The 288,358-nt window shown below is 36.3% G+C and overlaps 4 protein-coding genes across 10 annotated transcripts; 1 reads left to right on the forward strand and 3 right to left on the reverse strand.

Moving 5' to 3' along the window:
* Positions 1–452: 452 nt before the first annotated feature.
* Positions 453–46,900, reverse strand: WASHC3 (WASH complex subunit 3). 3 transcript variants are annotated; one of them, XM_037996627.2, is made up of 7 exons: positions 46,688–46,900; positions 46,038–46,136; positions 33,401–33,466; positions 31,476–31,583; positions 27,234–27,341; positions 13,485–13,549; positions 453–702 (listed from the first exon to the last, which is right to left on the reverse strand). In XM_037996627.2, the coding sequence occupies exons 1-7, from the start codon at positions 46,736–46,738 to the stop codon at positions 618–620; spliced, it is 582 nt and encodes a 193-aa protein (XP_037852555.1). In that variant the 5' UTR covers positions 46,739–46,900; the 3' UTR covers positions 453–617. The 3 variants fall into 3 exon arrangements, with proteins under 3 accessions (XP_037852555.1, XP_008002619.1, XP_008002616.2); XM_008004428.3 differs by having other exon boundaries at positions 27,234–27,344; positions 46,688–46,833; XM_008004425.3 differs by having other exon boundaries at positions 27,234–27,344; positions 46,503–46,795.
* Positions 46,901–58,904: 12,004 nt separating this feature from the next.
* Positions 58,905–106,177, reverse strand: NUP37 (nucleoporin 37). Its single transcript, XM_008004437.3, has 10 exons — positions 106,085–106,177; positions 104,392–104,612; positions 98,153–98,277; positions 87,083–87,155; positions 85,127–85,221; positions 70,514–70,604; positions 62,055–62,236; positions 61,528–61,578; positions 59,740–59,833; positions 58,905–59,183 (listed from the first exon to the last, which is right to left on the reverse strand). The coding sequence occupies exons 2-10, from the start codon at positions 104,545–104,547 to the stop codon at positions 59,070–59,072; spliced, it is 981 nt and encodes a 326-aa protein (XP_008002628.1). The 5' UTR covers positions 104,548–104,612; positions 106,085–106,177; the 3' UTR covers positions 58,905–59,069.
* Positions 106,178–106,217: 40 nt separating this feature from the next.
* PARPBP (PARP1 binding protein) lies at positions 106,218–176,207 on the forward strand. 5 transcript variants are annotated; one of them, XM_008004433.3, is made up of 11 exons: positions 106,218–106,312; positions 109,899–110,054; positions 125,347–125,580; positions 130,943–131,050; positions 140,910–141,080; positions 142,208–142,362; positions 151,632–151,815; positions 154,734–154,912; positions 158,568–158,646; positions 173,998–174,133; positions 174,643–176,207. In XM_008004433.3, the coding sequence occupies exons 2-11, from the start codon at positions 109,902–109,904 to the stop codon at positions 174,981–174,983; spliced, it is 1,740 nt and encodes a 579-aa protein (XP_008002624.3). In that variant the 5' UTR covers positions 106,218–106,312; positions 109,899–109,901; the 3' UTR covers positions 174,984–176,207. The 5 variants fall into 5 exon arrangements, with proteins under 5 accessions (XP_008002624.3, XP_008002626.3, XP_072877139.1 ...); XM_008004435.3 differs by lacking the exon at positions 125,347–125,580; XM_073021038.1 differs by lacking the exons at positions 158,568–158,646; positions 174,643–176,207 and having other exon boundaries at positions 173,998–174,091.
* Positions 175,655–176,520, reverse strand: PMCH (pro-melanin concentrating hormone). Its single transcript, XM_008004432.3, has 2 exons — positions 176,209–176,520; positions 175,655–175,861 (listed from the first exon to the last, which is right to left on the reverse strand). The coding sequence occupies exons 1-2, from the start codon at positions 176,455–176,457 to the stop codon at positions 175,655–175,657; spliced, it is 456 nt and encodes a 151-aa protein (XP_008002623.1). The 5' UTR covers positions 176,458–176,520.
* Positions 176,521–288,358: the final 111,838 nt, after the last annotated feature.

The following is a 288,358-nucleotide window of genomic DNA, read 5'->3' on the forward strand; positions in this document are numbered from 1 at the left end:
CATCGCATTTCTTTTTTTTTTTTTTTGAGATGGAGATTCGCTTTTGTCGCCATGGCTGGAGTGCAATGACTCAATCTCGGCTCACTGCGACCTTTACCTCCCGGGTTCAAGTGATTCTCCTGTCTCAGCCTCCCAAATAGCTGGGAATACAGGCAGCCACCACCATGCCCAGCAAATTTTTGTCACCACGCCCAGCTAATTTTTGTATTTTTAGTAGAGATGGGGTTTCACCATGTTGCCCAGGCTGGTCTTGAACTCCTGACCTCAGGTGATCCACTTGCCTCGGCCTCCCAAAGTGCTGGGATTACAGGGGTGAGCCACTGCGCCTGGCCGTAATTGTTCATTGCATCTCTAAAACATTCCATCTTAGTATTTGTAGCACTAATTGTACTTTATTTAGATTATCCTATTTTTCATTTCGAGGCCCTTTATTTTAGCGACAAGACACACCGGCAGGTTAAAAATGCTTTATTATGATTTTTTTTAACATAGAAGCAGCTTGGTAGTGGACATGTGGCCATTCAATGTTCTTATGACTAAGAGAGTTCAGGCTCAATCTCTTACAGAATGTAAATGTACCCCTATGCATGCATATGTAATTCTTATCAAAATTAAGCTTAGTCACTAAAAGAAGATTCGCTATCTGAACTTTCTTCTACAGTTTTTTCACTTTCACCATCAGGCACTGGAGCATCTGGCCTCCTAAAAGAAAAGGGAAAAAAAATTAAAGGTCTTTTCCAATTGAAAAGAACACTTACAAACTCTTAAAATTGGTTCATCTTAGAATATTGCTGCTAATAAATCTGCCAAGTCCGTGTCCTTAGTCTCCCGCACTACCCCACTAGCATGCTTCTCTCAGGCTTCTTCGGCACCATGGGGATTCAGTGCTATGCCTGTAGAGGCCGCGGCAGTATTTTCTCTTGCCAGTCCTTACACAGTGCGCTGCTTCAGCACTTTCTGCTTCTCATTACCATGGAGACCCAACTATAGACAGAGATGCGATCTGTAGAGGCTAGCATGACCAGTGCTAAATCCCTGAAGCTTCCAAGTGTACATGAGGTACAGAGAAAGGAAAGCTAGAAATGAAAAGGAAACGCTTCATGTTCAGGAAAGCTTCAGGGAGAAACTTAGAAATGGAAGAGAGTTCAAAAATGGCTATTAAAAAATAGCTAATGTGGAAATTTTGTAGCGGAGGAGAGTGCCTGGTCAAAAAAGGTTCTTAATGTTTGTTAAACGTTTTCACTTACATGTTTTATCTTTACAGAATGAAAATAGAAAGTATGAGTTGGCAAAAATACTGTTTCAAAGATCCCCTAGGCATAATAAGGAGACATGAGAATGGTTAGATTCCAACTTTGCATGGATGTGCTCTAACAAACCTAAATGAAATTTTAATGATGTTATTAAAACAGTCAACTAGTTAGGCCTCAATAGTTTTGTGCCAGTAAATCATTTAATCAGTGCAGTGGCACTATCACTCCGCCTCTATTCACTCTTACCAAGAAAGTAAATTAAGGAAGAAAAGTATTTTTTGGGGGCGGGGAAACCAAGAGGAAAAGGAGTAACAATATAACTGCTATATCTTTTTTTTTTTTCTGAGACGGAGTCTTGCTGTCTCCAGGCTGAAGTGCAGTGGTGTAATTTCAGCTCACTGCAACCTCCGTCTCCCAGGTTCAAGCCATTCTCTTGCCTCAGCCTCCTGAGTACCTGGAACTACAGGCGTGCGCCAGCACGCCCAGCTAATTTTTGTATTTTTAGTAGAGATGGGGTTTCACCATGGTGGCCAGGATGGTCTTGATCTCTTGACCTTGTGATCCACCCGCCCTGGCCTCCCAAAGTGCTGGGATTATAGGTGTGAGCCACCGTGCCTGGCCTATAACTGCTGTATCTTAATAATTAAAAACTACCAGACTGATTTCTCCCTCAGGCTTCTTGACTCTTATTAAACATTTAGGACACTTAAAAATAAAACTCTTATTCACCACAAACAGAAATGACTATTACTAAAATAAGAAAATGCAAAGTCTAACAGTTACTTCAGGTATTAAAATTATGGCTTATATTTTTAAATATATTTGGCATACTACAAAAGAGAAAGAAATATTGGCATTGCTCCCTAGTTGTCAAATACAAACCCATTCGCTCTGCTGAACAATTTTAGATTGTATCTACAAGGAAGCCTTATGTACTCAATACAGTAAAATTTTAAAGCTGGGTATGGCGGTTCCAGGATTTGACTGATGCTCCATCTGCCTAAAATACTAACATGGGACCATCATCGTCATCACTTTTCATTAGAAGCAACAACTCTAGAATTAGTGGGCATGAATACTAGGCACATTTTATCCAGTAAATTTCTCTTTGCTATATAGTTGATTTCTTACTGTCTACACTTTGTTAAGTAGGAAAACATTACCAGTGGGAATTATTTTAATACCACATCAAAATTATATTAGTATCTATGACAACTCAAACAAATACTACAATGTACATAACTTCCTAAAATAAATGCTACTTTAGAAAAGGGTAGGTCAGGGAATGGTGGTTCACGCCTGTAATCCCAGCACTTTGGGAGGCTGAGGAGGGTGGATTGCTTGAGCCCAGGAGTTCAAGACCAGCCTGGGCAATAGCGCAAAACCCCATCCTTTGCAAAAAAAAAAAAAAAAAAAAAAAAAACCAAAAAAACAGAAATTAGCCAGTAGTGGCCTATTGTGCCAGCTACTTTGGAGGCTGAGGTGGATTGCTTGAGCCTGCGGGAGCAGAGGCTGCAGTGAGCTGTGACCATGCCTGGGCACTCCAGCCTGGGCAACAGAGTGAAACCCTGTCTCCAAAAAAAAAAAAAAAAAAAAAAAAAAGGAAAAGGGTAAAAGCTTCGGACTAGAAGAAACTGAAACTATAAAATTCATTAATTTACATGTGTAACATTTATCGCAACGTGATGCTATATTGCATAGTAATTAAGAATATAGGCTCTGGGTACAGACTGTGCTGAAATCCCATCCTTGTTTCTTACTTGTTGGCCAACTTTGGGGAAGCTGTTTAACTACTTTGTGACTGACTGGATTTTGTGATGATTAAATTAATTAATAAATGTAAAGTGTGTTCGGTAATATCTGGCACATAGTATCAAATAAATATCTGCTGTTACTATGATTATTTATTTTCATCATCATGCATCTACTATTTGCTAAAAAATGTGTTAGGTACTGGAGATACAGAGATGAATAACAAGTAGTTCCTTCCCTGAAGCAGCTAATATTTTTGTGAGGGAGACAGAAATGCAAACAAATTGTTACAGAATGTGATACAGCCATGTGCCACTTAATAATGTTTCAGTCAGTGATGGACTGCATATGATGGTGGTCCCATTAGATTATAATGGAGCTGAGAAACCTCTATCGCCTAGTATTTACTACACTGTACTTTCTGTTATTTCATTTTATTTGACAAGGAGTCTCACTCTGTTGTCCAGGCTGGAGTGCAGTGGTGTGATCTTGGCTCACTGAAACCTCTGCCTCCTGGGTTCAAGAGATTCTCCTGCCTCAGTCTTCCGAGTAGCTGGGACTACAGGCATGCACCACCACACTTGGCTAATTTTTTTTACTTTTGGTAGAGAGCAGGTTTCACCATGTTGGCCAGGCTGGTCTTGAACTCCTGACCTCAACTGATCCATCTGCCTCAGCCTTCCAAAGTGCTGGAATTACAGGCATGAGCCACAGCACCCAGCCTCTCTTGTTATTTCATTTTATTTTACATTTTTTGAGACACAGTCTTGCTCTGTCAGGCTAGGGTGCAGTGGTGCAATCTTGGCTCACTGCAATCTCTGCCTCCGGGGTTCAAGCCATTCTCCTGCATCAGCCTCCTGAGTAGCTGGGATTACAGGCATGCACCACCATGCCCAGCTAATTTTTATATTTTTAGTAGTGATGGGGTTTCTCCATGTTGGTCAGACTGGTCTCGAAGTCCTGATCTCAGGTGATGCACCTGCCTCGGCCTCCCAAAGTGTTGGGATTACAGGTGTTAGCCACTGTGCCTGGCCTCTGTTGTTGTTTTAGAGTGTACTCTTTCTACTTACTTTTTGAAAAAAAAAAAGTTAACGTTAAACAGCCTCAGGGAGGTCCTTCAGGAGATATTCCAGAAGAAGGAATTGTTACAATAGAAAATAGCAGATTTATGCGTGTTATTGCCCCTGAAGACCTTCTAGTCAGACAGGATATGGAGGAGAACAGTCATATTGATGATCCTGACATGTGTACGCCTTGTATGTGTTTTAGTTTTTAGCAAAAAAGCTTAAGAAGTCAAAATAAAAAGTTTAAAGAATACAGATATAAAGAAAGAAAATATTTTTGTATAGCTGTACAATGTATGACTTGTCTTTTAAGCTAAGTAAAGTAGTATTACAAAATAGTTAAAAAGGTAAAAAAAAAAGTTGATAAAGTTATACTAAGCTAAGGTTAATTTGTTATTGAAAAAAGTTTTTAAAATAAATTTAGTGTAGTCTAAGTGTACAGTGTTTATGAAATTTAAAGTTGGTATAATAATGTCTTAGGCCTTCATATTCACTCCCTGTTCACTCACTGACTCACCCAGAGCAACTCCAGTCCTGAAAGCTCCATTCATGGTAACTGGCCAATGCAGGTACCATTTTTTACTTCTATGTTTAGATATGCTTAGATACACAAATACTTGTCATTGTGTTACAACTGCCTACAGTATTCGGTACAGTAATATGCTGTACAGGTTTATTGCCTGAGTATGTCGCATGCCATATCATTCAGGCTTGTGTAAGTACACTCTATGACATTTGCACAATGAAAAAATCACCTACAATGCATTTATTGTAACATATCCCTGTCATTAAGCGATGCACAGCTGTATATATACAAATAAGGCTGAACTGTTTGTTTCAACAGAAAACATGGTCGTTGAAGTTGGTCAGAGAAGACTCCAAAGAATTGGAAATACTTGTGAAGAATTTTATGATTCGAGTAAGACTTCGCCAGAAACAGAAGAGGTGGAAATAAGAGAGAATGACAGCATTCTGGGTAAAGAATAAAATGGGATGGTGTAGCAGGCTGCACTCAGAAACTGTAAGTCGTTTGGTAGTTAGAGTGTAAGGTACCCCAGGGTGCAACATTAGATGAGATTAGAACATCTAGCAGGAGCAATAGGTGGAAACTCTGTTTAACCTTCCGAGGAACTGCCAAACTTTTCCGAAGCAGCTGTACCATTTTACATTTGTACCTGCAATGTATGAGGGTTCCAATTTCTCCACACCCTCAGCAACACTTGTTATTGTCTGCACTCATTCATTTTTTTCTTTTTCAATTTTTCTTATTGTGGTACAATACAGGTAACATAAAATTTAGCATCATAACCATTTTTAAGTATATGGTAGTGTTAAGGACATTCACATCGTTGTACAACCATCATCACCATCCATCTCCAGAACTCTCTTCATCTTGCAAAGCTGAATCACCGCACTCACTTATTAATATTCCCTTCTCCCTCCAGGTGCTGACAATCACGATTCTTTCTGTCGCCATGAATTTGACTATACTCGATACCTCATGCAAGTGGAATCATACGATATTTGTCCTTCCGTGATAGGCTTATTTCATTTAGCGTAATGTCCTAAAAGTCCACCTAGGTTGTAGCATGTGTCAGAATTTCCTTCCTTTTTAAAGCTGAATAATATTCCACTGTATGTCTGTATATACACACCATAATTGTTCCTATTCATCCACTGATGGTTACTTGCATTGCTTCCATCTTTTGGCTATTGTGAAAAATGCTGCTATGAACATGGATATACAAATATCTCTTTGAGACTCTGCTTTCAATTCTTTTGGGTACATGCCCCAAAGTGGAAGTGCTGAATGATAATTCTATTTTTAATTTTTTGAAGGATCACAATACTCTTTTCTATAGCAGCTGCATCATTTTATATTCCCACCAACAATGCACAGGGGCTCTAATTTCTTCGTATCCTTACCAATACTTATTATTGTCTTTGTTTGTTTATTTATTGGGGACATCTCATTCTGTTGCCCAGGCTGGAGTTCAGTGGCATGGTCAGAGCTCACTATAGCCTCAGCCTCCTGGGCTCAAGTGATCCTCCTGCCTTAGCCTCCCAAGTAGTTGGGACTGCAGATACACACCATTGCGCCTGGCTAATTTAATTTTTTGTAAAGATGAGGTCTCACTTTGTTGCCCAATCTGGTTTAGAACTCCTGGCTTCAAGTGACCCTCTACCCTTGTCCTCCCAAAGTGTTGAGATTACAGGTATGAGCCACTGCACCTGGCTCCTCATTCATTTTATTTAATTTAATTAATCAATTTATTTATTTATTTATTTATTTATTTAGAGATGAAGTCTCGCTTATTTATTTACTTAGAGAGGCTGGAGTGCAGTGGCACCATCTTGCTCACTCCAACCTCCACCTCCCAGGTTCAAGCAATTCTCCCTGCTTCCGCCTCCCAAGTAGCTGGGATTACAGAAGCCTGCCACCACACCCAGCTAATTTTTGTATTTTTTAGGAGAGGCAGGGTTTCACCATGTTGGCCAGGCTGGTCTCGAATTCCTGACCTCAGGTGATCTGCTTGCCTCAGCCTCCCAAAGTGCTGGGATTACAGGCATGAGCCACCGTGCCTGGCCCCCTCATTCATGTTAAAGTAAATTTTATGCTACTTGAAATTGGAATTGCCAGCAGAACAAAAGAAAAAGTACATACTAGTTCTCTTTGGGTACGAAAAAGAAAAGCAAGCCACAAGAATCAAATGAAGATAGGAAAGCATTTTGTAAGTTGTAAAGTCTTTTAAGTGTTACTAGTAATAATAAAACTCACAGCAATACCATCATTTCCAGCCTGGATATTTGTATTTTCAAGGGGAACAGAAATTTGGCTCTGCATATTATGATCATAAATGTTCTTACTTCACCCTATAAGCTGTTTTTCATGGAAAGAAATTTAAAGACATATTTGAAAAAGTTGCTACCTTAAACTGCTAAAGTTTAGCTTCTCCCAATTCAAAGAAAACACACTTTGCTACTAAAAATTTGGAAATGAGGACTTTATAATAGTCTCTTGTTATTTTAAATATATAAGTGAATTTCCAAAAAAGATTATATCAACAAAATACAGAAAAACATATATCATGAATATCATGTGTATTTTTTTTTTTTTTAACAATTTCAATCTTTGGTAGTTACAATAAAAACAATAAATTGGTGGCTACATTTTAATAAGCATATTTATATTTGTGACACCAAAATTATCAGCAAAATTCTTAATAAAAGCAAATTTTTAAAAAGTTTTTTAAGCTAATTATTAAGTCTAAACTATATTAAAAATATACATCTTTTCAAAGAAGTTACTAGGTTGACCTCAACTAAAAATGAGCCAAAATACAGAAAGGTGCAGGAGAAAGGACGAAGTATACACAAATCTGCCCTTTTTAGCATACCAGATGCTGTGCACATTCTAATTTTGACACCCACTCTTCTCCCATTGATGTGAATCAGTGAAAGTTGTCAACTAGAATCCTCGCTGTCCTCATCTTTTCCCTATCCACTTCCTTGTTTCAGTCACACAGTCTAGGCCTGGCTAATCACAGGAATCTATTCCCTTGCAGCGAGAGAGAGATGGATTCAAGGAAAGGCACACAATTCAAGTAGGGCTAGTCAGAATGTTTCCTTATAAATGAGCTATGAGTTATGGAGAAGAGGGAACTCTCTCTCTGTTCAACTGGAAAAACTAGCAATATTCTGGGGGGCTATGTTCCCAGGCTTCAGAGAGGAAACTCATCTGCACTAGGAGAGACATGGTTTATTACACCAAGGAAGTAAAGGTAGAATGAAATGGGGAGAGAAGAATGCCAGTCAGCCAGCCCTGATGACACTGAGTCCCTAGATCCTGTCCATACCTAGATTTTTCAGCTATTAGAGTCCATAACTTCCCTTCTTACATAAACTAGTTTGAGTTGATTTCTGCCATCCTAAATATGAAGAGAGTCCTAAAATACCAATATTGTTGGTTTAATTTGTTTTCATTAAAGGAAGATTTGTATTTGTGTTTAAAACTAGCTACTTTAAGGACACAAAAACCAAACATTCTTTGGGAAAACATGTAAGATAAAGAGTTTAAAAACATTTTTCATTTTCTAGACACTTAAAAACATTGAATTTAAAGCAGATTAAGTACCAAATACATTGTCAGTAAAAATATTGCTGAGTAGGAGATGATGAGGTAGTTATTACTCAAATCACTAATGGCAACGACACACACATAAAGTTATAATGTCACATGGTACTGTTGTCCATTAATGGTCTGTCAGAGCTATGCGATGGCAATAGGTGGTCTTAAGAGAGCCAGGTGTCATGGCTTACACCTGTAATCCCAGCACTTTGGGAGACTGAGGTGGGTAAATCACCTGAGGTCAGGAGTTTGAGACCAGCCTGGCCAACATGGTGAAACCCTGTCTCTACTAAAAATACAAAAATTAGCCAGGCATGGTGGCATGTGCCTGTAATCCCAGCTACTTGGGAGGCTGAGGCAGGAGAATCACTTGAACCAGGAGGCAGAGGTTGCAGTGACGTGAGACTGCACCACTGCACTCCAGCCTGGGTGATAAGAGCAAAATTCCGTGTCAAAAAAAAAAAAAAAAAAGAAAAACAAGACCCAAAACACTAAGATTCTTGAATTAGATTGTATTGACTTAATAAGGACCTCTGGGTAATTAAAAATGTAACAATTTTGACTTTGAATTATAGCAGCTAGTGAGATTAATTTGGTCTTTTCTCTTTTGAATTCTCATCAAGACAGGTATATCCTGTTCTTTGTCTTAGTAGGTAGACTCCTGCAACCATGAAAACAATTTAATGCCTAATATCATGAAGAAAAAGAAAAGCAGCTGTTCTAGGTGGGATGGACTTTTGCTATTGGTCTTGGGATCCTTTATTTCCCAGCAGCTCCTCTGCCACTTGCTTGCTAGCCACACACAGACCCACAACTGCTTTCTAACATCTCCTCTTTGATATATCTATTATCTCTCTCATTCTTATGATCAAGGTCTCTAAAAGTAGACCAATTACAATTTTTTGATATGGTTTGTCCTATACTTTCTAGCTAGTGTCTGCCAGCTAATGAATGAGGACTGGTAATTACATTAAATGGAGAACCTAGCTCAGCAAAAACTAACCAAATGGAAAGAGCAAAAACCCTATTTCTGGATGTCCAATTGAGGTCTGATCTATCCTCAACCAGCTAAAACTCAATCTTTACTCCACTATGCTGTTGTATAGCAGGAGGTAAAGATCCTCCTGGCAGATAAGGAATGATCTTAGAGGGCAGGAAAATCTGATGGGCATGCCATGTAAAAAAAAGTTTTCTTGCTTTCCAGTATCCTTTTGTTTAACAATAATAAATCCCCTCTTGTCTCAGCGATAAGTAGGCTAAGGTGGCTACTTTTATTTCTGGCAACCATAAGAGTGGTCATTCCACCGTCTGGGAGGATGGTATAAATGTCTTTTGGATAGATATATCCAGGAGAAATGCCAACTGAGCTGGTTCTGTTCAAAGTCTGCATAGTAACTTGAACTCAATTATATGCTTTCTTTAGTCAAATCAATAAGCTGCACACTGCACCCTCCCACTAAGGTTAGGAGTGTGTTCAATTGAACTTCAAATTCAGAAATCTGTTCTTTAAAGCAAAGTTAACAATATAAGTTCTAAGTTTGAGAAAACAGAATATAATTTAAAAAGATAACCACTCTGTATATTTTAAATACGTCTTTGTTGAGAACATAATAGTATATAGGCAACTACAGGATTATAAACAAGTTGTTATCCAAAGCCTGATAAATCCATTGTCTAGAATTTGCTACACAGTCCTTGATTAAAACATTCATAAATCACAACTAATATGTATTAAACATTTACTGCTTATCCAGAGCTGTGTGTGCTGAGTGCTTACATCATTATCTATCTAGTCTGAACAACTCTATAAGGAGCGAACTCTTCTATTTCCCATTTTACTGATGAGGAAACTGATGCACAGAGAGGTTCGGTAATCAGACCAGGGTTATACAACTAGAAAGTGGCATGGTAGAATCTGAATACAAGTAAGTAGACCATCTCTACTTACTTAAAGTCGGCCTCATCCTGAGCCTTAACCATCATGAATTTCATGGCTTGCCGATGGGCAAGTCCAGAAGCTAGTCTGTTTATCCTAGAATTGTAAAAGTAGCAATTACTAGGTAACAATAGTAACGCTAGTTCAGGGACATAAATGTAAGAGTACAGAACAGGATGGGGTGAAACTTTTTTCTTTTTTTCTAAGCAAGAAAATCTAGGCAGTGATTGAAAGAATATTTAAGGTGTGATTTACCCATTGTATATTTCTGAATGTATTAACCTTTGGCCAAAGACCAATCAAATTTTTCCATTTTCCCCTTAACTCTTTTGAGTATTTTGATGACAAATATTCTTTCACATATCTTTTTATCTCACTGGTATTGAAACTAATTTTTAGAAGCTAAACAGGACTAATTCTTGGTTATATATGATTGTTATTTTCAAAAACTTTAGTTTTTAAAAACAATCACTTAGAAGAATCAAATCCAATATTCACTTAGCAATTATCAGGCATTTTCTACAGTTTTATAGACTTTCTAAATTCTGTAATAGTCATTTGCCTAGGAAAATTGCTAGGATCTCTTCTCTCTTATCATGTAAATATTTTTGATTTAAAATTATGTACTCTTAGCTTCCAATTTTTCATACAAATAAGCCAATCAAATAGCAATATATTTTCTGATCAGTATTTATTTCTATATTAACCTCAGTTTTGCCCTTTGCTCAGTTTCAGACAGAGCTAGGCCATTTCTTCCAACAGTTGTATGAGTTTGTCTTACTACTTAAAGCTAATAAAAAATAAAGTGTATGTTTATACTTTAAAAGAAAAAAGAACACAGAACAATCTTTACTGAAAGTTCTTGGCTGAGGCTTAAAATGTACCTAAGATTCTAAATAAAAGTGTACTCTTCCCTTGGATGGCACATTTTCTTCTCTTTCATCATCTCATACTTCTCTCCTGAAGTGAGGCTCCGTAACTTTTATGTAAACATGATTCCAAAAGCACCATAATTCCTCTGTTAACACGGTAGTTGATTGCACTTATCATATCTAGCTAAATGCAGTTGAAACTGGGTTGCTAGTAGTGGTGATAGGTTATAGTGAGTCATCCCCACTCCAACCAGTGCCCCTGGTGACTAATGGCATGTGCCTATGAGGTAATGGGTCAGAATTCAGGCTCCAGGCTGTGGTTGAGGAGCAGCTTTTCTGTAAGACAATGTTAATTGTTACTGGAATTCTACCCTTAACCTTGGCACTACCTCACAACTGAATGTTTCTCAACATTTATAGACAACGAAATACCCTCAAACTGGCCAACTGAGACACAAGGAAATGTTGAAGGGCCTGGGATCTTCCCCCATGGTAGTTACCTATGAAGTCTATCAGGTGGTGATACCTGATGGAGTCTTGAAGAATAATAGGTTAGCCAGGCCAGTAAGATGGGGGAAGGGAGTTCCACAGAGAGAAAGGAGAACATTTAAAGACACCAAAAGGGAATAGGAAAATGATACATTCAGAGAACTGCAAGTAGTTCACTATGGCTATATGAAATAGGCATATGTGAAAGAAACGCAAGAGAGGACGCTAGTGAGAGAATCTGCATCTTGATGATAAAAGCATTTCTATGCACTACTAAGATGTTAGACTACATGTTGAAGGCAGTGGAGGGTCACAGGAAGATGTGAAGCAAGAATGAAGTATGAAGAGATCCACTCAGGCTTTAGTGGATGGCTTGAAAGAGACCAGGAAAACCAATCAGTAGCTACTATAGTAATTCAGATGACAAATGATGAGGACGTGAACTAAACAGCAATGGATATGGAGGTATACGGTGAGATGTGAGAGACATTAAATATGAGAACACATAGTGATTGACACTGTAGTGGGTAAGGAAGAAGACAGAATCAAGGATGATTATCAAGTTGCTAGTGCAGGTAGCTGGTTGAAGTAAAGGATTATGAAGTAGGTTTAGGCTGGGCAGGGGATGAAACAAAGCCAGTAGCAGGTAAAAGTCTTGGATATCCAGCACATGCTGATGCTTACAGGGTGCTAGTTTTCCATTTATTATATTTTCTCTAGAAAAAGATAATCATTTTAAAGGTAATTTTAGTTCTCTGTTATTATAGGAGGTCTAACTGTATTTCCAGAAGCAAAAGGAGGTCATAGTTAATGTTAAATATATTTACAACCTATATACTGCAATGAGTACCAAAATGGATTGAACCTATAGGTCTGATTCACATTAAAATATATATCACAATCCATCTGGCTTTCAATGTGTGTGTCAGAAACAATTTCCAGAACAAATGCCAAATATCTCAGAGATCCTTCAGTTCAAGTTGCCAAGCTATGCCATTGTACTTGAACTGTTTGCTACTTGGATGTATACCAACTACAGATATATGTTTGAAATTTATTCTTGTAGACTTTAAAAGAATTCATAAATTTCATATTTTGGCAGATAAAATATGAGACAAAGACTACTTCGTAATGTTTTACCACCAAAGTGTACACCTTTTCTTGGAGGACTGAGAGCCAAGAAAAATTCCAAAGTATACTCTGCTAGTACAGTAATGAATGGTTGGAGTGTGCAGCTAAATACATTGGGGTGAACTACAATCCCAAACTGGAAAGATTATAAGTACCTAGATACTTGCAAAACAGAATTCTTCTGAAGAATCTATTACAATATATTTTATACAAGATGAACTGAACTACGCAGCCAGATTTACTTGGATGAAATAAATTGTTGTCAAATTTCTGAGCCACAATTTTTTTTTATCATTTCTCAAAAATATTTTATAAAATTCACACAATAAGGGATTAAATACTTTCAGGTTAAAAAAACTCACATAAATTAGTATCTAGTTTCTTAATAATCATTAACATAGACCTAGGGAAACTTTAGCCTATTTATTTCTCAATCTGGCTTAACCTAGATTATAGCAGACTAAATTTCTTACACACTGAGATCTTAAATGAAATCATCTATCCCCCATAGATTATAATCACCCCCCACAAAAAAGGGACAAACAAAAAACCAAGAGGTAGTACAAAAAGGAAACCAAACCAAACAAAAAAACAACTGTCATTAAATTCCAGCTCCTTTGGATATCTAGAATCATTACTAATCTATTGAAACTGTTCCTAAAATGTGTAAAGGCTGGTTTTAGTAGAATAGGATATTTTTCTTTTTGGTAACATAACAGAGACACTATTTACAAAGATGATATCCTCAACCATAAAACACTGTAGGGATAAAAATATAGAGAATTTGAAATATTTTTATTATAACTGACAAATTCAATGTCCTGGCAATAATATAATTATATTAGAAGAATTACTTACTCAAGAAGATCTGGGTCTAGTCCTTCTGATATCATTTTGTTTCTTATTGCCATCACTGGTACACCCTAAGCAAAGGATATAAGATAATTTCATCATTAAAAATGCCTCCTTTATATGTCTACACATACCATCTAAAACAAGACCTTTAGATGCCTCATTATTTAAGAGTTCTTATTCTACTTTTAAATTAACATGTGCCTAGCACTTGAATAATCTAGTGAAGTACCCATTTTACATTGACCTAACAGAATTAGTCTTATCCAATACCACATAAGCCCAAACTACATCATTTAGGCTTATTCATTACTAATTCTGCTGTATAGAGAACAGAAATCATATTCTCACTCTTCTTATATCACCAAAAGAAAGAAAACATTACTCAAATGATTAAAATACCAGCTGAAGTGATACAATGAATAGTTAACAATATGAATAGGTATCTTTTCAAAGATTTCAGAGACTTCTGCTCTTAAGTATAGCTACATTAATGTTCTTTTATTAAGCAAACAGTTCAATTCCATTTGAACACTTTAGACACAAAAATCAAATCTAATTCAAGAACCTCCCTGGGACTATATTACACATCTTCCCAACACCGGTGCAAACACTAATGACAATTTTAGAAGTATATACGTTACAAAAATAGTAAAAACACGTGAATCTCAGAGTTCAGGTTAAGAATATAAAAACAGTAAGAAAAGAATATGACAGAAATAGACACATTTACTTGAAAAGGAAAGAGACTTGATGTATAACTAAACATTTATTCCAAGTTCACTTGGTGAAGCTCCAAGGGGAGAAGATGTAATCAGATCTCTGTCAACTCCCCTCTCTTCACACCATCCCCAAGGATAAGAAACACTTAACTGATGTGTTCAATTTGAGGGCCTTGATTCTATCTCCTTAAAGGAGGCAGGGTCATGGCATGGGACCCTCTCTCTCACCCCGTGTGGCATAAGAAGGAAAGTACACCCAGGCACACTCAGGAAAAAGCCCAGTCACCTCTCTATTGCTGTTGTACACTTTTCCTTTATCATTAGCCAGTTGTGATGTTCATTTTTTTACTTTTATTTTTAATTGCCAAATAATAATTACACATGTTTTTGTGTATAATGTGCTGTTTTGAAACATATAGACATTGAGGAATAATCAAATTAGGCTATTTAGCATATCCATCACCTCAAATATTTATTATTTGTGGTCGGAACTTTTAAACTCCTCTCCCATAGCTATCTTGAAATATACATCTTGAAGATGGGATAGGAGTTTGTCTAAAATGAAAAACGCAAATACTTAGAAATATACACAAATCTTTATATAGCCTATCATATGTACACTTGTCTCAAACTTTTAAGTATATACTTGTCCAGATATACTCCTTCCCCTCCAAAATGCTGATTTTATATTTCCCAATAAAATCTGAGTTTAAGTCCAGGCATGCATATGTACAAACGTGAGAGCTAAATTTATTACAAATTTAATATGGAAAGTCTTCAAAGTTAAGGACACTATATATAACATAGTATCTTGTATCTCACAGATCTTGCCAAATTAAGTTAAATCATTAAATTTAATCCTCCTTTTTTTAAATCAGAAAATTTTATGTCAAAGAATTTAATTTTTATTTACTTTTTAAAAAACTGCCCAGAAAAGATAGAAAGAGTCATAATCACTTATTTTGGCTATGGAGGAGAAAATACCTACATCCCCTTTCACAGCCTGCTAAGTTAAATAAGGCTAGGAAAGCAGAGGCTTTCTTTTGAGTTTACAGGTTACTAAGAAGACTCTCATGAGAAGTAGCAAAGGCAAAGTGGTCATTTGCAGGCCCATTTATACACTTATCTTGGTAACTGTTGTGTTTTATCTTATAGATTAGTAAAATTTAGCTTATTAAGACTCAGGTAAAAATAAATACTTAAGTGCATTCTAAATATTTTCACGAATCAATATAAATAGCACCAACTTTGAATTCTCTTCAAAACCATACCTCTGAAAGCAATATCATGAGGCAATTTTTAAGATATTCTGAAAAGTGCATTATAATAGGTTTCGAAGTCAAAGAAGGTGGAAGATAAGTTTAATGACCAAAAAAGAGAAAAACAAAAAGGAAAAAGCCCACTTGCTAGGGGCATCCAATGTGAACAGACTAAAGTTTGGAATAAAGAAAGCAAGAAATTAAAACACCACTTTTGAATATATTATCTAAAACTAAGACTTGAATGAAACATATTTAAAAACAAAACATACTTAATACAAAATTAATTTTAATAGTAGAGGAGAAAGTTGATTACTTGAATGACACAGCTGGGAATTTAACTTGATAATTAAATGCCATTCAATTATTTACGATAACAGGGGGTAAGTTAGGAGTTTGAAACATTCCACAAAAAAAATATGAGTGCTAGGAAAAAAAGAGGAGAAGAGAAGAGTTAATGTCATAGTTCTTTAAAAAGACCTCTCGGCTTCTATTAACTATAGTTTGATAGTATAAGGACGTTCTACAAACTCAAGCATGTGATTTATTTATTATACTTTAGCATAATCCACAGGACATCACGGGAAAGGTCACACAAATAAGTTACAAAGCCAAGAAAAGAGAACGGAGGAGAATGAGGTTGAAAAAAAATTTCCTAAAATATAGCAAAGAAAGTGTATATTGGGTGGAGGTGAGGGGAAGCAATGGGTGGGAAGGGAGGAATGGGGAACAGAGAAGTTGGTAGAATTAGATAAGCCCTCTATTTGAACATCAGCTTCATGGAATTGATTATAGTATAAGAATAATAGAAACCTAAACCTGTAAGCTCCAAATGTGAACCTTAGTTTCTGGGGTCTGCTTACAGCAGAACAGCACAGATATGCATACAATTTGGTATTTTTAGTCATTTCTGTATATGCATATGGGTAAAGAAAAATATACACAATTGCTAATATCTTACTTGATTCTGAGACTTATTATCCCCACCTTAATACAAATCTCATAAAGCTTGATAAAAAAGAATAATTTGGCCTGTGTTCCAAAGAATGCATTCCAAAGGGATTTGCTGTTGTTTCCAGTGACGTTGCTTAGAAAATTTGTTGTTTTGCTATATTCTTCCTTAGAAGTCAAGTAACAGTCTGGTTTGTTAAACACCAAAAAGAAGTGTCCAATTTCTGATCGCCAACAGACAAAGCTACTGGTGGTCTAAGAAGGACAAGAAAGACCTCAAAACTGAAGTCTACTGAACTGTGGGATTTTTTTTGGCAAGTGAAAATGACAGTGTGTCCAACATAAGTAATGAAGAAGAGAGAAGGCAGCCATAAGTCTGATGTTCCAAAAAATCACGTCTGTATTTGCGTCACTGGAGAAAGTGTGTAAAGAAGCCACACTAATGAAATTATGATGGCAACACTAATAGTTAAATACTAGTTTCTTATATCACAAAAAACTGTTTGGAGGTTTACAGGCCTGCCAATATTTACATTTATTTCTTATTGTGTTAAAGAAAGTCAAACTACAAAATCCTTCTATAAACTTTAGGAAATTTTCCTAAAGTTTTAGATTAGAAGGGGAAAAAAACACTTCGTTCTCAATTTAAGATAAATGACTTTCCTTGTTTAAAAATAACTAAAAATGCTCCTTATATTTTAGAGTTTTCCCTCTTAGTTTAAGAGTGTGAATTGTAACAATTCAGTTATGAAAGATGAAAAACATGAAGTTTTCTTCCCCACCTAAGGCAACAATAAAAAATAGATCTACTGAATACGTTGGTGGAAAAAGCTTTTTCTTTGCAGAGAGCGGGAACTAGTAGAATTTGAAAAAATGCTACGGGTTGTTAAAAGGCAGTCAGTCCCCCAGTCAGGGTCCTTTTACTTAAAATTTAATAAAATGGACTCAATCATATCTTTGCCTTCTGAATTTCAACAGTCCTATTAAAAAAATATTTTATTGAGGCTGGGCGCAGTGGCTCACGCCTGTAATCCCAGCACTTTAGGAGGCTGAGGCGGGAGGATCACCTGAGGTCAGGAGTTCGAGACCAGCCTGACCAACATGGTGAAATCCCATCTACTAAAAATACAAAATTAGCAAGGCATGGTGGTGCATGCCTGTAATCCCAGCTACTCAGGAGGCTGAGGCAGGAGAATGGCTTGAACCTGGAAGGCAGAGGTTGCGACGAGTCAAGATTGCACCATTGCACTCCAGCCTGGGCAACAAGAGTGAAACTCCAACTCAAAAAAAAAAAAAAAAAAATTTATTGTATTTTATGAAATAAATAATTAGTAGGATGTACATTTAGGATAAAATTTTCAGATTAAATATTACATATAATGGATTATTGTTCACTGAACAAATCATAACACAAAAGAAAGCAAATGCTCAATGACCTTTTCTCTCCGAAGCTTTCAATGAAGGAATATCAATTAATTTAAATAAATTTTTTAATTACGTAAAATGAATATGGCTATTAAAAAAAATGGAAACTTTATTTCTAATGACCTATACAGATCTAGAAAATTCTTGGTAAACAACTAGTTCCTGGAAACAAATTCTTCAAAAATGAACATTTTCACAGCAATTAAATGTCACTAAGGATGGCTATAAAAAATGTGATATTAGTATTAAAATATTCTCAGCTATATGATTATGATAACAGTGGTATCAGTGAAGAATAAACAGATGAGAATTGAGGGAGGCATATATGATATTACCAAGTAGGTACTGACACGACAACCATATAGCTATTTAGTATCTGCCCACTACATGGCAAGTACTTCCTTCCATCTTCTAGCTTTATCACGCATCAGAAAAAGTGAGAAATTTAAAACCTGAACTTAGTAGTATCATTGTTTACTGCTCTCTAACAAACATTTATAACAAGAAAATTTAAAAATACGCAAAAGGGCAAATACATAATAGATTTATGTTTTGAAACAACATTAAATCTGTACACAGTACGACTGGTTCTAAGCTCCCCAACTTTCAAGGCAACATGGAGGGTTCAAAAGGCAGCTAAAATGATGGAAAAATCATAATCTTTAAAACTGGCATAATCATTCTTCACACATGATTTCCTTTGAGGTCAGCTCACTGGCTTACTCTAGCAGAGAGTAATTTTTGTAATTTCTTGCTAAAAGTTTGACAAAAGTTATCTTTCTCTAGGTCCTCTGTATACTGGGGCCATGGCAAAGCATAGGTAATATGGCAGGGGCTTCCAGTTGGTGGCTAACTGTCACAGTTTTCTGCTTAAGGGAAAGTTCTATCCAAACCTTCTTGCATTTGATATAAGCTAGAAAGTAGAAGGAGGAGGACAAATGTCAGAGGTCACTTGAATTTCATTGATCCCAACTCAAAATTACTACTCATATAGTCTACCATTTTGCTAAGCTTTGCTTCTTTCTTTTAGTTGTAGTCACACAGACCTGCCTAACTTATTTAGTTCATGGGAAGAATAAAATAGTTTTACTCAAAATTTTCAAAGTTGGCTAAATTCTACAACTAATTAAACAGACAAATGTTCATTTGTATCTTTTCTTTATATTCGTAAGTGTGGCAAATCAAAGTCATTGGACATGAAGCTTTATTTTTCAATGAACAGAAAGAGGCTAAAACAACACAAAAACCCATCCCATAAACCTTCATGTACTCAATAAATATTGATCTTGATATTGATTAGTAAACCTTAGGTATTATAAAAGAAATGAAATACATATTAATATTATTATACCTATAGTTAGAAAACAATGAAAAAATAAATCACAGCTATTAAGCTAAATCTGTAACAGTGTTGTTCACAGCTATGATTATATACGAACCAGTAGCTCCTCCTTTTTGACTATACTTTGACTATACTGTTGATGACTGATGAGGAACTTACCTGGAGTTCTCTAAACCATGGAAAGCCACGTTGGGGTCATATCCAAAAAATGTTTTAAAGACTTTAATTACTCTTACAATAACTACATCTTGTTTGTCATCTAAAGAACATGCTATTTCATGCTTGATTGGGTTTCACAAGGTCCAAAGTGCATAACTTCTTGATGAACATCTTTAATAATCATTTAGAGCCTCTTCATCCTTAGGTAATGGAAGTCACATTTCCTCAGGCCAACATTCACCGCTGGCAACGGATGCATCAGAACCACCAGAACCAAAGAGATTATTCAATTCACATTTTAAGCCAGCCAAAGAAAATAGAGCTTTAAAAAAAAATCTAAGCGTCCAAGAGACTGTTTTGGCAAATACAGTTTCAAAAAATACAAGTCATTAGCTTCTTAATGTGGAAGTCGGACTTGCCCAATGCACAATTTATTACTGGCAAAGGATTCACCAAGATCTGCCAGTAAAGAGGGGAGAATTGTTGGAAAAGTGATCTATGTACACAATTCCAGTTAAGTTATAAAAGCAATATGTAATTTAGTAAAGGCTTGTGCTGCACTATTATGACAACAAACATTAAATCAAAATCAATTATCTGCCACATTTGGAACACAACACTATTACTCACTGAAAAATGTTGTATAAAACTTGCTTAAAAAGGAAAAAAAAGTCAGAAAATGCCAGCAGGTGTTCCAGGAACATTCATTAGTAATGAGATCCAAATTTGGGGATCAATTAATAGATTATAAATCTAAAAGGAATTTCAGATCTCATTTTATGTGTGAGGGAACTGAAGCCTTGAGAGGTGACATGACCTGATGTGATGGCAAAGCTAAGAAACTATACCATGTTGCATTTCAGAAGTACTGGGAAAAGATCTGGGTGTACTCCTAGGCAATGAAATTTTCTCCCAGAGAAAGAACAACTTTTCTTTCATTGTTTTAATCTAATCATTGTTTTATCTCTCAGAGGGTAGTAATCCAGAAGTGACAGAAAAAGGCATGGAGACCAAAAAGTAAGGTATTACTTATTACTCTGTCGACTGGTACTTGTATTAGTGAAGGACTGTGTTGTTTTTGTTCAAAGGAGTTTATATTAATTAAATAGTTTTCATTATCTAGACTGTAAAATAGATTTACAGGTATGTGGCAAGTGAAGCAAGGCATATATAAAAGCAAGGCATTCCAGGAGATAGAGAGTTCCCAGGAAGGGGAAGTTTTCATTGCAGTTTAGGGAGGAACCCAAAGGGGACTGGAGTTCATCCTCATATCCAGGAAGTCTTAACATCAAGAAAAATCTGTTTTTGTAACCCACAAGACTTTCTGCCATATCTGAAGTGAATGATCACATCACAAGTCTGCAAAATAAAGCTTTCTATACTACAGAAGAAGCTGAAAGGGCTTGAAAAACACGATTCTGTCATATTACAGAAGACAAAATCATTCTAAACAATAATTCAAAAACTAGGAGAAATGATTAAAAGATTATTGAGGAGCTATGTATCAAGATGATACTGAGTGGAAGTATATTACACTTTGGAAAAAGAAACACAGTATAATTGGAATACAGCTATAAGACTCTTCTTATGGGGCAGTAACTCATATTTTTAAATGACAAGAATATAAAGGCAACTGAAAAAGAGACAAATCCTATTATTACCCTTTCACAAGGTGAAAGACCTTGTAGCACTGTTAATTCCCTTTTGAATGTATAGAGATGGTTATTTTTAGGATCTTAGGATTAGAAATTATTGGTATAAAGGATTAGATATTGTTGGTATAAATACAGTTTTCTTTTTCAGAAAGAGTTTTTTTTTTTTTGAGACTGTGCTATCTTCCTTTGTGTTAATATAAACAATTCCCTAAAAGCTGAGATGTAGCCTTCTAAAACTGTTTCTATAACCTGTAGTCATGTGTACAGTGGATGTAAACTACTCAAGATTATACTAATAGACAAATTAGAACTCATTTAAAGAATTATATTGTTATCAGCCTTTCTCTGCATTAAGAACTAAAATTGAATTTTGAGTGGTGGGTAAGCAAACATTAGTCACCCCTAAAGTTGAGAAAAATTGGGTATTTTAATGCAAATCTAAAATCTTGTTGGGAAAGTGATACACTTTTCAGTATGATAAGGTAGTCTGTAATGAAGTCACTCTCTAGAATTAACTGGGGTTAGGCTCCTCCTTATAGCCACTGGTCAAATTTGCTTTTCTATCTATATCCCTGTTTGTTCTCAGTTACACTCAAAGAACTGAACCACATTTTCAGAGGGAACAACCGATTAGAAGACAAACACAGAAAATAGGAAGGCATATCACTATCCTGAGGTATAGAGATACAAAGCTGTTTTCTTTCCATGTCAATGACAGAAAATGAATGGCTCAGTGGTACAAATTATAATAGGTCTCTAATGATTGTTCTTCACTCCACTTCTCTGAGTCATTTTCTAAAGCAAAGTGGTACTGTTATCTGCTCTCCCAGTTAAAAGTTATAGTTTGGTAACGGAATGGATATAGGAAACACAACTTGCTACGCAGATACTGCTGAAGAATAATATTTTAGGTGGTAACTTATGACATTAGAATGACTGTACTCTTGGAAAAGTGCTAAGTGGTTTGGAAGAACCAACAGATTATGTTCAGCAATACCCACAGGTATGTTCAAGAAGCTTTACACTGAAATCAAAAGATTAAAAAATCCTCAATTAAAGTTTTAAGACTAGACCTATGAATAACAACAATATAATGGGGAAAAAACAGTGGAAGAACTGCCAGGAAATTATTAGGAGGAAAATGTAAACAGCAAACAAATCCAACAGCTTAAAAAAAAAAAAAGTGTGTGTGTGTGTGTGTGTAAATAGAGCAAATCTGAAATTTCAAAATAAGTAAATCTTGGGGACTGCCAACACTTAATGGGAAGAAACTTGTGTATGAGAACTGGCATTTCAAAGAAACGTCTTACAATGTTTTCCAGCAGAAAGAGGACAATAACCATAAATCAAAATATATACATGTATATGGAAATTCTTGAACATGAGATAAAGAAACCCCTAAGTGAGGTTAAAAGAAGGCAAAAATTTTATCAGATGGAGCATACTTTTTGGCTACCTAGCCGGGTAGAAGATTTAGATAAGGCTTTCTTAAAACGCTGTAAACAAGCAGAAAGATCCAGACACGATGGGGGATATTATCCATCTACAGGTACTAGAAGCTTAATTTTGCCTGTATTAGAATATCTGATAAATTCCTAAGTTGCCCCACTGAAAATTTAATTCCTCAATAGATAAAGGGAGCAATGAGGCAAACATGCAACTATTTGTGCCTAACACAAAGGCCAAAATAAATGATAATGAAGAAGGGACAGGAATTCTGGTAGTAATCATGCCAAGGAAAGAAAATTCCTGGGCATTGTCAAATGTGTAGCCTACATCTGTTGTTGGAAATTTTGACAGTCACTCATGATATGCTTAGAAAACAGAAGAAGGAATGAATTTATAGATGGCTCAATAATCATAATCCAAAAATTAATGATTGGCAGATTCACGTCAACCTCGAGGAAGACCTCTGCTGGGTCTATTCTTGTTATAGTCCTGAAAAACATTTTAAATTGATAACCTGAAGAAATGAGAGCATATTTATACATATCCAGGGAGCACAAAGTGAGGAAGGAGAGATCATATGCAGGATTACATATAGAGTCCATTAACAAATATTGATTGAGCACCTGTATGGGTAAGGTGTTAAAATGAATACATGGATTAATCAAGACACCATTCTTCCTCTCATGATTCCATTTTCAAATGGAGATAAAAAAATATGTACAGATAATCATAAAACAAAGTATTAAGTGACAAACTGCAGAAAGAATACCGGTAAAGTCATTGGATAGGTCAACAAAAGGAACTATTACTTCTATCTAGCTTTATGTGTGTTGGTGGGTTTAGAATCTGGAATGATTTAGTGGACACAATCATAGGAACATGTTAGATAACAGAATTTGGACATGTAATAATAAAGAGAAGGATAATCTAGATTCAGAGAAGGAAAAGCATGGCACTTACACAGGGAACAGTTTGTGGTTTTGCCTGATTAAAGAATGGAATTCAGGGCCGGGCACGGTGGCTCACTCCTGTAATTCCAACACTTTGGGAGGCTGAGGCGGGTGGATCACCTGAGGTTAGGAGTTCAACACCAGCCTGGCCAACATGGTGAAACCCTGTCTCTACTAAAACTACACAAATTAGCTGGGCATGGTGGCGGGCACCTGTAATCCCAGCTACTCAGGAGGCTGAGGCAGAAGAATTGCTTGAACCTGGGGGCAGAGGTTGCAGTGAGCCGTGATCATGCCCCTGTGCTCCAGCCTGGGCGACAACAGCAAGACTCCGTCTCAAAAACAAAAAACAAAACAAAACAAAACAAAAAAAACAGAAGAAATTCAGGACAGGGAGCAATAGGAAATAAAAGTTGGGTAATAAGGTTCTGGGATGCAGGTTGGCACAATAAACTAAAAACAATGAAATTAAATTTAACTTGGATGAACTTCTAGTTTTAGGATGGCAGTTTGATGTAGCTCCCCACTTTCTTCTTGAAAATCACCCCTAAACAATTTGAAACAGAAAATGACCTCCAGCTTTAATGACTAAGAGGCATATATGAACCAATTACATAAAAATTAAGAGCAGATAGAAGAATGATTGATGACTTAGCAGAGCAAAAGAAGGTCAAGTCCCTGTGCCTGACGAAGGAGATGCCAGGAAGAAGCAGCACTTCCAGAATGCTGAAAATGCATAGGAAATAGATAAACCCCCACCAAAGGCAGAAAGGAGACAAAGGGCTAAAAACAGAAAAATTTGTCTTAAATCAGAAACAGTCTGAGGCAGAAGAAATTGAACCCCTAATCATACTCAGTGACATCAAGCAAAAAGGATAGGCTGGAGTTTGCCAAGTACTGCTAGAAAGTTTAGGCTTTTAAAAAATAAAACAATTATTTATTTTCTTAAATGCTTTTAAGTTTAAAAAATGTAAATGATATTAAGACACAGTTTAAAATGTTTTTAAGCAATTCTTAATCACGGTTTTTTTTCCCCAAAATACATACACTCTATGTATCAAGTACCAACTTTAGAGATTCTAATTTTGTAGGGTAGGGCCCAGGAACTTATATTTTGGAAGTTTATCAAACTACTGAGCTAGTGTGAAAAAGGAATCTATCACCTAAATCTATCAAAAGGTGAAATGGTATAGACAAATTATAAGCATTTTCATTCACAGGACTATGCACAAGGTATTGTTGCAGGAATGAGGAATAGTGTAGTACACAAAAAAATTCCCTGTCCTTTTGGAGTTTATAATTTTTTAGGGAAGAGAGAGAGCGTAAATATATAAAATATGTAGAATGCTGGAAGTTGATAAGAAGAAAAATACAGCAGAGAAGGGGTAAAGGGAATTGGGTAAGAGGACACTGCAATTTAAAACAGGGTGGCCAAGCAAGGCTGTACTTAGAAGGTAATATTTTTGAATATAGATTTGAAGGAGGTGAGGGAGCAAACCATGAAGGTATCTGGGGAAAAGTGTTTCAGGCCGAGAGAATAGCTGAAGCAAAGGCCCCAAGACAGGGGGCTGCCAATGTATTTTTATTCAAGGGACAAACAGGAGGCCAGTAGAGCTGGAGAAGAGTGAGCGAGGATATGAGATCATAAAGGTAACAGAGGAGCTAAACTGTATAGGATTTCATGGGCCTGTGGAGGATCTTGGCTCTTATTCCTATGAGGTGATAAGACATACGATTAAAAAAGTAAATATTTAAAGGGTCATTTATTTATTTTTATTTATTTATTTATTTTTTTTAGACAGAGTTTTACTCTTGTTGCCCAGGCTGGAGTACAATGGCATGATCTCGGCTCATCGCAACCTTCGCTTCCTGGGTTCAAGCTATTCTCCTGCCTCAGCCTCCCGAGTAGCTGGGATTACAGGCATGTGCCACCATGCCCAGCTAATTTTGTATTTTTAGTAGAGACAAGGTTTCTCCATGTTGGTCAGGTTGGTCTCAAACTCCCGACCTCAGGTGATCCGCCTGCCTTGGCCTCCCAAAGTGCTGGAATTACAGGAGTGAGCCACCGTGCCCAGCCTGGGTCATTTATTTTATATGTATATTTATGACTGAAAAGCAATCAAACTTGTTCATGTAATTAATAACAAAAATAAAAATTCCAAGTGGTATCTGGAAACCTTAGCTGGCTAAATAAATCTAGACAGTACCTAATGTAGTAGCTTAGCTTAAATTAAGTGTTTGATAAATATTTGTGAAATAAACAGATGGTGGATTTATAATGAAAAAGAAAAAGAGTTTTTGAAGTTCTTGTAAAATTGAAGGCAATATATCAAGAATTTAACAATTATCCTAAGATGCAGCCTTCATAAAAGATTTCAGGGCATTTTTACGGAGTATCATCTAATAGATTTTTCTATTTCTTATTTTATATAGATTTGGCAAGAAGGGGCTAATATAAAAAATCTTTCAGTCAGTTTGAAGCATCTCCCTTTTGTTTAGAAGAGTAAAACACAGTTTTTTTTTTTTTTTTTTTTTTTAACAAGTCTATCTTTTAAGCTTAGGCTTTCCTGGGTTCTAGTTTTAAAAATGTGTTCATCATGATTCATACTTAAACTTGCTGTGTTTTATTCTTCTTAATTAAAAAACTTCATCTATTTTCACCCCGAAGTTTGGTTTATTTTTTTCTAAATTGACCGCCAAAATCCTGAGCTCTAGGCTTCAGAAAAAAGGAACTGTGGAAGTGAAAAATCCACTTCTGATACCTAGGAAAAGTGCAGCTTCCAAATGAGCCAATCTACTCTTTCTGGTTGTCAGAATTTGCTTTTAAATTACTAGGTGATAAACTATCCCATGGACAGCAAAACAAAACTGTCCTTTAGTATTAGTATTCTGCTTCTTTTGCTTGATAATAGAATTTTACAAAAGCATTATTATTATTATTATTATTTTTGAGACAGGGTCTATCTCTGTCACCTATACTGAAGTACAGTGGCACAATCAGTGAGGTGAGCCAGTGCACCCTTGAACTCCTGGGCTCAAGCAATCCTCCCACCTCAGCCCCTTGAGTAGCTGGGACTACCAGGTGCATGCCATCATATGGAGTTTTTTTTTTTTTTTTTTAAATGTAGAGGTAGGGGGTCTTGCTTTGCTGCCCAGGCTGGTCTCAAACTCCTGTCTTCAAGTCATCCTCCCACCTCAGCCTCCCAAAGTGCTAGGATTACAGGTGTGTGTCACTGTGCCGGCTTTAACTGTTTGATTAACAGAAAAATGATGGACAACTAACTCCTTCAACTATTGAAATAGTTTCTAAAGGAATAAAAAAATGTTAACTTCTGCTATTATAGACAACTGCAGATATTTTGGTACCATACCATGTTATGATTTCTCAGGAAAAATATGAATTCTGAAGTCATATAATATCAAAAGCATTACCTTACATGGCCAAGAGATCATTGATAGATGAACATAAAAATTTTTAAAAATATTATTTGTGCTAATAAATGGGGATTAAGCTAGAATCAACTGATTTACCAAATGAATAGTCTACTTTCATTACTTTTTGTATCTAAAATTTGCATTGATAACTTTGTGTAATGCAAAAAAAATTATATAAATCTATATTAAACTATGTTAATTTAAAGTGTGGGATCAATTCTAATTACAAAGATTTGACTTCTTTTTTTTTTTTTAAATCAAAGAGTTAAAATAGAAAGGAAGAGAATAGAAAACTTGGTTACTTGGTTTAGCAGTTTTCTCAAATTGAAAAAAATAACAGCAAAACCTCCAGGGTTAAGAATTTCAAATGAGGCTGCTACACAAAGAAGACAGACCAAATTAGCTTACCACTTGAACCATTTTGAGATATCTGGCATATCTTGGATCCTTGGCTACAGTTAAGATATTTTCTGCTGATACTTCACTTTCCTGTAGTCCAGAGTCTTGTGTACTGCTCTGCTGTAGAGAGTATTTTGTGTAAATCTTTAGACAATTTACAAAAGGGGTCCATCATGTTACTTAAAAGGAATGCTTCTTCCCATAATTCTAAGGCAATAAATTGCAGAAAAAAAAGCATCTCCCCAAATTTAAATACCAATAAGTTAATTATGAGATATGTTTGCAAATATCTACAAATATTTAAATATCACTTCAGAGGAGGTTACACTTCAACACTATATTGGTTCCTTAAAACACAAGTATATTCATGCATTAAAATAAAAATTCTGTTTTACTTGTCCTCAGAGTGCTGATACAAAGCATGAATTATATGTAGGTGGTTATACTATTTTAACAAAACTTTTAAGAAACCTAATAAAACTATCAACTGTTTATAAATTAATAATAAATTTACTGAGATAATGATGAATTGATTTCCTAGATATCTATAATCTACCTAATTGAGTCCTTTATTTAGTAAATCATTTTATTCTAAGTGGACATGGCTCTTCTAACTTTTTAGAAAGCAATTTTTGGAGAAGTTGTAGAAGAGAAGCCAGTTTGTCAGACAAAATTATCTGGTTTTATATATTTCAGCTACTGATGGAACTATTAATGGTAACATTGTCTACAGAGTGGTTAAAAGTCATACTAAATATGACTTGTAATAAAGAATCTTGGGGAATGGTCTTTTTAGATAAAAATGCTATTGTTATACAGGCAGTCTTCACTTTGCATGGTACCATGTTACTGAAACTTGTGCATATCAGAACCATATCCTTTGCTTAAATGCAAAACTAGAACTGCCTGTATACAGTACTTGATTTTTCTATCAAACCAAACATTTAGAAAAAGCTTACTTTTGTGAATCTCTCTCATTATCTGTATATAAGCATTAAGAAGAATTTCCTTAGAAGAAATCAATTTTATGTCTATTGTTCATGCTGAAATGTAGATAAATCAGTATCTTTATATCTTCACAGTCTTTAGACTATGAATGTGAATTACATATTGAAGTTTTTCCTCAGATAAGTCAAATATAAATTAAATCTGTTGAAAATTCCAAAGCAAATAAAACATCCAAAAGTCCTTTAGGTTTCTTCTGTTACATGATACTGCTAAGTTTTACAAAAGTCAGTGTGTGTGTGTATATATATGTGTGTGTGTGTATATATATATATATATTCATCTATAATATACATAAATACAAAAATTCCAAAACACTGTTAATTAAATAAAAAATTAAAACAATAACCAAATATGTTTTTTAACAATTTATGGAAATTAAACTCATATAATAGCAAAATGGTGCAAATGAGAACTATATCCTGGCCAGATATCAACTCTCAGTCGTTAACGTTTGCGTAATAACCAAGACCTCAACAAGGTTTAATTATGAAACACCTTTGCTATCTGAATGATCCATTAAATCCTCTATCATATCTCTCAACTGTCCTTCATTTATTCTCAAATCAAACTCACTCTGCACAATTGGATATTCTATTGTGAATAATGATGAAATCTGAACCATGAAATTAAAGTTGCAGAAAAATCAGTACACAAACTTTGGGTCTTTGACTCATGTATAGATTAGGGAGAGTGATAAATAGATGATTTTTTAAAAAAGTGCACTATTCCCCTTTATCTGTTAATTGAGTGAACTATAATGTCAATGAAAACTCTGGATTAAGCAATACTTAAGCCCACTTCAAAATATTTTGTATAAAATATACCAGTTGATAACAACAAAGAAATGAGAAGTTGATGTGAATATTAAGAACATGCTGAGCAGTTATTTTATTAAGCTAATCAACACACAACTTTATCACAGTATTTCAAACTTTGGAAGCCAAAAGAACTTCATAAACCCTCTAAATAAATACATAAACATTTTTAAATAAAATTGCCAGAGATATACCAGGTTATTCTGAATTTGCAAAGCAAATTAAGAAATTCAGCTGTGATTACTGGTAATCAATTTTTTGGGACATTAAATATGTGAGGACCAACACAACTGCATAAAAATTTTAAAGGGCATATTATAGATGGCATTCATAATAGCACCTGGAAAAATTAATAATCAAAGTTAGACAGGTATACTTAAAAATATTATAGAAATATATGACTGCTCTATCCACCACATAATAATTACTAGACAGAGTGGAAATATTTTCTTGATATTCCTTATAGATACTTTGTTTTAGAAAGAGGATAGTCATATTTAATTGAGAGAATATAAAGTTAAACTCCTCTATAACATCTGGATATCCTCTTGTATTTTATATATTTGAGTGGCCAGGATAATGAAATTTGCTATGTTAAATAAATGGATGTTAAATTTTATAATATCTAATTAAGTAAATGATCATCTAATTTATTACCCAAATATATACTATATTCTAAATATATGGCTTTTCCTACAGGGCCTCATACCACATATCCTCAATATGTTTAATAAATTGAACACAGGTACTGAAAACAGAGTAGTGTAGTGTAGTATAGTGTAGTGTAGCAGGTAAGTGCTAGGGCTCTTGGCACCAGACTGTCTGGGTTAAAATTCTAATTCTTACATTACTTTTCGACCTTCAGCAAGTTACTTAACCTCTATATACCTCATTTGACCCATCTATAAAGTAAGATTGATAATATGGTGCTTATATTATAGGGCTGTTGTAAAGATTAAATTCATTTATGAAAGGCACTTAGAAATGTGCACGCCTTGGTACACAGAAAGCACTCTTGAAGTGTTAGCTGTTATCATCATTGTCAACATCATCGTGATCTAAAAAATATCCTGTGAAAAGTGCCTCCAGGTACAAAGGCAGAATTCTATTATAAGTCTATTTGTTTAATTTGTTTATTATTACTTTGGTAGGCCACCACTTTGATAATTATTTTGTTTTAGATTTTAATACCTTGCTGAGATACACTAGAGACTGTTCTCAAAAAACAATTTTTATTTTTTGAAATAAAAAGTAATAAAAAATTGAAATTCATACAGAAGCATAAGTAAATGTTAAGATCTAAGAGCCAAATGTAAAGTATAACTTTTATTAGGATGCTGATTCAAACGAATCAACTTCAGAAACACAGTTTTTAGACAACTGGTATTTCTAAGATCAGTAGCTCTCAAATTTTAAGAGCCTACAGATCACCTAGGGGTCTTGTTAAAATGTAGATTCTCAGCAGTTTTGGGGTGGAGCCTGAGATGCTTCATTCTAACAAGCCGCCAGGTGATGCCCATGTGGGTTGGTCCATGGGGTGTACTTGAGTAACAAGGGGTTAGACAATACCAGTGAATGTTCATTTATTTTTATTTTTTTTGAGGCAGGGTCTTGCGCTGTCACCTAGGCTGGAGTGCAGTAGTGCAATCTAAGTTCACCACAACCTCTGCCTCGTGAGCTCAATTGATCCCCTCACCTCAGCCTCCTGAGTAGTTGAGACCACAGGTGCGTGCCACCACACCTGGCTAATTTTTGTATTTTTAGTGGAGACAGAGTTTTACCATGTTGCCCAGGCTAATCTCAAACTCCTGAGCTCAAGCAATCCACTTGCCTCAGCCTCCCAAAGTGCTGGGATTACAGGCATGAAAGACTGCACCTGGCCAATTATTGTTAATTACATTGTATATGATAAAGGCATTTATATAAGAAAAATGTTACAAAAGAACATGTCAAAACTTTTCAGAGATGCTCAAAAATTTATGCAGGGGTGAGATGATAAGCTGTCTGGGATTAATTTCAGCAAGTGACCAAGACAATAGATAAAGCAATTGTGACAAATCATAACTGGTGAATTCAGGTCTATTTTTGTGTATGTTTAAAAATTTTACAATAAAACATTTTAAAAGTACATTTCTTATAAGAACTTAGAAAAATTTCTAATTATTTTGAAGAAAATAATTATTTGAAGATTTTTCCTAGTCCTATATAGACTGATTTTCTTTTTTATAGGCAAAGAAAGTATTAACTTAAGGAAGCCCTTCAAAATAACACAGCTAATTTGTTTTTTCCCAAACTTCATTTTCTATGTTAAGGTTTTAAAATTTTACTATTAGAAGTTTTACATTTTTATTTTTCTTCCTTCCAACCTGCTGCTTAAGACTATCAGTTTCAACCAAAAACATCTGCTCATTTCTTAGAACTCACTTACCTGTGGTTGCTCTGAAGTGGCTTCAGGATGTGCTCCATTTGTGACACTGGTGACATTTAAAGGAGATACTTCAACTGTGACATCATCTAGGCCTGGGATAGATGACAACTGAAAAAAGATGAAAAGAAAATTGGTATTGAAATATGAAGATAGTACCTGCATAAACACTATAAGTTTCTAGGTTTGTATATTTTTAATAGCTGTCTTAAGTTTTAAGGCTATACAAACAGGTTCATAATATCTTGTCTTAAATTTTCCATGTCATAAACTAAAAGTGAAAGACAGTCACAAATTATTTTGAAGAACTTCTCAAAAATCTAATTTAGTTTATATAAACATTATTTTCAAAATACAGGCAATCCTAGTGTAACGACTGAGAGCTGATCTTTGAAGTCAGACTGTCTAGGTTTAACTTTTAGCTCTACCACTCACAAGCTGTGTGATCTTGTGCAAATCTCCCTATGTCTCAATTATCTCACCTGTAGAGATAAGAAAATGTACCTAGAAAAGTTGTTGTAAAAATATTTCTATTAATAATACTTTGAAAAAAAAGGGCTTTGTGCAAATTTTGAGTTTCAATTATCTAGGATATGCCAAAGCTGTCTTTACACTTTAATGTATGACACAGCTCATTCTTATTTCTTTCTTCGAACATTCACCACTGAACGTTATTAAAATACGTTTCTTGTATGCAAAAAAAATGGGCATATTGTTGGTATTTCAACCTGAAATGGTTTAGCACTTCAGGTTAGATCTGCAAGACCCATAAAAACCTTCTTTTCTGAGTTCATCCTGATATCAATGACACACATTTGTCAGATGTTTGGCTAATTTTGGGGATGACTCTATGGCCATGGAGATAACTAAGGTTAACTTGTCCATATGGTAACTTAATGTGCGACCTTGGACTCTAACTCCCTAAGAATTCCTTAAACACTAAAATAAGACACATATTCAAAATAAAGAATAATAATAATAAAAAAAAACCAATGGTAATAAGATCTCAAGCAGCAATACTCATTGAGAACTGTTGACTGATAACCATAGTTAGCACAGTGGCTACGGCCCAAATAGTTTCAAGTGGGTATGGCTGTTAGAGGAATATCTTGAACATGTTCAAGGCCAGGTTTCCAAACAAGAGAAATGTTCTAAGAGAAACACAGTTGCTGAAGTCCATAAGGACACGTAGTAAGTACAAACTAGACATTCTGGTCATATTAAAAAGGGATATCATTTTTTTCTTCCTCATAAATATTCACTGAATATTTCTTAGGTTTTTTTTGGTAAATGGACAAAGAAAATATTAATTTCAGAAAAGTTAGTAATGAAAATACACTAGTGTCTCCATAATTTTATAAACAGAAAAAACACATGTAAAAAATATTAAAAATGAAACCAAACTAAATACATCACTGTTATCGAAATCTTTAAGCTTTCAATCTAAAACAGTCTTCTGTTTTTCTTAGTTATCATTTGCAATTTCTGACATCAAAATTGTATTCTTCATTAGCATTTAAGGTATTCGCAAATAGAAACAGATGATATTGTCTCTAAAATTTGCTCTGAGACATCTAAAGATTTATATAACTATTATTGTATTATCAAATAATAACTAGTAAAATAAATTTGGAATTTTCTATCAAATGAAGTGCGCTTGATAACAGCTCAGCTTGTTAACATGTTACTCGTATTATGCGTTTGCCTAGCACAATGAAAGAAATCTCAAACCATGTGTACGTTTGAATTAATGGTTCATAATGAACACCATTTTCTTTGCAATTGCAGTAAAATTAAAAACACAACCAGTATCACTTCACAGATACAGAAGTTAAATGGAATCACTCCCAAATGCAATGAAAGTATGATTAAGAAAGCTGGTATATGTACAGCAGAGTTTATACTACAAATTATTCAGAAATACTAACCTTTGCATCTAAAATATTTAGAGTTGTTTCAATCTGTTGGATACGAAGCGAAAGGTCTGCCAGTTTCTGGAAAAGAAAAATTAGAGACATAAATATAAAGATTTTAATTAAAATAAACTGTTAACAATAACTAAGGGCAGATTTGAAAATATTAAAAACCATTAAATATTTGTCATATTCTAATGTAGTACTGTCTTATTTACATGAGTAGGAATGAGAACTCTTCTATTACCTGTATTAGAAAGCTTCTCAGTTTTTGGGTTTTTTTTGGGACAGAGTCTTGCTCTGTCACCAGGTTGGAGTGCAGTGGCGTGATCTCGGCTCCCTGCAACCTCTGCCTCCTGGGTTCAAGTGATTCTCCTGCCTCAGCCTCCCAAGTAGCTGGGACTACAGGCACACGCCACCACGCACAGCTAATTTTTGTATTTTTAGTAGAGATGTTGTTTCACCATATTGGTCAAGATGGTCTCAATCTCTTGACCTCGTGATCTGCCCACCTTGGCCTCCTAAAGTGCTGGGATTCAGGCGTGAGCCACCACACCCAGTCGCTTCTCAGTTATTTTATAAAATCATATTCACTTATAACAAAGTGACATTTTCTGCAAACTCATTATCAGAGCAGTAAACAATTGTTGAGACCAGAATATAAACAAACCAGGATAGAGCCTTTTGTTTACTACTGTACCTGTAGGGCCCAGAATAGTACCCTGACACTTAATAGGAGCTTAATAATTATTTGTTGATGAATGAAGAAATTTTTTCATAGAAAATAAAAGAATAAAAATTATTCAAAGACACTCTGCAACAAAGTCTGCCTTTATAAATTACTTAAATGCATAAGCATATACAACTCGTCCCAGATTTAAACATCCATAGTTTGAAAAATAAAGGGGGATGGAATTGGAAGACGAGTAATTCATTTCGGAAAGAGAAGAGAAAAAACTAGAGTATTAAAACAAAATCTACCATCAAAACGCAAGGTAAACCAGATTGAAGAGCTTATCATGCTTGTTACTCTATATAAATTGTCAATATACCTTATAAATACACACCTACACAAAGAAAGGTAACATCATAAAATATGACCTATAAGAACATTTACTTAAAACCTCCTAATCTTAAACATTACATTCAGTCACATAATCCAAGAGCAGTTAGCCAGTTTACAAGTTGGCAGATACACAGCATCCTGACTGTATTCTGGGCTATTATTAAGATCCTGACTATTAAGTAGAACTTTTATGGTCACTTTGCCCACAATTAGAGGGGACAAAAAACTGAAAGTGGCCACACAGCTTCTTTACAGATCACTTATTTTTAGGTTAACATCTTGATATCCACAAAGATATAATCCTCAAATAAAGTATTAGGATCTAGTTTTCATGGTATCAAAGCTAAGTTCACCCTTGACTTCTAGAATTCATTCACATAAGGCTTTTAGGTAAACACCAATACAGGTTTATAACATGTATTATGGATGAATCCCTCTCCAAATTATAAGTGTATTCCTTTAAATCATAGAAATTTAATTTTGGCAAATCTAATCAGTGTCTCAATTCACTAGAGAAGAAATTCTACAGCAAATTAATATGTAAAGTGAATGATAATTTCCAACTTATTTAAAAATGGACATATTAGTTTGACTGAAGGAAACAAAAAAGGAAACAAAAAATTGAATTAAAAATTTTTCTGTTTTAATATACCTATAGAAGTATTTACTTTTAAGCAATAATCATCAATATTGTAAATATTTGAGTCTTTGCCTTGCCACATATGGCACACTGTATATGCAACATATCAATTGAAATCTTACACCAAATCTATGAAGTAGGAACTATTATGCCAATTTTAAAGATGAGAAAATTGAGTCTTATAGAAGTAAAATATCCCGAACTCAAACCCTCCAACTCCAGAGGCAATACACTTCATCAGATTTTTTGAGAATTTTACATTGTTAAAACATAATGGTAAATTATTGGGTATTGCATAGAATTTTTGTTATCCAAAGCTAACAAATGATCAATTCGTTTCTCACTAAGATGATTCTGTGCCAAGAGGAAAAGCCTTTTGCTCTTCTGATTCTGAGATGATCACTTACAAAGTGGTTCTGAACTACAGTACATGAACTAGGATGAGAGAAAAAAATTCTACCTTTATTTTTATCTACTTCTAGCTTAAATTTGGCATTGTTTAAAAACATAGTAAAAAAAAAAATCACCGTAGGTCGGGCACAATGGCTCATGCCAGCACTTTGGGAGGCCGAGGGAGGTGTATCACCTGAGGTCAGGAGTTTGAGACCAGCCTGGCCAACAGGGTGAAACCCCCATCTCTACTAAAAATACAAAAAAATTAGCCAGGTGTGGTGGTGTGCCTCTGCAGTCCCAGCTACTGAGGAGGCTGAGGCAGGAGAATCGCTTGAACCTGGAAAGCGGGGGTTGCAGTAACTTGAGATCATGCCACTGCACTCCAGCTTGGGCGATGAGTGAGACTCTGTCTCAAAAAAAAAAAAAAAAAAAGAAAAAGAAAAAAAATCACAGTGGTTTTAGGATCTATGACTGTCATCAATAGAAATCATAGATTTTTTTTTAATCACATCACAATTGCTGCAGATTTCTTTACACTTCAAAATTATGGTTATTAGATATACGAAAGGATAATATAATTTAATGCTTTAATAAAGAACCTACTAGTATAACATAGTTTTAAATTTTTTAAAGTATATAACTGGTTTCTTTTGTAATCCTAGGCATTTTATTTTATCCACCTGAAAACATTAATTTGGTTTCACTAGACTGTCAAAGCGTCCATGGCATGACTAAGAAAGAACTCCTTTTCAAAGCTAATTGAGTCTATAAATGGTTTTGTATGTTCCAATGTAATTATTGCTATAACATACCTGAATGTATACTTTTCAAAGAACCATTGTCAAGTGAAAAGGTACACCTGGGTTCATTGATGGGTTGCTGAAGTTCATTTCTAAGATGTTCATGCTTGTGGCATTTTCCTCATACAATTCCCAGACCACTATAAAACAGGTTTTTCAATGCTGGCTATATTGACATTTGTGGGTGAAATATTCTTTGTTGCAGGGGACTGTCCTGCACACTACAAGATGCGTAGCAGAATCTCTGGTCTCTATCCACTAAATGTCAGTAGCACCTCCCAGTTATTACACTCAAAAACACCTCTAGACATAGCCATATGTACCCTGGTTGAGAGCCACTGCTCTAAATTATGGATGACTATGGATATAACGTAAGTAACATAATTGGTGACAGTAGCTGTTCTCACCTCTGAAAGTTTTAGCAAGAGGAAATGGGAAGGTAACAGTCTATCATCCATTTAACCATCGTTTTATGAAGACTGAAAACAAACTTGAAATGCTATGGTTTGGGTAACAGGGGAATTTATAAAGTCCCTGATATTTGTCAGATAAGCTGAAAGCTTGATTTACTATCCATCTATTTCTAAGGCAGTACATTTTATAAAGTTTAAAAAAGGACAAAATAAAGAAGGAAATATGGAGTTACTAGTTGAATATGGAAACAAAACACTGGTTTTTCATGGTTGTAAAATACCTTGCTTATATATCCATTTCTCTAAAAGGGAAACAGTATTTTAAGATAATGGATCTCTTGGTATACCCCACTGTGTTGTATGTGCCCCAGAAGCCAGAAAAGGAAGCAATCAATGGTTTTATTAGGTTGTGTCTGATACTTAAGCCCAGCAGTTGTTAAAGATGTAAGAGCAAATAAGGATTTAAGCAAAACATTATCTGATTAAAAGTTAAGTCCAATGGCAGGCTAAAAAAATGAATGTAGAAGATAAGCACTAAAGAAACTTTTAGGTTATGTGACAATTCTCAACACTTTTGCTTGTACCTAAAGATTTTAGAAAAAAGAAAAATTTCAGAATATTAAAAAATTATTTAAAAATCCAATATCTCAGGCATGCAATAAGTCTGAGTTTGGCTGAGGGCGCTTGTAATCCTAGAACTTTGGGAGGCTGAGGCAGGCAGATGGCTTGAGCTCAGGAGTTCAAGACCAGCCTGGGCAACATATGGAAACCCTGTCTCTACAAATACAAAAAATTAGCCAGGTGTGGTGGCATGCACCTGTAGTTCCAGCTACTTGGGGCACTGAGGCAGGAGGTCTAGGCTGCAGTGAGCTAAGATCACTCCACTCCACTTCAGCCTGGGTGACAAAATGAGACCCTGTCTTACAAAAAAACAACAAAAAAAGTTTGAATTAAAATAACATTCTGGCCAGGTACAGTGGCTCATGCCTATAATTCCAGCACTTGGGAGGCCGAGGCCTGGGGATCACTTAAGCCCAAGAGTTGGAGACCAGCCTAAATAATGTAGTGAGATGCCATCTCTAACTCACACACACACACACAAACACAAACACACACACAAAATTAGCCTGGTGTAGTGACATGCCTATAGTCCAAGCTTCTAGGGAGGCTGAGGTGGGAGGATCACTTGAGCCTAGGAAGTTGAGGTTGCCCTGAGCTGTGATCACCCCACTACACTCTAGCCTGGGTGACAGAGCAAGACTCCGTCTTAGAGGGAAAAGAAAAAAAAATTATAAAAAACCCAAAAAACCCAAAGTTCGCATTTGACACTCCTGTTTACAAAGTACCACTACTTTAAAACTCACTAGAAGGTTAAATGCTCAGGTTTCACCTGCAATATGCATAGATCTTATGTTGCTTCCCGCCAACCCCTCAAAATTTGCAGTCCCAATGGATGACCATAAGATTTTGCTGACTAAAGCAAGAATAAAAATGCTCACTGGGGATTTGTGATGGAAGAGGAGATGACCCTAAGTACCTCTGTAATGTGGGTCTGATTCTACTACTTTCTCTGTCATCTAAATCTCTCTTCTACTCTGGTGCCAATCACTGGAAGAGTTACAAAAGTAGCCTAATATGCAGAAAGTTTTTGCAAAGTTGAGTTCTTCACAGAATGCAGTTTTATACTCTTCTCTTTAGTGAAGAACTCTAAAAACAGTGCCATGGATGAAGAAAGAAGCCTAGCAATTTGTTTCAAACTTAATTCTGGCTTGAGGGTTTATCTATGACTGAAGTTGTTTAAGTTTGGGTTTGGTTCAAACCAGATCCTGTCAGGGGACGGGGAAAGTTTTCTTTTTCCTCCCAGTTCACTCTCAGTTCAAAAACTAACAGTTGAGGTTCCTCTTTTGTTGAGAGAAACAGTCAGTTGGTTCTTGTTTAAGGCTTTAAATAAATAAGGACTAGAGGCCTATTAGGTACTATTAACAAAAACATTTCAAAACACCAAAGTGACTTTAACTTGGGAGAAAATGGCACCTTACATTTGAATACATATATTCTTGGAATTGACATAAAAATGTATTACATCAAATAGACATAGCATAGCAAAGAAGTGAATATGAATCTAAAAATAGATTTTAATATAGCTATAAGGTACTTATACTGCACACTCTCACTTGAAAATGACATAAGCATGCTTCTTAATCAGGTAAGTCAGTGCAATGTAAGAGAGTAATGAGATATTGACTTTTCCAGTTAAAAAATCAGTGGGAATCCAGTTCTGCTACTTTCTGTGTATGTGCAGCTAATGCAGCTACAACTACTGGGGGCATGCAAAAATATGTTGAATGAATGAATGACTAAGCAAATGATTTAAACTCCTCTACATCTTAGTTTCTGTATCTGTATGAGTGGGATAACTAAGCCTCTCTCAAAGGGCTGACTGCGATAATTAAATACACATAAAGCACTTAGTATGATGCCCAGCACAGAGTAAGTACAGAATAAATATTAGTTGTCATCTCATTGAGCAGTCTCCAGCTGACATGAATATCCAAATTGCTAAAATATATATTGTAGAAAATCAGTTACAGTCAACCCTAGATTATCAAACATAAAGGAGAAAAAGGTGGGACAACAGCAAGATGGGGGAACAGGACTTCCCAGCACTGATCCTCCCACAGAAACATCCATTTGAAAAACTATTCACATGTGAAAATACCTTCTCAAGAGCTAAGGAAACCAGGTGAGAAATTATAGCACTGGGTGTAGCATAAAAATAAGAAAAAACACATTGAAGAGGGTAAGAAGGACAGTTTTACAGAACTCATGTCACCCTTTCCCCAACTCCAGGCAGCACAGCATGGAGAGAGATACCCTCCAGGTGGGCGAAGGAGAAGCAGTGAGCACAGGACTTTGCCTTGGACCACAACACCAGACCCACCCCAGTAGAACTCAGTGCTGAGCAAGCCCCCTCAGCCCAGACTCCAGGCTGACACCTGCAGGCGAAGCCTTTAGGCCCCTCCTGGCACCAGGCTAGATCACCTAGTCCTGAGTTCTAGGCTTGTCCCACTGGGACCCCAGGCTCTAGACCAGCTCAAGACTCAGGACAGCCCCAGCACCAGGCAAGACTGCATAGATTGTCTCCAGGTCTGCTCCAAGGGCAGGCCAGCCCCAGTGGCTCTAGGTTCTAGACCACTCCCAGCACAGTGCTGGCCTCCATGAAGGTTCAGGCCCACCCCAGCACCAGGCCAGCTCCTGCAGATACAGGTTCCAGGCCTGACCAATGCCAAGTCAGCTCCTGTGGCCCCAGTCTGGCTCCTGCAGCCCACACCCCAGTAGAAGTAGGGTTTAGGCTCATCCCAACAGGCCCTTCTGTTGGGGGGGCACCCATAGACACAGGCACCAGGACCATCCCTGTGGACTCAAGTTCCAGGCTAGCCACTATTGCCCTAGGACCCCGGCCAGCCCCATGTAGCCCAAGTCACCAGGCCAGCACCTATAATCCCAGGCTCCAGTCTGGCCCCCGTGACCCCAGGCTGCACACTTGCCCCAGCACCATGCTGGCCCCAGGCAAATCCCTGTGGTGAGTCAGGATCTAGGTATGTTCCAGCAGACCCGGAGTCTGGAACCACCCCAGTAGATTCCATTGCCAGACTGGCTCCCATGGACTGAGGCTTCAGGACCACTCCTGCAGACTCAGGCTCCAGGCTAGTCACAGTACAACCAGGACCCAGGCCCACCCCCACATCCTCTGGCTCCAGGTCCATCCCAGGGGTCCCAAGCACCAGGCCCACCTTGGAACCTGGCCAGACACTGCAGACTCAGGCTCAAGGCTCACCCCAGTGCCAGACCAGCCCCTGCAGACTTAGGTTTCAAGTTGGAACCCTAAGGATCCAGGCCCACCTCTATAGAGCTAATCAGCAGGCCCATCCCAGTGGATCAGGCTCCAGGAACAACCCTATGACCCCAGGCACCAGGTCAGCCTACCCAAGGACTCCAGCAGCAAGCCTGCCATGCACCACACCAGATGGCCTGTCTAGAACCTCTGGATGGGCTTACTGGTGAAGGGCTTTCCCAGACAAAGCCAGTCTGCAAAGACTGGAATAAGTCCTTACTTCTTCAAACACATACGTACCAACACATGGCCACAAAGACCAAGAATAATCAGGGAAACACATCACTACCAAAGAAACAAAATAAATCACCAGTAACTGACCCTTCGTCACAACGAATCCAAAATTATTGTTTTAGGGAAGCTCAGTGGACTTCAGGAAAATTCAGAGAAACAATTCAATGAAATCAAGAAAATAATAAGTGACCAAAATGAGAAATGTAACAGAAACATTGGAATTATTTAAAAAAAAAATCAAACAGCAATTTTAGAGCTGAAAAAAAATGTATACAGTCAAATTCAGAATATTCTAATACTGTCATGGTGAGTAAATCATTTGTATCTTTAGTATGAAAGTTAACAGATAAAACTATTACAAATAATAATAGCTAAAATAACTTAAGGGATATGTAGTATAAAAAGATATACACTGCAAAATCAAAAACAAAATGTGGAGAGGTGGAGTAAAAGTGCAAAAGTTTTTTATGTTATCAGTTATGTTATTATCAGTTTAAAATAGCCTGTTATAACATGTTTTATGTAAGCCTCATGGGAACAACAAAGGAAAAACCTAATAGTAAATACACAAAAGATAAAAAGTAAGGAATCACAGTATATCACTAGAGACAATCATTTAATCACAAAGGATGACAGCAAGAATGGAAGGAACAAAAGATCTATAAAGCAACCAGAAAACAATGAACAAAATCACAGCAGTAAGTCCTTACCTATCAATAATTACCTTGAATGTAAATGGACTACATTCTCTGATCAAAAGACACAGGTTGACTGAATAAGATACAAAAATAAGACTCAACTACATGCTGTGTATGAGAGACTCACTTCACCTTTAAAAAAGGGACGCACATAGATTGAAGTGAAAGAATGGAAAAGAGCTGGGCACAGTGGCTCACATTTGTAATCCTGGGATGCCAAGGCAGGAGGATTCCCTGAACTCAGGAGTTTGAGACCAGGCTGGGTAACATGGTGAGACCCTGTCTCTACAAACAATTAAAAAATTAGCTAGGCATGGTGGTGTGTGCCTGTGGTCACAGCTACATGGGAGGCTGAGATAGGAGGATAGCTGGAGCCTGGGAGGTTGAGGCTACAATGAGCCATGTTCACGCTACTGTACTCCAGCATGGAATGTAGAAGGAGACCTTGAAAAAGGGAAGGGAAGGAAAGGGAAGGGGAAAGGGAAGGGAAAAGAGAAGGGAAGGGAGAGAAGGGATGGAGGCAGGGAGGGAGGGAAGGAAAAAAAGAAAGAGAGAGAGAAGAATGGAAGAGAATATTTCAAGTAAATAGAAACCAAAAAAGAGCAGGAGTTGCTCTTTTCAGATAAAACAGACCATTAAGTCAAAGGCTGTAAAATGAGTCAAAGAAGGTCATTATATAATGGTACAGGGAGCAATTCATCAAGAAGATATAACAATTGTAAACATATATGCATCTAACATGGGAGCACCTAAATATATTAACATATTAATATTAATAGTTCTGAAGAGATAGACTATAATACAATAATAATGGGGGATATCAATAACCTACTTTCAACCATAGACAGATCATCCAGGCAGAAAATCAATAACGAAACACTGGCCCTAACAGACATATGTAGAGAATTCAATAAAACAGCAACAGAATACACATTCTTCTCAAGGGCACACAGAACATTCTCCAAGTTATATGATACACCACAAAACAAGTTTTAATACATTTAAGAAGACTGAAATCATATCAAGTATCTTTTCTGACCATACTGGTTTGAAACCAGAAATCAATAATAGAAGGAATCTTGAAAAAAATCATAAATATCTGGAAATTAAATAACATGCTCCTAAACAACCAATAGGTCAAATAAATTAAAAGGGAAATTAAAAAATATTTTGAGACAAATGAAAATGGACATACAACACATCGATACTTATGGAAGGTGGTAAAAGCAGTTTTAAGGGGAAAGGAAGTTTCAGCAATAAAGACATATAACAAAAAAGATGAAAGATCCAAAATAAACATCCTAGTGTTACAACTCAAGGAATAGAAGAACAAACAAAACCCAAAGTTAGTAGAAGGAAAAAAATAATAATGATCAGAACAGAAAAAAATGAAAGAGACTAGAAAAACAATAGAAAAGATCAATGAAACGAAGAGCTGGATTTTTGAAAAGATAAACAAAATCCACAAACTTTTAGCTAGATTAAGAAAAGGAGAAGATTCAAATGATATCAGAAATGAAAGAGGAGATGTTATAACTGATACTACAGAAATATAAAGAATTGCCTTTTACAGCCACAGAGCGCAACTCAGCTCAGTGACGTTAAAATGCTGATGAACTTAAGGTCTGGTGTGTGTTTGAAAGAATCAGTGAAGCCTTTCTTTTTTTCTTTTCTTTTTTTTGTTTTTTTTTGAGATGGAGTATTGCTCTGTCACCCAGGCTGGAGTGCAATGGCGCGATCTTGGCTCACTGCAACCTCCACCTCCCAGGTTCAAGTGATTCTCCTGCCTCAGCCCCCCAAATAGCTGGGAATACAGGTGTGTACCACCACACCTGGTTAATTTTTGTATTTTCAGTGGAGATGGAGTTCCACCATGTTGGCCAGGCTGGTCTCGAACTCAGCCTCAGGTGATCTGCCCACCTGGGCACATACAAAGTGCTGGGATTACAGGTGTGGGCCACGGTGCCCAGCCCATCAAAGCTTTTTAAGTAGATAAGGAGTATTTGAATATGGGACCACTGATATATTCAGAATAGAAGTTTTTGCTTTCTTTGTCTCTTTCATGGTGGTAGCTGGGGTGAATTCTGAGATGGTCCCAATTTTGTATAGGAATGTTTAGATGAGAAGTTTTTGTTTCTGTCCTGTGGTTGAGTTAGTGCCATAGATAATTTTCATAAAATTCAATTCCATTACTTAAAATAGTTTTTCTTTTTTTTTTTAAACTAGTTTTTCTATCAACCAGCCCCAGTCTGAAACTTGAGACAGCGTTAACACAAAAGAGCATACTCTACCTACAAAGACATGACCTAGAGTAGTTCTTCAAGCAGGTCAGTTTTAGGACACATTAATTCTATCCAACTAGACTAGCTATTTTACAACTATGTAAGACAACTTTATAAACTCTGCTTTAACTTACAAAGGTCATTTAATAATCCCATTGTTTTGACGATTCTAAAGATTATAAGTTTATTTTTACAGTCTACTCTTAAATATTACTGTTGAGGCATATATACAGCAATGGTGGACTTAATTCTGCCTAAGATATCTGAGCATCTATAGTAAAATATGAAGCTACCTTCATTTGGTTGGTATGCTAAAGAAATTTTTTAAGTATCTCAATTTTAAAAAAATTTGGTTTGTGTGTTTTGTGTGCTCAGGAATTTTTCCATAGGACTAGAGATCACTGTAGTGATTAAATTTGACCCTTTTGACAGAAAACAGAGTAACAGATTCCTAGGGATGAAAAAGGGGTGACTGCAAAGGAACATGAGGGAATTTTTGGAGTGATTCTACACCTTGTTCTACAACTATTCTACATCTTGATTATGTTATGATTATGCATTTGTCAAATCTCATACTTAACGGTAAATTTTAGTGAATATAAGCTCATACTTAAATAAACATGACTTTACAATTAAAACAAAAGAAATATGAAGGCTCATAAGAGACTGCTATGACCAATTATATGCCAACAGATTGGATAACCTAGAATGGATAAGTTCCTAGACACATACAACCTATCAAGACTAAATCATAAAGAAATAGGTAATCTGAACAGACCAACAGTAAGAGATCAAATCAGTAGTTAAGTCTCCCACTAAACAAAACCCCCGGGACCTGATGGCTTCACTACTGAATTCTACCAAACATTTAAAGAAGAACTAATACAAATCCTTCTCAAATTCTTCCAAAATACTGAAGAGGAGGGAACATTTTCAAACTCAATTTAGGAGGCCAGCATTATCCTGATTCCAAAGCCAAACAAATACACTACAAGAAAAGAAAACCAAAGGTCAATATCCCCAATGAACATAGAAGCAAAAATCCTCTACAAACTCTAATAGCTAAGGCTATACCTTACATAAGGCAGAATGCTCAACAGACTTACTTGTGAATTATCTAAGCCCCATAATTTACTTTTCTTTCCTTAAATGCAATTTCAGCCCATGGTTCCCACTGTCCTCCCCATCTTCTTTTTTGGCTTTTTAAAAGACAGGGAGTCCCCGGATCCTGGATCTAGTACCTATCCTCTTTTTTAAAACAAAAACAAAACACGAGTTTCTCTATGTTGTGCAGGCTCATCTCAAACTCCTGGGCGCAAGTGATCCTCCTGTCTCTGCCTCTTGAGTAGCTGGGATTACAGATGCACACTACTGTGCCAGCTATCCAACTAGGGAACCTAGTTCCTAGTTGGATACTTAACCCTTACAAGTCATTTGCAGAAAATATTTTTATTTCTATAATCATATTTGATGCCAAAGTTATGTTTCCAGCCTATCTCCTCTAGCCATCTTTTAGATTCAGAATGTAAAATAAATTTAATATAAACAATGTGGTTTTGGGGTACAAGAACAAATAACAAATAGCAAAATAAAAACGATTTTGGGGTAAGAGAACGAATAACAAATAGTAAAATAAAAACTATTTTCAACTAATTTTAGAAGTTGGGCACGGTGCCTCGGGCCTGTAATCCCAGTACTTTGGGAGGCCGAGGCTGGTAGATCGCCTGAGGTCAGGAGTTCGAGACCAGCCTGACCAACATGGTGAAACCTCCGTCTCTACTAAATACAAAAAATTAGCCAGGCATGGTGGCGCATGCCTGTAATCCCAGCTACTCAGGAGGCTGAGGCAGGAGAATCGCTTGAACCCGGGAGGCGGAGGTTGCAGTGAGCCGAGATCGCGCCACTGCACTCTAGCTTGGGTGATAGAGTTAGACTCTGTCTTTAAAAAAAAAAAAAAAAAGAAATTTTAGATTTCCTATTGTTCTCTTTAATCGCAATAAGCCTGACTGAACTATCTCACAAGGACCTCTAGAACACTAATTCAGTAGAGGAGGGTTGCAAGATTGATTGTAACAGAGTAAAAGAGAACTTAAGGTATGTTAACACAATTGGGTGACAAGAGGTCATGATGCATGAATAAAGACTGTAATTCTTGTTTTACTCCATTTGTCAATCTCAGCAGTGCAAGGTGACTTCTAGGCGACTCTATAAACCAGTATCACAGGACCTACCTCCTCACAAACTGTAGAAAAGCGGTTGAGGAACTGTACAGTGTGCACCACAAATTGGTTTAGAAAAGCCACCGTTCTTTTCTGTTGAATAGCTGGCACCTGTGTTATGTAAAAACAAACATGGTTCATACAGGAGGAACGTACACAGTGCAAACCTTTTCATATTTGGAACTAATCACGAGGCACTTTGCTGTGTGATATGAATTTCTTGAAGGGCTGGGAATAGTCATTAACTTGTTTTCCTAAACTGTGGGTGGGGTGTCCGAAGACGACAGAGGTGCATAAAAGTTTGAGAACAGGCTCTAGACTCACTGGTACGAATTTTGGCAGGCAGAAGCAACACACATAAACACACACAAAAACTTGGGGGCTGAAAAAGAGGTAGGGCTAGCTATCACAACCGGCGTCTGTCGCCGGCGGCACAGAGACACGAGAGATGGGAAGCGAAAGTTGGGAGATGCACACCATCTCCTTAATCAGTTCAGGAGGGACCCCATTTTAAGGTGGACTGCGGAGCTCTCCCTCCTGAGGCCGGCAGAAGGGCCCAGGGCCGTGACAGAGTGGGGACCCGGAAGGTGTGGTCTCCCCGGGAAGCTGCGTCTTCCCCATCCTCCTCTCGGAGGAGGAGTTTAGTATCGTCTTTTACAAACCTTGGTCAGGTCTATGCCTGACCCCATGAGAGGAAGCCCGTCCTCATCCATCTCCTCTGCGGGCGGGAGACCCCGAGTTCACCCACAAACCCCTCCCAGATGGGGCCCGCCCAACACGGTAATCGCGTCTCAACTTTCCCCCCAAATCCCCGCCTCCGGGGCCCTTCCCGCCGGAAGAAAATGCCTCCGCTCGCTAATCACTCGGCGACTTCCGGAGAGCCCGCCTCCTCGCTCGGAATTCTGGGATTGGTAGTTTCAGTTCAGATTGTGACGTCAATTTCGGGATGGTGCAAGGATGCAGTTATAGCAGTAAAATCTTAGGAGGCAAACAAAACAAAACAAAGCCAGAAGTTACGTCCCTTTGAGGTTACCCCTACTTAGTCCTGTCTGTTATATAACAGCTCCGTCATTCCTTGAGCAACATTTTTTTTTTTTTTTTTTTTTTTTTAATCCTAAGTGCCATATATACTCTGCTAGGCTTTTATTGTGAAAACAAAGATTGAGTTTGATTGCTGCATTGGAGAGGTTTATGCTCTGAGGAATGAGAAATAAGACCTACTTCCAAAGGGTGTGTGTGTATATACACACCAGTTCCCAGGCTGGTCTTGAACTCCTGACCTCAAGTGATTCTCCTGCCTCAGCCTCCCAGAGTGCTGGGATTACAGTCGTGAGCCAACCCGCCTGGCCTTCCAAAGGTTTTTAGAACATGAAATAAAACGTCAACTACTAGAGGTGAGGCACAAACCTACGGAAGTGACTGCCATTTACAGGGAGCATGGAAAAGATGAAGACCAAGTGGGCAGCTTTGTTTTAAAATGGGGGTCTCGCTGTGTCACCCAGTCTGGTGTGCAGTGAGGATCATAGCTCACCGTAGTCTCAAACCGCTTGGCTCAAATGATCCTCATGCCTTGGCCTCCCTAAGCACTGGGATTATAGGTGTGAGCCACTGGCACCTGGCCCTGTTGGTTTGGTAGAAGCAAATAATCCCATAAATGGAGAATGGTAGGAAATGAGGTAAGAGTGCTACCGGTAGAGGGTGTCCAGGTTCTTGACGTTTTGAACAAAGAATTGGACAAAATGCATAAAGCAAGGAAAGAATGAACCAACAAAAGCAAAGATTTATTGAAAACCAAAGTACTCTCCACAGTGTACTGGATACAGAATCTTCTTAGGTCCAAATACCCCCTAGAGATTTCCCATTGGCCACTGGTGTTCTCCTCATGCAAATGAAGTGGTGGCCACAATCAGTATGATTGGTTGTGGAAAGCAACCAATCAGAGGCTGAAGTAAAGTTACAAAGGTCACACTCCTATACAAACATCTGATTGGTTGCGGAAAGCAACCAATCAGAGGCTAAAGTGATGTTACTAAGTTGCACTTCTATGCAAAGGAAGATTTCGTCCGCAATCAATCTGATTGGTTGAGGTACCTTCAATTTCCATCTGCCTGTCAGAAAAAGTGGGGATTTGCAAAGGGAGTAGCCACTGCTCCTTTTGTTACTTAGGTGTGGAAATTTGGGGTTTACCTTTTGATTTAGTTCTAGGAAGTCAGCGTGAATCGGCCTTAGGTTCCCTGCCTCCAGACCCTATTCTGCTTCAGGAGACGTAGCCAGAAAAATTTCATTTAAGGGCCTTTTATGCCAGATTTGATACTATAGTCCATGTTTATCTAATGTGATCCATAGGGCATCTGTAGCAATTATTTGGGTGTGCGTATTGTTTCTTAAAGTTGCACATTGCACAGCTTAACCTTACAGTGATCACCTTCTGATTGAACTTTCTTAATTTTTCTTTCAAGAAGGCAAATCTTCTCTGATTTTCTTTGTATCACTGTGGTCATTTCTTTTCAGTTTCTTTTGCTGGTTGCTTCGCATGTCCCCATTCTCTAGAGTTTCTCACATTTATATATCTAACCCAGATCTTACATTGGAAGCCAGTATAACTGAAGCAGAGCGAGCAAGGTGGGGAACTGAAGGACATGATGGCTAAAAGTTATGTGGAGACCTGATCATGCAGAGCTTTATGGGACATCATAAGGACTTTGGCTTTCACTTTGGGTGTGATGGGAAGTCATGGAAAGATCCAGAGCAGAGAAATGATGGGAGCCACTGAAGAGCTTTTAAGCAGGGGGTGGCATGATCAGAATTGCATTTTGGGACATTCTGTTTGGTACAAGGTAATGAATGTGACTTGAAGGTAAGTGGCTGAGCCTGGAAAGGTTACATAGCTCTAACAGTCACTCTTTACTCCATCCTCCTTTATATCTAGTCATTCATCAAATCTTACCTCTTCTATTTCCTAAGTAGCTCTTGAATCAATCTGTAACTCTCCATCCTTACTGCCATATCTCAAGTTCTGTACGACACAGTTTTATGCCTGGGTTACTGCAATAGCTTCTTCCTGCCTCCATCTTGTGTCTCCAATCTATTCCACACATTGTAGCCACAGTGATTTTTAAAAAGACAAATCTGATTATATTACCCAGGATATAATTTCGTTCCCCATCTCCCTCAGTTTAATATGCTCACAGGTCCTCTCTATGGCTCTTGGCCACTTCTTTAACCTTAACTCTCACTGTTACAACTTTCTCCTTAGCCCCAAATAATTTCTTTCAATTCCTGGAACTGCTTGCTGTGTGTGGGTCTTTCAAGATGTTGTCTTCCTTCTGCCTGGAACAATCTCCCTTGCTTCCCAACAACCCCTGCCTGGCTAACTCCTACTCATTCTTCACATCTCTTCTCTCCTTTATCCTTGGTTTTCAAGTTTGAATATAATGTGCGTGGGGTATGGGTATGGTTTTCTTTGTATTTATCCTGCTTGTGGTTTGCTGAGCTGCTCAGATCTGTGGGTTGGTGTTCTAAATCAAATTTGGAAGAAAGATTTTTGACCATTCTTCAAAAAACGTTTTTGTCATTTTTCTCTTTTTCTGGGACTTCAAAAATACTTGTATGTTAGACTGCTTAATATTGCCCACAGATCATGGTGCTCTGCTCATTTCCCCCAAAACATTTACTTCTCCCTGTGTTTCAGTGTGGATAATTCTTACCCACCTATCTTCAAGTATTTTCTAGTTTCCAATTTAGTTCCAAAACACATCTAATAAATTGATTTCAGATATATTTTTGTTCTAAAAATCTGTTTTTTAGAGTTTGTTTTTCTCTTGAAATTCCCTTCATTCATTTTTTCCTCTATATTAAAAAAAAAAAACAAACTTATAAGTTTTTAAAAAGTCCTTATCTAATCATGCCAATTTCTGGTTCATCTATGTGCCTGCTTCTATTGACAACTTTTTCCTAATTATGGGTTGTGTTTCCTGCTTTTTAGCATGTCTTATAATTTTTAATTTTATTATGAACATTGTGAAAAAAAGAACAGAAAGTTCAGTGAGAAATGGAACATTCAGATTCATTCACACTTTGAATTGAGCTGATGCTGGGCTGCAGCTTTAGATGAAGTTCACCTGCAGTTAATTCAATTCCACCTCCTGCAAAGGACTGAGCTCTTGGATCTTGTCAGTGTTTGTGTTAGAGAGGGAGGGATGGGCCATAGTTTCAGATCATTTGGTTCACCTTCGGATTCAGCTTCAGCAGGGCTCAGGAATCCAAGCACTGTAAGAATGTGCAAGATTCAGTGAATTCTCTCTACTTACTGAAAACATTTCTTCCATTGCTGCTTTCTTAGCAATCTTGGGTGTGGGATGTAGGCCTAAGTGATTTATTTTTGTGATTGAGGTCCTTCCAGACCCAAGTCTGTCTCACCAGCTTATACCATTGGCAAAGTCTCAGCCACTTTCTCCTTAACTCTGCAAAGTCTCCTAGAGTGTTGTAGGCTTGTTCTTCCATCTACTTGTATCCAGACCACGCCCTTCTCCCTGGGCATGGCAATGCCACAGCTCTCTGCTAAACTATGTTCCTCCAAACATAGGCATGACTATAGAATTTATTTCATTAAGGTCTTACATACATGGCTGTTCAACAGCCCCATAAAAAGTATGATTTTTATCTGGTTATTTCTTATTACCACCATGTAAAAGGCTTTCATGCATCTTTCTGTATTCTAACTAGTAGCAGAAGTCTTAACATTCCATCCTTAGAGCTTTCCTGAAGCCACAAAGATTAGATTAACTGTTCGTACATGCTTCCGTAGCATTCTCTGCTTAACTCTATCATAGCACATATAATTGCCTGTTTGAAAGCCTGCTATATTATCAATTTAGGGCAGAGTCTCTGTTAGTTCACTATTAAGGCCCTAGCCCAATGTTTGTCCTATAGTAAACGCTAAGTATCTTCTGAGTGACATTTGGGCTTAATGAACCTTGTACTTCCACATCCTACTTGATATTTCATTAACCTTTGATTTAGGTGGGACTCACAACTCTGGGTACTCAATCAGTCTCCCTGAGCAGAATTCCCCACTGGTCAGCCTAGCCTTCTTCTCTAGAGCCAAGAGAGACTCCCAGCCAGGAGAAAACAATCAATCAAACAAACAAAAACAACACAGCAACTTTATGGTTATAGTTATGTATAAATAGCAGGCATCTATATATGTGTATGTGTGTATATACATGTATATGATATGGTTCTATACACAGTTATGGGCCACAAACCATTTCCTCAGTGATGGACTACATATTAGAGGGTGGACCTATTATAGTAAAAGGTATAGTATTTTTACTACACCTTTTCCATGTTTAGATACACAAACACCATGGTGTTACAATTGCCTATAGGATTTAGTACAGTAACATGCTGTACAGGTTTGTGGCTTAGGGGCAATAGACTGTCAAAAAAAAAATTTGTAAAATGGTTTGGTTTTTAGAGTGGCAGTTTCTTTGCCTCCTAGGATCTTTGATGATTACTGTTCGTCAGTCATCCTTAGCTCCTCAGAGCAGGGCCATTCACATTTTAATAACTGATTTCCAGGACTATTAAAAACAATCTGTACCTAGAAGTCTTGGCCAACCACCAGATGACCTTTGAAGTATGTACTCTTTCCTTCAGGCTTTCTTGCACTGGTAAAAATGAAAAGTATTGCCAGATTTCATTTACTGTAGTGAATTTTGGGGGCCAAAAAGATTGTAATGAATACTGATTTCAAAGAATATGTGTGCCACCTCCATGTATTCATTTTATAAAAAACTAAGAATTTTTCAATTTCTTGAAATGTTTTCATAAGATTACCAGAAAATTGCTGTTATCACGGGTATAGTCTTGGGTGGGGAAACAATAAAAAATGGTCCCCAATTTTTTTTTTTTAATTTCTCCCTGCTTTGCTTCAGGATGGAACAGTTAGAGAGGCATGGTGTTGATTCATAATAGTGGGAAAATAAAATTAAATGTTTCCCATCCTTATTCCCTCCTCAATCCTATCTCTCAGGAGTGATACCAATAATCTGTTGAGACTTGGTTAAGTGAAGGAATTCTAGCCTTGCTTCAATTGTGTTAAGAATTAATGTTTCCCGTTATTCCTTTTAATTGTTGTGGCTTTCTTAACTTCGTACAGAAAATTGAGTTGTAACCTTACATCCTCTAGGCAGGAGACTTGATTCCACTTTGGAAAGCTAACTCCCTCAAGAGAAGAGACCTAAAGATACTTACAGTCAGCTATTCCCCAGTGAAAGAGCAAACAATCTAAATTATCCTGCCCTCTTTGAGGGGATTGGGAAAAGGTCTCACTGTACTCATTTGTGCTCATAGGACTTTTACTTATGGAGACAACTAAGTGATGACACAGGCCAATGCTATTGAAAGAATTTAGTACTTACAGTTCCCAAGAGGGCACACCATGCCGTGGAAGGCCACAGGGGAAACACTAGTTTGGTCAGGAGAAAGAGGCAGAAGCAAGGGAACTTCTTAGGAGCAACCATTACCATTTTTATAGAGCTATGGTACTTTATCTTGAATTCACTGAGTAATATTTTTCCCCTTTTGGTGCGGTAGAAATTAGGTAAACCTCAGTCCTGAGTGTTTGCTTAGTTTTGTACACTTTCGTTAGCACTCTGTCCTCTTCATAGAATCACCATCTCTGTTTATTTTTTTTAAAAAGCAGCAAATGATGCCACTATCAGCTGCTTCTAATTAACCTCCCCTGGCTGTGTCTGTAAATGACTCAGCACCTGGATTTCCTAAAGTGGTCAGATTATTTTGAATCACAACCATATAAAATCACTTAAAACTACTCAGAAGTTCAACACCAACATTTCTTCCCGAAGCTTTGTTTCTAGAGTTCAAAAGGATCATGCTAGAGCCTTTGCTATCAACTTTAAAAAAATAACTGGGCCACAAATTAAAAGCCAGTCAATCCAGGAAAACGGTTCATGGTGTTTTCCAGTATGAGAAGCCCTTTTAATAATATTCAAAACATTCTGAAGAACATTGATGATGACTGTGGTTGGACATCTAACATTCACTGAACAAACACATAGACATTGTTGTGGGAAATTGAAAATAGGAATATAGGTGAGCTCTATTGGGAAATTCATCTTAAAATCCCAAATTTTCATTCAAAGATAGTATTTCTCTCCATTTCATTTTCCAGGCTAGGTTCTATTAGTTTTCTTGTAATACATCCTGCCTTAGAAAGTCTTGCCTCCTGTATACCACACAGGAAGGAATGGTTAAAGTACACTGGCTTACTTCCAAACACCAGAGCTAAATCTGAAGACATGTAGTAGATTATCAAGTTGACAAACACACCTCCACATATCTGGGAACGCTTTTTTACCCTCTCAAGATTGCTGCGTGAGATCTACAAAAGCCACTATCTCTGAATGTGAATGGAGAGTTCCTTGGCTGGGTCATTCCCCTCCTTCCTGTTATGGTGTTTTGGGGAGGAAGTGGAAGATGGCAAGACACCTTAAGTCAAAGTCTGATAGGAACATGTGAGCAAGTTTGATTTGGGGGCTGTCTATATTATCTCAGGACCCCAGGAGGTCATGGCTTCTAAGAAAAAAGAGACTTTTGCTAATGGTAGCATGAATATAATTTTGAGAAACGCTTGCAATAGTTCCATATTCTCCCAGGTACTTACCACCAAGGTTGGGGAGCAATGACCCAGGGTTACATGAAAATTATGTATACATACAAATACATCTTAGTTATTGTGTTAGGTGAGTATAACTATGGGAAGAGAGAGGTCAAAAACACTGACAGAATTCCAGAATTGTTCCATTGTCTTGGGGTTTAACATATTTGTGGGTTAAGTCTAGGATGAGGTGAGACTTCTGAAGCAGCTGTCTATATAACCACATCCTGTACTTGCTCAAAATCAAGTGCCAGGAAAATCGTATTAGACCAATCCAATATTAGAGCTCTACAGATTTCAGGTGAGGGGTACTACCACAGATGTTCTCTTGGAATAGGCAATTTGGAAAGAAATGCATTATTAGCTGTTCACAACACGGCTTGACGTGCTAGTGTCCAAATCTCAGGAGAATCAGCCCTACAGAACATTTAGCAAAGTATTTAAAATTCCAGAAAGTCTAATACTTAATGAAATTTTTTTTTTTTTTTTGTAGGCTGGAAACCAAAATGAGCTATTACACAGTTACAATAAAATATATCAAGTTATTCTATTTGTAATAAACACCTAGTTTTATTATTAGTGGAAGAAAGTACTAGCAATTAACCAAAGAAACATTAAGATGGTAGAAAGAAGTTCATTAAAAAGTAACTTATATTGGTCTGATTTAAACTTAATGTCAACTAAGACTACTATGGTAAGAAGTGACTTTCTAAGTCAAAATGAACCAAAATGAACTTATTTGGTTATACAGTTTCCATCTTTCCATCTTCTTTATCACTATGGTATAATTTATCATTAGTTGCGTCTGGCTTACTTTAGAGGTCAGTTGTCTGGAACTTACTTCCTTTTATGCTGTCTCAAAAACAAAGATTTCCTAAAACAGTATTAGAAAGCTCTTACTTGAGATGGTTGCAAAGATTAACCTTAATTTTGGCCAGGGTTTAATCCTGTCTGAATTTGGCTCAATTATAGGACAACAGCTGTGTTTATAAGATCAAAGTTTTATGTTTAACCACCATTAGAAGCACAGATACCAGCAGCATTTATTGTCTTTTACTTCATAGAAACAGAAACTCAACTCATTACAGCATTATAAATGAAGTTGGTAGAAATGAATATTTCATAAATCTTTAAGTCAAATTGTTTGTAAAGGCTGAGAAACCCGGTGGTCTCCCCATTACTTACTATTGTTCATGTGGATTTTATAAGCTTACATTGTGTTACAAGTCCCAAGGTAGAGTATCCTGTTAGAAATTAGTTTAAAAGGCAAATAGCTGTATAACAAAGACATAAGTTACACAGAAATAAGCTGATCCAAGGAAATTTTCAGACAAACGTCACTTGACCCTACATAAGGACAATTTTTTTTTATTAAAGTAGTTCAAAGAACAGATGAAAATGTCAGAAAGTAGATTAAATGCTTTTGATTTTCCATGAAATCTGTGCCCAATGCATGCAAAAGGAAGTGCTTATGAGTTTGAGTAATGGATATATCATAACGTGTGTTTTTTAGCTTTTGTGAAATGAGATCTTCAAAGCTGCTACACTAATTATTTTGTTGTGTTACTGTGATTAGGTAACAAATGGTTGCTATAAATTAAAATCATGTTAATAAAAAAATTCTACCTATATTTTAAAGGGCATTATTTCTTTAAATGTATAATTAGAAAAAAAATGTTAATTGTTTTGAAATTCTTTTCAAATGCCTGTTAAATGTTTTTGAATCAGCAAGGTGTTAAAATTAAAGAAGCAGAGTGTTCTCTCCTGTCCTTGTTGCTGAGCACAGTTTGATAAAGATATATCGGAACACAATGCTGCTTCTGAGGACTTGACCAAGCTCTCATGAGGAATATGCGGAAATGGATCATAATTATTATTTTTATTTGGCAAATTTTATTTAGGCTCAGAGCTAAGGCTATTATTACTTGTATGGTATAAAGTTGGGTTAAACTGAGTTTAACTTTTTGAGGTATAGGAAAACATGGAAAATAGTCTAGAGTGACTACTTTTTCTCTCCTAAAAACTATTAAAATCAGTCTTGGGCACAATACTGCCTCATAACGTCCCAATCAGCGTTTCTGGGACAATGTCAGATTTTAGACAATTACAGAAAACCAGGCACAAATGTGCAAACCAGATTTCAATTTCTTCTCCACTGACATGAGATTTAAAACAGCAACAGAAACATTTCTAGGTCAGTGTCAATATGTAGTCACAAATTACCAAAGTAAGAAACAAATTGGAGTGCATGGGTGTGTGATTTTGTGTTTTGGCATGGGAGAGATACTGAAACACTCACAACGTAGAAGCCAAATCATAAAAATGAAATGGGACTTATGATCCCATCATTCTGAAAATGTAGGATTTAGCTCTGACATCTTGCAGATTTGTGATATCCTGACTTTTGCTTCAATAGTCCTAAATAATACAAGTTTTAGAACATAAGTAAAACTTTTTTCACTTTGATGTTTTAAGTGAAGCAATCCTGAGGAAAACTTAAATTTCAACAGAAAAAAAACCCTCTTGGACATATTTATAAACAAACATGGAAAAACTAAAACTGGGACATACAATGTGAAATATCTCATGTTATCATCAGGAATTAGAAGTGATGATCAATAACTAATTCCTCATAAATACTTCCTCGTGTCTTAGTCTAATTTAAACATATTTCAAAGAACAAAGTTTACTAAGAAAAAAACCATTATACGATTTTAAAATAATTAAACACAATAAAATTTAACAACAAAGTATAAGTTGGAACATGGTCCTGTAGCCTACTATTAAGATCTAAAGAAAGAAAAAGAGGTTAGAGTTCTCAATGCTTACACAGGATAAAGTACATTTCATTTCTGAAACTAACAGGTAAAGGCAACCCTCTCATTTCTTGAGAATGTCTTATCTTACAGTCACTATATTAGTCCACAAATGGAATCACCATTGTCTTCTCTTTGAGGATAACATTTCCTGCCTCTTTTTGGCACAACAGTATACAATCATCATGAGTTATCTTTTTCCAACACAGATTCCCCTACTAAAAGACAGAAGTTCTATTGGGTATTTTTTTTTTTTTTTTTGAGATGGAGTCTCGCTCTGTCACCCAGGCTAGAGTGCAGTGGTGTGATCTTGGCTCACCACCACATCTGGCTCCAGGGTTCAAGCAATTCTCCTGCCTCAGCCTCCCAAGTAGCTGGGATCACAGGCATGCACCACCACGTCTGGCTAATTTTGTTTCTGTATTTTCAGTAGAGATTTCACCATGTTGGCCAGGCCGGTTTTGAACTTCTGACCTCAAGTGATCTGCCCGCCTTGGCCTCCCAAAGTGTTGGGATTACAGGCATGAGCCACCATGCCCAGCCCTACTGGGTAATTTTATCAGACAACTTTTATATTTGGTTAAACCCTTATTCCAGAGAATCCATTTCTTATACACCCAAGCCCAACATAATCATCTCCCTAATTTCCATCCCTAAATAAAACCCACCCACTTCACACATCAATTTTTCTAAGTATATGACAACAATTTTTGAATACACTGGCCTTAGAGGTGACTTTTTTATTTCTTGGACACATCCTGAAATGACAAATTCTTATAAGAGTCACTATTGATAGCCCTTTGGCTATCCTGATGCTTTTAGGAATCCTTGCCCCATCACAGAGACTCTTAAAGAGAACCATGTCAAAATTCCTTGCTCTTTGCTTTTTACTTTGTTAGTTCAAAATCTTATTATGAAGGGGTAAACAAAACCATTTATATCATTTGGTTATAATATTTAACATATTAAAAAATTGACTACGAAATTGCTATGAAATTTTTCATCTGTACTTTAAAGCATGTAAAAGTTGAACCCAAACATCTACATATTATAAAATTTCACTGAATTCTTTCTTTTAATTACCTGGAACATTCTCCTGTCTCTTAAAAATATCATGTTCTTGATTCTATAATTATTTTAAGACACCTTACGAATAGAAAACTGCAGTAAAAAATATTTACTGGCATTAAACATAAATCTCTAAAACCTCAAAAATAAGACCCACTCATCTCTGAATTAAATAATTTCTATACATCTCTGAACCATGTGACAGACACATACTAGGTACTTTCATTCACCTTTAATCTTCACAGCAACTCCACAAAACAATGATTTCTATGGGTACTTTACAAGAGGAAGTGAAGCTTCAAAGAGGGTATTAACTTGCAGGAATGGACAGTTTGTCAAAATGTATTGAATTCTGTATGTGACTGACAAGCAGAACCATAATTTTATATGCTTCTGACTGTACCATGATGTATCCCAAAAATGTGATACAGCTGTCTTAGATAATGTTGATTTTAATGATCTTTGAGAGGGTGAACATGGTTCCATTGCCAATAGGTCCCATCTCAAAAACACTTAAGTTTCTTGGTAAGAACAGTGAAGATTCATAAAAAGGAGGCTGTTAAAGGTATACACTAGAAGTCATTTTGATCCCATATACCACATGTTCTAAGAGTCTTAAAACACCTAGTCCAAAGGAATCTGCATATAATAAACAGGGTTAAGTAATATAATCAATTACGTATTTAAGAAACTGAAAACCATTTTTTACATTGAGTACACACACACACACACATATATATATATATATATACACACACACACACTCAACAACCACTTCTGGAGTACCCTAAGATATTTTTTTCTCCTTTGATTTTTATTTTCTTTTGAGATAGTCTTGCTCTATCGCCCAGGCTGCAGTGAAGTGGCACGATGTTGGCTCACCGTAACCTCTGCCTTCCAGGTTCAAGTGATTCTCCTGTCTCAGTCTTCCAAACCATGCTTGGCTAATTTTTTAATTTTTATTTTTTTAGTAGAGATAGGGTTTCACCATGTTGGCCAGGTTGGTCTTGAACTCCTGCCCTCAAGTGATCCACTCCCTTCAGCCTCCCAAAGAATTGGGATTACAAGTGTGAGCCATTGCACCTGGCCTTTTTTTCTTTTGATAAATGTGTCCCTGAGAATTAGAAAAATGGCATACACTCAAAGTACAGAAAATAGGTACACTTTAAATACTCCTTTTCTGATAAACTCAAAAGCATTATTTTTCCTTGGTCATCTCTTCTCTGGAGGTCAGTTGCTGAGTCAATATACGATTTTATAAGATTATTAAAAACAAAATATATATATATACACACACACAGAGTAGAAAAATAATTTTTCAAATCATTCACATTTTATTTAATAAAAGCAACTGAGACATTTTCTAAAGTATATGGTATATTTGATATAAAAATTCTTCAAAATATGTACTATAGAAATTCTTCAAAATATGTACTAAAAATACAAAGTTTATAAATCTAAGGTACAGAGAAAACTTTATACTTCAGTCACCCAAAACAACAGCTTGTGGTCTCCTCCAATTACACACAGAGGGAGAGTTCGATGCCAGGACAGGCCAGATCCAACGGCTACAGAACCCATGAGGATAGGCTATAAAATATGTGAAGAATTAAAGAAGCACAGTAAGTCCCAAAAATTAATAAATAAAAATGTCTTGCAAAAATACAAAATGCATTGATAATTTATCTTTGTAGCAGAAACAAAATTTAAAAATATGCCCCCTTACAGGTGAAATACACATTATTGATATGCAGCTGGAACATGGGATACAATCCATGTATGAATAACTGGCACAATCCAGACTCCATTTTTGCAGTCTACACCAACCAAACAAGCAAAATTAATGTATTTAAATAAAGAAGAAAATACAATGACAGAAGAAATAAAAAGCTTCTTACATGAATATTGGCCAAAAAAACCTGTTGTCACTGGTAATGCAAACATCAAAAAAAAAAAAAAAAAAAAAAAACACACACACACACACACAAAAAAAACAAAAACAAATGAACCACCTTTTCTTGCAATTTAAGCAGATAACAAACATAAATGTCTTTAGTTAACAAATTACAAATTTGGGGCTATGAGTGGAAAAGTCAAAAACACAAATTAAGAAAAGCACATATGTTACAAAACATTTCCACATTACCTGAGGGTGTCCTAAATGATGAATTTGAAACTGGCTTGCCATTTTGCCAGGATAACCAGTGGTTGCAAACAGATTTTCACTAATTGTAGACCACCTGTGAAACAAGGAAGCATAAAATTAAGTATTGTATCCTATAGATAACGACAAGCTTTTCCAAAGCGGGTTTTTTCTTTTTCTTTTTTTAAAGAGACAGGGTCTTGCTCTGTCACCCAGGCTGGAGTGCAAAAGTGCTAACAAAACTCACTGTAGCCTCAAATTCCTGGGCTCAAGTGATCTTCCCACCTCAGCCTCCCTAGCAGTTGGGACTACAGGTGTGTACCACGATGCCCAGGTAAGTTTTAATTTTTTTTTTTTTGGTAGAAATCGGGTCTTGCTATCTTGCCCAGGTAGATCTCAAAGTCCTGGCCTCAAGTGATCCTCCTGCCTTGGTCTCCTGAAGTGCTGGGATTATAGGTGTGAGCCATATCACCTAGCCAGAAACAGGTTTCTTTTTGTATAAAACCAGTGATTTTAATAATCCTAAATTTGTTAATATGTCTTTACAATTAGACTGGGAATTCAAGGAAAATATTCCATATTTTCTCATACTTTTAAGTATTTATGAAGTGCTTATTTTGTGTCATTTCATTAAGTTCCAAAGTTACACAAGGTTAATACAATCCTTTTTTTCACAACCAAAGGGGTAACAGTGTGGTAGAAGACACAAATAAGGTATCAAATACGACAGCCATTCTGCCCATTTTCTATGCTAACTGAACCCCAACTTTGTTCAGGGCACAGTGTGTCCAACCCTAGGGGATTAGACATAATTAGTTTAAGGCAGTCATAGCAATCTCCCATAAAAGGAGAGGGTTCCTTCTTCTCCTCTTACTTTTTTTTGGCTTAATTCTTCGGCAAATGGAGTACATCTCTTATGCCTGGAACTCTCATAGCCATCTTGTGACTATGAAGCAACAGGTCCCAAATCCTTGCCATTGAGAATAGCAGAGGGAAAGGATGAAAAGGGTCTGAGCTCTTGATGACAGTGATGAGCTGCTAAACAAGCCCTGAGACTACCTCCTCTAGACTTATAAGTACCATAGCTCATTGATTTTAAAATTGATGTATACTCGCTCATTGGTGTATATTTGTTCACACTTCTCTGAAGTCAGGATATATCTTATGATCCATGGCATTCTTACATTTAGTCGAATGTATTTTATTCTCAACAATGGTATCTCTAAGTTCTACAACTTTATTGGGGATATTTTATATCCCCAATATATTGGAGTATAGCATATAATAAAATTTCACTAGTTTTAGTCTTTCATTTAGTTTTGCTGTTCCTTAAAAAGCAGAAATAATAGCTTAATGACCACACGATACAATGGAGTATTATGAAAAAGAACAAGGTAGACATGTATGTTAATTTAAGTGAAAAGCAAAAACACATCGCAGAGATATACTATCTAGCATGGTTTCATTTAACACACAATAATAAAGTTTATATACATGAATATGGGCTCCCCTACATTTACATCCTTAACAGCATAGAATAATCAGGAAGCATAATATATTCCAAATTGTTGGGGTGGTAGTGGTGGAGTGGTTACATGTTTTCCTGTGTAAAGAAAATATTTGGAAAACAAATCAACTCCTTGTCTAGACCAAAAGACACAATCGATGACTTAGTTGTAATCAGGGAAAAAAAAACTCAGTGCAAAGAAGAGAACTACAAAAGTATCCCAGTGGTGGCACAGCACAACATCAAAAGATCAAATCACAGTTCTGACAAAAATGGTACATTACCTGAATAAGCAGGCTCGATCCATGTGAACAGGTCTCTTATTTTGAGGATAACTAAAAGATAATATTTTGCATTTTATGAATTATGTGTTAGACTCAAGTGGGTGAACTTAAGGTTTAAACGGTATTTTCTCTTTATAGGACAGAATGTCCAATGTGTTTAAACTATAATAAATCCTAAACAAGCAATCAGTTAAAACAGATGAAATACAATAAAGACATGACAGAACCACTGCAGGGAACCATCATGCAACAGGGTTGGTGTTTTTCTTATTTTCCAATATAAGTAAACATTGCACAGATCCAAGATTTCCTCTTTTGCACTGTCCTTTCTGGGTTACTCCCAGAGTAAATCTGGATAGCAACTTTATGTTATATAAAAATCCATAGCTCTGGCCTTCTACAGGAGAGACTTGTTTTCGCTTGACAGTGTAGTCTCAGGTATAACAGGATGGACGAGTGGATCATTTAGCAACAGTTACTGCCTTTTTTTTTTTTTTCTATAATAGACAAACATATCAAGAAAGTACCTGGACCGAGTAATATCCCAAATTAACCAATCATTTCCTGCAACAGCTCCAACTTTGAAGGTGTTTTTTAAGCACCAGTGTGCTGACATTAATGGCACTTGTTCTGATTCAAGAGATAAAATAGCCTGTTGGGCCAAAAGATCATAAAATCGGATTGTTCCATTCTTCTCTGCAACCATTAGCTGTAAGACAGAAAAATAAAAAGAAACTCAATCACTTATCTCACTAACTATACCTGAAGTATCAGCAGAGATTCACTGTTGTACGGTAAAATGTAAACACTTGCAATATACAGGTTGAGCATTCCTCATCTGAAAATCTGCAATGCTCCAAAAACAAACTTTTTGAGTGCCAACATGATGCCACAAGTGAAAAATTCCACATATAAGCACTTAACACAAACTTTGTTTCATGTACAAAATTATTTTGAAAAGTTATATAAAATTATCTTCAGGTCATGTGTATAAGGTATACATGAAACATAAGTGAGTATCAAGACTTGGCTCCCATTCCCAAGATTTCTCATGTATATGCAAATATTACAAAATGCAAAAAATTCCAAAATATGAAACCCTTCTAGTTCCAAGAATGTCAGATAAGGATCCTCAACCTATATTACAGATGGCAGATCAAATATAAAGGAAGTAAGAGGCTATGTAAAAATCTCCAGAGAACATAAAAAACCTTAGATAAAACTGGCAAGATAAACGATTCAAGATTTGGCTGGGTGTGGTGACTCACACCTGTAATCCCCAGCACTTTGGGAGGCTGAGGCGGGCAGATCACTTGAGGTCAGTAGTTTGAGATCAGCCTGGCCAACATGGTGAAACCCCGCCTACACTAAAAAAAAAAAAAAAAAAAAAAAATAGCTGGGTGTGGTGGCACGAGTCTGTAATCCTAGCTACTAAGGAGGCTGAGGCGGGAGAACTGCTTGAACCCGGGAGGCAGAGGTTGCAGTGAGCCTAGATCGCGCCACAGCATTCCAGCCGGGGCAACAAGAGCGAAACTCCATCTTTTTTTTTTTTTTTAAAAAAAAGAAGGTTCGAGATTTGGTAGAATTTTAAGTGATGATGTATGGTCACTAAGAAGAGATCAATTTAACAATTCCTTCTGCGAAAAGTTACTTTTAAGTATGTTCGTTATGTGGTCTAGAAAGAATACCTAAGTATGTATCTCTCAAGAGAGACAGACATTTATGTGTTACGCATACTTACGCAACTCAAGTTTGTTTCTAGAATGGAAGGCAGGGCAGCAGAGTTAAAGAGCACAGACAGGCCGCTTCCTTCACTTATAAGCTGAGTGACTGCCATGTGACTGGCAGCTTTCTCATTTCTAAAATGGAGATGGGAGGATAAGAATGGCTACAGGATTGTTATGATAATTAAATAGTAATGTGTGTAAAGTACCTCAATGTAATGCTTGACAAATAGTAGCCACCCACTCAAAAAATAGTAGCTATTACTTCACTATTTCCTTTATTCTAAGATACCATTGACTTAAGATGTTTAATACATTGATAAGTTTTATGTGTGAAATACTTTATCAAATGCACAAATTAATTATAATGTGAATTCCAATTTTACAAAATAATAAAATGTGAAAAAATTTTTCTTAATCTTAAGGAAGCATGGCATTGGTATACCCATTTGTGGGAGATAAGGTATGAGCTTGCTGTAAGTATCTAAGTGCATGAGTAGTTGATGCTTGAATAAAATGCTTTTCCACTCTCTACGTCTCTGTAAAGTTCTTACTTTTAAACAGTGTTCTTTTAATTCTGGTTCTATTTAGTTGAAAAATCCTTGAGGGTGTAAAGTAGTAGTGGTAGATTGGTAAGAATGTGGGATTTGGCATTAAAAATCCTGAGCTGTACCGTTTAATCTGTTGAGTAACCTGGAGTTAGCGTTCCTATCTGTAAAATGGAGGATAATTATATCAGAGTCAAAAAGTTACTGTATGGCTAAAATGTGATTGTTCTTTAAGAATGTACTTTTGTACTTTCCTAAACACATAAAACATCATTTATTCTACTATTCATCTCACAGGCTTTTACTGAGCATCTATTTTATACACACATACGGATAGTCAATTATTCAGGGTAGTTTGTTGTTATAAAGTTGCTGCAAACACTCAATTAGTGAATACTGAACCATTAGGGAAATACAGAGTTAGGTTCCCTGCCAGCCTGTGGTCACAACCTTTTTGATGACTGATCAATATGTAGCTTTTAAAAACTGTGTTTCTTTTTAAAGATATCTTAATATATACTGATTCATTAATATAGACCTCACCATGAACAGTGCTATAACTCATGCCTAAACAAACCTTACCTAATACATTTATTTTCTTCATAAGGCACATTACAGCCTTCTTGCACTTAGAACACTAGACAGCACTACATCACTGTGCTTGGGGATGATTTTACACAGCAAAATTTTACACAGTAAAATCACCCACAAAAAGTACAAAAATGTTAAAAATGTGGCACTAAACTGACGAGGAAAAGACACCTATTTACAGTATGAAAGCTAAAATAAGAAGCCAGAGTTCACCTTGTTCAACCTAAGCTGAGCAAGTGCACATAAGCTGACTCAAACTTTTTGTTGTTCTGTGCTCCCTGCGTATGTCTGTGACTAAGGAAGTGCTATGAGTATTGATTTTGGGGTTACAAATAAAGTTTAGTGAGGAGGGAAATTCAAAAATGCAAAATCTGTGAATAATGAAGATCTACTATATACAAACATACACAAAACACTATATTAATTCCAACAGAAGTCAAAGATAAAGGACATAATCCTTGATCTCAAGAAATTTTCTATCTAGAAAAGAGAATTATGAAAAAAATCGGACAATAATTTAAGGCAAAATGCTCTAGAGTACAAAAAGGAATTATTCCAGAATATAGACAAGGTTTGGAATTACAGTACTCTTAGAAGAAGTGGAATTTGAAATTATTCTTATTAGCCAGGCGAGGTGGCAAGTGCTTGTAGTCCCAGACACTCAGGAGGCTGAGGCAGGAGGATCACTTGGGCCTGGGAAATAGAAACTGCAGTGAACTATGATTGTCCCGCTGCCTCCAGCTTGGGCCACAGAGTGAGACCCTGCCTCAAAAACAAAACAAACAGAAAACATAAATGATTCTTTAAGAACAGGCAAATGTTAAGATAATACTAATGCTACTAACAATAAATACAATGAGGTCAATGACAAACATACAACAAAAACAAGTACAACACTGAGGTGAGAGCTTTACATGTCTGCTTTATTTAATCCCCTAAGCCACTGTATGAGGAAATTACTATCGTTAATCACATTTTTCAGATGAGACTGATGCTCAAAGTGATTCATGTGACTTGTTCAAGGTATCAACCCTAGCCCATGAAGGAGCCTGGATTTGAATCCAGGTCTGTTTAACTACAGTGCACACATGTTCTTTGCTACAAGGCTAGGCTGCTGAAGACTGGTGAGTGGTCTAGTGTGCTACAGTCTGGAGTGGGGAAGGATCAGAAAAGGTAAGAGAACGAGGAAGATTTACCAGGACCTAGTAAAAATATTTGATATTTTGAGAGTGACTTGAAAGATCTTGCGAATTTCAGGTATGACTTATGGACTATGGAAGGGCTAAGACTACCTGAGCCTGGTCTGAAGGTACTAGGGGCAGTAAAGCATGGTAAGCAGGTGTGCAGCCTCTATAGCCAGACTGCTTGGATGGGGCCCAGCTCCACCTTCAGGAGCTGTAAGATCTTGGGCAAACTGCTTACCTTTCTGTGTTTCAGGTTCTTATCACTAAGAAGGGGCTAGTAAGAGTATCTACTCGATAGGACTATTGGGAGAACGGCAGGAGTTAGTAAATATAAAGCACCTAGAACTGTTTTGGCACAAAGCAGGCACTCAACAAACACTGGCTATTATAGGTTAAAGTCAAATTAAAAACTCACTTCTAACACAAAATTTTTGTTATTTGCTGTCTGTATAACTGTGCTCAATTATGACAATAAATCTTTTTTTGGGTGAAAGAACAGATAGGGTAGAAAAATTAAGTGAGTTTGGGAGTAGCTGAATCTAAAAATGGCACATGGGGAATTTTTCCTTTAGGAATTTTCAGAACTATAAACGACACCATGCACTGTGAATTTCCAAGGGGGAAATACTTTAAGTGGCATAGAACATTGTCGTATTTGAACCAGATTGAGTTCAAATCTGTCACTGTGTGACCTTGTGCAAAATGCTTTACCTTTTGGTGCTTCGGTTTTCTCATCTACAAAATAGAATACTAGTACTGTCCCTGTAGTGTTTTGTGGGGATTAAATGAGAATACATGTCAAGTACTTACTACAGTTCCTGGTAAATAGAAAGCATTCAACAAATGTTGGTTGTTAAATCTATTTCATTTTTTTGAGACAGAGTCTCATTCTGTTGCCCAGGCTGAAGTGCTCACTGCACCCTTGACCTCCCTGGCATGAGCAATCCTCCTACCTGAGCCTCCAGAGTAGCTGAGACTACAGTCAAGCACCACCACACCTGGCTAATGTTTGCATTTTTAGTAGAGATGAGGTTTCACCATGTTGCCCAGGCTGGTCTCCAACTACTGAGCTCAAGTGATCCACTTGTCTCGGACTCCCAAAGTGTTGGGATTACTGGTGTGAGCCACTGCTCCCGGCCACATTTAGCTACTCTTTAACCTCTTTTTTCTTAGGGCAGAGACTGAGATGTCCTCAGTCCCAATTATTTGATCCTGTGACATCCTAAATCCTTGGTCCTGTTATTAGTATGCATTGAAATCCTAGCTCCTATTGAGGCTTATTGGATTTGGGAGCTTAGTTTTTGGAGGTCTCTTGACTTTTATATATTTTACTATTAAATTCTAGCCGTTTGTTTTGTGTTCTCCTGATTTTATGGTTTTTTTGTGGTTTATATCTCTTGGGATTTTCATAAGCATTCTATGAGATAGGTAATCAAGAATTCATCTCTCTCTTCTCTAGCTGCCTTATTTTCATCAAGGCCTAAGCATAGGAGGCCAACAATTCTGGGCTTGCAGAGCACTGAAACGATTGTAGAGCACTGAAAACGAATGGCAGAGCACTGAAAGTGATTGGGCTTGTTACCACTGCAATGATAGTATCAACAATGACCAGTAGCTAAAATCGACTGAGTACTTACTATGTGCTTTTTAAAGGATTTTACACATGTTAGCACATTTAATCTTATATATCCATTTTATAAGATGAGGTGAAGACAGTGAGAGAAAGTTTAAGTAACTTGTCAGAGATCACATAGCTAGTAAGTGGTGAAACTGGGATCTGACTCCAGGCAGTTAAATGAAGAATCCACACTCTTAACCACTTCTCTGTATTCCAGGTGTCTGAGTTTAGCAGTGATAGGATGAAACTGATATTCTAAGACTCTTAGTCCAGTAGGCAAGAAGAATCAAAGAGTAAAGAACCACAGACTTTAGAAACAAGCTAAGGCTTGGCAAGTTAGGCGTGAGAACAGAAAGTGGGAGAATGCACCTTAATGAAGAGAAGAATGCTAGAGTTAGTGAAAATGAAGGAAAAATTAAAAGACCTGGAATAGTTTGTGTATAGGGAAAGAAGGAATTAAAGGTGATTTTAGGATTCTGAGTTTATGTGATTTAGAACAGGGACTTTCAAACATTCTGAAGTCATGGAAACATCATAAAAGAAAGGAGATGGGGTAAGGTGAAATTTTAATGATAAGTAGGAGAAAAACAGAAATTAAGTTAAAGCATATGGAAGAAAGAGATAAAAATAACAGCAAGAAATTAAGCATTAAGATGTAAGTTTTGGGATAGAAGTTGTAATAAATGTTCTCATTTGTCATGCAGGTCATAGTTTTTACAAAGCAGTTTATTGTAGTTATATGTGGTGATATTAACATTTTGGTAGAAACTGTGACTGTGTTTTAATTTAAGTAGACTCACTGCTCTTGGGGAGAAATGTAGGCATAAAACAAAATTTAGGAACTGGATTCAGAAATAAACCTATTAATTTAATAAGTTAGAACATTTCACTCATGTACATATGCAGAGTATAATTCTACTGATGAAAAGACTCAATGGGCCTGAAACAAATTTCTATGAAATCCCAGGGTTCAGAGAACACACTTACACACAGTCTGGGGATTATCTCCTCTGTGAAAGCTGTGAGAAGATTTGGTTAATCCTTCTTTATGTCATCATTCTACTTAATAGATTTTTTGATTCTAAAACTTATTTGTGTTGCTGTATTTACATGTTTTTCTTCCTTATACATCAGTATACAACTTAAAAGCAGGGACTTTATTCATTCTTTTATTCCCTATTACAATAAAGGGTACAGTGTAGTGAGAATTAACCCTTGAAGCAATTCACATATGGTGAAAGAAAAGTTGGCAGAGTATAAAGAAAAAGGGAACATATATGCAAAGTTGCTCAAAAGGACTCAGATAATGTGGCTTTAAAAATCAAACTAGCATTTCAAGAAGGAGGTGATCAGCAGTGTAAAACACTGGCTGGAGAATAAGAATGAAGGAAAAGGCCATGGGATGTGTTGAAAATATCCCTGGTACCTTCTGAGAGAACAGTGGAGACTGACTGAGATTACGGTGTTAGACCAAAGGATGGGAAAAGAAGAAATGAAGTTAAAAGGTACAAGTGATGGATTCAAACATTTAGAAATAAAAGGTGTGATGAAGATAGTTTAAAATTTAAAGGGGAGGTGGAAAAAGGGAATTTTTAAGAGTAAGATCTATGGAGCTGGGAGGCATGAGTTCAAATGCCAATTCTTCCACTTACTAGCTGTGTGACCTTGCATAATTTATTTAATTTCTCTGAACCTTGGTTTCCTTATCTGTAAAATGGGGATAATCACAGTGCCTATCTCATGTTACCATGAGGACTAAATAAGCTAACATAATGAAATGCTGACTATGGACCTGTCATATTTAAGCACTACGTGCTTGTTATGATTAGTGAAACATATCTTCTCATGCAAACTTGAGGACGGAACAGAGTCGACAGAGAACAAGCATGAAGACGGCCAGTGCGGTGGCTCACAACTGTAGTCCCAGCAATTTGGGAAGCCGAGGAGGGCAGATCGCTTGAGACAAGGAGTTTGAAACCAGCTTGGGTAACATGGTGAAACTCTGTCTCTACAAAAAATACAAAAATTAGCCGGGTGTAGTGGTGCATGCCTGTAGTCCCAGCACCTTGGGAGGATGAGACAGGAGGATCACTTGAGTCCGGAACACGAAGGTTGCAGTGAATGACGAATGCTAGAGTTACTGGAAATGAAATATCAAGCATGATCCCAAGTTGGCCATGCTTGGTAACTACCAGATTAAAGGTCAGTTGGTTGTGCCACTGCACTCCAGCCTGGGTGACAGCCAGGCTCTGTCTCCCAAAAAAAAAAAGAAGTATGAAGACATTAGAGGACTGTGGGAGTCTAAGGAACTGCCATGAACTTTAGAGAACAGATGAAGAATTAACTTTAAGATGACTGTAGTAACTTCTCAGATTCTAGGGAAACATACAATAACTACAGTGATGATGAAGAGAAGACACTGGCAAATGAGAGAATTCTTGTCTAATGGCTCCTATCTTCCCAGTGAATCAGCATTAAGGGTAGTTGATAATAAGAACTTGTAGTGTATTTTTAGTGTTTTAGAAAGCTCTATCTTGAATAGGAATTGAACACTACTGTAGCTAAGACAAATTTGCCTTCATCCACTAATGTTTGTTCACACTAGGGCTCACCAGGGTGGATGACGTAACTTAAAAAAAAAAAAACAAAAAACAACTGCCTACTGGGCCAGGTATGGTGGCTCATGCCTATAGTCCCAGCATATTGTGAGGCTGATGTGAGTGGATCATCTGAGCTCAGGAGTTTGAGAGCACCCTGGGTAACATGGCAAAACCCCAGCCCTACCAAAAATACAAAAAAATTAGCCAGGTGTGGTGGTACGTGCCTACAGTCCCAGCCATTCAGGAGGCTGAGGTGAGAGGATTGCTTGAGCCTGGGAGGCAGAGGCTGCAATGAGCCAAGATCACACCACTGCACTCCAACCTGGGTGACAGAGAGAGACCCTGTTTAAAAAAACAAAAGCAAAAACAAAAGAAAAACCAAAACAAAAAAAATCCCTGCCTACTGCTACTAGATTGTTGGAACACCAGATTTTACACTGACATCCACTAAAGATCAGGAAAAGTGTAGTTTGAATAAATGCCAATTATGGATGATGGCTGCCAAATAAAAATCTTAACAATTATAGAGAAACTTCTACAGTACAGGTTTCTAGACTGACCCAAATACGTTTTTGCTGATTAGTACAATCCAAACGCATTTGTGCTGATTAGTACCTCTGAGATGGGAAAAATCATTGCTCTTTCTCCTCGATGTATGTGATGTCTTATATCTCCATATGTCTTTGCAATTTGATAAGAGAGTTAAATTATAAACAATAACCTTAAAAGTCTCCTCAGGATGCCAGCATACACTCATGCCAGGAGAATGCAGAACAAAATGAGCTGTTTGCATGCCTTCCAAGTTCCAAATCCTAATAGAAGAATAACAGTATAATGTTAATTGTTCTTGATATATCATTACTAAAAAATTAAATTTCCATGAATTTATTCAAAGCTATTAACTACAGATTATAAGGCAGACATTTGTATTTAATGTATATCTTTTAAAGAAAATTATAACACCACTTTTAAATAATATGAAAGTAGTATGAAGAATTTAAATTTTACCATACTCAATCATACACAAAAGAGTCACACACATTTTCCCTCTAATTAATCTATCACAGCAACACTGTTACATGGTAATCAAATTAAATTATTTATATACTCTTTATTTTGTGGACAAAATCTTGAGGTTTCTAGGTCACTAATCAGGTTGTCTGACTACTTCAGTAGTCATTTCAATTGACAATAATTACCACTGAGGTGCTTACAAACACACACACACATGCACGCTGAGTATTTTTATTTTCAAAACAACATACAAAGAAGCTAATATGAAGTTATGTAAATGTAGCAACATGGCCATCTTCCATATTGTTTATTCCTTCTACCTTTAGGATTCCAATCCAGTGGCTACTTCCTATTTATACCTTTTGTAATTTGGCTTATTTTTTCAGTTTTCTCTCCCCAAGCTGGCCATGGTTGATGATTAAAGCTGGGGTGAAAGAAGAGGCATTTGGTTCTTGCTGTTCTCTCTTTCCTCAATAGTAACAAATCCACAGTAATAAGGACCAGGTTACCCACCAACATGGCTCTCCACTTCAATTGCTTTACCATCGCAGAGGGAGATCAAGACTCAGAAACCTCAGTCATGGCACTATGTTGTGAGAATGCTATCCCTCACCCACTGCTCATTCTCCATATTCAGCCACTGTTACCTTGCACTGGCACAGAGTGTGGCACAGAGTACAGCAGGTGACAGAAGTCAGTGGGAGGCTGGCAAAGTGCACATATAATTCTGATCCTTAAGAACTGAACTTGACTGAGTGACATGGCTCATGCCTGTAATCCCAGCACTTTGGGAGGCTGAGACAGAAGGATCACTTGAGCCCAGGAGTTCAAGACCAGCCTGGCAAATACAGTGAAACTTCGTCTCTACAAAACATACAAGAATTGGCCAGGAGCAGTGGTGCACACCTGTAGCCCCAGCTATTACTAGGGAGGCTGAAATGGCAGGCTGACATGGGAGGACTGCTTGAGCACAGGAGGTGGAGGCTGCAGTGTGCCACGTTTGCACCTCTGCACTCCAGCCTGGGTGACAGGGACCCTGTCTCAAAACAACAACAGCAGCAACAGCAAAAAACCAACAATAAAAAAAGAACTTAACTCATTCATTGGAATTTTTCTTCTAGGTTTTATAGTTCATATCTCATTAGAGACCAATGAAACAGATTTAGCCAATTTCAGGAATTTATTTTCAATGTGTAGGCAAAAATTTATTTCACAGAAAGCAGAATATATATTGGATAATGCTACTATTCTGTGCCAAAACACATTACTTCAAATATTCTTCTTCCTTGTAGAAATTATTGGGTCTCTGAATATTAAAATATCACAGTTACATATAAATGAACATAGATGTTTTTCAAAATGATTATCTTAATGATTAAACAATTTAGAGCATACTGTTCTCTTGCCAAATCAATACTTTTCATCTGTATTTATTATACAAGGGAAACAACTACAATTTAATTGAAGAGAGAAATCACATTTAGCAAGGCTTTATGCATCTGTATTTCACTCCCCACGACGAATTAGATTATTAATTATGGCAACTGATTAAGTATTTCTTCTCTATTGCCTTCTGCAAAATAAAGTGTTGCGCTAGCATATATTTTACCACTATTGAAATAGTAGGAATTTGTCTTGAAAATTCAGCAAGTTACATAAGAGGATGGTTTAAAACCTCCATTCTTTTGATCTTATTCTAATATGTATTTGTTTTGTTGGCTATTATATAAATTGAGTAAATACATTCCAAAATATTTCCATGATTTTTTCTTCCAAATGAAGGAAACAAAAGAGGTAGAAAATATGGATAAAAATATTAAATAAAAACTGGTCAGTTAATGAAGTGTATTCCTGTCCAATAAACCAAAGTTTTACCCAATTTTTTTTTTTTTTTTTGAGACAGAGTCTGGCTCTGTCGCCCAGGCTGGAGTGCAGTGGCATGATCTCAGCTCACTGCAAGCTCCACCTCCTGGGTTCATGCCATTTTCCTGCCTCAGCCTCCCGAGTAGCTGGGACTACAGGTGCCCACCACCACGCCTGGCTAAATTTTTTGTATTTTTAGTAGAGACGGAGTTTCACCGTGTTAGCCAGGATGGTCTCGATCTCCTGACCCTGTGATCCACCCACCTCAGCCTCCCAAAGTGCTGGGATTACAGGTGTGAGCCACCGCGCCCGTCCTAATTTTTAACCAGTATTTTACCCTGAACAGAGCCTGACATTTAAGAAAACAAACAAACAAAAACCTGACTTAAAAATGAGATTAGTTTTCAAGGGATTGGGATAAAATGATTCATGGTTTATAATTATATGCTTATTCAATAATTCTTAGTGGTTACACAATCCAAGTACTAAGTATGTAAAATACAACAAACGGGGCTGAATCTAGTTATCCTAACTAAATTAGCTACAGATGGGACAATTTAAGTTGTTAAGTCTTATTTTCCTTTTTGATAGATTCCTTAATTAAGCCCTTCTCAAATCCTTTTGTGGAGTTCAGCTCATTTTTCTGTGTCTTTACTATATAGCTTATCTAGTTAATATTACTTACATGAAATAGTCACTTCTTTGGATAAATTTTTGAAGTATACCACATATAATAAAAGTACACAAATCTTAAATGTACAATTCGAAGAGAAGACACTCAAAAAGAATGGCACCTAAATCAAGAAACAGAGTATTTCCAAGACTCCAAAAGTTGTCTTGTGCTCCCTTTCCAGTCATACCTCTTTGCTCTCTCACAAAAGGTCCCCAGTCTTCTGACTTCAAATGTTATTGCTTACTTTTGCCTATTTTTGAACATCATAAAAATGATGTCCATTTTCATATGCTACATGTTTTCTTGGTCTGACTTCTTTTACTCATCGTTAGGTTTTGTGAGATTTACCACCATTTGTTGCATGTTGTTGTAATTTGTCTTTTCTTAATGCCTTATACAGTCTTCAATTAATTCAGTACACAACAACATATATATTCATTCTACTCCTGACAGACATTTAGGTTGTTTCCAATTTTTGGTCATCACCAAGAATGCTGCTATAAGCCTTCTTGCACATGTCTTTTAATGAATATAGATACCCACATACGATCACATACACACACACACACTTGCTGGGTACATACCTAGGCATGGAATTGCTGGATCACAGCTTACAAATATATTCAACTTTAGCAGGTAGTTATCATCAAATAGCTTTCCAAGTTGGCTGCACCTCATATTTCCTTTTTCCCTCTCATATTTAATTACCAGTGGAAAAAGTCAAAACTTTCATTCTCTGACAAAAACAGTCTTAAACAATTATTTATATGAATGGCAACAGGTACAGCTTTTCAGGTGGTCTTATTTTGTAAGGTAGATTTCTCAACTCATCTTTTTTTTTGCATTTTACTTTCATGTATGTATGTATGGACAAATGTGCCTAAGTTTTAAAATGTGGTAAACACAGTCTACAGTAGAATCTCTCTGAACTGACTCTGACAGATTTTTTTTTCCCTCTATAGAAGTGACAAGAATGAGAACGCTATTTTTAATATGCCCACATGTGCATTTGTTATATGTGTATGAAGAGGGAATATAGCTTCTTTGCTTAGCAAACCACTGGTTGTATGTGATGTAAACCCATGCTTATTAATGTAATTACATAATATTATATAAACTGACAATATGAATGTGAAAGCTATTTCAATGAAACCAAGTCAGTACCAACTAACTAAAGGTAAGTTTCTAAAAGAGAAAAAAAAAAACTCACTCAAATTAGGTATGTGTGACCGTTTTAAAGATTAAATAATAAAAATAAAAATCTAGATGTATTCTGAATTAAGATTGCTTTTCTAAGTGTTATTTTCATTGAAGACATTGTATTTTGGTTGTGGTTCATGTCAAAAAAGTGGTCCCAAGGCAATCAATGGACTCATAACCTAAGAAAAAAAGCACTGGCCTAATGACTGGCGAATGGTTTTTAATACACATGGGTCGTATATTAAAATAAGGCAGGTAGGCATTCTTTTAAAATTATTTCCTGAGTTTACTGACTTTTTGTTGTCTAAGAAACTTTTGGTCTAGACCACGACAGACAACAGGATTTTTACTATAAAAGAAAAAATTCAAAATCTAAAAATTCAGGTTTTAATATTTCCAAAATTATTACTATTGCAAAGTCAGTTATAACCACAGAAGCACACTTTTCAGGAAAGTGGTGCATCACAGAAAGAGAAATGCTTTAAAAGCTCACAGCCGGCCGGGCGCTGTGGCTCACACCTGTAATTCCAGCACTTTGGGAGGCTGAGGCAGGCAGATCACCTGAGGTCAGGAGTTCGAGACCAACCTGACCAATATGGTGAAACCCTGTCTCTACTAAAAATACAAAAATTAGCTGGGCATGCTGGCGGGCGCCTGTAATCCCAACTACTCGGGCAGCTGAGGCAGGAGAATTGCTTGAATCTGGGAGGCGGAGGTTGCAGTAAGCTGAGATTTCGCCACTGTACTCTAGCCCAGGAAACAGAGTGCGACTGTCTCAAAAAAAACCCAAAAACCAAAAAAAACCCCACAGCCTTCATAATACACATAATCAAACATATGAAAAGATGACAGACCACTTATCAAAGCATAAAAGTACATAATAAATGTTATCAGGCTTAATTACCTTAGACAAAACCTAGGATTTATATTAATATACATATGCACATATTTAAATGTTTGCAAGGGAAATTTAAAAGGAAAAGCTTTTATGGCAAAGTTATGTGCTGACATATTAAGATGCCAATACAGACCAAATCAAATGGGAACTAGGTAAATAAAGCATCACTCCTCAAGTGAAATAAAATGACAGTTTTCATCCAATTTGAACTGTAATTATAACAAACATCCCCATCCCTCCTAACATTGTGGTCCTAAATAGAACTCTTAGATTTAGCTGTAAAATGATGGGATAGAGAGCTATCCAGATCTAAGATTATGAATTATGCTTATTTTACGTTTAGTATTTTATTGCGTAATTATTGTTCCATTTCAGGCCGAGTGCTTTTCCGCAGAACATTAAGTATCTCTACCATATGGTATTTAAATGTTATTGTCCCATTTAATTAATAAAAAGGTCCCATAAATTGGGTGTTGGCATACTGGGGATATCCTAGATATTCTCAAAGGTCTTTTAAATGGACATTAGTAAAGAAAGATGTTCTGTCTGAGGATTCAAAAGGAAATTTCCTGGGTAATACTCTGTTTAATTGTTCATTCTCCATTTTTAACATTTTTGGCAGCTCATTGTTTGCTAGGGAATTCATTGCAGAAGGGAATTTCTACTACCAAATGGTTTTTGACAACACAAAAGAAGGAACGGATGACATTAAATGACACATCTGTATCCATTTGGCCCTAACTGGTAAAGCAAAAAATATGAACCATAATCTTTCTAAAAGACATGACTGGATCACATGAATCTGTGTATTGATTAATTAAATGAGAAAGAAAGAACAAAGTAATACAGAGATGTAGTTATAAGGATTAGCAGGCACTTTACAATGTCACTGGTACACGAAAGGGACCCTCAACATTCTTAGACAAGAAACAGATTTTTCACTGAGCAAAACTAGGATTTTCTCTTAGTTCCAATCAATCAATTACTAAGTTAATCAGGTTATAGATGATTCAAAGTAGGGTAAGCCATAGTGTGTTTGCTTAGTAAATGAGTACACAATTAGAAAGAAAAGTGAAACATTTTGCAAAGTGCTAAAATATCTGGTTTTAAGTGCAAAAGGAGTTCAGAGGTGGGGAACCATGTAACTGAAAGCCCACATCTAGAGATTAGATGGACAAATCTTTACGGTGGGTATGGTAGGTTAGAGTTGGTAAATAAACTTTGTCAGTTTATGGTTGAGACTATGGAGAACTTTGACAGCTAGGCAAAAGCCTTAAAAGTGGAGACAACAAAATAGCAGGATAGTTGGAAGTAAGAATTTTGTAAAGGGTACTTTCAGTATGTGTGTCCAAATATATTCAGAAAATAAGATTAGATTCTTTTTTTTTTTTAACTCGAGACTACTGAGCAAGTAGTAGTTGTAGCAGTAGTTTTAATGTACTAGCAGTACTAATGATAAAAGATTATTATTAGAAGTTTTACTGACTTCAGAGCAAGATTTAAGAGGGCGAAAATGAGATAATTGTACATGCTTATTATCTTACCCCTCAATAACTGAAAATAGTAAGTCAAAATCAGAGTTGATAACAAAGGCTGCATGCACTTTGAGGGTGGAGAGAGAAGGAAGGAGGTGCCCTGTTTCATACAGAACACTAATAAACTACACCACACAAAATTTAATCTATTATACATCTTCACAAAGCTTTGGGGAGGGTAAAACTCTTATCAATTTATATGCTGTTCCTTCATTTTGATTTCTTGTAATTGTAAACAAATTGAGCAGAAACTACAATTTATTATCTCAGAGGTGAGAAACTGAGGCTGTCTCAGAGGACAATTGTTAACATCTCATTTAACTTATAAAGACAGATAAATTTTTGAAGGATGGAAATTGAGAAATTTTGTCACATTTTAAAATAAACTTCAAAAATTAAACTCTCAACTGCAAAGAAATACCATATGTTAGTTTTCAAACAGACCATGTGTAATGATTTCATCTTTAAGGAATTCAGAGTAGAAGGGCTTTTTCTTTAACTAACATAAGCCTTAACACAGGCAACAGTAACACTACCCAGGAAATATTAACATTTCATTTTATCCAAGAAAAATTTTGATAAACTTTACAACTTAAAATTTGACTATATGCTGAATACTAAAGCTATCAATAAGAGAAAGTACTCCTTTATCATTCATATCAACGGTCTTTCAAAATCTGGAAACTGTTTATGGATATGATTCCCATTTTACAATCCACTTACTATAACCACATGAGGGCCACCTAAAGCAAGCTTAAATTACTATAGTCACTGATTTGGTGGTATATTTTATTAAGTACTTGTTTTGTATTTCATCTACAAAGGCATACAAAAAAGAACAAAGTATTGGCTACTAGAGAGTGATTTTACCAGTAAATGATCATGTCAAGTTTTAGAAAACTTTTTCAGCACTTTACTGACTCCTACTCTATTACAGTCTTTCATTAACACACTATTTCATTGCATTGAATTAAAAAATGTCTGCAAAAGTGATAAACAGGTTTTAGTATAATTTTTGGAGAGCTCTTTTAAAGACAATCTCTATGTTCTATCACTGGAGCTAAAGTATTACCACACTCAACACAAAGTGTCCATTTTATCCCTTTCTCAAGGCTTTTGTTAGAACTATGCAATAACTGATCTTGATTCAAAATGTTACAAAAAATTAGAGTGAGTTTTAGAAGACAAGCAGGGAACTTTTCCTGAATTTTAACTATAACACTATAATAAATCATGTAAATTATTCTGATTATACTTTGTACCCAGGCATGGTTTATGCACTCCTAGATGTGGATTACTTTCCAAAGAATGCTTCATTGGCCTGCCTTCAGAAGGCTCTCAGTTTCCTTTTTTCTGTTTCCCACAAGGACTATTATTAAGTACATTGCATATTTTGTGATCTCAATTGGGGTGGGGGTGGAGGAAGAACACTTCACCTTAATTATGGATCTTAAAGACTTGCAAATGTACATAAACAGAGGTAATATGAAAAACACATAGCTTGCATGTGGTACACAGAACAAATTTGATAAAAATCCTTTTTCCTCTTGTAAAATTTTTCAAACAACTATTTTACTGGCTTAGTCAATAGTTTAGGTAATTTAGTATTCCTTTATACAGTGATTTGGTTACATTCCTATATCATATTCTTTATTTTTTATATGCCACCCTTCTCTCATTCTTTTAAAAAGTGATCCCAGTTAGAACATGACAACTACAAATATTCCATGGCTTAGAGAAAGTGAATGGAACATTATATGCACACCTATATTTTATTAAACTAAAAATTCCCTGGTTACTAGAAATCAGTTTTCTTTCACCATAAACTTTTTATCTAACATTTTAAAAGATTATTGAGGGATGAGGAGGAGGGATGGGATTTACTACTGATATCCTTTGTAGTTACAGTGAGTGCTGGGTCTTGTATTTCTTTTGTATCCCCCAAAGTACTAAATATTGGGTATACTAAATATGTTTAATAAATACTTGTTGATCTGACTTGTTCTTACAGAATGGTACTGTTTCTAATATACAAGAACATCTGTTATTTGGCAATGACTGGGAATGAGATGCTCTGTATTACTGAGTTTTAAAAAATAATAAGCTTAACCCATTAAATACTTAAATGACACTTTTACCTTCTTTTGCAGGAAGAGATAATAAATTTTTCTAAATGAATATGCACTTCTTTACCTCTCAAATACCGTAATAATTTTAGCCTTCTTTCAATGACACTAGGTCATAACTATGAACAGAAGTATTTATATTTTTCTGTGCATATGCACATACACACACATAAAGCATCAGTATTTGTATCAACGTGTGTATATATGTGTACATATACATTTTTATATATCCATGTATATGCATGTGAGTGCATTTGCATATGGTAGACATGATGAGGGATCATAAAGAAAATGGTGTAGAATATGAGGCTGAATGACTAGAAACTCCATGCTTTACTTGGGAATTTCTTTTATTAAACACATCTCTCAGACGCTTGCTTTTTGTTTCAGTAATGGCACCTTTTTCATAAAGATACATATTTCTTCATCAAGATATATACTTTTCTGTAAGTGTGTGTGTATATATATACTTCCTGTAAGAAAAGTATATATATACTTACTTTTTCTGTAAGAAAAGTATATATATACTTACTTTTTCTGTAAGAAAAATGAAAATATATATATATTTTCATACAGAAATAGTAAGTATATATATACTTTTCATACAGAAAAGCATTCTTCTACTACCAGAAGAGCATTCTTCTAAGCTCTTCTATTACTACCAGAAGAGCATTCTTCTAAGCTATGTGATGTCCTCTACGGCAGCCAAGCATGGCCGAATCCACAAAATACTTTATTAGTGAAAGTCTAAAGTAACCTACTCCAGAATAGCTTTCCCTACCCTCCAGAAAAGTCTGTTTCTCAGCAGCAGTCAAACCCTCTGTTACTTAGGCATCACTGATACCATGCAGCTCTCTGTGGCAGCTTGCATTTTCTCCTCTTCTTTATCTGAATAACTGGGCTAATGTGGTATGAAGAAGGAACCTAACATCTTCATTTCAAGGATCGGTACTAGAGTGTGATGTCAAAGGTATCTTTAAAAACGATAAATTCTTTACCAGCAGAAGATGGTAACACCTCTATAGACATGACTCTAAATATAATTCTATCAATTTTATGAAGCTATAACTAATGCTTGATTTTGATCAGAATGGACAGTTAATAGGAACAATTGCTTTTTCAATAACCCCAAAAGTCTAAAATCTCTTAGAGAATCTTAAAGTAGAAACAGTATACTTCAGTACTTAAGAGACAGACTGCTATAAAAGGGGAATACTAAAAGAACCTATCCTATAAGGTGTTTGAGGATTAAATGAGTGAATTCATAAAAAATGCTCAGGATAGTGCCTGGTCACATATTATTAACTAAACCAATGAGCCTCAACAAGGGGTTGGTCCAATACCTAAGGGGCTATTTTTGGTTGTCCTGATTATTGGGGTGCCACAGACATTTAGCACATGAGAGCCAGTGATGCTAGTCATTTTATATGCCTTTTGAATGACTGAGTGAACTTGAGAAATCCCAAAAAGTAGGGGCATTTCAAAAGAGATATTTTCTGCAATCTTCATTAATATTTCATTCCATGGCATAACAATGAATTACTTTGATACTGTACATATAAAAACTAGCTGATTTGCAAGAATATTGTCTTTCCTTATTTTTCCAACTTGACATCCTATGATTTATCTTGCTATGTTATTCCTATTTTGATTATCTGTATTTCCCTATTTCTCTTATGAGATTTAATTTCATTCTATTACTACTAACATGAGCTTTTATCCTACAACTGTAGATCTGCTCAGGGCTATGATCCTGTAGAACTCCAGATGGCACTATTTACATTATACTCTACACAACTCATAAATCCTTGCAACTGTGCAAGTTGACTGCCTTGCCTCTGCCTTACATTTTTGTGTTATCTAATTTTTCTGATATCCAGTCTTATTCGTTGTAAATAACAACAAAGACTACCTCACTATGTCTTCATATGTAGTTGTATCTGAGCTTATACACAATGCATTATTATTCTATTGGTTTTCCTTTTATAGAAATATATAATAAAATTAAGGGACTATAACTATTTTCTGTACTTACATATTTGGAAGGCTACATTTTCGGTGAGTTTCATTTAAAAAGGTGTGGTAGGCATTATAAAATGTTTGTTAGAAGGGCAGTGTTGGAACTGATAAAGACCGACTTTCATGAGAACTCAATTTTCTTATAAACTTGCATAGATCACAGAATAGTAAAACTAGATGGAATCTTAGATAAAATGTAATCTATCATCTTCCATAATAACATTTTGTATTATCAGAGGTACCTTGGTTCACAGTATGACTCTTTATTCTATTTGATTCATAATTTGGCAATTTTCAATACAACACATACATTTCATGAACCTATTCAGGTGACAGATTGTTTTAAAATTGTGTTCCTAGGGCAAAATTCTGCTAGCTGATTATAATATCGTGTCTTTCTTTGAAATGTCAAAGTCAAACATCAGAAAATATGCATAGATCAAAATATTGAGGTTATTTAAAATTTTTTTAAGCACTGAGTCTGCTCTTTACAGTACAGAATACATGCTGTAGAACTGCTCATATGATAGTCTCTTTTGTCACATATGTGATAATGTAAGAATATATAAGTGATATTATAAGAATCTTACATTATCACATGTCCTCTCAGAATTCCTTCTTTTCTTGCTGTGAGAGTGTATGATACTATCTACTCTTTCTCATTTTAAATTTCTTTTTATATGTGTTCTGTTTTTTTAAAAACTCTTACCTGTATTGCTTAGGTTTTGGCCTAAGAGGTTTGGCTTTAATAACAAATCAGAGTTGTTTATTTTTGGTTGGTGAACTAAGCTGTAAAATCTAAAAATACTTTGATGTGCATCAACCCGAAAATCTCAGTGGTTTACAAAAATAAGCATAATTTCTTGCACATGGGTCTATGGGAAGCTCTGTTTCCATAATGCCATATGGGTCCATATCTGCTCCATGTGTTTCTCATTCTGTGATTGGTAGCTATCTAGGACATGCTCATCTTATAGCAAATGACAGAGCACAGGAGGTCAAGTCAAGCCAGGCAAAACATTTGAAGCTTCTGCTGTGTCACACCTGTTAATGCTACATTGGCCTAAACAATTCACAAAGGTAGGGCCAATCAGGTGGGAAAATCTCCTTTCATGGGAGCGTGAAAGGAAAGCAAGTATTTGTTGAACACTAATATCAACAACCACAGTCTGGCAAAATGAGAAACTTAGGAGCAACGTAGTAAGGTTTTAAAAAATTAGATTTATTTAAATGAAAAGACTTACTCTTTAGTTATGCCTTTCCTACTTTTTAGAGTAATAATGTCCTTTCTTTTATAAAATGATAATGGTAGAAGGCAGTAAACGTAAGAGTCTTACATTTGACAAAATAAAAAGTTATCAACCCTATGTCAGTCCCCTAAATTTTTAGATAATTTTGCTAGTGTACAAAAAAACTGAGTCATAAGAAAACAAACAAACAAAAACATTGATACTGAGTGTGATCCTAGGTCTCTCTGGCTTTTGTTCACTATTCAGAGGCGATTCCTTGGCTTGCAGAGACACTCATTTTCCCCCTTTGCAGATTTCATTATTCCAAATGCTTGTGATTAGGACAGTCTTATGTTTTAAAGGGCTGAAATGCCATTATTTATTTCCAGTGATTGAATTTTTACCTTAAAACAATTCCATTTACTCTTCAAGTCACTATACAAACTTGATTTTGTAGTACCTGGGGCTCTAGAATCTTAATGTCATGTAAATCTTTCATATCTCTGACATGAAAATTTTAACAGACAGTACATAAAGAATAATGGCCTATGACTCTATCACTTTAAAAAGATGAGCTATATTAAGAAGATTAAAAATTTAAAAACTAGCTAGCAGCTTTACTTCTAATGTGAACTCATACATATTTAATAGTTTTACATGTACATAAGTACTAATAAATACTAAGGATTTTGGCAGAGTTTTATGAAACATTATGCAAAACAGCAGAGCAGTTTTTCTCTTCCTCAGTATTGTTAAAGCAAATGAAGCAACTGACACCCTTCCAATGACTGTTGCACTCATTCCACTCCTGACTTCTCAGCTTATTTCCACCTGCTATTCTTCCTTTTCATCTTGTTCTTTACTTGTAAAATTCTCCAGCTTTAGGCACTATTAAAATGTTATAGCTACCTCATCTGTTCTAAATTAGAGGGTGAGGTAGAAGAACATAATAGTTAAATGTATTGTATCTAAAAAAAAACTTATGAGCCAAAATTGACAAATGGGATCTAATTAAACTAAAGAGCTTCTGCACAGCAAAAGAAACTACCATCAGAGTGAACAGGCAACCTACAGAATGGGAGAAAATTTTTGCAATCTACTCATCTGACAAAGGGCTAATATCCAGAACCTACAAAGAACTCAAACAAATTTACAAGAAAAAAACAAACAACCCCATCCAAAAGTGGGCAAAGGATATGAACAGACAGTTCTCAAAAGAAGACATTCATACAGCCAACAGACACATGAAAAAATGCTCATCATCACTGGCCATCAGAGAAATGCAAATCAAAACCACAATGAGATACCATCTCACACCAGTTAGAATGGCAATCATTAAAAAGTCAGGAAACAACAGGTGCTGGAGAGGATGTGGAGAAATAGGAACATTTTTACACTGTTAATGGGATTGTAAACTAGTTCAACCATTATGGAAAACAGTATGGCAATTCCTCAAGGATCTAGAACTAGAAATACCATATGACCCAGCCATCCCATTACTGGGTATATACCCAAAAGATTCTAAATCATGCTGCTATAAAGACACATGCACACGTATGTTTATTGCGGCACTATTCACAATAGCAAAGACTTGGAATCAACCGAAATGTCCATCAGTGACAGACTTAAGAAAATGTGGCACACATACACCATGGAATACTATGCAGCCATAAAAAAGGATGAGTTTGTGTCCTTTGTAGGGACATGGATGCAGCTGGAAACCATCATTCTCAGCAAACTATCGCAACAGAAAACCAAACACTGCATGTTCTCACTCATAGGTGGGAACTGAACAATGAGATCACTTGGACTCGGAAAGGGGAACATCACATACCGGGGCCTATCACGGGGAGCGGGGAGCGGGGAGGGATTGCATTGGGAGTTACACCTGATGTAAATGACGAGTTGACGGGTGCTGACGAGTTGATGGGTGCAGCATGCCAACATGGCACAAGTATACATATGTAACAAACCTGCACGTTATCCACATGTACCCTAGAACTTAAAGTATAATTAAAAAAAAAAAAGAAACTACTGATTTTATCAAAACACTAAATTTTCCATCAGTCTTATGTAGCAAATGAGAGTCATAGTTCATTATTACACACTAACTTATACAACATCTGTGAAGTAACTTGACAACGGCATTTTACTCCTACTCATCTTGTCCAATATTGAAGAATTTGATCCAATGTATGTTTGTGTGTGTGTGTGTGTTTTTTTTTGAGATGGTGTATCACTCTGTCACCCAGGCTGGAGTGCAGTGGCACAATCTTGGCTCACTGCAACCTCAGCCTCCCAGGTCCAAGCGATTCTCTTGTCTCAGCCCCCCGAGTAGCTGGGATTACAAGTGTGCACTACCATGCATGGCTGATTTTTGTATGTTCAGTAGAAATGGAGTTTCGCCATGTTGGTCAGGCTGGTCGTTAACTCCTGACCTCAGGTGATCCGCCCACCTTGGCCTCCCAAAGAGCTGGGATTATAGGCGTGTGGCACTGTGCCCAGCCCAATATAGATTTGGATTTCAGAAATGTGAAAATCTGAAATAAGAGATAAAAGACACACATGGGAGGCAAGGGAAGTTTTCATTAATGGCGATGAGGACTCATCTCACTGGTTTTGAAACTCGTGTGTGCCATACCAACAGTTCAAATAAGGTATGCTTCTTTTACAACACTGTAGAATTTATATAAAAGTCACATTGTTTTCTCATTTTAAAAATGTAATTCTCAATAAAATGACAATTTAAAAATGTGGTTATAACATAAGCGACATACCTACAGGTGTGATCATCACTCACACTTGCAATTTCTTGGCCTTCTTTGGGATCAAACACCAAACCATTAATGAAATCTGTATGGCCCTCTAAAACCTAACAGAAAGAGAAAGCTTAGTAAGAAAAAGGAAAAATAACCTACAATATTCCTACATAATATTTTTGCTTCACTGCCTTAAAAGCTTTCACTGCATGTTTTTCTATAAATATTTCTTAAGCAATCTGCTATTTTTAAAGCATGATTTATACACCCACTTTTCTGGAAGGTTTATCTTGGAAAGAAATTGATCATTCAACACATTATTAGCTTAGTCTTTCTTTTCTAGTATGCATTTCTTACAAAAACACACACGCATTTTTATTGTACCTGTCCTCATATCACCTCCTTTCTCACTTATTATATAAAGCCTAAATAAAAATTAGAGCTAGAAAACTTTTTAGGGGTACTTTTTAGGGTACGGAGGGGTACTTTTTTAGGGTACGTTTAGGAACTTTTTAGGGTACTGAGGTAGAGTACCTCTAGGCTTTTTACCTTATATCTGTTGTTCTGTATACTCACTACTACTTAACAAACATACACAGGATAGACTTCCCCATCTAATGCCTTCATTTACACGCTCAATGTGACTGCCAGCAGTGAAGACAGCTAGTTGTTATAAGCCCATAGTCATCACAAACACAAAAAATCTCCTTGACACAGAAGCAACAAATGAGAAGTTGCACAGTGGAGGACTGTGTGAGCAGGTAAGGCTAAATCTTCATAGTTGAAATGCTAAATAGGCCTGTCAGATAATTACTTTAATGGTTATCATTCTTTCTACCCTTCCTTCTTTCCAAAAACTCAAATTTGATCTCAGTTCTGAGGTTATTAAAGCAGTTCTATATAGTACTGCTCACTATGTAGAAATATAACATTAAAAAAGAAAAAAAGGATTTAGGTCAAACATTCCTGAGCAACTTTAATAAACCCAGGTCCTCCAAATCATTCTCCAAAGCTTCTGTCACAGTCTACAAGACAAACTAAATTAACAGTAAATGTTTAATGTGTATTATAACTAGCATATTAACTTTGGATAAGTCAAAATTTTATGTGCCATTTATATACTTGGTTATTTCTGGTACAGCCTTAAATTAACCAATCCATACAGTACATTAAGCCCATTGTAAATAGCTTACAGCATATATTTTTTTTTACTATTTTCTAAATGATTGGAAAGGTTTATAATTTATCTTTGTTTTATAACAATATTCATATTTTGGCTTATTAGAAAGCCAAGAAGGCAATACCATTCTTATAAGAAAACATGATGCAATTTCAACCCAATCTGAGGGTTATTATTACAGTAACAGAAAACACATACGGCGTTTACTATGTACCAACATTATTCTAAGCATTTTATATGAATTTGCTCAGTCAATGCTCGTAATCCTATAAGGCAGCTGCTATGATTACCCACATTTTATAGGTAAGGATATTAGCACAAAGAGATTAGGTTACTCAACCAAGGTCACACCATTACTAAGTAATAATACTGGGGTTAAAATGCAAGGAATCTGGCTTCTGTGTCTGTGCTCTTAACCACTTTGGAATCCTGCCTGTGCTATGCTGTACTGATCATTTGTTCCCATGAAGTTCAACTCTTACTCTATGAATGGTCATGTCTATCATACTTCTACTATATCCAACTGTAAATTTCTAATTCTTTCTTATTTGTTGTTCCTACCTAATATTTCAATAAGAGATACCAGATTTATAACCTGCAGTCATTATTAAGAACCTAGTTCTTAGTAATATAGTAAGCTAGTTACTATAACCTAGAGTAAATGAGACCCTAAATTATATACTTTAATGATGACCATAAAAAGCCGTTTTAAATTGGAATAAATCCAATTAAAAAAGCAAAAAACAAACACGTTTTAAAATAAACTCTAAAGATTTAGACAGTTGTCAACATACCTTATATTCATTTTTATCTTGAAGATCTGAAGTAAATAATCTAATTTTCATATCAGCAGCTGAAGTACAAAATCTGAAAGCAAAAAAACAAAAATATACCAATTTTCAGGCTTTGTAAGTGAAAGGTCTCCCCTTCCCCCATCCTTCCCTCCAGGTCACTGAAGCTTTTATCATAACTCATAATCATGCTTTTTATGGAGGGGGAAGGAAGACTGTTGTGGCTTTATTGTAAAAAGTATTATACAGCCATCATAGAAAGTAGGAGTCATATTATTTTATTTTGAGAACATACAAAAGGTTAGTCTATTCTGGATTTGCTTTTTCAATAATAAAAGTATAGAATTTTACACTAAATCAGCACTTGAATTTAATTTTAAATGTTTTCTTAAAAGCAAAAAAGGATGGATTTTAAAAAGTATCTTCATTTTAGCCAGGTCAACAAGAGATATTAAAAATATTGTTATACATCTACTTTAGTCTTTGCCCTCTTCTGTTATCCATAATCCTTAGTTTTTTCTATCCCTCCAAATAAATCAGATGAAGTAAGACACTATTTTTATAACTATAAAAGCTGATACATTTATACCTACTAAAGGCTGGAGTATTATTTATACTTTAAACATTTAAAACATGTTTTTCAGTAATCAATGGATTATTAAATTAAAAAACAAAACCTAAGCAGCAAACCCTCCTTTTTTTTTTTTTGAGACAGTCTTGCTTTGTCGCCCAGGCTAGAGTGCAGTGGTATGATCTCAGCTCACTGTAGCCTCCACCTCCCAGGTTCAAAAGATTCTCCTGCCTCAGCCTCCCAAGTAGCTGGGATTACAGGCGCCCTCCACCACACATGGCTAATTATTGTATTTTTAGTAGAGACAGGGTTTCACTATGTTGGCCAGGCTGGTCTCAAACTCCTGACCTCAGGTGATCCACCCACCTTGGCCTCCCAAAGTGCTGGGATTACAGGCATGAGCACTGCGCCCGGCCAATAGCCACTTTTTAAACTAGTTTACCTTTAATCCTAAATTTTCTAGATTCGCAGGATGTGAGACAATGGCTGAGAAAAAAATACAAATTATATACTGAAAAACAAAAGTTTATTTTCAATTCTTTGGTAAAAAGAGTATCATACACAGATCTAAATTCATTCTTTAGTTTGACTACAGTGAGCCATTTTTTTCTCAACTAAAGGCTCTTAATCCACAGACCCTGATGTGTTAGTAGACCTTTGCTACTACACCCCTTTCCAGTAATTTGTCAAGAGTTGTTAGAGAAAACAGATCAAAGCCACCAGGGAATGATTCTTTGTCCAAGGTCTTCTCAGAGGTAAAATTAAAGTGGTAGTGGAATAAAGCATGTCTTCTTTCAAGAAATGTCTACTCAGGTTCTTTGTCCATTTTTAAATATAACTGTTTTCTTGTTATTGAGTAATTTGAGTTCCTTACATATTGTTGATATTAGCCCCTTATCAAGATGTATGATTTGCAAATATTTTCTCACTCTCTGTAGGTTGCATCTTCACTCTGTTGTTTTCTTTGCTGTGCAGCTCTTTAGTTTAATACAATTCCACTTGCCTAGTTTTGCTTTTGTTTCCTGTACTTTTAGGGTCAGATCCAAAAAATTCACTGTTGTGGAGATTAATGTTGTGAAGCTTTTTCTATTTTCTTCTAGCCATTTTACAGTTTAAGGTCTTAGGTTTAAGTCTTTAATCCAATTTCAGTTGATTCTGCACATGGGGTGAGATAATGGTTTAATTTCATTCTTCTGCATGTGTATATACCATTTTTTGCAACAATATTCATTGAAGACACTGTACTTTCTTCATCGTATGTTCTTGGCATCTTTGTAAAAAACTGATTGACCATAAATGCATGAATTTATTTCTGGGCTCTCTATCCTATTCTATTGGTCGAGGTATCTCTTTTTGTGTTAGTACCATGCTGTCTTGAATACCACAGCTTTGCAATATATTTTGAAATCAGGTAGTGTGATGCCTATGGGTTTGTTCTTTTGTGCTCAAAATTGCTTTGGCTATCTGGGGTGTTTTATGATTTCATATAAATTTTTAAATTATTTTTCTATTTCTGTAAAGAATGACATTGGAGTTTTGATAGGTAGGCACTGCATTGAATCTGTGGATTGCTTTGAGGAGTAAGAACATTTTAACAATATTAATTCATCCAATCCATGAACACAGGATATGTTTCCAATTATTTGTGCTAAGTTCAATGTCTTTCATCAATGTTTTATCATTTCTGTGTGCAGATCTTTTACCTCCTCAGTTAAATTTATTCCTAAGATATTTTGATGCTTTTGTAAATCATATTACCTTAATTTCTTTTTCAGATAGTTCATTGTTAGTATATTAGAAAGATTACCGATTTTTGAATGTTGATTTGTATCATGCAACTTTACTGAATTCATTAATCAGTTCTAACACTTTTTTGGTGGAGTCTTTAGCTTTTCTCTATATAAGATCATGCATCAGGAAACAGATAATTTAACTTCTTCCTTTTCTATATGGATGCCTTTTAATTCTTTTTCATATCTAATTGCTCTGGCTAGGACTTCAAGTACTATGTTGGCAAAATACTAGCAAACTGTATTCAAGAGTACATTAAAAAGATTATTCACCATGATCAAGTGGGACTTATCCCTGGGATGCAATGATGTTCAACATACGCAAATAAATATATGTGGTTCACTTTATTAACAGAATGAAAGACAAAAACCACATCATCTCAACAGATGCAGAAAAAGAATTTGACTAAAGACAACATTATTTCTTGATAAAAACTCAACAAATTAGGTATAGACAAAATATTCTTCATCACAATAAAAGCCACCTGTGACAAGCCCACAAGTAACATCATTCTTAATGGTGAAAAGATGGTGGTCTCTCTTTTAAGATTAGGAACAAGGATGTCCATTTTTGCCACTTATATTCAAAATAATACTGGAAGCCTAGCCAGAGCAATTAGGTAATTCTATTTTTAATTTTCTGAGGAACCTTTGGAATGTTTTTCATAGCAGCTGCACCATTGCTACATACTGACCAACAGTACAGAAGAGTTCCAATTTCTCTACTTCCTGGGTCAGCATTTGTTATTTTCTGCTTTTTTGGTAGTGGCAATCCTAACATGTGAGGTAACCTCTCATGTGGTTTTGATTTGTATTTCTTTAATGATTAGTGATGTCGAACATCTTTTCATATGCCTGTTGGCCATTCATATACCTTCTTTGGAGAAATGTTTAAGTCTTTTTGAATCATTTTTAAATTGGATCATTTATTTTGTTGTGGTTGAGTTGTGGAAGTTTTTTGTATACATTCTGGATATTAACCCCTTGTTAGGTATATGGCTTGCAAATATTCTCCCCCATTCTGTGGGTTGCCTTTTGACTCTGTTGACTTTCCTTGCCATGTACTCGTTTTAAAGTTTGATTTAGTCTCATTTGTCTATTTTTGCTTTTGTTGCTTGTACTTTTGTTATCAAAACTAAGAAATAACTGCCAAATCTAGAGTCATACAGCTTTTTCCAGATCTTTTCTTTTAGGAGTTTTATAGTTTCAGGTCTTATGTTTAGGTCCCATTTCGAGCTCATTTGTGCAAGGTCCAGTTTTATCATTCTGCATGATACTCAGTTTATTCAACACCATTTATTGAAGAGACTATCCTTTTCCCCATTGTGTAGTCTTGGAACCTTTGTCAAAGATCATTTGATGGCTATGTGAAGGTATTTTTCCTAAGTTTTCCACTGTGTTCCATTGGTCTACATATTTATCTTTATGCCAGTACCATACTGTTTTGATTACTGTATAGCACTGTAATATGATTTGAAATAAAGAAGTGTGAGACCTGGTCCTTTGAGATTCCATTTGAATTTTAGGATGGTTTTTCTGTTTCTGTAAAAAGTGCCACAGAGATTGATAAGGACTTCATTGACTCTGTAGAGCTTTGGGTAGCATAGACACTTTAATACTACGAAATCTTTCAATCCATGAACACAGGCTTTCTTTCTATTTATTTGTATCTTTCATTTCTTTCTGAAATGTTTTGTAGTTTTCAGTCTTTGGCTTCCTTGGTTGTCTAGTGAGGGTTCTTATGAAAGGGGATACCATGCACTATATTAGCATACAGTTTATTTTGCACCTCTATATATTTATATATTGCACAAGAATGCCATGGTCGGGTGCAGTGGCTTATGCCTGTAATCCCAGCACTTTGGGAGGCCCAAGTGGGCAGACTACTTGAGCCAGGCGTTCCAGACCAGCCTGGGTAACATGGCAAAACCCCATCTCTACAAAAAAAAAAAAAAAAAAAAACAAAAAACAATTAGCCGGGTGCAGCGGCGTGTGCCTGTAGTCCCAGCCACTTCGGAGACTGAGGTAGGAAAATCTCTTGAGCCTGGGAGGCAGAGGTTGTAGTGAGCCAAGATCACGCCATTGCACTCCAGTCTGGGTGACAGGAGCGAAACTCTGTCTGAACAGCAAGAATTCCATATTATCTTTAGCAGGTTAAAAAGTGCCCTCAGGTCGGGCACAGTGGCTCCCGCCTGTGATCCTAGCACTTCAGGTGGTCGAGGTGGGCGGATCACTTGAGGTCAGTTTGAGACCAGCCTGGTCAACATGGCGAAATCACATCTCTACTAAAAATACAAAAATTCGCTGGGCATGGTGATGTGCACCTGTAATCCCAGCTACTCTGGAGGCTGAGGCAGGAGAATCACTTGAACTTGGGAGGTTGAGGTTGCAGTGAGCCGAGATCACGCCAATGCACTCCAGCCTGGGTGACAGAGCGAGACTTCCTCTCAAAAAAAACAAAAACAAAAAACAAACAAACAAAAAAAACAAAAAAAGTGTCCTCAAAAAGATAAGTCTATCTGCTAACCCCTGGTAACTATAAGTGCTGCTTTATTTGAAAATAGGGTTTTGCAAACATGATTAAATTAAAGGATACTGAGATGATCATCCTGGATCTAGGGTGGGCCCTAAATTTAACAATGAAAGAAACACAAAAAAGGATAAACACAGAGGAGAAGGAGGTATGAAGGGCAAGAGATTGAAGTGATGCATCAACAAGGCAAAGAAAGTCAAGGACTCCTGGTCACCAACAGAATCTAGAAAACAGGCATGGAATGAATTCTCCCTCAGAGCCTAATAAACCAACCCCACTGATAATGTGATTTTGAACATGTGCCTCCAGAACTGTGATAATAAATTTCTGTTGTTGTTTTAAGTTATCATGCTTGTGGTGATTTGTTATGGCAACAGTGGGAAACAAATATACCCTCATAAATCGTATACAAATACATGACTGTTTCATTAAATTGCTTAACAGATGTTGAGTATCAAGTTATCCCCTAAAAATCTGCCATATTTTAACAAGATTTTCATTTGATTAACCATGTCAGCCTAGTAGTGGCTCTACTACTTTCTAGCTATGCAACTTGAAGATGGCATTTAACTACTCAGGGCTCAGTTTCCTCCTCAATAAAGTAAAGGAGACTGGATTAGTTTACTTCTAATGCCCTTTGTATTAATAAATGAAAGCACTCTATCAATCTCATTTTAAAATGCAAATGTACACTCTTACCATTACTGTCACTTAACCTAATGAATATCTATATTTAATTAACAACGCATTATAAAAATAGGTGCTTTGATTTGGGACATAACAGGTCTGGCAAAAAGCAAAAAAAAACAGGGAGAGCCAAAACCCAATCAGGTACACTTTGTGGTCCTGATGGTGAAACTGGCCCAACTTCCCCACAGAACTAATGTTTACGGTTTGGGGATAATTACAGAGATTGACTCTCCTGTTCTTAAAGCCTGAAACTTTTATTTGTCTTCTCTGAGTTCCTTTCTCAGGAAACTGACCTTCAGGCCTCCCAGATAGTATAAAGGAACTGAAACTTACCAGATCATTGCATCTGGACAATGAGACACCAGACCCCTCGTTTGTCATGATTGGTTCCTTACACCCTACAATTCCTGTCTTTCTACATGTAGTTACATTTCTTCCCTGCTGTATAAATCCCTAATTTTAGTGGGTTAGTGAGATGGATTTGAGACTTATCTCCCATCTCCTCAGCTGCAGCACCTGAATAAAGCCTTCTTCCCTTGCAATACTCGTTGTCTTAGTCACTGGCTTTCTGTGTGGTACGCAACAGGGCCTAGACCAATCCCTCGTGTTTTGGTAACAATGACAACACGTTAAAAAAAAAAAAATCCCCTCCTATTCTGCATTGGCATACACATGGAATGATAGGTTGCTAATGCCCAAGTTTTGATATCAGAATTTTGCCCACTTTAGTTCAAACTCCCCTGTCTAGGCTAGTCAGCTTCCCTTTGGTTGACCTGTCAGTCCATCTCCCCAATCATTCTTCACACCTTTCACAAGTGGACAAGACAAGGAAAAAAAAGGGGAAAAGGAGGAGAAAGAAAAGGCCTAAGAAACACTGAAGAAATATGTGTCAGCTGTTAGGGGAAAAGTATGTTTCAAGTATGTTAAGGGTAGACTCTGTCTCAAAAAAAAAAAAATGTGCACATGTACATTATGATATATATGCACAGTAATGTTCAAACAGCACATTCAGAACCCCAAACTGGAAATATAGTATTAATAGAATGCATAAACTGTCATAGACTCACAACGAAATACTACATAGTAATAAATAATTAGATCTACAAGTAGAAACATGGATGAATCTCATATATATAATGTGAAGTGAACAAAGCAGGACAAAAAAATACATATAGTATTATTCTATTCATAAGAAAGTTCATAAGCAGACAAAATTAAGCTATATTGCTCAGGGATGCATCAGTAACTGATAAAATTACAAAAAAAAGCAAGGAGATAATTATCCTAATAAACATGAAACTGACAGCCTTTAAGGGGAAAGAAGAAGGTTGATTGGAGAAGGGCACACTGGCAACGTCAAGTGCTAGCAATGTCCTATCACTCGACCTCTGTGATGACTACATGAGTGTTTATAATAAACATGTTACAATGCACATATATACTCTGTGCTGGTTAATATTAAGGGTCAACTTGATTGGATTGAAAGATACAAAGTACTGATTCTGGGTGTATTCGGGTGTTTCTGGGTGTTGCCAGAAGAGATTAACACTTGAGTCAGTGGAGTGGAAGGGGAAGACCCACCCTCAGAAAGACACACCCACAATGTGGGTGGGCACGATCCAATTGGCTGCCAGCACAACTAGAAAAAACAGACAGATGGAAGTGGAAGGAGCTAACTTGCTAAGTCTTCCAGCCTTCATCTTTCTCCTGTGTTGGATGCTTCCTGCCCTCGAACATTAGACTCAAGTTCTTCAGCTTCTGGACTCGTAGGCTTACACCAGTGGTTTGTCAGGGGCTCTTGGGCCTTAGGCCACAGATTGAAGGCTGCACTGTTGGCCTTCCTACTTGTGAGGTTTTGGGACTCCGACTGGCTACCTTGCTCCTCAGCTTGCAGACGCCTTATTGTGGGACTTCATCTTGTGATCATGTGAGTCAATACTCCTTAATAAACTCTCCTTCATATATACACCTACCCTATTTGTTCTGTCCCTCTAGAGAACCCTAATACATACTATATGTATGTTTAAGCATGTATGCTATATTTTATACATGCAAATAAAGGGTAAGAAAAAAACTGTAAAACAAAGCTTATTCTACCTAATTCTTCTCCTTTGAATTTATCCCATTAATATTTTGGGGGATGGGAATTCATTATTTCTTTGCTCATAGGAAACTCTACACAAATTTGCCACAATAATATCACTCATGTTGAGGGTCTCCTTCAGTCGATTTCCTCAGTTATAACAAAACTTTGTTCAAAATGTCACCTCTAAAACAGATAAAAGCTATTTTGGAAGTTGTTAAAAGAAATATCCCAACTAAGAGGGTTTGTAAAGAGGTATTAATAGCAAAATGAGGCCAAGTTCAGTAAAAATGTCAGCAAACAGAGGAGTTACAGTAATCAAAGAATACTTACTTAAAAAGAAAATTTATAATCTTACTAGGATCTAAATAAAACCAAACAAACAAACCCAGAAAACTTTATGGCCAGCCTTGTGTTGCTCCACTTTTCTTTGAATCCTTGCTGTTTTAGGGATATTTAAGTCCTTCTTTAACTGAACCAGAAAATCTCAGAGAACTGAAAAAAGATGAACAATGAATTCTCTGGCCACTGTAAAAGAAAAGCAAGTAGTGATGGAAAGAGTAGAAAGGCAGGGAGAAGAGAATTTAAGGCAACTACATGCTAATGATAAGCCATCATAAAGGGTTTCTAAATGTAAGATAAAAATTAATGATGATAAGAGAGATGCTGAGTTATACCTTAGTCATGGTGACAGACTATTTATTTTAGAATACTATAAAAAAGTAAAGTAAAAAAAGTATAGAGAGTTACTCTAGTATAATCATAATTACGTACAATTATGTACAAAAATGAAAAGGGTATTGGGAGTACAGGTGGCATTCTCCTTTTTATTTTCTGTGTTTTCTAAATTTTATCTATTAAGCATTTATTATTTTATAATAAAAAATAATTTATTTGAAAACAAGATTGTGCTGTCATCTTGCTCTAAAAATAGTCTAAAATTAATGACCTGCTAATGTTTTTCGAATTTGTTACTGATATTTGTACAGTTCCAAAAAGGACTTGAGACAGTTTACCAAAAAATAAGAAAAAACCAACCAAACAAATACACCAACCAGAAATGATGAAACACAGCAAATTCACTAAAAAGAGGACAGGAAAACAAGTACCAAGCAACAAGGAGAGTATAGAATACAACAGCTGAATATCTAGATTAAAGTATCACAAAACTTAAAACCAAGGGAAAAAGACTGTTTCCACAGCTTTCAAAATTTAAAGAATCAGAGACTTGTTCTTGTTTAGGTCTAGATATTGTGACCACTTTCTTTTAATATAAAAGGAAACTAACAGCACACTGGCTGCTGGCAATGACATCACGTATGCTGACAAATGCTATTGTGTAGATTATTCAAAACTAAGTTAGCTAAATATCGGTACAGGCTTCTAGGAAAAAACATGCAACATCTTCACAACCTATAAGAAATCACACAATGATTTCTAATAGAAGAAACGAATACACCAAAAAAGCATCAGCATCATCAGTCATCACGGAAATGTCATTGTGGCATCAACTAGAATGGCTAAAATTAAAAAGACAGGCTGGGCACAGTGGCTTATGCCTGTAATCCTAACACTTTGGGAGGTCAAGGTGGGTAAACTGCTTGAGCCTGGGTGCTCGAGACCAGACTGGGCAACACGGCAAAACCCCATCACTGCAAAAAATACAAAAACTTAGCTGGGAGTGGTGGTGCATGCCTGTAGTTCCAGCTACTTGGGAGGCTGAGGTAAGAGGGACGGTTGAGGCTGAGCCAAGGGAGGTTGAGGCTGCAGTGAGCTGTGATCACGGGTCTGGCTGTCAGCCTGGGTGACAGAGTGAGACCCTGTATTATAAAAAAAAAAAAAAACATTTACAATAGTAAATAATGGAGAATAGGCCAGGTATGGTGGCTGATACTGTCATCTCAGCACTTTGGGAGGCCGAGGCAGGTGGATTGCCTGAGCTTAGGAGTTTGAGGCCAGCCTGGGCAACAGTTTGTAGGGACAGGCAAATCCCTGTCCCTACAAAAAATACCAAAATTAGCCAGGCATGATGATGGGCGCCTATAGTCCCAGCTACTCAGGAGGAGGCTGAGGTGGGAAGATGGTTTGAGCCTGGGAGGTAGAGACTGCAGTGAGTGGAGATGGTGCCACTGTACTCCAGCCTGGGCAATAGAGCCAGACCTTATCTCAAAATGAATGAATGAGTGTTGAAGAGTAGGAAGACCACCCTTAGATTATTGGGGAAAAGACAAAATGGTAGAGCCACTTTAGAAACAGGCACTTTCTTAAAATGTTAAACATACATCTACCCTGTGACTCAGCAATTCTACTCCTAAGATAAATTAAATCATATAACCACCCAAAGCAGTATTCAGCAAAAAATAATAACTAAAGTCTGGAAACTATATTGGTACCCATTTATAGAAGAATGAATAAACAGACTATGGTCTATTGATACACTGCAATGAAGTACTACTTAAAAAGCACTGGTATACATAACAATGTGGAAAAATTGCAAAAACAAGCCAGACACAAAAAACATTCTGTATCATTCCACTTATATGAAGTTCTAGAACAGGCAAAACTGATTTCTGGTAATAGAAATCGGATCAATGGTTGCTTCTGTAGGGAGTGGGGTACAATGATTAACTGGGAAGAAATATGAAGAAACTTTCTTGGGTGACAGAAACACTGTGCATGAATAGGGTGTGGATTATACAGAATATGCATTTGTCAAAACTGATCAAACTGTACCCTTAACAGCTAAGAATATCAGAGTATCTAAATTATCCCTTAATTTAAAAAATGAAGTTAGCTTAATAGTTGATAACTTTTAGTTCCTAAGAACTGTTTACTAAAAAAGACACATCTTTTAGATTTGACATTTGTAGGAGGCAAGGCTAGTGTTTTGTAACAAATCTTAAATAACCTAACATATTCTTGCCCCTGTAAAGAGGGTTTCAGCAGGCATTGCTAGGATTTTTTCTCAGAAAACCATCATTCTTTTTAAACACTTTCACAAAAACTGAAGTCCAAGGACCAGAACTACAGATTTACATACTGTTAGACAAGAAAATGTGATCTTGGCCTATGTGTGGGGAAGGAAAGCTCATTAACATCTCAACTACATTTAGTTATTTTAAGAGTTGTACTTTCAATTAAGTTGTAAATTCAGTGAACAATCTGTAAAGACCTTGATTCAGTATCTGAAACACATGGTCAAAGAATCACAGTCATGGCTGTATCTTTAAATTACAAATTCAGATGATAAGCCTAAATTATTAAGTAGTAGCAAGTATCAAAATATCTAGTATCTTGGGTTGTGGAAAATGGAAATAGAGAAAAAAGTATCTATGATCAGACTTCAGATCATGTAACACAATCAAAGTACACTAGTAAAGAATGCATTTGGTACTGTTAAACTTACTTGATTACTGGAGGCAGTGAATCAAGTCTAGTCTCTGGGCTCCAAGCTATGCCATCGACCCTGACTCCATGGTGAAATGTTCGAAGTGTTTTATATTGAATGCCTTCAACGTCTGCTTCTTCTTCCTAAGCATACACAGTAAATGTTTTAGTAAGTAATGAGAACAAACAATATAATATTCTGTATTTCATTATAATGAATTTATCAGAAGGTTATGTTTATGCTTTTGAAAAGTTCAAAAGCAAATTACATATTAAGATTTAACCAGTTCATTGAATTAAAAAAAAAAAATCCAAAGTTGTCTAGGCCTCACAAAATAACTCTCTAAGGCAACTAGAAACAAACAGTAAATATGTTCCACTTTATCTTAGGAGGCATTTCATAATAAGTTCAATGAAAAGGGACTGCTTGGTCAGGCGTGTTGGCTCACGTCTATAATCCCAACACTTTGCGAGGCTGAGGCGGAAGGATTGCTGGAGCTCAGGAGTCTTAGACCAGACTGGGCAACATAGTGAGACCTGTCTCTACTTTATAAAAAAAGAAAACAAAGAAAATGGAATGCTCTAAAGAATCAAAATATTCTAGGTAAATGAATTACCAGAACCGGATTATCTACTGACAATATTTAAAAAAATACACTGAACATTTTGATTACATGGAAAATACCTTGGGACCTCATAAAGATCTCAAAGTCTTTATAATCAGTGTCAACGATGTTCATGTAGTGTTACATGTGGCATTATATGTGTGTAAGATGCTACAAATAATTCATCTGGACTATTACAGTCTATGAATAGTGAATATGTAAGAAATAATCTGGTTAGTTTTAGATATTTGATTCTGGGAATAAATGCTTAATAAAGTTGGCTTATTTATCTAGTTCAGCCCTACTAGAATGATTTCAGTTTATCTTCATGGGAAGGTGAGAAAAAAAATCAACTTTAAAAGTCAAGCCATCCATCGCTGGCAATGGGGACAATAACCTGATAAGTTCTCCCATTACAACACTGCAAAAATTCAAATACAGACAAGCAAACAACTACCAAGGTATGCAGCTGTTATAAGGGCATCTGCCTACATGCAATGATTTAAAGCTTCAGTTTGCAAGAGAGAGGAGACAAATCCTAGTGCCAGGACAAGGAAGGATGCCAGATCAGAGATCTCTGCATAGATCCAGGGCCCTTAAGGGGGAAGCAGGAAAAAATAGACAAACAAAAAGAAAACCCTGCCATGCAAAATACCTACCATGAGTAAGGGAAGGATACTTAGGGGGCCTCAAAAGAATTGCTAATGTTCCTTTTCTTAAAATAGGCAGCAGGTATATAGGGATTCATCTTATTATTCTTTATGCCTTTATGGATAACACATATTTTATAAGCATTAAAATACTGCTCAGCACCATAGGAAAGGTTAAAAAAAAATGATAAAAAATTTTTTGCAATTTTAAAAATAAGTATATCATTGTTCTGTTATTTAAATCAATACCTGAACTGGGTCTAGAGACTAACGCCAAATTTTCATGACAAATTTGTCCAAGAAATCTTGTGTGTTAACTAGTTATTTTTAGTATCAGGGAAAAAAAATCTAGCAGGTGAAACTTGATATTTAATGAAATACGTATGTCTATATTGATAGGAATTACTTGAAGGCCTGATCTAAGAATTCCATTCACCCAGAATCTAAATGCAAAGTTTTATAATGTATACTCGAATGAAATCCAAGTAGATATACTGATTTTTCCAGGATAGCCTATGGGATCCTAGTAAAGTCATTTCACAAACATACTACACATCTTTCTCTATATAATTCAGATACCCTTTGAAAATAACTTCAAATTTCAGGTGAACTTAAAGTTAACAGCAAAGTTTTTCCATAAATGAAAGAATAGAAATACACATATCAAGGAAAGAAAAACACTGTCAAATTTTACTACTTCATAATTTGTGTGTATAATAGTTGTATAGCTAACAGCCAGATACGCCAAGACAGCAGCCACTAAGCAATTTTAAAATAAGTTTAGAAGCCTAATCATAGCTGACTTCACAGTTTGGATTACATCTATTTTTCCAAACTTGACAAATCAGTCTCTTAAAAATGAAGTTTTTACATGTAAATACACATCATCTTGCTACCGTAACAATATTATTGACAATCAGGTCCTATAATTTGTTACCCAAATCACATACGGGATTACTGGGTGGTCATGGGGATAAAGAAATCCCAGGGACTGTATAGCCTGGGCTTTTTATATTACCAGTGAAACCTTTTTTCCTGGCAGCACTGTTTGCCACTGAGCCAACTAAAAGGCCAGGGTGTGTGTGTGGTATAGGCAGAGACAAATGCTATTTTGGATTTAGTTTGGGGTGTAAGCAGAATTGTATAGGCAGGAAATTAAGACACTTTGGAAAACTTGCTATAATACAAATGATTATACAAGGCTTCGGTTATTTGAGGTTGGGGCAAAGCCAGGTTGATGGAAGTGCTATTATAAGGTTTGAAACTGGCAGGCCCTCCTACCACACCCATTTAAGGCCAAATACAGAATTTCAGTTAGTCAAGACTGAATTTTCTCTAGTTCAATTCTTTCCCCTAATGCTTGAATCCCTAGGAGAGCATCTGAGTTTACACAACCCCTCTCTCTGAACACTTCCAGTGAGAGGGAACTAGCTACTTCTTTGGAAAGTTTATTCAATTGGGGAATAACTCTAATTATTAGAAGAGTTCTTAACGTTAAGCCAAAATCTGTTTCCATGTAAATTCTACTCATTATTCCATGTTCCATCTCTGGAACCACACCAAGTCAGTCTAAATTAACGATGGCAAGTATTTGGCCATAGCTGATCTCCTCTAGGTGAAGACACACTAAGCAGCGGATTCAGCCTCAGCCTGAAAGCATTATAAGCAACAACTCTGTCCACTCAAATAGAGTGACAAATAACATAAAATCCATTTACCATTCTGAGTCTAATACCTCTTTCACAGTTTTAAACATTTAGATACTACCCTGAAATTTGTATTAAAATATATTATCTTCTCTGAATCATAATATATTGCTGAGAACTAAAGAGTATTATTATTATATTAAAGATTATTGTCAATTTACAGAGGAAAATGCAGAGAGAACTGTGCTGTCTGATATGGTAGCCACTAGCCATACAGGACCTTATGAAGCACGTGAAATGTGGCTAGTTCTATTTGATACATGTACACTTTAAAAAGTGTAAAATACATAGCAGATTTCTAAGTCTATTCAAGGGGTCTTCATTAGTGAATTGAGGCCTCTAGTGGAACTTGGACAAGAACACTGATTTAGGCAAGCATACATGTTCATGCTCCTCTGCCCTTTAACAAAGGTTTTTATAGCAGTTTTCTTATTGCTCTGCTTTATATTTAAATATTTCCTTAAGGATACGGTCCTTGCTTTTTTCATGTCTTGGCACCAAGTATGCACTTAAGGAATATCTGACAAATACATGACACCAGTTAACAGTACTATCGTGCAGAAGCTCATATGTCCATCATAATCAAAGGGACAGCATGAGATTCTGAAAAATGCTTTGTTGAAATTCAAATTCACTATATCTACAACGTTTTCTAAATAGCCTTAAATAAGGATTATCTTTCTGACAGGAATGTGGAAATCTTTCCACTTAATTTACCTTTACTTAGTTTTCTCTCAAGACAAGAGGTATGAAACTGGGTGCAATGGAACTTGAAGGTTCTAGGACAACAGAATAGTAATAATGTTTAACAGTGTTTAGCTAGATAAAAAATAACTTCAAAGAAAAGCAGTAATTTATTTTGAAATGGACTTACTTAATTGTATTTCCAATGTCTGGTGCAGAATATAATTTGTGTTTACTATTGTCCAAATTAATAAAAATCTAATTTTTTCCTTAGTAATTTGGGCATGAGACCTACATTGCTAATCTCACAGGTATGAGGGTCAACTGAGACAATACATGTGACCATAAAACGTAACAGAACACAAATGTTTATACTAGTTCTTTTTTCTCACGTTGTCATTTTCCTTCTTTCTCCCATCTTCTCCCTCTCTCATCTTTGCCTTTCTCTTTTCCTAATTTGTTCTCCACTGACTTTCTCTCTCAACATTTCTTAATCATAAATGAGAGATAAACATTTTTCAGTGTTTTTGAATACAATTTTATGTTCAGTTATTAATTTTAGAAGTAATGAACTAAAAATTAGTTTTACCTGTAGGAGGCTGCTTTACTCTTTTGTGCATTGGTGGCCTGCATTAGACAAATGGTTTTTCCTCAGTCTTTTTCAAGTATGTAACATTGTTTTAATCATATAACTTTTTATGATCCTAAACCATGTCCATGTAAGTGAGGCTGAGGGTCATATTTAGTCTAAAAGGTAGTAATTTCTACCCCCCCACCCAAAGAGTCAGTATGAAATAGCCTAGGAGCTGTCATATTCTACTCAGACAGCAACAAACTGAAACTTTTAATTCATACTTCCTCTTAAATATGACTATATTCCAATTTGTAAAGCTTTATATATTTATTGTGCTATAAAATGCCAAATTGCATTTCTGATGTCACAATACTGTAAGACTCAGAATTGCCGCTGGGCATGATGGCTCACGCCTGCAATCCCAGCACTTTGGGAAGCTGAGGCAGGCGGATCACGAGGTCAGGAGTTCAAGACCAGCCTGACCAACATGGTGAAACCCTGTCTCTACTAAAAATACAAAAAAGTTAGCTGGGCATGATGGCATGCACCTGTAATCCCAGCTACTCAGGAGGCTGAGGCAGGATAATCGCTTGAAGTCAGGAGGCAGAGGTTGCAGTGAGCAGAGATCGCACCACTGCACTCCAACCTGGGTGACACAGCAAGACTCCATATCAAAAAAAAAAAAAAAAAGATACAGAATTGCCTTTTCAGTAAAGGAGGAAATAACATTTATAATGATATAATATCACTTTAGTGATAGTTATTTTAAACCTTAGAAAATTGGACACTTCCAAATTACCGTATTAATTATAATTTGAGAAATACAGTTCTATTAATAATATTCTGATAGACCAGGAAGGGTGGCTCACACCTGTAATCCCAGCACTTTGGGAGGCCAAGGTGGGCAGATGACATGAGGTCTGGAGTTCGAGACCACTCTGGCCAACATCATGAAACCTCCTACTAAAAATACAAAAATTAGCTGGGTGTGGTGGCGCATGCCTGTAATCCCAACTACTCAGGAGGCTGAGGCAGGAGAATCAATTGAACCCAGGAGATGAAGGCTGTAGTGAGCCAAGGTCACACCAGTGCACTCCAGCCTGGGCGACCAAACAAGACTGTCTCAAAAATAATAATAATAATAATAAAAAAATAATAATATTCTGACAAAGGATTAGCCAGATAGTCCTGACGCTTGAACCTTTGTTGTTCAAAGTCTCTCTTACATGTAAAACTAGTTTTCCTCTGCGAAAACATGGTTTATGTTCACCACAAAGCAATGTTACTTTGGTGATTAAATCTGAGAGTGTTACCATTGCCCATATCAAAGGCAACTAAAACATATATATGGATTACAATGTTGTCAGATGCCCTCTCGGAATTTTACACATACTAAAATTTGAGCATTGTTTTCCTCTTTTTTACAGGAGAGGCTAAATATCTTATTCAAGGTCTCATAGCTAGTAAGAGGTAAGTAAAGCAGGAGTAAACATGTAGGCATTCTAGTTCTAGAATTCACGCTCTTAATAGCTATGCTTAACTGCCTCCTCAATTAATAAGACTCCATACTCTGCATACTTCAGATGCACAAAAAGTATGACAGCATACTAATAGGAAAGCTGAATATTATAAAAGCTATAAAATCTCCTGGAAGATCATTTTCCAGGCTCTCAATATTAGCTGGTTTCGTATGTCAAAGCAGGATGTAGAAAAACCGTGATTAATTGGATCTCATTTATATTGTTTTTTTTCCTGTACATACTATTGTTCAGTTAATCATAGCCTTCAGTTATCAGAATATTCCATTAATGATCATGAAGCAAAAGAGAAGCCTCATACTATTCTTTTTCACTATCTATATAATGTTTACATAAATCTCAGGCACATATAACTGGGAACATCTTTCACTATGGGTGTTATCTTTTTTTTTTTTTTAACATTCAAACTCAATATACTTTCAAAGTTTAGATTTGGTTTGTGTAAGTTCTGTTATCAGTGAAATATGTTCACTGTCATTCGGTGCAGTTTTGTAGACTAACCTGAAACGTACACGTGCCAATGACCACATAATTATTGCCACCATATGCAATTAGGTTTCCTGAATCCCCATTCTCAAAGGGATTAAATTCTACCACATGCACATAATCTTCACAATCCACAGTGTAGGCAGCATTTCTTGAGGCATCTTGCTTCATCTTGTATGTCAAAATTCAAGCAGTTGTGAAAATTAAATAGCCTTCTACTGGACAAGGTCACGAAACTGTGGATTACAGCACAGGTACAATTAGAATGGTTGAAGTGTTAGTCATTAAGCAAATGCATCAAAATAAGGTTGTGGTGTTACAATGAGACAGAAAGCTCAAAAGAAACATTTAAAGTACTTATCAAGGGACAGAAACTGAAGGAAAAATATTAAATCTAGTTATTAATGGTTCCACATTGGCTCTATAGCTTTTTCCCGTATCTGTGATTCTAGCAGACAAAAACACCATAAAGTTCTGTTTAGATTATCTAAAACAAAAAGTATTCCATCTGAAGATGGAATCATTTTAATAGCAAATATGTTAATAAAAATAACTTTTATGAACCACTATTTGCAGGTGCCACATTAAGGATTTTACTGACATGACCACATCTAGTATCTGTACAAATCTAAAGGCAGGTACTACCTCTGGTCTCCATTTTGCAGATGGAGAAACTGTAGCTTCAGTAGGTTAACTAACTTGCCAAGCTTGTAAGCAGGGCCAGGAATTGGAAGACTTCATTGTGTGTGGAGAACCAGTGCTAATGAAGAAAAAAACAGCCTTCTGGCTTAAAGGAGACCACGATAGTTATGACTCAACGTGAAAAGGGCTACAATATAAACAGATACAAAATACAGGATCTGTTGTAAGGAGTGCCAAAATTTGTGATACAAAAATAATGTTGGGGGGCTGGGGGAAGGGAGAGCATCAGGATAAATAGCTAATGCATGTGGAGCTTAATACTTAGGTGATGGGTTGACAAGCGCAGCAAACCACCATAGCATACGTTTACCTTTGTAATAAACCTACACGTCCCGCACACGTATCCCGGAACTTATAATAAAATTTAAAATAGTAATATTCTTAAAACTAGGCACAAGACTTTAACCGTCAGGGACTAGTGTGCACTCTGGAAGTAGCATTCCCACAGGAGAATTACGGGTTTTAGAGTTTTTGGTTTTTTAAAAAATTCGACACAAGCGTTGTCCTGAAAACAGACGGGCTCAGTAACAAACATATCAAGTACCTTAACAGTATCTACTGAGAATCAGATGAGTCCCACCTCGAGACGCTTATAAACTAGTAACCTTAGGAATGGACATCCGGGACTGGAAACTTGTTAAGGGTGACCAGCAAGTGTTATGGACATGGAGGCAGAGAGGTATAGGAAGTGCAAGAGATTCGAGGTCAGGATATTGTGCAGTTCCCACACCTACTGCCCATTAAAGCAGTGCCCAGGGCCTCACCATACACGTTCGGCAGGACTTGCCCCTGTAAAACTAGAAGGGCAGAGAAGAAGGGAGGGAACAAGATAACTCCCTGCAATGAGCCCCGACACCTCTCCCCTGGCCAGGCGAGTTCCTCAAGACCCCGCTCCCACCTCCCGCGGCCCGAGGTGGGAAGGAAGAACTCCTGGGGATAGAATGGCAGGGCTGGGCGGCCGGCAGAAAAGCATCGCGGCCTCTTGGGCTCCCCGCTCGATACGCACCGCAGAGCGCCGGGAACCGACCAGAGACAAGCCGGTCTTCGTTGGGGGCTGCCGCGACGCGCTCTGGCTCTGCTTCCGGGTCGGAGGGCGAGCACAGCGATTGGCTCCCGAGGTCTCCCGCGAGGTTTGAAATGTATTCAGCGGCGACTGAGGCGGCCGTGGGAGGGCTGTCCTTGGGGGAACTTTCCGCAAGCTCAAGCGTACGTCTTCGGGTCTACCCCTAACCAGGTAAATCTCGCGTCTGCCCCATTCGCACTGTCGCATTTTTAAGTGATGTTTCAGGCTGTGGCTTTTGAGGGTGTTTTGCTCTATAATACCCGGTCGTAGCAAAGTGCTGTGGGACCGAAGTGTTATGGTGCAGTGACTTCGCTCTCGAGTCTGGTTGGGCCTGGGGGCTGTAGGTGAAGTTCACAGTATCTAGCGATGGAGCTGGAAGGTCCTGAGGGTTCGTCTGCAGCTTGGAAGACAGGCCGATAGAGGCCTGCTTAACTTCCATTAGTTAGGCAGGAAATCAGGATTCTAGTCCCACTATGCACGCAGACTCCAATTCCTCAACTTTCTCCTACTCCTGATTAGTTACAGCTTCCCAAGGAACCTTTGGGACTTGCACTCTAACACTGATAATGATGTTGAGTGCAGTTTTTTAATTGAGCACCCACTAAATGCCTGGCACTAGGTGGGTTGTGTACTCGTTGCACTGACGTCTCATTCTGTGAGGTAGGAATTCCCTTCCTGGTTTTGCAGGTGAAGAAACTTATGCTCATTAGAGATTTTAAATACCGAAGGACTACAGGTCATAAATGGGGGAGCCTGGAAGTGATATCTGACTGGAAAATGTAGTTCTTTCAACCATTTCACACTGCCTGCCCAGTGACAATTTTTTGTCTCACAGTTTTTGCTCTAGAGCAGCTTGGAATCCAATTTTTTAAAAACAAGTGTTATCGCTGCTGCCTTTGGCTACTGTTTTTTTTTTTTTCTTGTATAGTGCAGCCTGCCATTCAGAGTGCTGGCATATTTATTGTCTCATTGACTCCTCACAAGGGACTGGAAGGCAAGTATTTCTGTATAATGATGCATCCACCTAGGCAACCACGTGTAAGCTTATCGCATAGGCTCCCTCAGCCAGCTAACTACAGGAAGAGCTGGGACTAGACCAGGGGTTGGCAAACTAGCTGTGCTGCCTGTTTTTGTGCAGCCAGCTCCTTAGCTAAGAATGAGTCTTACATGTTTATATGGTTGGGGAAAAAATGAATAATGTTTTGTGATGTGTAAGAATTACATGAAATTCAAATTTCAATGTCCATAAAAAAAGTTTTATTGTAGCACAGCTGTGCTTATTTGTTTGTTTATGTATGTCCGTGGCTATTTTCACACTAGAAGGTCAAAATGAGTAGTTGTGCCTGCCTCAAATATTTACTGTTTGTTCCTTTAGAAAAAGTTAGCTGATCCCTGAATGAGACTATTGGTTTTCTGTCACCATAGTAATGCTTTTTTTTTTTTTTTTTTTTTTTAAGACGGAATCTTACTCTGTCACCTAGGCTGGAGTATAGTAGTGCTATCTTGGCTTACTGCAACCTCCGCCTCCCTGGTTCAAGCAATTCTCCTGTCTCAGCTTCCCGAGTAGCTGGGGCACGTGCCACCACACCCAACTAATTTTTAGCAGACACGATTTCACCATGTTGGCCAGCCTGGTCTCGAATTCCTAACCTCAGGTGAGCCTCGGCTCCCCAAAGTGCTGGGATTACAGGTGTGAACCTCCATGCCAGGCCAATGCTCTTTTACTTTTAACTCAAAACAACTTAGAAACTCATAATGCGTGATAATAGTTAATGTGCTTTTATACATGCCAGGCACTGTTCTAAAAGCTTTACTTGTGTTTACGTTGTTTACTCGTCATAAAACCCTATGGGATAGGGTTTTCATTTTCATTATGAGGAAGCTGAGACAGGGAAAGGTGATATAACTTGGCCAAGATCTCGCAGCCAGTAAGTGGTGGAGCCACATTTCAGAATAGTCTAATTCCCAAGTGAGTCTTCATTCATAGCAATCAAATCTCATAATATGACCTTTAGATAATGCTGGTAAGTAATTTACTCCTAAAAATTTATTTCAGGCAAAGTGACCATGTCACTGAAGCTGACACTTACTTTTTTTTTCTTTCAAGAGATGAGGGTGATTTTTTGAAGAGAAATACAACTCTTAGCTATTTACTAGGATTTGCATTTATGTAAATAATTAATCTCTGATTTTTCTACCTGTATCTTTAAGTTGCATCATAGATTGTATCTATAATTTAATTATTTTGCAAGTGGCATATGTCTTTGTTCTTGATTATACAAACCAAAGATGCCAGTAAATATCTAGAATTCTGTTTATGCCACATAAAAATAGAAGAAATGCATAGCAGGAGTCAGGAAATGGAATGAGTGCAGGAAAATGCCCAAAATAAGATGATGGGCATGTGAGTATGCCTAGACTTGAGTACCTAAAGTAGGAAAAAAACTTTTAGCAGGCATGTCTGTAAACTCAGAGAAAGGAATTGGATGCCTTATGTAGTCTTGGGTACGTGAAACAATGGCACTGCCTCAAATTATTTTGAAAGGCTTTTGTGTGCATCAGAAGTTATTAATATGATGCTTTAGGAACACAGCTTATAGAGTTAGACGTCTTAAGTTTACGCTGTTTGTCCACTTACAAGCTGAGTGACATGGAGGATATTAGGTAAAATGAGGATAGTAACAGACCTGTCTTATTGGACACTTGTGAGAATTGAGTGAGGTAATCAATATTAAGCTTTTGAAAAGTATCTCCACCAAGTAAGCTCCTAAATATTAGTTATTTTATTGGTTATGTAGTACAGTGTAATAAACCATTTCAAAAGTTAAGGTTCTAAAATAACCCTTTCCTTCTGATTCTGTGGATCAGCAGTTTGGGTGGGACACTGCTAGGTGATACTCTGGTGGTCACGCAGGACACAATTCCTCCAGTAACCTGTTGTGACAACACATGTGAATTATCTACCAGGGAAGCTTATTAGAGACTCCATGCCCAGGGTTTTTATTGGGGGCTAAGTGCAAAGGCATCCACTGTCTGACATGTACCAAAATTCCAGACTCGCAAGTGTTTAGCATAAACTATATTGTTTGAATGAACAATTTAGCCCAGTGAACCACTCTTACTGGAAACGCTCCTGAAATCTAAGTTCCCAGACTGAACTCCAGCTTCAAAGGAGAGCATTCAGGCCTATTGTATTAGTACTTCTGCACATGCCACTTAAGGCCTAAGCTCAGAACTCCCACAGCGTCATTCTTGCCACATTCTATTGGTTAAATCAAGTCACGAGGCTGGTCCAGATTCAAACAGGTAGAAAAATAGGCCACCTCTTTTGGGACAATGTAGGATGGGAAGAAATTGGCTTTTTAGTTTTTTGTTTTTTTTTTTTTTCCCAATTTATCAGATATTACCTATCTCAAAACAAATATATATATTTAAATACAACTTTAATTAGTTATGTTTGTAATTATAAGTTTGCAGTAAATTTGCCTGTCTGTTTTTGTGTGAATTTTCAGAATTGAAGGCTGCATTTTGTTCTTTCAAAAGGTTTGGCTTAAGAAACCAAAGGGAAGGGAAATATGATTGAGCAGAAATTGTATTATTTTGTTTTCCTAAATGTAATTAAAAGCAATCTTGGTAAATATGAAATGACCTCTCATTCACTATATATTTTTCTCTATCTGTGCTTGCCTATACATGTTAAATGTTAATTTCCAGTTAACATAAGGTACTTTAACTTTGTATTCTGTCCTACTTTAAGATAATGGCTGTGCTTAATCAGAAGTCTGTCCTGGATATGATTAAAGAGTTTCGAAAGAACTGGCGTGCTCTTTGTAACTCTGAGAGAACTACGCTATGTGGTGCAGACTCCATGCTCTTGGCATTGCAGCTTTCTATGGCAGAGAACAACAAACAGGTTGGTAAACTATATTTAGGTTAACTTGTTTTTTTAAAGCAAAATTTCATTGCTGCCCATTTGAATAAACTTAAGAATATTAATTTCCTTACAATATGTGCCCTTCTATGATAATACACCATTTTCACAAATGCCTCTGTGTATGTGTGTCAGAATGTTACAGTTGAATTTGAAATGAATTATTTCAAAATTAGACTCTTCATATGTATGATTATACATGGGACATGCACATTTGTTGTTTAATAGGAAGACTCAGGATAAACATGTAACTATTATTGTGGTCAAATTATTTTTATTTAATAAGACTTTCTTTGTTCCCTAAACTTTAAAAACTACTGGCTCTTGTACCCCAATCCTGGAAATTCTGATCTGCACTGAGATGCTGGAAACTGCCTTTAAAAAATTTCCACAAAGTGATTCTTACTTACGTAGCTTGAGCCAGACTAGTGTTTGGAATTAAGCCCTAGCTAAAGGGCTGGAGGTGTTCAGATGAGAAAAGGATGAATGTAGGGTAGAGTGGTAAGGAACAGCTTTGTGATATTAGATGGATTTTAGATAAAGGAAGAGAAGGCTGTAGAGGAGGCATGATGAGGAAAGTCAGTTCAGAAGAAGGGTTCAGGGGAATCAAAGTCATGGTTTGACTTTGGGAAAGATACCGGCTTGACTAGAGAAGAGGATTTTTGAAGGGTAGAATTAGTTTCAATGGGTCTATTGGTCTAGATATTGAAATGATATTCTGATGAGTTGTTTTAATTTTACATGTCAGTAGTTTCCAGATTTTTAGATTCCATAGACCAGTAAAATTTCTAAAAAATTATTAGACACTGACAGATTTTAATCATTTCTCATTTTTGCAAATAAGGCCATTGAGAAAAAATAGTTACTATATACTATGATCATCATTTTGAAAAAGGAAGAATATTTTAACACTTAAAAAGTATAAAATCTTAAAACAGGGATAGTGTTTTCTACCCAAGAATAGTTGGCAGTTTTGCATATTTTAAACAATGCATGTTAAGATAAATTTTGAATCTCTGAAACAATGACAAAATGTTATTTTACTTTATATAGTCATTTTTTGAACAAATACTGAGTTTTTACTGTGTGTTAGACATCATTGTAAAAATTGGGAATACAGTAATGAAAGAAGTCTCTGTTCTTATAGAGTGAACCTTCTAGGGAGAGACAGCTAGTACTGTAAGATATTTAGTCTTTTAGGACATAATAAATGCTATTAATAATAGCGTTATTAATATGTACATAATGAACATACAGAAAAGAATAAAACAGATGCAACTAAGGAATATGCAGAGTTTGGGATAAAAGGGTTGTTGGAATTTGAAATAAGGTGGTCAGGGAAGGCCTCATCTGGAAAGTACTATTTGAGCAAAGATTTGAAAGAGGGGAAGTCATTAGCCATGGGGATTTTTATGGGAAGGGTCTATCTCAGGCAAAGGGAGGAGCAGGTGTAGCAGCCCTGAGGTGGGACTATGCCTGTAATGTTCCAGGAACAGTAAAAAGGCCAATACAGCTGTTTAAATAAATGTTAATCTCCTTCCCTCCACTAATTACTTTTTTCTCTTTTTCTGTTTTTGAACTTCTACTATATGCCAGGCATTGTGATATGTGTTGGGGTTAAAACGGTGAGCAAAACCAGACTTGACTCCTGCCGTCATGAAGCATATTACCTAGCAGATAAGGCAAACATTAAGTAGAGGATCATACAAATACATGTAAACTAATAGCCATAAGAAGAATATGATGCTCAGATACCAGACAGTTGACTTCATCAGAGAGATCAAGCTGAGCCCCTCAGTTGTACTCTTTGATCTAGAGACTCTTTTTCACCCTCTCCAGGGAATGAACCTTCAATTTTCTGCCAAGTTAGATGATTATTCTCCCCTACCTCAACAGAAATTAATTATTAGGCAAAAATCAAAGCAAAGATTACCCAGAGAGATAAGCACAATACTGGAATAACTTCTAGAATCACTTCATTGGCAAATCTCTTCACCAACGCCTTCCACTGGGCAAATTGTTTTTCTAGGAGACATATTAAGAGTGTTGCCTTTAGAAGGCTTTGGCTTTATGTGGCGAGGTGAGCAGAAAGGGTCTCTGATTCAGCTTTCTACCTTTCTTGGACTCTTCCTTTGTCCTTTAAACTTTGCGCTCAGGGTTTATGAAAACCAGTTTCTAGAGTGCCAGGGAGTAGTAGATGCCTTGAAACAAACACAAGCCCCACCTTTTGCTTACCCTTCTATATTGGCACTTTCTCTTTGTTTTTGAGCTTTTGTAGTTTCTCTTTTATAGACTATTTAGTCATGCTTTAAAAAATTTTTTTCTATTTTCTCCTGTAGTTTTAGGTATTCTGTACCAGGAAGTTTTTCTGTGTATTAAGTTAGCCGTATTGCACTGTTGGTGTGTCTGTTTTAAAATTGTAACAGATGGGGCCGGGGGCGGTGGCTCACGCCTGTAATCCCATCACTTTGGGAGACTGAGGCCGGCAGATCACATGAGGTCAGGAGTTCAAGTCCAGCCTGGCCCACTTGGTGAAACCTTGTCTCTACTAAAAATATAAAAATTAGCCGGGCATAGTGGCAGGTGCCTGTAATCCCAGCTACTCAGGAGGCTGAGGCAGGATTATCACTTGAACCCAGGAGGCAGAGGTTGCAGTGAGCCACTGTACTCCAGTCTGGCCGACAGAGTGAGACTCCACCTCAAAAATAAATAAATAAAATAAAATTATAACAGTATCAGTTCTTTCTGTATCTTTTTTTCATCCAACATTATTTTCAAGATCTTTTCAGGTACTGATAGAAAAGTTAATCTAATTTATTCATTTTATCACTCTCACATGTTCCTTTAATATGACTGCTACATTTTATTTATTGGTGGATCTTTAGACTGAAGTTCTTTTGTGTTACAAATAGTTTTGCCTTGAAATGAAATGTTTGCACCAAGCAAGAGGTTCCTTAGGCTCCTTATTTAAGTAGTACATGATAGACACTTTTTTATCTTGCGTGTGGCAGTTAGAATTTACATTTATGGGCTAGGAACACTGACCCATACCTGTAATCACAGCACTCTGAGAATCCAGGATGGGCAGATTGCTTCAACCCAGAAGTTCAAGACCAGCCTGGGCAACATGGCAAAACCTCGTGTCTACAAAAAAATACAAAAATTAGCCAGGTGTAGTGGAGTGCATCTGTAGTCCCAGCTACTGAAGTGAGAAGATCACTTGAGCCTGTGAGGTTGAGGTTTGCCGTGAACTGAGATCACGCCAGTGTACTCTAGCCTGGGCAACAGAGTGAGAACCTATCTCAAAAAAAGAGAGAGAAAAAAAAAAGAATTTACATTTATATCATCAATGGAAGAGAGTGCCATTTTTTATCCCTCTTTCCATATTAGATGTCAGATTTTATTATAAAAGAGAAAAAATCGTATTTCATTTTATTTTTTGGACAGCTACCGTGTTTAAAAATTTGTTTAAATGCTTATTTGATCACTTAGGTATCTTTTTTGTAGTAGATTCATTTTTAATAATGAAATAAACTAGAAATATTCTACACATATATCACCTGGAGGTTGGTTGTATATAGCATTGTAAACCACCAGTAGAATAGTGTGCAATAATTAAATAGCTTAGGTACGTGTACATTTATTGACATGGAAAAATATTCAATATATATTGTTAATAAAACAGAGCAGTTTGTATTATGGCTAAGAGTAAATGCTAGGGAGTCAGTTGGCTTGGGTTCACAACCTAATTCAGCCTTTTGACTGAGTGACCTTAGACAAATCACTTAATTTTTAAAAAAATGTAGTTTTTTAAATTGACAAAAAATTGGCTAGTAACCATCATTGTCTTTCTACTTCTGTAAGTTCACCTTTTTTTTTTTTTTTTTTTTTTTGAGATGGTGTCTCACTCTGTCTCCCAGGCTGGAGTGCAGTGGCACAGTCTTGGCTCACTGCAAGCTCTGCCTCTCGGGTTCACGCCATTCTCCTACCTCAGCCTCCCTAGTAGCTGGGACTACAGGAGGATGAAACTCCATCTCAGGAAAAACAAACAAATTAAAAAAAAAAAGAAGTGGGCAAAGGATATGAACAGACACTTTTCAAAAGAAGACATACATGTGGCAAACAAGCATATGAAAAAAGCTCAATATCACTGATCATTAAAAAAAATGCAAGTCAAAACCACAATAAGATAGCATCTCACACCAGCCGAATGACTATAATTAAAAAATCAAAAAGTAACAGACGACTGGACACAGTGGCTCAAGCCTATAATTCCAGCAGTTTGGGAGGCCAAGGTGGACGGATCACTTGAGGTCAGGAGTTTGAGACGAGCCTGGCCAGCATGGTGAAACCCCATCTCTACTAAAAATACAAAAATTAACTGGGCATGGTGGCATGCACCTGTATTCCCAGCTACTTGGGAAGCTGAGGCATGAGAATCACTTGAACCCAGGAGGCAGAGGTTGTAGTGAGCTGAGATTGCACCACTGCACTCCAGCCTGTGTGATGGAGCGAGACTCTGTCTCAAAAGAAAAGCAACAGGTACCGGCAAGACTGGAGAAAAAGGAACACTTATACACTGTTGGGGGAGTGTAAATTAGTTAAACCATTGCGTAACGCAGTGTGGAGATTCCTTGAAGACCTAAAAACAGAACTACCATTTAACCCAGCAATCTCATTATTGGGTATAAACCCAAAGGAATAGAAATCATTCTATCATAAAAGCATGCATGTGTAGGTTTATTGCAGTGCTATTGACAGAAGCAAAGATTTGGAATCCACCTAAATGGCCATTAACGATAGACTGGATTAAGAAGATGTGGTACATACACACCGTGGAATATTATGTAGCTGTAAAAAGGAATGAGATCATGTCCTTTGTTGGAAAAGGAACTAGAGACCATTATCCTTAGCAAACTAATGGCAGGAACAGAAAACCAAATACCACATATTCTCACTTATAAGTGGGAGCTAAATGATGAGAACAAATGGACACATAGAGGGGAATAACAGGTACTGGGGCCTGCTGAAGTGTGACGGGTGGGAGGAGGGAGAGGATCAGGAAAAATAACTAATGGGCACTTGGCTTAATACCTGGGTGACAAACTAATCTACAGCTGGGCACAGTGGCTCACACCTGTAATCCCAGCACTTTGGGAGGCTGAGGCGGGCAGATCGCCTGAGGTTAGGAGTTTGAGACCAGCCTGGCCAACAGGGTGAAGCCCACGTCTCTACTAAAAATATACAAATCAGCCAGGCCATGATGGCATGTGCCTGTAATCCAAGCTACTTGGGAGGCTGAGGTGGGAGAATCACTTGAAACTGGGAGGTGGAGGTTGCAGTAAGCTGAAATCACTCCATTGCATTCCAGCCTGGGGCATAGCGACAGAGTGAGACCCTGTCTCAAAAAAAAAAAAAAAAAAAAAGAATCTGTACAACAAACCCCTATGACATGAAGTTACCTATATGACAAACCTGCACATGTACCCCTGAACTTAAAAGTTCAAAAGAAAAAATCCATTTTGAGTTGATTTTTGTAAAAGGGATAAAGGTCTAATTTCATTCTTCTGCAGACAGATACCCAGTTGTCCAACATTTATTGATTAGACTGTTCTTTCCCCATTAGGTGTTCTTGGTACCTTTTTTGAAAGCCAATTGCCTGTAAATCTGTAGATATATATTTTGGTTCTCAGTTCTGTTCCATTGGTCTAACCGTATGTTTTTATGCTAGTACCATGCTATTTGGATTACCATAGTTTTGTAGTATGTTTTGAAGGTAGGTAGTGTGTGCCTCCAACTTTTTTCATTTTGCTCAAGATTGTTTTTGCTGTTTGGGGTCTGTTGTAGTTCCATATAAATTTTAAAATTGTTTTTTCTATGTTTTTGCTGTTTGAGGTCTGTTGTAGTTCCATATAAATTTTAAAATTGTTTTTTCTATTTCTGTCAAAAATGGCATTGGAATTTTGATAGGAATTGCATTGAATCTGTATATTGCTTTGGATAATATGGACATTATAACAATATTGATTATTCCAGTTCATCAGTATGGGATAACTTTCCATGTATTTGTATCTTCTTTAATTTACTTTATCCATGTTTTATAGTTTTCAGTGTACAGATCTTTCATCTTCTTGGTTAAATTTATTTGTAAAAATTTTGTATTTTATAGCTATTGTAAATGGGATTTTCCAGATTACTTTTTCAGATTGTTTTTAATGTGTTGAAGTGATACTGATTTTTGTATTTTTATTTTTGTATCTTGCCACTTTACACAATTTGTTTATTCTTATAGTTTTTGGTGGAGTCTTTATGATTTTCTATGTATAAGAACATGTTATCTGTAAACAGGAACAGTTTCACTTATTTCTTTCCAACTTGGATGCCTTTTATTTCTTTCTCTTACCTAACCACTCTGGCTACACCTTCTAGTACTATGTTGAATAGAAGTGGGAAGAGTAAGCATCCTTGTCTTGTTCCTGATCTTAGAGGGAAAGCTTTCAACTTTTTCACTATTAAGTATGATGTTAGCTGTGAGTTTGTCATATATGGCCTTTCTCATGTTGGAGTATATTCTTTTATATCTAATGTGTTGACAGTTTTGATGATGAGAGGATATTTAGTCAGATTTTTTTTTCTGTATCTTTTGAGATGATCATAGTGTTTGGTCCTTCATTCTGTTATGTGCCATATTTTGTTTATAGATTTGTGTATGTTGAACCATCCCTGGTATGAATCTGACTTTATCATCATGAGTGATCCTTTTAATGTGCTGTTTAATTTGGCTTCCTAGTATTTTGTTGAGGAATTTTGCATATGTGTTCATTATGGATATTGTCCTCCAATTTTTTTTTTTCTTGCAGTGTCCTAGTGTGGCTTTGGTATCCAGGTCATGCTTGTTTCATAAAATGAGTTTGGAAGTATTTCCTTTTCATTTTTTTGGAAGAGTTCTTAGTTCACACAGAACATTCTTCAAGATAGATCATATGTTAGCCCACAAAACAAGTCTTAACAAATTTAAGAAAATTGAAATCATACCGAGTATTCTGATTACAGTGGTATGAAACTAGAAATCTGTAACAGGAAGAATTTTGGAAAATTAACAAACACGTGGAAATTAATGATTCGAAGAAGAAATTAAAAGGAAATTTAAAAAACCTTAAAAAAATGGAAGTACAGCATACCATAACCTATGGGATGGAGCAAAAGCAATTCTAAGAGGAAAGCTTACAGCAATAAACACCTCCATTTTTTTTTTAAAAAGATCTTTAATAAACTTAACGTTAAACCAAAAGAAACTAGGAAAAGAACAATACACTAAGCCCAAACTTAGCAGAAGGAAAGGAATAATAAAGATGAGAGCAGAAATAAATGAAATAGAGACCAAAAAACCAATAGTAAAGATCAATGAAGCTAAGAGTTGGCTTTTTGAAAAGATAAACAAAATCAACAAACCTTTAGGTAAACTAAGAAAAAAGACAAGACTAAAAAAAAAAAAAAATCAGAAATGAAAAAAGATACATTATAACTGATACCACAGAAATAAAACAGGCCATAAAAGACTACTATGAACAATTTGTATGCCAACAAATTGGATAACCTAGAAGAAATGGATAAATTCCTTGACACGTACTATCTACCAAGACTAAATCATGAAGAAATGGGAAATCTGAATAGACTAATAAAAAGTAAGGACATTGAATCAGTAATAAGAAGTCTTTTATTAAAGAAAAGCCCAGGACCTAGTGGCTTTACTGCTGAATTCTACCAAACATTTAAAGAACTAATACCAATCCTTCTCTCAAACTCTTCCAAAAGCATGCAGAAGAGGGAACACTTTCAAACTCATTTTATGAGGCCAGTAGGTAGGTATTCTCCTCATAGACTTTCTGTTCATATCCTTTTCTTATTTTACTATTGAGTTGTTTTTGTCTCTTGTTTTTGTTTTTGTGGTGAGATAGGCTCTCACTCTGTCACTCAGGCTGGAGTGCAGTGGCACAATCATAGTTCATTGCAACCTCGACCTCCCCAGGCTTAGGTGATTCTTTTAATCAGCCTCCCAAGTAGCTGGGACTACAGATATGTACCACCATGCCCAGCTAATTCTTTTATTTTTTATAGAGACAGGGTTTCTCCATGTTGCCCAGGCTGGTCTTGAACTCCTGGGCCCAAGGGATCCGCCTACCTTGGCCTCCCAAAGTGCTGGAATTACAGGCATGAGCCACTGTGTCTGACCTCTTTCTTATTTGGAATATTTCTATATGTATTTTAGATATTCTCTTTGTTATAAATTTTGTTGGTACTGAAAGGGAGGCAAAATTTTACCTCCACCCTTTTAGGGTTTTTTGGCTGGGCCTGAGAATTAAATTGACATAAGACAGATCAACAGGAGAAAATCATACAACTTTAATATGAGTATTACATGGCACAGGAATATGCATAAGGAAATGAAGACCAAAAGACAAGTTAGAGTTGAGCACTTATATACTGAATCGGAGAAAGAGTAGTAAAATGAAAATGTGACAAGGCAAAGGAACTTGGCCTAGGGTGTTTAATTGGATGTAGTAGTGGCCAGGAAATAAAGATTAGTTTAATAAGGTTTGTTTGTATAGATTTCCCTGGATCTCAGCTTAACACTCCTTGATGATAAGACTGTTACTTGTATAAAGAGGATATCTTTTACATGGGAATTTTTGTCTTCTGCTTTGAATAAACAGAAGGAAGTTCATAGTGATCATTTTGCACCTGCTGTTTTTCAAGTACTTTTAGCCTAGATTTTCATTTTACCAGGTGGCATAATTTGGGGGTGGAGTGATCTTAATTCTTTCAGTATCTTCTAGTTTTACCTACAAATTTTACCTTTTCTCCATTTTACCTACTTTAACTGGATGCATTTCCCTTACACTGTTGTACCTGCATTTATGTGAGATACCATTCTACTGAGTCTTAAATCTAGTAGGATCATCTTTACCTTGATGTCCCTGTACTGTTTCCCACATCATTTTTTTTTTTCCGAGATGAAGTCACTCCCACATCAGTTTTTAAATAGAGCACATTGTTTGCTTTGTCAACTTACTTTCCCATTCATACTCTTAGTCGTACTGGCATGTGCCTTGTTCACTCAGTCACCTAAGCTAGATAGCCTATTTTTATTTTAATTCATTCCTCTTTAGTAGTGTGAAGAAATAGTACTAAGGTAAATGATGGATTTGAGAATATTGAATAAATAGACTAGCTAAGGGTTAAACCTTGGTGACCATACACTGGAAAATAATGAGAGAGGAATTGAGGCCATTTTTCAGAATCAGTCTTGTATAGTGATTGAAGGGTGTTTTTCTGGAATCAGATTATATTCAAATCACCTCCTTTCATTTATTTATGAATTACTTCTAAAGAAATAAATAGATTTTATCAACAAGCTAAGCGAAATATACTCTGAAAAACATTTAACCCTCATTGTAAAAATTTTGACATACTGAAATACTCAATCCAAATCAGTTTTTCTTCAGGATTTGTCTATGTAGCAGTCACTCAGTGTCTCTACTTGCTAATTTTCTACTTGCTGATTCACTTAATTCAGTGTGAAAGTTCAGACTCTGGGTGGGAAAGAAGAGGTGAGTTTCAACTGAGCTTTTCACAGTTCTTTTATGTGTGTGCACATGTGTAGTGGTGTGGCGGGTTGTAGTTCAGTTTTATTTCAACTTTCCACATACAGAGTTAGCTTAGGCATCCTCAACTGTGCTCAGACTTCCAAGTACTCAACGATATGAAACAACATACATATATGTCTGCAGGTGCATTCATGAGTAGCATATAGTAGTTAAAAGTAGATAGAGTTGGTTGTGTATATCTATTGCTTATATTTTTTATCCTGTGTTTGAGCTCTATTTAGGTTTCTCTCTTGTTGTCTTTTTTTTTTTTTTTTTTTTTTTTTTTTGAGACAGAGTCTTGCTCTTTGCCCAGGCTGGAGTGCAGTGGCGCAATCTCCACTCACTGCAAACTCCCGATTGACACCATTCTCCTGCCTCAGCCTCCCGGGTAGCTGGGACTATAGGCACCCACCACCATGCCCGGCTAATTTTTTGTATTTTTAGTAGAGATGGGGTTTCACCATGTTAGCCAGGATGGTCTCCATCTCCTGACCTCGTAATCCACCCACCTTGGCCTCCCAAAGTGCTGGGATTACAGGCGTGAGCCACCACGTAGGTTTTTAATTCTCTAAAGTTTGAGAAAATAAGTCTTAAAGTATAATTCTTACAATTGAATTTGACTACAGTAAAACTTTTGAATACCTAGTAGAGTTGTTAGTCTGTCTAATGGCATATTTGTTTTTTCTTAACTGTTAAAGTGGGAGAAAAGAAAAGATATATTAAAATACCCTTTACATTTTAGGTTTTTAGCATGTTTTTTGAGGGGAAAAATTTTTTAGCTTGAATTATACAATGCCTCTCTAGCAGTTTTATCCTGCTAAATTTTTTTTTTTATTATACTTTAAGTTCTAGGGTACATGTGCACAATGTGTAGGTTTGTTACATATGTATACATATGCCATGTTGGTATGCTGCACCCATTAACTTGTCATTTACATTAAGTACATCTCCTAATGCTATCCCTCCCCCATCCCCCTACCCCATGACAGGCCCCAGTGTGTGATTTTCCCCTTCCTGTGTCCATGTGTTCTCATTGTTCAATTCCCACCTATGAGTGAGAACATGCAGTGTTTGGTTTTCTGTCCTTGCGATAGTTTGTTCAGAATAATGGTTTCCAGCTTCATCCATGTCCCTACAAAGGACATGAACTCATCCTTTTTTACGGCTGCATAGTATTCCATGGTGTATATGTCCACATTTTCTTAATCCAGTCTATCATTGATGGACATTTGGGTTGGTTCCAAGTCTTTGCTATTGTGAATAGTGCCACAATAAACGTACGTTGTGCATGTGTCTTTATAGCAGCATAATTTATAATCCTTTGGGTATATACCCAGTAATGGGATGGCTGGGTCAAATGGTATTTCTAGCTCTAGATCCTTGAGGAATCGCCACACTGTCTTCCACAATGGTTGAACTAGGTTACACTCCCACCAACCATGTAAAAATGTTCCTATTTCTCCACATCCTCTTCAGCACCTGTTGTTTCCTGACTTTTTAATGATTGCCATTCTAAATGGTGTGAGATGGTATCTCATTGTGGTCTTGATTTGCATTTCTCTGATGACTAGTGATGATGAGCATTTTTCCATGTGTCTGTTGGCTGCATAAATGTCTTTCTTTTGAAAAGTGTCTGTTCATATCCTTTGCCCACTTTCTGATGGGGTTGTTTGATTTTGTCTTGTAAATTTGTTTAAGTTCTTTGTAGATTCTGGATATTAGCCCTTTGTCAGAAGGGTAGATTGTAAAAATTTTCTCCCATTCTGTAGGTTGCTTGTTCACTCTGATGGTAGTTTCTTTCGCTGTGCAGAAGCTCTTTAGTTTAATTAGATCCCATTTGTCTATTTTGGCTTTTGTTGCCATTGCTTTTGGTGTTTCAGTCATGAAGTCCTTGCCCATGCCTATGTCCTGAATAGTATTGCCTAGGTTTACTTCTGGGGGTTTTATGGTTTTAGTTCTAACATTTAAGTCTTTGATCCATCTTGAATTAATTTTTGTGTAAAGTGTAAGGAAGGGATCCAGTTTCAGCTTTCTACATATGACTAGCCAGTTTTCCCAGCACGATTTATTAAATCGGGAATCTTTTCCCCATTTCTTGCTGCCGCCTTGCAGTTCGATCTCAGACTGATGTGCTAGCAGTGAGCCAGGCTCCGTGGGCCTGGGACCCTCCAAGCCAGGCGCAGCATGTAATCTCCTGGTGTGCAGTTTGCTAAGACCGTTGGAAAAGCGCAGTATTAGGGTGGGAGTGTCCCAATTTTCCAGGTACCGTCTGTCATGGCTTCCCATGGCTAGGAAAGGGAATTCCCCGACCCTTGCGCCTCCCGGGTGAGGCAATGCCCCTCCCTGCTTTGGCTCAGTCTCCGTGCTGTGCACCCACTGTCCAACAAGCCCCAGTTAGATGAACCTGGTACCTCAGTTGGAAATGCAGAAGTCACCCGTCTTCTGCGTTGCTCATGCTGGGAGCTCCTAAAGATTTAACCTTTATAGATTCATTGAGGACTTTTGACTCATTATATGACAAATGTATATGACTTCATTAGGTGGCAAATAATATTTTGGCTTTCTTTCTTTGGAATTAGCTTCTTAGTTTGCATCTGACTGACAATCGTGTTAATAGAGGCTATTTTTTTTTTTGCCTTAAATTGTCTTATTGAGAAACTTACAATATTCCATTGCATAAAGCAGATGAAGGTATTAATTTTATACCTTTATGGAAAGCAGTTAAAGTACCTGTAATTGACTGTCAGATTTGAAAATGATATAACTGTGATCTAACAAGAAGAAACAGGTTTTTAAAATTGTATTACATTTTATCACCACTCTTTCCCCTCAAAACAATGATTTTCCTTTAAATAGGAGAAGAGAAAGGAAATTGACATTTTTGATTACCTGTCATTTGTCAGGTGTTATTTAATCTGTGTAATCTCATTTTATAACCAAGGAAACTGACTGAAGGGTTTCAGTATCTTACCCAAGGTCACATAGCCCATTAGTGCTCTTAAGTAGACCTATCTTTTCTCTAATGACAACAAAACATCTAGTCAATTAAAAATGTAAAGTTTTAAAATTTTGAATTATTAGAAATATATGATATAATGTACAGAGTACAAATGCTTTGGAAAATGTGTAACTCTTGCTTTTCTCATTTTATTCTTGTGAAATACAGTCCTTCTTATGTCCATCAGAGAATTAAAGTGCTGAACATTTTGAACTTCCTTCATATATTAGCCAGCTGGCATGTTTTCCTAGCAAAATATTTTCTGATTTGACCACAGACTCTCTCAATCAGTTGTTACTGGTTTGAATAATAGAATATGCTGTCATGGTGGGCACCTGATCATGAAAACTGATATCTGGAGTGCATTTTTATTTGGATTTAAAATGTTTTTACAATCCCAGTATAAACACTGTTAATCTAGTCAAAACTTTTTCTCACAAGATCAAGAGCTTGCATAGTTTTACTTCAACTAGTTATAGTCAAAAGGGTAAGAATAAGTTGTGCATTTACATTACACAAAATCTTATTTTAAACATGAAGGATGTCAGACTAAAAATAGTTTTGGGAATTTTTGAGATAAAACAGTTTAGTTTTAAAACTAAATAACTGGATTTATTTAATTTAAATACCATTTGGAAATTTTCTGATGTGCAACCTTTGTGGGGTTGGGGAGTAAGTGTGCAGTTTTTGGTACAATGCAGGAAAATTACAAATATGTCCTACATTTGGAGAATAGATCCAATGTTTGAGAGTTACCGATGTTTTTTTTTTTTTTTGGTTATTCATTGAACTAGTTTCATGAAATAGAATTAATTTCCATTTTCATGACACAACAGGCCCCTGCACTAAGGACAATTAGGATAATTTTTTTAGTTGTGTTTATATAGATGAGTAAAGAGCTGCTTATTTTAAGGCAGTTGGACACTTTGTCTTAAATGTGGATAGTGAGTAGTAATAGTGGCTAATTATTATAGGAAGTACAAAAATGCAGATTTAAAAGGGTCAAATATATAGAAAATAATATTCAGGAGTACTTAATTTCTTTCTATTTTTGTTGGGTAAATGTTATATTGTAGTTTAGTTCTAGTGAACTATAGTCGTACTTCAATACCCACCTATCTTTAAATGCAATTAATGGACAGATCTTGGTGTTAGTGGAAACTACTAAAATATTAAAGGAACTTAACTATGGAAGACAGCAATGTATTACATTTCATAAACCATATATAGATACTTAAAAATATTTAGTACTCATGGTGTATTAGAAAGGAGTAGTTAGAATTGGCCAGGCGCGGTTGCTCACGCCTGTAATCCCAGCACTCTGGGAGGCGGAGGCCGGCGGATCACGAGGTCAGGAAATCAAGACCATCCTGGCTAACACAGTGAAATCCCGTCTCTACTAAAAAATACAAAAAATTAGCAGGGCGTAATGGCAGGCCACCTGGTAGTCCCAGCTACTCGGAGGCTGAGGTAGGAGAATGACATCAACCCGGGGAGCAGAGCTTGCAGTGAGCTGAGATCGCACCACTGCACTCCAGCCTGGGAGACAGAGCGATACTCCGTCTCAAAAACAAACAAACAAACAAACAAAAAAAAGGAGTAGCTAGAATTTAATTTTTGCTGAATTAGGGCTGGCAGCTTTTGGAAGGCATCATTATTAATTTCATTAATAAGGGAGCAGAATGGAATCAATAAAAAAAACCCTTCAACTTGTTCACTGAGAGAACTTATTATGCAGATATTGAAGACTTTAAAGAAAGTTTTATAGTTAGATAAAATATTGGCATGCAAACATGTTGGTAACATTAGTGGGTCTCTAAGCAACTATATGTCACTGTAGCCAGGTTATAATCTGTTTTATTTCTTGTGGGAAAAATAGAAACTCTGTCAAAAAAGAGAAAGAAAGAATAATTTTGCCTGATTACTAACATCTGACAACTTATAGAAAGAAACCTGTGTCTTTTTAGCACTTGTTGTTACAGTTTCATGTGTCCATGAGCTGAGAAGAATCAAAATTAATCTCTGGCTCAAGATTTTACACTTGGTCTTAGCCAAAAGGCCGAGAAGCAATGGCTTAAAGTTTTAGCACTGATGTTTTGCTTTCCTAGTAATAGTAATGAAACATAATTTTAAAAAATTAATCTTTATGACCTTATTTTAAGACTAAACCCTTGGAATATTATGTTATGTGGGAATTCACTATGGCATTGAGAATTTTAAATACGAGATTAAAAATAGATTAGCCAAAAGAACTAAAAGGAACTAAAAAGAATCAAAATTTTCCCCCATCAGTAGTATTTAAGTATAGTTTACTACCCACCTATCCATCCACTATGGGTAGAAGAAGGTTGACAAATTTCAAGAAATGTAGCAGTGACTATGTATTTACCATTTTTGTCAAGTGCAAACTTGCCTTAGTTGTTCATATTTTATAAAATCATGAAAACCTTTTTCTTTTATATCTGGTTTCCAAAATTGTCTCATAGTTCAACTTGGGTGTTCTCTTCAAACCCACAAAAATTGAATGTAGACTTTAACAAAATTTAGTTTGTATTTCTTATCTCAGTTATAAGTTATTGAATATTCTGGGACCCAACTTTATCTCTTTTTTTGGCATTATCTTTTGCAGCACAGTGGAGAATTTACAGTCTCTCTCAGTGATGTTTTATTGACTTGGAAATACTTACTCCATGAGAAATTGAACTTACCTGTTGAAAATATGGACGTGACTGACCATTATGAGGACATTAGGAAGATTTATGATGATTTCTTGGAGAATAGTAATATGTTAGATCTGATCGATGTTTATAAAAAATGTAGGATTTTGACTTCTAATTGTGAAAATAATAAAACAATATGCCCTGTAAGTATTTTTTAAACAATTCTATTTTAATCAAATTAAAATTTAGCTCTATTTTGAATTATAGTATCACCAGTTATAGTAACTTGGTAATGTTTTTGCTTTGTGAATCATGTTAAAAATGGGAAAATTTAGCTACCTGAAAGCTACTTATTACTTGAAAGAAATATTTTGGTGGTAAATTTTCTTGGACTTGTGTTATTGTTATTTGGTTGCTATGAGAATAGCTTCTAATTAGACCAAAAATTTGTAACAAAGAAATTTGTCCCAAATGATTTCTTTTTGATTCATGTCAAAGATTGCTTTCGAATTTCACTTCCTTGATTTAGTGTGCACCTGTTCATTTGGCATATGTTGGATAAATGATTGGTATGACTTTTTCTATGGATTAATAATGTTATTTTACTACGTATAGGTATCATTTATGAGAATAGTATTATGCAATATACATGAGATAATAGACTATTTCATTTTTGTACAAGCATTTTTTTTAATGGAGTATAAATTTAAAAATTAAATGGAGTAGTATCCCTTGCAGCTTGGTTTTGTCTATGTTAGAATTTATAAATTGTTTTAGAATATATTTGGGTATATCTAGTTATTTTTAAAGTGCTGGAAATATTTTTGGTTATTTGAATATTTACTGAGTGCCAATAAAGTAGTAAATAGTGGCAATAAATAACTGTAGCTGGAATTAGAAGAAAATGTTTACTATATTTTATAAGATATTCAATTATTTTATAAATGTTTCAATGTAATACTTGAGAACAGTGTTTTAGCTGATTATAGTAGAAACCTCCACTACAATAGTTATTGAGAGAAAACCGAAGTATAACTCTTTTATTTAAGATGTCTAAAGATACGCAACCAGGACTGATATGATAGCTCCATGGTTATCTGACACCTGGACTTTCTCTGTCATTCTGCTCCCTCATTTTAGTCCTTGGTCCCTACCCTCGAGACCATTTTATGCTCCAAGATGAACATTGGAGCTCCAGCCATTATATTCATTATATTGGTATTCCTTGCACCAAGAAGTAGTAAGGAAGAACAGCACTTTGCTTTTCTCTTAAGGGTACATAGCTTTTTCTTTCATCTTATTGCCAAAAGGTTAGTCACATGGCTGCAACAAGCTGCAAGGGAAGATGGAGAATATAGATCTTATTCTGGGTAATATCTTGCCAGAATAAAAACAAAAGCTCTATTACTGGGGAAGAAAGGGAGAATGGATATTGGCAGGCAGCTTGCTGTCTTTGCCTCATTGAACTATCACGAAAACCTTTGCCTTGTTACAACTTCTCCAAAACACATCCACACACGTGTACAACTACACTATGGTAAGGATACTTGTAAAGATAGTTTTTAAAATTCTTCCTTAGCTATATCTTATTTGCTTGCTTACAGAGATGATTTTTGTCTATTTTTCACATAGTTGATTTAGAGAGGCTTAATCATATATCAGTATTGGATTGCAGGAACACCAAAGATCTTAAAAACCAGTGATAGTATAATCTACCTGAGGTCTTTGGACTCATTGTTTTCCTTCTATTCCTTGCCCTTGTCTAAGTCCTCTAATAAGTTTCCTCATTTGAGTGGGTTAAGTTATAGTATGATATATATCAGGGTATGAGTTCGAGGTTGTCTATGTGGGAGACTGTCTCCAAATGTCATCATGTCACCAGGAGTAAAATTGAAGCTGCTAAGATGGTAGTAGATGAAGTAGAAAATGTTCTGCATTTTAACCCTGGAAGATCAACAACTTAATCTCTGATACTATTGTTTGTTCTAGGGAAATTTCCAGTGTGGGGAAAAAGTAGACAGGAAAATATATCCTTAGATTGATTTCTCAAAAATGTACTAGGTATAATCCCAATTTATGCTAAAAGTCTCTTTAAAGATACATATTAGAATATTCCAAACAGTTTTGAATGTCATGATCCTGAATTTTCATAATCCTGATAAAGTTTCTTTGTTTCATATTTGTAGCTGAAGTAAGGTGGGGATTATGAGGAATTAAGATAAAGCTAAGTCAGGGCAATTTTGGGAATGTGGTCACTTAAACAGTGCCCTCTTCACTCCCTACTTATGATTCCTCTTCTAAGGAAAATGGATTCAGGGCCCATGGGCATCTCGGAGCATATAAGGCCTTAGATTGTAACTGGAGTCCAAGTAGAGAGATTTGATACAGGGCTTGCTTTCTCATGAACTGAGCAAGTATCTGGAAGACAGGATCAGAGACCTGGGGTGAGGAGCAGAAATGGTTGATCCTGAGAAGAGCTTAGCCTTAGAGATCTGTGGAACGTCTTTTGGGGGAAGGTCAGCAAATGACCTCTGTGGGTACACTCATATTCCCTGACCCTCAAGCCAAGAAGTAGCTGAATAGATGGGCTCACTTCTTGTTGGTGAAGCTTAGGAGAACACAAGACTCTTCCTTAGCCTCAGCAGGTGACTGGTAGCCTGTTTTTTTGTCCACTGCTGCTCTGTAAATATAGATAGCATTTCAACTTCTATTACTTGTAGAACTGTCACCACTTAAGCTACCTCAGCAGTCAGATCTGAGTCCCAAAAAGCTAATGAAGAAAACAACACATGATTTAAGGGTTTCCAGCAGCCAGAGAAGGGTGAGTTTGCTGACAACACACATGCCTAACAGAACAGAGCTACTAGAGGGGAATGACAGCAACTTGAATACATATAAATGTTAGGTACTTGGGAAAATTCAAGAATAGCACCTCAACATAAAACTACGGATGTGACAAAAAAGAAGGTAGCGCACCTGCGTGGGCCTGGGTCTGGGTGGGGGTGCCGCGGGTGCTTCATGATGCTGGGCTCTCTGGGATGGGGGGATGGCAGAGGGTGCTGCAACCACCCAGGGGAGAATGCAGCTGAAGGCATAGGTTTTTACCTTGAACTTCTTTCGTGATGAGAAGGCCACCCTTGAGAAAGCTCATAAAACGTAACACCTCTGCAGAAATGGTCCTTAGTTGGAGACTGCAACTGCTGGGAGATGCATCAACATCAGTGAATAGGGTCTTGCAAGTGGGTCCCCGATGCCTGCACACTTTTTTGGACCTTCTGATCTACCTGGCAGGGGTCAACTATACAGCCACTTTCGGAAAGAGGAAGCTTGCTGCTGTCCAGGCCAGATCTCTTGGCTCCTGGGGAAGATCCACCAGTGTCAGCCTCATTGACCCAGGAGCAACAGAAGGGAGAATCCCTCTGAGCATGGAGCTGGTCTCTAAACTTGGGATTGCCTGGGATTCCCATCACAGTCCAGAAGAAACCTGAAGAAGCTGGCGGCTGCCGTGCGGCAATTGAGACAGTAGGAAAGCCACCTGCTTCAGAACATTGAAGAAGCCACCTGGCACCAACTCACTGTCCAAGCTGAGAAGAAGGAACCAGGGACCCAAGGAGCTTCAGTTTAATATAAAACCAGCAGCAAGCCTCCGAAGTCCAGGCATGTCAGAGAAATGCCTTTTTTTGTGGGCACATGGTTACCAAATACAGAGCTAGATTTTATTTTTGTAAATATTTGCATCCCCTACTTTATCAAAAAGCTTTCCTTTTTATTCCTAAAAACCAAAGAATGCTTTTATTTCCAACTGCATCCCTTGCTCTGCTGCCTCCCCGCTCCTCTTCCCAGATGTTGGGCAGGTGCTGGCTCTTCTCAGGAATGCAGACGAAAGCTTGTTGCTAGAGTGGAATAAAAAAGGGCAGCCCCTGTTCGAAAATTCAGACTGCATTGAAAAACGCAGGGCATAATATAGTCTAAGTCCATCTAGGATCTTCTGTTTTAAGAGACAGGTGTAAAGATTACTCTCAAACTGCAGGATGGGTGGAAAGTATTCCAGATCAAGGTTCCAGTTCTCCCTGTGAGCACCCACATTTCTTTTAAGGTTTCCAGCAGAGATGTAATGATGAAATTAATCACAAAAGGGATGAGATGCAGGCTGGTAGTTGCAGTTACGGGGTTACTGTAAATTTCATCTGTTGATGTTCTACATATGTGGTAAGAATTTATTTACTGTGTAGTATGTTTAAACATTTGTAAATTTTATGAGCTAGTTCTAGTTCCTCCTGTATAAGCTGACAATTCAAATTGTTCACTGTTTTCCTGTGACAGTTATTATCTGGTTATAAAATTATCAGATAAAAATGAGAGAAATTTATTTTTCCAATACAACATGAAAGTATAAAAAAGCGGACTTTTTCCTTTGTAATTACATAACACTGAAATAAATACTTCAGAGTAATGTCATCTGATATTTATTAAAAACAAGTCATTTTCATGACAATTAAAAAGTTCCCAACATGGTAGACCAATTCAGACCAAAATTAGTCTCTTGAAAATTAAGCACAGTAAATACTTAAAGCACAAAGAAAAATATTAGATAAAGAAATCATGAAGTACTTAGTAATTTTCCAAGTGGGAGAACAGTAAAAAAAAAGAAAAAAAGAAAAAACAGGGGTTAAACAGAAGCAGATGCATGAGGCTATAATTAAGTACATAATTTGATATAGATATATTTGTTGTAAGACATATTTTCCTTAACTGAAACAAAAGCAGATAACACCATTATGATAGGTTGGCCTTTTGAGATATCTTTTCAGGTTTTTTGCGTTTCTGACATCCATGGCTCCACCTGGACCAACCCAGAAGCAATTCAGCATGAAGGACAACAGCTTTGATCCCCTATTTCCTCTCTGCCCAAACCAATCAGCAGCAAGCCTAGCCACCCCCATCCCTTCTTCCAAACTGCCTTTGAAAACCCCCTAACCTATGAGCTTTGGATGAGATTGGTTTGAATACTAACTCTATCTCCCACGTGGCATGGCCAGCCTTGTGCCTATTAAACTCTTTTTTGAGACAGGGTCTCACTCTAGCACCCAGGTTGGAGGGCAGTGGTGCAGTCACAACTCACTGCAGCCTTCCCGGGCTCAAGTAATCCTGCCACATAGCCTCTCAAGCAGCTGGGACTACAGGCACACGCCATCATGCCCAGCTAAATTTTTGCATTTTTTGCAGAGACAGAGTTTCATCATGTTGCCCAGGCTGATCTTCAACACCTGGACTCAAGCAATCCACCTGCTTTGGCCTCACAAAGTGGTAGGATTACAGGTGTGAGCCACGGTACCTGACCCTAAACTTTTTCTTTACTGCAGTTATGTGATCTTTTTTTGTATAGCAGACAGGAAGAACCCATGGACAGTTTCATTATGAAGTTTAATTATATGTATACTTAATGATTGCTAACAATTGTCAGGTAATACTCTGGACTGAAACATCAATGACACTGAGTAGAGCTTTATGTGAAGTAATTTTTATAGTCAGCATTTTATTAGTAATACCCTATATTTTCTACAGAGTCAACTACTGGATTTTCTGTCTGGCAAACAGTATGCAGTAGGTGATGAAACTGATCTTTCTATACCAACATCACCAACGAGTAAATACAACCAGGATAATGAAAAGGTACTGATAAACTGTGAGTAAGTTCAAGCAGACTATAATCCCTTTCAAATCACTGAATTTGGTGGTACCTTAAAGTTACTAATGCTTTGTAAAAAATTTTTTTTACAAATCTTTAATTTGTTTAAAACTGTATTCACAAAGAATAATACATTGGAGGCTGGTGAGAATGTGAAAAAAGAGTCTTTATGATTTGGGGCCAAGGTAACAGGCATTGAATAAAAATAGGTATCATTCAAAGTATCAGGAAGGTAATTAAAGGTCCAGTTTGTCAGAGTTCTTTGAATCTCTGATAAACTTCACATTTACTCTTTTAGATCGTTGATCCTTGGGAGAATGTGCTCAACTGAAAAATCTGGTCTATACCCTTTGCTGTAGTACAACTCATATATCAGGAGTTTGGATGATAGGGTTTGTTGTATAAACCACCAAAAAGTAGTGCCACATACAAGTTTGGTTTAATATAATTTACCTTCAGCTGAACACTATGCTGGGTACCTAATCATATGTGGTAACCACACTAACCATAGTAGTAGTACTTATGAAAATGGGGACAAAACTATGACCTTTTTTCTCTCTTGCCCAAATTCCTATTTAAGGGGCCTGGGGAGTATACCTTCTAAACTGTAACATCTCATCAGTTGGGTTTTATTTAATCCTCTATAATGTGGTTTACTTTCCAACCTGACTCTGGCATAATATCACATGACAGATAGAGAAGGAAATAAAAATATTTTACCCCAAAATACATTTCTTTGCCATATTTTGAAATGGTCCTACAAAGCTGTCCTTTGTGGAGGAAAATTTGCGTTTGTAAAGGATCTTTATTAATGTAACTAAATCTTTCCTCTTCCAGGCCCTCCAAATCCTGAAGAGATAACTGAGAGTCTAGCACCTTTTAAAGGTCTAAATAGGAAGCATTTGCCATCTATTGTTTCTAAGGGTGGCCATCTATGAGACTTCATCTACATAATAAGAACTTTGGTCTTCACAATCCCATATCTTAAACCAGAGACTCCTTTCTACTGATTCCGGGTCTTTAGATAATAATTCTTTCAACCAATTGCTTGCCAACCAGAAAATCTTTGAATCTACCTATGACCTGTAAGCCCATTTCAAGCTGTCCCACCTTTCCAGGCTGAACCAATGTTTACCTCACATGTACCGATTGATGTCTTATGTCTCTCTAAAACATATATTACCCCAGCTACTCAGGAGGCTGAGGCAGGGGAATTGCTTGCACCAGGGAGGTGGAGGTTACAGTGAGCTGAGATCGCACCACTGCACTCCAGCCTGGGCGACAGAGCAAGACTCCATCTCAAAAATAAAAACGAAAAACAAAAAAACATATATAATCAACCCAACCACCTTGGGCACATATTCTCAAGATCTCTTGAGACTGCACCTTGGACCACTGAGAGACAAGACTAGCTGGATTTCCTAGGCCGACTAAGAATTCCTAAGCCCAGCTGGGAAGGTGACCACATCGACCTTTAAACACATTGTTTGCAACTTAGCTCACACTTGACCAATCAGGTAGTAAAGAGAGCTCACTAAAATGCTAATTAGGCTAAAACAGGAGGTAAAGAAATGGCCAATCATCTATAACCTGAGAGCACAGCGGGAGGGACCAAGATGGGAATATAAACCCAGGCATTCGAGCAGGGAATGGCAACCCCTTTGGGTCCCCTCCCATTTTATGGGAGCTCTGTATTCACTCTGTTAAATCTTGCAACTGCACACTCTTGTGGTCCGTGTTTGTTATGGCTCGAGCTGAGCTTTTGCTCGCCATCCACAACTGCTGTTTGCCGCTGTTGCAGACCTGCTGCTGACTTCCACCTCTCCGGATCTGGCAGGATGTCCACTGTGCTCCTGATCTAGCGAGGCGCCGATTGGGCTAAAGGCTTGCCATTGTTCCTGCATGGCTAAGTACCCAGGTTCATCCCAATTGAGCTGAACACTAGTCACAGGGTTCCACGGTTCTCTTCCGTGACTGATGGCTTCTAATAGAGCTATAACACTCACTGCATGGCCCAAGATTCCATTCCTTGGAATCTGTGAGGCCAAGAACCCCAGATCAGAAAACAAGAGACTTGTCGCCACCTTGGAAGCACCCACCACCATCTTGGGAGCTCTAAGAACAAGGACTGCTGGTAACACCATGATCACTCATATTTGGCTGAGAATAAACCTTCTTAAATATTTTACAGGGTTTAACTCCTGGCAAAGTTTCTGTAATTAATAAAATCACATTGACAAGATGAGAATTTAAGAGTATTGAAAAAAGTAAAATTATATTCAACATATTTTAATTATTTTTATTTTATTTATTTTGCTTATTATTACTTTTTTGAGGCAGAGGCTCACTGTGTTGCCCAGGCTGAAGTGCAGTGGCATGATCTCCGCTCACTGAAACCTCTGCCTCCTGGGTTCAAGCGATCCTTCCACCTCAGCCTCCCAAGTAGCTGGGATTACAAGCGTGTGCTACCACACCTGGCTGATTTTTGTATTTTTAGTAGAGACCAGGTTTTACCATGTTGGCCAGGCTGACTTTGAACCCCTGACCTCAGGTGATCTGCCTGCCTCTGTCTCTCAAAGTGCTGGGATTACAGGCATGAGCCACTGTGCCCAGCCAACATATTTTAGAAATACGATATATAAAAGGTCTAGAATACATTTACTTCCAAAATCACCTGCTCCAATAAGTTAAAACATTTGGTGAATCGCCTTCATTTTTTGACAAACATTGCTGAGGTAGATTCTTCTATGTGTCTCATGTTAAATAGATTGCACTTAAAATATGTATTTTAGCAGTGCTCTCAAATACCTGTATGTCTCCTTCCTAGATTTAAGGAAGTGTTTTATATGTGCATCTGATACTTTTTCTGTCATATTTGAAAGTAAGTTGCTGACATGTGGATCCATAAAATTCCGTAGCATACATTTCCTAAAAATAATGACATAACTGCAATATAATTATAATAAATAAGAAAACTTTAACAAGTATTTTCAAATATCATTTACTAACTTCCATATTTAAATTTCTCCATTTGTCCCCAAAATGGTTTTATGTCTCCTTAGACTCTTTTACTCTAGAAGAATTCCCGTACTCTTTTTTTTAAAAAAATTTCTGATTAATTCCTTGTGGTATTATTTAACTTGTTTCTCTATTTGCTGTATTTCCAATAAACTGGAAGTGACATCTAAAATCTTGCTTATATTTTGGTTTAGCATTTCCTAAGAAATACTTCTTAACTGATGCAGAGTATTTCATTTTTTGTCGTATTGGGAAGCAAACTCAGGTTATCCTAAATTTCCAGGTCTCTCCAGTATAAAGATGTAGTTTTCCCTTTGCTGTCAGCAAAGATCTGTGTGGTGACACTTTGGCACTGTATAAATATCCTGTTTCCCAGTAACCTTTTATCTAATGGTTTTAAGCACTGATGATCCCTGCTTGAATCAGTTATTTCTATAGTGTCTATAGAATAGTGAGCTTCTAATTCTGTTATGTCTTTACATTAATTAATTGCCATTTCTCAGTAAAACTTTATCTTATCAAATGAGATGAAGTACCCTTCTCTAAAAATCTCAGGGTAACTCCTTAATTCTCTACCAATTTAGGGGTTAGTGTAATAGTTATATATAATATAAGTAAATTAGATATTTATTCTTTTATAGTACTCCCTTTTGTGTATCTATTATATGGATTCATGAATTTATTCAGTGTAAAATGAGTTACACTCATTAATCTTTGATGCTAAAATAGAGGAAGCTGCTTCAGGCAGGTTTTTCTGTCTTTTTAATATGCTCTAATAGACTTTTCGAGCATTTTCCTCTTTTCTGGTACAAGAAAATATCCCAGCCCACCTGCCCAGACCTGTTTCCTTTTAGAGATTTCTCTTGCTTGAAATTAACTTTTCACTTACATTTCCTCTCTTTTCCCTCAATGCCCAAATCTTGACAAAGTGATTGCCAAATTGCCTGATCTTTTCTCAGTGGCACTTAAGTGGTGCATTTGTATATCAAGAGGGTAGATCACTTAAAGATCTCTTGTATGTGCTAAAGATCTATCCTGTATGTGCTATAGGGAGGAAATTATAGTTGTTATATCTGTGTTTTTAAAGAGGAATGAACTAATTTGTATGTATGAAAAGAAGCTTTTGGAACTTCAACTTATAAAGTTTAAAGGGATATCTGTGACTAAAGATTATAAGCATGTAGTTTCCTGATTTAAACAACACTGATAGTTTCATTGTGTTAATTCTCTAATTTCTCTCTTTTGCTTTCTTGGATTGTATTTTCTAATAGAATTTTATCTACTAGTTCAACTAATGGATTTGATTTTCTGAGGAGTATTAAATTGTCAGCCATCTTCCTAGCCATGCTTCTGTTACTTGCAGTTTCTAATTTTTCTTTTTACAAGGTCTTTTTGGAAGTCAATGTATTTCTTTTTTCCCCTCCGAGACAGAGCGTCACTCTGTCGCCCAGGCTGGAGTGCAGTGGCGTGATCTCAGTTCACTGCAACCTCTGCTTCTTGGGTTCAAGCAATTCTCCTGCCTTAGTCTCCTGAATAGCTGGGATTACAGGCACGTGCCACCACGCCCGGCTAATTTTGTATTTTTAGTACAGATGGGGTTTCACCATGTTGGCCAGGCTGGTCTTGAACTCCTGACCTCGTGGTCCACCCACCTCGGCCTCCCAAAGGCTGAGATTACAGGCGTGAGCCACCGCATCCAGCCAAAAGCCAATGTATTTCTAATTAAAATCTTAATGTGAATTTTTGGGCTGCAGTCTTGCAAAAATATATTTTGACCATCAAATGTGTTTACTAATAGGACACCAGAGTCTTCAAGTAGGTGAATGGATTGAATTTGAGAAACAATATTTTTGTTTCCTTATTTTATTTTACTTCATTTTATTTTTCCTAAGGTACTAAACCATTGCTTTTAAAATTCTGAAGTAATGAAGGGAATAATAGAATAAAGGCCAAAAAAGAAGAAAACCATCAGTTTAAAAAAAAATCTCAACATCTTAGTTTTTGTCCAACTTTTTTTTTTTTTTTTTGTCAATATATATAAGCAGTTATGCATTGGCAAACAAAAGTTAAAAAAAGACCCTGTATAAATTGTTAATCTTCCCAACTTAGAAGAACTGACTTTCTTCAAACTGAGATTGAATATCTGCCTTTCTCTCAGTAAGAAGAGATAGGAAAAGAAACTTGGAATTGTCAGAAAGCTTAAATAAAATTGACCAACTTCTAAACAAACATTGCAAATACTTTGTGGTATGGATAGAATCAGTTTATTAAACAAATAAACAGAACAGTATCTTTATTTTTGGTGTCTTGGTAAAGGCTTCAATCTTGTGGATTTTTTCAATTTAGGCCCTTGCTCTTGGACATCATAACTGTACTTATGTGGACTGCTTTTCCAGGGAGCCTCTTTAAAACTCACTTGTAAATACAAGAGCAAGGAAACCATAACAACCATGTTATCTGACCATAATGATAGGGATAGATTTCCAATTGCAGCCATGAGTTAAACGAAACACTCTAACTGTGAGGACTCCAAGATGTTTTTCCCTTAAGTTTGCCCAACATCACAGATCAGAAGGACAAAATTTGCTAACCTTAAGGAGCAACTTGTAGATGTGAGAGCTTAAGCCCTGGTTTTGTACCCAATTAGGATCAGGTATATACATATTTGTTAAGTTCTTGTTATTTTTGAACAGCAGAAGCACAGTGACATAGAGATTGCATTAAGTTAAATTTAGGGAAAGTTTCTGATTACAGTGTGAATATCACTTTTTCTCTGCTTTGATTTTTGGTAAATTGTGTTATTCTTCCCAAATGTCAAAGGAATAAAAAGAATTGTGTTTTAGACAGACTATTGCACTGTGAAGTTAAAATGGAAACTCATATTATAGACTTGTATAATAGAAGTATTGTGATTTACTGTGAAAATAAAGATAAAAGGACGTTTGAAATATGAGCAGAGGCTGGTCACGGTGGCTCGTGCCTATAATCCCAGCATTTTGGGAGGCTAAGGCAGGCAGATCACCTGAGGTTGGGAGTTCGAGACCACCCTGACCAACATGGAGAAACCCTGTCTCTACTAAAAATACAAAATTAGCCAGGCGTGGTGGCACATGCCTGTAATCCCAGCTATTTGGGAGGCTGAGGCAGGAGAATCACTTGAACTTGGGAGGCTGAGGTTGCGGTGAGCCGAGATTGTGTCATTGCACTCCAGCCTGGGCAACAAGAGCAAAACACCGTCTCAAAATTAAAAAAAATGAAAGAAAATTTAAAAAAGAAAGAAATATAATCAGAAAACTGTATTATACCTTATTTTATAAAATTTTAGGAGAAACTTTAAAGCTTATTTTTATTTGGTTGTGCCTTAGAATACCTTTCTTTGTAAGACACCGTAATAAATAATATAAGCATTTATTTTATCCCAGGTAAGTTTTTTTTTTTTTTTTCCTTTGGAAACAGTCTCATTCTGTCACCCAGACTGGAGTGTAGTAGCACTATCTTGGCTCACTGCAACCTCCACCTCCCAGGTTCAAGTGATTCTTGTGCCACAGCCTCCCGAGTAGCTGGGATTACAGGTGTGTGCCACCACGTCCAGCTAATATTTTGTATTTTTAGTAGAGACAGGGTTTCGCTGTGTTGGCCAGGCGGGTCTTGAACTCTTGGCCTCAAGTGATCCACCTGCCTTGGCATCCCTGTGGTGGAATTACAGGTGTGAGCCAACACACCCAGCCTCAGGTAAGTTTTTCTTAATAGATTTTTAATTTTGAAATTTTTAAAAGGACAAATTTATATATTGATTTTTCTTTCATTCATCACTGAAAACTCATTGAGAACCTATTGAGTTTCATTAAATGAAAACTCATTGAGAACAAAAATAGATTGGTTACCTACTATAATGTGAGTCATTCCGTTAGCATCTAAGGACACATGATTTGCTCTCATGGAACTCATAAAGTAATAGGAGGATTAAGAAACGTTACCAGAAAGTGGCTAGGCACAGTGGCTCGTGCCTGTAATCCCAGCACTTTGGGAGGTCAAGGCAGTAGGATCACTTGAGCACAGGAGTTCAAGATTAGCCTGGACAACAGAGTGAAATATTGTCTCCATAAAAAAATATTAAAAAGGAAAGTATCAGGAAGTGTTAACACCTATGCAGAGAATTATAATAGGGTGGTATGCAGAGTTATCACAGGATGGCTGGAAAGAGAATACATGAATGTCTATTTTAGATTGGGGAATCAGGGAGCATCTCTGAAATGGTAACGTTGAATTAGTATATTTAATATGCAAGGAAAAATCTTTCTCATGGTTAATCTTTAAACTTTGTTTTCTTGTAATTAATTTTGCTTCAATTCTATCTCAAGTCCATATTTAAAGCAACGCTTTCCTGTCCAGTGAAGTTTTTCTTTTAAATTGACCCTGACTGCCTCCTACGTTTCAAGAATCATTTTTTACATGGAAATTTAAATAGTCAAAATATATTATCTTTTGAATTTCTTTTAAGATGAATATGCTTAATAATTATTTAAGAGACTTGCTAAGGATCTGTAATTTTTTATTACTGCCTTTTTTAGTTTCTTTGATGCTTCAAAAATTTAAAATGTGATTAGATTGAATGTGATGAAATTTTAGTTTTAATAAGGGAAATATTTTCTTAGCATTTACAGATGATAAATTCCTGGGACATTAGTTGTGACTGAAATTACTGAAGGATTTTTGAATTTCGTGTGTTTTGGGTAGGAATCGAGTTTAGAGTTTGTGAGTCTGTTATCTGAAGGAGTAGGCAAGAAGATGATTTCAAGTGGACAGTTTGGGAACAACAATTAAGAATTAGAAACAAACAGGGTTCTAGAGCAGAAGGTGGGATGGAAGTAGTTGAGAAGGCAAAAATAGGAAGAAAATTCCATGCAAGGAATTTAATTTTGAGCTGCTCATGGTGGCTCATGCCTGTATTCCCAGCACTTTGGGAGGTCGAGGCGGAAGGATCACTGGAGCCCAGGAGTTCAACACCAACCTGGGCAACAGAGTGGGACCTTGTCTCTACAAAAAATAAAAAACTTTAGCTGCTTGCGGTAGCACATGCCTGTAATCCTAGCTACTAGGGAGGCTGAAGCAGGAGGGTCACTTAAGCCTGGGAGGTTGAAGTTGCAGTGTGCCCTGATTGTGCCACTGCACTCCAGCCTAACAGCAAGACTCTGTTTCCAAAAAAAAAAAAAAAAAAAGGAATTTGATTTTGATGAAATCCAATTTATCTTTTTTTTTTTTTCCCTCTTTTCTGATTGTGCTTCTGGTGTCTTACGTAAGAACTCTTTGCCTTATTCCAGGTCATGAATAATTTCTATTACATTGTCTTTTAAAAGTTTAATAGTTTATATTGTACATTTATAGACTTATGATCCACTTTGAGTTTACTTTTATAAAAGGTGTGAAGTTTAAGTTGAAGTTCATGTGTTTTGCATATGGATGACCAATTGCTCCAACACCAATTATTGAAAAGACTGTCTTTTCTTCATTGTTCCTTTTGCACATTTGTGAAAAATCAGATTGCTCTATTTGTGTTGGTCTATTTCTGCACCCTATTCTGTTCCATTGAGCCGAGTGTTCTTTTGTAAATACTACTCTGTCTTAATTATTGTAATCGTATAGTAATTTAGATTGCTTCTCAGCATGTTTAATACACTGTTCCAATATCATCTGGCCTACATAATTCTGGATGATTTGTTAACCTTATTATTGTTCCTCTGTAGGTAATGTGTCATTTTGTGCTGGCTGCACTCAAGATTTTTTCTTACTTTTGGCTGTCAGAGTTTGTATACATTTTGTTTGGTTTTCCTACTTATATAGCTTATTGGATCTATAAATTAATGTTTTCTACTAAATTTGGGATGCTTTCAGACAAAATTTCTTGATATATTTTTTCTACCCTTTTCACTTCTCTTCAGGGATTCCAATTACATGTATGTTTGACTTCTTAAATTGTCTCATACATCCCTTTGGTTCTTTCTTCTTTTTTTGTTGCTGTTCTCTTTCGTTTTTCAAATTTGGTAATAGCTATTGGTTTGTCTATAAGTTCACCAATACTTTCTTCTATTCTCTCCAAGTTGCTGTTGAACCCATCAAGCAAATTTTGTTTTATTTATTGTACTTTTCATTTCCAGAATTTATTTTGTCCACTTTTCTGTTGACATTCCCTCTGTTAATTTGTTGATAACAGATATTCTTTTAATTCATTGAACATATTTCCTTTTAATATCTTGAACATAATTCATAATAACTGCCTTGATGTTTTTCTGCTAAACTCGGCATCTAGGTCTTCTTGGTGGCAATTTCTATTGACTACTTTTTACCCTGAGTAGGGGTAGAGGGTCACACCTTTTTTCTTCATTTATTGATTTTTGGATGAAAACTGGATATTATAGGTAATATTTTATAACAACTCTGGATTCCTTTATGTTCTTCTGAGAAATATTGTGTTTTTGTGCTAGTGGGCAACTGACTTGCCTGAATTCCAGCTTAATACTCTGTCTCCATTCTATGTTGGTATACAATTGCTGATATCTGTTCTTGTGTCTTCCTTTGCTGCTTTTTTTTAGCTGGATTTTTGTAGGTCTCCCCTCTGCCTGCCAAATTTGGTAGTCAGTCAAGAATTTGGGGAGAGATGGAGTTTATTGATTGTCCAACTTGTTTTTATATGGCAGTTCTCTTTTTCTAAAGAGTTAAGTGAGGTATTGTGATTGAATGATTATATACATATTTACTGCATATGAAAATGATTATGGATTTAGAAGAATTGCAATAAAGAAATTAACTGAATATTTTATTGCACAGGTGCAGCTGCTAGCAAGGAAAATTATCTTTTCATATTTAAACCTGCTAGTAAATTCAAAGAATGACCTGGCTGTGGCTCATATTCTCAATATTCCTGATAGAGGACTAGGAAGAGAAGCCTTCACTGATTTGAAACATGCTGCTCGAGAGAAACAAATGTCTATCTTTTTGGTATGAATGTGTGACATGTTCAAAATTAAGACTCCTTGCACAGTGGATCCATGTATCCTAATATGCTTGTAACTAGGATGAAACAACTTTTAAGTGGTTAACTTATGTTCTACCTCTGTATTTGAAAATCCATGGTATTTTAATTTTTTACCATATCCTTCAAATTTGGTAAAGGAGAATTTCTCTAAAGCAGTGTTTCCTTACATATGTTCTGTATAGTGCTGGCCCTGATAAATTCTCTGTGAATAAATGTTTCCAGTGTCAAAACGTTTCTGTTAAATGTTCTTTGAATAAATGTTTCCAAGGGCAAAATGTTTAGAAGTAGTATATACCCTTATTCATTATACATAATCCATGATTGTATATAAGAGCTCTGAGAAGTCCTGCCATAAAGAAATCTGCTTGTAGCAAATTAAGCTTGTTATTTAATCTGTTGTTTCCTAATTTATTTGACCATGGAACTTTCCCCTAAATTACTGACATTTCACAGGATTTGTCTTTCTTAAAATATACCTTGGAACATTTCATCTTTGATTGAAACACTCTTATGTACAGCTATCACATATGTATTTTCATCATTGTAAGGACAAGCCTTTTGAACTATACGTGATCCCAGGATGGGAAAGCTGGATGGAACTTAGTGATTATCTAGTCTATATTTTTATTTTACAAATAGAGAGGCTGAGGTTTGGAAGTGTTAAATTGCCCAACCAATTCATCTGTTTAACACAACAGATCAGTTGACACTAAAAATTCCCTTGTTCCATATAACAGTTTCAAAGCTAGTAGTCAACTATATTAGAATATATTCATAAGTGAGTTATTTATAGTCAATAATACATTCTAATTAATACACTTTAGCTCTTAATTTGTCCTCTAACTCAGCTCCTCTGTCTCAATCTGCAGCTGGGTTTCATTGCTACCACACTTGATAGCATGAATTCTGCATGGCATTTGTTTCTTTGGTTATTTGCTTCTGACTCAACGTGTGTCATGAGCCATAAAGTGTGCTTCCCTTTTAACTGTATACCCAGAATTATATAGATTTACTTGGCTTTATGAAGTAAATTACAGTTTTAATTTAATAAATCACTGGACATAACTTACCCATTTGTTTTAATTCATAGGTGGCCACGTCATTTATTAGGACAATAGAGCTTGGAGGGAAAGGTTATGCACCACCACCATCAGATCCTTTAAGGACACATGTAAAGGGATTGTCTAATTTTATTAATTTCATTGACAAATTAGATGAGATTCTTGGAGAAATACCAAACCCAAGGTAATGACTTTTGATATATTACAAATATGTTATTAATCTATCTTTAAAACTTTATAGAATTGGGTAGAAATAAGAGATATTGAAATGACCAAGCATCAGACCAAACAGTGGGGAGAAGAAACAAAATCTGGATGAATAAATTACGATCATATGACCTTACCTCCTAAATTTCTGCCTGTGATTCTGAGTTTTTGCCAAAGTCAAAAGTCATGTCCATACTAAATTGATTAGAGAAGAGAGTTAGCATTTATTTTTATCTGATGAAATAGATTTTTGAGGACTGGAAATGAGCAAACAGATAATTTCTGTATATGTATTTAGCCGTAAAGGAAACTGATACCAAGAATGAGTAAGAAAATTAACAAAGATATGAAATCCCTATTCTATTTTCTGTTATTTTTCATTTTCTTATGTGCAAGTCTTTGGTTCAGCTGGGATTTGTTTTTATATGATATTAGAGGTAAGAGATTTTTAAAAATCTGATAGACCCCCATTTATAATATTGGTGTATTAAGTGGTGAGTAAGTTTTGGGGGCAGAAGTGGATTGTATTTGCTAGCAATCATGGTGGATCATTGTCAGTTTGGTTGGTATCCTGTAACATAAATAAACAAAAATAGCTGATATTTATTGAACACTTGTTATATGTCAGACATTGTGCTAAGTTCTTTACTCAGATTATCCTTTGATCATTACAACAACCTGACTTGATAGATACTATTACTATCCCTAATTTAGAGGTGAAGAAACTAAAACATAGGGATCAAGTAACTTGCCCTAGGTTATATTAAGTAGCAGAGTAGGGATCTGAACACAGTCAGTTCTGACCCTGGCATCCATTCTGTTAATGACTATATCTTGTTCTATGAAACTTCATTCCATTCTAAGATTCTAAGAAGGATTTTTTTCAGGATTTTATTCTGAATTGCATTCTATCTTCTCATATGGATATCCATTACAAAGAAGTAAATTTGGAAGAGGGTTTTGAAAATAACTTAGAGACAAAATAAGTGACATCTTCTGAACTTCCAGATAATATATTGGGGGCCATTTCTATTGAAATATCATATATTTAATTTAAAAAATTTTTTTGGTAAGGCAATATAGATATATTTTGTTAAAGTCAAGTGATACTACAGTCATCTGCAGTTTTTTGCCCTTGAAGATATTCCTTCTGGAGAGTCCCCTGTCGTCTTTATTCAGTCTTTGCTTTTGCTTGCTGGGCCTGTGTCAGAGTGACAACCATGAACCTTTATCCTCACCTTGTGAAACAGTCTCTGCCTCTTTCCTGGCTCTTACGACTTTACTTTTAATTGTTAAACCCCTTGTTTTGCTCAAGTAGCTTTCTCAGAAAAAGTAAATGGTAAGCAAATATTTTTATGTTAGTCTCACATTTGATTGTATATGATTTTATGTCATGTTTCATTTATTTCTCTAAGACTATTTATTATATTTAATGTAAAAATATTGTTATCTGCTTCCTGAATGGTCTTTGTTTTATCTAAATTGGATGCTTTTCTGTTTTTTACTTTCTTTCTTTTGCCCTCTTTCATGGTAGAGGTGTTCCCACAATGTGTGGTGCTTCTGAACTGTCCTGTCATATTTAAGAGTGAGGCCCTATAGAGCTGATTAGTAGCTCTATATAGTGGGCTTATTTATAGCATGCTGCCCAGCTGGCTCTTTTGTTGGGGACTTACTCTCCAAATGTCAGTAACTTTAGATCTTTTCTTCGGGACTTTCCCAAAAATTTCCACAGAGGAATCTTTTAATCTCTGAAAGCTGTAAATCTGGCTAGCAATATTCTGGGATTTGAGATAGGTCCAGATTGATGCTGAGTCTCATGGTTCTGTATGTAGACTTACTCAATTCCTTTGTTTTTAGTCCTGCTGCCCCTGCGTCTGGAGCCTCTGTTAGTTTCTTTAGAACAGTCCTGCTTTCCATGCTGAGGTGAGAGAGAAGCGCTAGCCTGACTGCTCAGAATAGAGAGAGAATGGGGGTATAAGTGTTCCTTATGGAGACTGTCAACTAGCTTTTCTGTTTTCAACCCCATCTTTACATAGCCTTCAGTACTGCCTTCAATTCCTGATTGATTTCTGAGTTTACTTCTTACTGATGTTGCTCTTAGCGGTTACTTAGGTTTTAGCTTTTGTATTCTGGGTAGTTAGTTATGACTCAACCATCTGTTTTCATTTTTTTGTACTTTCATGAAATGCCTCTACTCTCATCAGCTGTTGTTTCCTCTCTCATTCTCTTTTTCTTCATAGATGGAAACTTTTTTGTTTTTTGCTTTTTTGTCATTTTAGTGAAGTTTTGTGAAAGAGCAGAAATAAATGTGTATGTTCTATCTAATATGGTTTATTATAATTACATTCCTTTTGGAGGAATTTCTGGTTGTGGTCAACAGGGTAGAAGGATATTTATTTTAGAGGCATGCAGGGTGAGGGAATAGACTTCTTCAACTTAGCAGCCATTTATTTTGGATATCCCATGTGGTTATAATGAACAAGTATCTTCTAGAGAAGGTCTTGAGGAGGTGAGTATCTCAATAGTGAATGTCTTCAATTGGGTGTCTGAATAGTCCACTTGAGCAATTTTTGTTCTCTTTTTTGTGGTAATTTGTTTGTTTATTTTTGTTCTGTAGTAGGTATCGGTTTGTTCTATAAATAAAAAAGTAAAATTATTAAAAACTAAAAACATATACCTTATACATATCATAATAGATATTAATAGAAGGTATACAGAGAAAAGGGCAATTGACCTGGTTTGTGGGAGCCAGGGATAAGGGTGTCAAGAATGCTTGTCTGGATGGGTGTTACAGTTAAGCCTAATTTTGAAGGATGAACTTGAAGGAGTTAACTAGACATGGTGGGTGGGAAAGTGGATAACCCATTCGGACATTGCTTCACTGGTTATTCATTTTATCTTATAATTTCAACCTCCCCCTTTACTAGTACTTTAGCCACAGTCTATAAGCTTATAAGAAAAAAACAACAAACTGTCTTCTCTGTTTCTTCCAGTTCCTTCTCCTTCCATTTACAGCTCAAATTCTTAAAGAAAATACTTTCCATTTTTCTGATTTGTAATTATTTAATGTATATTTCTCAATAGACAGTAAACTCAGTGAGGGTTTATTGGTTTTCTTCACTAATATTCCCTAGCCCTAGCACAATTTTTGCCAGAATAGACAGTATTTATTTGATTTTATTTTTTTATTTGATTGTCTGTACTTGACTGATTTATACTCCTTCACTTTTTCCCTCTACTGAAGCTATTCTGCCAGTGGTCACTTGTGATCTTCTAATTGTCATAGTCTGTAGTCTCTTTTGAGTCTCCAAATTTAGTCATTTTCTACTGGAACTCTTTTTTCCTATAACTTCTGAGAGGTCATTCTCTTATTTTCCACCGACCTCTTCTACTATATATATGCAAATTCTTCTAAATCTATATTTCAGTGAAATTTGAACCTCTTTCCTGAGTTTCAGAAACATATCCTCAGCTATCTTTAAGATGGTGCCTCACAGGCAACTCATATGTCCTAAACTAAATTTTCATCTTTCTCTGCAAAACTGCTTCCCCTCCTGAAGTGATGAAGCCTGTCTCTCTCCAGCTCCCAAACCGGAATCTGGGGCATATCCTAAATGCATTCACTCAGTAAGATCCGTCACTTTTTCTTACTTCACATATTTTATGTTCTTTCTTCTCATCTCTTCCTATTACTGTTTCAGACTTTCATCCTTTGTTGCCTGGACCTTTTCATATGCCACCGAGTTGTCTATTCTGCCTCCAGTCTTAAGTTGCCCTATCCTATCGTCCTCTTTGCTGCCAGAGTGATTTTTCTGAAACAGCAAATGTTATTCCCATAATTAAAACTTTTCAGTGATTCCATATTTGGTACAGGATAAAACTCCAGGAACCTCAATATAATACACAAAACTGTCTATGCTCTAACTCCTGTCCATCTCTCACTCTGGCCTCTTTATCCTCCTCGTCTCTCTCAACCTTAAAACTTAGAGATAAAAATGTATTTAGCTCTTGTATCTGAGGAAGAGTTTATACTACTTATTTTAAAATAGAAAAATTACAGTAATCTTTGAGTCTAAGGAAGGGTGGGATAGACAGACTGGGAAGAAATAAAGAAAAAGAATTGATTCTTACACTCATCGCCCCACTGCCAGCTTTCCATGAGGCCATCTTAGCTATAGGTGGCTGCATTTCTACACTTTGCCAGTAGGTGACACCATAAAATGCATAGTGTACTTTCACCTGAAAGATGTCTTAAATGAGATGTTTCAAGTTATATCAGTTAATAGTTCCCTGTTTTTAGAAGTTGAAAATTCTGTATTTCACATTTATCACACAACTTTTGAATGCACATTTACATTATACTGTCATGCACCACGACGAAAATATGCTCTGAGAAATGCATTGTTAGGCAATTTAATCATTGTACAAACATCATAGCCTGTGCTTACACAAACCTGGATGGTATAGCCTGCCACACACACAGGCTATATGGGATAGCCTGTTGCTGCTAGGCTACAAACCTGTATGGCCTGTTACTGTATCAGATACTGTAGACAACTGTAACACAATGGTATTTGTGTGGCTAAGCATATCTAAACATTGAAAAGGTCCTGTTCAGAATGCAGTATAAAACATAAACATAGATAAACATAGATACGCATAGGGTACTTGCCATGACTGGAGTTTGCAGCACTTGAAGTTGCTCTGGATGAGTGGTGAGTGAATATGAAGGCCTGGAACATTATCGTAAACTCTTGTAGACTTTATACACATTATAAACCTAGACCACACTAAATTTACAGAGCAAATTTTTCTTTCTTCAAGAATAAATTACTCTTAGCTTGCTCTAACTTTATGAACTTTAAACTTTTTTGACTATGAATTTTTTAAAATTTTGAAACTTTTTGACTCTTGTAATAACACTTAGCTTAAAACACAAATACATTGTCCAGCTGTACAAATTTTTTTCTCTGTATCCTTATTCTATATGCTTTTCCCTCTTTAAATTTTTTTTTTTTTTTTTGCTTTTTAAACTTTTTTGTTTAAAATTAAGACACAAACATACACATTAGCCTAGGTCTATACAGGGTCGGGATTATCAATATGACTGTCTTCCACCTCCACATCTTGTCCCACTGGAAGATCTTCAGGAGCAATAACACCCCTGGAGGTGTCGTCTCCTATAGTCACAACACCTTCTTCAGGAATACCTCCTGAAGGACCTGCCTGAGGCTATTTCACAGTTAGTGTTTTTTTTTTCTTAATAAGTAGAAGGAGTACACTCTAAAATAATGATAAAAGGTATAGTAAATACATAAACCAGTAAGATAGTCATTTATTATAATAACCAAGTATTACGTATTAAACATAATTATATGCACTATACTATTATATGATTGGCAGCACAGTAGGTTTGTTTACACAAGTATCACCACAAACATGTGAGTGATATGTTGAGCTATGATGCTACAATGTTATATCACTAGGCGATAGGAATTTTTCAGCTCCATTATATTATGGGACTACCATCGTATATGTGGTCTGTTGCTGACCATAATGTTATTATACAGCACATAACTATGTATATTGGACTAAATATACATGTATGGAGTGTTAAATCTCATTGAAATTATTCAGTCTAATCTCCTAATGTTAACATTTTTCTTGTTTAAAATATTTAAGAAATATTTTTCATACATTTTATGTGGCACCTTTAATTACATTTAATTTTTAAAGGTGAAATCTACTTCAACAAATAGTTATTAAATTCTTGAGTGTAGTATGGAAAAAGCAGTCACTTTATTTAGGAAAGTGAAGATAGTAATTACATTAAAGTATTACCAATCATTTGCCTGTATTATTGCTTAGTGTTCTCTTCCAGTTACTTTATTTTGTTACAAGCTTGGGGATTCGGTTGTGCTTTTCATCAGCAGCCTCGGGTTTCTCTTTCTGCCCTAGGGCACTGGTGTGATGCAGTTAAGAGTTAGGAGCTCAGTTTGCCTCTTTCTCATCTAAATTCTGCTATTAATGTTTATCCAGAATCGCCATAATATATCTTCTGGGAAGCACTCTGAATACCTCCTCCTCCTCTCTACTTCCCCACTCAAGCTTGTCTATACTTTCAGTAGTTCATTGTATCATAATCACTTGTGAACTCTTAAAGAGAAAGATTTGATTCATTTTTGTATTGCCAGTGAACAGCATAAATATCCTGTTGTCATTTTAGTTAAAACTTCTGGAGTTTCTAGGCTCTAGAAGCAAGAATTTGAATTAAGCCACTGTGTTGCTGAACACATATTAGAAGCCAACCTAAAGGTGGCTCTAGAAGTGAGTATATAGTAATAGAGTAGTCAGAGCACTACTGTTTGGGGTATTTTGCCATGGGTTCAAAATGTTGACATTGGCAAGTCTCTGAAATACAAGTCTTATTTTTTCCTGAATACGATTCAGCCAGTGAATTACATCATCTTTAAAATTTAGCATTTTTGTCTTGCAGAAGGAATGAGAAAAAGAGGTCAAAGGTGACTTTCCTAATATCATTTGAAGCATATTTTTTGTTCTTATAATTGGCACTAAGACACATCCAGATTTTATTAACCATTTGAATCTTTTCCAAAACTCTTTTCTATTAGAGATTAATTCCCAGGAAAAGCATATAATGTTAATTATGTTTTCATTTTGACTACATTTCATCCAGTTCACAGCTGAAAAAGGAAGTCCTCATATATGTGAAAGAATTCCTAGGGTCTACTCAGACTTCTGATTACAGAAGTATGGCAGACTAGGCCCCCAGATTGATTCTTCCATTGAAAATAATTAATAATGTTGGATAGTATATTTCGAAAATGCTTCTTAAATGCATTGGTAAGTAGGCAAATGTATTGAAAATACAGGTCAAAAATAGGTGAAAGAGGAAAGCCAGAGAGGCAAGTCAAGAAGGGAAGCCAGCTTTTAGCCCAGGAACTGGCCAGCATGGGGAGATATATAGGAAACATGTACCCACTCTACAGGGCGAATCCCTCAGTGTAAAAATAAACTAAGAATAAGGGCTTTAATTTGACAAAAGTGTTTCTATAAAAACCTAGTTAATGTTAAAATGTTTTAGCGTTCTGCTTAAGAATAAGACAAGAGTACCTGCTGTCATAATTTCTTTTCAATATAGCATGAGATGTCCAATTCAGTGTAGTAAGACAAAAAGAAATAGGAGATATAACAATTGAAAAGATAAAATTCTATTTGATGATAATATGACTAATTATATAGAAAACTCCAAGAATCTAAAGGCAAATCATTACAATTGGCAGTACAGTTTAAGAGTGTTGCTGGACACAAGGCCAATAAACAAAATGCAGTTGGATTTCTGTATCATTACTAAACGGAAGGAAAGCTTCAAAAATATAAAATACATAGAATAAATCTAGTAAAAACCATACTAGCTTATTCTCCCTTGAAAGGTTCAGACTGAACGTGGAAGTCCCTGCTTGTCCTCTTCCATCTTGCTGCTAGCCCCGAGCTTTGTATCCTGATCACAGTGTTACTAGAGATGTTTGTCCTCAGGATGATATCCTGCTGGCTTACTATGCACAGCTTTCAACTTACCATGCCAGGTCTTGTTGGTTTCTTTTTGAGGGAAAGATTGGGTGGTACTTGAAGATTTTTGTCTATTCAGTGATATGTTCTTCAGGGTATCTAGTATGCCATTGTGTAAGTAGACACCGCCTACGTACTTTTGTATTGCAGATAATAATATGAATAGTAAAATATATATCATTTCTCTTACTATTAAAAACTTTAGATTGTTGCATGTGATAGTATTCATTTATTCAACAAACATATGTCAATCATCTCTTCTGTGTGCCAAATGTAAACTGACAGTATGAAGATTAGTAAAATATGATTGCTTTCTCAAGGAGCTGATTTTTTCATGACTTTTTTCTCACCCTTGCCTAATCATAAGAATCACCTGTGGTACTTTTAAAACAATGCAGACATTCAGTGCTCTTCTCTGGAGATTGTAATTCCATAGGATGGGATCTGGAGTTGATGTTTTAAACAAATGCTGGATATGAGTCTGATGATCAGGAAAAGACATTGTCATCATACACTAAGTCTCTCTGCAGTTTTCTTCTAACTTTCCTCTTCTATCTGAACCAGCTATTTAAATATTTCTAGCTTGTTAGGGAACCTGGCCTTTCTGGAAAACATACAACCTGGCAATAAGGCAGCAAGAGTGAAAACTTCATTTCATAATTTCCTTTATGCCTCTACAAAAGAGAAGTTCAGTAGCATACCCAAGGTTGAAAGTGGCAGAGCTGTGATATGGGCTCAGGCAGCCTGACTTCAAGGTCTGTAGTCAGACTACAACAGTTTCTCATTTGGCATTGTGCAGCCTTTCCAGTGATACCTCTAGGGATAGGATTGCCTGGCTTTAAAAGAGAATCCTCTTCTATTGGACACACCTCATTTCTTCCTTAAAATGGACCAGAATCCTTCCTCTTATATGTTTCTCACATTTGTCCTTTAGAGCAGAAGCTGCAACCCAAACTCTTAGATTTAGGTGTGGTATAAAGAAATATCAATTTCAGGTTTTTAAAAATACTTATCTGTTGGCCATAACTGGTCCAGTTTCTTGTTTGCTTTAGGTCAGTACTAACTTGCTTAGTTTCCTCTTCCATATAATAACCTTTTACTTATTAGAATGCAATATCATGTTTTTCAGATCAGTTTACTTCCTCCTTGTCTCTTCCCTCACACAGAACACCATGTGTTCTTGGACAAACCATTTAACTTTTATAGGACTCAATTTTCTCATTTGTGATTTAGGGATAATAATACCAACTTACTGAATTGGTTTTAAGATTAAATGAATGTAAGAGTCTAGGTATTCAATGAGAGGTAACTGTTTTTGTTATTTTAGCTGTATCTAAAGGTATGTATTTTAAATATTTTGAATGTATACAACCACTTCCAAACCTGTTATATTTCACATAAAACTAAATTATCTCCCTTCAGCTTTCAAATCAAGGAAGAAGAAACTTACTGAAATTACTTGCTTTTAGACAAACTTTTAAATTTTGTTTCTAATGGTCCTCATCTTTTTCTTAAATGCTTTAACTGTTTGATTTATAAGATCAAAGCTATATTCTTTGAAAAGTGTTGATTAATTCTGAAAATTATATTTTCAAGTCTATAAGCATATTGTCATTTGCAATACTTTTATAGAGGCAATCTTATTTCTACTTTCAGCATTGCAGGGGGTCAAATACTGTCAGTGATAAAGATGCAGCTGATTAAAGGCCGGAACAGCAGGGATCCTTTTTACAAAGCAATAGAGGAAGTTGCTCAGGATTTGGATTTGAGGATTAAGAATATTATCAATTCTCAAGAAGGTGTTGTAGCTGTTAGCACCACTGACATCAGTCCTGCTCGGGTAATGAGCTTTTTATTTTTCATTATCCTTTTTTACAAATCATTATCTCTTCTATTTATTGTAGAAATGGTTTATTATTGCTACTTAAGTCAGAAGAGTGTGTTTCCTGTGTTCTAAAATGATGTTGAAAATGTAAGTTTCTCAATAGGATTATGTAGGATTATATGTTCAACTTGGGTAAATTATCACATATTTGGGCTGAATTTCTGAATTTGTTAAAGTAAGGCATAGGGTAATCTCTGGTATCCCTTTTAGTACTAAAAACTTATAATTCTTGATGGATATTAAGGTGTTTTATGGTGTTTTTCTATAAATATTCTTTTTTTCTTTTTTGAGACGGAGTTTCACTCTTGTAACCCAGGCTGTAGTGCAGTGGCACGATCTTGGCTCACTGCAACCTCCACCTCCTGGGTTCAAGCGATTCTCTCACCTCAGCCTCTGGAGTAGCTGGAATTACAGGCGCCTGCCACGATGCCCAGCTAATTTTTTGTATTTTTAGTAGAGATGGGGTTTCACTATGTTGGCCAGGCTACTCTCAAACTCCTGACCTCATGATCTGCCCACCTCAGCCTCCCAAAGTGCTGGGATTACAGGCGTGAGCCACCATGCCTGGCCTAAATATTCTTATAAACAATTACTTTCCCATTTACTCAGACATAAAATAAGAGCCTTTTTTTTCTGTTTCTGACTTTAATACTAAGCCTTGTATTAGGACAGCAGTCCTGTTAGAAATTGCTTCCATTCAGCAGTTTACTTTTCTTTTATAAATCTCTGTCTCTTATTTTCTACCTCTATTCTCAGCCTACTGAAACCTGTACCTGGCAATTTTTAAACCATGTATTCTCAGAACATTTACTTATTCTTAATTTTTTTATACAGATAATTAAATAGAATATATTCTAACCCACAGAATTATAAGAGAAATTGACTACTATGTTTTTAGAACAGAATTTTAGAGTAGTATAGTTCATTTATTGCAGTTTCTTCAATTTTTCTGACAGCCCCTTTTTATTAGATGTGATTATGTTAGCCTGTGTATGAAGAAAGACTTTTGCTTAATTTTTATTATTTATCATTCATTCATTCATTCACTCACAGCCCTCTAGGACCACTTTTAGCTATTTTTCTACAACAATGCTTGTTTTTAGATTTACTTTGAAGGTGGGGTAGATTCAGGGTTGTTGCCCTGTGTGTTTCATGGGTGTTAACACTTCCTGGTGAATAGTTTAGCTCAAATGACAACCAGGTTATTACTACAAATATCAATCAGAATCTGTCAGCTCAAATAATTAACAACATCAATTGCTTCCATTTCTTGGCAGAAGAAATAAAGATACCAAAAATCTTGTTCTTAATTTCGTGTTTTCAACCAAATCAGAGATATTTGAAAAATATGATCAAATAGTACTCATGAAGTTACTATTAAGCAATACGGAATTCTCTGGTACTAATGAAAAATATGTGTGAAGCACCAGATTGTGATAGGCAATTTGTTATAATTCCAGTGGATCTATATACATTATAGTTCACCTGGTAGCCCTAGTCTGCCAAGAGAGAAAGAAGGCCAAGACGATACTGATGAAAGCCGAAGAAACTGGCACAGCTTCCAACAGATGTCCCAGAAGATGTAGCTTTGATATCTAGGTATAATGTCCACCAACCCTCTGGGTTAGGCATTATCATTGCCTCTATTTCGTCAAGGAGTTTAAGTAGAGAGGTCAAGCACCTTCTCCAGAGCTATACAGGATATATAACTAAGAAGTTGGTATCAAATCCAGCCAGAAATGCCTTCAGAGTTTTTGCTTACATGTATCTATAGATAATATTTTATTGTTATGTATTTTATTTTATTCTATCTAGTCATGAAGTTTTTTTCAACTTTCCCTCTTTAATCTGGTTTATCTCTATTACTACTATCTTAGTTCAGAACTCTGTACTTCTAAACTGGTCTACTATAGTCTTTAATTTGTGACCCGTCTCCAGATTTGATAACATTCATATCTCACAATATATTTTACACATTGCCATCGTTGATTCTTTAAAATCTAAATAGGATCATTTTACTTCCTTGCTTAATAAAGCAAGAGATTTTTCCTCTGTAACAGACTGGCTTATAACTTTTTGGCATGATATACAGAGTTTCCCAGGCTCATCTCATATCACTTCCTCCCTTTTACCTTATTCTTCAGCCATGCCATGCTACCTGGTCCCTGAAAGTACCATGCTCTCTTCTTCCTCTGAGTGCCTCCTCCTTTATGGAATCATCTTTGATGCCAGGGTACATTGGTCACTTCTTTTGTACTCCTACTCCACTGTGCATACACTTATTAGAAATAACACTTAGCATTCTGTAATGCAATTGTCAGTTACTTATTTATCTTATCAAGGAAACTATGGGTTCCTTGAAGGCAGTGGTTGTCACCTTTGGAGCCTTAGCTTTAAACACAGTGCTTGGGACATAATATATACTTATCAATGATTATTGATTGAATGAATGTCAACTAGCTTTTCATTTTTGCATTTGATCTTTATAGTCATCCATGGGGCCTGTATTCAGATGGCCAGAACCTCATACTTCTTTGGCATGAGAGAGAAAAAATAGAGATGTTGAGCCATGGGGTGATGTCACATAGCTAGATAGTGGCTAAATTTTTCTGACTCGAAGCCTAATGTTATTTTGACCAGAACCTAATGTCTTCTTCTGACGATATTATTTTTGTGCATCTGGAATTGGTAAAGTTGATTATAGCGTGGCTTAAGGAAAAACGGTCACATGCCTTACAGCCACTTCTTATAGCTGATGTTTTATTACTTTAGCAATAGATGAAAGAGGCCAGTGCCACAGGGAATTGAAAAGTATGGCCATTCACCCAGCTGGGGTGATTATTACATTTACTTAAAATTATTTTTTCTCTTAGCCAAAATCTCATGCCATAAACCATGGCACTGCATACTGTGGCAGAGATACCGTGAAAACCTTATTAGTTCTTTTGGATGAAGAAGCAGCTAGTGCTCCTACGAAAAACAAAGCAGAGCTTTTATATGATGAGGAAAACACAATTCATCATAATGGAACTTCTATTCTTACACTTTTTAGGTAAGTAATGTGGAAGTTATTGTATTATAAATGTTAACTCTGGAGAATTATAAAAGAAATGTATGCTTATGGTAGGAAACTTAGAAACTACAAAAATTGTGAAGAAAGAAAATAAAAGTTAATTAAAGAGAGATTGAACATTTTAATTCAAAGAGGTTATATATAGAAGAAGTAGTATTTTATGAGAGTACAGCATGAGAGATGTCTTTGGTTTCAATGTGGTTTTTAGTTCTTGTTTTGCTTTGAAAATATTTCTGTCTTTTGCTATGTGTCAAGAATTTTGCTAAATGTTTTCAGTTAAATTATTTTAGCCTTCCCAACCACCATGTTCTTAAGTGAAGAATTAGAGGCTGCACTTTATAAGTGAAGAATTAGAGACTTGAGAGATATTAAGTAATTTGCCCAAGTGAGGTATGTTAGCAATTAGCAAGGGTGTCTTCCCTAAAGCCTGAGGCCTATGCTCCCAGGACTGCTAGTCTGCCTAGAATAAGAGAGAGCACATACACCAAACTTACACTGGAATTGACAGCTCCTGGTTCTCCCTCAAATTATGAAGAAAACTATTTACCAAATTAATGCTGGTATTATGTGTAAGACATTGATGCTGTCTTCGTCTACTCAGGCTGGCATAACAAAATACTATAGACTGGGTAGCTTAAACAACAGAAACCTATTTTCTCTTTGGGCTGGAAGCTGGCGATCAGGGTGCCAGCATGGTCAGGACTGGAGAGGGCTTTCCCCTTGGGTTGCAGATGGCTGCCTTTTTGCTGTGTGCTTACATGTCCTTCCTTAGTAGAAGCACATGGAGAGAGATCTCTTTGTCGTCTTCTTATAAGGCCGTTAGTCCTATTAGATTCGGATCCCACCCATGTGATCTCATTTAGTCTTAATTACCTCCTAAAAGCCCTATCTCCAAATATAGTCACATTTGGGAGTTAAGGCTTCTATATATATGTGTGTATATATATTACATATATATTATACACATACACACACACACACACACACACACACACGGGTGATGCAGTTTCATCTATAGCAGATGCTGTCCAGTTTTAATGATTAGGTCAGTCATTGAGTAGGTTGTTGATATTTTTAATTAAGTGGACGTTCACTTTGAGAAACATTAAAATTTTTAGAACCATTTTAAATTGTATTTAGTACACTGTAGAGAATTGTCACAAAATTATCCTACTTTTTGATCTCTTCTATTTTCTACTGGAGCTATTTTATTGAAATCTGGCTTCATGATTGCTTCATGTACTCTCTCCTATGCCTCAGTATCCTATCTCTGCAAAAATAAAAAAGAATTATCCAGTGTGGTGGTGCACGCTTGTAGTCCCAGCTACTTGGGAGCCTGAGGTGGTGCATGCCTGTAGTCCCAGCTACTTGGGAGCCCAGGATTGCTCGAGGCCACAGTGAACTATGATTGCACCACTGCACTCTCTCCTGGGCGACAAAGCAAGACCCTGTTCTCTTAAAAAAAGAAAAGAAAGAAAAGAAAAGGTTTTCTATACTTAATCATGTCACTGAACACATTGCTATTATTTACAGTTTGGATTCTGCATTCACATTTCTAATTGTCATTGTGCACACTGGTCTGTGGTAAAGTAAATTTTCAGTGGTCTACACTGAAATGATAAAATTAAGGACAATGAGGTATATCAATTTAAGGTTGTCAACTATTCTTTCTTAGGGTAGCCAATCTTTTATTCTTGCTTAGTAGTCATTTGAGTCAAGGGGGTTCTAACTTTGGCTCTGTTAAGCCAAAAGGGATTAATTTATTAAGGTATTCAAGTTGGTCTGAATCCAAAACTATAGGGTGGGTCTCCTCCATTTTACCTTCTCTGACCTTCCTATTTCTATGTTTTTCTCTTTTGAATTCCCGCACTATTTTGAATTTCAGTTATGTGGATTTCTTATGTTCCTTACTTATACTTCAGGATGCCTGAATATAGGGTCAATAAATGAGTCAACTTTCTATTCTTCACAATATCTTGAATAGTGCCTTACAAATAGTAGAAGCTCATGAAACATTTAGTTACTGGATTAAGTAACTAAGCAAACCATTAATATTTAGGATTCTCAGAATAGAAATACTGATACTTCTATAAAGTACAGTTATGCACTGTTTAATGATGGGGATACATTCTGATAAAGGCATCATTAGGTAGTTTTGTCATGTGAACATTATAGAGTGTACTTACACAAACCTAGATGGTATAGCCTATTACACACCTAGGCTACAAACCTGTACAGTATGTTATTGTACTAAATAGTATAAGGAAATAGTAACATAAAGTAAGTATTTACGTGATAGGAATTTTTGACCTTCATTATAATGTTATGGCATCACTGTCAAATATGTGGCATGTTGTTGACCAAAATGTTGTTATGCAGCACATGGCTGTATTATAAACAAGTAGATTTAGTTGTCCTTTATCCTATAACTGTGCTTTTGGGTAGAGGAGGGGCAGATAGTAGTTTAAAAGCCACTTTGGTTTGTAAGTGTCTTCATCTGTTCAGGCTATTATAACAAAACACTCCAGACTAGATAATTTGTAAATAACTGAAATTTGTTTCCCATAGTTCCGGAGTCTAGAAGTCTAAGATCAAGGCACCAGCAGATTTGGTGTCTGATGCGGGGCTCTGCACCATAGATGGTATTTTCTTGCTGGGTTTTCACGTGGCTGGGAAGACTGAAGGGCAAAATTGCTCCCACAAACCCTTTCATAAGGGCATTGATCCTGTTCATGAAGGCAGAGTCCTCATGATTTAATCACCCTGAGGCCCCACCTCTTTTTTTTTTTTTTTTTTTGAGACGGAGTCTTGCTCTGTCGCCCGAGCTGGAGTGCAGTGGCCGGATCTCAGCTCACTGCAAGCTCCGCCTCCCGGGTTTACGCCATTCTCCTGCCTCAGCCTCCCGAGTAGCTGGGACTACAGGCACCAGCCACCTCGCCCGGCTAGCTTTTTTGTATTTTTTAGTAGAGATGGGGTTTCACCATGTTAGCCAGGATGGTCTCGAACTCCTGACCTCGTGATCCGCCCGTCTCGGCCTCCCAAAGTGCTGGGATTACAGGCTTGAGCCACCGCGCCCGGCCGAGGCCCCACCTCTTAACACCATGGATGGTCCCAAACTTATGATGGTTTGACTTGTGATTTACGTTCACACAACTTTACAACTGTGTGAAAGTTGTACACACTCAGTAGAAACTGGGCCTCTAATTTTGAATTTGGATCTTTTCCTGAGCTAGCAATATGCGGACCAATATTCTCTCATGATTCTGGGAAGCAGCAGTGAACCACAGTACTCAGCCACATGATCATGATGGTAAACAACTGATACTCTACTGTGTTTCCTGATGATTTTGCCCAACAGATATTGCAATGTACTAATTCCAGTTAATTCCATGTTTAAGATAGGCTAGGCTAAGCTATGGTATTCGGTGGATTGGGTGTATTAAATGCACTTTTGACTTAATGGTATTTTCAATTTGTGATGAGTTTATCTGGAGGTAACCCCATCATAAGTTGAGGAAAAACTATATTGTATTGGGAATTAAGTTTCACCGTGAATTTGGGAGGGAAACAAACATTCCAAACAAAGCAATAATTTTTTTTTTCTTGTTTGTTTTTGTTTTTTTTTTGGGCATAGGTCTCCCACACAAGTGAATAATTCGATAAAACCCCTAAGAGAACGCATCTGTAAGTCAATGCAAGAGAAAAAAATTAAGGTACAATTTAGTGCATGGCATGAAAATAGCAAACACTGTTTTATTTTTAGAAGAAATAAATACATTTACAACTGAGCTGGGTATTGTAAATATTGTAAACATTGTACATGACACAATAGGAATTAAATGGAAAATGAGTTATGACAGTTGACATACAGTGACTTTCCTTTTATACAGTCTTGACTAATCTGTTTCTGGTTTGCCTAATCACTGGACCTAAAAAAGGGAAAGGAATAAGCAGTTGCTATTGTAAGTGTTGAATAAATATCTGTTGAATGAGTGATGTGGAAAATAAAGAAGATAAGGCTTTCTCATTTACATTTCTATATCTTAAACTGAATCTCAAGATATGCGATTTTAAAATTGCCTCTGTCTGAAGATGTAATGCGGAATATAATTAATTGTAGATTGAGCTGAGAGCATTTTACATTGCTCTTGACTAGAACTGTTCCTGTTTCTTCATTTAGTTTGAACTAAGTTTTCCTGTCCTCATATGAAACATCTGTGCCTATAAGTAATCAATAATGGGTTTTCAAGCAATTTTTATTGGCCTTATTTTTCAAAAGGAAATTTGGCTTTAACTCATTTGTTTAACATACTTTTATTGGGTATCTACTATGATCCAGACACTATTGTATGGTTGGGAATTCATTAATTCATTAAATAAGATTTTTATATAAACATAATCATCCTTAAATTGTCAAATATTCATCTTGATACAACAAAAAAGAGAACAGTAATTTCTATGCCCTTTATTTTTTCATTTGGAAATTTAGTTCAAATTAGCAAAGCTTTTAGTTAATACCTATTTCATCTACATACCCTACATCCATTTGGTTTATTCATTAATACCTTTTCTTTCTATTGGTTATTAGTAATTGTTAGCAATTAATGCTTGTGGAATACATTGAGTTTCATAAAATTTTTCTGTGAATAAGATTTGTCCATTCTTTGTCATATTAATATAAGTATTTGCAATCAAGGGATAAGATTTTTAAAATCTATCCTTTGGACTTGGGTAGAAACAGAAATGTAACATATCAAAACATTTTTTTTCTTGCTAGGGATACTGACAAACTTTAATATTTTGATTTAAAAATAAGTCATATTTTGGGGGACTCAATTTCTCTGTCTCCATTTCAAATAGAATAAGAAAGTGGGTCAGACATGGTGGCTCACGCCTGTAATCCCAGCACTTTGGGAAGCCAAGGCAGACAGATCACTTGAGCTCAATAGTTTGAGACCAGCCTGGCCAACATGGTGAAACCCATCTCTACTAAAAATACAGAAATTAGCCGGGCATGGTGACATGCAACTGTAATCCCAGCTACTTGGGAAGCTGAGGCAAGAGAATCGCTTGAACCTGGGAGGTGGAGATCACACCACTTCACTCCAGCCTGGGCGACAAAATGAGACTCTATCTGAAAAAAAAAAAGAATGTAAGACATCACATAAGGGAAAAGTCACTGACAGTGAAGTACGTTAAATATTACCAGGAAAGGGGTTAGAGTTTTCTTTTCTTTTATTTACTTTTATTATTTTAAATTTTGTTGTTTGTAACTTCTGTGGGTACATAGTAGGTATATATGTTTATGGGATACATGAATAAGCATGTATTGCATAATAATCACATCATGGAGAATGGGGTATCCATTCTCTCAAGCATTTTATCCTTGGTGTTATAAACAGTCCAACTGGATTTTCTTAAAATTAAATCAAAATGAAAAAAAACTATCTGAGAAATGATAGTTTTTTTTAAATAAAATGTTAAGGCTCAACTAATTACTACAAAATGTATAGACGAATTCAGAAACTTTTGGGAAATAGAACAGAGATCATCTAATGCAGTCTCATTTACAGATGTGGAAACCAAAATTGTAAGAAGGCAACTTACCCAAGATCTCATAACTACCATGAAATATTTTATAACAGTTTGGAAAACCATGGTTAAATACTAATGAAGTTATAATTACATTGCTTCCATTACTTAACAGTAGAGCTGGCTTAGTATACACAGCTCTGAATCTATTAATAAATGGCAATCAAGAAAGGAAAGCATTGCTTATGTTTTACGATACTCTTTTTAAAATGAAGTATGAAAATGATTAGTTTAACCAGGTATACAACTGAACCATAGCCATGTAGAGTATTTGTTGGAACAACAAAAAATGCTGCCAATATTTACTACCAAAGTTCCTGTGGAAAAGTGGTTTAGCAGCTGATTACCTTATTACTGTGTTACTTTTGCTCTTTTGTCATATAGTGGTTTTTAGTCACAGAAAGAATATGTGATCTACACTGGAAATATCTTGAAATGAGCATTTCAAAGGTAGAAAATATTAGAGAACTTAGAATTTTGATGTACTTATGAAATATCCATGTCATTATTATACGGAGTAAATTAACTCAGATTTTAGTTTCCTCATTCTTAAATAGAAATAGATGCTCCTATGATCACAAAAGTCTATGAAACCAATTTGGAAATGGTTCATGAACACACTCATTTTAGGTCCTCAACTTTTATTTCCTACTGTAGTGTATCAGGAATCTTGTTTATGATGGTCAAATAAATTTCCCACAAAGGAAACCAGAAGGTTCTTCCTGAACCTTCATTATTTTGTTGGTTTTGTTAGGACCCTTTAGCGAATGTTTTCTGCCACTTTCTTACCCCAATTTCCAAGCACTTTATTTATTTATTTTTTAAAATTCTTATGGGTACCTAATAGGTGTGTATATTATGGGTACATGAGATATTTTGATAACAGGCATAGAATGTGTAATAATCACATCAGGCTATATGGTATATCCGTGACTTCAAGTATTTATCATTTCTTTATGTTATGAACATTCCAATTATACTCTATAAAAATGTATAATAAATTATTGTTGAATGTAGTCACCCTGTTGTGCTATGAAATACTATATTTTATTCATTCTATCTATATTTTTGTACCCATTAGCTATCCTCACTCTTCCCAACCTTATGCCTTTCCCAGCCTGTGGTAACCATCATTCTACTCTGTCTCCATGAATTCAGGTTTTTAATTTTTAGCTCCCACAAATGAGTGAGAACATGGGAAGTTTATCTTTTTGTGCCTGGCTTATTTCACTTAACATAATGTCCTCCAGTTCAATGCATGTTGTTGCAAATGACAGGATCTTTTTATTTTTATTTTTTTTCATTCTTTTTTTTACTCCATTTTTTATATGTACCACTTTTTTTTTTTTTTTTTTTTTTTTTTTTTTTTTTTTTTGAGATAGATTCTCACTCTGTCACCCAGGCTGGCATGCAGTGGCACAATCATGGCTCAGTGAAGCCTTGAACTCTCAAGCTCAACTGGTCCCACCTCAGCCTCCCAAGTAGCTGAGACCACAGGTGTGTACCACCGTGCTCGACTAATTTTTTGTATTTTTTTCTAGAGATGGAGTTTCACTATGTTTCCCAGCCTGTTCATGAGTTCCTGGGCTCAAGAGATCCACCCACCTCAGCTTCCCAGAGTGTTGGGATTACAGGTGGCCTACGTTTTTTTATCCATTCTTCAGTTGACGGACACTTAGGTTGTTTCCAAGTCTTGGCTATTGTGAACAGTGCTGCAGTAAACATGGCAGTGCAGATATCTCTTTGATGTATTAGTTCCTTTCTTTTGGGTATATACCCAGCAGTGGGATTGCTGGATTGTATAGTAGCTCTATTTTTAGGTTTTTGAGGAACCTCCAAACTTTCCTCCATAGTGGTTTTATTGACTTACATTCCTACCAACAGTGTACGAGGGTTCCCTTTTCTCCACATTTTTGACAGCATTTGTTATTGCCTGTCTTTTGGAGATAAGCCAATTAACTGGGGTGAGATGATATATCACTGTAGTTTTTTATTTTGGATTCCTCTGATGATCAGTGAAGGGGGATAGTTTACAAATATTTTCTCTCCTTCTGTAGGTTGTCTCTTCACTTCGTTCACTGTTTCTTTTGCTGTGCAGAAGATTTTTAACTTGATGTGATCCCGTTTGTCCATTTTTGCTCTAGTTGGTACTGCCTGTGGGGTATTACTCAAGAAGTCTTCGCCCAGACCAATGTCCTATAGAATTTCTTCAGTGTTTTCTTTTAGTAGTTTCCTAGCTTGAGGTCTTAGATTTAAGGCTTATAGAGTCTATAAGTCTATAGAGTAATCCATTTTGATTTGATTTTTGTATGTGGAGAGTGATAGGGGTCTAGTTTCATTCTTCTGCACACGGATATCCAGTTTTCCCAGCACCATTTATTAAGACTGTCCTGTCCTCACTGTGTGTTCTTGGAATCTTTGTTGAAAGTGAGTTCACTGTACATGTGTAGATTTAGTTTTTTGGTTCTAGTTCTCTCTTCTGTTTCATTGCTCTCTATGTGTCTGTTTTTTTGCCAATATCATGCTGTTTTGGTTACAGTAGCTCTGTAGTACAATTCAAATGTGATTCCTCCAGTTTTGTTCTCTTTGATCAGGATGACTTTGGCTATTCTGGCTCTTTTGTGGTTCCATGTAAATTTTAGGATTTTTTTTTTTCTATTTCTGTGAAGAATGTTCTTAGTATTTTGATAGGGATTGTGTTGAGTCTGTAGATTGCTTTGGGTAGTCTGGATATTTTAACAATATTGGTTCTTCCAATCAGTAAACATGGAATCTTTCCATTTTTTGTGTCCACTTCAATTTCTTGCATCAGTGTTTTATAGTTTTCACTGTAGAGATCTTTCACTCCTTTAAGTTTCTTTCTATTTTATTTTATTTGTTGTTACTGTAAATGGGATTACTTTCTTGATATCTTTTTCAGAGTGTTTGCTGTTGGCATATAGAAATGCTACTGATTTTCATATGTTGATTTTGTATTCTGCAACTTCAGTGAATTTGTTTATCAGTTCTAATAGTTTTTTTGGTGGACTTTTTAGGTTTCTCCATATAAAGGTCATATCATCTGCAAACAAAGATAATTTGACTTTTTCCTTTTTAATCTGGATGCCTTTTATTTCTTTCTGTTGTCTGATTACTCTAGCTAGGACTTCCAGTACTATGTTGAGCAACTTGTGAAAGTAGACATCCTTGTGTTGTTCGCAATTTTAGAGGAAAGGCTTTCTGGTTTTTTTCCCCATTCAGAATGATAGTAACTGTGGGTCTGTCATATTTGACCTTTATTGTGTTGAGATATGTTTCTTCCAAACCCAGTCTTTCGAGGGTTTTTATCATGAAGGGGTGTTGAATTTTATCAAATGCTTTGTAAGCATCAGTTGAAATGATCATATGATTTTTGTCCATCATTCTGTTGATATAATATATCACATTGATTGATTTGCATATGTTGAACCATTCTTATATCCTTGGGATAAATCCTACTTTGTCATGATGGATGATCTTTTTAATATGTTGTTGAATTTGGTTTGCTGGTATTTTGTAGAGGATGTGTGCATCAATTTTCATTACAGATATTGGCCTACAGTTTTCTTTGTTTGGTTTTGGTATTGGTAATACTGTCCTTGTAGAATGAGTTTGAAAGTGTCTCTCCTTAGCTATTTTTGGAATAGTTTTAGTAGGATTGCTATTAGTTCTCTTTAAATGTTTGCTAAAATTCAGTACTGAAGCCATTGGTCCCTGGGCTTTTCTTTGCTGGGATACTTACTTTCTTTTTTGAGATAGAGTCTCCCTTTCTCGCCCAGGCTGGAGTACAGTGGCGTGATCTCGCCTCCCTGCAACCTCCTGGGTTTAAGTGATCCTGCTGTCTCAGCCTCCCAAGTAACTGGGATTACAGGCACCCATCACCATGCCCAGCTAGTTTTTGTATTTTTAGTAGAGATGGGGTTTCACCATGTTGGCCAGGCTAGTCTCCAACTCCTGACCTCAAATGATCCACCCGCCTCGGCCTCCCAAAGTGCTGGGATTACAGGCGTGAGCCACTGGGCCCAGCTGCTGGGAGACTTTTTTATTACAGCTTCCGTCTCATTACTTGTTATTGATATATTCAGGTTTTTTATTTCTTCGTAGTTCAATCTTGGTAGATTGTATATATGCATCTAGGAATTTATCCATTTTTTCTAGGTTTTCCAATTTATTGGCATTTGTTGGTCATAGTGGTCTCTAATGACCCTTTGAATTTCTGCAATATTAGTTGTAACATTTCCTTTTTTAAAAATTTCTGATTTTATTTATTTGAGTCATCTCTCTTTTTTTCTTAGTCTAGCTAAAGGTTTGTTGATTTTGTTTATCTTTTCAAAAAATTAACTTTTCATTTCCTTGATATTTTGTAGTTTCTTGGTTTCAATTTCACTTATTTCTGCTCTAATCTTTTTTAATCCTTTTCTTTTCTTCTACTAATTTTAATTTTGGTTTACTCTTGCTTTTCTAATCCCATAAGATGCATATTTATGTTGCTTATTTGAAGTTTTTCTAGTTTTTTGATGTAGGTGCTCATTGCTATAAAATTTTCTCTCAGTACTGCTTTTGCTGTATCTCATAGGTTTTGGTATGTTATGTTTCCATTTTCGTTTGTTTCAAGAAATTTTTAAGTTTGCTTTTTAATTTATTAAGCACTTTAAGTAAGTCATTATAAGTAAGTACCCTTATACCTTTTTATTAAATGATTTTTCAAGGAGATACCTCCTTAAATCCTTGTAAATTAATTGGTTTTATTCTTTACAACTTGGTTTAGCAGTATTTTGCACATCAGGCACAAACGAAAAGTCATATATACAGGTCTTTTCCTTATTCTGAGTCTAATGTTTATAGCATATTATATGAATGTCTGAGTAATCATCATTTAGCCAGTCAATAACTTAAGTGTGCTAATCAGGAAAATACTGTACCTTTAACATGGAACTGTTGGGACAGTGAAAGTCAGGACTTGGTATAAAAAACTGGACTGGCTAGAACTCTCTTATTTTCATAGACACCCAGGTAGTAGTCCAATGCCCATGGTATTAGAAAATTATTTAACCCCATGGTATTAGAAAATTCAAATTTAACCCCTATGGTATTTGAAAATTCTGAGTAAATCTAAATTAAAATTATGGATTGAGTTTAACTAATAGAATTTTCTTCCCCTGATACTTGAAATGAGTACAAAATAATAAAAACTGATAAAAATAATCAGCACCAACTAAGAAAGAATAATGTAATCAGATGCAATAAGCTTAAAAGATGATGGTCAGGGAAAGAAACTGAAGATTTCAGAGTGAAGAGGCATTGAATGATTTAGCAACTTTATTTAGTCCTAGTCCCCAGATACAGAGCTAGTGAATTAGCAAAATTCTGAGGATTACCACTAACATTTCCAAAACTGAGAACTAAGGTGTGCATTCTTCTTCTTCTTCTTCTTCTTTTTTTTTTTTTTCTTTTCTTATTCGTTAGAGAAATAGTAGAAGTGGCAATGGAAGAGAACTATAGACAAAATGTGGAAAGTGAACCCTGGGATTTACACACTGAGAGAAATAAAGGCTCTAGTTCTACCTACTGAATTGGGGAAATTATCCAAATGTTTCCTTCCACTTGATTGAAATACACTCCCTAATGAGATGAAGTGAAACTTCCTTTGGTATATACAATACCTAATAAACTCCTAGGGTGCAGAACCCAGAAATTTTCATAGACTACCTGTCTCCTCAGATGAGTTCAACTTCTACCTCTACTGTTCCTCAAGCTATGGAAAAATTAGGGATAACAGAAAAAAATGCAACTTTCAAAATGTAACTCTGAGGAGAAAATAAAATGCTGTCAGATAAGGAAGGAACAGAATCAAGTAGTGACGTGGAGACTTCTTTTACTGAGGATATAGTACGTCATGGTAGAACACCATTCTTGCTACAACAGCAAAACAATAAAAGGCAGATAAGTTGGGAAAAATATATTTTAAAGATATAGGAGAGCTATATAATCAAACAATTTTTAAAAAATTAAAAATCGGGACAGGATAACATCCTTCTGATGTGAGAAGTCTATTGTCAGCTATTTTCTTCCCTGGGATTTGTTGCTACTTTTGAATATGAACTGAGGATTGGTGTTGGCCCATGTAAAGGAACTCTATTGAAGAACAGAGAAACCACCAAAGTGTTTGGGTGTCTTGAGGGGCTGTCAACAAATTGGAAACTTCAGGAGTCCTAAATGCAGTTATTTTTACCTAGGACACACACTCTGGATTTTGTAGTTATGTGGGGGGTAGGGAGCCTTAATACAATAGACTAAAACCACCTTGATTCCACTTGAGAAGTGGGACCTGCCTCAGACACATGGCTGGTCTTTTTTTTCAAGGTATTTGCCATATTTGGAAATAAAGTGGGGTGGGTGATCACAGAACACAGTGTGAAAACCCCTGAAAAACAGACTGAATCCCCCAGATTTTAGGCCAGAGGTGATAGAGATCCCTACAAGGCTCTCAGTTGAAAGCTTAGAAGGAACACACCTGAGGAAAAGGTAAAAAGCGGAAGTCAAATGTGAGTTAATGAAAAGTGCAACCCAGCTCTGAAACAGCTCATTCCTTGATTGTATTGAGGTTATCAGTCTTTCACTGTGTCTGCCTAACAGTGAAAAGGAGAACTCTTCTTGCTGGAAGAGGTCATCTGTTAGCTTCTAGAGTTCCTTTATGTACAATATCCAGCATGAAATAAACTACACTGGACATGAGAAACGGCAAGATGATTTGTTCTTTAATAAAGAGAAAACATTTAACAATAGAGGGAGACCCACAAATGATCCAGATATTGAAATTTACTGGCAAGGAATCAAAAGAAATTAACTTATAAAATTAATTGGAGGAAAAGATAGTCAAAATATATGAAAAAATGGAGAATTCCAACAGAGAATTAGAATCAATGACATAGAACAAAAAGACAGTGTTTTTCTAGAACTATAAAAACATTATCTAAAATTAAGACCTTGTTAGATGTGGTTGGTAGAAAACCAGACACAGCATTAAGTAGGATAAGTGGACTTGAAGATGGAGCGTTAAAAAAATACCCAAACTGGAGAGAAAAGAGAGAGAAAAAAATTAAAAAGCAAAATAGAAGAGCAGGACACAGATAAAACGTCTAACATATGCCTAATTGGAGTCCCAGAATGAGAGGAGAAAATAGGGTAGAAACAGTATTTGAAGATATATTGATCATAATTCTTTCCAAAGCTCAGTTCACATCAGATTACTACCTAGCGTTTAGAAGACAGGGTGAACAGATGCAGGGTTTCCTTTACAAATATAAAGTTGCATATGGGTTCCAAACGTGTGGACCCAACAAACTACAAAATGTCCCGGAGTCCTTTGAGAATCCATCTGCAGCACATGAATATGCCACAGCGCATAGACTGTAAAGCTTTGTTCTAGAGCAATGCTCTCCAGTAGAACTTTCTGTGGTGATGGAAATGATCTGTGTTTGTACTGTTCGTTACTGAAGGTCCTAGTCACATGTGGCTATTGAGCACTTGAAATGTGGCCACTGCAACTGAAGAACTGGGTTTTAAATTTTATTTAATTGTAATTAATTAACCACACATGGCTAGCACATTAAACAATGCAGTTCTAATGGATTAAAGATATACTTAAATGCAATAACTAGACACCCATATTAAGTGGAGGAAATAATAAGAGATCAGAATAAATAGGATTTGAATAGGCAGAGAGAATGAAATAGAGCATTTCAAACAACCGATGATGAAAGTATTAAATTGCCTTGATGTTGTAAAGAGAATGTGTATAGGGTAGTTGCGAAAAAAGAACAACAGTGAATAAATAATGTTGGGGAAGATTAAGGACAGTATGCCTTTTATGGTAGGAGGAATAGGGTAATTTTTTTTGTAGGGGTTTATTTTAAGGATGTGTACATGAGAGAGAAAGGCAGAATATTTAAGAACTCAAAAGTAAACGGTGGCTATTAAGCAGCTTAAGGAATTCAGCTGCATAGTTCTTTGTACTTAAATGTGATTTAGGTTTTCTCTGCATGTGTATTTCTCTCTTGTTTCTGTACCAACTGGTTTCTTTACCCTATTGAACAGAGTAGAGTTTACTCTGAACATATTTTTCTACCTCAAAGCTTATGTTCCTAGGGTGATATAGCTGTTCTTTTCAAGTCTACTTACTTTTTAAAAAATTGTTTTGGATACATACTAGTTGTATATTTTTATGGGGTACATGTGGTATTTTGATACAAGCACACAATTGTCATGTAGTTGCCTTATAGAGTTTATTCTCTTTTTCCACCTCCAAACTTTTGCTTGCTCATGGCTTCTGTTCCCTTATAGCTCTGCTTGCATATACTTGTTATAGTCTGTTGTAATTTTACTTCATTAATTAATTCATTCAAAAAACAATAAGTACCTCCTGGATACCAAGTTCAGTCCTAGGCACTGGAGATATATCAGTGAAAAGAAAAAAACAGATAAACCTTCCTGCCCTAAAGGACAAGGCTTCCCTAAATATTTGTACAGCTGAGGTGCAAGAATCTAAATGGAAGCCACTGGCCTACCCTGAAACCCCTTCAACCCTGATTTTGTTTCATACTTTGAAGGACACTCTCCTAGTAGGTATATATACCCCACAGCCCATCACCCTTGCCATAAACAGTCAGCTCTTGAACCTAAAGGAAGAGGCCAGCGCCAGCCCAGTTCCCAGGGGTCCCTGAAACAGGATCTATAAAGGAGGTCATGGTTTCCTGGTGAGCATGTCTGAAGCCCTGGGGACTCCTCACCTTGTAAGGAGGGGATGGCAACCGGAGGACCACAGCTGGCCATCAGTTGTCAAACTGTAAGGGTTTTACTGCTGGTGGAGTTTATATTTTAGTTGGGAGAAGCAGACAATAAACAAAACAAACAAGTGGATTATATGGTATATTTGAAGGTTATCAGTGCTGTGGAGTGAAATAAAACTGGGGCAGGGGCTAAGGAAAGTGGGGTTCCTTTGCGTGTGTTTGGGTTTTAAATAGCCATAAGTAGGAGTCTCCTTGAGAAGGTGACATTCAGCAAAGTCTGTAAGGGAGTGAGCAACATTCTCCATTAGAATGAAAAAGGAATGTTTGTATTAGACTGAATTAAAATTGAATTTGTTTTAGCTGAAATAATGGGATCAGGATTTATTGAGTACCTACTAAGTGTCTGATATTTATACTGGATATTTTATATCCCTCATCCCAATTAATCCTTGCTCAACTCTAGAAGTCATCATTTTGCAGACCATACAGCTAGTAAGTAACAGTGCAAGGGTTTATAGTCAGGTGTCAGACTTCAGTGTTTATGCTATCTTCAAAGAGTAAATAAAGGCATGGCAATTATGATGAAGGGTCATAAAACGATAATGTTACTACTTAGGTCAAAAAGATTCTTTTTCTGCTATTTAGCAGGGTAAATGGAATTTCACCGATGAAGAAATGGATTATTTGATTTATATACAAATTAGTATGTAATTAAGGATATAAAATTTCTGTTCTTTTGAAAATGTGATAATGTAAAAATAAGATAAATTTAGAATATTTTTAGTTACATATTTACTAGGTATGTTGAATAATTTCCTTTTTCAAACTTGCTAATATATTTGTCATATAATGGGGGTATAGAACTTTCATTTTCTTGTTGATACAGCTAACTGAGAGTGTCTATGACTTTTCAGTGTTTTGACTCATTCATTTTAATTTAACTGGAGTCAGGCTTTCCTATGTGAAGTACTATTTTCCTCAAACTGGGAACGTACTAATAATTTCAAATTAAAAAGAGCTTGTGGCAGAAGGACTTTTCCAATTCTTGGCAAGTGTGAAGTTCATTGCAATTATGCTGTGGATAGAAATCTTTCCAAAGGGGGGAAATCACTCTACAAAGGCACACTTTCAATCCATTTCTCTCATGTGACTTGAACATGAAATGATTTTAACAGCCATGTGTGAATCTGGACATTATTCTTAGTTGTTTAGTACTTCAAAAGCACTTTCAAGAGGGAATTGTTTTGCTTATTCGTGATTCCAAATCAAATACACAGAGAGATTTGGAAGATTTGCAACAGGAAGTAATCTCAGTTCTATGTAGCCACTAATCTTGTGTAGAAAAATTCAGCGTTTATGAACAAAGGAAAAGCAGTCTCTTTTAAGTTATAAAAATAAGCCAATGTAGGTTGCATTGTTTAAATAATTAAAATGAAGAAGCTGTAAGTTCATTGTTTTGAGCTGCATTCCTAGAATCATTTTAGAATTGGCCTGGTTCTGAGACACCTAATTGAACAGATCTTTTTCTTACAAGAATACCCTCTTCCTACATGTTATTACGATAATAGTGATATAGTGTCTGCATAGATTTCTGGAGTCTATATAACCTCAACATAAGTTAACTGCATCCAATTCTGATAATTCTGTGAGGTAAATATTCCCATTATATGTGGATAAGTGAGAGGTATAATGGTTTCCCCAAAGTTATCTAGTTAATAAGTAATAGGGCCAGTATTAGAAGCCAGGTCTTCTGACTGCAAATCTGATGCTTTTCCCGTCACATCATCTTACCTTTTTGTGCTGCTTTCTTAGTTAGACATCACACTGTTGGCTCTGTCAAGTTTGTATCTATTTAAATCTCTAGGTCTTTTACATATGTTGTTTTTAAGTCAGGTTCTCCTCATCCTGTACATCTGTAATTGATATTTTTGAACTTAAATACTGGACTTTGTTTATCCCCATCCATTTTCATCTTATTATTTTCAACTTATTATTTTCTACTTCTGAAATCTTTTCAATCTTGATTCTATTATCCAATTTATTTGTTATTCCTTCCAGCTGTTTGTCAATAGCAAATTTTATAAGTAGAATGTCTTTGAAGTTGTAGAAGCCATCCTAGTAATCTCTAGTATACGCTGTGCTTATCACATAGTTGGAACTTAATAAGTGGTAATTGATTAAAAAAAAAAGTGATTTTTATACAGGACAGGGAAAAGAAAATCTGCATATAATCATTTATGAAAAGAAAAAACCCTCAATATACAAAGGGGGGAATTCTGTTGTGTTTATTTCTCATATTTTAATACATTTATAAATAATATTTTTCATGGTAGAAAAAGTCATTAATTATTTTTCTTTTACATCTGAATTTGTTTTCAGTACTTCAGGAATCCATTGCCTGTGATGGTAGTTTTCTGAAATTTTACTGTGTTCACTGAGGATTCTAGAATTTGTCTATGGAGGAGCCTGAATTGAGGAAATCTAGTTGTAAGGCGAGCTATCACACTTATTTTGTGACTATTTGCACAGCAAGCAAAGATTTTTTTACCTAGACTATATGTTAAAAATTAATAAAAGTAATGAAACATTCTAAAGAAATTTTTATTCATGCTAAACATGAGATTGAAGAAACATTAGTTTTCTGTACTAAATAGTATAATAATTATTTAGCATTATATTTTTATTTAGCATGTTTTATGAGTGGTGCTCATGAAGGTTTTGCAGTGAGAAGCTAACATCTCCCAAGCTAACTCTAGGTGCCATCACTACTGGGGTACAAAGAGTGATCCAAGCCAGCCACTCAGCATCTATTTGCCTGCGTGGTCTTACTATACTCTTTATAACTCTTTATAAGCAATAAGTTTATAATTCTCTATAAGCCATAACTTCTGTGAAGTGAAAATAATGTGTGAAAAGATAATATCAACAGTTAGTACTGGTGTTGCAGGTGGAAATAAAAGTTCATGGATAATGCTACAATTATGTAGTATAACATAGAGTCAATTTTATAAATAAAACTTATTTAAATAGGTTTATCAAGTGCTTTAAATCTGTAGTTATAGGATTAATAAAGTCCAGAAAGATCTACTTAAAGTCTTCAGTTATATATAGGGCATCTTGTGGTAGAAGCTATATAATAAGTGTTGCATTCATAGGGATTCATGAAGGTAGTGGGTTGTAGTCCCATTCATTTTTGAGAGTCCATTCTGTTCAACTTTTTAAAAAATAGTTTTTGATCTTGTGTATTTTCACGTTTATTTTCAGTTTTGTACATTTTTATGCTTAAATGGAAGATAAAATTCCAATTGTCTAATGCTTCATGTAAGCACATGAAACATAATTTTTAGTGATCTGGGAGATGGAGACTGTCACAGACCTCATTAGTCAGAAACAGACTGTGTCATCCTAATAAAACTTGCTTTTATGAAGCAGCTGGACAAGCGATTATTCTGACTTTTTCTAAGCCGTAGTCAGTAGATTTCACTGCTGTTATCTTTACAAACATCTGAGTGAATTAATGCATCGATCTCTGAGTATATAACATAATATACAACTACTGAATGTATAATGTAAAGTCATGCTGTTTTAGATTTCATGACTGTATCAACAAATACTCTGTAAGTGGTAATCGGGGTAATGTAGTTACATTCAAAGTGTTAAATTTTTGAATTATTGAAGTCATCATTATTGAATTATGTATTTGAAACTTTGTCTATTTCATAAAATGATTTCAGGTGACTTCTATTTGGAGACATCTCTCCTTTAAACCTGAATGGTATTACACACCATCTGTAATTGTTGAAATCGTCATTATTTATATAGGCTACTTTGTTCTAAAATTAATTTCTATCCCCCAATAACTCACTGGTTTATGTTTGTGGAATACATTTCCAAAACTACTTTCTTTGGCATCCTTTTCAATGGTCAAGAATTAAGTTTATCTTTGTAATTTTCTCCTATTTGTGTAGAAAGTTAGGCCCTCCTATTTGATATTTGAAGATAAATGCAAGAGTGTATTTTGAATTTCTGACCATTAAGTCACTTGGTCAAATCTTTCTAGAATGATATATTGAATCCTCTTTCTTGTTTTCCTAAATGCTCGAGAAATAATGTCTTTCCTATATCATTTTGTTTTATCTTGTAGTTTATTTCTTTGCTAGTTTCCTGTTGTTGATTGACCTCACCTAATTCTTTTCTTCGTCTTAGCATTTCTTCCCTCCCTAATTTCCTGAATTTTATGCTATTTTTTCCAAGAGTTGTGTTCTTCTTAGGATGAAGAACTTGTATTTTTCTATGATTATGTATATCACCTGTATTGTTATTTTACTTACAATAAGATGCTCCAAAGCAGCGCTGACATAGGAATGTGTAACAAAGCCCTATAGAGTCTAAAATTGATTGTTTTGTAACTGTTACCAAAAAATAAAACATAAAAAAATACATAAAGCTAGTATTTTGGAAAAGATACTAGCTTGGCTACAAAAATGCTAGCCATAGCGATGAATGAGTTTGCAAACTATGAGATATAAAAGGTTAGAAGTTCTCAATGAGTAATAGAATTTCTAAGGGAAATTGTTATACTTTGATTACTATAGAGTGTGTGTCCATCTAGATGAAGAAATAAAATAATGAATAAATTGCATATTTTCTTCTTTCTGTTACCAGATGAAGCAAACTTTAATTAGATCCCAATTTGCTTGTACTTATAAAGATGACTACATGATAAGCAAGGATAATTGGAATAATGTTAATTTAGCATCAAAGCCTTTGTGTGTGCTTCACATGGAAAATGACCTTTCTGGTAATTGACCTTATTTATGCAATTAAATAGCAATTTAATTCTAGTCTACTAATTAGTTTTAACTTAAGTAAAATTAGATTATTTTTGCAAAGTACTGTGAAATGTGAAAGGTTATATTTGTAAAGACCTCAGTTTATTTAAAAAGTTAAATCTAAGTACAAATTTATGGATAGGAATAGGACATAGTTTGATTTAACTAAATGTATTTAAGAAGTAATTTGTAGCATATGTTTAAGGATTAAATGTCATGCATTCAAACAAATATTTATTAGTAGGGCTGACAAGTTGATTACTGGCCAAAGTTAACTCAGAGGTGCTATGGTAAAATGAAAAGTAATGGGATAGTAATGTAGCTGTGTTTGTTAGTCATATTATTTATAGCATTATTTTACTTTAAAAATAAACATTTGAATATTCTTTAGCCATTTTTAGAGTTTATTGTAAAGTTCTCGTGAATATTAGTACTAAATATTATATAATTCCTTTCCGCTTTTTATCTTGCATAACAGAGGGTGTAAATTCATCTGTTGGAAGATCAACAATTGGAAAGAGTTTTGGAAATGTTCATCTGGACAGAAGTAAAAATGAAAAAGTATCAAGAAAATCAACTAGTCAGACAGGAAATAAAAGCTCAAAAAGGAAACAGGTGGATTTGGATGGTGAAAATATTCTCTGTGATAATGGAAATGAACCACCTCAACATAAAAATGTTAAAATACCTAAGAAATCAAATGATTCACAGAATAAATTGTACAGCAAACTAGCTAAAGTAGCAAAAAGTAATAAATGTACTGCCAAGGACAAGTTGATTCCTGGCCAGGCAAAGTTAACTCAGTTTTTTAGACTATAAATTTGTGTCTTATATGCTTTAGGTTTACGTATCTATAAACCATTCACCAAAGACATGCTTAATTTTTAAGAGATCAAGGTGTAAATTATGATGATTTATTATTTTGGTCTACAGTGTGTGTAAGGTTAATATGTTAAGCATTGTTTAAAAATACTAGTAAGTCATAATTATGCAGAATTTTCACAAAGTTTAATGCACAGTAAAAGCATATCATTTCAGTTACTGATACATCTTAACACTACTTTCTTTTAAAACAAACATTTAACATGCACAAGTTATAGTAGCATTAGGGGCTTCTCCTCCCATTGACAATTAAATGCTTTCATTTTCTTCTGAAAAGATGATGTGGACCAACAGGTATCAGACTTGCCAACAAGGTCGGTAGACTCTTCCCAGCATACATCTGAGCACTGAAGGAAGAAGAAAGTTTAAATTGTTTAAAGGACTATGATTATCACACAAAATTTATTAAGAAAAAAGCATGGATCTAGCATAACTAATTCTGAGTAAACCAAAATGATAATAATTAATTATTGCTATTCAATCTCACATTTTTGGCAGGTGTAATTGAGCCATGGTCTTATTTGATTTTGTTATGATTGCATCCAAATTCGCTTTAACTCAGAGTTCTGTTTAATGGTGGTAGGACATAGAATTGAATTTTGAAAAGACTACTCACTGTCAAAATCTCTCCTTCCTATAGGAAATTTAGCTGAGTTTTCTTCATCCCCAATTTCTCTCTTTTCTTGTGTTGATTCAGTATTCTGAACTCCATTTTCAGCTGGAAAAGCTACAGATCCTTTTAGTGCAAGATAAGGTTTTATAGCCAGATTCAGTGGCAGACCATGATTTAAGAAATTATGTTTGGAGCCTGTGTTCTGTAAAGAGAAAGTTGATTTGTTTTTTAGCTATCGTATTCAGAGTGGAACTGTAATAAACTGTATAATATTCTTGTCGATCAATTCAAAGATGCTCTGCACTGTTTTTGACTCTTTAAAAATACCTTAGATGCAAATTTATAGGAGAAAAAAAAAACCTTTCAGATAAGAGGGTTTTCCAGGATGGAAGAACTACCTGGCATGCAAGAAATATCATCAGTTGTCCTAATGCATACTGTGACTCCATATACTTCTGTTTATAAAAGTATTAGTTTTACTTTTCAGAGGATTTGTAAGAATCATTTAAATTTTCATTGAAATAAATGACAAGTCACATTGCCACTTACCTTTGAAATTTTGTTTTCCTCTTCGTTCATGAAACTGCTCTCATCGTTTTTATATTGTTCCAGGGAAGGAGCAATAACTGATTCTTCTGCAGTGTCTTCCTTCTGAAAGGCTTTCCCCAACCTGAATGTATTAAATACCATGTCATCGTCTAAATTTCTTATGGACTTGGATGCTGAAAGTAAAATACCTTGAGAAAACAAAGAAAAAGTTAGTATTAATATGTAGGAAGAGAGATTCATTTTTGCCATTCTTAGTTTGATGTTCGCATACAGTCAAACAAGAAAGAAAATGAAAAATTTCTCGGTCAGCCTAGTTGGCAAACGATTCTGTATCTTTATATATTTTCCAGCTTGAATAAAAAGTACTTCAAAGAATTATACTTTTCATCATTTTAGAAATGACTTAACAGATTGACACTAACCTTTATGCAGCTGCTAATACCTATTGTTTTGGTTTTAGTGGCACATTGTTTATTTTGAGTGTGAATTTTCTCAGCATCTGATTAAGATCCTTGGTAGAATGCTTTCTGTTGAGTAGATTATAGTCTCTTGAAAATGGGTTGTTATTAAGGAAGACCACAGGACATCAGGCTCTCTCTATATTATTGTTTCCTTCCATGTATTTTCTGATTAAGTAAAGATATTAAAACTCAAGTTATTTCACTCAAGGATGATAAGGATAAAGTTTTATTTCCTTTTAATCCTGATTAAACTGAAATAATCCTCAAAAGGGATTTTCTTTTATAAATACTTGATATAGTCTTTGGTGATTAAGGTACATATGCCTGTCAGTGTGAACAAAAAGCCATTCATGCTATATCAAAAATTGACCTGTCAGGTATATTTTATCTCTGCATTTACAAAAGGATAATAGGTACAAATATTGGTTAATGAATTTAGCAATTAATGAATAAGTACATGAAAATAATATTTATGTGCCCATAAACATTACTTTTGGATGATGAGTGTATATTGTATGATTTAATTAAACATTTCAGAGTTAATTTCTAATTTTGACCCCAATGAGTAAGATAATACATTCTTTTATATGTCTTCTGGTACATATATGTAAGAATTTTTCTAGAGTATATTTCTCAGTATGGAATTGCTGGGTCATGGAGTATGTATATGTTCAGCTTTACTAATACCAAAATGTTTTCCCACATACTGGTAAGCGATTTGTGCCTCCAATAAACAGGGTATGAGAATTTCCATTGTTCTATGTCCTAGCTGACTCTTAGGCATCTCATTGTCCTTTTAATTTGTATTTTCCTAATTACCAAAGAGGTGAAGTGTCTTCCTATATGTTTATGAGCCATTTATGTTTCCTCTTATGTTAAATGCTTTTTTTTTTTTTTTTGCTTTCTCCATTCTTCTATTGGGTTGCCTTTTTCTAATATATTTATGGGAGTTCTTTATATATTCTGGATATTAATTGTTAGTTATATATGTTGCAATTATTTTCTCAGTTTGTGACATATTTTCAGCCCCTCTATGGTGTCTTTTGGTGAACCAAACTGATTAATTTTAATGTTAAATTTTTTTCTTTTTTCTTTATGGCAACTACTTTTAATGTGTTGTTTTTAAGAAATCCTTCTCAATCCTTAGATTATTAATGTGTTTTCATATGTTTTCTTCTAAAAGTTTAAATATTTTGACTTTCATGTTTAGGTTTGTAATTCATCTATAATTTTGTGTATGATATAAGATAGAGATGTAATTTTACTTTTTCCAATGTCCTTATATATTTCTCGAAGAATTCTTCCTGTCCCCACTAATCTGCAGTGCCATCTCTGCAGTATATCAGATTTCTATATATGTGTGGGCTTCTTTCAGAACGTTCTATTCCACAGCCAAATCTACAGTATTAATATAACTTTAAAATAATTTTTAATACTTGGTAGGTCAAATTTCCCAGCCCTCTACTCACCCACATGTTTTTCTTTTTCAGTAATTCCTTAGCTATTCTTAGTCATTTATTTTCCATATAAATCTTAAAATCAGCTTTTCAAGTTCTGTAAGAACACTTGACAGGATATTAAGGTTCAAGTTAGGTGTCCCTTATCTGAAACACTTAGGACCAGAAGTATTTTTGGATTTGGGATTTTTTTTCAGAATTTGGAACATTTGCATTATATCAGTTAAGCATCCTAAAATCTGAAATCTGAAATGCTTCAGTGAATATATATATTTTTAGCATACTGTTAATGCTCAAGAAGTTTCAGATTTTGGAGCATTTTTGGATTTGGGGTTTTCAGATTTGGGTTGCTCAACCTATAATCACATTGATTTTAAAGATTAATTTTGGAGAAGGATTGATATCCTGAAGGTAATTTATTATCTATGAGCATGGCATTTTTCTATATTTGCTTAGATCTTCTTTAATTTTTTTTCTTCTTTAATCTTTTAATGATATTTTCTTTTCTTCATAAAGGTCTTGCATACCTTTGTTGAGAGAATTATAATTCTTTATCATTTTAATTGAATTTCTTATTTTTGGTTATTATAAATTGTATTTTTTAAAAATGATATTTGCAACATTATTGCTGGTATGTGCATGTGCGTTTGGCTTTTGCATAGTAATTTGATAACAGAAAAAACTTTCCAAACTCTTTTTTTTTTTTAATAGTTTATAAATGTATAGATTCTTTGGGATTTTGTATGAAGACAATTGATATAAATTATATAATAATGGCATTTTATCTCTTTCTCCTCAGTTCATCTATATTGTGTATACATGTCTGTGTGTCTGTTCGTGTGTTTATACACACTGGCCAAAGCCTCCAGTAAATACTGAAAATGGAGATAAGAGATATCCTTGCAGTGTTACTGATTTTACAGATAATGATTTTAATGCTTCACCATGGAGCATAATGTTTGATGTAGGTTTCTTATAGATACTTGTTATAAAGTACAGGATGTTCTTTTCTATTTCTGGCTTACTAATAGTTTTTATCATGAATTGTTGAATATTATTGAATGCTTTTTTTTTGCATATATTGAGATGACCAGATCATTTTCTCCTTCAGGCTTTGGAAATATTAACAGATTTTTCTAACGTTAAACTAACCATGTGTTCATGAAAGAAACCTTTAAATTATTGGATTCGGCCGGGCGTAGTGGCTCACGCCTGTAATCCCAGTACTTCGGGAGGCCAAGGTGGGTGGATGACAAGGTCAGGAGATCAAGACCATCCTGGCTAACATGGTGAAACCTCATCTCTACTAAAAATGCAAAAAAAAATTAGCCAGGCGTGGTGGCGGGTGCCTGCAGTCCTAGCTGCTCGGGAGGCTGAGGCAGGAGAAGGGCTTGAACCTGGGAGGCAGAGCTTGCAGTGAGCCGAGATTGTGCTACTGTGCTCCAGCCTGGGCAACAGAGCGAGACTCCATCTCAAAAAAAAGAAAAAAAAATTATTGGATTCAATTTGGCAATATTTGATTTAGTACATTTTACTAAATCAAATTTAAATCAAATTTACTTTTTATGATTAAGAAAGATTGATTTGTAATTTTCCTTTTTTATATTGACTTTGGTTTGATATTAAGGTTGTACTAATTTCATACATTTGAGGCAAGATTTATCCTTTCTTTTCTGTCTTGTTAGACTTTGGGTTTGGTGTTTTCTTGGTAGGATTTTTGTTAAGAATTGATTTACTTTCTTCAGTAGCTGTAGGAACATTTAGCTTCTCTGTTTCTTTTTTAGTTTGTTTTAGGAATTTACATTATTGTATAATTTTTCTGTTTCACTTAAGTACATTTTATCTGAGGTAGACTTAACTGTTGATTTTCTCAGGGACTATTAAGATCTTTCTCAGTAAATGTTTTGTGAGTATAATTATAAACAAAGGACTCTGACATCCCTTGACTTTTTTGATATTCGAGCTTCCTTATCTTTTTAATATTGTTAGTTGTGCCCTAATTTGTTTCCCTTGGTTTGAACCTGGTTTGGATGTGCCTGTTTAATCTATAAAAGTCCTTGTTAGGCTGCATGCGGTGGCTCACGCCTGTAATCCCAGCACTTTGGGAGGCCGAGGTGGGTGGATCACCTGAGGTCAGGAGTTTGTGACCAGCCTGGCCAACATGGTGAGACCCCATCTCTACTAAAAATATAAAAATTAGCCTGGTATGGTCGTGGGCACCTGTAATCCCAGCTACTTAAGAGGCTCAGGCAGGAGAATTGCTTGAACCTGGGAGATGGAGGTTGCAGTGAGCCAACACAGTGCCATTGCACTCCATCCTAGACAACGGAGCAAGACTGTCTTTAAAAAAAAAAAAAAACAGTCCTTGTTAATGGAAATCTTTTTTCTTATATGCTGTTCTGGGAGGGTAATAAATATTAATAATTATGTATTTTGTTTTACATTTCCGCTGGATGAATTGGCTTGACTGACCTTCACTCAAAATTGGGACCAAATCCAAATGATTTTGATGGTTTAGAAAAGTTAATGCTTTAGTTTGTTTAAACTGTCATAGCCTCTGAACACTATGAGGTTTTGCCATAACCATTTAATTATGGAGATAGTTTCCAATTTTTTTAATAACTTTAAAAAAAAATTGGTTACTGTGATGTGCAGTGGAGCATAGCAGACTTCTTTTTCATTGATGCTGAAAATGGAATGTCCACAAGTAGTAGAAGGGAACTTTGGAGAAGTAAAACTATTGCTAGATGGGTTTGGGTGGTTCAGTAAACCTTGCAAAGGCAAAAGGCTTATATCAAATATGATCTTCTTTTTCTGTAGAACTACTGCTGACACTATGTATTTGTAAGTCACTTTATATTAAAGTTCTCTTTGCTCCAATTAACACATCTTTGCTATATGTTGCTGATAAGTTAAATGGCAATTGGCCATTGGCTTACTGAGAATCATCATTTCTTAGTGGCTAATTGTCTGAGTGTAAAAGCCGAGATTGCTCACTTATATAAATTATCAAAAGATGTAAGAAAAGTTAAAACTCCTTCTCAGATTTCTATAGTAAACAACCCATACACTTTCACCTAGAGTTTACCATTAACATTTCACTTCTATCCCTTCCATCCCTTTATTAATCATCTTATTCTTTGAATTCATTTCAAAGTATATTGCATATATCAGTATGCTTTTCACTAAATACTTCAACATACATATCATTAACTGGAATTTAATAGTTGTTTACAGCTTTTTTTTGAAGTAAAATTTATGGAAAGTGAAATGCATAAACCATAAGTGCATATTTGCTAATTTTTGACAAATGTGTATGCTTTTGAAACCCGAAGTCCTTTCAAGATACAGGACATTACCCTCACACCAGAAAGTTATATCTTACCTTGTTAGAGTTTACATGTACCACCATTTTCCCCATTCCCACCCCTCATTCCAACTCTGCTCTTAGACAATCACTGTTCTGATTTTTTTCCGCTGTGAATTAGTTTTGCCTATTTTGGAAATGTACAGTATGATGTCTTTTATGGAAGGCCTCTTTCACTCAGCATGTTTGACATTCATCTTTAATGTTGTAAGAAGCAGTAGTTCCTTCCTTTTTTATTACCGTTGTATAAATATACTACAATTGACTTGTCTCTTTTCCTGTTGATGGACTCTTGAATTGTATCCAGTTTTTGGCTATTACAAATAACACTATCTACATTCTTGCACAAGTCTTTTTGTGGACATGTGTTTTTATTTCTCTTGGGTAAATATATAAGAATGGAATTGCTAGGTTATAAGATAGATGTGTCTTTAATTTTGTAAGAAATCGTTATTTTCCAAAGTAATTGTACCATTTTATACTTCAACAAAGACTATATTAGAGCTTTGATTGCTCCACAGCCTCACCAGCATTTGATGTTGTCAGTCTTAATTTTAGCCATTCTGGTAGATGAGTAGTGATATCATGTTTTAATTACATTTTCCTAATAACTAATGATGTTGAACACTGTTTCATGTGCTTGTTAGCTATTCATGTATTTTCTTTTGTGGAGTGTCTGTTTACATCTTTTGTTCATTTTGTTGGGTGAGGGATGTTTCTTTTTATGACTGAGTTGTAAGAGTTATATATATTACGTATATATTCCTCCCACCCCAGAAATTGCCCCCCCACCCCAGAATTTTCTTATCTTTATCTATGTTTCCAATTGGAGTGGGCCACACGAGACATTCTTGTATAAGATTGGAGAGCAGAAGTGAAGCAGATGTCACGTGCGGTTCACACATGATGTCGCTTATCTGCTGGCTCATGTCATTGGCTCAGCAGCAGTCAGGCCTGTGACTGCTCCACTTTCCACTGGATCCACTTCCAGTTTCTCTGACTCCTGGGACACATGTATGCAGTTCTATGACAAAGGAGACTAGCTGTCCTGAGGACATCCATACCATTGAGGTCAGATACAGCAAGATCTGATACGAGTTTCAGTCCATCTTCATGGGTTTCAGCTCATGCTGGTGAATTCCAGCATGTTCTTCTTCTTTCCTACTTTACATCCATCTTTCCTTCCTGGCAGCCTGCCCTGTGGACTCCAGCATCTGCTTAATATTGCTTAATTAGCTTTAACCATTGCATGAGACAGATTTATGTAACAAATTGTGTATATATTTCTGTATATGTGAATATGTATGTGTGTTGTTGTTCTTCTGTTTTTGACTTCTGACTGACACTTCCCAACTCTTTACGAGTCTAGCATAAATTTGGTGCCAAAACCTGGCAATGATATTACAAGAAGGGAAAATTGTAGGCCAATATTTTTAATGAACATAGATGTAAAAATCCTAAACAAAATATTATCAAATAGAATCTAGTTATGGAAAAGATAAAATTTCATGACCAGGTGAGGTTTATTTCAGGAATGTAAAATTGAACTTTTAGAAAAAAATCAGTAAAGTTCACCACTATAAATGAATACCAGAGAAAAAAACATGATCATCTCAAATATAGAAAAGCACAATGATTGGCTGTGCTGTATACTACTGGTTGAGTAAGATGAGAACCGAGAATTTATCTTTGATTTGGCTATGTGATAGTCATTGCTGACCTTGATGAAGCAGTTTCAGTGACACTGTTAGAGATTTAACCTTGACAGGAGAGGATTTAAAAAGAATGGAAAGAGAACAAATGGAAACATTGAATATAAATAATATATCACCGATTTACACTGAAGAATACAGAAAAATTAGATTGTAGATGGAAGAGGGTGTGGCTATTACTATTTAAAGCTGGAAGATATTATAACATGATAATGAAAAGAAGTGGCTATACTGAATTTGTGGGACTCAAGTAACAAAAGGATTTACATGCTATTAACAGTATGGAATAAAATAGACATTCATCCTCCTTCCCAACTCTTAAGTATGTGTGGTAGTAAAAGGATCAGTGAAGTGGAGAACGCTATAAGGGTATTTGTTATTCAGAAGACATAATACAAAGGTTGAAGAGGGAAGAGAGAAAAAACCCAGTGCTGTTTGGAGATGAAAGTATGGGAGGATAGATATCTAGAGGGGCTCATATTTGGATGGAGAGCAAGGGTAAGAGAAAACAAGGTGGAGTACATTTGGCTAGCAAAATAATTAGTCCTGACACTACCTTAGAAGGTGTATGTGTGTGTGGTGTTGATATAGTTGGCAAGGAAGGGTAGCTCCTGGTAGGCATTTAGGCCACTCAGAATTCAGCAATAAAATTAGGAGGTTATCCTTATGAGACAGTTTGAATTTGGTTGGTAAGTTGACCTCCAGGTTTTTTTTTTTCTTTCTTTCTTTGAGAAGAGTCAACTTGAGTTTTTTTGTTTGTTTGTTTTTAATTTGAAGGCTCAGAAGAGAGATCCAAGGCTTCCAGCATGTGGGATTGTAGGGAGTACTTAGAGACTCGAGATATGGGGCCAGCTGAGAGTGGTGAAGATGGTTAAGCTCTCATTTTGCTCCAAGAATGGGAGTGGGTAAGGTATCTTCTCACCGTGCTCAATGTTTGTGAGATAGTGGGGTGGGAGACATGAGGAGAGTTTATGATGCTCCACTGTAATTAGTCCAGTAACTGTGAGATCTGTTGAGTAGGAACGTGGATATCCTCAAGCTTTGTTCCACTGTTACAGCTGGTAAACATGGATGAATTGATTTAAATATTTATTTTGCAACAATGTGGATTTGAATTATGGATATAGTTTCCTCTTTTTGGTTAATTATGTGCCCATTTGAATTCATCTCTGTCTATGAGTACTAGTGGACTAGCTGCTTCCCTGGATCTCATTACTGGATGGTATGTTGCCCTTAGTGTCATCCAAACAGAATTATTTTAAAAGCGAAATGAAGAAGCCAGTTGTAGTGAATTGTACATCACCAATTTTTAGAGCTGTAGACTAATATCATGAAAACTGCTTTAACACCTTTATGCCACAAATCAAGATATAAGTAACATTAAGATTATGTGAGGCCGGGCGTTGTGGCTGACACCTGTAAACCCAGCACTTTGGGAGGCCGAAGAAGGTGGATCATCTGAGGTCAGGAGTTTCAGACCAGCCTGGCCAATATGGTGAAACCCCATCTCTACTAAAAGTAAAAAAAAAAAAAAAAAAAATTATCCTGGTGTGGTGGCATGCATCTATAGTCCCAGCTGCTTGGGAGGCTGAGGCACAATAATCTCTTGAACATGGGCAGTGGAGGTTGCAGTGAGCCGAGAATGCACCACTACACTCCAGCCTGGGCGACAGAGCAAGGTTCCATCTCAATTAAAAAAAAAAAAAAAAAAAAGGTTATATGAACTGAACATGCTTGAAATGATGTTCATGGCTAAATTTTTCAGTTACCCTGTAAAGATTATTCTTGGATATTGTTTTGATTCTGAGCAATTTTGGAGTCATCTGATAGTATGTTTCAAGAATAACAATCTGATGATAGCTTTCAACACTGGGTTACCAACAAAGCTTGTTACTTTGTATACATTGATTCATAATTTCAGGTTTCTTCACCATTATGGTAAGTAGTGCATTGAGTCTTCATTGTAACACATTAGGAATTTGTGTTTGTACTCATGGATGTCTTTAGCCCTCAGACATTTCTACTTATATTGAGAACTCTAGACTGAAAACATTTTGAAATGTTGTGGTTTTACTATGTAGGAGGAATGTGTGATTCATTTGTTCTGCTTCATTTTCTTCTGTTTGTGATAGAGATTGGATCAGATGAAAGCATCTTGATACTGATATACATGCCATTCTTTTCATTCTATGTATTTATAGTCCTTTTTTGCTTTCATAACTTTGTTTATGATATTCCCTGCTCTTAAAATGCCCTCATCTTGTCCCTCCACCTATCTATATCTAAAATATCCTTAAAGGCCTTCTTTTTGCAGCTTTCTCTGAGTACTACAGCCAGATCCTCTTGTCTGAACTCCAACATGTATAATACATTATCATCCTGTTTAAATATAATTATTTCTTATATTTATTAATTTATCAAGGCCCTAAATAGCTGCATAAGCTTGTCTTCATGGTTTCACTTTTTCATTGTTCTCTATATTCATGCCATGTAACTTTGGCATGCGTTCCCACTGTGGGCGAGGTAACCTGCCCACTGTTTGATTCTGGTTTCAGGCATGTGATTTGCTTTAACTAATTAGATATTATCAGATATCATGCAAGCAGAGACTTGAAATGGTCTTGCACATTGGGAATTCCCTCTTGGGCCTCTGCCACCACCATGAAAACATTCCCATGCTAGCCTGCTGGAGAGAGCCACATGCAGGAGAGCCATGCTACCCTAGTTGCCATAGCTGAAGCTATCCTCGATCAGCACACATCCATTCAAGCACCAGACACTGGAGAAAGTCCACTTGAGGTCAGTAGAGCTGCCTAGCAGACGGCCAGCTGACCCAAAAAGCATAAGACATAAACGTCTATTGTATACCCTCTGAAGTTTTGCATGTGTTTGTTATACCATATTATTATAGCAATAGATCATTGATACAAATGTCCTACATGACCTAGACCATGCATTCCTTGCTAAATTTATTTCTTACTACTCTGTCCCTCTTTCATCACTCTCTAGCGATATTGGCCTTCTGTTTTTATGATATGCCAAGATCACTTCTGACTCAAGACTTTTCCCCTGCTATTCTCTTTGTCAGGAGCATCTTTCTCCTGTTATTTAAGCATTTATCACTCATTATCGTGAGGCTCAGCTCAAATATCATGGTTTCTGAGAGTGCTTCCTTGACCCCATGAGCTAAAGGAGCCCCCTTCCTGCTCATTCTTTCCCTATCCCTTTCACTCCTTTATTTTCCTCACTGGGCTTCTGTCTAAAATTATCTTGTTTACATGCTTATTGTCCATCTCCCCTAATGCCAGTGAGGGAGATGGTATCAAGAACAGAGTATCAAGAACAGAGTCTGGAACATAGTAGCCTTTCAATAAACATGTAATACATGTATGAATTATTTTTTCATTAAGAGAACAGATGGTAGAAAGTATGATAGGTTCTAGAATATGATAGAGTATTTATTTGTTACCTACGTCTGCTGTGACAGATTACAACAAACTTGATGGCTTAAGGCAACAGACGTTTATTTTTCATTGTTCTGGAAACCAAAAGCCCAAAATCAATGTGTGGACAGGGCTGTGCTTCCTCCAGAGGCTCTAGGGGAGAGCCCTTCCTTGCCTCTTCCAGCTTCGGGTGGCTGTTGGCATTCACTGTCTTGTGTTAGCATCCTCTACTCTGTCTTCAATGACCTTCTCTTCTTTGTGTCTGTTCCTAGTATTCCTCTGCCCCTCTCTTATAAGGATTCATGTGATGGCATTTAGGGCCCACCAGGATTATCTCCTCGTCTCAAGATCCTTAGTCACATCTGCTAAGACTCTTTTAAGGGTAACATTCAAAATGAATAAAGAAAACTACAGGACAATATCCCTGATGAACACAGATGCAAAACCCCTCAACAAAATGCTAGCAGACCAAATCTAGCAGCACATCGAAAAGTTGCTTCACCATGATCAAGTAAGTTTCATTTCTGAGATGCAGGTTGGTTCAACATATGCAAATCAATAAATATGATTCACCACATACACAGAATTAAGAACAAAAACCATATGATCATCTCAATAGACATGGGAAAAGCTTTCAGTAAAATCCAACATCCCTTCATGATAAAAACCCTCACAAAACTAGGCATTGAAGATACATACCTCAAAAAACAAGAGTCGTATCTGACAAACCTACAAACATCATACTGAATGGACAATAACTGGAATCATTCCCCTTGAGATTGGAATAAGACAAGGATGCCCACTCTTACCACTCCTGTTCAAAATAGTACTGGAAGTCCTTGCCAGCGCAATCAGGCAAGAGAAAGAAAGAAAAGGTATGCAAATAGGAGAAAAAGTCAAACTGTCTTCACTGGTGATATAACTTGATACTTAGGAAACTAAAGACTCTGCCAGAAGGCTCCTGAAACTCATAAGCAGCTTCAGTAAAGTATGAGGATACAAAATTAACATACAGAAGTTTGTAGCATTTCTATACAGCAGGAACATTCAAGCTGAAAGCTAAATCAAGAATGCAATTCCATTTACAATAGACACGGATGCACACACACACCTAGGATACATATAACCAAAGAGGTAAAAGATCTCAAGGAGAACTACAAAACACTGCTGAAAGAAATCCCAGATGACACAATAGAAAACTATTCTATGCTCATAGATTGGAAGAATCAATATCATTAAAATAGCCACACTGTCCAAAGTGATCTACAAGTCCAATGCTATTCCTATCAAGCTATCAACATCATTTTTCACAAAACTAGAAAAGACTGTTCTAAAATTTATATGGAACAACAACAACAAAAAGCCCAAATAACCAAAGCAATCCTAAGCAAAATAACAAATTTGGAAGCATCAAATTACCTGACTTCAAACTATACTATAAGACTACAGTAACCAAAACAGCATGGTAGTGGTGCAAAAACAGAAACACATAGACCAATGGAACAGAACAGAGAACCCAGAAATAAAGCTGCACACCTACAGCCACCTGACCTTCATCAAAGTTGACAAAAATAGGCAATGGGGAAACGACTCCTTATTCTATAAATGGTTCTGGGATAGCTGGCTGGTCACATGCAAAAGAATGAAACCAGACCCCTATATTTCACCATATACAAAAATTAACCCAAGAGATATTAAAGCATAAGACCCCAAATTATAAGAATTCTAGAAGAAAACCTAGGAAACATAATTCTGGAGATTGACCTTAGGAGAGAACATATTACTAAGTCCTCAAAAGCAATTGCAGCAAAACCAAAAATTGATAAGTGTGACCTGCTTAAACTAAAGAGCTTCTGCACAGCAAAATAAACTATCAGTAGAATAAACAGACAGCCTACAAAATGGGAGAAAATATTCACAAACTATGCATCCAACAAAGCTCTAACATCCAGAATATATAAGAAACTTAAAACAGTTGAACAAGCAAAAAACAGCCCCATTAAAAAGTGGACAAAATACATGAACAGACACTTCACAAAAGAAGACATACAAGCAGTCAACAAACATTTAAAAATGCTCAACATCACTAGAGAAATGCAAATCAAAACCACAATGACATGCCATCTTATACCAGTTAATATGGGTATTATTAAAAAGTCAAAAACCAACAGATGCCGGCAAGGCTATAGAGAAAAGGGAACGCTTATACACTGTTGGTGGGAATGCAAATTAGTTTAGCCCCTGTGGAAAGCAGTTTGCAGATTTCTCAAAGAACTTGGAACAGAACTACCATTTGACCTAGCAATCCTATTACTGGGTATGTATCCAAAAGAAAATAAGTCGCTCTACTAAAAAGACTTATGTACTCATGTGTTCATCACAATGCTATTCATAATAGTAAAGACATGGAATCATCTAGGTGCCCATCAATAGCAGACTGGAAAAAGAAAATGTGGTATTATACACCATGAAATACTATACACCCATAGAAAAAAACAAAATTATGTCCTTTTTAGCAACATGGATACAGCTGGAAGCCATTATTCTAAGCAAATTAACACAGGAACAAAACCAAATACCACATGTTCTCACTTATAAGTGGGCGCAAAACAGGTACTTGTGGACATAAAGGTGCTAACAGTAGACTCTGGGGACTACTAGAGGAGGGAGCAAGGAAGGCAGGGGGTAGGGGCTGAAAAATTGTTGGGTACTATGCTCAGTACTTGAGTGACTCAACTAATAAATATGCACACGTATGCCCTGAATCTAAAAAGTTGAAATTATAAAAATAAAATATTTTTTAAAAGGTAGCATTCACAGCTTCCAGGGATTCAGTGTGAATACTTTTGGGGGCCATTTTTTGGCCTGCCAGAAGTATAAACATTATCAACTCTAGTATGTGACAGGCAAAACAGTATTATATGCTATATATCATGCTGTTTAAGCTCTCTGTGCCTACTTCCTCTCCTGCAAAGCGCAGATACCAATAGTACCTATTTCCAAAGGTTGTTATGAGGATTGATATGTTAGTACCCAGTAGTTTCTATGACATTAGGATTCAATAAATATCATTACACTTGTTAAGCAATGCCTACTGAGCATTTTCTATGTGCCAAGCTTTGTCCCAAGCACATGTCATGCCTTAGCCAACTTAGTCCTCACAACAATCCTATGAGTACAGACTGTCACTTGCTCAAGGTCATATACCTAGTAAGTAGTGGTGAGATTGAAACCCAGACACTCTGTTCCAGAAGTCTGTGCTCTTAACCAATCCAGATATGGGTTTTCTGAATGATGCTACTGTTGTTTTAAAATAATTGCTCTAGGCTGGGTGTGGTAGCTCACACCTGTAGTCCCAAGACTTTGAGAGGCTTAGGCAGGAGAATTGCTTGAGTCCAGGAGTTTGAGACCAGCTTCAGCAACATGGTGAGACCCTGTCTCTACAACAAACAAACAAACAAACAAACAAAAAACCCAGATGTGGTGTCACGTGCCTGTGGTCCCAGCTACTTAGGAAGCTGAGGCAGAAGGATCGCTTGAGCTCAGGAGGTGAAGACTGCGGTAAGGCATGATTGTGTCACTGCACTCCAGCCTGGGCAACAGAGCAAGACCCTGTCTCAATTAATAATAATAATAGTAATTGCTTCAGGGCCAGGTGCAGGGTCTCATGCCTGTAGTCCCAGCACTTTGGGAGGCTGAGGCTGGAGGACCACTTCAGTCCAGGAGTTCAAGACCAGTCTGGGCAATAAAGTGAGACCCCATCTTTACAAAAAAAATTTTAAAAATGGCAGGCCTACTGGTGTGCACCTGTGGTCCCAGCTACTTGGGAGGCTGATCTGGAAGGATCACTTGAGCCCAGGAGGTTGAGGTTGTAGTGAGCCATGATTACACTAATGCATTCCAGCCTTGGCAGCAGATCAAGACCCTGTCTCAAAAAAATAAAATAATTGCTGTGAAATTTCTATTAACGTTTTTGGGAAAACCAGAGGTTTCTGTGTGACATGTGAATCGCAGAGGAGAAATCATGAATCTTTATAGCCTTGTATTAACATGACTTCCTTTTGTTGATAGAGTGATTTATTAGTCTCAAGACCTTTGAAATGGCACAAGAATTGCTTGAACAGATTGTGGAGACATCCACCCTTCTTTGGAGATTTAAGTGAGTAGAACCAGTTAGTGTGCCTCTTCCTGTTTCTCACCTTGCTCAATGCAGAATGAACTTGGCGTATATCCACCAGAAGCACCTGCTCATCTACTGTTCGCTGTCGTTGCAGGTATCTGTGAGATTAGCTGTTAATGAGTTGTATGTAATTTTATAACTAACTGAATTAAGAAAAACCTTTGTAAGATTCAGTATCTGCTTCAGGTCATTGAAATGTAAAATTGGAATGTAAGCTGAGGGCAGGGTATTTTTTTTTCTGTTTTATTCCATTTATTCCCGCACCACCTTTGCCATCCACTGCCAATAGTTTCTTTTAAATTTAGCATCCAGAGTAGACCTTTGACAGCGCAAATCAGATCACTTCATTTGTTCATTAAAAACCTTCAGCAGGTTTCACATTATTCTTAGGATTACATTTAACATCCTTATGCAGTAATCTCCAAGCCTCTCCTTGATCTGGTACCCTCTTTCCATCTCTAATCTCTTCTTTAACACTCCCATACTTGCTTACTCAGCCCGAGGTACATTGGCATATTTGCTGTTGCCTGAACATGCAAATTCCTTGAACTTGCTGTTTCCTTGCCTGAAACTCTCTTTCTTCAGATGTCTGCCTGGCCTTCCTCTTAACTTCCCCGTCTTGTCTCAAATGTCATCTTTTCAGTGAGGCCTTGCTTGACCAGCCCTTTCCCTCACTACATCCTGCTCTCCACCAATTGATTTTTACTTATCCATGTAACTTTTATCCCCCATGTGCTACATATTTTACTTATTTCTTGGTTCATTGGCTGTCTCCATCCACCAAAATGTAAGCTCCATGAGGACAGGAATTTTATTAATATCAGTTTGTTCATTGCTATACCTCTAGTGCTTTAAACAGTATTTAGCACACAGTAAGCATTCAATAAATATGTATTGGGCTAGACCCGGTGGCTCACGCCTGTAATCCCAGCACTTTGGGAGGCCGAGGTAGGTGGATCACCTGAGGTCAGGAGTTCAAGACCAGTCTGGCCAGCATGCGAAACCCCATCTCTACTAAAAAGACCAAAATCAGCCAGTCATGGTGGCACGTGCATGTAGTCCCAGCTACTCATAAGCTGAGGCAGGAGGATCACTAGAATCCAGGAGGCGGAGGTTGCAGTGAGTCGTGATCAGGCCATTGCACTCCAGTCTGGGTGACAGAGCGAGACTCTGTCTTCAAAAAAAAGTATTGAATAATTGAATGAATGTTCTGCAATGTAACAGTCCAGTTAGCTATATAGCACTGCTTGGGATGCAGTGTGGCCTGCTTGTCTCACACTATTTTGGAGATATTTCTATGGATTTATTTGTATTATTAGTGATTGAGTTTATAATCCTAACTTTTCATATTGTGTACTTCAAATGCTGTTAATTTTCTAGATAGCCAAGGATGGCTAAACTCTCTTCTGCCCTTCTTTAACTACAACTTAGAGAAGTGGCATTTCCATGCAAGCAACCTATTGACCATCTTTACTGAATATCTTTTATTTGTGTATATTTTGGGAGTAGTGGGGAAAAGGGACATTTTAATGGCAAAACCTAAGTTAGGGCCCCATTCTCTACTTGAAACTCTAGAAATTTTTAACTGAATTTTTAATAAAAATTAACAGAGGCTTTGTAGAAAAAGATGAGAATGGGGTAGCATAGAGTAGTTGCACTAGCCACATTTCAAGTGCTCCAGTGCCACATGTGGTTAGTAGCTACCATATTGGACAGTGTAGATATAGGACATTTTCATCATTACAGAAAGTTCTATTATACAGCACTGCTCCAAGCAGTAGGAACTCTGAACATTGAGCTAGATAATAAGATATAATCATTTTATGTTTTGTATCCACAGTGGGGAAATGTAAGGAATTGTGTCTTGTAATTCTCTTATACTGTACCTTTATTTGCTCAGCAAATGTTTGTTTTGCCTCTAATAATATATACCAGGCACTCTACTAGGCACTGGGGATTCAGGGATAGACACGATAGCCTAAGGCCTTTCTATATGGAGCTTGTATTCTAATGGAAGAGCAGTCATTAAGTAGATAATCATACAAATAACTATAGTCTCTATAGTGCTGGTTGTATAGTAGATGTTTAAATGACTGTTGATTAATTGACTAACGTGTACAGTCCCATCATCTTCTTAGATACTGACAAATCATAGGAACAAAAAGTTAGGTAGTAATTTATAGTTAAAGTCTGCAGGCAACATTAAAATTTCAGTGCAGTCAATAAATTTAGTTCTGTTCAGACTGTTTTTGGTATTTTTCTTATTTTTGACATAGAGCAAAGATTATGTCAGTTGCCCTGTGGTTTAAAGCCACAGTTATTCGAGAAGCACAGTTGCCATCATTGAGTAGTAGCTGATCCAAAAGAATTCCAGCCAAGGTCTTGCCAATAATGGAAAGAAATGATGTGTCCTGTAAGTTGCCAGAAATTATGTTTTTCTTGTTGATGACAATCTTTTTGTCTTTAAGTTCTTCATACGTTGTGACATGAGCACATATGAATGTTCCCTAAAAAGCAACGATCAGGCTGTCAAATTCATTTAAGCAGTAGTTATCTCTGTATAATCTGAAGTTATACAGATGCCTAATAAGTGTTTTCATGTTGTTGCTACTGATGTTGCTGATGACATTCCATAGAAAGTTGCAGAAGATAAACCATGAAGATTGGCACTTTACCATTATTATTTTGATTTTGTTTCTCTTTTCACATCATCAAGTCTTGCTTATGCTGTTAAGCCCTAGCAGTTCTTTAACATGGAAGGGGGTATGATATATAATTTCCACCTCTGAGAATGGAGCTTGCAGGACTGGACATTGCTCTCAGTGTCAGTGAGTGAGTGGTGAGTAAATATGAAGGCCTAGGACATTATACTACTGTAGAGTTAAGAAGTGGTACATTTAGGTTATGCTAAATTTATTTTTAAACATTTTCTTTCTTCAGTAATAAATTAACTCTAGCTTACTGTATTTTATTTTATTTTATGAATTAAATTTTTAGCATTTTTCATAATAACAGCTTAAAACACAAACACATTGTTCAGCTATACAAAAATATTTTCTTTCTTAATAACCTTATTCTGTAAGCTTTTTTCCATTTTTAAATTTTTTATTTTTTTACTTTTTATACTTTTTTGTTCAAAAACTGTGACACAAACATACACATTAGCCTAGGTCTACACAGGGTCAGGATCATTAATATCACTGTCTTCACGTCTTGTCTCACTGCAAGATCTTCAGGGGCAATAACACTCGTGGAGCTGTCATTTCCTATAATATCAATGCCTTCTGTAATACCTCTTGATGGACCTGCCTGAGACTATTTACAGTTAACTTTTTTTGGAGGTAGAAGGAGTATACTCTAAAATAATGATTAAAAGTATAGTAAACACATACATCAGTAAGATAATCATTTATTATCATGATCAAATATGTAATGTACATAACCATATGCACTGTACTTTTATATGACTGGCACTGCAGTGGATTTGTTTACATCAGTATCACCACAAACATGTGAGTCATGCATTGCACGATGACATCACTAGGCAATAGGAATTTTCCAGCTTCATTATAATCTTATGGGACCACCACCATATCTGCAGTTTGTCATTGACTGAAATGTCATTATGCAACACATGACTATATATTTGTATATGGAAAAAAGCTTTTAATATATTATTTAAATAATTACAAAACCATTTTAAGATACATTTAAAAAACACCAAGCATATATTTCTTTCTGGTAGTGTATATGTTTGTGTGTCTCAAAGACTATACAATCAATCCTACCTGTCACAGGACATTTGTTCTGGGACACCAAACCAAAATCCAGAGATACTCATGTCCCTTGTATAAAATGGTGTAATATTTGCATATAACATACGCACATTCTCTGAGATACTTTAAATCAACTCTAGATGACTTACAACATCTAATACAATATAAATGCTATGTCAATAGTTGTTATATGTAATTTTAAAAATGTTTTTTATTATTGTGTTATTTTTATTGTTTTGTTTTAGAGTATTTTCCATTCACAGTTGGTTGAATCTGTGGATGCAGACACACAGATAGTGAGAACCAAGTATATGCTAAAATATCAGTAGTGTTATTTCTGAGTAGTAGGATTATAGGTAGTTAAAATACATGTATTTACTTTTCTTTGTGCCTGTCTGTATTCTGAGTTTTCTAAATTAAGCCTTGTCATAAAAAAAGAACTAAAAAGTTCTATTATTGATTATATCAGAATTCATATAGGAAATATGCTTTGATGCAGGAATAGTTTTTAAAAATTGATTTATAACTCATTTTGTTTTCTTAGTTATTTATTTTTAAGAGATCAGGTCTCACTGTGTTGCCCAGGCTAGAGTTGCCTATTCACAGGCATGATCCCACTACTGATCAGAATGGGAGTTTTGATCTCCATTTCCAACCTGGGTGGTTCACTCCTCCCTAGGCAACCTGGTGGTCTCCTATTCCTGAGAGGTCACCATGTTGATGCCTAACTTAGTGTGGACACCCCATTTGTATATAGCACATTACAGCCCAGAACTCCTGGGCTCAAGTGATCCTCCTGCCTCGATCTTCCTAGTAGATGAAACTACAGGTGTGTGCCAGTGTCCCTGGCTTACATAACTTATTTTATCCCTGGCCATCCAGTACTGACTCCTGGTGATACCACAGCTCCAGACTGACACTTCTTCCCCCTGTACCAATGCATAATTTGATCAGTTTTCTTGATTTTCAGTATTCCTGTTGTGTGTGACTAGCAGTTTCCCTTTTGCCATGACCTTAAAACTCCCCACACATGATCAGTATTCCTGTTGTGTGTGACTAGCAGTTTCCCTTTTGCCATGACCTTAAAACTCCCCACACATGATGATCGCCCTATGGTCAGTTTTGTTTGAATATGTTCCAACCTATAGAGTAGTTGTGGGTAGTTTTGACTGTTCACGATAATATTTACAAAGAATTGAATAAATATTTTTTATTTCCAAATGTTGGTGGTGGTGGTGATTAAGAATCTGAATCAGATGAACCAGCCTTGCCTTTAGAGAAATGTCCAAGTTACGTTTGGTTTATGGGGGCCCTATATTGGGAGAAGTGAAGAGGCCTAGGACCCAGGATTTCCAAGATAAGGTTGGTCAGCAGGGCTCATAGAGAACATCATTTAGAATTTGCCTTGCTCCCAAATGATTCCCTTTATATTTCTTAACAGAGAGGCTCTGACTATATCAGTATGGTGTTTCTTTATTAAGCAAAAGCTCATGCCAAGCGACCTCAGGTGCATTTGACTTCATATTTAGCCACAGTGTGAATGTCTGTGTGATTAACTTACCCATCACAGTGGTGAAGAATGAGATGGTGGTAGTGATGCTGTGATTATATTATGTCATTCATCCTTGATTTTTGGTGATTAGTCTTCCTTGAAACTTTCTATTGACATGGACCATCAATATGGAAATCTGAAGCTTCCATTGATGGAGGTGGTCTCTGAACTAGCATCCACCCAAGCCAGGAATAGACTGCAATAAACTTATTGAGAATAACACCGTCCTTAATTGTATGTCTAATCCATGGCTTTCACTGTCTTTACCACACCAAATGGCACTGCCAAGTCTTATTTCTCCTACTTCCTCTGCTTCTCACCCAACCTCTTTTCTTCATGGAATTCCATTTTCTATTCCATTTCCATTCAATGAATCTTCCAAGCCTAAAGGTTTAAATCTGGTCATGTCCCTCTCTTCCATGCAGTTTCATTTCTAAAATGACATTGAGGATATTGCCATGGTTGTTTCATACTTAGTTGTTATTGTTATGATAGGTAATATATAATTCTGAACTAAAATTGCTGGCTATTTTTTGTCATTGTGACAACAGGTTTTAGAAACATAGCACTCCAATTTTGCTACTGAATGTTTTGATTAAATTGGAGGAACTAGAAGAATACAATTTAAGAGCAGGCTTTGGCAACAATTTTTAAAAATAGATTCAGAGTCGATCATCTTACTACGTTTCTATCTAGGCTTATCTCCCTTCATGCAGTTAGTTACAACACTTGGAAGGCTGTTTCCAAGACTGGCACCAAAGAGGTCAGTTTTTCCACTCTCTCTCCCAGAAAAGATCAGAAAGTGCAGTAAGGTTCATGAAAATTTAAGCTTGAAGTTTAGAAAACTCAAAACAACCCAAACCCTCAAACATTCAGTTTGGTTTGAATCTTGGACAAAGGTTTTCTATGCAGCTAGTGGAGTTATTTCAGTTTAACGGCTGTAGTAACTTCATTTCAGGGCTAGTGATGGGGAAATTATGAAACCATAACTTGGATCTTATTTTAACAAAACCAAGAAATAAAAACACTTACTGGGGAATCTGCATGGGAAAGGGGACCTACCTAACCCCAATTGCTGCTATTTTACTATGGCAGCTCCTCTTACTATAGGATTTATGAAACCATTCTTTCCAATTCCTTTGGAGAGAGCTGACTTTTGAAACTGATTGAGTGGCCTGCATCCAATTTATAAGCCTCCTGATGTGCACAACAGGGAAGATCTTTCATAGGTGATTAAATCCAGTAGAGTTAAGGCCTGTCATTGTGATTTCCCTCCTGGTCAGCTTTCATTTCAAAAGTCATCCCAGGAGAACCACTGTAGTTCTTTACCTAGCTGACTTCTGAAACAAAATTTTCCACTTCAAAGAGAGCCCAATAATTTAGACCCTCTCCTCCTTGGATACAACTGATTTGTTCCAAGGATAAGAATTTAATTTAATGACTATTTACTGAGTGGTTTCATTATATCTGGCATAGGATAATATATTCCAGGCAGAGGTATACAACATAGGGGGAAAAATTTCCTCAAAGATCTTTTGGACCAGTTCAATAATCAACAATGAAAACATCTTAGAACAAAAACAAATTCAAAAAGGATTTATTCTGAAATAATTTAGAAAACCTCAGCTGATTTTTAAACATACCCAATAGAGGATGTCACCTCATTTACAGTTGATCACTTATCAAATACTGCAGAGCAAAATGAGGTCGAGCCTCAGGCTCTGCAGATGTGGAGCACAGCCTCAAGGGGCAAAGCATCAGCAGCCTGCTGAATTTCTGAAGCACACAATCTCAGAGGATTTCAGAACTATTTGGAGCCTCAGAGCATCCAAAAATACTGAAAATTTAATAAAGTTCATGTTTTCTTATTTAGGTAGAGACGGATTTGCCAGATAATAGAAGTGACTTAACTAACAAGGTTCCAGTTAATAAGTACCATAAATATTCCCCCAAAGTATCTATATTCTTATCAAACTAGCTTGTTCTCTTAATTGAGGATATACTTAGTTAGTGATTTTAGTTGGATTATATTAAGCACTCACCACCCTTTTAAGTGATTATTTCTGCTATTATATGGAATTATGTTACTATGAAATTTGAATTAACTCACATGAAATTTGAATCACAAGCCAGTGAAATGTGGTTAATGACATTTGTTGCAACTTGAAATTTTCCTTTTTTTTTGCATCTCTTTTAAAATAAAATATTGCTTTAATATTATGTTTTGATGATGTCAGTATCTAATTTCTTTCCTTCTTTATGTACTTTATAACTACAGGGAGCAAATCTGTTTCTTAGAATAGAAATCCATCTAGTAAACGTTTCAAAATTTGGAGATCTCCTAGAACTATTTTCTGAACTAATAATGATGCAATAATGATTACAGTTAATAGTGGAACTATAGGAGTATCATATACTTTAATAACTTGAAATTTTAAAATTTGATTCTGAATATTTATCAAAACTATTAATGGGCAACCAATACACACTGTGTAGAGTTCTGCACTTAGGGAGTGAACCAATGGTTGAGGAAATGAAACAAATCTGAATGTTAAATGTCTATTAAGTGGCAGGGACAGTCAATTCCAAACAAGGAAGTAATCATTTCCAGATGGGGATGGTCCGAGTGCTCATGGAGGAGGTGAAATTAGTGTTCTCCTTTGAAAGGCATATGCATTTAGAGACTAGTGAGCACGTGTTTCAGAGGTGAGAAATGGATGCATCAGAAGCTGGAAAATGCAGCCGTGTGTGTAAAGGACAATGAGAAGACCTCTTTGCTGGGCTTAAATACAGAGTTGATGTAGGAGAGTAGTGGATGTTAGAGCTTAAAAGGTAGGATAAAGCCAGATTTTGGAAGACTGTAGACTTTTTACCACAGATGCAAGGAGCTGTTTTAAGTTTTTGAGATGAGGATTGAAATAGTGAAGTAGTGTTGTAGGAAGATAATGTATGTAGTAACAGGATAAGTGGAAAAGAAAATGGTTGAAGATATGACAATTCATTAGAAAATTTTTGTACTTGTCTAAAAAAAGATGATAAAAAGATCTAGTACATAGTAGTGGCTACAGTGCTGGAAAGGAAAAACATTAGGAAGAGAACAAAGTATCAACATAATTTTGAGATTGCTAGACAGGGGAAGTGAGGAACAACTTAAAAATGACATCTTTTTGTTTAATGTATGATTTTGAACCTGTGTATCAGGGATAATGATGATCATAAATGAGAAATCTGGAAAATAGGTCAGGTTGGAGTTAAGGGTAGAAAATAGGCTTTGTTTTAAATGAATTGCTCTTGAGATAGTGGCATGTCTTCTAATAAGCAGGTGGAAATGCAGGACTCAATTTTATGAGAGAGGTCAGGACTACTAACAAAAACATGGGGACCATTTATATATAAGTAACAACCAAAGTTGGAGAGGTAAATAAGATCACCTAAAGGCTTAGAAATGCTAAAAATGGAAAAGCAAATATCTGAGCTATGAGATGTAGGATACATGAGATCTGGGTGGTGAAAGGTGGAAAAAAGACAGTAAAAGAGACAGAAAACAAAGCAATTGAAAGGTAAAGAAAAGAACCAGAATATTGTAGAGTCATAGAAGTCAACTAAGTTATGAGTTTTCAAAATAATAGTAGTGATTGGCAGTGTCTCATACTTTAGACAGACTAAGCAGAATGGGGAATGGAAAACACCATTGATTATGTCAGCTAGGAGTCTTTGGAGCCTATTAAGTATAATTTTCATAGAGTAGGAAGAGCAGAGCCAAACTGTGTGAGAAATAAGGAGGCAGTGGTTGTAAGGAAGTAAAAGAAGCAGGTATATTCAACCCCTTGGGAAGAAAGGACAAAAAAGAACAGTGGCAAGATGAGTCCCAGGCCCTCTCCTTTTCTCCCTCCCCAGGCAGATTCAATCTCTTTCATGTAGAATCACCATTTATATGCTAATACCTTCCAGAATTATATTGCGAATATAGAACATGGTTCCTAACACCCTAGCTCCCATATATCAACAGCTCTTACTTTGGTATCAATAGATACCACTTCAACTTCAACATCCAAAACTAAATTTATAATTTCCCCCTGCTTCTACTAAAAAACAAAACAAAATACAGATAAGCATAAATAAACAACAACCAGGTCCTCTTCTAGTGTTCTCCATTTCTGTAAGTAACATGACACTCTCCCCACTTGCTCACGCTAGAAAGCTCGGGGTCATTTTTGATACCCCAATTTGCTCTTTATTTCTCTCATCTAATTCATCACCAAATTTTGTAAACACACTTCTCTCCACATCCACTGCCCCACTAGTTGAAGACTCGGTCATCTGAACAAACTCAATACTATTTCGCGTGTTCTACTGCATCTCCTCTTGCTCCTCACAGAAGCCAGGGTAATCCCTTAAATCCACAAACCTGATTACTATTACCCTCCTATTTAATACCTTCTAATGGCCTCTTTTTTCCTTCAAGCCAAGTGATGTTACGAAAACAACTGTTTTAGAATGAAGCAACTAACTCTGTATGGAGGAATTAGAAAAACCTTCATTAAGATATTGGCATACAGACTGGCCTTCAGTGTCTTCAGGTGGAGAATCATATTAGTGTGAAGTATGGGATGACAGTGACAGAAGATCATTCCAACTTGGGGAACATCATGTGCCAAGGTAGGAAGTAGGTGTTCAGACAAGCGTGACAAGTTCAGAGGGTGATGTCAAGGGATGGGGAGTAGCTGCAGAATCCAGTTTTTGAAAGCCCTTTTATGTTGGATTTTATGGAGGTCTTAAAGCAAGGGATAATATAAAGAACCAAGCTTTTTATGGCGAAGGGGAAAGTTGACTGCAATGTTTGAGTCTTAGAGAAGAGAGAGCAGTTCAGCGCCTGTTGCAGGGACCCAAGAAAGGTGATAGAGGCTGACACAAAGGCTATGGGACTGGGGGGAAGTTTCAAGGCATATTTAGAGTAGGACCCACAGAAATAATGCAACATTTGAAGCTAGATATCCTTGAATAATGTTATTGTGAGTGGGTTTATGTGCAAAGCCCATGATCTGGCCCTAAATTGACATGTTATTCTGTAGTCTCATACTCTGTAGAATGTATTATTTTTGCCACATATAAAATGTACTGGAGATAAATTACGATTAGTTTGTGTCCTAGTCAAAGCTACAATAAAAATACAACCCAGTAAAAATATTTTTAAGAATATCTGGATTTTTCACAGTTCTGTCTCTGGTAAGTTTTATAAACTTGGTCAAGTCAAATACTTAGCCTGAGACTTAAATTTCTCATTTGCAAAATGAAGGAGTTGACTAGACTCACTGAATGACCTCTAAGGTTCCTTCAAGTTCCTTGGAACCAGTGTCAACCTCTAGGGTATTTTTCTGCTTTAGTTGATTGACTTGAGTCTAACTAGCAGGAAGCAGACTGCTTCATACTTTCTTGAAAACGTAGTTATCTCCTTGAAGAACTGTGGTCTAGGGAGTGTTCTGAGTAGCATTCCTAGACCCACCTTGTCTTATGAAATGCATTACATTTATAATCCTTCTAGAGGACCTTTCCAATCTCCCATAGTTGGGTACCAAGAAAAAATTATTCCAGTTAATAAAAGCCATTTGTTAGTAATAGTTCTATCATACTTGGTGTGGCATATTTTCTTTTCTCCTGAAGGCTTCTCTTAACTAGGAGAACCTTAAAAGTACATTCATTGTCAAGTCTTTCTAGACTTTTGACTTCAAGAACTTGTGTAGAATTATGTGTTTTTTTCCTTCAAGTACGATTTGCAGAAGGGTAGAGACATATATAATTTAATTAAACAAATTTAAGCCTCCACCATGTATGAAACATTGTGGAGAAAAACAGGATGGGCAAAGGAATGTGCCAAGAGGGATAGGGCACAATTTCTGTCTTCAAGTAAGTATATTATTTAATAGGAGAGCCTAGAATGTTAACACATACTTCAAGTAGGTATATGAAAATGGTAGTACAGTAGAAGAGAGTGCTACATGTAGGATGAGTATGATTATTCCAGCCTTGGGCTTGCAAATTGAAATAACTGTCCTCTGGTAAGTGCTATTCCTAAATTCTGTCTGAGCAGGTAGATATTGGTATGAATAACCCAGGTGTGGGTCTAAAATAATTGATCAACTTATCTTTGGCAAGTATGTATAAAGTCTTAAGCAATCTCTTATTCCACTTCAGAGATATGAAAAGGACTAACTCCTTGAAAATGGTTGATTGGTTATAAATAGACACAGTCTAAATTTTTGGCAAGAACATGATAAAAGCTTTTATGAAGTTATGAAATTGTGGCAACATATTGTCAACTGTGGCACTTGAAGTCAAGTCATCAGAGAATCACATGAACAGATCTAGTATACTACTAAGCTGACAGACATGCTGGCATAAATAGTTATTAAGCTGCAGGCTAAACTGAAGATTAATTTTTAAAAAATGATGCTTTACAGCATATTGTATGGGTATTACATTTTTTATGTCCATCATATTCAACTCCTGGATGAGTGTTATCTTAAGATTTTCTTCGTTGAATTTAACATATAGATAACAGGATTCCATTTCTAAAGATAGGGCATTTGTCTCATTCGATGTGAGTACTAAAATATTCTTGTTCTATAATTCATTCTTCTGAGAGATAACTGATTTCTGGCGGTGTAAAGGTGTTCTTCCTTGTTTTGTCTTTGTACCATGAGAATGAACAATCAGGTAAAATAAACATAAAATAAATTGTAGGTGAAATAAACTTGCAGGTTTAGAAAGCATAAGAAAGCTAGTAAGCCAGGAAACTGGTATATATAATATAATAATTATATATTATATATATTAAAAAACCTGGTATTATATTTTCTGTCTTCATCTAATTATGAAAGTGATTTAAAAGTTTAACATAGTGAAAAATGTGTCTAAATTGTGACAAAAGTTCTCATCCCAGATTTGTGTCTGTATTTGTTCTCACGCTGCTGATAAAGACATACTCGAGACTGGGTAATTTATAAAGGAAAGAGGTTTAATGGACTCACAGTTCCACATGTTTGGGGTGGCCTCACAATCATGGTGGAAGACAAAGGAGGAGCAAAGTCACATCTTACTTAGTGTTGGGCAAGACAGCTTGTGTAGGGAAACTCCCATTTATGAAACAATCAGCCCTTGTGAGACTTATTCACCATCATGAGAACAGCATCATTAAAACCCGCCCCCATGTTTTAATTACCTCCCACCAGGTCCCTCCCATGACACAGTGGAATTATGGAACTCCAATTCAAGATAAGATTTGGGTGGGGACATAGCCAAGCCATATCAGTGTCACTAGGCTTTTAAGCTGGAGCAGTCCTATAAGAGGGCATGGAAAAGTCTAAGTCACCTTAAGATATGTTTCCACCAGCTCTAAGCCTGTATTCTCCATCAGTGTGTTAAGGCATACTGTTTAAAGAAATTTTTGTTAAAATGAAGTCTGTTATCTGGCAAGAGTAAGATATTAGTATTAGCTGACAATTAAGCGCTCAATTTGTGCCTGGTACATTGGCTGTCTTAATGCTTATTAAATATGGTATGGACATATAATATATAATACTTATGAAGTTGGTACTATTGTATTTAATCATTTTTAAGATACACTTCTTTCACATTTTAACACTTTAAAATTGGGATGTTTTACAATCAGTGACATCTTTATTTATTTATTTATTTATTTATTTATTTATTTATTTGAGGCAGTCTTGCTCTGTGGCCCAGGCTGGAGTGCAGTGGCGCGATCTCGGCTCACTGCAAGCTCCGCCTCCCGGGTTCACGCCATTCTCCTGCCTCAGCCTCCCGAGTAGCTGGTACTACAGGCGCCCGGCTAGTTTTTTGTATTTTTAGTAGAGACGGGGTTTCACCGTGTTAGCCAGGATGGTCTCGATCTCCTGACCTCGTGATCCGCCCGCCTTGGCCTCCCAAAGTGCTGGGATTACAGGCGTGAGCCTCCGCGCCCAGCCTACCATCAGTGACAGCTTACAGACATCATTTAGAGTATTCTTGTTTTGTAAGTGGCACGTAAAATCATGGTGAGAGTGACAATAAGAAGGCATCATAGATTAGATGAAATATGATATTAGCCACCAGCCCCCTTTACCCAATCTGACCTAAAAGGAACCGAAACATGAAGAGGTTAAGTAATCTGTTCAATACCTCTGAACTGGAAAATGTTTGAGCCAGGATTCCACACAATTGTTTAACTCAACCCAGGAACAATGCTTCCACCCAGCATACCATGCTGTCTGCTGGTAATCTACCAGCACTTCTTAAGCTTTGGCGAAATTGGTGTATCTGAGTAGCCATCTTCAGAGAGCTGCACACTGGAGTTGCAGTGGCACAGTGGAGCTGGAAGGACAGAGAATTTGCAAGGTCCAGAATGGACTGCTGAGTCAAGAGGCATGGTGGAGGACCCTTGGTAGTCGGGGTAATCATGAATGAAATAGACCCTGAAAAGACAGAAAAGCTACAGGAATGTAGGGAAGCCCTAAAGGTGGAGGCCACCCATTTTACTATTTTATCTAGGTCCAGACTTGTGTGTGTGCAAATACTTCTATGTGGGATACAGAAAGAAAATTCTTATGTATCAGGAAGAGTTATTTATCTATAGCTATATATTATCTATTTCTATATATCTATATTTATCCATGTACCTATATCTAAATCCATATATTTTGAGAGACAGAAAAAAAAGAAAGAAAGTTGTATTGTGTTTTTGGTTTTGTTTTTTTTTTTTTGGATGGAGTCTCGCTCTGTTGTCAAACTGGAGTGCAGTGGTGCAATCTCTGCTTACTGCAACCTCCACCTCCCAGGTTCAAGCGATTCTCCTGCCTCAGCCTCCCGAGTAGCTGAGACTACAGGCACACGCCCCCACACCCAACTAATTTTTGTATTTTTATGAGAGATGGGGTTTCACCATGTTGGCCAGGATGGTCTCAATCTCTTGACCTCATGATCTGCCTGCTTCAGCCTCCCAAAGTTTGTGCTTTTTTAAAGGGAATATTACATTATGAACAAATATTTTCTTATCCTACAATTAGAATTTAAAATTTTAATATGTTCTGCATGTTTCTTTTTTATTTGCTTTCCCCCCCATAGTGCCTAGCACAATTTAGTGTAAATATTAGGAAGGACAAGCATTAATTGAATACATAAATAATAAGAACTCTCTCTTTACCTCAAATACCATACAGAATCTTGGAAGCATATATGAGTTTAACAAAAAGATGCTTTAAGTGGGGGTGGGGAGCCTCTTAAAGAGTTGTATCAGTTACTGAAATAACAAAGAACTAGTGTAATTTCTATTACTGCTTGTCAAGAAATGAGGCAGGCAAATTAAAGTCATCAGGATCTAGCACTGCTGCTCTGCCTCCAACAGAAAAGATGAGCCCATGAAAAGACAAGCCAGTGAAAATATGCGGTTACTCCCCGTCAGCCCCAGTGGCCATACACACAAACACTATGCAGACCAACACATACACACACACGCACACACACACACACATATATAAATTGATGTATTTTCTTTTGCCTATGTGTCTAGTCAGCTTAAATGGGTCGACTCGTGTTTTGGCTCCTATCACCAAACCAGACTCTTTGGCTCAACTCTACCTGCAAACTTTCTGGCCTGTTTCAGTATAGTGAAGTGGTTTAAGTTTCTGAGAACAAATAATTAGGCTCTAAGAGAAGGCCAGGGTTATACAAAAACCATTCGTTTTTGCTTCTGTGGGTTCTGTGTCTCTGTAAAAAAGGAAAACAAAGTTAGGTAAGAACAGTGTTCAGCTATGTGAGCTTCATGATATTTCTCCTATTGTGTTATCAGAACACTTTATTTAATTTTTATTGTTCTGAACCTGAGATACCTAGGGATTAATATTTTTAAGTTACATGTCCTTTAACTAATAGTATAAATCTTAGACTCAGAATTAGTGTTGGCATGGGCAAGAATCGGCCCTTATCTTTGTTACCTCACCTTATCTTTGTTACTTATCTTCACTCTTTGGACTTAAAAGGTAATGAAGTTTCAAACTAGGTTTAGGAGCATCTTCAGCTAAAGAAGCTAAATATAAGGTATTTATTTATGTATTTTATTAAACTTACTCCACTCTCTTTCTATGGTACTTTCTCCATATCATAAAACCTTTGGAGACCTTTTTTGTTGGGAAGATTGCTCAGCTACAACAGAGACTAAGGGAGGCACTGACTTCATCAAGTGGTTTTTGGTGACCAAGGCGCAATAATTGGGCCTAATATAAACCTTCTCTTCCTCCAGTTCACAGGCACAGCATTTAATTCAATTTTAAGTGGTTTTAAAATGTAGCAGAAGTTTCACTTTTTAGGTATTTTTTTTCTTTATCGGAGATAAAACTTCCAAGAAATTTTTCTTATTACTCATATTTAGGTGTTTTTCCAAATTATGAATCGCCTACTATACTTATTTATTAATTGATACTTTAGTGAGTTAGAGTGAACTGCTTGCATGTTCATTTACCCAAAGGTGACCACTAGTATTATTTTTATAGAAGTTACAGATATTTAATGTCCTAAGAAATCCACAGCCTTGTATGTTAAGCTTGGAGTGAGGTAGACAGGGGAGAGGGCAGGAAGCACTTTTCTCACACTCAAGCTCAACATCATGTCTGGAGGAAATAGGACAGAAACCTTCTTTCCCAGTGGTGGGGCTATTTCCTAAGGGAAAACAGGGAAGTGAGTTTTCCTTTCCTAAGGGAAGGCAGGGAAGGGAGGGTTCCCCTCAATGACTTTATTTTCTGTTTTTAATCTCGTTCATCAGATGGAATTTTATGATTCAGGAATTATCAGTGTCACCTATGAGTTATTAATAGAATAGAAAATTATTTTGACCAGTGAGGTGGAGGAAAAGGAAACGATAATAAGAGTAACTGCTCACATTATGGGACAAGGAGATGAGGTCAGTGGAGAGTAAAAATAATCCATGTGAAAGATTACGTAAAAGTTAACTAGATAGGAATTATTCTATCCCCAAATAACTTTTGTAGGGTAATCCTAATTCCTTACCTTAAAAATAAGGACAAAATTATGGTAGAAAACTAGTTTAAGCCTTAGAGAACCGGAGAAGTGTGTTTTATCTTTCATTTCCATATTCATCTTCACTCTTTGCTTTTTCAAGCTGCGGGCGAAAACTCCACCACCTTTAGAGGTTCTGGCTTATCCTAATAATTTGAATCTTTCCTTATTTTCATTTCTAAGCTATCAATTCATTTTCAGCTTAACCTATTCTGGAGCTTGGTACTGAGACTGCAGAGAAGGGAGGTGAGAAAATATCAACATTTCTAAAGTTTGGAAGTGAACATTGGACATATTCCTTCATGGTACAAGTGCAATGTTATAACTCTTCAATGGTGATTTAGTAACTGTCAAATCTGTGATTTTCATGTGTTTATTCTGCTTTTTTATTTGCAGTGCCAGGGAGTTTTTCTTGGGTCCTTCAACAATTGTCTTGATCTGATCCCTGGCAACACAACATAATAATCAATCTGGGTTTGTACTTTTCATTGGAATGATAAAAATGTACAGTTTGGCAAAGATTGGAAGGGCAATTCCATTGGAACTGCACCAACTGAGGTCATTGGCCACATGAAGATGGCCAGATATTCCACCAGAAACAGACAAATGATGAGTTTTGAGGTCCAATGAAGTGGTCACTCTCATAATTATGGCAAATTTATGAACTCTTATGAAAACAGTTCAATTGCATGGCCTTCTTTGATTTTTGTACAGCTTGAATGACAGACTTGTAGACTCTGAAGCTGATGGTGACAGAGAAGAGAGGCAGGGTGAAATACGAAGCCACAGTGATGATGCTGAAATCTCCAGGGAAAGTAGCATGATCCATGTGGGGTGAAGAAAAACTCAGATTTCTTCACTTTTTGCCAGAAAACCAGACGGTGTATTACACAGAAAGCTGAAGAACAGGCTCCCAGGCAGCCCCTTTATCACACCTCTTTCCCCAGTTGCTGGGCATGGAGTGTTTGTCCCTCAAGGACAAAGAGGAATTCGATGGAATCGAGTGGTCTCCAATAGCTTTACTGTGGGCTTTTTCAGCAAGGACAATAGAAAAAGAAACAATAAAATAATTACGCCATTGGTTCTCCCAAGTCCCTTTACTCTTTCCCTCCATGCTTAGACTCCAACTACTAGTAATGTCTTGATATCTGACCTTCTAGATTTTATTATTTTATATACCAATTGCTTAATATTTCATTTAAAAATCTCTTCTGCCATTGGATTTTTCCTCATCAAAAATGTTCTCCAAATGTTTTATTGCCAATTGTCTCTCTACCCTTGCTCCAATCCCATTCCACACAGGTAAGCTACCAGTAATGTTTTGACTTCAATTATTTTATATGCTAACCAGAATTATAGACTGTTATAGCTGGAAGGGACCTTGGAGATCATCTTTCAGTCTTTCCCCACCTTCTTTCACTGTCCCACCACTGCAGGCTTCCAGAAGATATATAGACAGGCTAAATGCCCCACCCTACGTTCTGCCTCAGCTAGCAATTGACATGGGACTAGAACCCAAGTCTTTTCATTGCTAGTTAAGGGATCTCGCCAACCTCATCCCACAATTTTATATTTTTAGTTTGCTGGATGTCCTAAAGAAGTAGTTTCTGTAAGACGGATTTGAGTGGTTTATGGCCAGATTGAATTTTACAAGGTAGCCATCCATTTTTGAAGGAAAAACAAACACTTCTAGCCAAATAGAAATGACTGTAGTTCATCTATTCTGTCCCTCCTTTGGCCTCAGTGACTGGCCCCACAGGACCAGCATTCTGCTTTCTTGGAGCAGCTTTGTTGTACTAAGATTGTCCTTAGATCCATCTATCACATGGCAATGTTGGCCTTCTTTTCTCTTTTTAAGTCATTGGCTTTGGGCATAGGCACAGCTCTCCATGCTTTTGCTTCAAATGTTTCTAGAAAGATGGAACTTAAACCAGCTGGCTATTGGAGTTGCTGATCTTCTGGGTATCTTCTAAAGATTCCACATAAAACCAGGATTTTCTCCTGATAGAGACATCATGTTTTCTTATTCATGTGCCCTCAACTGAGATTTGTAGTTTGATCAGTAAATTCTTACTTACCTTAAACTCTAGGCTGGCCTTTTTCTATATATATATATATTTCCTTTATATTTTTAAGCAGACCCCTCCTTAGGCTTTAACTCTAAGTTCAATTTGAATACCTCTCATACCTTCTTTTATAGACGTAAAATGCACACTTTCACAAAATAACACTAATAAAAACCTTCAGATCTCATTCTACCTCCACCCCCTAACCATTCTCAGAACTTCTTAATTACCTGACCCACCTAGAAGTCCACACTGGCCCAGATCTTTGATCTTTGTTCAGGGTCCATAATGTCTCTTGAGTTATGGTAAGCATGCATACTTTAACTACAGTCAGGTCTCTGACACAGACAGAATTCATAGTGAATTTTGGATAAGGTCTTTTGTTTTGTTTTGTTTTTTTGTCAAGGATCCAAATTGACCCAACTTGAATTTTTAAAGAAGAACATGTCAGGGGTGGATGCCAAAGAGGCCCACTCTGCAAATATATTTTGCAATTAACAGAGTTCAAGTGAGCTCTTCTGAGTTTGGTGGTGGCTGTTATTGCTTGGGGATCTCTTTCTTTCACATAAGTTTTCACACAAGTCTATTGTTTCCCTTTGTGTATGCTTGTGTGTGTGCTGTGGGACATGATAAACAAGTATCATTTTGTTTCATGTAATTACAGAATCATGCTTTTATGTTTACCTTTCATATCCACTTTAAGGATAGAATCTGTTTTACAATTGGGACTGCTTCTATGACCAATTCTGTAGTGTTGCCTTCAGTTCAGGCACATGCCTCTGAAACCTTAATCACAAACAGATGCTGTTCTGAATCAAGAGTTTCCCTCTTTGGCTACTCAGCCTGAGCAATGAGCTGCCTAACTTGGATCCTACAGTCTTCTTGAAAAACTCCACAGGCTGCCTTACTAGCACACTGGTAACATGCAGAAGATTGATATTTTCCAGGCCCAAGCAGGACTTTGAAATAATACCTAGCAGTTGTAGAGAGCTATTTATTTTCCCCTCCTCCCACAAGTGTTTTCACATACATGATCTCATTTTATCCTTCAAATAGTCCTTGGAGTTAAATAGAAAAAGCAGTATTTTCCCCTAGGAACCTGAGGTACAGAGATGTTAAGTAACTTGCTCAAGGTCACACAATTAGCCTTGACTCCTAGTCTGGTGTTCTTTCCACCAAAATGACACCAGTATTTACTTTGTCTTGTTTCAAAGTTGTTCAAAGTCCTTTAGGTGCTGCTTGGATCCAAGCTGTCATTCTTATAGCTCAGATTTAAATTAAATTTGTAACATCTTTTAGTGTTTCATGTTCCGCCCCCCCCCCCCCCCCCAGGCCTTAAGTTATGTCTAAAGTGGTGATTTTGTGGGGCCTTAAAAATTACTTGGAGAGAGAACCTTTTTAAAATAAAAGTTGAAGGAAAAAAATTATCTGGGGAGCTTGTTCAGTAGATTATAGTTCAACAGAGCAAAGATACAGTTGTAAATTCGGCATTCTATAAACAAAAACCACCCATGTGATTCTGAATTAGGAGGTCTGTGTAATCACTGTTCTCAGAGTTAAAGTAAGCAAGGCATGTAAGAGTCTGAGGCTCACTTTCCTCATTTAAGAACCAAAGGCAAGACTAGAATCAACTAGTAAATTGTCTCCAGAAATTAACATAGATTCTAATCTCCCATAAACTTAACAGCTCGCATCAGCATCCTTATGATGGAAGAAACAGTATTTGTCTGAAAAAATTCCTTGGAGGTAGAAAATCCCCCTCACGGGACTGGGTTTTCTGGGGAGGGAGGGAGGAAGAATAGAGGAGAATTTATTGAAAGACATGAAGTTGGGAACTGTGTAGGTTAAGGACCAACAGAGAAATCCCTAGGAGTGGATGACCAGAAGGACTCTGGAGAAAGACGGATGATTGGTATAAAGTTTTTAAATATTTGCTCTATGATCTTCATATTGTCAGTAAAATCTGTATTTTGTGTAATTGGTAGCTTTCCTATAGGAATTCGTGAAGAGGCCAAGTTTTGCTTTCAGATTGACATAATGCAGAACTGAGCAGAAGAGAGAATGAGAATATAAGTCTTGGGAATTTGCCGAAGTCTTGGAGACAGCTTTGGATTTCTGCAAACTAGAACTGAAGGCTTAAATCAACTTCACTTAACTATCCCTGGGATCAATATGATGAGGTGACATCTGGGGTAATATATGACAGTGAGCAAGAAGATCTAGAAAATATTGTTTTAAAAATACTCTTATGGCTTTAGAACAGGGGTCTCTGGTATACCACAGAGGTACCAGTCTGTGATCTCTTAAGAACCAGGCTGCACAGCAGAAGGTGAGCTACAGACAAGAGAGTGAAGCTTCATCTCTGTCCCCCATCACTTGCAGTACGGCCTGAGATCTGCCTCCTGTCAGATCAGAGGCAGCATTAGACTCTCATAGTAGGTAAATCCTAGTGTGAACTGTGCATGTAAGGGATCTAGGTTGTGTGCTCCTTCTGATAATCTAATGCCTAATGATCTGTCACTGTCTCCAGTCAGTTAAGACCATCTAGTTGCAGGAAAACAAGCTCAGGGCTCCTACTGATCCTACATTATGGTGAGTTGTATAGTTATTTCATTATATATTACAATGTAATAATGATAGAAATAAAGTGCACAATAAATGCAATGCATTTGAATCATCCTAAAACTGTCTTCCTCCCACTGGACCATGGAAAAATTGTCCTCCATGAAACCAGTCCCTGGTGCCCAAATGGTTGGAAACTACTGCTTTAGAAAAACTAGGATAAGATTAGAGATCTCATAATAAAGGTGCACATCAAGAAAGTGAATGTGAACAAAGATGTTTGCAAACAGAGTACATGAAGATCAAGAACGTTGAGATGCAGTTCCAGCTTTGGCCCAGTTTGCGGAATGATTTTAACTCAGTTTTAATGTGTTTGTTCCCTTTCCCATGCAATTTATAATGGTAGTTCACATGGACTGTTGATGCTTTTACTCTAGCAGCCAAAACAAGAAAATTGGGAATTTTCTACATCTGGAAATATTTACCTCGGGATCTTGAGAAAGAGTTCTTGATCTGAAGAAGCAGAGGATGGGGAGGAGCAAGGCAGAGAACAACAGAACTAAAGTGTTAATTTCCAGTTCAGTAAAGAACAGACATTTTACACAAATGCAAGGAACAGAAATGTCCTCTTTACAGAGAAATAGGAGTCCCAATATGTTGTCTTAAAGATACTAGGATACCAGAGAGTCACAAATTTAGAGGACAACAAGATTCTATTGGAATGCTTATGTTGGATGGTTTCAATTCTCTCAGTAAAATAAAAAGGGAATTAACATTATCTGTTGAAAAGTAAGGGCTGGGATTGTAGAAGTTTGTGGCCTTCAAAAGAGGTCTGAACTAGTTTTGGGAGAATGAAGCTAGGGAGGCAGTGATAAGTTAATGACAGGACCTGTCCATGAGTGTCTAGGGCCAGAGAGTTCCTGTACTATCTTATATAAACTGCTAAAATAAAAACTCCTTCCACTTTCTTACTGTCAATGAAATTCAATTCCCTTTGAGAATACTGCTCACATGGGTTTCTTATTCTCTCCCAACTCCACTAGAGTGATGGAACCAGGAGAGAAAAGCAGAGAAAAGACCAGTATTCCTCTGGTGTCCTCTTTTAGTTATTCTTGCAATTAGCAAATATTTGTTGAGTAGCTACTAGTCCAGGTGTTCTCGGCTAGGTGCTGGAAGAAGCTTATTTTAACTCTTGATAAGAATACCTCTTTTGAAGCCTATGCTGTATAAAAATACCACCTCTTCTTTTTGCTATCCTTTACCAAATTGCCCATTTGTTGAAGGTATTGATGCTTGTCTTTCAAGTCTGGATTATGGGTATGAGTTGGGTGGAGCATTCTTGGAGCTGTCCCTTTGCTCTTCAGATGATGGAGACCATACCCTAAATCCCTTTTCATTAAGCCGTCACATACAACTGAAAAGATTTATTGGATATCACAATCTTGCTCTGGTACACTTTAACCCATTCAGCAAATTTAACTGAGTGTAATGGCCATACCCTTGATTGGATCTTTGCGTCAAGATTGAGTCTTGATCAGCATTCGGTGCTCAGTTGTTTATTTTACCTTATGGGATTGAAAAGCAGCTGCTTTCTCTAACCCTGTGAAGTTCCCAAATTCCTGGACTTTTTCCCTTTTATTACTGATTGCATATTGGTCAATCCTTTTCTAAGTACATTTATTCCTTCTAATACCTTGCTGTAATAGTTTTCTGGAGCTGATGTTACAAAGTCACAGAAACTGGGTGGCCAACACACTAGAAATTTGTTGTCTCCCATTTCTGGAAACTAGAAGTCCGAGATTAAGGTATCAGCAGAGTGGCTTTCTTCTGAGAGCTATGAGGGAGAATCTATCTGTTCTAAGCCTCTTTTGTAGCTTTTGGTGGTTTACTGACAATCTTTGCTGTCTCTTGACTGGTGGATGAATCTCCCTATTTCTGCCTTCATCTTCACATGGCACTCTCCATGTGTGCATGCCTCTGTGTCCAAATTTCCCCTTTGTATAATGATACCAATTATATTGGGACCTCATTTAAACTAATTACCCGTATGTCCAATTCCGGTGTACTGGGGATTAAGGATGCCAGTATACCCTTTTTGAGGAGCTAGGAGGACACAGTTTAATCCATAATACTTACCAAATACGGACACCAGCAACTAAGACATGCTACTCACATTCTGTTTTCTAACCTTTCTTTCCTAGGGTTACAAGTTAGTTGAGTAAATGATTTGCCTTCCAAGTTATCTCAAGCAACAGTTTTACCAAATGTTACCAGTTTTAGCCTTTTCTAAATTTTATCACCACCCAAATACAGGCTCCTAAGCCAATGCCACATACTCTTTCACATTCCAATTTGTGGTTCTGGAGACACCAACAAATTAACATAATATTCACAATAGTTGCCTGTGGAGGCTGAAAAACATTTGCAATATTAGACTACTAATATTACTCTTAAATTTATAAATAGTCCATTTGTACTCTTGCTATCTCCCTGCAAATGTTAGAAGAGGTGTTTCTGACTCCAGATACTTTTTGGACTGCACCGGTTATTTCAGTTTCTTTCTTTCTTGCTTGCTTTCTTTCTCTTTTTTTGTTTTGATAGTTTTGTACCTGTACCGTACTTGTAGGATTGTTTCAAAGAGAGAGGAAGTATTACAATTAGTCCTATGTTCAGAGAGGTAAAAGCAACTAGAAAAGAGAAGTGGTGGCACAGAAAAGTGGTGGAAATATAGAACCAGTTTTCTGAGCGTACAGAGAAAGAACTAATTACGTGTTTAAAAGGGTCCTTTTTAAAAATTGTACTTTAAGTTCTGGGGTATATGTGCAGAATGTGCAGGTTTGTTACATAGGTGTGCACGTGCCATGGTGGTTTGCTGCACCCATTAACCCATCATCTACATTAGGTATTCCTCCTAATGCTATCCCTCCCCTAGCCCCCCATCCTCTGACAGGTCCTGGTGTGTGATGTTCCCCTCCCTGTGTCCATGTGTTCTCATTGCTCAATTCCCACCTATGAGTGAGAATATACGGTGTTTGGTTTTCTGTTCCTGTGTTAGTTTGCTGAGGATGATGGTTTCCAGCTTCATCCATGTCCCTGAAAAGGACATGATCTCATCCTTTTTTATGGCTGCATAGTATTCCTTTGTATATGTGCCACATTTTCTTTATCCAGTCTATCATTAATGGGCATTTGGGTTGGTTCCAAGTCTTTGCTATTGTGAAAAGTGCTGCAATAAACATACGTGTGCCTCTATCTCCTTCAGCTCTGCTCTGAGCTTAGTTATATATTGCCTTCTGCTAGCTTTTGAATTTGTTTGCTCTTGCTTATGTTGTTCTTTCAATTGTGATGTTAGTGTGTTCATTTTAGATCTTTCCTGCTTTCTCTTGTGGGCATTTAGTGCTATCATTTTCCCTCTTCACACTGCTTTAAATGTGTACCAGAGATTCTGATACGTTGTGTCTTTGTTCTCATAGATTTCAAAGAACATCTTTATTTCTGCCTTCATTTCGTTATGTACCCAGTAGTCATTCAGGAGCAGGTTGTTCAGTTTCCATGTAGTTGTGTGGTTTTGAGTGAGCTTCTTAATCCTGAGTTCTAATTTGATTGCACTGTAATCCTTCCAGTTTTTGCCCATTCAGTATGATATTGGCTGTGGGTTTGTCATAAATAGCTCTTATTATTTTGAGATACATTCCATCAATACCTAGTTTATTGAGAGTTTTTAGCATGAAGGGCTGCTGAATTTTGTCAAAGGCCTTTTCTGCATCTGAGAGATGAGAGATGGTCTGAGAGACAGTTTGTTGTGATTTCTGCTCTTTTACATTTGCTGAGGAGTGCTTTATTTCCAACTATGTGGTCAGTTTTGGAATAAGTGCGATGTGGTGCTGAGAAGAATGTATGTTCTGTTGATTTGGGGTCTAGAGTTCTGTAGATGTCTATTAAGTCTGCTTGGTACAGAGCTGAGTTCAAGTCCTGGATATCCTTGTTAAAATTCTGTCTCATTGATCTGTCTAATATTGACAGTGGGGTGTTAAAGTCTCTCATTATTATTATTTGGGAGTCTAAGTCTCTTCGTAGATCTCTAAGGACTTGCTTTATTAACTGGGTACTCCTGTATTGGGTGCATATATATTTAGGATAGTTAGCTCTTCATGTTGAATTGATCCCTTTAAAATTGTGTAATGGCCTTCTTTGTCTCTTTTAATCTTTGTTGGTTTAGTCTGTTTTATCTGAGACTAGGATTGCAACCCTGGCTTTTTTTTTGTTTTCCATTTGCTTGGTACGTCTTCCTCCATCTGTTTATTTTGAGCCTAGCAAGACTGATAAAGAAGAAAAGAGAGAAGAATCAAATAGACGCAATAAAAAATGGTAAAGGGGATATCATGACCGATCCCACAGAAATACAAATTACCATCAGAGAATACTATAAACACCTCTACGCAAATAGACTAGAAAATCTAGAAGATATGGATAAATTCCTGGACACATACACTCTCCCAAGACTAAACTAGAAAGAAGTTGAATCGCTGAATAGACCAATAACAGGCTCTGAAATTGAGGCAATAATTAATAGCCTACCAACCAAAAAAAGTCCAGGACCAGATGAATTCACAGCCAAATTCTACCAGAGGTACAAATAGGAGCTGGTACTGTACCTTCTGAAACTATTCCAATCAATAGAAAAAGAGGGAATCCTTCCTAACTCATTTTATGAGGCCAGCATCATCCTGATACCAAAGCCTGGCAGAGATACAACAACAACAAAAAAGAGAATTTTAGACCAGTATCCCTGATGAACATCCATGTGAAAATCCTCAATAAAATACTGGCAAACTGGATCCAGCAGCACATCAAAAAGTTTATCCACCAAGATCAAGTTGGCTTCATCCCTGGGATGCAAGACTGGTTCAACATATGCAAATCAATAAACGTAATCCAGCATATAAACAGAACCAAAGACAACACATGATTATCTCAATAGATGCAGAAAAGGCCTTTGACGAAATTCAACAGCCCTTCATGCTAAAAACTCTCAATAAACTAGGTATTGATGGAACGTGTCTCAAAATAATAAGAGCCACTTATGATAAACCCACAGCCAATATCATACTGAATGGGCAAAAACCGGAAGGATTCCCTTTGAAAACTGGCACAAGACAAGGATGCCCTCTCTCACCACTCCTATTCAACATAGTGTTGGAAGTTCTGGCCAGGGAAATCAGGCAAGAGAAAGAAATAAAGGGTATTCAGTTAGGAAAAGAGGAAGTCAAATCGTCCCTGTTTGCAGATGACATGATTGTATATTTAGAAAACGCCATCGTCTCAGCCCAAAATTTCCTTAAGCTGATAAGCAATTTCAGCAAAGTCTCAGGATGCAAAATCAATCTACAAAAATCACAAACATTCTTATACACCAATAACAACAAATAGAGAGCCAAATCATGAGTGAACTCCCATTCACAATTGCTACAAAGAGAATAAAATGCCAAGGAATCCAAGTTACAAGGGATGTGAAAGACCTCTTCAAGGAGAACTACAAACCACTGCTCAACGAAATAAAAAAGGACATATACAAATAGAAGAACATTCCATGCTCATGGATAGGAAGAATCAATATCATGAAAATGGCCATAGTGCCCATTGTAATTTATAGATTCAATGCCATCCCCATCAAGCTACCAATGACTTTCTTCACAGAATTGGAAAAAACTACTTTAAAGTTCATATGGACCCAAAAAAGAGCCCACATTGCTAAGATAATCCTAAGCAAAAAGAACAAAGCTGGAGGCATCACACTACCTGACTTAAAACTATACTACAAGGCTACAGTAACCAAAACAGCATGGTACTGGTACCAAAAGAGAGATATAGACCAATGGAACAGAACAGAGGCCTCAGAAATAACACCACACATCTACAACCATCTGATCTTTGACAAACCTGACAAAAACAAGAAATGGGGAAAGGATTCCCTGTTTAGTAAATGGTGCTGGGAAAACTGGCTAGTCATATGTAGAAAGCTGAAACTGGATCCCTTCCTTACACCTTATACAAAAATTAATTCAAGATGGATTACATACTTAAATGCTAGACTTAAAACCATAAAAACCTCAGAAGAAAACCTAGGCAATACCATTCAGGACATAGGCATGGGCAAGGACTTCATGACTGAAACACCAAAAGCAATGGCAACAAAAGCCAAAATAGACAAATGGGATCTAATTAAACTAAAGAGCTTCTGCACAGCAAAAGAAACTGCCATCAGTGAACGGGTAACCTACAGAATGGGAGAAAATTTTTGCAATCTACCCATCTGACAAAGGGCTAATATCCAGAATCTACAAAGAACTTAAACAAATTTACAAGACAAAAATCAAACAACCCCATCAAAAAGTGGGCAAAGGATGTGAACAGACACTTTTCAAAAGAAAGACATTTATGCAGCCAACAGACACATGAAAAAATGCTCATCATCACTGGTCATCAGAGAAATGCAAATCAAGACCACATGAGATACCATCTCACACCATTTAGAATGGCAATCATTAAAAAGTCAGGAAACAGGTGCTGAAGAGGATGTGGAGAAATAGGCACACTTTTACATGGTTGGTGGAAGTGTAACCTAGTTCAACCATTGTGGAAGACAGTGTGGCGATTCCTCAAGGATCTAGAGCTAGAAATACCATTTGACCCAGCCATCTCATTACTGGGTATATACCCAAAGGATTATAAATCATGCTAAAATAAAGACACATGCACACGTATGTTTATTGCAGCACTATTCACAATAGCAAAGACTTGGAACCAACCCAAATGTCCATCAATGATAGACTGGATTAAGAAAATGTGGACATATACACCATGGAATACTATGCAGCCGTAAAAAAGGATGAGTTTGTGTCCTTTGTGTGGACATGGATGAAACTGGAAACCATCATTCTGAGCAAACTATCGCAAGAACATAAAACCAAACACCGCATGTTCTCACTCATAGGTGGGAATTGAACAATGAGATCACTTGGACACAGGGCAGGAACATCACACACTGGGGCCTGTCATGGGGTGGGGGTATGGTGGAGGGTTAGCATTAGGAGAAATACCTAATGTAAATGATGAGTTAGTGGGTGCAGCAAACCAACATGGCACATGTATACATATGTAACAAACCTGCATATCGTGCACATGTGCCCTAGAACTTAAAGTATAATAATAAAAAATAAAAAGAAAAAAAAATACATGTGCATGTGTCATTATAGTATAATGATTTATATTTCAGTTACTTTCTAATGCATTGTGTCCCAATAGATTAGTTCACATTTGGATCTTTTTTTTCTGTATTTATGCTGGGCCCTATAATAATCTATTACTAGAGCTTGTCCTTCTTCATCACCCTTAATACTCTCACTTTCTGTTTCTCTGCTTGGCCTGAAAAATGCCAGCAGCAAACTATATCCAATCATTGTCATCCTCCTCTGACATGCAACACTATTAAGGATTTGTGAAGGAAATACATAGGGAGCTCCTATGAACTAAACAACTTTATGATGTTTAGTTCAACTGTGTTCTCAACACTGCTAGGGAGTCTTGCAAGAGTTACCTCACTCTCTCTTTTCTCTTTATGGGTATGCATAAGACGCCTCTTAAAGAATAACCTTGTTTTTGTTATTTATTCCACCATGGGAAACCTGATCTAGTCAGTAATTTTTCAATGGTTACTTTTAACTTCTGTAACATTCTTACTACCTGCACCCATTTGTTCCATTTTCCTTTCTGTTTCAATATCCCTCCTCTTTTCAATTCAGTCCTTCACCAAGGTGTTCTATCCTACCTTCTCCACCTCTTCAGAAGCCTTACTCCAGCAAATGCCTCCTCTAATCCTTCATTTTAAACTCTGACTCTTGATTGGCTCTTTCATCTCAGCATAATCATTTGCTCAGTTTGTTTCTATCTAAAAAATCATTTTTAGACTTTATACCTTTATTTTCTTTGTAAATATCTTCATATATATTTTCTTATGACCTGCCCTCCCTCCTTCTTTCTTTCCCTCTCCCGTTGAAAACCAACAGGATAGTATTTGGAGACTTTTGTTTCCTTCGGATTAAAAAAATCTCACAGCTAAGAATTAAAGCCATGAAATATCTCATAATCTAAGTTCAGAGAACCACTAGGTCACCTCCTGGACAATAAAATTTCAATGTATGAGCAACAAACACTCATGCTAGGATGTAAAGTGATTAAGATGTCACTTTCTAAGTATCAGACAATTCATATGGTTTTTAACAGTGGCTTTATATCCATTGTGATGCCTCTGTTAGCATCAACATTCAGAAATTCACATTCCATTTTTTTGGACACTTCATGAGATTTTGAAATTACTCTTTATTCTGAGAATCTGTTAATTGTATTTAGAATTGACCTTGATACTTTTCCTGCTCATAGTTTTGATAAAACTATATTGCATTTTTAGGAAGCAAATATCAAATGTTCCTATATAAACTTTGGCTAGAAAATGGTGTATGGGGAGATTCACACATCTATAAAATTTGGTTATTTAAATCCAAGAGATGTTTTGTCATGAATATCTTAACTACAGAGACATGGAGCTGCTTGGATAGAACAAACTCTGTGTTTTAATGGTTGCATAGTATTCTTTTCACATGTATATCCATAATTTTACTTCTGTTTAGCCATTTTCTTCTTTTTATTATGTATACATTTTTTATTTCTGTAGCTTTTGGGGCACGAGATTTTATTTCATGGATGAATTGTATAGTGTTGAAGTCTGAGATTTTAGAGCACCTGTCACCCAAGTAGTGTACATTGTATCCAATATGTAGCTTTCTATCCCTCACTGTTGGCCCCTTCTGAGTTTCTAAAGTCCATTATACCACTTGGTAAGCCATTACATACCCATAGCTTAGATCCTACTTATAAGTGAAAACATATGGTAGTTTTCCATTCCTGAGTCACTTTACTTAGAATAATGGCCTGCAGCTCCATCCAAGTTGCTGAAAAAAAAAAAAAAAAATTCATTCTTTTTTAATGGCTGAGGAGTATTCCATGGTGTATATATGTTGTATTTTCTTAATCCACACATCAGTTCGTGGACACAGATTGGTTTCATATCTTTGCGATTGTGAATTATGTTGTGATAAACAGGCATGTTCACATCTCTTTTTGATACAGTGGCTTATTTTCCTTTAGGTAGATACCCAGTAGTGGGATTGCTGGGTTGAATGGTAGATCCAGTTTTAGTTCTTTAAGAAATCTCCATACTGTTTTCCATAGAGGTTGTACTAGTTTACATTCCCAACAGCAGTTTAAACGTTCCCTTTTCACCACATTTATGCCCACATCTGTTGTTTTTTGACTTTTTAATAATGGTCACTCTGGCTGGGTTAGATGGTGTCTCATTGTGGTTTTAATTTGCATTTCCCTAATGATTAGTGATGTTGAGCATTTTTCATTTGTTTATTGGTCCTTTGTATATCTTCTTTTGAGAAGTGTCTATCCATGTCATTTATCCACTTTTTGATGGGATTATTTGTTTTATTCTTGCTGATTTGCTTGGATTCCTTGTAGACTCTGGATGTTAGTCCTTGGTCAGATGCATAGCTTGCAAATATTTTCTCCCATTATGTGGGTTGTCTGTTTACTCTGATGATTATTTCTTTTGCTATGCAGAGCATTTTAGTTTAATTAGGTTCCATTTATTTTTATTTATTTATTTATTTGCTTTTTTGTTCATTTACTTTTGGGGTCTTAGTCATAAATTCTTTGTCGAGCCCAATGTCCGGAAGTTTTTCCCTAGGCTTTCTTCTAGAATTTATAAGGTTTCATGACTTAGATTATGTCTTTAATCTTGATTTGATTATTGTATGTGGTGAAAGATAGGGATCCAGTTTCATTCTTCTACATGTGGCTATCCAGTTTCGCAGCACCATTTACTGAGGAGTGTGTTATTTCTCCAATTTATGTTTTTGCATGCTTTGTCCAAGATTAGCTACTTGAAAGTATTTGGCTTTATTTCTGGGTTCTTTACACTGGTCCTTTGGTTTGTGTATCTCCTTTTATACCAGTACCATGCTGTTTTGGTTACTATAGCCTTGTAGTATAATTTGAAGTGGGGTAATGTGATGCCTCCTAACTTGTTCTTTTTGTTTAGTATTGCTTTGGCTATGTGGGCTCTTTTATGGTTCCATATGAATTCTAGGATTGTTTCTTCTAATTCTGTGAAAAATGATGTTGGTATTTTGATAGGAATTGCATTGAAAATGTAGACTGCTTTGGGCAGTTCAGTCATTTTCATGATATTGATTCTTCTAATCCATGGGCATGGGGTGTAGTTCCATTTATTAGTGTCATCTATGATTTATTTCAGCAGTGTTTTCAAGTTCTCCTTGTAGAGGTCTTTCACCTCCGTGGCTAAGTATATTCCTATGTATTTTATTTATTTATTTTTGCAGCGATTGTAAAAGGGATTGAGTTCTTGATTTGATTCTCAGCTTGGTCATAAGAAGCAACAGGATACTTCCATTCACCTCTGCTCCCTTATGTTATTATTGCCACACATTTTGGTTCCACACATGTTAGAAATTCCACACTACATTATTGTTATTTTTGCTTTACATAGACAACAATCTTTTAAAGAAATGTTTTAAAAAAGAAAAAGTTATATATTTATCTGTATCTTTACCATTTATGGTGCTCTTATTCTTTGTCATAGATACAATTTTCATCTGGTATTATTTTTTTCCATTTGAAAAACTTTAATATTCTTTTAATACTAATCTTCTGTGATGAATCTCTCAATATTTATGTCTTTAAGTGAAATATGCTAATTTTTAATTGTTTTTGAAGGATATTTTTACGATACATAAAATTTCAGATTGACAGTTTTTTTTTCTTTTAGCAGTTTAAAGATGTTGTTTGATTGTCTTCTAGCTTGCACAGTTTACAGTAAGAAGTCTTCAGGTACTCTTGATTTTTGTTTCTCTGTTCATTATGTGTCTTTTTTCCCTCTTTGGTTGTTTTAAGATTTTATCATCAGTTTTTGGCAATTTATTTATGATATGCTCAGTTTGCTCCTGGATGTGACATTGCTTGCTTCTAGACCTCGGACAATCTATTTTCTTGGTATGTGTGTGAGCCACCACACCCGAACGAGTGTCTTTATTTTATTGTCTTTCTTCAATAATTGTTGGGCTTTGTTTCAGCAGGTGGTTAATTGCAGATCCAGTTGATATTTTTGAGGACCATTTTAAAAACAGATACAGTGCATCGAGAATAGTAACTCTGGATCATTGACATTTCTATTGTTTCTTTTCCTCTTGGTTTCAGTTATTTGTTTCTATTTCCTTGTACACTTTATACTTTTTAATTGAATGATAAACATCACATATGAGAGGATTGTAGAGATAATTTGACTGTCTCTTAGACACCCCTTTTCGCAAAATTTTCAGACTCTAGACCCTGTGACACTAACCAATCAGCAAATGTATTCAGAGAAAAAGCGGGACAGAATTTTGTGTTTTATCTCAGTTTACTTCTTGGTTTTTGAAGAGCTTTATCTTTCAGGTCCTGACTGCCTTGATAGTTTTGAATGCTTTCAAACAGATGTTTTAGTTTTATCCAACTTTTCTAACTTTTCTTGTAGGAAGATTTGATTCAATACAAGCTTTTCCATGGAAATTGAAATTTTTTATAATAATTTTGAACCTAGGCATTTTATTAAATTATCTTGTCTGTAATTACTTTTTGTGTTTTCCAATGGTATAATGAAATTATTTGCAAATGCTTCTCATTTTAGAATTTTGTATTTCTTATTTCACCAGACTAGTCTAATTGAATAGGTTAGTACTTTCAGAAAAATTTTAAATAATAGTTGTAAACAGGAAAATCTGTATCACATTTATGTCACAGGGTTGTTGTTACGACTAAATTAAGTTGAAACATGTAAAGTACCTAGAAAAGAATGATGGTAATGATGGTGACGATGATGATGGTGATGATGATGATGATGGATATTCTTGTGTTGTTTCTGACTGTAATAGGGATGTTCCTAAAGGTTTTTCCATTAAGAATTACATTAAAGATACAAGGATACATTTACCTATTCTTTTTTAATTAAGAATTTTATTTTGATCTCAAATCAGTATTGAATTTTATCAGATATCTTTGTAGCACATATGGAGAAAACCATATGATTTTTCATTTTGATTCATTAATATGGTGAATTATATTTATTTTCTCATATTGAATCAGAACTGTCTTGGTAGGAGCCCCATTTAATCATTTTGTGGTATTCTGTAAATATGCTGCTAGATTTTATTTTTAATAATTTATTTAAACTGTTTTGTATTACTACTCATATGTGAAACTGATCTCTAGTTTTTCTTTTTGGGCTGCTCATTTCAGGTTTTGGTGCTATTATGGTTTTTAACAAATATTTGGTAAGTTGTTCTTTTTTAAGGCTTTGACACTTTTAATTAGCACTCATGTCACTGGTTTGTAAAAGCTTGGGAGAATTTAGTTAATTAAACCCACTGGGTCTGGTACTTTTCTTTCTCTCTCTTTTTTTTCTTTTTTTTTATAGAGTAATCTTAATTTTTTTTTTTTTTTGATTACATAGTCTGTCTCTTTTGGGTCAGTTTTGGTAGTCTGTTTTCCCAGAAAACAATCTATATCTTTCAGGATCCCAAGTTTATTTACATAGAATTGACCCAGTTGATTTTCTGTGTAGACATGATGTGCAAGATGTTGAAAACTTAGTTGGCATGGGCATTGATAACTCACAGCAGATGCTACAACCAACTACAATATATACCAAACACAAATATCTGATATAGTCATAATAGTGCCTATTGGCTAAGTATTAGTCATTGTATCTGTATTTATTCTCTGTTTGTATTATTTTCCCACTCTCACTTCTTATTTTATGATTCTATTCTGTCCTTTTTTTGATTAGGTAAGCTAATAATTTATGTATTTCATTATTTTAAACAATATGCTCTTGGTTTTATTTGTTATTCTATCTTTTTCTTGTTTTCTAATGAATGAATTTGTTTGTGCCTTATTTAACTCATTTTGTTTTCATCAGGTTTACTTCATTTCTCTCTTTTTGTCTTGTGTGGTTGAATTTTGTTTTATGAATATGTTTTATGAATTTGTATCAGATTGATATATACACATATAGAGGTCTTTTTATCCCATTAATGTAAGACAGATAAATTTTTGTCATCATATTTTATATATATTGTGATTTCAGTTTATATAGGTTCTTTTTAAAATAATCTTTTATATGATTTTTATTGCTTTTGTGTGTGTTCATGTATGTATTCACGGGCACATCTATGCATGCACATGCTTCCTTGTAATTCAAAGATTTATTTTAAATTCTGTTAGTGGTCATCTTAAAACCTCGCAATTTAATATGCTTTAGAATTTATTCCAGCCAGTGTCTGTTGATTCACCATTAGAGCAATGACATTTGGTAGTACTCTTCTACTTTAGTGGTTCTCAGCCCTGGTCCACATTAGTATCATCTGGGAGCTTTTAAAAAATACCAGTGCGTCTGAGATTAAGAGATGATTATTTTCAAAAAGATCCCCATATGACTTTAAAGAGCAGTTACAGTTGAGAGTCACTGTTTTACCCTCTCTCCCCTCCACCAACGATTTTAGTTAATTATATATTATTTAAAATTTTTTTCTAGTCTTTATGTTTTTGAAAGATTATTAGCCATATGTAGGAGAAAATGTGCATACTTGCACAATCTTTTGTCTTCTCTTTCCCACCTTTGTCTAATATTATCATTCATTCTTATAGTTTATAACCTATGCATTCTGTTTTGCTGCCATCTTTATCCATGATTAAATAGATTCCATAGTCACTGCGAGTAATTTTTCTCTATTCATTTTTGATTGACTGAAGTTTATTGTCTAGTAGGTTCTTCAGAAGTGTTCATGGCAGTCACATCTGTCTGTTTCCTTTATATTTAAATGACAGTTTGGCTGGATATAGAAATCGTGGATCACATATTTTTTTCCTGGGTTCTTTGTGTCATATCTCTCTCTTCCAGCATCAAATATTGTTGCGGAACTATAAGTTCAGTCTAATTTTTCTTCTTTGTATTAAGTATGGGAAAGAATGTAATACTGTAACAAAGTACAAAAATACAGTGAGTTAACTAAGATTGAACCTTGTATCACTCTCATATATCAGTCTGGCTGGTCTAAGTTATCAGAGCAACTGCTGCATAAGGTCACCCAGAGAGCAGTTTCTTCCATGTTGTTGCTCCACCATCCCTTTTAAGGCATTTTCTCACCCTCAAAATCAAAAATGGGATGTGGGCAAATCTACCTTCCAGCTTGCAAAAGAGGAAAAGAGGCAAAATACAGAGAAAGCAGATCTTCTTTAAATTGCAGATGACTTTACATACTTTTGTACATATTCAATATTCAGAACTTGCTCATGGCCACGCTAGCTAACTGTAAAAAAAAAAAACTAGAAAATTCAGTATCTAGCTGGGTGGCCTTAGAGTTAGAAAAAGGAGAAAATTTAGGAAGAACAAATATGAGTCCACCTCAAACTTGTAGGTTACTTAATAATTTTAGCCTGAATTCCCAAAGTTTTTGTTATTGTTTTGATATTCGAAGACCTATACTATCACTAGGAAATGTTTCAGTGTTGATAAAATTGCATGAGGTTTTCTCCTTTTTTAATTTTGGTGAGGATTTTCGGTTTACACTATAGGTTCTTCAAAATTATGTCTTAAATTTTCTTTCATGTTTTATTTATTGTGTGTTCCCCCCACCAACCCTATTTTTGTTTTGTTTTGTTTTGTTTTGGTCTGTTCTCCATGTTTATTATTTTGCTTGCTTTTCTCAATCTTACTTTTTTATGCCTTAGTGTGAGTTCAGTGATGGCTCTTTGTGCTGCTTCATGTAGCCTTGATTTCGTGGATGGCTTTATTTATTTATTTTTCTATCTATTTTTCAAGTCTGCCAGCTCATGTTTCATCTCCTCCAGCTCTCTGCTTTGAGCTTTTTGCTTCATTAGGTGCCTAGTATTCATGGCCATATTTATTTGGTCACGATTTTTATCTGGGCAGTGGCAATATTGTTCTGGTGTGTATTCATCCCTGCCACTTGTTTTTCCCACATTTTTCTTCCTTTTCCTGAAAGTAACTTTGCATAGATGCTTGGCTGGGTCTTTTTGTGTTATTACTTTTGTAAATGAGATTAATTCCTCCAGTTATTTTCAAGAGGTTCCTTCAGGGGAGAGAACAGAGTAGTGTTCCAGACAAGCAGTAACTCCTCCACAGTAAAGCTCCTTATGACTCAGGGGTGTGTGTGTCTGTGTGTGTGTGTGTGCATGTGTACATATGTACACTTAACCTTCATTTTTCTCTGGTTCAAAGAAATCAGCAATTTCTGGACTACTCATAATTCAGATCCATTTCCTTCACCCTTCCTCAAGGATATACTGCTTCTCACAAATGTGTGTGTTTCCTTGTTCAGCCTCACCTTCCCTGCCTGTTTTGTGGGCTCAAAGAAGGTCCAGATAAGCTCCTTCACCAGGCATCCTATTCTCATTGGTCTAGACAAAGTTTGTGGTTTTGCCTCTCGTATTGTGTCACATACTTTGAACTGTACTCTGCCTGGTTTAGTTGATTTTTTTTTTTTTTTTTTTTTTTTGAGATGGAGTCTCGCTCTGTAGCCCAGGCTGGAGTGCAGTGGTGCGATCTCAGCTCACTGCAAGCTCTGCCTCCCGGGTTCATGCCATTCTCTTGCCTCAGCCTACCAAGTAGCTGGGACTACAGGCATCCGCCACCACGCCTGGCTGATTTTTTGTATTTTTAGTAGACACGGGGTTTCACTGTGTTAGTCAGGTTGGTCTCGATCTCCTGACCTCGTGATCTGCCCGCCTCTGTCTCCCAAAGTTAGTTAAGATTTTCAGCCACAGATTTATGTAGGTATTTCCCTGCACTCCTGTTTGAACTTCCCTGTTAGCAGCTCTTACTCAAATATTGTTGTTTGAGGTTACAGGTGTTTTCTAACTTTATCAAAAATTATCATTTTTTTCTTTTTTAGTTTTCATTGTTGGTTTGAGTTGATTTTGTAAAGAAAACTATGTGGAGCCATCTTTAGTTTGGCATTTCCTAATCAGCTACCATGAATATTTATTTAGAGAAATCCATTATTATTTTGCTAGGATTCATTCCTCTAAGTGGTAAATTTACAAAAGTTCAAGAATTTCAATCTGCTTTTCAAAAAGATTATACGAATCTATACTCTTCTACTCATATATGAGAGTTTCTATTTTCCTATACACTTACTAATATATAGAGAGAACTTTGCCTATTTGATATTCTAACATAGTATACCTCTTAAGTTGTACTTTTAATTATTAGGTGACAATAATATCTTCTTTTGGGAATTTTCCATTATTATCCTTTAGTGAATATTGTTTCCTTTTGATGCCTTTGTCAACTTCATAGAGATATATATGAGCTTTTTCTTAAACATATGTTGCATATATTTTTCTGTTAGTAATTTGCAAGTTTATTTTAATGTAATCTTTTACTGAATGAAAAAATATTTTTATGGCAAGTTTAAAATGTTCCCATGTGGTTTCTACTTTAGGACTCATTTTCTTTACCACGGCAAAATTATATATCCACATATATATTCCTTTACTGTTTCAATGTTGTTTTATTTTTTGTACCTAAATCTTTAGTAAGTCTGGAATTTGTTTTGAATATGGTGTAAAGTACTAATCTAGCTTATTTTTCCCAAAATTGTTAGTTATGTGTTTCATTACCATTTATAGAGTAATTTCTTCTTCCCCAGTTATTTAAGATGCCACTTTAACACATTAATCTTATGTTTATACAGAAATAGTTATAAACTTTAAATTTTATTTCATTGTTTGCTTGTTTTATGGCAACATTTTAACTATCATTTTACATATTAATGCATTTTATTTTCTAGCAGGGCAAATCTCTACCATTACTAGAATTTTCAAAATCTCTTACTTAGTTTCATGTATTATTCTTCCAGATGAACTGTGGAATCATTTGTTGAGTTTCCAAAAATAAATCCTCAAACCCACTGGGATTGTATTGAGTTTATTTATTTATTTGGGAAGAATTGACATCTTGACAATATTAAGTCTTCTTAGCTGGTAACATGATATAGTTCTCCATTTAGACAAATTTTCTTTTATGTTCTTCAACAACAATATTGTGGTTTTCTTCACAGAGGTTCTGCACATTTCTCATGAGTTTAACTCTTAGGTGGTATATATTGTTTTGCTATTATGAATGTAATTTATTTTCCAATCCATTATTGCCTAATTTAAGAAAATGTTGAGCTTTATTTATTTTGTAATTACTACTCTACAAATATTTCTTACAAATCCTAGTTGCTTTTCAGGTTATACTTTTGAGTTTATACCTAGACAATAATGCCATTTTCAGACTTAGTTTTTCCTCTTTTCCAATATTCATACTTTTTAACTTGCTTTCTTATTCAATTGCACTGGCCAAATTTCCTAGAACAATGTTAATTAACAATAGGGTTAGCAGGCATACTTTACTTATTCTTGATTATAGTAGAATAAACAGATTGTTTTACTGTCATTTTGATGTTTAATGTAAAAGTACATTGTGATGGTATTGCAGTGCTTGTGTAGACCACATGTAGTTGGGTCTAAAAAAAATTTTAATTTTTTTTGCTTAGGATTGTCTTGGCTATATGGGCTCTTTTTTGGTTCTGTATGAAATTTAAAGTAGTATTTTTCTAATTCTGCAAAGAAAGTCAATAGTAGCTTTGTGGGGATAGCATTGAATCTATAAATTACTTTGGGCAGTATGGCCATTTTCACAATATTGATTTTTCCTATCTATGAGCATGGAATGTTTTTCCATTTGTTTGTGTCCTCTCTTATTCCCTTGAGCAGTGGTTTGTAGTTCTTCTTGAAGAGGTCCTTCACATCCCTTGTAAGTTGTATTACTAGGTATTTTATTGTCTTTGTAGCAATTGTGAATGGGAGTTCACTCATGATTTGGCTCTCTGTTTGCCTGTTATTGTCGTATAGGAATGCTTGTGATTTTTGCACATGGATTTTGTATCCTGAGACTTTGCTGAAGTTGCTCATCAGCTTAAGGAAATTTTGGGCTGAGATGATGGGGTTTTCTAAATATACAGTTGTGTCGTATGCAAACAGATACAATTTGACTTCCTCTCTTTCTATTTGAATACGCTTTATTTCTTTCTCTTGCCTGATTGCCCTGGCCAGAACTTCCAATACTATGTTGAATAGGAGTGGTGAGAGAGGGCATTCTTGCCTTGTGCCAGTTTTCAAAGGGAATGCTTCCAGTTTTTGCCCATTCAGTATGATATTGGTTGTGGGTTTGTCATGAACAGCTTTTATTATTTTGAGATAGAGTCCATCAATACCTAGTTTATTGAGAGTTTTTAGCATGAAGGGGTGTTGCATTTTATTGAAGGCCTTTTCTGCACCTATTGAGATAATCATGTGGTTTTTGTCATTGGTTCTGTTTATGTGATGGATTATGTTTTTTGATTTGCATATGTTGAATCCCATGGATGAAGCCAACTTGATCGTGGTGGATAAGCTTTTTGATGTGCTGCTGGATTCGGTTTGCCAGTATTTTATTGAGGATATTCACATTGATGTTCATCAGGGATATTGACCTGAAATTTTCTTTTTTTGTTGTGTCTTGCCAGGTTTTGGTATCAGGATGATGTTGGTCTCATAAAATGAGTTAGGGAGGAGTCCCTCTTTTTCTATTGTTTGAAATAGTTTCAGAAGAAATGGTATCAGCTCCTCTTTATACCTCTGGTAGAATTTGGCTGTGAATCCATCTGGTCCTAGACTTTTTTGGGTTGGTAGGCTATTAATTACTGCCTCAATTTCAGAATTTGTTATTGGTCTATTCAGGGATTTGACTTCTTCCTGGTTTAGTTTTGGGAGAGTGTATGTGTCCAGGAATTTATCCATTTCTTCTAGATATTCTAGTTTATTTGCATAGAGGTGTTTATAGTATTCTGTAATGGTAGTTTGTATGTCCGTGGAATAAGTGGTGATACCCCCTTTACCATTTTTTATTGTGTCTATTTGATCCTTCTCTCTTTCTTCTTTATTAGTAGGCTTGCAGTCTATCTATTTTGTTAATCTTTTCAAAACACCAGTTCCTGGATTCATGCATTTTTTGAAGGGTTTTTTGTGCCTCCATCTCCTTCAGTTCTGCTATGATATTAGTTATTTCCTGTCTTCTGATGGCTTTTGAATTTGTTTGCTCTTGCTTTTCTAGTTCTTTTAATTGTGAGGTTAGGGTGTCAATTTTAGATCTTTTCCGCTTTCTTCTGTGGGTATTTAGTGCTATAAATTTCCCTGTAAACACTGCTTTAGCTGCGTCCCAGAGATCCTGGTACATTGTACCTTTGTTCTCATCAGTTTCAAATAGCTTATTTATTTCTGCCTTAATTTCGTAATTTGCCTAGTAGTCACTCAGGAGCAGGTTGTTCAGTTTCCATGTAGTTGTGCAGGTTTGAGTGACTTTCTTGATCCTGAGTTCTAATATGATTGCACTGTGGTCTGAGAGACTGTTTGTTATGATTTCCGTTCTTTTGCATTTGCTGAGGAGTGTTTTACTTCCAATTACATGGTCAATTTTAGAATAAGTGTGATGTAGTACTGAGAGTAATGTATATTCTGCTGATTTGGGGTGGAGAGTCCTGTAGATGTATGTTAGGTTCTCTTGGTCCAGAGCTGAGTTCAAGTCCAGAATATCCTGTTAATTTTCTGTCTCATTGATCTCTCTAATATTGACAGTGGGGTGTTAAAGTCTCTCACTATTATTGTGTGGGAGTCTAAGTTGGAGGCATTATGTTACCTGACTTCAAACTATACTACAAGGGTACAGTAACCAAAACAGCATGGTACTGGTACCAAAACAGATATATAGACCAATGGAACAGAACAGAGGCCTCAGAAATAATGCCACACATCTACAACCATCTGATCTTTGACAAACCTGACAAAAACAAGCAATGGGGAAAGGATTCCCTATTTAATAAATGGTGTTGGGAAAACTGGTTAGCCATATGCAGAAAACTGAAACTGGACCCGTTCCTTACACCTTATATAAAAATTAATTCAAGATGGATTAAATACTTAAACATAAACCCTAAAACTGTAAAACCCTAGAAGAAAACCTAGGCAATAACATTCAGGACATAGACATAGGCAAAGACTTCATGACTAAAACACCCAAAGCAGTTGCAATAAAAGCTAAAATTGACAAATGGATCTAATTAAACTAAAGAGCTTCTGCACATCAAAAGAAACTATCATCAGAGTGAACAGGCAACCTACAGAATGGGAGAAAATTTTTGCAATCTATCCATCTGACAAAGGGTAATATCCAAAATCTACAAGGAACTTAAACAAATTTACAATAAAAAAATCAAACAACCCCGTCAAAAAGCGGGCAAAGGATATGAACAGACACTTCTCAAAAGAAGACATTTACGTGGCCAACAAACGTGAAATAAAGCTCATCATCGCTGGTCATTAGAGAAATACAAATCAAAACCACAATGAGATACCATCTCACACCAGTTAGAATGGCAATCATTAAAAAGTCAGGAAACAACAGATGCTGGAGAGGATGTGCAGAAATAGGAATGCTTTTATACGTTGGTGGGAGTGTAAATTAGTTCAACCATTATGGAAGACAGTGTGGCAATTCCTCAAGGATCTAGAACCAGAAATACTATTTGACCCAGCCATCCCATTACTGGGTATATACCCAAAGGATTATAAACAATTCTACTATAAAGACACATGCACAGGTATGTTTATTGCAGCACTGTTCACAATAGTAAAGACTTGGAACCAACACAAATGCCCATCAATGATAGAATGGATAAAGAAAATATGGCACATATACACCATGGAATACTAGGCAGCCATAAAAAGGGTGAGTTCATGTTCTTTGCAGGGACGTTGATGAAGGTGGAAACCATCATTCTTAGCAAACTAACACAGGAACAGAAAACCAAACACATGTTCTCACTTATAAGTGGGAGCTGAACAATGAGAACACATGGACACAGGGAGGAGAACATCACACACTGGGACCTGTCAGGTGGTGGGGGGCAAGGGGAAGAATAGGATTAGGAGAAATACCTAATGTAGATGATGGGTTGATGGGTGCAGCAAACCACCATGGCACGTGTATACCTATGTAACAAACCTGCACTTTCTACACATGTATCCCAGAACTTTAATAAACACACACACACACACACACACACACAAATAAATGAATTCATACAATTAAGTGGTTTTTTCAAAAAGTATTTTAATTTAAATTCCCATCTAATAATCATTTTTTTAAATTGGTATGTCAATTATTTGCCTTTAATATAACTATTGGTATGGTTGCATTTAGATCTACCTTTATATTATTATTATTATTTTACTTACCCTCTCTGGTTTTGTCCTCTATTCTTTTTACCTGCTGTCTTTTTCTGATAGTCTGTTTTTGATTTCTCTATTGACTTGTTTTCTATATGTCTGTATTTTTTAGTGCTTGCTCTAGAGATTATGATACACATAAGTAAGTTATCTTTCCAATTAAAATAAAATGCAGAGCAAAATTTGGAGCCATTGATGTTTTGAACCAAGGAATGAAATTAATATGATTATGTCGTAACAAAATAACTTTGTCATTCTTTTGAGAATAGATTTTACAGGTACAAAGACTAACGTTAGAAGATGAATGCAAATCTACAGGAATGTCTTTCTATTACTCTTTACTGAGAGTTTTTGTAAAATCATGAAATGGTGTTAATTTTATAAACTGCTTTCTCTGCTTCTATTGAGGTAATTAGTGAGGTGGCCTTTTTATTCTGTTAATGTGGTGAATTATATTGATTTAATTTTGAATGCTAAATCAACATTGCATTTCTGAGATAAACCCCACTTGCTCATGAGGTAGTATTCTTTGTGTATATTTTCTGATTTGATATGTTAATTTTTTGTGATGGTATTTTGAGACAACAAACATGAGAGACGTGGGTCTATAATTTTTCATGTTTTCCAAGGTTCTTTTCTAGCTTTAGTATTACAGTGTGCTTGTCTCATACAATGAATACCCTCCTCTTCTATGTTCTGAAAGATCTCACATTAGACTAGGATTAATTTTTCTTTCAAAGTTTAAAAGAATTCCCCATTGAAGCCATCTTGGCCTGGAATTTATTTTATGTAAAGAATTTTAATTAAAAATTCAATGTATCTTTTACAGATACAGTAGTCCTCCCTTACCTATGGTTTCACTTTCTGCAGTTTCAGTGAACATAACATGGTCAACGGTGATTAGAAAATGTTAAATGGAGAATTCCAGGTATAAACAATTTGTAAATTTCAAATCACACACCATTTTGAGTATCATAATGAGATCTCTCGCCATCCTGCTGTGTCCCACCAGCTTGTGAAGCAGCCCTTTGTCCAGCTGTCAGTACTATATATGACTACCACTTACTAGCCCTCTTTTATCAGATTGACTGTGATGGTATCACAGTGCTTGCATTCAAATAACCCTTATTTTACTTAATAATAACCCCAAAGCATGAGCATAGTGATGCTGGCAATTAGGGTATACCAAAGAGAAGTCAAATATATGTCAAAGAGAAGTTGTTAAATTCTTACTGTGAATAATTTATAAAGTAAGCTTAATCATAGGTATGCATGTATAGGAAAACCATAGTATGTGTAGGGTTTGGTATTGTCTGTGGTTTCAGGCATTCACTGAGGGTGTTGCAATGTATATGCCCAGTGGATAAAAGGGGACTACCTTAGAGGAGTATTCTTTTTTTTTCCTTAACTATCTTCCTGTGTCAGTTTTGTAATTTATATGTTTCAAGGAATTTGCCCATTTCTTCTGACTTGCCAAATTAATTGGCATTTAGCTGTTAATGATATTCCCTTATTATTAACTATTTGCATCCTCTATAGTGATGTGCCTTCCTTCATTCCAGATGCTTTCTTTCTTTCTCTTTTTTTCCCTTTTTTGGTCAGTCTTGGTAAGATATCACCAAGTTTACTAAACTTTTCAAAAAACTAGGTTTGGTTTTATTAATTTTTCTCTTGTTTGTCTGTGTTCTATTTCATTGATTTCCATTATTTTATTTTTTAGTTACCTACATTTTCATGCTTTAGGTTTAATTTTCTAGAGTTTTGAGGTAATTTAAGAGTTTTCAACCTGTCTCCTTTTTTCTGAAGTAAGCTAGTAAAGCTGCAAATTACCCTCTGCGTACTTCTTTAGATGCCTTTCATAATGTTTATTATGTTTTGTTCTCAGTTTCATTTATTTCAAGGAATTTTGAAATGTATTTCCTGATTTCTTCTTTGATATTGGATTGTTTAGTACTGTATTGCTTAATTTTCAGATATTTGGGGTATTTTTTCAAGATATATTTTTGTTATTGATTTTTAACTTAGTTCCTTTATTAATTTCTAATTTAGTACGGTATGAATCCTTCTAAATTTATGTCCAATATATGATCTATGTTGATGAATGTACCATGAATACTCAAAAAATTATGTATTCTGTAGTTGTTTGGTTATAGTGTTTTATAAATGTCAATCAGATAGTATTCGTTCATAATGATTGTTTCAGTTATCTATTGCTATGTAACAAATATCCCCCAAATAGTAGATTAAAACAGCAGCATTTATTTGGCTCAAAATTCTGCTATTTTGGCAAGTCTTGGTGGTAACAGTTTAGTTATGCTACATTCAGCATCAGCCAGAGTATCTCAAAGGCAGACTCCACTCAGTGTCAGCTAGTTGTGCTGAATTAAAGGCTATAAACTAGGAATCTTTCTCTGTTTTAAAATGATCTCTTTATATGGCCTCTGCAATGGCTTTGGGGAAGCGATTGGCTTAGCGCTCCTAAGTTTCATGTCATGAGAGAGAGAGACAGCCAGGTAGAAACTGTATCAACTTTTTGACCTAGTCTTGGAAGTCATGCAGCCCTACTTCTGCTGTGTTCCATTTGTTTTGGGGGTCACACAGTATTGTCCATTTTGACAAAGAGAGGGGCAATAGACTTCACTTCTTAATGAGTTTATGGCTAGGTCTGGAAGAGCTCGTGGGACAGTAAATCTTGCTGAGAACATTTTTGGAAAATACAGTTGGTCATAATATTGATCAAATCTTTTTCTAATCCATTTTACCCTTCCAATAATAGACTGATACCTTTTTCTAATCATACCAACTTTTAGAAAATTGATTTCTGGGATTAGTGTTAAAATATTATACTGTAAGTATGAACTTGTATATTTATTTCTTTAGTTTTGCCAGTTTCTATATCATTTATCTTGGCTTGCTATTGATTGCATACACATTTTACATTATGTCTTCCTGTTTGTTATACATATGTTACAAACACAGTGAAATGCTATTATATTTGCTTTAGTCAATTTTTAAATAAATTAAGACATGAGAGTCATTTATATTTGCCCTTTTTTTTTTTTTTCCATATTCTTCATTCCTCGTAGAGACACGTTTCTGCATGGTATCCTCTCTCTCTCTCTCTCTCTGTCTCCCTTCCTTCCTTTTCTTTCTTTCTTTCTTTCTTTCTTTCTTTCTTTCTTTCTTTCTTTCTTTCTTTCTTTCTTTCTTTCTTTCTTTCTTTCTGTCTTCCTTCCTTCCTTCCTTCCTTCCTTCCTTTTTTTCTTTTCTTTCTTTCTTTCTTGTCTCACTCTGTTGCCAGGCTGGAGTGCAATGGTGTGATCTCAGCTCCCTGCAACCTCTGCCTCCAGGGTTCAAGTGATTCTCCTGCCTCAGCCTACCAAGTAGCTGGGACTACAGGCACACGCCACTACGCCCAGTTAATTTTTGTATTTGTGGTAGAAACGGGGTTTCACCATGTTGGCCAGGCTGGTCTTGAACTCCTGACCTTATGTGATCCACCTGCCTCAGCCTCCCAAAGTGCTGGGATTACAGGCATGAGCCACTGTGCCCAGCCAGGACGAGATACTTGAGCCCAGGATGTCAAGGTTTCAGTGAGCTGTGATCATGCCACTGCACTCCAGCCTAGGCAACAAAGCAAGACCCTATCTCAAAAAAAAAAAAAAAAAAAAAAAAAAAAATCTAAACATACCAATAATCATACAATAAATTAGAAAAGATGACCAGAAACTACTCAGCGATATACTAAGCTCTTGAGAGTGGATTGCGTGCATGTCTTCCCAACTCTGTTTTCAGTGACGTCACATAGCTTGAAATCGACCATGATAGGAGTATTTACGTCACAGAAATTGGCAACAGCTACAAAACAAGTCTTTTTCTTTTCAGAGAGCTAGTTGTTGAACATTTACCAGCATATTCTCTTTTTACCTGTGGGTTTATATCTTAAAATCCTTTAGTGCCATTTTGGTGAGGTTTCAGTAGGAATGAGTCAAGATTAAGTTCTATCTTTTATGTTTAAGTATAAATCAACTAGTTTAAATTTTATTCTTATGTAGGCGTACTTTTTGTTTCTCTCTCTCTCTGGATGATTTCAGAGCTGCTTTAACCTTAAATATATGTCTTTTTCAGCACAGAAAATATTTCTCCCACTGTATCATTGAGTACAGTGTATGTTGTGCTTTCTTCAAGCCTCTTTCTTTAAGATCTAGCTCTGGGGATACCTTCCCTGTGAACCAAATCTAACCTCCCCTGGCAGAGCCAAACTCTCCATTCTGTATCTCCATAGCACTTCGTATGTGTGCTACCGAAGTGAGTACTCTCCAGTTGTACCTTGGTATCTGTGGGGGATTGGTTCCAGGAACCCTCTCAAATACCCAAATCCATAGATACCCAAGTACCTTGTATAAAATGGTACAGTATTTGTATATAACCTATGTACATCCTTCTACAATTTAAATAATCTCTAGATTACTTGTAATACCTAATCCTCTGTAAATGCTATATAAATGGTTGTTATACACTATTGCTTAGAGAATAATGACAGGAAAGAAGTCTGTATATATTCAATACAGATGTAACCATCCACTTAAAAATATATTTATATTTATATTTTTTCTGACCAATGTATTCTTGCCACATCAACTATCCACTTTTCCCCCATCTATGATTGATTGAATCTATGGATGCAGAGCCCACAAATATGGAAGGCTGACTATAGCTAAGTTACAATTAATTTGATTTATTAAAGACTCACTACTTTCAATGATGGATCAATAATTATAGGTAGGAGATACTGCAAAGCAGTATGGATCTGGGTCCCCCATGTGAGAGGCAGGAGATGTGGTGGCTGAGTCACTATGGAGTGCAGAGTTTCTCAATAGTTGGTTACCCATGTTACACTGATATAGTAAGAAGACTATAATCACATGCAATTTTAGCAAGATTAGATACTACTATAATTTTGAAATAGAGATAAATGTAAATGTTATTTTTAGACATACGTAGCAACTATAGGGTGGTATGAAACTATTTGTGATTTCTGTTAGTGATTAAGTCATAGATGCTGCGAATATTATGGTGGTTTATTAACTTTATTTAGAATTAAGAAAAATATCAAGTTAGAGTTTGGTAAAAAATGTATCTTTTCCCCCCTTCCATGATCATGAATCTCTCAAATTTTACTATGGGACCCCAGATTAAGCACATTTGCCTTAGATTCTTTATTTTAGTTTCACTCATGATCTTCTGCCATGTTAGTCATGGAGTCTTAGACAGCAGTACTGGAGCCAATCTCAATTCCAACATTGCCATAGTACTTTAGTTTAATTGTTATTGCATCTAGAAAAAGATGTTTTTGATAAAGATGTTAAATTCTAGATGGAGAAGTCTGAGAAGAGTGGACTATTCCAGAAGCCATGGAGTCTGGTTGTTCTCAAATCCTTAAAAGTGACTAGCTCCATGAACAAACTCCCCCTGTTTTTCCTCAGGACTTGAGAAAGATTGAGCCATCTTTGTTTCTATGTTGAACCTTTCCCTGGGTCATCAACAGGGAAGTATATGAATCAGAGACACATGCTGTGATGTCTGGCCCCCAGAGGTATGGTTAGCCCAGCAGAACTATCCTGCAAGGCATACTCTGAATATATGGTTTTAATCAAAGCATCTTGCCTAGATTTATTTATTTATTTGTCTCTGTTAATGGAGATAGTGTGTGGGGAAAAACTCTATATCTACTGTAGGCTTAGATCCAGTCAGAAAGCTATAGTGAGTGCTAATCCTATAATCTGTTTTCCATACATATAAATCTAAAGTATGGATATTTGAGCTATATACAGTAGCAACCAACTTAATGGAAAGTAGCTTTATGATGTTAGATCTAATGTTTCTTCCAAATATTATGGCTTCAAGGCCATTCTTATAATTTAAGATTGTAAAATTGAACTCATTTTTCAAAAATTGAATGCATGGCACCTTATTATGCATACTGTTGTCTGAGGTTTGGGAAAATAATGAAGACTCTCATTTTGTGTGGGATTCTCAACTGAGAACAAGGAATAGAACTTAAGATTTGAGTTTGAAAGTCCTTGGGTTCTACATTTGTTATGCAGTAAGTCCCCATGATGAGCACAAAATGGGCACTAGAAAAAGCCTACTTTTAATAGGCATCCATTTTAAATGGGGACAAAAATTTTAAGGCATATAGTTAATAAAAGATTTAATTAGGGCATTAGCAAATAAAGCAAAAATCATTAAAACAAGTTTATTTTATTTCACTTTATAAAATGTAGCTTGTAACTATGCATTGGTTTAAAACAAGGAATAAATCAGATGTTGACTTTGTGGCATACATTTTCTGACAAATGGTATGACAGCAGAATATGACATTCTTCTCTTTATGTTTTTGATTTTCCTTAATGTGATCATGTAGAGTCAGTTTTTGAAAAAAATTTCACTGGCTTCGTAGATTTTCCCAAGGGCCTCATTTCATACTTTTATATTGAAATGATCCTTTTTGAGGTGTCTATCTTGTCTTTTTCATGTTGCAAGACTTAAATTTCGCTCTTCAGTCTGTGTGCTTTGTGTTGTTAAATGTTATAAAGATTGACTTTCCATGAGGGTAGATGTCAGTGAATTACATGAGGGATATTGAGAGGAAACTAATTTCATAGGTGTTTAGTTCATCAGTGAACATTTTCAAGTTGTAACAATTGCTTCCATATACATTCTTCTAACTGGGAGGATTGGAGAGGAATTCATCTCCCAATAACTATTCATTAAATTATTATTATCTCCTCTTTGTTTATGAAAACATGAGAAGAAATATGAAGTTATAGTAGCATTAAAACATAGGCATATTGAGGCTGGGTGCAGTGGCTCACGCCTGTAATCCCAGCACTTTGGAAGGCTGAGGCAGGTGGATCACCTGAGGTCAGGAGTTCGAGACTGGCCTGGCCAACATAGTGAAACCCCATCTCTACTAAAAATACAAAAACTTAGCCAGGCACTGTAGCTGGTGCCTATAATCCCAGCTACTTGGGAGGCTGAGGCAGGAGAATCGCCTGAACCTGGGAGGTGGAGGTTGCAGTGAGCTGATATCGTGCCATTGCACTTCAGCCTAGGTAACAAGAGTGAAACTCCATCTCAAAAAAAAAAAAGGCATGTTGGACAAAAATCTAGAGGAGTTCTAATAGTGAAATGTGGAAAGATCCCTGAGGAGGAATGTGGGTTTGAGCTGGTAAGAGGTAGGACATTTCTACCCATTCTTACTATGCCATCTACCTTGGACACAGGAAGCTTTCACTGAGTAGGAGTGAGAGACAAGAGTATCTTCTGCATTCTGCAGCCTGTCTTCTACATCTGTTCTCTGAAACCACCCAGAGCCTTAGCCTTTGTCTCCAACTCTAACACCTGTCTCTTGAATAGTTCTTGGTAAGCCCATCTGGGGATGAAAATTTGCTATAATATAGTATAGCAGGGGCAAGGGACAACCAGTGATGTTTTAGAATAGAGATGAAAACCTGTAACATAATGATTATACAAAATGGTACTGCTATTATGACTAAAAGCAATAGTGGCTAACATTTATGGAGCCCATACTACCTAGTAGGCACTCACTTATGAACTCATCAAGTCTTTATGACAATGCTTTGTAAAGGGTACTGTTATTATTTCCATTTTATTAATGAGGAAGCTGATACATAGAAACGTTGGGCAAAGAGACCACATAGCCAATAAATGGAAGGTCAGAATTTGGGAACCTAAGTATCTAACTCCAAGATCCTACCACTTTAAATGTCTTCCGTTGTATTTGAGGCAGATCAATATTTAATACTGAGCACTAACTTATGGTCTTATTTGCTTAGAATCTCTGCTTTCAAGAGGAGAGTTGGCCCTGAGATCCTTTTCAAAGGTAAATGATGTAATGTGGTAGAAAAAAGCAGGTGTTCGAAAAGTCTAAGCTTTAGCTGAAATTAGAAGATTGAGAGTATAGACAAAATGTTTCTGAGAAACATAGAGAAAGAATATGGCTTTTTCTTACTTCACCAGAAAAGAAAAAGATTCTCTGGGGCTGAGGGGAAAGAGGTTATATAGAGGAGAATTAATGAAAATGGGGAGTTTAGGAGGTCCCAGAGAGCGGGTCATTGTCTCTTGCCTCTAGGCTGACAGCCAGACTTTAGAGAGGCTTGGAAACTGGGTGGGCGACATGACTTGGGCATCCTGCCCCTGGGTGATAAGGCCATGTCAGCCTCAAAGAAAGTCATATTCTTTTATTATTATTATTATTATTTTTGAGATGGAGTCTCATTCTGACACCCAGGCGGATTTCAGTGGCACAATTTCGACTCACTGCAACTTCTGCCTCCCAGGTTCAAGCAATTCTCCTGCCTCAGCCTCCTGAGTAGCTGGGACTATAGGCACGTGCCACCGCACCCAGCTAATTTTGTATTTTTAGTGGAGATGGGGTTTCACAATGTTGGCCAGGCTTGTCTTGGACTCCTGACCTCAAGTGATCTGCCAGCCTTGACCTCCCAAAACAGAGTCATATTCTTTAGTGTGACATGAAAACAGGAGGAAAAATAATCCTGTTCCACTCTTACTGTGGTGTGGAAGAAGTAGAGGAACTGTACATCCTGAAGTGCCCATTTGGACAGGAATAAGAACAACTTCTTGCTAAGATGTGTGGACTGATGACTGAAGACCAGTTGGAATTGTAGATTTCTCAGTGTATGTCTGTGTAGAGAAGTGATTCCAACACTACATCTGCTCTATTCCCTCCCTGCCAGTATCTCGATACTTTGTCAGCTCCCTGGAACTTAGACACAATTGCACACAAGAGAAAGGTAGCTGAGATTCATATTTATAAAATTCTATTGCTCTCTTGACATAGTTTATATATTATTACTTACCCAGATGTGCACTCTGAGATCTATGGTTACTATGTTTAGTCTCAAGTTTTTCAGGCTATTCTTTAATCTTCCTAGAAAATTATGTTGTACCCAAATTGTGAAGTTGATCAAGCATTTACATGTATTTACAAATTCCCCCCCACCCAATTTTAGTTAAGTTTCAAAGTATAATATATGCACTTGGTACAAAAAAAAAAAAATTCAAAAGGTGGCCAGGTGCAGTGGCTCACGCCTGTAGGGCGGATCATGAGATCAGGAGATTGAGACCTTCCTGGCTAACATAGTGAAACCCTGTCTCTACTAAAAATACAAAAAATTAGCTGGGCGATTGTGCCACTGCACTCCAGCCTGGGCGACAGAGTGAGACTCTGTCTCAAAAAACAAACAAACAAACAAACAAACAAAAAACTTCAAAAGGCATCAACAAATAGGCAATGAAGAATAAGTCTTGCGCCTCGGTCCTAATACTGCTATCAGTTATTTGTGTTTCCTGAGATATTATGTGTACATATTATCATATGTATATACAGTCTAAAAACAGACTGCAATGAAAGCATATTTTCCACACTACTCTGTACCTTGCCGGTTCCTTGTAACAAGGTGTCTTGGATATTATTCTATAGTTGTATTTAGCATTCCATTCTAGGGATGCACCTTGATTTGTTTAAGCAATCTCTGTTGATGGGAATTTAGATTGTTTCCAGTTTTTTTGCTATTACAAGTTGTACTATAGTGAATTGTTTGTAGCTCCCTCTTTGTGCATTTGTTTGAATATATGTGAATGATAACTTTAGAAGTAGAATATAGGGATGACACTTACAGGTATTGAAAATATTAACAGGTATTTTTAATATATTAACAGTGACTCTCCATACGGACTGAACCAAGTGAAATTCCCACCTGAAAGTATGAGTGCCATTTCCTCATATTATCAAATTCTTAAAATTTGTTCTCATCTGATAAATGAAAATCAGCATCCTCTTGTTTTTCCTTTCATTTTAAAAAATGAATTTGTATTTTGTCTGTACTCCTTTTTTTTTGTTATTTGTCTATGACATTTGCCCATTTTTCTATATTGATTTTTCTGAGCTTACACATTTTATGAAATTAGCCTTTTGTAATTTGTATTGCAGATACTTTCTTCCAATTTATTGACTGTGCTTTGACTTTGCTTACTTATTTATTTAGGTACTTAGACTTTTTATTTATGTACTTAGACTTTTTATTTATATATAGTTGAATTCATCCATCTTTTAAAAAATGGTTTTAGTCAAACCTTTCTCACTCAAGAGATTATTGTCTTATACCTCTTGCTTTCTTTAGTATGTTTTCCTGATTTTATTTTTATGTTGAAATCTTTCTCAATAGAGAATTTGTTTAAAGGGAAAAGCAGACTATTAATTGCTATGTCCATGATGTTCCATTTATAACGTTTACTTTAATATTTTGGTGAATCATGGGCAATGGAATAAGATTCCATTTTGTATCTTCAAAATAATGTGTTTGAGTCACTTATTTAATTTACTTGCAAAAATAAGTTCTACAAGAAAAGAGTCTTCATTATATTTTTTTCCCACTCCAAGAAAAGCCATATAGTCTGGTTGAGTTAATTGTAACAAGATTGGGATGGGGAGAAGGTCAGAGAGTGTGTTTAGCTATTGTAAACTTTGTGAGCAAATGCAAACTATGGCAAATTCAGTTTACAGTTTTATAGAAACAAAGACAATTCTCTAGGGCCAATGTTCTAAAAAATGTAGTTTCCTATAACAAGAATTTATATTCTCAACATTACAAGTCAACAATTCTTGAAATTATTAAAACAAACCTTTGAATATTATAAGAAAACTGTCTTATTCTATAAACTTAAGCAGAAATTCAATGTTAAGATAACATGATACAGAATAAGTATAGATTTAATTTAAATTTTATGGTAACTGATATGTAAATATTCTCTGAACTTCTTCAATATTTAGCTAAAACAAAGGGCAATGTCTAGTCCAATGCTTTGTGTTTTAAAAGCACTTGTGTCAACAACTCAAAAGTTTCTCATTAAATAACATTGAAACATATTGCTATCATTATAACTATTATTTTAACCAAAGTTTAGTCAAAGACCTTGGCCACAGAATAGTGCACTTTAACAGATAATGAACTTAAGCTATATGACATTGCAAAACATGGCACTATGAATTTAAATTTAACAAATTTGATGAAAACTCTCATTATTGATAGAATGCTTTCTGTTGCCATGCTTACTAATTTTGATTACTGCTAAACTTTTTAAAAATTAATTTTAATTACACAACAAAACATGGATACGTTCACATTTGAAAAAGACAACAGAAGATAAACCTAAGATCCCTTTTTCTCTACTCCCTTGCCTGTTTTTCTCTCCACCAAAACTTCAACCTCAGACTGAAGTTTGGGGCTTATACTTCCAGAGATTGTTTCACTTCTTCACTCAACACTATATTTTTCATATCTATTTGTATTGAGACATTTAGATCTTGTTCATTTCTTTAAACTGTTGCACTGAATTTTATTAAATACATATACACATGATCACATTCCTCTGCTGATGGACATGTAGTTTTTGCTTTTGGTTTTTCATTATTATGAATAACAATGCTTATAAGTGTCTACTAGTACAGATTTTTTCCTAAAGAGTCCTAGAATTGGAATTATTGGTTTATAGGATATGAGCATTTTGAGTTTTAATAGATACTGTCAAACTATTCTCCAAAATGGCTGTACTTATTTATTCTTCCTTCAACAGTATATAATAATAGTGATTTCTCTACAATCTTTTCATCACTTAATTTTGTCAAACTTTTAAAATTAGTGCTGATTTGGTGAATGTGAACAAGTATCTCATTATTTAATATGCATTTTCCTGACTACTACTGAGTTGATTATCTTTTCATATGCATACTGGCCACTGAAGTTTCTTTCCCTGTGAATTATCCTTTGCCCATTTTTCTTTTGGGCTGCTTTTCAATTTCTTATAGGCCTGTACGAGTTCTTTATTTTTTCCCAGATATTAATCCTTTTTACATTATTTGTGTTACAGTTATTTTATCCAAGCCTAGTGATTATTTTTAAACTCTGTTTCTTGTGTCTTAAGTAGAGCAGGATATTGCATAGTGGTATGGGCTTTAAAAAGTATGGGCTTTAAAAGCAAATGACCTGGATTTGAATCCCCTCTCTGAAACTGTTTGTGTGATCTTTGGTAAGTTACCTAACCTCTCTTATTCTCAATTTTCTCATCTGTAAATTTAAGATTATAATAGAAATCACCTCACAGGGTTGATGTGAATATTAAATGGCTTAAATAATGAATAATCTCTGGCACACAATAAGTACTCAATAATTATTATTACTATATAGTCAAATTTAACAATTATTTGTTTATCATGCCTTGTTTGAGAATGCTTTTCCTAACATGAAGCTTAATGTTTTATACATTGTTTTAGTAATTTTATTGATTTTATATTTATTTTAAAAATGTGTCTAGATATTTTCCATGTGGTATAGGTAGGAATGTTACTTTTAATTTTTTTCATCTCTATATGAAGCTAATTATAACAGTTCCATTTACGTAAAGGTCTATTATTTCCCAATTGATTTAAAGTGTAACTTCTGTAATATATTAAATTCCTGTAAGATCACTTTCCTATTATCTTCTTTTTTAGTGATTTGTCTATTATTATGTCATTGTTACATTTTTAAATTTTAATTATTGAAGATTTATAATATTTCCTGAGGTTTTTTAGAATGTTTCTTAATTTCAGTTGTGCTTTTAATATTTTATGGTCACTTTAGCTGGATATAAAATTGTTGACTAATTTTTTTCTTGGCCTTGAGTAAGAAATATATATCTCCATTGTCTTCCATATCTAAAAAGGTTATGGCAAACTGATACTTTCCTTCTTGTATGTAATTTACTTTTAACAAGAGAATATTTTTTAAGGTACAATAGTTTTATTACCTTATGTTTTGGTGGTAACCATTGTGGGAAAATTTTCCTATATACTTGATGTTCTCTTTAATATGTAAAGTATTTTGTTATTTTAACAAAGTTTTCTTTAATGAGATTTTTAAAATTTTGTTTTCTAGCATTGATTTGCTTTTTTCCTTTGAGAATCTTACACATACATGCTGCATATATATCCTCCTATTTGTTTCATTTCTACTTAATTTTTAAAAACATTTCTGCTTTCCATTCTCTATTGTCTAAATATCATCTGTATACTGCTGTGTTTCTTCTGGTATAGTCCTCTTTTTTGCAATTTACAAAGTGTGTTTTGATGACAAACTCTCTAAATTTGTAGTTATATGTTAAATCTTTATTATACTCTCATTTTTAATATTTATATTTTTAGATATAGAATTCCATTTTAGCAGTTAGTACCATTGACACAAAGATATTCCTTTGCCTTCTAGTTTTCATTGCTATTATTGAGAAGTCAGCTGTCTTTTCTCACTGTTGTTTCTCTCAAGGTAATTTATTTAAAATACAGGTTTTATTATAATTCAGGTATATTGAGGCCATCAGATCAGGGGACTACTGCCATTAGAAAGATAGTTTGTTCTTTACAGCTCTCAACAGGAGGGGACATGCATGCCATGTAAAAACACCAGGTTGTTCAGGAGGCAGAAGGAATGGAAACAAAACATGGGCAAAAGGCTTTATTGTGGCTTCTGTATAAAGGAATGTGTATTAGTCAAGGTTCTTCAGAGAAACAGAACCAATAATGTGATAGGTAGACAGATTGATAGCTAGATAGATTTATCATAAGAAATTGGCTCTGGTAATTGTTTGGGTGAGGGAGAAGGGACAAGATGGAGGAAGGTGAACAAGATGGAGCAGTCCCTGTTGTTTCCGGGTTCTTCATCACAGATTTTCCCACACCCGGGAAAAGAACCAGATCAACTGAGCATGCGCAGAGTGACATCAAGCCGGGGATACCGAAATTCAAGAAGCCACTCCTACACACAGGCCCCAAACTCCTCCCCTTCCAGCTCCCAGGCATAAAAGTCGGCCGCCGGTAAGTGCCGGTGTGACTTCTTCGGCCCTGGCATTTGTGGACCGGAGAACATCACCCGAGAGCGCCGGCGCGACTTCCCTGGCCCCCCACACCTGAGGACCAGAGAACCTCGCGGAGAGTGTGTGCATATTTGCAATAAAAGACTGCCACTTTCTTACGTACTTTGGCCTCATGTTTAATTACTTAGCCCTCCTAAATTAAGTTACATTAAATTAAATTAAACAAAACAGTAATTATAGAGACTGATAAGTTTCAAGATCTGAAGTAGGGAAATTTAAATAAGCTGGAGATCCAGGAGAGCTGATTTCAATCCAGTAGTTCCAGTTCAAGTCTGAAAGCCTGTGAACCAGGAGATCTGATGGTGTAAGTTCCACTTCAAAAGTTGTCAGACTGGAAACCCAAGAAGAGCCAATTTTTCATTTCAAGGGTAAGAGAAAGAAAAGACCAATTTCCCAGTTCAAGAAGTCAGGTAGAAGGAGTTTCCTCTTACTCACCCTTTTCATTCTATTCAGGTCTTCAACTGTTTGGATGAGGTCCACCCACATTAAAGAAGGCAGTCTGCTTTACTCAGCCTACCTATTTAAATGTTAATCTCACCCAAAAACACCCTCCTATACACACCCAGGGTAATATTTGGCCAAATGTCTGGGCACCCTGTGGCCCAGTCGAGTTGACATATAAAATGAACTATCAAAGAATAGGTGAGGCAGGGCAAATGGTTTCAGGATTGGCTAGTTTGAATAATTTCAGCAGGCCCTGGGCTGTAGGGGATGTCTTGAATTGTCTGATGTTTGATCCTCGGTTGACTGAGGCAGTTGAATATTGGCCTAAAGAGTAAGAGCCACATAGAGGAGATGGGGGATTGTGCTCTGGATTGGTTAGATTGCACATGAACATTGTGAGTTGTTTGCTATCCCTAGGAATTACATAACCCTGGTAGGGCCAGTCCTTTCCTGGTCAGTGAGGCCTCAGATGCCAGAACATCAAGACTAAAGAGAATAAAAAAGCATAATTAATACAGTAATCTATCCTTCTCTCTGGTTGCTTTTAAGACTTTGTCTTTATTTTTCTGTACTTTTCACCCTGAAATATCTAATTTGGGTATGTTTTCATTTATCTGACTTGTGATTCTTCCAGCTTTTTGAATATGTGGGTTGGTATCTTCCATCATTTGTAGAAAATTACCGACATTTATCTCTTCAAATATTGTGTTACACATCTCTTATCTTCTTCTCCAAGCAAAGCAATCTTTGCATGTCTTTATCTTCTATTGTCTCTTGTTTTTCATATTTTCTGTATTGGTCCTTCTTTCTATGCTACAGTGAGTTTTTTTATGGCCTACTTTCTAGCTCAGCAATTTTATCTTTGGTTTTGTTCAGTGTGTTGCTAAACACATCCAATTCAGTTTTTAAAATTAGATATTGTATTTTTATTTCTTAAGGCTCTTGTTGGTTCTTTTTCATATCTTGTAGTCATATTTCCACTTCCCTTCAGGTATTTTCAATTTTAACCTTGTTTCTTCAAACATTACAAGCCTATTCCCTTTATAATCTGTGTCTGATTATTCCAATATCTGACATCTTTGTGACTGTCCTTTTACTGGCTGTTCATGTTTCTGGTCTCCCTCATGGTATCATTTTTCCTTGTGGGCTTGGTTATTTTTGACTATGTACCACCAATTTTCCTTAAAAATTATTTATGGGGATTCCCTAGGCTTTAAAGTTCCTCTAGTTAGAATTTGTATTTACTCCTGTCAGCTCCCTAGGTACATAACCATTCCAGAACTACTTTAAAGTAAATTTACAGCTTGAGATTTCCTGGACCACCCCATTAATGTGAGATAGGGCTAAAAATAATGCAAGAGTTCATTTGTGGTTACCAGTTTTAAGGGCCAACTTTTTAAATATTTGATTTTCCCCTTCTTCTCTGCTCAGCATGAAATCTCACCCTTAGAAAATTCCCTACATGTGGATTGTGATTAGGAAAGTGCATTTACTTCGTTCAGAGTTTCAGTTTAATGTGCTTGTCTCTTATTTGGATTCTCATGGATCTGGACCTTTACTTATATACCCTATGCCCCTTGAGGCCCTCTAAACTTCAGCTCAATTTCATCTAGGTCAGAAATGTCCTCAGGGGAAAAAGAAAGTAGCTTAATGAGGTGTTCATTTTTCTGAATATTTACTTTCTTCTAGAGTTTGGCTTGGTATCTCATCCTCACAATCTTTTGAAATTTTTTATTCTTTTTTTTTTTTTTTTTTTTTTTTGAGACAGAGTCTCACTCTGTCACCCTAGCTGGGGTGCAGTGGTGGGATCTTGGCCCACTGCAATCTTTTCCTCCCAGGTTCAAGCGATCCTCCCACCTCAGCCTCCTGAATAGCTGTGAGTATACAGGCACACACCACCACCTCTGGCTTTTTTTTTTTTTTTTTTTTTGTATTTTTGGTAACAACAGGGTTTCACCATGTTGCCCAGGCTAGTCTTGAATTCCTGAGCTCAAGCAATCTGCCCACCTTGGCCTCCCAAAATGCTGGAATTATAGGCATGAGCTGCTGCGCCTGGCCTTCTTTGATTCTTTTAAGAAAATGATTTTAGCAATTAGAATTATTATGAATAAACTAATTTGTTACTGGAAATTTTGTTACTGGAATTGGAAGTTGTAGGAAATCTTTTACATTTACTTGAATGCTTATAGAATTGCTTCAGTTTCCTTGAAATTTAAAAATAGCACCAGAATATTTTAAGGTGATGACTTTTTAAAATTAATTTTGCCTAGTACACAAGAAGCCTTTTTGATCTACTGATTTCATGACTTTTTCCACAGATAAATAAGATAATAATTTTATTATATCTTTATCACCTGTTTTCCATTTCTTCTGATCATTTCTTTAGAAACAAAGTCTTTTTGTATCTATCATTTTCCTCCTTTGGATTCATTTACTTCATATTGTTGGATAATTTCTCAAGCATTTCTAACATTATAAGTGATTTTTTTTTATCTACAGTGGTGTTGCTATTTTAATTTCTACCTGTAGTAATGTAGAAGATATTTATATGACATTATTTCCTTCATTATAACTTTAAAATATTTCTAGTTCTCTTTTATCTTAGTATTTCATTGTTTTTAATTCAGGTTTCTTTCTGTACTTCTAGAATCCATAATTTTTGTAATTTTATTGAATATTAATTCATGATATAATTTTTATGAAAATAATTGTATTTATTTTCATAAATACACTCATATCTTTCCTTGTTTTCAGAATTGTTATCAAGCAAATGGGTTCACTGCCTGATGCACACAGAAACAAATAACTATAGCACTAGCTTTGGAGAAAAGAAAGACTTTATTGCAAAATGAATCAACAAGGGTCAGGAGTGAATCCAAATCTGTTTCCTCAGTTTGGGGTCTGGAGCAAGTGTATGGGTTTGAAGAGCAATAGAAAAGATTTAGGAATGTTGATTTGTCAGGGTCTGATTGCAGAGCTTCAAATTTGACCAGTTATGGTAAGGTATGTTGAAGTGAATTTTAGCCCTAGATCTTCTGGGTCAACAGACCCTTGCTTCAGAAAGAGTTCTGGTGTTATGGTTCCAGTCATGTTCCAGTATAGTTGGCTCTGAGGAGAGAAATCATTGGTTTTGGATATTGTTAGAGGTCAAAGTTTTTCTATCGTGCATGCCTTGGCTTCATGACTTACAGTTTTTGGCTCTGTTACTACAAGGTAACTCAACATTTTGTTATTAACAACATGGACCATTTGGGCTGGTCCCAGAGTTATAGATTCTTTATATTGGTCCATTGTAATTTTATTTATTTTTCAAATTTTTTATAATCACTTTAAAAATCTTAGATAATAAATAAAATTTAAATGATAAATTCCATTGAAAATAACTAGCCAAAACATAAAGTAGGTAAATTGCACCATTCAAACATATAAAAAATTCTTTTTAAACCTAAAGGTAAGGAAGAAAATACTTAAATCTTAGTTCTTTATTTGTGCATAGAAATTTTTAACACTATATATAAATGTGAGAAATCATTTTGGCCAAAAAAGAAGTCAGAAGTCAAAATTCATAAAACAAACCTTAGGAATGTGGAGGTTAAGATATTTTCTGCCCTACCAATTAATTATTATTTATTAAAAGAAGTAGAGAGATTGATATACATGAACAAAATTGAGACAACATGCAGGTATACTTGTTGACACCACTTGAAAAAAACCCACGTTTATTTTGAAAGGACTTGTGAACATCCAGTCAATAGAAAAATACATTCAGAAAATACTTACTGAATATTTATGATGTGTCAGACACTGTGTTAGAAACTTGGGAGGTAAAGCTTCTATGTCTAAGAAGCTCAGAGTCTAGTTGGGGGCAGGTAAGCACAAACTTTAAATATTTACAGTATTCTTTCTCTCTCTCTCTCTCTCTCTCTATCTTCCCCAAACTGTTTTGTCTAAAAATGGGTTACACATGATATGTACAAGCTTATACATTCAGTTACATGTCCGTTAGTGTACCATATGTACATAAACCCAGATGGTGTAGCCTACTCCACACTTAGGCTATATGGTATAGCCTATTGCTCCTAGGCTACATACCTGTGCAGCATGTTACTGTACTGAATACTTTAGGTGTCTGTAACACAATGGTAAGTATTTGCGTATCTATACATATCTAAACATAGAAGAAGTACAATAAAAATTTGGTATAAAAGATTTAAAAATGGTACACCTGTATAGGGTAATTACAATAAATGGAGCTTGCAGGACTCAGAGTTTCTCTGGGTGAGTCAGTAAGTGAGTTGTGAGTGAATGTGAAGGCCTGGAACATTACTATACACTACTGTAGACATTATAAACACTGTGCACTTAGGCTACACTAAATTTATTAAAAATGCTTTTCTTTATTCAATAAGGTAACCATAGCTTACTATTACATTTTTACTTTACAAGCTTTAAGATTTTTTAACTTTTTGATTCTTTTGTAATAACATTTAGCATGAAACGTAACATATACACATTGTACAGCTGTACAAAAATATTTTCTTTCTTTTAATCTTTATTGCATAAGCTTTTTTCTATTTTTAATTTTTTACTTTTAAAACTTTTTTATTAAAAACTATTGTACAAACACACACATTAGTTTAGGCCGTGTATTAGTCAGGGTTCTATAGAGGAACAGAGCTAATAGGAGAGAGATATATAAAGGGAAGTTTATTAAGTATTAATTCACATGATCACAAGGTCCTGCAATAGGTCACAAGGTTTCACAACAGGCCATCTGCAAGCTGAGGAGCAAGGAGAGTCAGTCTGAGTCCCAAAACTGAAGAATTTGGGTATCCAATGTTCGAGGGCACGAAGCATCCAGCATAGGAGAGAGATATAGGCTGGGAGTCTAGGCCAGTCTAGTCTTTTCATGTTATTCTGCCTGCTTTATATTCAGTGGTAGCTGATTAGATGGTGTCCACCCAGATTATGAGTGGGTCTGCCTTCTCCAGCCCACTGATTTAAATGTTAATCTCCTTTGCAACACCCTCACAGACACACCCAGGATCAATACTTTGCTTCCTTCAACCCAATCAAGTTGACCCCCAGTATTAACCATCACAGACCTATATAAGGTAAGGATCATCAATATCGCTGTCTTCTACCTCCACATCTTGTCCCATTGGAAGGCCTTCAGGGGTATTAACAGCTCCATTATAATCTTATGGGACCACTACTGTATATGCAGTTTGTCATTGACCAAAATGTCATTATGTGGCACATGACTACTTGTATATATCACTTATTTGTGTATATCATATATCGTTGAATGTATATATGGAATCTGGTCATGTAGGTAACATTTGTGTGAAATATTTGGCCTTTTAGTTTCCTGTGGAGCCTGGAAGGATCAGGGTTCCTGAAAATTTAAACCAGAACTCAGATATTCCAGTAATTGCACATCAAGTGCCCACTAGTAGCTAAGCATCTGCTACACAACAGCATACAAAGTCTGGAAGGTAATGAAAATAGTGCAAATGGGTTCCCCATTTCTTTTCCAAGAAAAACCTCCTAATGGGTTGCTGATGAGCTAATCAGGTCAAGTGTTCTCTGAGTTGCCCACTTTCTAAAGTCAGCAAGCATAACATTTTGTTAACCTATTGACACAGAGGAAATTTGTTTTCCATCTGTCCTTTTACAGTAACTACCCAAAATTACTTTCTCTTCAGCTAACAAAGTTAATGAATAAATTATTCAAGTTTGACACTCATAGAAAATAACATTTTATATTTTTCATTTTTATTCCTGATTATTTTGCTTTCTTTTTCAGCCATTACTTCTTTCCCTATGAAGAGCTTTTAATCTTTACTGAAATTTTGCAGTGTTGGTTTAGAGAGTCATACTCAGACTCTCTGGAGCTAATCACATTCACAAAGTAAGTTTCTTATTTTGCAGATATAACATTTATATATGTTGAAGCAATCACATGATAATTTTGTAAATGCAGATAAATTCTATTACGAATTTATAACCATTTGCATAAGACAGAATAAAAATTTAACTTTGTGCTACATGTAAACAAAAGGTTTCCTAAGGAAATAGTTATTAGAATAAAAATATTTGGGACATTTTAAACCTGAGAATAAGCTCTTCTCCAAGATAGAAAAGTGAATTATAGGTCTTTGTTATTATTCTTTATGAAATCTTAATTCCAAGCATCTCTACTCACTAATATTTTGTTAAACTTATTCCTTTACTAAAATTTTCTTCAAAATTATCTTAATGTCCAACCTTTTGTCTGTCTCAAACTGTCCTTTCACTAAGTAGGTCCAAATTGGGTGTTTACTTGCAGTGAATATGTTTTTAGTGGTTTGTTGTATTCAGAGGATTATACCTTCAAAGATGGTTATCTAATTAATTCACAAAGGTAAGCTTTTCTTCACTTTTGTGGTTAGGCCAATTTAAATAATACGTGTTAGAGAATGAGCGTCTATGTATTTCCTCTGCAGACTGACTATTCTAACATTCACTATACTAAGAGAATTGTTATTTAAGCATCACTAAATGCATTCACCTTCCCAATTTTCAGAGACAAAGTAAAACTCACTGATATTTCATTTATTATGAATGTGCATACAAGTCAATTTAACATTTTCCACCAATGTAATAAAATAACAATATTATTTTATACTTGTTAGAAAAATTCTACCAAGAGTATTTTTGATTATCATCAGCAAGTGGTCACTGTTTCTTTTGGAAGATGCTCCTGGTCACTAAAAACTGTATCACTTTAACCACAACCTCATTAAACTGGGTTCAGAGACTCACAAATTATATCAACAGTAGCATTTCTTTCCGTTGAATATGCAAAGTAGGTTTTTATTCTCTATGTGTTCCAGTATCTACCTTGAACAGTCTCAGAACTAGTTAAAGCATTTAAGTACTCTTGTGATGAAGGAAGTAATGATTAATTGATAACTACTTTCGTTATGCTTATAAAACATTTCCCCTAAACGTTACCTTAGTTTTGGGGGATGGTGAGGGAAGTCTCCTTTAATTACTTATTGACCCAGGTATTAGGCAGCCATAATATCTTTTTTTTAAAAGCAGGAAATAATAGATTTTGTATGGAAATTTTTAAGAAATGTCAGAGAGCTGGTCCTGTTGAAAAGTTTAGCAGTTATAGAAAAATATTTCAAAAACATAAATGCAGCATTTTAAACATGGTTTGGTGTCCAGAATAACTTGTTGGTGTTATTTTTCATTTTCAACATAAATATCAACTGCCAGTATGTAATTGAATCACAAACATATTTGAATTCAGGAATTTTTATACTGAAATATTTCTCTGTGAGCAAATCCCACCTCACCAAACAGAAAGATTCTGTTACTGTTTGTGTGTTCTAAAAGCGAGAAAGCCTTGTATTATATAATTCTCTGTCGGGTGTTTTATGTATCTGTATGCTTTTTTATTCCATTCCCCCTCTCATTTTTGTACTCCTCAAAATATCTAGGACAGCATTTTTACATGCTTGTATACATTTAAGAATATAGCATAGTGGTTAAAAATTTGGCTTCTGCAACCAGACTGTTTAGGTTCAAATCTTGGCTCCATAACCTTTAGTACTGTGACCTTTGCAATTCACTCAAACCTCCTGTGCCTTGGATTTCTCATCTATAAACTGGAAGGTGGATTAACTATTGGTGGATTAAATGAGTCAGCACATGTAGAGCACTTCAAGTAGTAGCTGGTACATATCAGGCTCTTAGTAAATATTAGCTATTATTATTTTTAACAAGTATTTATTAAGCACCTGCTACACTGAAACTGTGCTGTGGGTGCTGGGGATGCCATGATGAACAAGATAGTCATCTTTACTTCTATCATAAAATTTAAAGTTTGGTGAAATATTCAGGCAAACACACAGGTCATTGTAATACAGTATGATAACTGCTATCATAGGGTAGTGTAGGGTGTCACAATTGCCTAATGGAGGACCCCTTACCAGACTGAGGGTATCAGGAAAGTTTTTCTGGTCTAAGTAGTGCCTAAGCTGAGATCTGAAGGTTGGTGATATAGCTTGTACCCTCCAAATCTCATGTTGAAATTTGATCCCCAGTGTTGAAAGTGGGGTCCAGTGGGAGGTGTTTGGGTTATGGAGGTGGATCCTTCATGAATGGCTTTGTCATTCTTGTGGAACTGAGTGAGTTCACATTCTTGTTCCCATGAGATCTGGTTGTTAAAAAGAGTCTGCCACCTTCCTCCCACCCCGTCTCTTCCTTCTGCTCTTGCTGTGTAATGCCTGCCCTCTTTGCTTTCTGCCGTGAGTGGAAGCTTCCTGATGTGCTCCCCAGACATAGCTGCTCATGCCATGCTTCTTGTGCAGCCTGCAGAACCATGAACCAAATAAACCTCTTTTCTTTATTAATTACCTAGCCTCAGGTATTCCTTTATAGCAATGCAAGCAGATTAGACAGATGGGTAGGGGCTTGCCATGTGATAGTGAATGGTGTGGAGGAATGGAGTTTCAAGAAGACAGGGTAGCCAGACGATCCATGATGGGAAAGTTCCACAGGGGAAAGAGACTATGACACATTTAAGGACTTAACAAGGCTCAGTTAAATGCGCTATATAGTTCATGACAGGGGGTGGTGCACAAGCCTCTTTGTTCTGAGAATAATAGGGAATCATGAAGGTGTAGAAGAGGAGAGTGTCATGTTCGTATTTTAGTTTTCAGATCTCTCGAACTCCAGTGTAGGTAATATACTAAAGTGAGTTTAAAAGTTGATATAGGAAGATCAGTAAAATGCCAGTGCACCATTCAGGAGAAAGATGTTGGAGGCTTGGAACCAGAGTGGTAGGCATGAATAGAAAGAGAACTTGAGAAATCTGAGAAACGTTTATGGGAAGAGAGTCAGAAGGACTTGGTAATAATACAGTGCAAGATATGGAGTGAGAGTGAGAAAGTAGACCTAGAGATGGATTCCTAGGTTTCTAGATTGAGCGTGTGATTGATGCCATCTACAGAGACAGGAAACACTGACTGTAATGAATGGGCAATGGTTGTGGCTACTCAGTATATATCCTTGGTAATTATGTCCCGGTTGTCAACTAGGAGCAAATCCTGCTTAATGTCAATTCATGTGCTCTTAGGTGGAGCTGATTCCACCTCCAGCTCCAAGGATGGAGCACATGAACTAGGTTGGACCAATTAGTGCATCACATTCTCCCAGCCACATGTGAGAGGGTTGGTCACAGCAACTAAGCTTGAAACAGTTAGAGTGAGTCTGACAGCTTTGGTGGGACTTGTTAAAAAAGGCTTGGGAGTGTGAATTGGAGCTGAAGCAGTTATCTTGAACCCACCAGACGAATGTCTGCGAGAAAAGAGCCAACACAGTGGAAAGCAAAGCTGAGAGAAAGAGAGAAGAAAATCCTGAGAATGCCCGTTAAGTACTGAATCTAGCCATGCCTATGTCATCCTCTCCCTTGCACTGTTTCTTTTTTTTAAAATTTAATTGAATTTTAAGTTCCAAGATACACATGCAGGATGTGCAGGTTTGTACACAGGTAAACATGCGCCGTGATGGTTTGCTTCACCTATCAAGTCATCACCTAGGTATTAAGCCCCACATGCATTAGCTGTTTATCCTGATGCTCTCCCTCCCCCAATCCCCCATGCCCGACAGTCCCCAGAGTGTGTTGTTCACCTGCCTGTGTCTATGTGTTCTCATCGTTCTGCTCTCACTTATAAGTGAGGACATGTGGTGTTTGGTTTTCTGTTCCTGTGTTAGTTTGCTGAGGATAATGGCATGTCTGATATTTTAAGAAACTGCCACATTCCTTCCCAAAGCAGTGGAACCATTTCACTTTCCCACTGGTAGTCTGTGAGAGTTCCAGTTTCAGAAGAAATGGTACCAACTCCTCTTTGTACCTCTGGTAGAATTCAGCTGTAAATCCGTCTGGTTCTGGGCTTTTTTTGGTTGGTAGGCTATTTATTATTGCCTCAATTTCAGAACTTGTTATTGGTCTATTCAGGGATTCAACTTCTTCCTGGTTCAGTCTTGGGAGGGTGTATATGTCCAGGAATTTATCAATTTCTTCTCAGTTTTCTAGTTTATTTGCATAGAGGTATTTACAGTATTTGCTGATGGTTGTTCATATTACTGTGGGGTCAGTGGTGATATCCCTCTTATCATTTTTCATTGTGTCTATTTAATTCTTCTCTCTTCTTTATTAGTCTAGCTAGCAGTCTATCTATTTTGTTAATTTTTTCAAAAAATAAAAAAATAAAAAACAGCTCCTGGATTCATTGATTTTTTTGAAGGGTTTTTCATGTCTCTGTCCCCTTCTCTTCCACCCTAATCTTGGTTATTTATTTTATTCTGCTAGCTTTGGGGTTTGTTTGCTCTTGGTTCTCTAGTACTTTTGGTTGTGATGTTAGAGTGTTGATTTGAGATCTTTGTAGTTTTTTAATGTAGGCATTTAGTGCTATAAATTTCCCTCTTAATACTTCTTTAGCTGAATCCTAGAGATTCTGGTACAGTGTCTCTTTGTTCTCATTGGTTTCAAATAACTTCTTGATTTCTGCCTTAATTTCATTATTTACCCAGGAGTCGTTCAGGAGCAAGTTGTACAATTTCCACGTAGTTGTGTGGTTTTCAGTGAATTTCTTAATCTTGAGATCTAATTTGATTGTGCTGTAGTCTGAGAGACTGTTCATTATTATGTCAGTTCTTTTGCATTTGTTGAGGAGTGTTTTACTCCCAGTTATGTGATCAATTTCAGAGTAAGTGCCATATGACACTGAGAAGAATATGTATTTGTTGTTTTTGGGTGGAGATTTCTCTAGCTATCTATCAGGTCCACTTGATCCAGAGTTGAGTTCAAGTCCTGAATATCCTTGCTAACTTTCTGTCTCAATAATCTGTCTAATATTAACAGTGGAGTGTTAAAGTCTCCCACTATTATTGTGTGGGAGTCTAAGTCTCTCTGTAGGTCTCTAAGAACTTGTGTTATGAATCTGGGTGCTCCTGTATTGGGTGCATATATATTTAGGATAGTTAACTCTTCTTGCTGAATTGAACCCCTTACCATTATGTAATGTTTTTTCTTTGTCCTTTTTGATATTTGTTGGTTTAAAGACTGTTTTGTCAGAAACTAGGATTGCAATCCCTGCTTTTCTCTGCTTTCCATTTGCTTGGTAAATTTTCCTCCATCCCTTTATTTTGAGCCTATGTGTGTCTTTGTACATGAGATGGGTCTTTTCAGTACAGCACACTGATGGGTCTTGACTCTTTACCCAGCTTGCTATTCTGTGTATTTTAATTGGGGAATTTGACCCATTTACATTTAAGGTTAATATTGTTATATGTAAATTTGATCCTGCCATCATGATGCTAGCTGGTTATTTTGTAGACTTGCTGATATAGTTGCTTCATAGTATCATTGGTCTTTGTACTTCAGTGTGTTTTTGCAGTGGCTGGTACCAGTTTTTCCTTTCCACATTTAGTGCTTCCTTTAGGAGCTCTTGCAAGGCAGGACTGGTGGTGACAGAATCCCTCAGCATTTGCTTGTCTGAAAAATATTTTATTTCTCCTTTGCTTTTGAAGCTTAGTTTGCCCAGATATGAAATTCTGGGTAGGAAATTATTTTCTTTAAGAATGTTGAATATTGCCCCCTATCTCCTCTGGCTTTTAGGGTTTCTGCTGAGAGGGCCACTGTTAGTCTGATGGAGTTCTCTTTGTGGGTGACTTGACCCTTCTCTCTGGCTGCCCTTAACATTTTTTCCTTCATTTTGACCTTGGAGATTCTGATGATTATGTGTCTTGGTGTTGATCATCTCATAGAGTATCTTACTGGAGTTCTCTGGATTTCCTGAATTTGAACGTTGGCCTGTCTTGCTAGGTTGGGGAAGTTCTGCTGGATGATATCCTGAAGTATGTTTTCCAACTTGATTCCATTCTCCCTGTCTCTTTCAGGTACCCCAATCAGTTTGGCCTTCTTACATAACCCCATAGTTCTTGGAGGTTTTGTTTGTTCCTGTTCATTCTTTTTTCTCCAATCTTGTCTGCTTGTCTTATTTCAGCAAAATTGTCTTCAAGCTTTGAAATTCTTTCCTCCACTTGGTCCATTTGGCTATTGATACTTGTGGTTGCACCGTGAAGTTCTTGTGTCGTGTTCTTCAGCTTCATCAGGTCATTTATGTTCCTCTCTAGACTGGTTATTCTGGATAACAGCTCCTGTAATGTTTTATCATGGTTCTTAGTGTCTTGCATTGGGTTAGAACACACTCCTTTGGCTCAGAAAAGTTTATTATTACCCACCTTCTGAAGGCTGCTTCTGTCAATTCATCCATCTCAGCCTCTGCCCAGTTCTGTGTCCTTGCTGGAGAGGTGTTTCGATCATTTGGAGAAGAGGTACTCTGACTTTTTGAGATTTCAGCATTTTTTAAAATTGATTCTCATCTTCATGAGTTTATCTAGCTTTGATCTTTGAGGCTGCTGACCTTTGGATGGGGTTTTTGTGGGGACTGTTTTGTTAATGCTGTTGTTGTTGCTGCTTTCTTTTTGTTTTTCTTTTGAGAGTCAGGCCCCTCTTTTGTAGGGCTACTGCAATTTGCCAGGAGTCCTCTCCAGCCCCTATTTACTTGGGTCCCTCCCACACCTGGAGGTATCACCAGTGGAAGTTGCAGAACAGTAAAGATGGCTGCCTGCTCCTTCCTCTAGGAGATCTGTCCCAGAGGGGCACCAACATGATGCCAGTGGGAACGCTCCTGTATAAGGTGTCTGGCGACCCCTGTTGGGGGGTCTCACCCAGTCAGGAGACATGGGTTCAGGGACCCACTTAGTAAAGCACTCTGGCTGCCCCTTGGCTGAGGGGGTGCACTGTGCTGGTGGGGGAGAATCCCAGTCATCCAGACTGCCCGTATTCCTCAGAGCCAGCAGGGGAAAGACTAAGTCTGATGATCTGTGGAGACCATGATTTCCCCTTCCCACAGGAGCTCTTACATGGTTTGGCTGTGTCCCCACCCAAATCTTATCTTGAATTCCCACATGTTGTGGAATGAACCCAGTGGGAGGTAACTGAATCATGGGGGGCAAGTCTTTCCCCATGCTGTGGATAAGTCTTTCTTATGATTAAGTCTTTCTCATGATAGTGAATAAGTCTCATGAGAGCTGACCATTTTAAAAATGGGAGTTTCCCTGAACAAGATGCCTTCTGCCATCCTTGTAAAATGTGACTTGCTCCTCTTTGCCTTCTGCCATGATTGTGAGGCCTCCCCAGTCATGTGAAACTGAAAGTTCATTAAACCTCTTTTGTTTGTAAATTGCCCAGTTTTGGGTATGTGTTTATCAGCAGCATGAGAACAGATTAATGCAGTAAATTAGTACTAGTAGTGTGGGGCACTACTGAAAACATACCTGAAACTGTGGAAGTGACTTTGGAACTGGATAACAGGCAGAGGTTGGAACAGTTTGGAGGGTTCAGAAGAACACAGGAAAATGTGGGAAAGTTTGGAACTTCTTAAAGACATGTTGAATGGCTTCGACAAAAATGATGATAATGATATGGACAATGAAATCTAGGCTGAGGTGGTCTCAAATGGAGATGAGGAACTTGTTGGGACTGGAGCAAAGTGACTCTTGTTATGTTTTAGCAAAGAGATTGGCGGCATTTTGCCCCTGCCCTAGAGATTTGTGGAACTTTGAACTTGACAGAGAAGATTTAGGGTATCTACAGAAGAAATTTCTAAGCAGCAAAGCATTCAAGAGGTGACTCGGGTGCGTGAAAGTCATTCAGTTTAATAAGGGAAGCAGAGCATAACAGTTCAGAAAATTTGCAGCCTGACAATGTGATTGAAAAGAAAACCCCATTTCCTGAGGGGAAATTCAAGCTGGCTGCATAAATTTGCATAAGTAACGAGGAGCCAAATATTAATACCCAAGACTGTGGGGGAAAATGTCTCCAGGGCATGTCAGAGGTCTTCCTGGTAGCCCCTCCCATCACAGGCCCAGAGGCCTGGGAGGAACAAATGATTTCATGGGCCGGGCCAAGGGTCCCAATGCTGCGTGCAGCCTAGAGACTGGGTGCCCTGTGTTCCAGATGCTCCAGCCATGACTGAAAGGGGCCAATGTAGAGCTCAGGCCATGGCTTTAGAGGGTGCAAGCCCCAAGCCTTGGCAGCTTCTATGTGGTGTTGAGCCTGTGAGTGTACAGAAGTCAACAGTTAGGGTTTGGGAACCTCTGCCTAGATTTCAGAAGTTGTATGAAAATGCCTGGATGCCCAGGCAGAAGTTTGCTGCAGGGGTGGGGTCCTCATGGATAACCTCTGCTATGGCAGTGTGGAAGGAAAATGTATGGGTTGGAGCCCCCATACAGAGTCCCTACTGAGACACTGCCTAGTGGAGCTGTGAGAAGAGGGCCACCATCCTCCAGACCCCAGAACGGCAGATCCACTGACAGCTTGTACTGTGTGCCTGGAAAAGCTGCTGACCCTCAATGCCAGTCCGTGAAGGCAGCTGGGAGCTGTACCCTGCAAAACCACTGGGGTGAAGCCACCCAAGACCACGGGAAACCACCTCTTACATCAGCGTGACCTGGATGTGAGACGTGGAGTCAAAGGAGATCATTTTGGAGCTTTACAATTTGACTGCCCCACTGGATTTTGGACTTGCATGGGGCTTGTAGCCCCATTGTTCTGGCCAATTTCTCCCATTTGGAATGGCTCTATTAACCCAATGCCTGTACCCTCATTGTATCTAGGAAGTAACTAACTTGCTTTTGATTTTACAGGCTGATAGGCAGAAGGCATTTGCCTTTTCTCAGATGAGACTTTGGACTGTGGACTTTTGAGTTAATGCTGTAATGAGTTAAGACTTTGACTTTGGGGGACTGTTGGGAAGGCATGATTGGTTTTGAAATGGGAAGACATGTGATTTGGGAGGGTCCTGGGGCAGAATGATATGGTTTGGTTGTGTCCCCACCCAAATCTCATCCTGAATTCCCATATGTTGTGGGAGGAACCCAGTGGGAGGTAATTGAATCATGGGGACAAGTCTTTCCCCATGCTGTTCTCATGACAGTGAATAAGTCTCATGAGATCTGATGGTTTTAAAAATGGGAATTTCCCTGAACAAGCTCTCTTTGCCTGCTGCCATCCATGTAAGATGTGGGTTGGTCCTCCTTGCCTTCTGCCATGATTCTGAAGCCTCCCCAGCCATGTAAGTCCTTTAAGCCTTTTTTTTTTTTTTGTAAATTGCCAGTCTTGGGTATGTTTGTATCAGCAGCATGAGAACAGACTAATACAGGCTCCATTCCAGGGAGATCAGAGTTCTGTCTGTAAACCCCTGAACCCCTGGCTGGAGCTGCTAAAATTCCTGTAGGGAGGCCCTGCCCAGTGAGGAAGGATGGGTCAGGGTCCAGCCTAAAGAGGCAGTCTGGCCATAATCTGCCACAGCCACTGTGCTGTGCTGTGGGGAATTGTCCCTGGGTTCAAACCTCCCAGTCTTCCTGAGTCCAGCAGGGGAAAAAAAGGCAGACTAGAGCTGCAGTGATGGCTGCAGCCTCTCTTGCTGGGAGCTCAGTTGTCTTAGTCATCTTAGGCAGCAGACATCTGCATTGATGGTGTTCACTCCTCCCCTCAGGAGCTCAGTAGTCTTAGGCAGTCTCTAGCTGAGTGGCTGCTGAGAATCTGCACAGCTCTGTGCTTGGGACCCAAGAGCCTGGTGGCATGGGCTCATGATGGGGATCTCCTGATCTGTGGGTTGCACGAATCTGTGGAAAAAGCATAGTTTCCTGAGCAGGTTAGCACACTCAGTCACTGCCTCCCTTGACTGGAGCTGGGACCTCTCCTTGCCCTGGGTGGCTCCCAGGTAGCCCATCATACCACGCTACTTTTTCCTGCTCTGTGTAGGTCACACCAATCACCTAATCAGTTCCAGTGAGAGAACCTGGACACGTCAGTTGTCAGTGCAGGATTCACTCACTGTTTTCATTCTTCTCAGCGGTAGCCTCTGACTACAGCTGTTTCTAGTCAGTCATCTTGGTCCCTGCCCTGCACCTTTTCTTTTATGTGCACTAATAAGTTGTTTCTTGGCTTAAGCCAGAGAGGTTTTTAAATATATATACTTTAAATATATATATAAGACACCACATATGAAAGAACTAGCTGTGGAGGTAGAGGTTGAATTCAGCCTTGACTATGTTGAGTTTGAGGTGTTTGTGAGACGTCTTTATAGAAAACAGATATCCGGCAGGAAATTAGATATGTGGATAGAAAGTTAACAATACCTTATACAGTCTTTGGTAAAAATTTTTAGAGAGTCATTTTGTAATGCATGCAGAAAAGATCTTCAAAAAATGCTGACCTCTCCTGTAGAACCATCTAGACCCAAAGGATTTGGAAGAAGCAATTCTTTATTCTCAGTTTCTTCAAGGATTATTAGTCTATTCAGAGTTTTTACTCCTAGATCCAGCATTTACAATGAATGTCCATTTCATTTCCAATTTACCTTCTAGTTGTGATGAACTGCGTAATAGCCCCTCAAAGATGTCTAACTCCTGGAACCTGTGAATGTTAATTTGTTTGTTAAAAGGGACTTTTCAGGTGCGACTAAGGTAAGGATTTTGAGATGGGGTGATTATCCTTGGTTATCCAGGTGAGCCCAAAGTAATCACAAGAGTTCTCATAAGAGAGAAGGCCATGTGCTGACTGAAGCAGAGATTGGAGTGATGCATTTTGCAGATGGAGAAATGGGCCAAAAGCAAAGAGAACTGGTGGACTCTAGAAACTGGAAAAGGCAAGGGAACAAATTCTATCCTAAGGCTTCCAGGAAGAACTTGGCCCTGCCAGCACCTTTATTTTATACCAGTGAAACTGATCCAGACTCCTCTCCTCCAAAACTGTAAGAAATTAATTTTGTGTTGTTTTAATGCACCAATATTTCTGAAACTTTTTTACAGCAGCCCCACTGAGGCTGTTAGGGAGAGCCCTAGTCCAATCTGACTAGTATCCTTACAGGGAACTAACACCCCACTGTAATATGATATTTGTGTATTTCTTTCTATGTATATATCTCAAATTTAACAACTTTATTGAGTATAATTCACATATCATAAATTTATCCAAGTATAAAATTCAATTTTTTAAATTATATTCACAGGTATGCATAACCATATCTGCAGTCATTTTAGAACCTTTCAATCACCACCAAAAGATAACCCATGTATTTTAGCTATCTTCTCCCTGTCCACCATTTTCCATATCCCTCAGCAACTACTAATCTACTTTCTGTCTCTATAAATTTTCCAGTTTTAGACATTTCATATAGATGGAATCATATAACATGAGGCCTTTGCGATCAGCTTATTTCACTTACTGTAACGTTTTCAAAGTTCATCCACATTGTAGCATTTAACAGTACTTTATTCCTGTTTTTGGTTTTGAGACAGTCTGGTTCTGTTTCCCAGGCTGGAGTACAGTGGAATGATTTCAGTTCACTGCAACCTCTACCTCTTGGGCTCAAGCCATCCTCCTACCTCAGCCTCCCGAGTAGCTGGGACTATAGGCATGCACCTCTCCACCTAGCTAATTGTTTTTTGTATTTTTTGTAGAAATGGAGTTTCCTCATGTTGCCCAGGCTGATCTGCAACTCCTTGGCCTTCTATCTACCCACCTCGGCCTTCCAAAGTTGGGATTATTTCGTTTTATAGATGAATATTATCCCACTATATAGACACAACACATTTTTATGTATCCATTAATTAGCTGATGGAAAAGTTTTTATGTAGACATATGATTTCATTCCTTTTGGGTATATACCAATAAGTAAAACTACTGGGTCATGTGGTAACCCTATGTTTAACTGTTTGAAGAACTTTCAGATTGTTTTCTAAAGGCTACATCATTTTGCATCCGTACCAGCAGTATATGAGCATTCTCATTCCTCCATATCTTCTCCAACATTGTTATATGACTTTTTTGATTCTAGGCATCCTACTGGGTGTAAAGTGATATCTCATCAAGGTTTTGGTATGCATTCCCATTATGATGGTTATGACCTGAATTATCTTCCCCAAACTTCCTGGGTTCATATGTTGAATCCCTAATCTCCTGTATTTCAGAATGTGACTGTGTTTGGAGGTAGGGCCTTTTAAAGAGGTAATTAAGTTAAAATGAGGCTGTTAGGGTGAGCCCTAGCCCAATCTGACTGATATCCTTTTAATAAGAGAAGATTAGGACAAATAGAGAGACACCAGGGATCTATGTGCACAAAAGAAAGACCATGTGAAGACATAGCAAGAAGATAAATATATGCAAGCCAAAGAGAAGGGCCTCAGAAGAAAAAACCTGCTGACACCTTGATCTTGTTCTTCTAGATTCCAGAACTGTGAAAAAAAGTTTTTCTGCCACCCACTTCATGGTATTTTGTTATGGCAGCCCCAAGAAACTCATGACTAATGATGTCAAGCATTTTTTCTTGTGTTTGTTGGCCATTTGTGTATTTTCTGTGGATAAATGTTTCCTCAGATTGCTTGTTTTAAAATTGTCTTCTTATTGTTGAATGGTTGAGTTGTAAGAGTTCTTATATATTCTGCATACTATGCCCTTAGCAGACATATGATTTGCAAATATGTCCTCTAATTTTATGCGTTTTCTTTTACCTTGTTGATAGTTCCTTTGATGCACAAAAGTTTTTAATTTTAATGAAAGCCAACTTATCTAATTTTTCATTTCTTGCTCCTGCTTTTGGTGTCATATCCATTTCAAAATCCAAGACATGAAGATATTTCCTTTATATTTTCTTCCAAGAGTTTCATTTTTTTAGCTGTTACAAGTATATTCTTAATCCATCTTGGATTAATTATTACATATGGTGTGAGGTAAGGGCCCTTTTTTTTTTTGGCATGTGGCTATGTAGTTGTTTTAGCATGATTTATTGAAAGATCTGTTCTTTCATTGTTGAATCGTCTTGACATCTTTGTAAAAAATAAGTTGACTAAAGATACATGATTTTATTCTGGACTCCCAATTCCTTTGCTTTATTTATCTATTTATTTTATTTTAGCCACAGGGTGTATGTGTGCTTGTTTGTTACATGGGTATATTATGTATTGGTGAGGACTGGGCTTCTAGCGTCCCCATTACCCAAATGGTGAACACTGTGCCTCATAGATAATTTTTTATCCCTTGCTCCCCTCCACAACCTCTTCTCTTTTGGAGTCTCTAGTGTCTATTATTTCCATATTTATGTCCATGTGTATCCATTGTTTAGCTACCCATTATAAGTGAGAACATGTGGTATTTGATTTTCTGTTTCTGAGTTAGTTCACTTAGTATAATGGCCTCCAGCACCATCCATGTTGCTGCAAAGGACATAATTTCATTCTTTATGGCTACGTAGTATCCCATCGTGTATATATGCCACATTTTCTTTATCTAGTCAACTGTTTATGGACACTTAGGTTGCTTCCATGACTTGGCTATTGTGAATAGTGCTGCAATGAACATACAAGCACAGATGCCTTTTTGAGATGATTGTTTCCTTTTATTTGGGCAGATAGTCAGTAGTGGGATTGCCGGGTCCAATGGTAGTTCTATTTTTAGTTATTTGAGAAATCTCCATACTGTTTTCCATAGAGGTTGAACTAGTTTAAATTCTCACCAATAACGTACAAATGTTCCCATGCCATCTATTGTTTTTCCACCTTTTAATAGTAGCCATTCTGACTGGTATAAGATGATATTCTGATTTTAATTTGCAATTATCTGATGATTGCTGATGTTAAGCACTTTTTCATGTGTTTGTTGGCTGCTTGTATTTTTTCTTTTGAGAAATGTCTATTCATATGATTCTCCCAACTTTTAATGGGATTTTAATGTTGAGTTGTTTATGTTCCTTGTAGATTTCAGATATTAGTCCTTTGTCAGAGGCATAATTTGCAAATATTTTCTCTCATTCGGTGAGTTGTCTGTTTACTCTGTTGATTATTTCTTTTGCTTTTTAGTTTAAATCCAATTTGTCTATTTTCATTCTTGCTACAATTGCCTTGGGGATCTTCATCATAAAATTATTTGCCTATGCCAATGTTCAGAATAGTTTTTTCTATGCTTTCTTCTAGGATTTTTATAGTTTCAGGTCTTACATTTAAATCTTTAATCCATCTTGGGTTAATTTTTGAATATGGTGAGAGATAGAGGTCCAGTTTCATTCTTCTGCATATGGCTAGCCAATTTTCCCAGCACTATTTATTGAATAGTGTGTCCTTTCACCATTGTTTATTTTTGTTGACTTTGTCAAATATCAGTTGATTGTTAGTGTGTGGCTTTATATCCAGGTTCTCTATTCCATTCCATTGATTTATGTGTCTATTTTTATACTAGTGTCATGCTGTTTTAGTCACTGTAGCCTTGTAGTATAATTTGAAGTAAGGCAATGTGATGCCTCCAGATTTGTTCATTTTGCTTAGGATTTCTTTGGCTATTCAGGCTCTTTTTTGATTCCATGTCAACTTTAGAATTTTTTTCTAGTTCTGTAGAATATGACATTGGTAATTTGATAGGAGTTGAATGCATAGATTACTTTGAGCAGTATAATTTTAACAATATTGATTCTTCCAATCCATGAGTGTGGGATGTTTCCCCATTTGTGTTATCTATGATTTATTTCAACAGTATTTTGTAGTTTTCCTTGTAGAGATCTTTTACCTTCTTTTTTTTTTATGAGAAAATATTTGAAAATCTTATATTTGACAAATGAATAATATGAAGAATATTTGAAATGCTCTCAAAACTCAACAGTAAGGGGTGGGCACGATGACTCAAGCCTGTAATCCCAACACTTTGGGAGGCTGAGGCAGGTGGATCACCTGAGGTCGGGAGTTTGAGACCAGCCTGACCAACATGGAGAAACCCTGTCTCTACTAAAAGTACAAAATTAGCCAGGTGTGGTGGTACAGGCCTGTAATCCTAGTTACTCGGGAGGCTGAGGCAGGAGAATCACTTGAACCAGGGAGGCGGAGGTTGCGGTAAGCCAAGATTGCATCATTGCACTCCAGCCTGGGCAACAAGAGTGAAACTCCATCTCAAACAACAACGACAGCAACAACAACAAACTCAACAATAGGAAGACAATATGATTACAAAAGACATGAAGAGACATTTCAATGAAGAGAATATACCGATGCAAATAAACATATTAAAACATATTTAACATCATTAGCTATTAGGAAAATGCAAATTAAAACAATAATAAAGTACCAAACACACCCATTAGAATGGCTTAAATCACAAGTAGTGACCACATCAAATACTGGCAAGGATATAGATAACTCTGAGTGCTTATACATTGCTGGTGGCTATGAAATATGGCACAGCCATTCTGGAAAACAGTTTGGCAGTTTCTTTTTTTTTCTGATTAAACTAACTTTTTAAAAGAGACTATCAGTATGTATTGTTTTTTTGTTTTGTTTTGTTTTTTAATTTTTTTATTATTATACTTTAAGTTCTAGGGTACATGTGCACAACGTGCAGGTTTGTTACATATGTATACATGTGCCATGTTAGTGTGCTGTACCCATTAACTCGTCATTTACATTAGGTGTATCTCCTAATGCTATCCCTTCCCCCTGTCACCTCCCCACAATAGGCCCCAGTGTGTGATGTTCCCCTTCCTGTGTCCAAGTGATCTCATTGTTCAATTCCCACGTATGAGTGAGAACATGCGGTGTTTGGTTTTCTGTTCTTGCAATAGTTTGCTAAGAATGATAGTTTCCATCTGCATCCATGTCCCTACAAAGGACACAAACTCATCCTTTTTTATGGCTGCATAGTATTCCATGGTGTATATGTGCCACATTTTCTTAATCCAGTCTGTCACTGATGGACATTTGGGTTGATTCCAAGTCTTTGCTATTGTGCATAGTGCTGCAATAAACATAAGTGTGCATGTGTCTTTATAGCAGCATGATTTATAATCCTTTGGGTCACCTTCTTGATTAGATTAATTGCTAGGTATTATATATCTCTGTGTGTGTGTGTTTGTGTGTGGCTATTGCAAATGAGATTGAGTTCTCGATTTGTCTCTCAGCTTAAATGTTACTGATGTATAGAAATGCTGTGGATTTTTATATGTTTATTTTGTATATTGAAATTTGTTTGTCAAGTCTAGGGGTTTTTTGGAGGAGTCTTTAGGGTTTTCTAGGTATATGATCATGTGATCACTGGGCAGAGATAATTTGACTTCCTCTTTTCCAATTTGGATGCCTTTTGTTTCTTTCTTTTAGGTGATTGCTCTGAGTAGTGCTCCTAGTACTATGTTGAATAGGAATGGTGAGATTGGATATACTTGTCTTGTTCCAGTTCTTAGAGGTAATGCAATCGACTTTTTTCCATTTAGGATAATGTTGACTGTGGGTTTGTTGTAGGTGGGTCTTATATTTTTAGGTGCTTTTTAATTTAATTTAATTTTATTTCATTTTCTTAGAGGAATAAAATAATGGCTACTCCATAGGCAGAGCAGCCAGGTATGTTCTTTTGATGTTTGGTTTGTTGAGGGTTTTTATCATGAAGGGATTTTGGATTTTATTGAATGCCTTTTTTGCACCTATTGAGATAATCATATGGTTTATCTTCTTAGTTTTGTATATGTGATGAATCACCCTTTTTGATTTGCAGATGTTGAACCGTACTTGTATCCCTGGAATAAAACCCATTTGATCATGATGAATTATTTTTCTGATGTGCTGTTGGATTCACTTTGCTAGTTTTTTCTTGAGAATTTTTGCCTCTATACTCATCAGAGATATTGGTCTGTAGTTTGCTTTTGTGTGTGTGTGTATACTGGCCTGATTTTGGTATCAGGGCGATACTGGTTTCATTGAATGAGCTACAGAGAAATCCCTCCTCCTTGAGTTTTTGGAATATTTTCAGTAAGATTGATAGCCTTTCTTCTTTGTGTATCTGGTAAAATTTGGCTATGAATCTCTCTGGTCCTGGGCTTTTATTTGTTGAAAGATTTTTTATTACTGATTCAATTTCATTACTTATTATTGGTCTGTTCAGGATCTCTGTTTCTTTCTGGTTTAATCTTGGACGGTTGTAGGTTTCCAGTAGTTTATCAGTTTCCTCTAGGTTTTCTAGTTTGTGTGCATAGAGGTATTTATAGTAGTCTCTGAGGATCTTTTGTATTTCTGTGACATCAGTTTTAATGTCCCTTTTCTCATTTCTGATTATAATTATTTGAATCTCTCTTTTTTCTTGGTTAATCTAGCTAGCAATCTATCAATTTTGTTTATCCTTTAAAAAAACTTTTTGTCTCATTGATTCATCGTGCCTTTAAAAATAAACTCAATCTCATTTAGTTCTGCTTTGATCTTTGTTATTTCTTTTCTGCTGCTAGTTTTGGGTTTGGATGATTATTATTTTTTTTAGTTCCTTGAGGTTCGACATTAGGTTGTTAATTTGAGATTATTCTATTTTTTTTTAAATGAGGGCATTTAATGCTACAAACGTTCCTCTTAGCACTGCTTTTATTGTATACCAGAGATTTTAGTATGTTGTGTCTCTATTTTTATGTGTTTCAAAAAGTCTTTCGATTTTTGCCTTAATTTATTATTCACCCAAAGGTCATTTGGGAGCAAGTTGTTTTGCTTTCATGTATGTGTGTAGTTTTGAGAGTTCCTCTTGGTATTGATATATAATTTTATTCTACTGTGATCTGAGAAGATACTTGTTATTATTTTGATTTTCTGAGTTTATCGATACTTGCTTTATGGGCAAATATATAGTCAATTTGGGAATATATTCCATGTGGAGGTGAGAAGAATGTATATTCTGTTAGATAAATGTTCTGTGAATCTCTATCAGGTTCATTTGGTTTCCATCCCAGTTTAAGTCCAGAGTTTCTTTGTTGATTTTCTGCCTTGTTGATCTATCTAGTGATGTCAGTGGGGTGTTGAAGTCCACCACTCTTATTATATTGCTATCAGTATGTTTTCTTAGGTCTAGTAGTATTTATTTTATGAATCTGGGTGCTCCAGTGTTGGGTGCAGATATATTTAGGATAGTTAAATCTTCCTGTTGTGTTGACTTCTTTATCATTTCATAATGACTTTTTTTTTTTTTTTTTTTTTTTACTGTTGTTGGTTTAAAGTCTGTTTTGATATGAGGATGACTACTCCCTCTTGCTTTTGTTTTCCATTTGCATGATATATCTTTTTCCACCCTTTTACTTTGAGTCTATAGTTATCTTTAGCCAGTATGTGTGTCCCTTGTAGGCAGCACATATTTGGGTTTTCCTTTTCTATACAGTTTGCCACTCTGTATCTTTTAAGTGGAGCATTTAGACCACATACATTCAAGGTTAATATTGATATGTCAGGTTTTGTTTCTGTCATAGTGTTGTTAGCTGATTGCCGTGGGATTTCAATTGTGTAATTGCTTTATAAGGTCTGTGAGCTTTGTACTTATGTGACCTTTTATGATGGTGAGTGTTGTTGTTTAATTTCCATGTGTAGAACTCCTTTGAGGCTGGGCAGTGGCTCATGCCTGTAATCCCAGCACTTTGGGAAGCTAAGGGGGAGGACTGCTTGAGGCCAAGAGTTTTAGACCAGCCTGGTCAACATAGTGAGATACCATCTCTACTAAAACAACAACAACAACAACAAAACTCCTTTGAGCATTTCTTGGAGGACCAGTCTAGTGGTGATGAATTCCCTATTTCTCCTTGATTTACGAAGCTTAATTTGACAGGATATGAAATTCTTGTGTGGCATTTATTTTTCTTTAAGGATGCTAAAAATAGACCCCCAATCTCTTCTGGATTGTAAGATTTCTGCTGAGAAGTCAGCTACTAGTCTGATATTACATATATATATATATATATATATATATATATATGCATGCAATTAGACACTTCTCTCTTGCCATTCAGGATTTTTTTGTTTACATTGACTTTGGATAGTCTTGGTGAAGTTCTTGGAATGTATCAGCAGAAATTCTCTGAGCTTCTTGTATCTGGATGTCAAAATCTCTCCTAAAACTAGGAAACTTTTCTTGAAGTATTTCTGCAAATAGGTTTTTCATACTTTTTGCTTTTTCTTCTTCTCCCTCTGGAGTACCTATAATTCATAGGATTGTACACTTTTGTATTTCTCAAAGGCTTTGTTCATTAAAAAAAATTCTGTCTGAGTTAATTTGAAAGACATGTCTTCCAGCTCTGAAATTCTTTCTTCCACTTGGCCTATTGTTAACACTTTCAATGTATTTTGTAACTCCTTGACTGAATTTTTTATTTCTAGAAGTTTTGTGTATATTTTTTAAAATGACATTTATCTCTTTTCATGTCCTAAGTTGCTTTTCTGATTTATTTGTATTGGTTTTCAGCATTTTCTTGGATCTCACTGAGCTTCTTTAAAATCAGTATTTTGAATTATTTATCTGATATTTTGAAGACTTCATTTTGGTTAGGATTTGTTGCTGAGGAGTTAGTAATCCCCTTTGGGGGTGTTGTTACATTCTGTTTTTTCATACTTTCGGAGTTGTTTCCCTGGTTGTTCCTTATCTGGATAAACTATCTCTCCTTCTTATTTTTTTTATTTTGCTTTCCTTCGGATGGATTGTTTTGCCACATTGAGGAGGTGTCTGTAATGTATGATGTGGTGTAGTGTCCTTTGGGTTTGGTTCTGGGTGTTTTCAGTGGCAAAGAGTCTGTATAAATTCTTTGGTAATAGCCTTTGTATGGTGGCTTTCTCAAATACTGGTTGTAGTAGTGATGTGCTAAGCATGTGAGCAGCCTCACTTACTGCCTCCTGTGAGCTCAGGGTGATGGAGGTCTCAGGAAGCTTATTTCATTCTCCAGTGCTGTGCACTTGAGTCAGCAGATTTCCTGTTGTGTTGCACCATTCAACTTCCAGGCCAGTAGGTGGTGTTTATGTCTGTTTTTATGTTCAGGTCTCCTACATCCTTGTGGTTCTTATGCCTAGTTTTCTACCCATGAGTGAAAATGGGGTATTCAAGTGCCCAACTATTGTTGAATTGTCTATTTCTCTCTTCATTTAAATAAATTTATGCTTCATATGTATTGGTGCTCTGTTGTTAGTTGCATATATATTTATGATTGATGTATCTTTCTGATTAATTGACCTTTTCAAAACGTCTTCTTTTATCTATAGTAATATCTTTTGTTTTAAGGTGTATTTTGTCAGGTAATTGTATAACCATTCCAACTTTCTTGTGGTTGCTGTTTGCATGATATTTCTTTTTCATCTTTTTACTTTAAGTCTGTTTGTATTTTGAATCTAAAGTGTGTTTCCCATAGATAGCATATATTGGCTCTTGTTTTTGGTCTAGTCTGAGAATCTCTGCCTTTTGACTGGATTATTTAGTCCATTCACCTTTAATGCTGTTATTGGTATAGTTGGAATTGTGTTTGCCATTTTTGTTTTTTATATATCTCATGTTTCTCTTGTTCCTCTGTTCCTGCTTTACTACTTTCTTTTGCATTAAGTGAATATTTTATAATGTATCATTTTAATTTTTTAAATTTTTTTCACTATGTTTTTATTAGTGGTTACTCTAGGGTTTTTCTATATATACTGTGACTTATAATAATCAGTTTGAGATTTATACTAAATTAATTCTAGTGAGATACAGAAATGTTACTTCTGTATACCTTTGTTCCCTTCCTCCCATTTTTGTGGTACTATTCTTATTCATATTACATCTATTACATCTAATATCTGAATATTACAAACACAACAATGCATTGTTGTAATTATAAATTTACATGCTTTTATGTATTTTTAGGAATATTGAGGAGAACAAATACACACACAACACACACACACATTTATAGCTTTTGTTGTGTTAGCCTTTTAATCTATCATTTCTGGTTCTCCTCATTTGTTCCTGTGGATACAACTTGCCATCTGAAGTCATTTACTTAATCCAATACAGCTTTGCTCCCACCCACCTCCTTTGTTCTATTGACAAATATTACATTTTTATGTTATAGGCTCAACATTGCATTATATACTTCTTTATACAATTACTTTTAAAATCATTTAGAAGAAGAAAGGAAAAGAAGCCCTGACTTTTACAAGTAGATAATTACCTTTCCTCATTCTTTTTGCTTTTTTTCATATATATTCCAGTTACTCTCAGGGTTCACTTGTTTGTAGCATGAATTTCTTTTAGTACTTCTTATAAGGTAGGTCTGCTAGCAACACATTCCCTCTGTTTTTATTAGGACATGTCATTATTTTACCTTATTTTGGTGGATATCGAATTCTTGGTTAATAATTGCTTTTCTTGGATCTTTCTGAATATATTGTTCTTCTGGCCTCAATTAATTCTACCGAGACATCAGCTGTTAATCTTCCTGGAGTTTTATTCTAAATGATGACTCATTTTTATCTTGATGTAGTCAAAATTTTCTTCTGGTCTTTAGCTTTAGCTTTTTCTCTTTCAGGTATCTTTTGGTGTGACATTGTAATCATACCTTCCTTTACTTTTTAAATCATGGCCCCTTTTATTTGAAAATATTATTTGAAATTATTTATAATCTCTACTTTAAAAACTTTGTTCAATCTGACATCTGATGTGTTAAACCTGACATCTGGTAAGTCTTCCAGGCAGTTTCTGTTGTGTACAATTTTTTTTCAGTGTATGGCTTATTCTTTCCTGCTTCTTTATATGTCTCATAATTTTTTGTTGAAAAATGAAACATTTTAGGTAGTATATTGTAATAATTCTGGATACTGGTCTTCTGGGGCTTGTTGTTATTTGCTTATTTACTTGTTTGTTGATTGACTAGATTATTTTGGTGAAATTTCTTTCTTCCCCTGAAGCATAAAGTCTATGAAGCATTTCTCAGGGGATGCAGTTTGATATGCTAACAGTCAGCTGGGAACACAGTAGATTTGGCAGAGCTCTCTTTTGTCTTTTTCTCTGGTCACACCCAGGTATTATTCTCCACTACTTGCTGGCTGATGGCTCTATTGCTTTCAAAAATGCCCTAGAATATAGATTGTTCTAGAAACTGACCCAAAAACTTTGGGCTCCTTTTAAAAAATTGTTCCTGAGGTCAGTTGAGATTTGTTTTGACCCTAAGAGGGCTCCTCCCAGAAGTCTTGCTTTCTGTTTCTCTATAGCAAATCATCCAGCTTACAATTTAGGCTATATCTCTAATGAATCTCTATCAATTTTTTTCCCAATTGCTTTTCACAAACCTTCACTGTTTTTGAGAGTACCTTTAGGCTTGAAATTGTCCATGGTTTGTTGGAAATGAAGTCAGTTTCTTTGGGGAGAGATTTGAAGTACTCTGTTATACATTGTTCTTCTCTACCTTTGGGCAAAATCTCTGAGCCACAGTTCTGGTCCTGGAACAGGGACAATGACAGACTTCTTTCTAAATGATATACCTACTTTAAGTGCTAGTAACTTTTGGTGTGTGTGTGAAGTGGTCCCAGTTCAACTTGGCTTGACTCTGCTAGTATGGCACTGATATGGTTTGTCTGTGTCCCCACCCAGATCTCACCTTGAATTGCAATAATCCCCACCTGTCAAGGACATAGCCAGGTGGAGATAATTGAATCATTGGGGCAGTTTATCCCATTCTGTTCTTGTGGTAGTGAATACATCTCATGAAATCTGATGGCTTTATAAATGGGAGTTCCCCTGCACAAGCTCTCTCTTAGCTGCTGCCATGTAAGATGTGACCTTGCTCCTCATTCACCTTCCACCATGATTGTGAGGCAGCCATGTGGAACTGTGAGTCCATTAAACCTCTTTCCTTTATAAATTGCCCAGTCCTGGGTATGTCTTTATTAGCAGTGTGGAACAGACAAATACAGGCACCTGTTAAAGCAAACTAAATATGGCCTGAGAAGGAATCCAAACTTCTATATTTGAGTTCTTGTGGACGAACTGTAACCTAGTTTAATAACCAGACAAAACTGAAAACCTAACTTAATAGTATACACCGAAACAATAGTTTAGTGTTGGCCTTTCCAGCAGTCATGCTTCAGCTTGTTCTTGTTGAAGCAAATGTTCTTCAATTGCTGAGACTGGTGAGTGTTCAAACAAGGCAAACGTGAAGCTGTAACCAACCTCACTGTTTCTGTACTTCACTTCTGATTCCCATACATCACTTTAACTTTTTGTTTATAAATTTGTTCTGACCACAAGGCACCCCTGGAGTCTCTGTGTATCTGCTATGATTCTGGGGGATGCCCAATTCATTCATCGTTCATTGCTCAATTAAACTCCTTTAAATTTAACTCAGCTGAAGTTTTTCTTTTATCAGATGATGTCAGAAGCAGGATCTGAAGTGGCGCTTATAGTGACCCCCAGGAGTGCTGAGTAAACGTGCAAGGTACCTGCAGGACCCACTTGTGTCCGTTGATCTCTCAGAGCAGCTGGGGATTGTGGGTAAGCTCCCTCTTGGATTTCGGAGCTCCACGGATTTGTGTTTTGAACTCTGAGTTTCTTTGAGCAAATTTCTGATCCAAACTAGGTTTGGAGTTGTGACAGAAACTGGACTGGGTCCAGGAATGGATTTGATCCGGGAATTAACTGGCTTGGATCCAGTTAGAGGCCTTTTACATCTGACTGGGTCAGAAAGGAACTGGTAGTAAGCAGTAATATTTCAGGGGTTATACAGTTTGGCTTTTGAAAATTCAGAGGGATTTTTGTGTTCTACTCTTTTGTTTCATTTTTCTTGCATGCATTGGTAGGAAAAATCATTGGGTAAGTTAATCAAGAGAACCTGGGAGTAAAGCCAATATTTTAGGTAAAAATGGAATCCTTAATTTTTGGAAAACTGAGTTCCTTCTGGCTTATACTTTAGGCCTGGGAGGCAGCGAAGTCTTACAGAAATGGCAAAATCTTACTAAAGGTAACTTACAGTGAAATGTTCCGAATGTACGACAATGCATTGAAGTACATTTAAAAATGAGGGCTCTCGGTAAAGTCCCTTTGGCTAAGAACGGGGTTGGCCCTAAGGGATGTCAACTGCTATTTTCTTTGGAATAATCTGCCTTGCACTCTTTGCTGACGACTATGGGTGACAGAATTAGGTATATACAGGAATGTGGGACCTGGAGAGCTTTTTCCTCCCTGAAAAGGGAAAACTTGAGAGCTGATGGGACTGCTGGAAAAAAACCCCCCTTTACAACAGCAGCTGCAGCCGCCTGAACTTCTCAGTGTCACTGCAATGGATTGGTCTTTCTCCGGTCTTCCTGAGCATTTTGCCTTCCCCACCCTGCCACAGGCAAACCTTTTCTTTCTCTCCTTTCTGTTTTTTATCTTTTCTGTTACTCAGGGCAACCATCTTGCCCAGAGATCATGTATTGAAACTCCTAGTCAGAGGTTGGATTAAAGATGATGGGGCCCATCTGAGGGCAAATTTAAGCCTTGCCAGTTTGATATCGGGTGCTAAGCAGAGTGGCTAATATCTGTTTTATCACATGTATTTTACTCTGGCCAGAACGAAAAAAAGTAATTTTCCTTTATGATGCAGCTTGTCTCCCAGTGTGATGGTGCAGCAAGCTGGGTCACCAGGGCCACTCAGGGAAAGGGAATCCAGAAACCTGGTATTCTGGCAAAAGCGTAAGAATTTCTTACCAGTCAGATTTCTGGCTTCTCCTTCTCTCTGCAGACAATTGATTAAATGGTAAAAATCGCTGTTTAAGCCGGGCACAGTGGCTCACACCTGTAATCTCAGCACTTTGGGAGGCTGAGGCTGGCGAATCGCTTGAGGTCAGGAGTTCCAAGACTAGCCTGGCCAACATGGTGAAACCCCATCTTTACTAAAAATACAAAAAAATTAGCTGGGTGTGGGGGCAGGTGCCTGTAATCCCAGCTACTCAGGAGGCTGAGGCAGGAGAATAACTTGAACCCAGGAGGTGGAGGTTGCAGTGAACTGAGATCACGTCATTGCACTCCAGCCTGGGCAACAAGAGTGGAACTCCATCTCAAAACAACAACAACAACAACAACAACAAAATCGCTGTTTATCCCTTCTGTAAAGTTTTGATTAATGCAAAAAAGAATTCTAAGGCTAGTCTTAAACTGATACATTTGTGCTATGAATTTGTTTTTCTGCGTCAAGGGGTACCTTAGGATAAAACATGGGCTTAGAACCCCATAAGCTCGCTGCTCAAGACAGCCCAGCAGGCTGGTCAATAACAAACTTTCCTGCAGGTCCCTGAAACAAACAAACAAAAAACTGGATGGGGTCTCCATCTTGTTTTATGTCCTTGGGAGCTTGACCTTGTAACCACATGGCAGTACTTTCTCTTGGTCTCCACCTTCCAGGGAATAGGAATTTTAGGTTTTATGTCATAGTTAGCTCTAAAAATTATCTTGAGTAGTTAAAAGCCTCTACAAGCTCAAAATTAACTACTCTAGACTCCTTCTGGGAAGAACCATGGAGGTTTCCCTGTGCTGTAGCTCAGTAGCTAAGGTTTTGGCCTTTCACACTAGAAGCCCAGGTTCAATTCCCTGCTTAGAAAGCAAGTCCTTTCTGGTTTAGTATCTACATAACCTTGTCTAGTCTCTTCTCCACTATGGACTATCCTAAGTTTTCCTTTCTCTGAGCACCTGGGAGGTTACCTTTGGTAAAGTTCAAAATCCAGAAATATTGGCCAAACTGGGTAATAAGAAAATTTAAAAGGATATTATTAAAGGGTGCTATGGTTAAAAGTCAGCTTAATTAAAAGCAGATATGCAAGCTCTAAGAGCCTGGATTCCTTGGCAAAAACAGGAGGCACCAGAAACCCATTTCCTGGCCCTGTTCTTCCTAGGGCTCCACCCTAAAGCCAATAACCAATTAAGAAACTTAAAAACTGGAAAATGAAAAATCTTACAACTACTGTAGTAATCTTCTTATGTCTGTCTGTTTATGTAATTATATATGTGTTGTGTGTAATGTTTATATAAAAGAGTTCCAATTAATTGGCTTAAACAGAAACAAGTGCTTAAATAAAATATTTTGAAAGCAAAATAAAAACTGTAAGACCTTTTAGTTCATGTAACTTTAGTAATTGTTGGGAAATAAAAACAGCTTTAAAGATCATTGATAAAGACATTTTGTCTAAATTATGCAGATCAGATATTAGGTTTGCTAAATGCTTTAAGGTCATAAACTGCTTTGACTTTTGAAAATTGTTCAATTTATTTTGAAGACATTAAATTCTAAATAAGGCCTGGTGATATATGGAATTACTCATGCCCCCTAGCTATGCAAAGAAGGTTATAAAGAAAGAGATTTTACATAGGAAATGATATTGTTTGGTAAATTATTGTCCTAAAGTAAAATGACTGGTTGTTTAAAAAGAGGGATGTTTAGGGCAAGTCAGAAAGTCTAAACATGTCATACATAGTGTGTGTAAGTCGTGAAATAATTTATGAAAAGAAATTAATGCCAGAAATGTTTTACAATTTAAAGGTGATTAGGCTTCCTAAATGCTTCCTAACATGCCACTGTGATTCTTAACTGTACAGCTTGCCTGCTCTACAGCTAGGTAAGGCCTGGGACACATGGAGTTAGACTCTGGAAAGAATCAGATCTTTTCTGCATTTCTGTCTGGGTTGTAGGCTCCACACCTAGTATGTAATTAAAATCCCTTACTTACCCAGGTTTTCACCAAAAGTAAAAGTTGCTAAGAGTTAACATTTTAATAGCAATTTAATAACTTTCAAATAACTTTTAATAACTTTAACTACTGAAGAAATAAGTTTACATACAAGGTGTGTAAAGGGAATAAAATTGGTTTTGTAAGAGATTATAAGAAAGTATGGAAATGTAAATTTTTGTCTAGGTTAGAGGGTTAAAGGTTTATTTTGAGTTAAAAAGCTAAAGTTAGAACAAGTTGTGAATGGTTTATAAAAATGAATTATAAGAGATTCTATTCAGGTTTTTTTTTTTCTATAAATTGGACATTGGAATAGAAGAACAACAGAGTTTTCTTAGAATATTGTTCTGCTCTGAGAAAAAAAGTTGTAAAGGGTTATAAAAGGTTTATGAAAATTTTACCTTATGGTCAAGCTAATTAAAACAATAGATTTATAAAAGGTCATTAAAAACTAGCTTTAACATTAAAAATACACTAATGGAAACATAAAATTTGTTTTTCTCTTTTAAAAAGGATTTTTATGTAATATTAAAAGATAAAAGGTTTTAGTTTACCTTTTAAGGAAACTACAAAAGGGAAAAGTGGAGGGAAGGAAAGAAAGCAGACAGTCAATTGTCCTAATGTTCTCTTCATTTGTTCTTGTTTGGAAAGCTGAGTCTCCTCTCTATCAGAATGTTTTGTCCTTTAAAAAATCTTTGAGTTATCATTTTGGCTAAATGAATGACTTATGGTAACCTAAGATTCTATTTTGTAATATCCAATGTTTTAAACCTTTGGTGTTTAACAAAGCTTTCAAAATCAAGCTCTAGATTATCATGCTAAATCAATCAATACCAAAATTGTTTAAATATACAATTTAAATGAACTCCTTGGTCTAAGTCAAACTGTCTATGATAACCCATTATTTATCCATGCTGTGCATCTAAATTAAAGAAACAACTGGTATTCAAGAGGACATGAGTTTAATGTTAAGCGTCGTCTCTTGAAGAACCAGGACAACCTCCTTGTCCTTCCCAAGTGCTTAAAGCTTTTGTTATTAAAGGTTCTACATTCCATGACTTATCACAGAAAAGATAAAATAATCCACATAGAATATATTGATGTGGTGACTTATAAATTGTGGAAATATTTTAAAACCAATGTTTGGTTTCATAGTCCTGGGAAGACAGTCAAAGCTTCAGGTACATTTGGCTACCTAATGTGTCATTTAAACATTTATAAAGAGATTTCACTCAATTGTCATTTTCAGTGCATGTTTTCTGGTTGTATAAAAGCTTTCCCATGCAAGAGGGCTGATGTTGTAACAGTAGATTATTGTGCTACCATGTATTTTCACCAGATAAAGACCTTTACAATATAGAACCCAAAGACTGTATCTTCTGAAAACATCAGAGAAAGACTGTCCTTGCCATCCACTCTACAGTAAAACTTTGGAGCCTTGAACCTTGGGTTTATAATCTCACAACTGAGAAGGGTCCCTCCACACTCCTGGAACTGTACACTCATTCGAACTCTTAAGGTAAAACTAACCAGGAAAGTTTCTCCCCAGAAAAAGATAGCATCCTTGATGTGAACAGCTTTTCCCAAGATCACAGATCAAAACTTCTACTATCATGGGACTCTTATCTTTGAATGTTTTTACCTTGTTTGTGCCTCTATGAGCAATAGAAATGAAAAGGGGTCTATAATGTGCACTTGTAGGGTATAATTTTATTTGTGAAGGATTTTGCAGCAAGCCAGACTTATACATAAATAAACTTATACTTTAATAGATAAAAGATGAAGGCCCAAGGTAGGTGAGAAACTTTAGTGGTATATACGTTGCCTCATAATCAGTCAAAACTCCTCTTAACCCACATCATGGATTAAAGACAACATTGCCAGGAGGACTTCACCCTTCTAGAAGCACATCATTTGTTAGGTCCTTTTTCCATGGTTTAGAATAAAAGAGGCAATAATTAGAAATGGCTCCCTCATAATAGGCTCTACAGCAAATTCTACTTTAAAGGATGTCATTACACAACAGACTTTAAATTCTCTTGTGAAAGTTATGCTAAACAATAGAATTGACTGAACAGAAAAGTACCTGTGCTGCTGCTGACACTTGTGGCCTGTGGAGACATACATCAAACGTAAATTATAAAAATTCAGTTGTAGGGGATTAATAAGAAGACCACTTAGTCAAGTGAGTAGTGTCTTCATCTAGCTCATTATTTAATCTATTTAATTTTAGGTGGTTTGGGTTATGGGTAAGGAGTGTGCTCCAAACTCTTGGTATTATCCTCCCAATAGTCATAATAATAGTCTCCCCTGGTGCCCTGTATTCTCTCAAAGGTTTTAAATGTTTGCATGTAGCCATCTCTAGAATGTCAAATGGTATTTCTTCAACTGGAATGACAAAAGTTGAAAGAAATGTGTAACCCTGAGGACATTGTAACCTATGAATGACGTGCTGAGAACAGAAGCCCAAAATGATGGTAAGCGAGAGTGCTGCTAAGGCCCTAAGTTTTGGTCACACTCTCACCTAAGTGAGAACCTGGCCAAAAAGGGGAAATTTTTTTAAACAAAATTATGGAAGGCCATTATTTTGGACTGAGCTCATGCACTAGGTCCTATCAAACCAACCAAACTAAAATGGAAACGGGTTGTTCTAGCATAAGGAGGTACCCTCTACTCAGTCCTTATTCTCTCTTTGCAAAACCCACTGTTTCACTGTTTCCCAGTGGGTTTTGAAACCATATAAGTACATTTGCGACAATGATAGTAATATCAATGACTAAGGTTTTGGTCAATCTCTCAAAATTGAGAAAATGACCAAAAGTGGAGAATTGTTAAAGCCAACTAAATATGACCTGAGAAGGATTCCATATTTCTATATTTGAGTCCTTGTGGATGAACTGTAACCTAGCTTGATAGTCATTACAAAATTGAAAATTTAACTAATAGTATGCACTCGTAACAATAGCTAAGTGTTGGCCAATCCCAGCAGCCATACTTCAACCACTCATAAACAGCTGAGTGTTCAAACTGTGTTCAAATAAGGCAAACGTGGAGCTGTGACCAATCTCGCTGTTTCTGTACCTCACTTCTGATTCCTGTATGTCACTTTAACATTTTTGTCTATAAATTTTTTCTGACTAGGAGGCACCCCTGGAGTCTGTGAATCTGCTGTGATTCTGGGGGCTGCCCGATTCATAAATCATTCATTCCTCAATTAAACTCCTTTAAGTTTAATTTGGCTGACGTTTTTCTTTTATCACAACCTTACCCCATAAGCCAGGGAAAGGGCAACTGAGGTCCCAGTATTTTCAGTGGCACCAAGGTACACCCTCTGTTCCATGAGTAGGGTCTGGAGAGAAGAAGGGAGCCCCCACCTGTCAACCAGATTTCAGAAACTATAGTAGATCTTCTCTCCTCAAGGAAATGCATCTAATTTCTGATATCATAATCGAGGAGAAGTAGGCAAGACTGTTCTATAAGATGTTAGGATCCTGGAGGGTTTTTAGACTCAGGAACGGGGATCTCGAGGGAACAGATAGTAAAGGTTCCTGCTAATCTGGGCAAATAAAGCTTAGTGTTGCATCACAGCTGTTTTCTAAGATGGCCGATATTGTTCCACTCTCTTCCTTCATTCAGTACCTCTTTTAAAACAATTACTCAGAGGCCATTGCTTATATCCCAAACTACTCATTAGGACAATATCAGTTACAAAAGGTTGCTGGGTTCTTTATGATTTGTGCCAGCTTCCCATCACTTGCTGCTAGGAACCTCCTATCATAAGCTGGGAGACTGGTTGATACGCATAGCTCCTTACCTATTTTATAGTGTTTTCCAGTCTGTTATTTCATATGAATTCTGATTACCTAACAAGAAATTTTCTTATCCCACTAGCTTTCTCACTAAGAGGAAATGTCAAGCCTCTAAAGCTCTTCCCATCTATCTGTACGCACAGTTAAATTGAACTGCAGAGACTGGTACGAGTAGCTGATTGAGGAGGTAATGAAATATCCCAGGCTGCTTTTGGCAGCAACTCTGAATCAACCAAGGCCAGCCAAGGCAAACTTTAAAGGCAAAAACCCAGACTAAATGGATGAATTTATTCTAATGGATTTTTGTCCACATGCCTCCACAGATTGTTTACAGGTTTTGTCTGCTTTTTGACTAGTAGAATTTTTTATTACATTCAGATAAAACATTGATGAACACTGCTAGTTTCCTGGGCTATTGAAAATTGCCTTTCTTATTGGGTTTTCATGAATGTTTCTCTGGTAGAGAAAGGAGGTGAAAAAAATGAGAGGTTGCTAACTTTCTACCATCATAAAGTCTGGATTTGGATACTGTTTTATGGAAAAGACAGTAATGTTCCCCCAAATTTCCTAGAATTCTTGCAGTTGGGTTGAGTCATGTGGTTAGCTGTGGTCTATGGGTTTGAAATGACATATATTGACTCTGATATGAATCTTAGAAGAGTCCACACAAACGACTCCAGCTATCTTTTACTTTTCTCTGTTGACCAAGAAAGCCATATGGTAGAGCCTTCATCATCCTGAATAACTGAGGAAGAGAGCTTGTTGACCCAACAGTTGATAGGAGCCATGAAAAATAGTGTGAGCCACAGTAAACTATTTTTGGTACAAGCCAGTAAGGTTTTTAGGGGTGGTTTGTTATTGCAGTTGCCTATCCCAACTAATGTATTTTTCTACATACCTAAACCATCAGGTTTCATCAAAACATTCATGGAAAATAAGAATGTCTCTAGATGATTTGTTGGCTTTTCATTCAAATTGAATATGTTGTACATATCTATTAGTTGAAAAAATTAATAGGGCTGGTAGACATGTTATTCTTAATAGGACAGGATAGTGGTTTTTGAACATTCCCCCTGCTGTATATTAGCTTTACTTTTAAATAAATATGGTAGTGAGGTGTGTTTATCAGTGTTTATTCTCCCATTATTGGATAACAGGGGCTTCTTGATCTAAAATGATAGGTAAGTGGTCCCCTCTACTGTCCTAAGGTCATTACTTATTGACACCTCCCCATTATGCCTAGTCAATGTGTGATAAAAGATTGCATGGAAAATGACAGGCATGAACCAGGATCTTTTCTCCTCTGTCCTCTTTTTCATTTGCCTTTTGATGTTTCTGCTGCTATTTGGCACCTCCGCTAGAAGATTAGAAGGGGAAAAGAGAGGAAATTAAGCTCTTTTCCTGAAGACTAGCAGTTCTGATTTTTATTGTTTCAGAATAAAACAGAAAAAAACGGGGTATTGTTTCATCTATGAGTTTCAGGAGCGTGTGTTTGTGTGTGTGGCAGTAGGGGAGAAGAGAAAGAGAGAAAGATAGAGAGAGACAGAAATAATTAAACATGGAGTTTGAGTTTCCATGTTGCCTGATTCTAGGAATTTAGTGTTGCCTCCATATTTACCAAGGATTATAGTCCTTTACCATAATTTGCTGTAATTTATTATGTTTCCGTGTATGTGTGTGTGTGTGTGTGTGTGTATGTGTATGTAAGAGAGAGAGAGAAGAGAGAAACAGCGACACAGAGAGAGAGAGAGAATTAAATGGATTTTCAGAGTTTCCACATTATCTGATTCTAGGAATTTAGTGTTGCCTCTATATTTACCAAGAATTATAGTTCTTTAATTATTATGGAGGATAACTAAAAATATCCTCCATAATAATTAAAAATTCCTTATTTTCAAGTGGCATAATGACTTTCTGTGCTAAGATCACTTGAAAATGTTAATTAAAGAAATCTATTTGCTCAAAAAAACTAAATGTGCATACTTTACACCTGTGGCAAATAATATACAATTATAATTTGCCTTTGAGCTTAATCAAAATCAGCTTTAAATTTATTAAGCACCTGACTTTTGAATTTTTAATTAGAGACCATCTTGTTCAGTATGTAGTTTAAATCATGGAAGCATAGTTACTTTTCAAGCAATTCTTTTAAGACTTGGGGCTTCTGTGTTTGAAGGGATCCTGTAGGGCAATCCAGGGGTTACAGTATGGGCAGTACCCCCATACCAATTTAAGGTTTTTCTTATTCAGTAAGATGTTTTCTGAGATGAAAGATGTGTATATTCTATGTAACAGAGATAAATGTAAAATTTTATTCACCCTATGGGAAAAATTTGGATAGATTCCTCTTGGCAGTGAAAAGTATAAAATGAACTTAAAGGATGACTCTCAATAACATGAGTGCAACAATAATAAACACATTATGGCTCCATTTATAAAACTTTTTAAAGTAAAATCAAGCAATTTATTGTTTAAGGACACATGTTTGGTAAAACCATAATGAAAAACACATGGAAATGAACACAAAATACCATCTAATGCTTACTTTGGGGAACAGGAAGAGGGCCTCAAAGAGGGAGATGTATGTGGAGGCTTCTACCACTTTAATGCTATATTTCTAAAGTTGAGTCATGAATACACAGATGTTGATTTCTATTCTATTCTTTACACTGTACATATGTCTTCTATACTCTTTTGGAACTATACCATATTTTATATATAGTTCAGTAAGTGGTTGTTCGATACGAATTGCTGATGTGATATGACTCACTCAAAAGGGTTAGTGTCTCTTGTACATAATATTGTTAAGAAACTTGGAGTTAAGGAAATTGAAGGTATTGTCATATCTAGCCTTGATCAGACCATGCTTTAGTACTTTGTTCAATTATATGCACCCCACTTTAAGAGTGATGCAGACAAACTAGATTATGTTTAGAGGACATTATGAGGCTGGTAATGATTCTTGAAACTATATGTGATATATGATTCCTCATATATTTGAAGGGAAGCCATGAGAATGAGAGCTTAGATTTATACTATATACTCAAAAGAATAGAATCAAAATTAATAGATGATGCAACAAGAAAATATATTTTATCATAACAAAAATAGATTTTATTGTAAAAGAATCAAGAGCTTACTGATAATTACATTTATTCAATGAGTTGTCTTGACACATAGTGAGTTTCCTACTGGTGGAAATGTTCTAGCACAGGTTGGATGATCTCTTGGTGGGATAATATCGGGAGATATCCCTGAAAGTCATTCTGGGTCCTGAAATTCTTCGAAGATTTCCAGAAATCTCTAGTCAACCTGAAGTTTCTATTCAAGATCTCTTAGTTAAGTGGCAGCAGAGTGAGTAAGAGCACAGAGTCTAGAACCAGATTCCTGGGTTGAATCCTGGGGTTTTCAATTACTACCTGTATAACCTTGAGAAAATTACTTCTCTGTGTTTCCTTTTTGCAATCCATAAAATGGGTCTATCAACCTCACAGAGTGGTTATAAGACTTAGAAGAATGCCACATAGTAAGTGCCACTAAATGTTTACTTTTTTTAAGAAATAATTTTTTCTAAAGATCATTCAATTTACTTTGAATCAATTATATTTGCACTTTTGTTTTAAATGAAAAACTTTCTCTATGAGCAAATATATTTAATTATCCTCTGACATACAAGGGTATTGGAGTTTGTTTTTTTATTTTTTTATTTTGTGGGCCCTAAATTCTAACAGTTCCAGTAATTGTAGAATTTTAAACTAAAAAATCTCTTAACTTGACTTAAGTGGCTTTAGAATAGCTTTGTTACATTATCACAGAACCATAGAACCCCAAAAGCCAAGAAGAACCTGAAAGAATAATTTAGCCTCTCTTACCCTTGGAATTAGGTACTTTGTCTGCCAAGTCTCCTTGCCCTTGAGGGATTGCTGCAAAGCCTGTCTCATTGTTCAATCTTTGCATGGCTCCTTCAATCATTGCTAATAGGAGGTGGATTGTCTGTTAAAAGTTAATGATGGTGAGCCAGGGAGTAGTGTGCTGTTTTCAGTTTATTTGCAACAGTGGAAAGGGCAAACCTATTCATCTCAATGAAAATGTAACTGTTTACACTGGAAGCTTAA

The sequence above is a fragment of the Chlorocebus sabaeus genome, chromosome 11, assembly GCF_047675955.1.
Source record: "Chlorocebus sabaeus isolate Y175 chromosome 11, mChlSab1.0.hap1, whole genome shotgun sequence".
NCBI lineage: Eukaryota > Metazoa > Chordata > Mammalia > Primates > Cercopithecidae > Chlorocebus > Chlorocebus sabaeus.

Bases quoted from the DNA above. Each gene is read 5' to 3' on its own strand.
- WASHC3 (XM_008004428.3), bottom strand. From the start codon at position 46,738: ATGGATGAGGACGGGCTTCCTCTCATGGGGTCAGGCATAGACCTGACC. The intron at 31,584-33,400 runs GTTAGTATTTCT...ATCTTTTTTCAG, and splicing joins TAAATATTTTAGATGCAAAG to TTGTCATCTATCCCAGGCCT. The intron at 27,345-31,475 runs GTAAGTGAGTTC...TACTCTCTACAG, and splicing joins CCACTTCAGAGCAACCACAG to CAGAGCAGTACACAAGACTC.
- NUP37 (XM_008004437.3), bottom strand. From the start codon at position 104,547: ATGAAGCAAGATGCCTCAAGAAATGCTGCCTACACTGTGGATTGTGAA. The intron at 70,605-85,126 runs GTATGTCGCTTA...TTCTTCTATTAG, and splicing joins AGTGATGATCACACCTGTAG to GATTTGGAACTTGGAAGGCA. The intron at 62,237-70,513 runs GTTATTGTTTAT...TCTGTCTTACAG, and splicing joins ATCCTGAGGAGACTTTTAAG to CTAATGGTTGCAGAGAAGAA.
- PARPBP (XM_008004433.3), top strand. From the start codon at position 109,902: ATGGCTGTGCTTAATCAGAAGTCTGTCCTGGATATGATTAAAGAGTTT. The intron at 110,055-125,346 runs GTTGGTAAACTA...TATCTTTTGCAG, and splicing joins TGGCAGAGAACAACAAACAG to CACAGTGGAGAATTTACAGT. The intron at 151,816-154,733 runs GTAATGAGCTTT...TTTTTCTCTTAG, and splicing joins CTGACATCAGTCCTGCTCGG to CCAAAATCTCATGCCATAAA.
- PMCH (XM_008004432.3), bottom strand. From the start codon at position 176,457: ATGGCAAAAATGAATCTCTCTTCCTACATATTAATACTAACTTTTTCT. The intron at 175,862-176,208 runs GTAAGTGGCAAT...TTCTCTTTACAG, and splicing joins AGGAAAACAAAATTTCAAAG to AACACAGGCTCCAAACATAA.